Consider the following 288,358-nt stretch of genomic DNA (forward strand, 5'->3'; position numbering starts at 1 on the left):
AAAAAGGTGATATTTGAAATGAGTCTTGAAGCAGAGGTAGGACCTGCTTGGGGGCTGGGGAAGGGGTACGGGAGGAAGAGAGGAGCAGCATTCCAACGCTGTACAGCCTTAGCTGCACATGTCAAGTCACAAAACACACGTGCGAAGGACAGAAGGTTGCAGGGAGGCAGGACCATCCCGCGTGGAGAAGTGGGGTGGGCGGGAGGAGATAAGGCCAGCATGGAAGGCTGGGTCAGGCTGCGAAGGAAGGGCCTTGCCAACTAAGCTGGGTGTGAACTTCATAACAATGGAGTTGGGGGACTCATGGATTTTAAACTTAAAAAAAAAAAAAACATTTATTTGAGAGAGCAAGAGAGAGAGAGAGAGCAGGGGGAGGGGCAGAGGGAGAGGGAGAGAAGCAGACTCCCCACTGAGCAGGGAGTCCAATATGGGACTTGATCCCAGGATGCTGAGATCATGATGTGAACAGAAGGCAGATGCTTAACTGACTGAGCCATCTAGGTGCCCATTAGCTTCTTTTTTTTTCTTTTGACATTCATTCATTCATTCATTCATTCAGGAGGGGGAAGAGGGGCTGAGGGAGAGGGTGAGGGAGAGGCAGAGGCAGAGAATCCCAAGCAGACTCCACGCTGAGCACGGAGCTCAATGCGGGGCTTGACCCCATGACCTGAGATCATCACCGGAGCTGAAACCAGGAGTCCAACCTACTGAGCCACCCAGGCTTCCCAGATTTTAAGGTTTTCAGTGGCATGATTACCTTAAAGAGAGGAGGCAGTATGGGGACTGCCTGGGGGGCAGAGGAGTTAGGGCTTAAGCCGGTAAGAAATGACAGGGGTGTTGCAGTGGCATTTGAGTCACAGAGGAGGACAGTTCTGAAAACTATTCCAGGAGACAGAAGTTATGGATTTAGTGATTGATAAAATGCGAAGGGTAAAGTAGAAGAAAGATTGAATATATTAGCTTTTATGATGCCTGAAGAATATTGTGCATTGGGAATTAACATACTTAAATTTTTTCCTGATTAGTAAGTATCACATGTTCTTTGAAAAATAAAGTATAAGGAAGAAGACCAAAAAAAAAAAAAAAAGAATTATTTATTTTCCTAGCACACGGAGATAACCACTGCTGACATTTCAAGGACATAGCTATCATTCTTTAAAAACACAAATTTGAAAAGAGAGCCTAAGGATTCTATCTCCGCCGGGGACTCAACTCAGAGTCTCATGAAGTGCATGGAATATGCTGAATTTCATTTTGAACCCAAATATTAAGTTTTGACTAAACTATGAGCTGAGCCAGTTTTGTAAAAAAAAATCAAGTGAACTGGGTGCACGGACGGGAACTCTGCAAAAGGAATTCCCTGGAAACTCAAAGAGTGACAGCGATGACACGCAGCACATGCTGTCAGAAGTGCCCCACTATAAGTTGCCAGGTCCTCTGCCTAGTAGCCCAGGGCCACTCCCAGGCTTCCTGAACTCATTCCAGTCCAGCTCACTCCCTTGGCTGAGCCCTGCAGGGAGGCACCTCCGGGCGAGTGCAGCGTCTAAAGGAGAGCTGAGTACTTCTGCCTGGGAACCGAGTCTGCGCACACCGCTGCACATGAACTAAAGAAGAGAGAATTTTTCTGAAGCCCAGGAGCTGTTAATCAAAACTATCTCATCCAAGTCAGAGGGAATGGGAGGGGAGCTTAAAAAAAAAGGTATTTGAGAAGCAAACCAGATGACCATAGGGGAAGGGAAAGAAAATAAGCCGGAAAGAGAGAGATAAAGAGACTCTTAACTATGGGGAACAAACTGAGGGTTGCTTGGAGGAGAGGTGGGGGGTCATTGTGTGATGGGCATTAAGGAGGGCAGTTGTGGGGGGTAACTGTGTGATGGGCATTAAGGAGGGCACTTGTGGGGGGTCATTGTGTGATGGGCATTAAGGAGGGCAGTTGTGGGGGGTCATTGTGTGATGGGCATTAAGGAGGGCAGTTGTGGGGGGTCATTGTGTGATGGGCATTAAGGAGGGCAGTTGTGGGGGGTCATTGTGTGATGGGCATTAAGGAGGGCAGTTGTATTGAGCACTGGGTGTTGTCTGCAACTGAGGAATCGCTATATTCTACTTCTGAAACTAATAATAGGCCATATGCTAATTAGAGTGAATTTAAATAAAAAAATTAAGAAAGGTCTTTTTCCGTTGAGAGGAAGTAGATTCCGGGAGCAGGAGGGGTCGGAGCAGGCCTACCTGGAAAGACGCTTGAAAAACAAAGTCCCAGGAGGAGAGGGGCCTCCCGGTCCACGCCGCGCCCCAGCCCGACCCCGCGGCCCCGAGCGGAGGGCCCTGCGCCCTTCCCCCTCCGAGGCTTTAGGTCCAAGCCTCTAGTCCAGGGGACCCGGGTTCACATCGGGGGAGGGAAAACTCCGTGCCTCCCGGGAGCCTGGGGCGGGGGCGGGGGCGGGGGCGCCACGGAGGTCCCGCCTGCCCGGAGCCCGGGTGCCCGCCGCCTGCCCGCTTCCTCCCGCCGCGGGGCGCCCGCTCTCCTGTCGGGGTCGGCCCGGCCGCCCGCTTGCAGCTCGCAGGTGCTGCGGCTTCCGCGCGGCCCCGGGGGAGGGGGGAATCCGGGGGGGGGAGCGGGAGCCGGGGGGGGGGGGCTGTGGGACCCGGGGGGGGAGCGGGACCGGGGGGGGGGCTGCGGGACCCGGAGGGGGGCTGCGGGGACGGGGGGGAGCGGGAGCCGGGGGGGAGCGGGAGCCGGGGGGGCTGCGGGGACCCAGGGGGGGAGCGGGAGCCGGGGGAGGGGTGGGCTGCGGGGACCCGGGGGGAGTCTGCGGGAGTCGGGGGAGGGGGGCTGCGGGAGCGGGACGGGGGGGTTCTGCGGGGACCCTGGAGTCTGCGGGAGCGGGACCGGGGGGGGGCTGCGGGGACCCGGGGGGACCCCGGAGGGCGCGGTGCCACGTGAGCAAACACCGCTCCCGGGGCGGGCCTCGCGGCAGGTGTGCGAGTCCAGGTCGGCGCGCCGAGCCGGCAGGAGTTCGCGGGCTGGGGCTCGGGCCGGGCTCCCCCACCTGGGGCGAGCGCCGCCCGCGGAGAGCTCGGCCCCCCCGCGCTGATTGGAGCGCGGCCCGCCAGGCAGGCGGGCAGGCGGGGGGAGGGGGCGCGGCGGGGACCCGGGGGGGGAGTGGCGGGCGCCCCCCCCCGTCCTGGCCCCGCCCCCGCCTCCCTCCCCGCCCTCCTGGCCCCGCCCCTCCTGGCCCCGCCCCCGCCTCCCGCCCCGCCCCTCCTGGCCCCGCCCCCGGCCCGGCCCCGCCCCCTCCGCTCCCTCCCCGCGCTCCCCGGCTGGGGCTGCGCGCTGGCGGGGCTCCGCATTGCACACTCTGGGGGCGCCGCAGTGTTCGTGGGATGGGGCGGCGGGTTGGCGCTGGCGGCCGGACTCCGCGCGCAGCCCGGGTGAGTAGAGGCGGGCTCGGAGCCGGCGGCGCCCAGCGGTGCGGGTCGTGGGCCGGCGGGGGGCGCCCGCCGCGGAGCCGCCCGGTGCCCGGAGCCCGCGCCGCCCTCCCGGGGCCGGCATCCCGCCCGCGGCTCGGGTCCCGCGCGGCCGGGGCGGGTCTGGGGGGCGTGTGCGCGGGCGCGGGGCGGGGGGCGGGGGCGCGGGGCTGCCCAGCTCAGGGCTGCAGGAGGCGCCCCGAGAGTCGCCCGCCGCTCCCCGGGCCGAGCGGACGCCCCGCAGGAACTCCGGGCGGAGGGGCGGAGGGGCGGAGGGGCGCAGGGGCGGCGTGGCGGCGCCCCCACGTGTTGCTGCGGGGCCAGGGCCGTGGGGCGCTCAGGCCGGGCTGCCCGGGCCTCCGACCCCTCCGACCCCTCGGACCCGCCGCCCCCGCCCCCGCCCGCTCCGCACCGGGCAGCGCACAACTTGCTGTGTCTGGGGCCGGCCCGGCCCCCCGCCTTCCTGTCCCGCTCCCTGGCCCCTCCCGGGGGGCCTCCCTGTCCCGGTTCCGGCCCCTCCCCGGGAGACCTGCGAGGGCCCCGCCACCCTCCTGTCCCGGTCCCTGAACCCTCCCCGGGGTCCCTGAGCCTTCCCCGCGGGACCTGTCCCTGGCCCCTCCCCGGGGGACCTGCCCCTGAGCCCTTCCCCGGGGGACCTGTCCCTGGCCCTTCCCCCGGAGACCTGCCCCTGAGCCCTCCCCCGGGGACCTGCCCCTGAGCCCTCCCCCGGGGTCCTGTCCCTGGCCCTTCCCCGGGAGACCTGTCCCTGGCCCTTCCCCGGGGGACCTGTCCCTGGCCCTTCCCCGGGAGACCTGTCCCTGGCCCTTCCCCGGGGGACCTGCCCCTGAGCCCTCCCCCCCGGGGTCCTGTCCCTGGCCCTCCCCCGGGGTCCTGTCCCTGGCCCTCCCCCGGGGGACCTGTCCCTGGCCCTCCCCCAGGGGGACCTGTCCCTGGCCCTCCCCCGGGGGACCTGTCCCTGGCCCTCCCCCGGGGGACTTGTCCCTGGCCCTCCCCCGGGGGACCTGTCCCTGGCCCTCCCCCAGGGGGACCTGTCCCTGGCCCTCCCCCGGGGGACCTGTCCCTGGCCCTTCCCCGGGGGACCTGTCCCTGAGCCCTTTCCCGGGGGACCTGTCCCTGGCCCTTCCCCAGGGGACCTGTCCCTGAGCCCTTCCCCGGGGGACCTGGCCCTGGCCCTTACCCGGGGGGCCTGCGACGGCTCCCTTCCTGGCTGAGGGCATGGAGGCGGCCCAGACCTCGGGTGGCGATTTGCTGGGGGCAAGCACGGACCTCCTGGAGCATATGACAGCAGGAATGCTCGGCCTCTCCCTCTGGTAACCTACCCCAAAGTGTGACCTCCAAAATTCAATTTTCTTTGTGCGAGACCAGGGAGTTTCGATTCTCCAGGGAGCAGCTTATTTCTTGTTAAATTGAACTACGGTGACATACACTGCGCTCTGGCCAGCCGGTGCAGATGCCGTGATATCATTAGAGCAATTCCCTTAAAGCCATTACATTTTCTTTCGAGTGAGAGGACTCAGGATAGCTGCTTAAAATTTTGGGTCTGCACCTTATTTCTCTGGGAGACATGAACGGTTTCTGTATATGTGCTCACGTGTACCAAGTTTGCAAAAGATATTTGTGCGCCCGTCCATGAAATGGCTTAATGCACATTTACGTTAAACCTATTTAAATGTAAAACATCTATCCGTTTTCAATTTTAGTTTCCACCTTGACCAAAGGCACCGGACTGAAACAGGACTTAAAAGAGGCTTCCTTGTTTAAACAGGTTTTATAGAACTCAGGTCCTCAGAGCGCACAGTAAGCTTTCTGAGCCTGTAGGTACACAAAGGTGGCTAAAAACTGCGAGTTGGTTCTTTGGGTTAAGAATATGGGAAATGCTTCCAGACCAAAAAAGGTAGATAGGATTCGTGGGTCCGTATTTTGAAGCTGTGGGCAGTCTTTTTAAGATGAATGTTTATATTACAGAATGCATAATTGGGGCCGAACACAGGCAACTAATGCCAAGTAGAAAACCATGCCATGTGTTGTGTCATGCCATACATGGCACATCAAGATCTGCCATTAAAGTGCCTGTGAGGAAGTCACATTTTTGTCACCCCCATTTTACAGGTAGGATAGCCGAGGATCTTAGAGATTATGATTTTTCCAAGGTGAATAGTAGAGTTCAAGTCAAGTTTTTTTCTATTTTCTTACTTCCTTTGCTCCCTTCCTCCCTCCTGCCCTTCCTTCCTTCGTGTGGGCTACATTTTCAGTGTTTTCCTACTCCTAATTTCTGCACCTCTTTTTTTACTATTCAGCCCGTGGCTTCAGGACCATTACGTACCATTCCCAAAAAGATTTGGTCTCTGCTAAGTATCATTTAACTCCCCCGAAGATGTAGGCTGATAAGGATTTAGGGAGAAAGCCCATAGTGTTTTTAAGGAACTAGCCTTTTTGAAAGGGGTAAATTATTTTTATCAATGAGTTGTTAAATATACAAGTAAAGCCCTGAAGAATGATGTCCCAGTGGTAGTGTTCCAGGAAAATCAAGGAGCCACTAGTGACAGAAATGTTTGTAACAGGGACAGAAATACATAAGTCTGGCTTTCTAAGCAGAAGCTCCTCATAACCTCTGTAGACAATTACAAGGAAGACCTAATAAATGATTATTTCATTAGTGCCATTCTTATGTTAAAAAGAGTTGACAAAACAGATTACTTAAATAAACCCGGAAACCACTCAGGAAAGAAAAACATCATTTATCAAAAAGTCCTGAAATCCTCATTAACTAGTGTACAGATGCAACAGAAGATATTGATTAGGGAGGAATCTTGTTTTACTTGTATGGTTAGCAATAGGGAGCACACACATATCTATCCGCCTATCCAATTATTTATTAAAGCCTGTCATTTACAAATCTTTTTTTGGAAAATTATTGCTCACAATATTTATCTGGGCGTTGCATAATATTTGTTAAGATGAATAGAATTGATTTTTGTCTGTCTTAATGTAGGTAGGCAGTGAGTTTACGAGTAGTAAGTCCTAGTTAAGTACGTGGGCTTTGGAAGCAAGTCTTGGCTTCACATACGAACTGTGGGACTCCAGAAATTAATTGAACCTGTCTGTGCTTCACAGAGGCACATGAGAAGATACGTAGGTTTTCTTATGTGTAAAACATGAATAGTAATGACACCTACCTCATGCAGTTTTTCAGTTTCTCCGTATGGCAGTACTCAATGAGCACCTACCGAGTGCCAGCACTGCTAGAGGTGCTAGGGATATGTGCGCAAACTCTTTGCCAGGGGTGTTTGCAGTCTAGTGCCTGAGAATTAATGACACGATGATGCATATCCAGTGCTTAGCATGGAACGTGACACCCAGTAAATGCCCCATGATTGTTAGCCCTTGGTATCATCCGTTCATTCTGGAAACGTTCACTGAGTGCCTCACAGATGCACTGCAGATTGGAGCACGTAATGGTGAATATATATATTTCACTTCAATTCAATTTGATGTTATAATGGGAGAGAGGACTCCAAAGAAAGACATCAAGTACATCATCAGTTCTCTAAAAGACAATTCAGTGCAGACATGTAAGAGGAAAAGAAAGGAAATAAATACTTAAAAATTAAATTATCCATAAGAAAGTGGGGAGTGTATGAATTTCCTTATAGGAACTTATGATAAAAAAAAAGGTCTTGTATTCAAGCTATTTGAAACACCGATTACATAGGAAAAAATAAAGAATTCTTACTTAGATATATGTAATGCAAAAGAAATTTTTGACGGGTCAGATAACTGAATCGAGCTCTCAAAGGGTGACATCTCAGGACACAAAAATGAGAGAGCCAAAAATGAATTTGAAAAGATCCTTGCCATGAATTCCTAAAACAATAGTGAAACACTGCTAAATACTGTGAAATGAGAATTGTAGAAGCTCCTGGCTTACATTATACCAAGCATATACTCAGAGAAAAAAAAAAAAGAATAGGGTGTAAATGAATTCTTGGCTCCACCTTTTGCTGAGTAATATTCTTAAACCCAGGCTTTCTGGAGCAATAATCACATTGGAGGAAATAGAGCAAATAAATGGTAAGTGCCCAGGATATTCCAGACCTAATCCACGGATTAGATGCAGATAAAGACCAGGTGCAGATGCACTAAGTGCAGATGCACTAAGACCAGGTGGCCATTGCCCAAGTGTGTTGAAGAAACTTAGTGTGTAAGTGACAGCTCTCTGGAGCATTGGTTGGTGTCCTTAGGGTTCCTCTCAGGAGGAAGGTTTAAGGGAGGACCCTGGAGCCATCAGACCAGATCCGTGTCTCTATGGACAACTGGGAGATGGGTGTTCAAAGTCAACACAGATGACAGCAAGTGCAACATATTTTGTAGAATGAGGCAAGAATGGGTTGGAGTTAAAGGAGGAAATATGTTTGTGGCTACAGCGTTGCAGAAAATGTGATTTTTTTTAAACTTTCAAAAAGCCTAGCCAGATTTCAAATCTCAGTTCCCTCCCTATTCATGACCTTTTTGTTTGGCCAAGAAGCAAGAAACAAAGAGTGAAGGTAAATAGACACTTCTCTGAGTGGACAAATAGGTTCTTCCAGGAAGTAGTTTGGGGATGATTTTATTTAAACTTTTATAAATGTTCACAGATGGCATGCAGTTCTTATGAGTAAGTAAAAATCAAGCTGGTAAAGTTGAACCATAGGAATAACTTAAAAGACAACCTAAACGGGAAGAAAAATAATAGAAGATTAAACGCAAAATGGAAGATTGAGGATAAGTGTACTTGGGAAAAGCAATCCCAAGCACATTTCTAGGAGATGGTTTTAAATTCTATTCCCATCAGCAGTCAACAGAGCAGGATAACATGCTCTTAACCCTCTAAAGAAAAGTGTGTCCGCCAAGTTAAAGTCAATATTAAGAGGAGAGTAGGATATACTGTGATACCATGTTTTGAAAATGTGTTGTTGAGTAAGTTCATATAAATCCTCTCTACTCACCTGTTCATCTATCTCGGTAGAAAGCAATGCATCACCATGTTAACAGTGACTATCTCTGGGTGGTATGGGATTACTAATGTTTTTTTTTTTTAAAAGATTTATTTGTTTATTCGTGAGAGATAGAGGTCGAGAGACAGGCAGAGGGAGAAGCAGGCCCCCCACAGGGAGCCCAGTGAGGGACTAGATCTCAGATCCTGGGATCACGCCCTGGGCCAAAGGCAGACACTCAACCGCTGAGCCCCCCAGGTGTCCCAAGATTGCTAAAAAACTGTCTTCTTTTACTCTTTTACTTCATTGTTTTCTAAATTCCCTACAATGAACATGCATTGCTCTTATAAGAAAAATTGTTATGAATATAGGATGTAGCGTTATAACCTCAGATTTCATGCTCTTGTACTAAGAAAGGGTGCTTTGATGATCGTATCTAGGTCTTCTAGAAATCTGTAGTTGCACATTTTGCCCTGTACTCTCTGTATATAAAAGGTTGCATGTGTAAATGCTCTCCTTAGATTTGCTTTTAGGAAAAAGTGTGGCTGAAGATGAACACTTGTGCTCTCCTTTCTGTAGTAAGAACTGGGAACTTGAGATTCATTCCATTTTTACCATAGCTATCCGGATATACAGGGCCAAGTGATTGGAAGCATTGCTGACTATTTTGTGGACTGTACACCCTCTGAGGGCAGAGACCAAGTCTGTTTCTTTCCCTTTGGGCTTCACAGTGCTTGCCTTGATGTCGGGTTCATGGCAGTCTCCCAGTAAATACTGGTGAATGTTTTTAATTGAATAAAATAGATGAAAGCCCCAATAAACTCGCAGAAATTTTATTTTATTTATTATTTTTTAAAGATCTTATTTATTTATTTATGAGAGACCCCGAGAAAGAGAGAGAGAGAGAGAGAGAGAGAGAGAGGCAGAGGGAGAAGCACAGAAAATTTCCCCCACAGAAATTTTAAATAAGGAGAGATCCCAAGGCCCATTTTATCCTTTGAGGTCATATGATTCATTCAAGCCTTAATTTAATTGTGATCTGTAAGTCATCCTGACATTCCTTGTACTATACAACTAATTCCTGGGCCACAAAAATGGCCTGAGTTGATTATCTAGGATCCTCTGGCTTATTCTCGACTTTTGATCTGGATCTTATCACTTGATTCCATCTCTTATTTCATTTTTTCCCTATGTTTTGGGGGTTTTGTTTCTTTCATTGGCTTGGATATTACCTTTCTCTGAGGCCTGAACTTGGGATCACCACCTTCCTTCCTGGATTTGGACGTCCCCCCCACCCCATAGGTATGATCCCAGTGACCTCTGCCCCTTCCCGTTAAGCTAGAATCTTTGCAAGAGAGAAATGTATACCATGAACTATTAAATATTCACAATTGAGTACAACACTAGATCCCCAGAAGAAACCCGGGAGTCAATGTATGTTCTTCACCAACATCTTTCACAGCAGTAAGTTACTGGGGTCAAAATAATAATATATCTGGTTTGTCAGAATCTTAGTGGAAGAACAAGGAAGTTTATCTTGCTATTATATATCAAATCTGATATATATGTTACTGCATGCAACCCTTTTTTAAAAAATATTTTAAAAAATTGATTGATTGATTGATTGAGAATGTTTCAGGGATGGGGATGGGCAGGGAGAGAAACTCAAACACAGTCTCCATCTCAGGGCCCTGACCGTGACCTGAGCTGAAACCAAGTGTGGAACACTTACCCGACTGAGCCACCCAGGTGCCCCACTGCATGCAACTGCATGCAACTCTTACTGTCATTCCTCCAGAAGGATAGACATGAAGGGACAGGATAAGAACACTCAAATGATCAGGTCAATGTACAGGATGGTGAATGAGCACTCGGGGAAGGTGGCTAGTATCTGATGACAGATATAAAGAAAAGAACTCTGCCCAGAAGGATAAAAGGCTCAAGGGATGGGACCCTTGTCATACATAATAAAGATTCCTGTCATACCTACTAGAGCTCCTTTGGTTCCACTAATCTGACTGCAGGGCTACTGCTGGTCACCCACGGCAGCATGTAACCAGAAGACCGGAAGACGGGAACCACAGCTTGCCATCAGGCATTCCTTTGTGGGAATCCTTGCATCCATTCATGGAGCACAGCTCAGGTGTGAGGAGATAAGACCCCCCATTGGACAGATGTGGGAACCATCTTGGCCTAGAGGCCGGTGCTCCTGGGAGCCGATGTCTTATAACAGCTGCCTAGACAAAGCTTTCGGGATTCCATAAGGGATGTGCCCAGTTTCCAGAATCATGGCAGTGAGAGACACCCCAAGTATGATGTCCCTATGATCAGGTGATTTCACTCAGTCAACCAACCAGGGGTCATAGTTACCATAACTCGTAACCTTGTGAACTTTTCTATCCTTATCGTGTTGCTGTGAAAGAAGAGCTAGATGGACACTGCAAGTCAGATTCTCATGCACTGTTGAACACATAGAGTGGGTTTGCCAAGATTATTTTTAACGAAAGTGGAAAACTAGGACTAGAAAACATCTGTTGGCACTGGACAGAAAGTAATAAGCCCAAAGGCTGTATAAAAACCTTGTCCACGCCCTGCCCTCCCACCTGGTCAGCCTCATTCTCCCTCTTGCCAAGATGGCATGCAGACTAAAATTAAAAATAGGTCCAAGAAACATGTAGGTGTGTCCGTGAGTTATTACCACATAATAGGCTCTTAGGGGAGAGAGAAGTACTAGGCGCAGAATCTTCATTTCTTTGGTAGACCTTTCAGAAGCCACAGATGTAAGAGTTCTTAAACCCAGGATCGTCCTACAGTCTGTGCCATGGAAAAGAAAATCAAGATTGTTATCCTGAGGGGCACCTGGGTGGTCCACTGGTTGAGCATCTTCCTTTGGCTCAGGGCATGACCCCGGGTCCTGGATCGAGTCCCACATCGGGCTCCCCGCATGGAGCCTGCTTCTCCCTCTGCCTGTGTCTCTACCTCTCTCTCAGTGTCTCTCATGAATAAATAAATAAAATCTTAAAAAAAGAAAGAGACTGTTTTTTTTTAATATTTTTTTTAAATTTTTATTCATTATTTATGATAGTCACAGAGAGAGAGAGAGGCAGAGACACAGGCGGAGGAAGAAGCAGGCTCCATGCACCGGGAGCCTGATGTGGGATTCGATCCCGGGTCTCCAGGATCGCGCCCCGGGCCAAAGGCAGGCGCCAAACCGCTGCGCCACCCAGGGATCCCAAGAAAGAGATTGTTATATGAATCATAAAAACAAGTATCTTTAAGCATTCCAAATGTGTAACAATTTAGGTATTGTGTTTGACCAGCAGGATTTTGGGTGGCCATTTTCAAAAATATATTTCTTAATGTTTTATGCGTGGAAAGCAGGAGAAATGAAGTTTGCACTATCCTCCTGTCATTTTTCTCCTTTTCAGTACAGAATCGTGTCAGTTAGCCAATGTACACATTATTCAAATTCCATCAAGACACCTAGAAATACTAGTTCCTTGATGCCATTAAAGCAATTTAGATAATGTATACACTTCCTTGCACTTAGAATATTAGCATTTATTACCCTCTAATTTTTTATTTGCGCAACTTTTCATCGACAGCGCTCTGCGTCCTTGTGCGGGATGATGTTTATTTTCCATTGGCAGAGAAGTGGAGCCCAGTAGAGGTTAGAGGCCTGGGCTCTCCTGGGTTGTAATTCTGTCCCACTAGTTGCATGAGCTTGGGCAAGATATTTAGTTTCCTCCAGTTCAACTGGTTGCCATTAACTAGCTGGGTGACCTTTAGCAAGTTAGTCACCCACTGTGTGGACTCCCATTTGCTTCACCTATAAAATCAAGGGGCCGTGCCAGCTAGACTTTAGATTCCTAGATGAGTAGGAACCAACGTACTTTTTTTTTTTTTTTTTTTGCCATTAAAAACTCCATTAATGCTGACTTAATGAGATAGTTTTGAGCAACTGAAAGTGTGGTATGATGGTGGTATTTAGACCAAGCTAAGTCAGACAGAGTTCTTGGCTTCTAAGAGCCTGAGATCTATAGTAAATAATGTAAAAGATCTAGCACATCTCCCTGGAATTTGTTCTTTCCTTGCTCTGTAGATCTTCACTGTTCTTTGACTTGATTATTCATGTGGAACACATTGAATTCCTTATCTGGAAGAGGAGAAAAGCCCACTTTCAAGTGTCCTAAAAATATTACCACTTAAAAATACTGACTTTAGTACAAGTAATATTCTGCACCTCTGTTGTATGTTTCCAGAGAAGATCAAAGGGCTGGTATTAGAAGTACATGGTTCTTCTTTTATGTCTATAACTTCATAGAAGAGTTTTCTTTTATGAAATTCTTTTAATTCATATTACCAGTCACCCAGCTGAGTGAGTTTTGCAGCAGTTCCGACTCTTGGTCAGACATATCCTTGGTCAGGGATGTACTCACATCCATTATTTCCCAGTTGACAATCCTTTTCATCCTTCAAGGCCTGGTTCAAATGCAACCTCCCCAAGGAAGCCTTGTCCCCCGATTGTCCTCTCATCAGTAAAGATTATACTCTTTTACTTATGCTTGTATTTCATACTGACATGTTTCTCACATTCAGCTTATTATTTTCATAATGTCTTTCTCTTGGGTGCTAGCATAAGCATACTGTCTTACACAGAGTAATCCCTCAACAAATATGTTGACTAGAATTCATACTTTCATCGAGAAAAAGCTCTGATGGCCAGGCTAGGGGCATCGCAAGAGATCGGTTTAGATAGAAGGGATGGGTTGGTTCGCTAACCTTTACTCGGCTCTGCTTCTCTGCCGATGCAAAGTGTAGTCTCTGGATGTCCATGAAGAACAGATACCACAAGTTGTGACTGTTCTCTTCAAAGACACTTTCTCTGCTTTTGTTTCCTAGAAATACCTTCTAGGTATTGAGGTTTATGTAGAACAGACTCTAAGCCATTAGTCCCCATGACCTAGGACTTGGGAAAGATAAGTATGCCATCTTCACAGGTGGAAATAAAACACTGTCTGCATCATACTTTCATACTAAGCTGTACAATGCTTCTTAAAGTACATAGAACATTTCTGTTAAACAAAAACAATAGAAATGTTGGAGAAGGAAAATAATCAGATTCCTTCCCATCACCCAGATTTATTATTCATATGTAATTTGTTACTACCTCAATAGTATTCTTCGTCTCTAGGTGACATGGTGGCTACCTAACCATGTAGGTAGCGTATGTTCAGTGTGTTTGGTCCTTATTCTAGTAGAATAAAATAGAGGACAGTATATCAAACTTGCTATTTATAGATAAAGATATATAAAATCTTTCTATGCTATTGAAAAACTCTTTCATGAATCATCTCCCATATGACCCCCTTCTTATAGAAGAAAGTAACATGCATAGTTAGGGCTGGCGCTTCTTTATTTTTAGGATTTTTATTTATTTATTCATGAGAGACCTAGAGAGAGGCAGAGACACAGGCAGAGGGAGAAGCAGGCTCCCTGCGGGGAGCCCAATACGGACCGATCCCAAGACCCCGGGGTCACACCCTGGGCACAAGGCAGACGCTCAACTGCTGAGCCACCCCGGTGTCCCAGGGCTGGCACTTTTAAAACAGAAACCTAGACGAGGCAAGATCTAATCTCTGATAGCCAATGCTCTTCTTCCTGTCCCATTGTCATAGACTGGAATCACAGCCAGCTGATTTAAAATGTTGTTTTAAGGAGCACCAGGTGAGATGTGGCAGGATCAACATTTACTCCACCCAGTTCTGAGAAACAGTTCTGGGTTCATCTTCCACCGTTGCCAGCGTTGTACTTTGGTAGAGCCGAGCCAGGCAAGTGAAGATCAACAGGATGCCAAAGACATTTTTCCCACCAAAGCTATTTAGAGGCTCAGCTTCCTAAATGAAGGACAATGCATGGATAGCATGTCATGGGCTAGCATTTTTTAAAAAGCCACGTTTTGTAACAGGACTTTCTTCTCAGCTTGGAGCTCTCTGGGCAAGACCTCTGCCGGAAGGGGTAATTGCCAGCCAGGCGGGGCGAATTCAGGAAGTGCAGAGTGCTCTAGAGCGCCCAGAGACGTCGTAGGCTGGGGGTGGACTCCTCCCCTGCAGCTTCTGGGTGCTTCTGACACTGCATGAGGGTTTCTAATCTCTCCGGGGGGAGAAGTGTTGTACTCAATAAGGTTGACCACGGAAGATGGAAAGGAAAAGAGTGAAGGAGAGAAAGCTAGAGGACCGGAATCACCTAGTTTATGATCAGTCTGAGGAAACATTCCATCTGCCTTTGGCTCAGGTCCCAATCCCAGGGTCCTGGGGTCGGGGCCCTACAAGTTGGGCTCCCTGTTCAGCGGGGAGCCTGCTTCTCCCTCTCCTCCCTGCTTGTGCTCCTCTCTCTCTCTCTCGTTATCTCTGTCTCTCAAATACATGAACAAAATCTTAAAAAAAAAAAAAATTATCTGCCTGGTCCTGCCATAGCCTCCATGAAAGCCACTCCCTGGTAAGTCATTGTTAAGAGGTTCCCTGGGGGTGAGGGGTGGGGGGTTGGGGTGGGAAGGACGTACTCACTAATGAATGCCTCTGAGCACTGTCTGGTCCGATAGCCAGGTAGAGTTGAGGGACTCCAGGAGTCTGAGGGGAGTGAGACAGAGACCAGGAGAGGCAACCCTTTTGCAGTGAGGTGTGGGTGGAAAGGAAAGATGCTGGGCTTTCTGGTTCTTTCCTACCTTTATCTAAACTCTAGTCATGCTATTCTGAACTATCAACCACGAGTTAATTCCCGGATCTTGGCCAAACGAGTTAACTCTGAATGTCAGTTTCCTCATCTGTTAGATGATTATACAAGATCAGCACTTCTAGAACAGGATTGGCAAGAAGAGACACCAGTTCTGTGGAATGTTGAAGGCAGAAAGAAGTGTGTGATGGTCCAATATGTTTGGGAAACAATGGGTTGCATAATAATGTCTATTTTTTTTTTTTTAAGTTGCAAGGCTTCAGAACCTTTAGTAACTGGGTATCACCCCAAAGTCTGAAAGGAAGTAGAGTACTCAGTGAACCCCAAACCTGTTCAACAATAGCCCCCCTTTGGGAGGCGCATCTTAAGGACCAGTGTATTTGGTACAACACGAAATATTCGCTTAGCTGGTGTCTTGAGTTTCTTCTGGGTTTTAAATTATGTGAATTTACAGTTAGATAGTTTGTCTTTGTTTCTTTTCTAGCAAGCCCCTGGCCTCTTTATCTAGAAGAGTTTGTGTGTTGTGTATAAACCTTTTGATCAAAAATGTACTGTTAGAAAATCCCTGCATCTACTTTAAGAGAAGAGCATGTTGAGATAGTACAGACCTGCAAGGTATGCATTTTTCCCCTTTAGTTTTATATTTTAGACTACAGAGAGTCACAGGCAGTCAAAACACAAATAATGACTTTCCCAAACACACCCATATCCACACCCACACACCCCTAACAAAAATATCGAAACATTTATGCTAATAGCGGGAATAATATTTCAGAAAAGAAGAATTTGCAGAAGACTCAGATTTTATTCTGACAGAGGCATTTCTGAGCAAAGCAGTGCAATTAATCATAGAGCTGTAACATCAAGATGAAAAGACAAAATCCTGAATATATACAAAATGTGCATTGCTCTTCCCTTCATCTTCAGGATTACAGAAGATGTTTATCTCCCCTTGCCCCACCGATACCAGCCTTAGATTTTTTTTTTTTTTTAATTTGGCTCCTGTCAGATTCACCCTTTCCTTGGTGAGGACCTGGTAAAATCTGCAGTGCTCTAAGTGGGGAGCGGAGGCCCTTACAGATGTCCAAGGGATAGCATAGGTAGGATTTCACCTTGCGGAGGTTGTAGGGGGTAGAGGAATACAGGGTAGCCATCTGTAATCTTTTGGGTTAGAAGGAAGACTAAGGATTCACACTGGCTGTTTTTCATATTGTAATCATTGGACTTTGTGAATTCTCTAAAGGTAGACTAATCTGCATCTCTGTAGGTCAGCCTCCACATAATTTACAGCAGACAATTTATAGTGGCCTAGGAGTTAGGTTTTCTTCATAAGCTAAAAAAGAATTATTAGGCAATGTTAGGATAATAAAAGCCAAAATCTGATACCAATTTCACTTTACAATTAAATTAAATTTACATGTTCTGCTGTTAATAAGTTTTAGTTATCTGTTCTCTGCCATTCTAAATTTTTAAGACTCTTTGTCAAATGTTTTGTTATTTGAACTCAAGCTTATCTCTAATGAATCATCAATATTCCCATTTAGTTATTCTTGTCTTATTAAAAAAACCTGGCCTTAGCTGTATACATTTAATTCCATTTTTAAACTCTGAATTGAATTTTGAAATTTCGTGGACAATTGATGCGTATTTCTTTTTCCAAGTGATAAAAGACATATTGTAATAATAATTTAATTCAGGGCCTCATGGTTCCTTACCTTGAGCTGTCTTGGCAAAGATTCCAAATCACGCTGTGCTCCTGGTTTTGAATTCGGCTCTCATTTTTTAGAGGCCACCTTTCTTGTTCCCTTAAACATTACGCACGGTGCCTTAGTTCATCACTCATTGAAAGCTTTGGCACAACGTAGATAGATAGTCACTAGATATTTGATGAGCAGAGCCTCCCTACTCAGTGTTTGCCGAAAGAATGAACAGATGAGTTCACGAACAATGCTCCCTTGTTATTGTCTCCACTGTCATGCCAGTCTTGTCATCCTTACCTGACACACAACACTATTTTTCTTGACAATTAAAAGTCAATTTTTGTAGCCCACAAATAGGATGCTGATTAGTGTTTGGTATATATATTTTTTTAAATACACAGATAAAAGAATTCTACTTGAAGTTTTTGTACAAAGCAGAAGAGATGTATCCGTGCAGTTGGCTCTGTCCTGCACTAGCTCAGTGAACTTTGGAAGAGATGTGGGTCTTTTCTCTATGGGCCTGAACTAAGTGCAGTAAAAAAAAAACTAGGTAGGGTTGGTTTGGGCCTGTTATGCATTCCCCTTTTGGGGCACTCAATCATTTTATAGATGATTTCCATAAAGCTTTCTGCAAAAATATTCAGATTATCTTATGTGAAAAAAAAATGTAGTGTGTCGTTGGTCTGTAGTTGTTGATGTGTTATAGGCAACACTCTGGGTGTGTAGAAAGATTGAACCATTTCTGAGACTTACTGACTAGTAAGTCTCCTTGTTAAATACTGGTTGTTTGGGAGATGACAGGGTGCACACCCTTTTCCTTGTAGACAGGGGAGGGGAAAAGCTCTTCCTTTCTCTGTTGCATTGACCCAGTTTTGTAATTCCCCTAACAGTTTGTCTAGGTCATCACCATTCTCATCGCTTGGCAAAGTGTTGTTGACTTATTAAAAGCACCTGTCCATTTTAATAACCAACCTAATGGAAAAAAAACAAAAAACTCCCAACCCAAATGACTTATTTTGGGCTTGGCAATGAAATTTTATTTGCTGTAATTTACCCAATAAATGACAGCATTGAGGTTTCTCTCTTACCATCTTTTTTGGACAGGTAGTTCTATCTTTTTTTTTTGGCAGCATTTAAGAAGCTGTCTCCTATTGGTGATTTTGAGAATTGTTCATACTTGAATCGAGATTATGGGCTTAAGTTTAAATAGCTTTGAAATCTTTTAAAAATTGTTACGTCTTTTAATACTGCATCACCACTGTCTCCCTTGAGCACGTCCAACAATTTGAATGACCTAATATTTTACATTTGCCAAGGTAAACATAGCAATAGTCAGGCAACAAGTACTTTTTTTCTGGGCCTTATCCAGGGATGTAGAAAGAAATGGAGAGACATGGCAACTGTCCTTGTGGGACTTGTAGTTGGCTTCTCTCTGTCTTTCTCTTTAAATATTTGAGGATCAACTTGTGTCAGTCACAGTTAGAGGTGGAAACACAATGAAACAGGAAAAGATCTCTGGGGATGAAGCAGTGACTAAGGCTCGCATAAATCCCTGGCCCCTTGGAGCTTACATTCTACAAGGGCGGAGGCAGAAAATAAGGAAAGATATAAGAAACCATGCAGCATGTTAGATGGTCCTAAGAGCTATGGCGGAACTAAAGTGGGGAAGAGGGAATGTCTGAGGTGGATGGAAGGCAGTTGGTAACTTTACATATGGTGGTCCTAGGAAACCCCACGGTGAAGGTTTCCCATGAGTACCTGGACCAGGTAAGGGAGGGAGCCTTGGGGACCTCTGCAGGAGGGGCCTTCCAGGCAGAAATGCAAAGGTGCTGCAGTAACATTGTGCTTCACCCTCAAAACATCAAGAAGACCAGTGGTGAGAGTCAAGTAAGCCAGAGGGAGAGTAGGAAGAGGTCAGAAGCATAAGGGGGCGGGCCATCCATAATGCAGGGCCTTAGAGGTTATTGCACAGATGTTCTCTCCTTTCCTCCCTCCCTCCTTCTTTATCTCTCTCCCTCCCTCCTTCCCTCCCTTTCCTCTCCTCCTCCTTCTCCTCCTCCTCCTACTCCTCTTTCTTCTTCTTCTTCTTCTTCTTCTTCTTCTTCTTCTTCTTCTTCTTCTTCTTTTTCTTCTTCTTCTTTCTTCTCTTTCTTTTCTGAAGGACTGAGTTGAGCCATTGTAAGAATTTGCACCAAAAAATGACTAATTGTATGATTTTAAAAAATCAATGGCTACTATTGGAATAAATAATAGAAGAGAGGGCAAAATTGGAAGGAGGCCGTCGCAATTCACATGATGTTGGCTTAGATCACCGTGGTTGCAGTGGATGTGGTGCAGGCGGTATTTGTGGTCAATTTGGAAAGAGTGCAGGAGGTAGGATTTACTGAGGGTAGGCAGCAGGGCATGAGTGAGAGAGCAGAGTCAGATGGCCGGTATCCTAGAAATGTGGGGCTGTCACCTACTGAAATAGGAAGACTGAGGAGGAGCAGATGTGGAAAAGGATCGGTTCTGCTTTGGACCTCTTACATTTGAGATACCTGTTAGGCTTCCAAGGGGAGATATGGAATAGGTGTTGGGAATATGGATGAGTTCTGGGGAGAGGTAGCTTTGGGCACTTCACTGTCTGTATGAAAGTCATGAAATGGGAGCAGATCCAGAAATGTGAGGAGATTAGATCAGGCTGTCAGAGCAGAAGGAGGGCAGTTACGTTGCAGATGTATGATCCTTTGGTATTTGCTGGAGATACAGAGAGAAGTAGGAATTTGTGGGCTAGATGAAATGAAGCCGCTCTCATGGAAAGTGTGAGAACTGGACTGGTCTGTGCAGATGGGTAATGTCTGGATGTAGAAAGAATGAGGGGAAGGCATTTTGGTTAAAAAGAAGTAGCAAATTGAAACCACAGTGAGGTACCACCTCACATCAGTCACGATGGCTCCTATCAAAAGGACAACAGGTGTCGGTGAGGATGTGGAGAAAAGGGAACCCTTTTGCACTGTTGGTGGGAATGGGACACCAGTTACCAAATATAAACGGGTACAACCACCATAGGAAACAGTGTGGAGGTTCCCCTGAAAATAAAACATAGAAATACCATGTGACCCAGTAATTCCACAGCTGGGTATTTACCTAAAGAAAATGAAAAGGGTCACTTGAAAAGATATAGGTGGCCCTCTGTTTCCCGCAGCATTGTTTACAGCAGCCAAGCTATGGCAGCAGCCCGAGTGCCCACCAGTGGATGAATGGGTAGAGAAGAAATCGCTATCGATAGACAGCCCTGTATCAATCTCTTCTTTGCTGTAGATACTGAGCTATCTATCTGTGTCTGTCTGTGTCTATTTATCTAGGTATCTGTGTATGTGTCTGTATAATGGAATATTCCTCAGCCATAAAAAAATGAAAAAATAAAAAATGGACATAAAAAATGTCCTTGCCATTTGCAAGGACATGGGTGGACTTAGAGGGTATTGTGCTAAGTAAGTCAGATGGAGAAAGACAAAAAAACGTGTCTTTCAGATACCGTGGTTTCACTTATATGTGGAACCTAAAAAACAAAGTGGAAACAGAGCCATAAATACAGAGAACAAACTGGCGCTTGCCAAGGGGAACGGGCTGGGGGGGTTGGGCAAAACGGACGAAGGAGAGAGGAAGGGACGGACTTCAGGTGACTGAAGAAGTCGCAGGGATGAAAGGTGCAGCGCCAGAAGTGTAATCAGTGGCATTGTGTGGTGACAGATGGGAGCTGTGCTTGCGGTGAGCACAGCAGAACCTGCAAACTCGTCCAACCCGTATGCTGCACACCTGAGACTAAGGTAACATCGTGTGTCAATTATGCTTCAATTAAAAAGGAATCAAACCTACCACAGCTCCTGAATAGGGAGGTCGGAAGGGAAAACGCATCGGGAGCACGGGAGAATTACCTTCCAGGGGGAAGGGGTAGGGTTTCTAGCCTCTGTTCGGTCTGTTTCCTAGGATCGTGCTATGCAAATGGTAAAGAGACTTGGTCCCATTAAAATCTCGAACATTTCCTGCCACTTTGCTAACAGCTTTCCCTCCTTTTCTCCTTGCAGCTGGTGCCGCCTTATATTTTGTAGTAACTTGAAGCTGACATGTGGGGAATTTTAAGTACATATGTTCCCAAAACAGATGCTCCACAGACTTTATAGCCTATCAGGAGGTCATCTCATCTTTCAGAAAGCAGCGTGGAATTTGAATTTGGCTGTTCTCGTAATCTTACATTCTCTGAAGTAACTATTTGGGAAGTTTAAAATTTATTAGCAACTTTCTCTTGTTCTTAGATTTTAGAGACGTGGCGGTTTCAGTAAACCTGAAAAAAAAAAAAAAAATCCTCTGCTGTGCTCTCCAGAGGCAGATCATGGAGCAACTGTGCTTACGCGGTGATCGATCTAAGGCGCGTAAGAATTTGAATGCTTTCTCTAGAACCTTGGAGTCCTGCTTTATAAAGGAAAAAAGTCCCATTCTTTTTTTTTTATGCAAAGTGATAATTAAAGCAAAGATGAACTTCGTGAAATAATGCAAAGGATGCGGCGTTCAGTTCAAATAGAGAAATTTTCCCTGCCCCCTACTTTTTACTAGAATCCAGATGAAAATCAAGCTCCTTTTTTATTCTGCATAAAAGTTTCACAGGTTGCTGCAGAGGCTGAGTACTTTGGCAGGACTCCCCGAGGTAAGAGTGGATCGTGTATTTCTTTTTTTTTTTTTTTTCATTTTACTTAAAGAATGGACTTCAGAACAGCATGGTGTTGTTTGGCACAGCCAGGTGTGCTGTTTCCATATCCCCGAGGTGCCCGGTCCGGCCCCTGGAGGCCTGGGCCGCTCCTCAGTCAACAGGCTCAGGCACCGGTAGGGCCTTCTAGATGCTTCTCTGGTGACGGAAATATTGTGTGTCTGCCCTGGCCAGCGTGGCAGGCAGCAACCCGTGGGCTCTGAGTACTCCAAATGCGGCCAGCACCGTTGAGAAACTAGATCTTGAATCTGATTTCATTTTGATTAACTCCGGTTTTAGTGGCCGCGGTGGCAGCCGTCCTCTGTGCAGCAGGTGGACCGGACGCTCTGCCTGGGCTCCCTGGGGTGTCCCGAGCAGGCCTCGCCCGTGGGCGCAGTGGGCCCGGACCCGGACGACAGCTCGTCCTGGCCTTCGCGGCCGTGGGGACAGGGACAGAGACAGGTAGGGTGATGTTAAAGGGCACGAGGCGTGCCTGCCGGGCTTCAGCCTCTCCTCCGACTACGATATTAGAAAATAGACTATTTGAAATGCTTTGCCCCCGGTGCTGAAGGGGCATCATCCTGGGGAGCAGGGCTTAGAGGGGACCTGGCGACAGGCTTGGTTCTGCTCCGGCCTCGAGGGGCTCGGTGGGGGACCCAGGCTGTTACCCTGAGGCGGGGCCTGTTTATGAGGGGGTTCTTAGGCTGCCCGCTGACTCCTAAGTGTGGCCGTGGCCGTGGCCGTGGGCCGAGGGCGGCCTGCTGGTGACCCCGCTGCGGGGCCGGGCTGTGGCCTACACGTGCCCGGGTGGCCCTGGCCCCGGGAGAGCAGCACGGGGCGGCCGGCAGGTGCACGAGCTGCCAGCTCCCTCCTAGCTCCGGAAGGCAGCGCTGGGGCTGTGCCCGGCCCCCGAGGGCTTGCAGGCAGGACGGTGATGGGGGGGGAGGGGGTGGCAGGCCGCACCCCGGCTGCAGACGGGCGAGGTGCAGGGGGTTCCTTGCCCTGGGTGGGCTTTACCGGGGGACCAGGCTGCCATGAGGGCCTTGGCCTTCTGCCCCGGGTGGGGGGCCGAGAGGGGCCGAAGGGACTCAGGCTGGTAGAGCGGAGCTCACGGGGCCACCGACCGTGGGTGACCCCGCCTTGGCTTCCCCTGGAGAGTGGCCTTATCTGAGCCGGGCCAGGCCGCGGGTGCGGGGGTCATGCGGGCAGCTGCCACCCTGCCCCGGGGGGTGACGGGCTGCGACCACGTCCTGCGGCCCCCGAGGCCCAAGCTGTTCCCGCCCGAGCCTTTAGGGGAGAAGCTAGCCGGGCCCTGCAGGGACTGGATCCAGTAACACCAGACATCCTTTCCGCTGCTGTCGGCGTGAAGGACTGGGAAGGAGCAGGCCTTGCGGGAAGAGGGGGCACCTGCGGGAGCGGGGCGTCCGGGTGGAGCTCCAGGGAGGGCGTCAGGGCGTTGAGCCCGTGTCGCCTGGGGATCTGGCCTGGCAGCACCGAGCCCACGTCCCCTGGGGGCCCGGGGGCATGAGTCCCTGTCTTTGGGGGCCTGGTCAGGGGGCATTGAGCTTGCGTCCCTTGGGGGCCTGACCTGGGGGCATGGAGTCCCCGTCCCCTGGGGGCCCGGCCCTGGGGCATCGAGCCCGCATCCCCTGGGGGCCCGGCCCTGCCGGCAGTCTGCCAACGACTTGGCTGGTTGGGAGCCGCCCTCGAAGCTCAGCCTCATAGTCCAGTTAGACGCATCCTCTTATCTTAAGCCTAAGGTCTCCCCTCGATGCCACTTCAAGCCTATTGGCGGCTTCGGCTCGACCGTGGGACCCGAGGCGGTGGGTCCAGGGTGACGGCCGTGCCTCGGGCTGGCGGCTGGGACTCTAACCGGCCCTAAAGGGTTAGCCTGGAAGGCGGCGAGAGCCCGTGGGAGCTGCCGTGGACCGCGCTCGGCCCCGTGCGCTGCCTCCTCTCCAGACGCGCTCACTGCCCGGTGCCAGGGTACCAGGGTGCCAGGGTGCCAGGGTGCCGGGGTGCCGGAACCTGTGACCGATGCAGAGAGCTTCGGTTCTTACTTACAGATGGGTGGGGCCGTTCTCCGGGCACCTCTGCAGAAGCGGCACAGGAATTTTAAAGATGAACGACTTCAAAACGGGAGGCAGATGAATTTGAACATCAGGTTACGCCTCCTCCTATAAACATTGTTCATATGTGACTCGAATTTTGAACTTGACTCCTAACAACCTAAATACGCTCATTAAAAAAGAAATCTCCACCCTGAAACCATTTGAAGGCCCTTTTCTCTCGCCTGCAGCTTATAAATCAAGGTGCGTGCGGACACACGGCTTGGTGCGGCCCTTCCAGGGACAGGTGGCGGAGGTGCTTAAGGCCACTAAGTGGGGGAGCGGCGGTGACGGTGGCCGCGGGGGGAGGTTGCTCTTGGTAGCTAGCTCAGCTGACTCAGCTCACTTCTTCCCTGTGGCATTTTAAGAGAGAAAGGCAAAGCCATTCAGACCAGAGGCACAGAATGTCACTGGAGGACGAGGGGACGAGATGGGGCTGCAGCTGGCGCTCTCTGAGGCCCTGTCCAGTTGGTAGTAGGAACTGCACCTGCGTTGCTGGGAAATCACCAAGCGATACCCTCAACCACTTGTGCTCACCTCCTCTCTCCGTTGTGTGGTGTATAGGAGGCTGGGAAAGAAATGCACTTTTCACTATATGAAGAGGCCAATCTGCTAGAAGTTCAGGAGTTAGTGATCTGCAAAATCCAGAGAAGGAGCTAACTTTGACAGCATCGGCTTATACGATGGCGGGGCCAGCTGAAAACTGTGCCTCTTGCCCTTGCTGACTCACAGTGAGCAGATCTGTGTGCCTTGGGAGCTCTTGAGCCCTAAGAATTGGGCATTTGGGAGGTTTGAGAAAACATGGACTTGTCTGCACCCACTTTTATTTTATTTATTTATTTAAAAAGATTTTATTTATTTATTCATGAGAGACACACAGAGAGAGGCAGAGACACAGGAAGAGGGAGAAGCAGGCTCCCCATGGAGAGCGTGATGTGGGACTCGATCCCAGGACCCTTGGATTCAGGCCCTGAGCTCAACTGCTGAGCCACCCAGGCGTCCCTCAGCACCCACTTTTAAAGTGGCCTTTGAGATGTTGATACGAAGAGAACTGGAATTTATTTCAATAAAAGTTACCTAAATCAATTCATATGTTATTCTACGATCTTATATAAAGTTATATACTTTATCTTAAAATTTATATTAAAGTCTTTTATATAAAAATTAAAAATTTATGCAAAATTAATAATATCTTTTTCCCCGTGGGACAAAGCTTGTTCCTGGTAAAGGGCTTAATCTTTCCAAGTGATATTGAATGTTAATTTGGATGTTTTAAATACTTAAGGCTGGTAAAATAGTCTACCTGGATATGGACAAGAAAACTAGTATGAGTCGCAGTGTTCAATCTAAATATCAAAAGTTATTAATTCTATCATGCAGTTTGGGGGAACATCACCTTTTACTCAGGTGCATTGTGGACACTGACATGCTAGAAATGAAATCTGCCTTCAGGTGTCAGCTATAATTGCTCGCATGAGACCTGGTCTTCTAATCAATCTTATCATATAAACCTTTTATATGCTTTCACATTTAATACATATCACATTAGCATTTTATATGCTTTCTCAAAGTCTTTCGTATAGTGTTAGAAAATTGTAAACTGTCAGAACTTCTCTGAGGGCTGCAAAATTCCTCCTTCACAGTCATCTCACATTATCTTGGGACTGCATTGAATCAGGGAGAGGACATCCTGATTTTAATCTCTGGTGATAAGAAGAGGCCCAATAGTCATAAGCCCATGTATACGTGCAAAAACGTATATCCATATATATGAGCAATCAGCTTCCAAAGAGCTCCAGGATCAGCAAGGCAAAGGACGTGTGCGACTCAGATGGCCAAATGTCATGAAGGTCTTTGCTTCTCAAACAAATCATCTGCTGAGTCCCCTATTATATTCGTAGGGACTTAGGCATAACATCTTTGTTTTTTTCATTAGGTATTTAGATTTTCTTGTTCATAAGCAACAAAACCCCAACTCAAATTATCTCATGTGTGGAGCAGAATTGATCTTCTTGCCCCTAATTTATTATTTTTTTGTATCCTGTAAGGATTGGCTGTTGCACTCTGGGTCTGTGTACGTAACTAAGAGAAATTCTTATGGTGCTGGGCCATACCACCCCTCTCATACGTGGCTAAGTGTAGAGTAACTGAAGGAAGAGTCAGACAGTGAAATTGCTAGAAGACCAGGGCCATAGGTGGGCTTTACTAGCAGGGACTTGAATGCATCTGATACTGTCTCCCTCTCTCTTGGTTTCTCTCAGCTTGTCAGTTTTGGTGTTTCTTACTGCAGACCAGGTGCAGATAAAATGGGAAAGATGACTTCAGATCCTCCTGTGATGTATGCATTTTACAGTTTATGCCACTGCAAAGGACTGACTCATGCTCTCTGGTCCCAGACCAGCAGTCCTGGGGAAGAGAGCTGACTGACTCAGTCTGGGATGGATATCAACTTGGACCAGTCAGCTGTGGCGAGGGTTGGAACAACATGTACTTGTCATGGTGGCCCTTTTCCTGTGTATTAGCAAAAGGAGAATCAGTGTGGGCTGGAGAAGCTTGGTACTGGTGAAATGTTTTCCTTCCTCATAATGGACACATCATGTCTCTCTTCCCAACCATTATATCCTGGCCTCTGCTAGATACCGTCTTTCCCCCTCTCATTTCTACTTTGCATGCTATTGCTCTTGATGATTTGGTAAATAACTTGGTGCAAGACATAGGGTTCTGCCCCTAGTTCCTGGATCAGTGATACAGAGTAGGTCTCTTCTGGTCTTTTCCCCTGAGCCCCAGTGATACTCATTTTACCTTTTATGATTGAGGGAGAAGTGGCGGCTCAAGAGAAGGCAAATGAAAAGGTCAAATAATGAAGCTTGCAATCTGCTTTTAGTCCAGGAGATAATGCCCTTTTCTAAAGGCTAAATGTTTTCTTGGGATGAATGGATTAGTCATGAGTCCAAAATTTCATGACTGCCTTAGGAGATATTTGATTCTTTATGTAGGTACAACATGTATAATAATTGGAGAAAATGCACTTTTGGTTTTTCTTATTTTCTAATTTGTCTTCATTATGCAAGCTCACTGGCACATGCTTTTTAGACTAAGAAAGGTTCCCAAACTTGTTTAACATGTAATCCTCAGAACTTAACTGGGATTCTGTAGGTGGTTCAAGATGGCGATGTAGGAAGAGCCTAAACTCCCCTCCTTAAATGGACACAGTAGGTCTACAGTACATATAGGAATACTTCCCCCCCAAAGTCCTAAAAACTAGATGACCGGTGCCTCCATGACAAAGGATGAAAGGGCCATATCAAGATGGGTAGAAGAGGCAATGTGCTCAATTGCCAATTCTGGTAATGTGCTCTTGCCAGAAATCCCTCCCCAGGTGCAGCAGCACACAACCAGGAGAATCTCAACAAGATGAAACTTTTCCTGAGGAGTGAGTGATTTGTGCCCCATATCAGGAACCACAGCCCTTGGGTCCTGCACCTGAGAGACCAGCCCCCCAAACATAAAACCAATGGGGATTGTGCCCAGGAGAACTATAGAACCGTGGGTAGTGGAGAACCTACCCCACATGGGATGACACACAGAGTCACTCATGCTGGGACCCAGTACAAAAGCAGAAGTTTGAAAAGCACCTAGACTATGAAAGAGACTCACTACTGCTGGAAACTGGAAACTGTTGAGACTCTCTCAAGGGATGGAAGTGCTGGCAGGTGCCCTTTTTGTGGTCTTACTCTGCTAATGCTGGCACTGGTGGGTGCCATTTTGACAGTCTCCCTTTAATTTGCTGGTACAAGTGGGCAATCCTCACTCTCCTGCACTGTAGCTGTGCCACAACAAGCCAGGTGGACATACTGCCCATTTTGCTCCCATGTGGAACTGTGTCGTAGCTGTCTGGGAAAATGTACCATCTCCCCTGTGCTGTATCTTCAGCCCTGTCCCTGTTGTTGGGAAGCCACAACCCACAAAGGAGACACCCCTGGAGCACCTGGCCCTTGGGACCAAGGGGATTGCTTTCTGGAATCCACAGTTTTTCTCCTATGCAAGGATACTCCTTCAAGTCTGGGAGAGGTAGCTGTTTTATGTAATACATAGAAACAAACACAGAGAATCAGGCAAAATGAAGAGACAGAAGAATATGTTTCAAACAAAACCACAGAAAAAGACCTTACTGAAACAAAGATAAGCAATCTACCTGATAAAGAGTTCAAAATAATAGTCATAAAGATGCTACCAAACTAGGGAGGAGAATGGATGAAAACAGTAAGAACTTCAACAAAGAGATAGAATCGAAGAATACAATAACTGAACTGAAAAATACACTAGAGGGGTACAACAGTAGATGGGCTAAAACAGAAGAACAGATCAGTGAGCTGGGAGACAAAGCAATAGAACTCACCCAGAAAGAGCAGCAAAAAGAAAATGGAATTTTGAAAACTGAAAATACCTTAAGGGACCTATGGAAAACATCAAACAGAATAATTTGCATTATTTGGATCCTAGAAGGAGAAGAGAGAGTAAAGGGGGCAAAAAACTGATTTGAGGAAATAATGCCTGAGAAGTTCTCTAATCTAGGGAAGAAAATAGATATACAGGTCCAGGAATCCTAGAGGGTTCCAAGTAAGATAAACACAAAGAGATGCATACCAAAGGCACATTATAATTAAAATGTTAAAGTTAAAGATAAAGAGAGAATCTTAGGGGCACCTGGGTGGCTCAGTCACTTAAAGCATCTGACTCTTTATTTCAGCTCAGGTCATGATCTCAAGATCTTGAGATTGAGCTCTGCATCAGGCTCTGTGCTCAGTGCAGAGTCTGCTTGAGATTCTCTCTCTCCCTCTCACTCTACCCCTCCCCACCCTACCCCTGTACTCTAAATAAATAAATAATTAATTAAATTCTTAAAAAAAGAGAAAAAGCTGAATCTTAAAAGCAACAAGAGGAAAACAAATTTACCTGGAAGAGAAAAACTCCTATAAGGCTATCAGCAGATATTTCAGCAGAAACCTTAGAGACCTGAAGGGAGTGGCATGACATTATTTAATACAATGAAAGGAAAAAGCTTCCAGTCAAGACTGCTCTACTCGGGCAAGATTATCATTCAGAATACGAGAGATAAAGACTTTTCCAGATAAGCAAAAGCTAGAGAAGTTAATTACAACTAAACTAGCCTTACAAGAAATGTTAAAGGGACTTCTTTAAGCTGAAAAGAAAAATGGCACTGATTAAAGACAAGAAAACATACACAAGTAAAAATCTCATTGGAAAAGGTAAATATTTAGTTATGGTAGTGGATTAATCATCCATATATCTAGTGTGGAGGTCAAGAAATAAAAGTACTAAAATAAACTAAAACTATAATTAGTTAAGGGTTCCATAAAATAAAAATATGTAAAATGTGACACCAAAAACAAAACATGGGGTGGATAGAGTTTTGTAATGTATTTAATTTTAAGTTGCTATCAACTTAAAATAGACTGTTATATACAAAGGATATTATATGCAATTCCCATGGTAACCACAAAGCAAAAATACACAAAAGAAAATGATATTTATTTATTTAATAATAAATAAATATTTACTTAATAAATACACAAAGAAAATGATAAAGAAACCTAAACATAACACTAAAGAGATTACCAAATCACAAGGGTAGAAAGAGGAGAAAGGAACAGAGTGGAACTATAAAAACCATCAGAAAACAGTAAAATGGCAAAAGTACATACCTATCAATATTACTTAAAACATAAATAGATTAAATCCTCCAGTCAAAAGACAGAGTGGCTGTCTTTTGGATAAAAAACAAGAGTCATGTATATGTTGCCTAAAAGATACTTCAGAAGGACACATACAGACTGAAAATGAAGGAATAGAGAAAGATTGCATGCAAATTGAAACAAAAAGAAAGGTGGTGAAGCTGTACTTGTATCAGGCAAAATAGACTTTAAAACAGAACTGTAATAAAAGACAAGGGCATTGCCTAATGATAAAGGGCTTAATCCAGCAGTATATGACATTTATAAATATCTGTGTACCTAACATACAAGCACCAAAATATATCAAGCAACTATTAACAGACCTAAAGGAAGAAATTGACAGCAATGCAAAAATAGTAGGGGACTTTTAACACCCTGTTTACATCAATGGATATATCCTGCAGACAGAAAATCAATAAGGAAACATCAGCCTAAATGCCACATTATACCAGATAGACTTGATATATACGAAACATTCCATCCCAAAGCGTGAAAATACATGTTTTTCTCAAGTGCACATAGAACATTGATAGATCATCACATGTTGGGCCACAAAAAAAATGTTTCACTAAGTTCAAGAAGACTGAAATCATATCAAGAATCTTTTCTAACCACAATGATATGAAACTAGACCTGAATTACAAGAAGAAAATGGGAAAAACTGCAAAATGTGGAGATTAAATAACATGCTACTGAACAACCAGTGGGTCAAAGTAGATAAAGAAGACATAAAAAATACCTTGAGACAAATAAAGATGGACATATTCTAAAATTTGTGGGGTGCAGCTAAAATAGTTCTAAGAAGGAAGTTCATAGAAATAAAAGCCTACATCAAGAAACAAAAACTTAAACAGCTTAAATCTACACCTCAAGGAACTAGAAAAAAGAACAAAAAAGCCCAAAGTTAGTAGAAAGAAGAGAATAACAAAGATCAGAGTGGAAAGAAATACAGACCAAAAAGACAATAGAAAAGATCAATAAAAATGAAGAGCTGGTTCTTTGAAAAGATAAGCAAAATTGACAAAACTTTAGCTAGACTCACCAAGAAAAAAGAGGACTCAACTAAATAAAATCAGAAATGAAGGGAAGTTACAGTTGATATAGAAATACAAAGGATCGTAAGAGACTACGATGAACAGTTACCTGCCAACAAATTTGACAACCTAGAGGAAATGGATAATTTGCTAGAAACATACAGCCTCCCAATATTGAATCAGGAAGAAAGAAAAAAACCTGAACAGACCCATCACTAGTAAAGAGATTGAGTCAGTAATCAAAAAAGTCCGGGGCCAGATGATTTCGCTTGTAAATTCTACCAAACATTCAAAGAAGAATTGATACTAACCTTTTTCAAACTCTGTCCAAAAATAGAATATGAGAGAATGCTTTCAAAATAGTTTTATGAAGCCAGTATTACTCTGATACCAAAAGCAGACAGGGAGACCACAAAAAAAGAAAATTATAGACCAATTCCTCTGATGAACATAGATGCAAAAATCCTCAAAAAAACCATTAGCAAACTGAATTCAGCAATACATTAAAAAGATCACACACCCTTATTCTAGGTATGCAAAGATGGCTTGAGATCCACAAAATCAATTGATGTGATATATACGACATTAAGAAAATAAGCAATAGAAAGTATATGATCATCTCAGTAGATGCAGAAAAGGATTTTGACAAAATTTAATGTCCATTTATGATAAGATTCCAAATAAGTGTGTAGAGGGTATGTACCTTGACATAATAAAGGCCATAAATGGGAAGTCTATAGCTAACATCATACTCAGTGGTGAAAAGCTGAACATTTTTCCTCTAAGATCAGAAACAAAACAAAGATGTTTTGTTTTGCTCTCACTTTCATTTAACTTTGTACTGGAAGTCATAGCCATAGCAATTAGGGAAAAAAAAATAATAAAAGAATCCACATTGGGAAAGTAAAACTAACAGTCTATGTAGATGACATGATATTATATATAGAAAATCTTAAAGACTCCATAAAAAAAGCCTGTTAGAAATAATAAAAATACAGTAGAATTGTAGGATACAGAATCAATATACAAAACTTGTTGTGTTTCTATATGCTAATAATGAACTATCAGAGAAATTAAGAAAATCATCTCACTTACAGTTGCATCAAAACCTACACATAAATTTAACCAAGGAGGTGAAAGACTCATAAAAGGAAACTAGAAGACATTAATGAAAGAAATTGAAGAAGACACCAATCAATGGAAAGATATTTCATGCTCCTAGATTAAAAGAATTAATATTGTTAAAATGTCCATACTACCCAAAGGAATCTAGACAGTCAGTGCAGTCCCTATCAAAATTCTAATGTCATTTTTCACAGAAATAGAACAAATAATCCTAAAAATTAAATGGAACCACAGAAATCCTGACTAGCAAAAGCAATCTTAAGAAAGAAGAACAAAGCTGGAGATCTCACGCTCCCTGATTTCAGACTATATTTCAAAGCTATCATATTAAAAACATGATGGTTTTAACATAAAAAGAAAAAACCCACATAGATCAAGGGAACAGAAGAGAGCCCAGTAATGAACCCACATAAGTACTATCAATTAATTTACAACAAAGGAGGCAAAAATATACAATGGGAAAAGGACAGTCTCTTCAATAAGTGATGTTGGGAAGAATGGACAGCTATTTGCAAAAGAATTAAATTGGACCTGTGTGTTAGACCAAATACAAAAATTAACTGAAGCAGGATTAAAAGACTTGAATGTAAGACCCGAAACCATGAAACTCCTAGAAGAAAACAGGTAGTAAGCTCTTTGACACTGGTTTTAGTCCTTTTTTTTTTTTTTTTTTAATCTGACTGCAAAGGCAAGGGCAACAAAAGCAAAAATAGACAAAAGTGACTATATCCAACTAAAAAACTCTTGTGTACAGTGAAGGAAACCATCAACAAAATGAAACGGTAACCTGCTGAATGGGGAAGATCTTGCAGATCATACATCTATAAGGAGTTAATATTCAAGATATATAAAGAATTCATGTAATTCAGTAACAACCTAACACATGAGCAGACCTGAATAGACATGTTTCCAAAGAAAACCTACAGATGACCAGCAGTCCCATGAAAGGATGCCTGATCCCACTAATCCTCAGGGAAATGCAAGCCAAGACCACAATGAGATAGTCCCCTACACCGTCGGAAGGACTGTCACCAGAAAGACAAAACGGAGAACCGAGTATTAGTTGCCGGAGTGGGTGAAAGTTGGAGGGCGAAACAGGTGAAGGGGATTAAGAGTCCCATACTCTCAACTATAAAATAAAGAAGTCGTGGGAACCCGAAGGACAGCGTGGGCACTGATGCAGTAAAACTGCATTAAGTTTGTGCGGGGCCAGTAGGCAACTAGGCCCTGTGGTGATCAGCTCGCAGGACACGCGGAGGTCACGTCATGCAGGCGGTGCAATATTGTAGGTCAATTACTGTTCAGCAAAAACATAAATAAAAATTTATGGGGCTTCTGTGTCCACTGAAATAGGAGCCCCCCCCCCCCCCCCCCCCCCAGGTAACGGTGCTGCCGCGCTATGCTCTGCTCCGAAGCCTTCGGGAGGCCTGTATTCCCAAAGGGGTCGCGGCGGAGCTTGGAAATCTTGTATTTTCAGCGGCTGCCTCGTTATCCCACCCTGATTGGCACTTGACCATTGAACTGGATTTTTCTCCCGCTAAAGAGGCTTTATGAGCTTTAGGGTCGAGTGCCCATATCAAGGCCTGAGGGTTGCGGTTTCATGGACCCCGACTAAGCGCTTTCGGCTGGAGGAGGCCTTGTCTCCTAGGATCCAGGGAGGATGTGGACAGAGCCGCCCCACAGTCTTTTTTAGGGTTCAGTGTAGTGTCCTCCTGGGTGGTTGCATAGGTGAGCACATTGATGAGGCTGTCACCTGGCCCGTGCTAACGTGCTTGCTTTATTTCTGCCGCTAGTGGTGGCCGTATTGCCCCAGAGCTGCTTCAGCCCAGACGGAACAAAAATAACTGTCCCACGGCTCTAGCATTACAAATTATAATCCCATTCCCCCATGAAATTGAAGGTGGTGATAGTTCAATTTCTGTCGTGCTCTTTTTTTGACACAATGGCAGCATGAATAGAATTTAAACCAAATGCATCAAGCAATTTTTGCTAAACATATTGTGTGCACGGTTCATCCTCTGCCCCCGGGTTCACATAGTTCAAGAACAGCTCTGATACTCTTTTGTTATGCTCTTTAATGCCTGACAACAAAGGAACAAAACTTGTCTTTTCTAGGACCCCGTGGGGGGCTGTCCAGGCCAAGTGGGAGAAGCTCCTGGAGGAGAGGGTGGCAGGCATGGTTCCTGGGCGAAGCAGGCGGGCCGTGCTTGTAGGACCCCCACCTTCCCTTTTCTAGCTCTGGCCCATTTGCTTGAAAGTCAAGACCCATCAGACTTCCCGGTAGTGCCTAGAAGAAGTGATTGAAACTTCTGAGAAGGAAGTAATGACTCAGATATTAGGCCCATGAGATATTAGAATGAGAAAGGAAATCTTTAAAAATATTTTATGTAAATTCAATCTGCCAGCATATAGGATAACACCCAGGGCTCATCCCGTCCAGCACCCCCCTCAGTGCCCGTCACCCAGTCACCCCGTCCCCCTGCCCTCCTCCCCTTCCACCACCCCTTGTTCGTTTCCCAGAGTCAGGAGTCTCTCATGGTTTGTCTCCTTCTCTAATTTTTCCCACTCAGTTCCCCTCCTTTCCCTGATAATCTCCTTCACTATTTCTTATATTCCCCATATGAGCGAAACCATGTGTGTCCTCCTCCGATTGACTTACTTCACTCAGCATCATACCCTCCAGTTCCATCCACGTTGAAGCAAATGGTGGGTATTTGTCGTTTCTAATGGCTGAGGAATATTCCGTTGTATCCATAGACCACAGCTTCTCTATCCATCATCTTTCGATGGACACTGAGGCTCCTTCCACAGTTTGGCTATTGTGGACATTGCTGCTAGAAACATCGGGGTGCAGGTGTCCCGGCATTTCATTGCATTTGTATCTTTGGGGTAAATCCGCAACAGTGCAATTGCTGGGTCCTATGGCAGATCTATTTTTAACTCTTTGAGGAGCCTCCACAGTTTTCCCGAGTGGCTGCACCAGTTCACATTCCCACCAACAGTGCAGGAGGGTCCGCCTTTCTCCACATCCTCTCCAACATTTGTTGTTTCCCGTCTTGTTAATTTTCCCCATTCTCACTGGTGTGAGGTGGTATCTCATTGTGGTTTTGGTTTGTGTTTCCCTGATGGCCAGTGATGAGGAGCATTTTCTCATGTGCATGTTGGCCATGTCTATGTCTTCCTCTGTGAGATTTCTCTTCATGTCTTTTGCCCATTTCATGATTGGATTGTTTGTTTCTTTGCTGTTGAGTTTAATAAGTTCTTTATAGATCTTGGAAACTAGCCCTTTATCTGATATGTCATTGGCAAATCTCTTCTTCTATAGAAAGAAAAGGAATTTTTTTTTAAGGAAAGGAATTTAATGATTATCTGATACCCCCCCCTTCTCGCTTCACAGTTGGGGAAACCAAGTCCCCAGGGGGTTGAGCAACTAGTCCAACATAACAAATGTCAGAAAAGGACCGGAGCCCGGGTCCTCTGATTCTATTAATTCTGTTTAGATTCTCAGACACACAGCTGTCATTTTTGCATGCTCTTCCTATTTGCTGAACAATCACAGTGAGTCCCCTTCCAGGTTCTAATCAGCATATCCAAACACATCCCTCCCTAAACCACCCCAGCATCATTTTGGTCTCCCTCTTGTATCCAGTTAGTCACTGGGTCGCATTGATTTCACTCTGGACGTGTGTCTCGTATCCACCTTTATTTTCATTTCCTGCATTTCTTTCTTAATTTAGTCTTTCTTCCTTTTTTTTCCTTTGCACTATTGAGGTAGCTCTTAAATCCCCTCTGCCATTCACCCTCCTCACTGCCTCTGGAGTTTTCTTTGTAAAGTGTAAATCTGAATGACGGGTTCAACAGCCTTCAGTGGCTTTTCATTGTGTAGAGTCCTTCATGACCTGGTTTTAATGTCCCTCTTCAGCATTCTCTTCTGCCGTTGGCTCCTCCCTTCAGCTCCCTGGTTGTAATCACAGCTGCCCATTCGATACTCCCAACTTTTCCATGTGCTTTCCTGGGATACCCCTCATCGCCACAAGTTTAAGCACACACCAGTGACCCGTTCTGTGCATGCATCGTATTCTTCGTGAGACTTCTCTTCCTTTTTGGTTGAGATAAACCCATCCTTCCTCTGTTGCCCCAGAGTACCTTGTTTATACTTCTCTAATAGCCCTGAGTGGTGTAGTCTGATGTGCACTAGAATTAGTTCTCTCTCTCTCTTTTTTAATGTCTATTTTATTCAATAGTCCATAAACTTCTTGAACTCAGAGGTTTCATCAAATTTATTCCTGTATTTTTGGCACCTGTGGTAGATTGAATAATGGACTCCCCAAAGATGCCCATGTCCCTGCAACCTGCAAATATTACCTTAAATGGCAAAAGGGATTCTGTAGGCATAATTAAGTAGGGATCCTCAGATGGCGATTATTCTGATTATCCTCATGGGCCCAATGCAATCACCAGGGTCCTTAAAAAGGGAGGCGGAAGGGTCAAGGGCAGAGAACATGATGTATGAGGGAAGCAGGGGGTGAGAAGGGATCATCCATAGAAGCTGAGATTGGAATCATGTGCTTAAAGAGGGAGGAAGGGGTCATCAGCCAAGGCCAATGAAGGTGGCCCCTAGATGCTGGGAAAGGGAAGTGGATTTTCCCTCAAAGCATCCAGAAGGCACACAGCTCTGCTGATACTTGCTTTAGCCCACCCAGTAAGACCCAGTTCAGAGTCCTGACCTCCAAAACTATAGAGTAATAAAGTTATGCCATTTAAGCTACTGAGTTTGTGATTTGTTACTGCAGCAAGAGGAATCTAACACAGCACCTGACACACACCTGACATGAGAAGGACTCAGTATGTCTGCATCTTTAAGTGGACTGATCCTCAGTCCATGTCCTTCATTATCATGGTAGCTAACATTTATTGGACCTTTGCTATGTGCCGGTGACTGTGCTAGCAGTTTTTACATGATTCTCATGATCACCCAACAGCTGAGTGCTCTGATTGTCCCTGCCTGGCAGGTAAGGAAACTGATGCATGGAGTGTTAGTAATAATTTGCCCCAAATCATGCTCCCACAGATGATGGCTTTGGGCCTTGGAGTGAGCAGCCTTGCTCCTGGGTCTTGGCTACACCTCTCTCTCTCTCTTGTCTGATCATGTACTTATATCACGTATATAGCATCTGTGTATATACGTGTGAAGAGAACCGGAAGAGCTAGATATGAGTGTTGGTGCCTTCACTACTCGGTTGGCTCTGCAGATGTGGACAAGTCAGCTAGCCTAAATCTACGTGCCCTGCCTTTTTCAAATCTTTCCTTTTCTGCTTACCTCGCAGAGTTAATACAAAGATCAAATGATAAATCACATGTGAAAGTGCTTTGGGAAGTATCAGACACTACAGACATGCTGTTTATCAGTAGGTATTCAGCTGCTTGCATATCCACAGATTCCTCTGTACCAGGGTTACCTGTCTGATGAGCTACGATGTCTGACTCATTTGGTAAGTAGGTGCTCAATAGTACTTGACAAATAGTACTTGGTTATCATTCTTAAATTTTGGATCACTGACACCAAAAATCAGAGCTACAGTTTAGTCTTCTGCATAGAACTTTATTTTCTCCCTTTTTTAAACGAATCCTTTTCATTGCACTCTTGAGAAAATATTTGTATCTTCTAGCTCACATGAAGGTAGGACTTAGAGCAGACTTGCAGTGATTTCAGCACCTTTTCAGAAGGGTTTTGGGGGATAATGGAACAATTAGTCCTTGCGAATGCTTATTGTTTGTCGTGGAAAATCTTAGGCTGGTGATGAGTTGAAAATCCTGGGGAGTCCTGACTCAGGGAGATTGGGAGTTTGAAAAGAAAGCCAGTAAGGTGAATTGTATTCTCTTTCTTCCTGTCCTGCTTTAGCCTGCAAGTTACTTCTTCCTTCAAGATGCTTTAACTGCTAATTGTCTGCTGTTTTGATTTTGAGATTAGTGGAGATCACCAGGATGATGGGAGGCTAAGATCTGACATGACCAGACCTGAAGTGATTGGCAGGTTCTCAACTTTTTGAAATATTAATAAGCTGCAGGGTGGCTGGCTTTGGTTAAGATGATAACCTGATTGCTTGTAGTACCTTGTTTCGATTTATTGTTTCTTCTGTTTATCTGTCATATATCCCCACCCATAACAGAGAGTCTACAGAGCACAAATGTTTTATGCGTGTTCAGTGCAAGTCAAGCTATCCCAGAATGGTATATCATCCAAACATAAAATGATACTGTGATAGGAATCCTTGTGGATACATTATGGTTTCTCTTTTTGATTATTTCCTTGGGATGGGTTCGTGGACACAGAATTAGCTGACCAAAGATAGGAACTTAAAAACAAAATTAAAAACCAAACCAAACAAAAATGTTGATACATATTTAACAGACTGTACTAATTTCCAGTCCCACAGTCGTGTATGAGAATACTAACCTCCCTGCAACCTTGTCTGTGCTCATTTATTCAATAAATATTTATGGAGTTCTCACCATCTTCCAGGTTCAGACATTTCAAAAGTTTCTAAAAGCACCCCAGGTGATTCAGAGTAAGAACAGCTGATTTAGTTAGTTGATGGGGGAAGGATAAGAAAGGAGGTTTTCTCTTACACCACTTCTCTGTGATCTGAGTATCTCTTACTATCCCCTTTAAGACAGAATAGATTAGTCACACTAGGTCACTCCTGTTTTGCTTTTGTTTTTACATAGGATGTGTTATTCCAATGAGCAGTCCCATCGCACTGAGTCTAATGACATCTTGACACAGCAATTCACGGTAGCATCAACGTTAGGTTGATTAATGTAATCCTGTGTCCATCCAGTGTTTTTCAAGGTCAAGTAATTCTGTTCGTGGTGTTACCTTTTAATTGAACAGTGTGTTCTTGTTTGCGGAGTTCTTCACTAATATTATCTCATTTAACTATTGTAATAACCTTGAAAATCTGACATTTTCATTCTTTTTACAGAAAAGGAAAAATAAAATAATGAATAAATAACTTTTCTCCAAGGTCTCACAACTAATAATCATGTGTTAGGAACTGACTCTGATCAGCTTTTCTGACTTTCAAGGTCAAAGTTTCTTTTTTTTTTTTTTTAATTTTTATTTATTTATGATAGTCACAGAGAGAGAGAGAGAGAGAGGCAGAGACATAGGCAGAGGGAGAGGCAGGCTCCATGCACCGGGAGCCCGACGTGGGATTCGATCCCAGGTCTCCAGGATCGCGCCCCGGGCCAAAGGCAGGCGCTAAACCGCTGCGCCACCCAGGGATCCCAAGGTCAAAGTTTCTAATTCTTTGTCATAACCTGCCTTTGGGATTTCTCTAGTTCTGCGCCTATTATAATACACAAATGCATCCTGTTCTTAGATTGTTATTAGGGCTATTTCATTTAGTGTCTGCAGGTTTTACTCTGCCTTTCTTATGTTCATTTTCTTCCCTATGTGCTCATCCAGAATTCTAAGCACCTAGAGTAGTGTTTCTGAACTTCTTTTTTCATTATCTCTTCTTCCCCAAGGAAAAAAATAATAATTTAATTTAAATTCTTCCTATAGTTTAATTTAAATTCTTCCTAATGAGAGAAATTAAATACCGAGGAATAAGATCTTGTCAAGTAGGATGAGCTTTGGAGAGTCACAAATTAGTGGTATGTATAGAATTTTTTTAGGTGTCTTAAGCAATTTTCATCTTGGGGCACAAAAGTACTGTTAATGGGCAAAAGAGTTGAGATGACCTTACCAGGGCAGAGAGATGGGTTGTAGAACTAACTCACAGATGGAACTGGCATATATGTGTAGTTCAGTGGTACATGTATGACACTGACATTACTCTTTAGCTGAAGGCTATTTAGAAAGCCTTAAACCCATAGCTACTTGCAAAGACTCAGTGTTTTAATGTGAATTGCTCATAATTTAAATATGCATTCCACATGATCAAACTACTGGGAATTTCCAGCTTGCTTTTGTTTTCCTTATACTGTATAGGTCATATAGATTATGTCTTCCCCTCCACTCACTGCCGGCTTTTTTTTTTTTTTTTTTTTAATGAGCTTTCTCTGGGCTCTTGTCTACTTGTCACAACTCCTCTGGGCTGAACTTTTTAGACTGAATTAGTATCAGTTTTGTGGCAGTTCCATGTTTCCGTTTATAATTTTAGAGAAATAAGTACTGGCATGTTGAGAGATAGAGAAACACTGCATGGGGAGATAAGGGCTGTCCCATGCTGGGCTTGACTGGCTGCCACCAACTTTGACATCCTCTGACCCTTGGCACAGAAAGAATGTAAATGAGCAGGAATCAGGGGCCCCAGGTAGCTTTTGTTTGTTTTTGCAGGAGAGCCAGAGCTAAGTGATTTGAGAGGATGCCAGATTTTATGGATTTAGAGCCAAAGAAAAGAACAAGGATGGCAGGGAGGGGCCCTGGAATTGGGGAGGTAAACTTGCAGGGAGTAGAGCAAGGGAGACTAGGAGGCTTTCATTCATTTCTATGGGTAGAATTTTTAAGATTAACATGCTAATTTCTTTATTGAAGTCAAACAAGATTTTAAGTCATTTATTAGGGCTCATAGCGTGCCTATTTATAGAAGTCAGAATAAAAGTAAATGAACCATGAATGCTAACATGCATCTAGCAAATTTAATAAGATTTAAAGTTAAATAAGCCAATGGAGCCTACAGTTTTCTCCAGAGTCCCTTTACAAGTTTTAACCTTGTTTCCTCCGCCCACCCCCCTGCCCCTGCCACCTTCATTTTATACAATATTTTGTGTGGATCCTTTTAGCCTCATCTTTTAGAATGCTAAAGCTTGTTTTTAGAGGGTATTTCAATTTTAGTGAAACATTTATTTGATGATGGCTTTCTATGCAACCTGCTGAAAAATGGATTTTTTTTCCGAAGTAGCTATATTTCAATGGGGATAAAGAAAATTACATTCGTTATCCTTCACTGCCTAACCAACTGCCACTAGTGGGTGGCTTCAAATATTTTCTGTGGGTTATGGCTTGGGTGGGTTTCAGGGTCTCTTACCAGGCTGCAATCAGTTGTTAACCAGTGCTAGAATCTGATCAGAAGGCTCAGCTGGGGAGAGATCCACTTCTGAGTTCACATAATTCAGTTTTTTGAGAACTTTTGGACTGAGAACCTCAGTTCCTACCTGCTTTGGAGGCCACCTTCAGTTCCTTATTACATGGGTCTCCCCAACTTTGCAATTTGTTTCATCCAAACCATCAAGAGATACATTCTATTAAAAAGACATCCCAGCCCCTTTGTCATATTTGGTTGGTTGGAAACACATCCCTAGGCCTGCCCACACTAAAGGGAAAGAGATTACCCAGGACATTAATAACAGATGGGGCCACTTTAGGATACTATGACAAAGAGATATATGGCTCCATTGCAACAAGCCTTTAAGATCTTCGGTTCCCTTTCTTGAGGGAAGAGACCTTGTCTTTTCTGAGTTAAAATACTTACAGAGCCCTTACTAGGTAGTAGTTAGCACTTTCTGCTGAACCAGGTTTTGCAGCCCTGGGTCAGCTCTGTGCACGTATGACAAGACCACTCTTTACATAAAAGTACATAGAGAACCACACCCTTGAGATATCTCAAGCAAGAGAAAGAAAAAGCCCCAGAGTGCTATCAAAAACAAAGGCAGAAAACACACCCTCATCTCTTCCTTCTTATTTTCAAAGCTGTAATAGAAGAAGACAATGTATTCTGGTTCTGTAGCGTCTCAGTGCTTGTCCCTCATTCATTCCCTGCTGGGTGCTCTAGAACCAGGTATCCAGAAAGCGTGTCTTGAATGGCAGGAACTGTGAATACAAATATACGAAAGACATTTGCTCTTCCCTTAAGGAACTTTCAGTGTTGTGAACAAGTCACAGATGGAAAAGGATAATTACCACATGGGATCAAAGACCGATGGAAAAGTTATGCAGAAGGGACACCCGGGTGGCTCAGAGGTTGAGTGTCTGCCTTCAGCTCAGGGCGTGATCCCGGAGTCCTGGGATTGAGTCCTGCATCAGGCTCCCTGCGTGGAGCCTGCTTCTCCCTCTGCCTGTGTCTCTGCCTCAATCTCTGTATGTCTCTCATGAATAAATAAATAAATTTTTTTTTTTAAAAAGAAAAGTTATGCAGAAGGGACTATGGGAGCATAGAGGCTGTAAACCCTAATCCCGTGGTGCAGGTGGGTGGGTATTAGGCAATATTCAAGGAAGAGGTGGTGCTAAACTGAGTTAGTTGATTAGACTTTGAGGAAATGTGGACAGGCTTTGCAAGGGCTGGGAGTGTTGGGTAGGAAGGCTCAGTGGTTGGGGGAAGTTTAGGACTTCAAGATATGTAACTTTTTCGAGCACCACTGGAAGGTGCACCTAAGCACCACTTAGGGGCCCACTGGAAGGTGCTAAGGGTGGGACTGACGAGGTAGGCAGGAGTCACATCATCATCAGGGTTCTTGGAGGTTGGTCCAAGGAATTTGGACTTTACCTTGAAAGGATCAGGAGATAATCTGAGTTGGTGTTTTAGAAATAGAGGAAGGTAAAAGAGGTATTAGGAGACGAGAAGGCCAAATAGAATAAAGTGATGGGAGTCTAAAATACAGGGAAGTCAGAATGGAGAGAGAGGATATACTGGAGAAATACTAAGGTGCAGAATTATTAAGACATTGGGGTTGAATCCATTGTAGAGGGTGAAACAGAGGGAGAAGTGAAGTTTGCGTCCCCTTGCTGACTTAGGTGACTGAGTGGATGGTAGAGGTGATCCATCAGTCTGGAAAAGTTGAGAAAAGCAATAGGTTTGAGGTCATTTTTGTAATTGTTCATTGTAAGGGGCCCTGTGAGATAGCCCTCTGGCCCCCCGGAGATGAGCAGTGTTCCAGGGTATATAAGTCAGGAACTCAGAAAAGAGGTCTGGCTGGGTGACAGATACCAGAGTTATCTGCCTGGAGGTGGCAGTTTAAGCCAACTGTGTGGAGGAGATCACCAGGAGATAGTGTACAGACTCAGAAGAGAGCTAAGAGTGCAGTCCTTTGACACCTGCCACTAGGAGGAAAGGGAAACTGTAAGAGAGGAGGAGCAGTAAGTTGTATGGTAATTGCGGTTCCTGAGGTTGCTGGCCACAGAAACCAGCACCACGTAGCTCAAGCAAGAAAAAATTTTTTTTTTTAGAATTCATTAGAAAGCTTAATAAGTTATCTGAGGCACTCAGAGATGTGGAGCTAGGGACCACAAAATTGCAAGGCCAGCAGGACTCTATCACTCCGAGCTCTGATAGTTCAGCCAGGCTGTTTCTTTTTTTCTATCTAAACACCACCTTCCCCTGTTCTTCTGTGCACTTGACAAACCAGAGCTCCCACGGTTAACCCTCCCCTAAGGAGGAGATCACCAGTCCGATTGCCTCTCAACTGCAGTGCCTAGAGAAAGAGAAAGTTTCTCTTTCTTTCTGGGGGAAGATCCACGTGATGCAAAAGAGTACAAACATGGCTAACAAAGGCCCCCACTCCTGCTGGAGTCAGCCTCTAGAGAAATTGGGGGGTGTGGATTGGTGTGTACCATGAGGTGCTTCAAAGACAGGAAGACAGCTAGGAGAGGGTGGGGGCAGGAGGGCCACACAGGAGAGTGTCTCAGGGAGAAGCAGTGGTCCACGGTGTGTGATGCCATTGATCCCACAGAGAGGTGGAACTGAGGAAGAGTGAGGACAGTGACTTGGTGACATTGAGAAGCTCAATTTGTGAAACTAAGAGGGAAATCTTCTGTTGGTTGGTTTTTATTTAGATGGGGAAGGCGTAAATGTACTTATCCATGGAAGAAGAGGAAAAAGCCACCAAATTTGGGTTGAGAAGATACAGCTGAAAGAGGGTTGAGGTCCTTGAGGAGGTGGGAGGGGACACGGATGGAGCCTTGAACTCAGGCAGGGAGGTGGCTGTAGCTCTCAGCAACGTAGGAGGGAAAGAGGTGTCCAATGTAGAGAATTTGGATGGAAGGGGGAAGAGAATGAGCTGCCAAGGAATTAAATCCAGGTCCTCGTACCAGGAATTACTCACCCTTTACAAAAACAGGTTCCTCTCTCATGCCTTAGATATATTGAATGTCTTTGCTAACAAAAATTCTAGTATTCCATGCACCAGGGAACTACACAGAGAGCTGCAGCCTGGACCGGGGCTTCTTATAGGAGTCTCCAATTGGGCCCAATGTGCCTGTCCAATGCAAATGCTTCTGCATTCCTCTGTAAACCCAAGAACATCCTGTGAGGAGCAAACATAAAAATGGAGTCAACTAATGAAACTATGAGTCATGGGCCGACTGCAACTGTACGAGTTAAAAACCTTAAAGTTTGCATTTCTCCTATCTCCACACCATGGTTTTCCTCCTCACTGGGCCGATTCTTGGTTGTGTGAGGACAGTTCGGGGTCGAGATCCTGTCAGATGGCCTTCCTCCCAGGTTCCACAATGATCGCTGCTTAAGAACACAGCTAAGGATGTCTGGTCCTGCCTGGGACTCCCCCTCCCAGTCATCACTTTATTTAGCAAAGGATCTGGAAGATTTTTTCCATGCAGCTTCAACCAGGCTAGATGAAATTTGCTAGCGTAGGGTGCAAGGAAAATTTAGGCAGATAAAGGAAGAGAAAGTAGGTATATATATATATATATATATATATATATATATATATATATATATATCTTTTTTTAAAGATTTTATTTATTTATTCATGGGAGACACACAGAGAGGCAGAGACACAGGCAGAGGGAGAAGCAGGCTCCATGCAGGGAGCCCGACGTGGGACTCGATCCTGGGACCCCAGGATCATGCCCTGGACCGAAGGCAGGCCCTCAACCACAGAGCCACCCAGGCTCAAATATATAAATGTCATTATACATTTTAAAGAAATATATTTTTCATCCTCTGGGAAGCCTTCTGGTCATCAAAAAGTGGAGGGGCTGATGGGGATTTTACCCAAATTGTTTCTTACCTTCTGCTTCCCTCTATCCTCCTAACACTTTGACTAAAAAGTGAGCAGTTGCTTTTCTCTTTTATGTTTAGGAAGCAAAACTACAGTTTATAGGAATTCCTTTACCCTAACAGGCACTGAGATTTTTTTAAGTACCTTGCATGTGTCCGGAATCATACCATCAAAACCCATGCCTGTCACGTGCCCAGCCAGCATCGGCAAGTGTCACCAGCTGGTACGCTTAGCAGATGTCTAACTCCGTTGCCAAAGGGTGCAGAGAGCAAGACTTGCTAGGCATAGGGATGCTTGGTGAGACCCATTTTGTGAATTCTCCCAGACTTTGGTAAAAGTCCTAGTTGATTCTAATTTTAGGTTTAGGATTTCCCAGCTTGATGCTAGGAATGGGCTATTGGACCATTAAGGGAGCAAAACCAAACCCCTGGGCCTCTGCTTCTGCCACCTGCCACCCCCCCCCCCAACATAGGCTTCAAAAATTCCATACCTTGGGGGGATGTCTGTCTGGATTTCAGGTGGCAAAATAAGCTCTCAGGTGTCGCTGATGCATTCCAGGGGCTGGGCTTCCCTGGGCCCTTTATTGGAATTCGCCCTTATTCTGGATGGAGGGACATAATCAGGGGCTGTACTTTGAAAATAGAGACTCGATGGCCTTCCTCCAGGGTGAAGTTATAATGGTGAATGGGTGCAGGTGAGGCTTTATCCAGCTTTAGGCTGGCCTCCCCACAGCCCATCGTTAATTCCTAATACTTGCAACACAACTCTCCTGGTAGGACCTTAAGCTCATAAAGTCTCATTCCTCTATTAAGGACCTGCCGTAACTATATACTTCGCTCATGCTGTTACATTTTTGTCACTTTGATGTCTTTGTTTGAATCAAAAGAATACTTTCTTTGAATTTGACTGGGAGATTAGTTCTCCAGATTGGCTCAGAGCCCATGAGTAGAAGTAGTAGTCCCTGTGTCATCTGAAATACTTAGGAACACTTCATGGGAACAAGTTAATCTGGAGTATTATGGGGATTTTGTTTCTCACCTGTTAATTAACAGACTCTTTCAGGGACTTGAGACTCTGGACCTGAACACCTGATTTCAGGTGACTGCGGGATGTTATTGTCTTAACGCTGGCTTATGGCTTAATCATAAATTTGCAGGAGCGTTTGAAGAATTTGGTTTAGTTAAAAAAAAAAGTATTCATTTTTATAAGCCAATTTATATGATGTTCAGGATCAGACAAAACCAATTCATTGTAATAAAAGCCAGAAGAGTGGTTACCTCAGGAGAGGGTGGGGACAGGACAGAGGCATAAACCTCCTGGAAGCTGGAGAGGTTCCATAGCTTGTACAGGTGGGAGTTACGCAGGGGCAGACACATGTCAACGTTCACAGAGCTATACACAGCGAGGAAAGAAAAGAATTCTCATCTGGGAGTTTTTATACCATCATTTTCCAAGATGGTAAACTTTGTTATAAATTCTCAGTGTAAACCTTTAGAAGGTTTTAAGACTGAATAGGGAGTCACATGATCAGATTTGTACTTTGAAGAGCTCTCTCTGGTGGTTGCTGGAGAAAGGATGGGCAGGGACAGGAATGAGACAATGACAAGGGCTCTAGTGACAGATGGTGGGTCCTTGGGTTAGATGGTGGTGGGGGAGAGAGGACCTGGGGATCTATGGGCTGTAGGAGAAGGAGGTGCTGAGGATGACTCCCCAGAGTCCAGTAGTGTGGATGGAGGGGCCATTGCCTGGGGATCAAGAAGCCAGCTGGGGACAAGGTGAGTTTCCGATGCCTGTGAGCCAGCCTCAGTGATGACAGGAGGTAATTAAATTAATGAGTCTGGAGTCAAGAAAATAGGTCTGGGCTGAAGTTATAAATTTGGGAGTTGCTGGTGTGGTGTTTAAAGCAGTGGGAGTGCATGAGGTCACTTTGGGCAAGAGCATAGGGTTGGAAGACAAGGCCTTCCAAGACTGCCCCGGGTAATTGCCACGTCTAGCTGGCAGCAGTCAGAACAGGCGGCTACGGAGGAGGGAGGAGAGTAGAAGGACAGCAAGGATGCCATGCTGCGATGCGTAGGATCCAAGGAAGAATGGTTCTAGAAGCAGAGCGCTCAACCATGGCCAGTGTTGCAGACAGTCAAGTAAGTTGAGGACTGAACTCTTGAGGTGCACTGAGTCGCACGGACGCCGTTGGACACACTTGATGCGAAGGTCTGCTGGCGGAAGCCACACCGGAGTGAGGTAAAAACATTTTTTTTCCTTCAGGGTATTTATTGCTTTAGCTGTATACTCTGAACATCAATCCTTTATGTAACTTTTATTGTGTAACAACATTTATTTTATTTTTATTTATTTTTATTTTTTGATGTAACAACATTTAAATTGGCATTTAATTCTACAGCACAGTGTAAAAGGGATTAATTGGGGTCCCAGTTTCCTAGTCGTCTGGTCAAAGAAATTGAATTTAGGAAATGCTTGGGGAAATTATTTTCAAGTCCATATATTTACTCTGTAGGATTTTTAAGGAGATCATTTTCACGGTCCCACTCCAGGCCCCACGCAGAAATGAACTGCGTGATACTTGGATTCATGTTGTTTTAAAAGGGCGAAGTACTGAATGAACTTTCTTGGTACATTTAGAATTTCTCTAGCTAATATTGAGGCTAAGTATCCCTCTAGGCTAAAAGACCAGCATCTTTTCTTAAACCTATTACAGGAATCCTAGTGATGGAAAGAAACCAGGGCAGGCAGTGCTTATTTAGTCACATTATTTCAGAAGTCAAATACACTGTTTTGTTGACTTAAATATATAGGTTGAGAAAAAGGTAGGGGAGAAGGGAAAAAGTCTCAAAATTATGCTCAGGTCTTTGGTGTAAGACGCGTTTTGAGATTACGATGCATCGTGTTGCTCTGGTCAGCAGCATGGGAAGTACATGGTGCAAGTGTGACTCCTCCATCCTGGAGAGCAGTGGCCACCTGGATCCCGAGTGCCCCACGCTAACTGAGAACGAAGGCATGATCTGAGCACTACCCAGAGCCCAGCAAGCAGTGGATGCCCAAGGGATGTTACATCAAATGGAAAACCCATCCCTGACGATGTCCTTTCTCTTGCTTTCTTTCACAATCTCGGGCCCGTAAGAGACATGATCTGTATTAAATTTCTTATTCCACTTAGGAGATTCTGCAGACAGTTGCGAGGTCAGATCTGTAATGAGGTTCTTTATACAGTGGTGTCCAGGGGCAGACAGCTGACACCGTGTGTCCTGGACAGGTGGCACACGTTAGGCTTCTGTTACAGGTGGTTAATATTTTAGGATCAAATTTGATTTCATGACATCGTTCTAATTTAAAAATATGGTATATGCGTTTGTTTGTTTTTTCTTTTCTGCATGTGCTGGATGACCAAGGCGAGAGCAGCCAGGAGCTTCGTTATTTCGGGCGCTGTGCCAAAGTCTCAGGGCAGGAGGGATGTTCAGCTTAGTTCGGGTAAACTGGAGTCTTTAAGGGTCTAGAGAGACTTGGGGGAGTGTTTGTGACCCATCAGAAGAGCTGTTTCCCGGACTTACTTTAGGGTTTACATTAGATTAGAATCAAAGGGCCTTTGTGCATCTTTCTTTAGATGGGGGTTGGGGTACGTGTGGATTTATTTTGGAGGTGGCCACACCAGCGCTTGCCTTGGTCGGTTGAGAAGTTTTCATCGGCATAAAAGAACCGTATCTGTAAGTTCCTGTGCATTTGGCATGCGTATTTTTGTTTATTTTTTACACATAGGTGGTCTCAAGTTATATTTTTCTGGGACTTATGAGGCCGAGTCATGGAGCTGTTGGAGATAGATGAGGCTGCGAGTGGGGAGAAACTTAGGTGAGAGGCTTCTTTACCTCTGAAGGTTAGTGGATGATGAGAATGAGGCCTACTGGGTTTTGGTCACCTACTGAAATGGGGGCCTGCTTTCTGTCTTGGCTCGAGGAAAATAGAGCCCAGAAAACCCATATGCGCTCTTTGACCTTGGAGTCCCAACAACCTCAAGCAAGACTTAGAATGTGTCTTTTCTGAACAGGATCAGAAAAGTGTCGTTCTCCTGTTGGTTCCCTTAGGCTCTTCCGTTTTCCTGCCTCTTCACCATGTGCCCCTGTAGGCTCATGGTTACAACTGGCCCGAACACATTGAAATTTCCTCCCAAGTGCCCCGAAGGGCCCATTGGGTTACTATTATCATTGCTGTTATTATTACTATTGATATTATTGCCGAGAGGCGAGGAACTGGCTTTGACAGGTGGGAGGGGGGGACCCCCAACGAGAGTGTGGCTGAGCTGCTGGGGAGCCCTTGGTCTGAGACACGAGAGCATTGTCTAGGATGCTACTAATGAGAGCAATGTCCTAAGTATGCAAAGCATATGGGATTGGGTGTCTCCTTCCAAAAACGCCACCACTGCAAAATTACAACTGCTGCATTTTTTTAGCACGTGAGCCGAGTGTTATTTTAGCCTGAGAGGAGGCCGCTGAACTGGAGATCTTGAACACACCTCAACAACTGTGACCCCGGAGAGCACTGTGAAAACACACAGGGGCCGCTTGCTGGTGTGGAAATCACCTCTGGGCTGAAACAACAGAGGCTGAGGCCGAGCAGCGTCTGCCCGGGCGTGTGGCTTGCTCTGGGTCTGTTTTGGAGACAGACTCCAAATTCACAGTCCACAACCCGGACAGGGGAAACAGCTCTCCCTCGCTTGGCGATGCCCAAGAGCTTTCTGGGCGTCAGCTCACATTATGCAGTCACCTTTCATCTGAATACTAGCGGAATAAATAGAGGTGAAGGGTCCTCGCCAGCCCACGCAGACCCCACACCAGCCCCACGCCGGCCCCAGCTTGGCTTTCTCCATCGCCTCTGACCTTCTCCTTAGTAGGTGGGGCCCTTCTAATCTGGAAAAACCATGACAGGGATGGTGAGAGAACAAAGGTTTGTGGCGATGGAACCTGCACCCCCATCTGTAAAAGGCTAGTAGCCCTAACTACCCAGGCAGCGTTGCCGGAAGAAGTGAATGCAACTACCTGTGTTATTTAAGCGCAGCGTAGGGATGCGTTGTCCTCAGATGCTCCCTCTGTAAGGGTCTGATGGACACAGCACCGTGCTCACGGGCCGAGCTCCGTCCTGAGGGCTGCACATGCATGTCCCGGGGGGCAGTGGGCAACCTCACCCAAGCCCCCGCGGCTCGCAGGAGCAGGACGCCGATCTGGAATCCGCAGAAGCCACCGCAGAGCTTCTGCCAACCAGTGCCGCTGTCCCCATGGCTGCTGTCCCTATTCGATTGGGGCAGAACGGGGCACATCCATTTAATTAAATACAGAGCCGCCCAAGGCTGCTGCGCTCCTCTCTCCTGGTTTCCTATAAAGTGTCCACGGTGCGGTCCCCAGGCACCGTGCCTTCCCTCTCCTTTGTCGCTCTGGTGCCTGGAGGGGGCATCAGATCCGACCTCTCCGGGATGTGGTTATGCGTTTGCGAGCTGTCCACTGTTGGATTCCATCGTTTTAACCAGGTTTTTTGGCCACTGCTGCTATGGTGGGTGGTGGCCCCTGGTTTAGGCTCTGGCTCCAGGAAAGGTGAAGAGTGCTCTGCTCCAAATTACGCAGGTGATTTTTCTTTGGCAAGAATAGATGACTTACTGTGTTGTTGTTGCTGGTTTTTTTCTTTCTTCCTACCTTTTTTGGGAAATGTGCCAAAAAGATGTGGTCTTTTGGGTCCGTTGTGACGTTTCAGTGCAAGGAGAAGGTGCAGGAGTCGGCCTGCTTTGCTTAATGACTTGAGGAAGCTGCGATTGCTGACCAAGTCCTGGGGTGCAGCGGGCACCGGGCACTGCGGCTGCTTTATCCGACTTGAAGGAGCCTGCAGGAGCCGGAGCACTGCTCCCAGGTCACAGTGGCCTGGTGGGCCGAGTAACGGTGTGCTGTAGGCCCCTGTCCTCCCGGTCTTCACACCCTCATCTTTGCTTGCTGCCTGTGATATTCCTGCCCCAGAGCCCCTCTCGGCTCTGCCTCCGTCCATCGCACGAGCACCGAGTGTCCCGTGCACAGGTGCCGGGCGGAACCCTGGGGATCCAGTGGGACACAGCGCGTGTCCGTGTTTTCTGCGAACTTCCTAAAGCTGGTGATGCCTGAGTTTCATCCCTTCTCGGGAATGGCTCTCCTAGCTGTGCCTAATTTGTAGGCAGGAAAAAAAAGTGGCAGCAGGGGAGCTCAGGACAGGGCTCCTTTCACCCCGGGGCCGCTTATATGATCAGACTTTTAATAATAGTACTTGTCCCGTCGCTTCTCTTTCATTCTCTTGTTTGTGAGTTGTCAACTGAGCATCAGTTTTCACTTATCCCACCCGGGAATATTCTATTCTACTAGTCACTGACTTATTAACAAATATTTTTTGAATGCCTGTTACCTGCAATATACAATACAGATCCTGTTATTGATCAGTGATTCTTTCCTTTTTTGTTTTTTTAAGGATTTTATTTATTCATGAGCGACAGGGGGGGTGGGCAGAGACACAGGCAGAGGGAGATGCAGGCCTCCTGCGGGACTTGATCCCAGGACCCTGGTGTCACACCCTGAGCCCAAGGCAGATGCCCACCCGCTGAGCCCCCCCACCTGGAGCTGGGGGGAGGGGGCAAGTGGCTATATTTATTTGCACAGGTCTTCCTGCGGGAGGGAGGAGGGAAGATGTAGGCTCTGCAGTGGGACTGAGTCCGCGGCTGCCCCTCCGGCTTCCGCAGCTCCTAGGCTGCACGTGGGCCCCGGGACCAGCCCCATCGGCCTCTGTGCCCCGGGCTGGCTGTCCCCGGCTCCGGCCCCTGGCCCCCACCTCTGCTATTGGTCGGCTGTGCGGTACATCCCCCGCCTCCGAGGGCCTCGAGTCTGCACTTGGTTTTGGCCACAGGAGCTGGCGGGGGGCTTGCAGGGACTGTGGGTACGCGGCAGGCACCGACGGCGGGCTCACTGGGTCTTGTAAGCGGGTGAATCTGGGTGAGGGTGCGGGTGTGAGCCGGTGGAGTTCTCCATCCGCGTGGGCTGTGCGAGGAAGGCATTTGATCCCGGACTGACCCGAACCTGCCGTGTCCGGGGCCGTGGGCACTTGGCCGGAGCCGCAGGAGGCCGAGCGGGGTCATCAGGGGACACATTGGGGCTGCAGCCGGCTGGGGGGCAGTGGGCCAGCGGGAGGGGGCAGTGGCCAAGGAGGCCGGGGATGAGCCGCCCATCCCGTCAGCGGCAAGGACGTGGGAACAGAGACTGCCGAAGGGAACCCAGTGCCCGGGAGGGCAGGACCGACGTCCTTTTGAAAATTGATATTCAGGGGGCGTGTGGGGGGTCAGATGGTTGTGTGTCTGCCTTCAGCTCAGGTCCTGATCCTGGTCCCAGCTCGAGCTCTACGGGGAGTCTGCTGCGCCCTGTCCCTGGGCAGCTCCCCCTGCCTGTGAGCTCCCTCCCGCTCGCTCTCAAATAGATAAAGTCTTTAAAAAGTTGATATTTGAAAAAAAAATTTCTGATTCTGCCTTGAATGGGGTTGAACCCCTATGAGCAGCAGGAAGGTTTGTGCTCGTGAGTGCTCAGTGCCTCCTCTGTGCACCCCCGGCCCGGGGTGAAGGGAGCCCCATCCTGAGCTCTCCTGCTGCTGATTGGGCCTCGACTCCGTGCAGGGCTCCCGTCAGCTGTGCTCCTTGCGGTGTGGGGACCCCTCACGTCTCTGAGAGGACGGGACTGCTGTCTTCTTGCCTACCTCCGAGTGGGAGCATTAGCTGGGAACCTGAAAGTTATGGCTGATATCTGTGATTCAGTGATTTAATTCCTCAAGCCAATAAATACTTACCCAGCGCACGCCGCAGAGCACCAGGTAGGGTTCCAGGTGCCGGCTACGGAGCAGGGAAGCTTCCGTTGTCTGCGGGGCCACGGGAGACAGACAGTGAGCGAAATAAATCAGTAAGTGATAGTGTGTGTTGGAAAGGGACAAGTCAGTCATGGGAGCGTGAGCTCTCCATAGAAATAGAGCAGGGCGGGGGGCGGGCGAGGTTTGCCGTCTTAGGTAAGATCAGGGACCGTGCCACTGGCAAGGCCACTGCACAGAATCTCAGTGGAGGTGGGGGGGCGGCTGTGGGCCGGGGGGAGCATTCAGCCTAGCGGGGGGAGCACTCGGCCCAGCGGGGGGAGCACTCGGGCCAGGGGAGGGAGCATTCAGCCCCGGGGGGGAGCACTCGGCCCTGGGGGGAGCACTCGGCCCATGGGGGGGAGCACTCGGCCCAGGGGGCAGCACTCAGCCCAGGGGGGAGCACTCAGCCCAGGGGGGAGCACTCGGCCCAGGGGGGAGCACGCGCAGATGCCCGATGCTGGAGTTCCTGGCCACCTTGAGAGCAGGCGTGGGGTGAGGTCAGGAGGTCAGGAAGGGAATGGAGCTGCACTCCGGTGGCTTAGAGGCCTTCGCAACACCTCTGGCTTCCTGCTGAGGGAGAGCGAGAGCCCCAGTAGGTTCTCAGCGGAGGAGATGGCCTTAGCCGATGGCTCTTCTCTAAGGATCACTGCCTGCCGGGTTAAGAAGAAACTCGAGGGGCCCTGGGTGGCAGCAGGGGGACGAGGAGGGGACTTACACGCCGTACTCCAGGCAGGAGGGGAGGGGGCGATGAGTCCTGAGAAGGGTCGGAGCCTGGATGCACCTTGAAGACTCGCAGACAGTAAGGTCCCGAGGGAGGCGGCCGGTCGGGCAGCGGGGGGGCCGTGGCGCTGGGAGGCCGGGCCTCTTCTGATGTCTTGGGAGTCCCCAGCGAAGGGAGGGCGGATCAGCACCGGAGCGCGATGCCAGGGCCGAGCAGGGACTTTTGCAGAGAGGAGAGGACCCACGTGGCTGTGGCTGTGGCCGGAGAAGGTGGGCCCCGAGCCGCCGCTGGGCGTTACGGGCAGCAGTGTCTGTTGGCCTGTCCGGCTCCACTGTCCCGAACCGTCTACGGAGACACCAGACTCCTTGCTCCTCGTCCGCCAAGCCTTCAGTTCTGTCATTTGGGCCACAGTCCAGGGGAAAGCGAGGCTCGCGGTGAGAAGGTCCTGGCGGAGCTTAAAAATGAGATCTACTTAACTTAATAGGAAAAACATGGCCCTGCTAATGGGCATCTGGTTGCTTTCCAGGTCATAAATATATTTTTAGAAATACTTTTGTTAACAAGGGAACTTATAATTTCCTTAAGTGCAAAGTATTATTATAAATAGGAACTAGGTGTGAAATGGTTCTTCTTACTCTGCAGTCACCTCCCCAATGATCGTCATTGTGCCGTAGGGATGGTAACATCAGGGCAAAATAGCGCCCGTTTCCCCTTAGGTATGATCAGAATTGCTGAGGTGTAGAATTGATTATTTTCCTATTGCATTAGAAATGGCTTGATTGGGGCGGCCCGATGGCTCAGTGGTTTAGCGCCGCCTTCAGCTCAGGGCGTGATCCTGGAGGCCTGGGATCGAGTCCCACGTGGGGCTCCCTGCATGGAGCCTGCTTTTCCCTCTGCCTGTGTCTCTGCCTCTCTCTCTCTGTTTCTAATAAATAAAAAAATCTTAAAAAAGAAATGGCTTGGGATCCCTGGGTGGCGCAGCGGTTTGGCGCCTGCCTTTGGCCCAGGGCGCGATCCTGGAGACCCGGGATCGAATCCCACATCAGGCTCCCAGTGCATGGAGCCTGCTTCTCCCTCTGCCTGTGTCTCTGCGCCTCTCTCTCTCTCTGTGACTATCATAAATAAATAAAAATAAAAAAAAAAAAAAAAGAAAAAAAAAAAAGAAATGGCTTGATCGTTCTCCACTGCTGCATCTCCCCCTTACCGTGCCGCCTCCCTCGGGGAGCTCCTCCCCGTGCTCTCTCTGCCTTTTGAACTTCGCTCACTGCTTATCACCCTCCCTGAGACCCGACTCTGTGGCCCTAAATCATGTTTGGGAACCTCACCCACAGCAGTCAGCGTCTCGGTCCGGTGGTCCCAACTGTAGCAGAGATCACTGGAGTTTCTAAGTCTTTCAACAGCTTGATTCAAATCTTATATAAAATTTAGTTAGTGTCAGAACAACTTAACCATACACAAATTTTGGTCACACATAAAAACTGTAGGAATCAGGGTGATTTCAGAACGTCTATACACGTGGAGTCGATACTCAAGCTGGTAGCCTGGTGTAATGCTGCTACTTCATTAATTGGAGAGAAAGCTATGAAAATATTGGGGACTGACCTCCTCTAGAATTCTTGAAGATACACTATGTTTTACTTTACTGCTAATATTGTATATATGGATACGTATATAAAATGGTTACAAGGCAATGGGCTTTGACTAGAGAGTCTGTGATGATCTTTTAGAATATTCTCCACGGAAAATGGTAAGAATAAAAAACTTTGAATGTTAATATCTGGTCATAAAGAAAATACTCCAATGAGTGCTTTGGGGATACTTTTTTATTGTAGTAAAATATACGTAACATAAAATTGATCATTTTAACCATTTTAAAGTGTGCAGTTTAGTAACGTTAATTACATTCATGCTGTTGTGCAACCAGCGCTACTATTTGAATCCTAAACTTTATTTTCCAAAGCCCAGTAAGTGCTCTGTAAATTATATAAAAGTATTAAAAAGTTTCTGTACCAGCCTACTCACCTTGAGTTTTAATAGGTCAGTAAATGAGTTTTGGGTTAGAAATTATCCAATATGAGTGTTCATTTTGTTGTGATATGTTCATTTTTTACTAGGCTGAGCTTAACCACATGTTTGGCCTCGTTGGTCATTTGTTAAAATTCAGGTAAGGTGATTGCTTTCACAAGCCTTCCCTTAATCCTTTTATCAAAGCACCGCAAAATTAAAGCCGACATCTGTTAGTTTAACATCAAAGAGACTTGACGATCACGTATATTGCCGCATGTACAGTCCACGGATTAAAGTCAGTTTGGTTTAAAGAGACCCCAAATAAGAGAGGACTAAAGGAAGCCATACATGGAAGCTAGAATGAAAGAGAACTAATCTTACAAAGCATTATGGGTCCGAGTCTTCCGTGAGCTGTGTAAATACTGTAGAAAGGAATCAGCTTGGCAGATTACAAGGAACTGGGTATACTTTGAGCAAATTTAGAAATTTTCAACTTAAATCCTTGATGGCTTTGCTTTTTGATAACAGTGGTCATGATTTCCTAGCACCTGATGGTGTCTACCAATAGGTAACACAACTGAGTCTCCCTGCTTATGTTGTGCGTACTATGACCTGCACTTCTTTCTCCACCTATAAAACATGTATTCATCTTTCAGGATTTAAATAAACTGCCTTCTCTTTTGTGAAGACTTCCCAGCTCCTATAGACAAGTCATTGAATCTTCCTTTATGGTCCAATATACTCTGCCCCCCCCAAAAAAATCCATATTGTAGCAAACATGATATTAAATTATCATTTTCCCTATACTGTTAGCTTCTCAGGGAAAGGGGCTGTGTCTTATTTCTACTTGTGTTCCCACTGCAGTTCCTAGCATGCAGCGGAAACCGGTTGAATATTTGTTAACTGACTAAATACATGAACAAATCAATCCAAGCATCCATACTAGAATTTTCATTTTTTGATAGGCCTCAATGGTAAGATGTTCGCATTTCATCTACTAAAGAAATATGCAATATATATATATATAGGGTCCGATTTTACGTGTCGAGGGAGCAGACATTTCTGTCTGTGACAGAAACTGAAGACAGAGTGTTTTGGTCACAAACTCTTGGACATTTGTCCATGGCTGTAGGAAACTCACGATGGCATCCGTATAGAAATTCCCAATTGACTACGTTTGTTTGTCATGGGAATTGAGAAGGCACTAGGGGGCATGTCTCCTTCAAGTCCTTGGTGCCAGAGTGTGACATCAGCTTTGTCCTGTGTAAAGGCCCCACACTGGTCCCAGTCATGGGCGTTGGTTGGAGAAACATTGCACTTGACATGGCGCTTGCCACAGTTGGGTGCTGGGGTTGGCATTGCAGCTGGCACCACAGAGGAAAGAGCACACAGAGAATAGCCTCTCTCCAGGTGTCCCTCTGGATTTCTGGGAGGAGGTAAAGACACTCCCCTCACTCCAGGTGCAAACTTAGCGACCCTCTACCTTCAAGTGGCTTCCTGGGACCCATCCTTTCATTTCCCTTCCCTTTTGCTTCACTTTGGATTCCTCTTCTGCCCTGAAGGAGAGCTCATGGCATTCTACGTGGCCAAGTGTGAATAAGTGCCTCATTCTATTCGCTCTGCAGAAACTCAACCGACTGCTCTCACTGGCCCTCCCTGCACGCAACATTCAGAGCAGAAGCATCTGAGAGGCACATTTCTTTCACTAAGCCCCCAGGAGGACAAACCCAGCAAGGACACGTTGGATTTATCTGAGTTTAACAGTATTCGTCAGAGAGAAGCCCGCGTGTGCAAAAGAAATTGGCAATTTGGGATAACTAGCAACAGAGTCCTAATATCAGTCATGTCTGCGGAGGGCTACCATGGTGACCTCCTTGTTAACAAGTCGGGGACTTAACAGGTCTTCTCAGCCAGGCAATTGAGGAGATTTATTTTCTTAGACTGAAATGCCCAGTGAATTCAGTGAAAGCAATTAGACTTGCTCTGTACAGAAATGGAAATTTTTCCTTTCCCATGATTATCAAACAGAGAAATCACAGCTTATTTGTTTGCGCTGTTTCCAGAACAGCTATGAGAAAGGCGGAGGGAAAAGGGCTGAGTTTTTTCTGGCACTAAAAAAAAAAAAAAAAAAAAAGGCCACATTTGTCTTTATATGTACAGAGGAGGCAGGGGAGTGACAGAGGGAGAATGAGAGAGCTACATGCCTTGGAGAGTGGGGTGAGGTTGGGCTCCCTTCCCCGAGGTTGGACAGTCGAGGCAGTGCTTGAGTCTAGAACATCACCGCTGTTCCCCAGGTGCTGCTGAACGCATTCATCTTGGCAAAGGATCAAGAATTTCTCCCCAACCTGTAATTAACCGGCATAATTGCCTGTGTTTTCCAAAATGAAAATGTTCTTAAAACCCAATCCATATATTTTAGCCTTTTTAATCTTCTGTAGAAAAAAAAATAGTATGTGAGCAAAGTCACCGCTTCCTCAAGAATGAAGACTAACCTGAATTTAGTTATAAGGAACGGGGAGTCTTCAGAACAGTAAAGGGAGGGTCATAGGTTTTGCTTCCTATTGCACTTAGTTTTGGAGGATTTTTGTTTCCACTGCAGCTGCCTAGAGTTACCCCCTCTTTATAAAGTGATTTTCAGATTTCTCATCTACCATGTGCTTTAAATTGTAATGATGCTTATTGACATGGAAGGGCCTGATTTTCTGCTTTTCACTCATGTCATCCTCTCTTTTTCCGCGGCTAGAAACCCCCGTCTCTTGCGGTATATGGCCTTCAGAGGGTGGAAGCAGGTCCTTTACTATGAGACTCAGTGTCGGATCTGAGTACCTGCTTTCCAGGTGGAGACTGTGGGCCTTGCTTGTGGGCCTACTCTGGGGCAAACAAAGAGGCAGATAGTGCAGAACTCTGCTTTCTCATTGGGCAGGGAACAACACTCAGAAAATACATATTTTAGAACACGTCTGAAGCCGAATGGAATTTCTGAAAGGGGAAAGAATGGGTGTAAGGTTCACCATGGTCAACCCTGAATGGGGGGTTCTGGTGGAGCAGCACTAAGGCCCTTTTCTGTGTGGCAGCTTGTAACCAAGCCGCAGATGGCTGCATGCAGTCCTACTGCGCTTTGGCTACCTGTTGAGTAGAAGCGATGAACTACATTGAAAATGTGGGCAGATGTGTTTTCTCAAGACTTACTCTCTCCTAATCACCTTTGCAGGTAATGCACAAAATTGAGGCTTTTCTTGCTTCTCAGGACCTTGTGTGTCCTGGAAAGGCTGGGACTGTAATGGGTGACTGATGAGACCACCTGGAAAAAGTCTCAGTACACCCGGCATGACAGTGACATTGTCCCTTTAGCAACATTGAGGTGCTCTTCCAGAAAGCCAACTACTTCTTCAGAGATTCTCTTTAAAAAAAAATGATTCTGGTATAGTTATATACTAGAATATTATATTCGTTCCAGGTATACAATATAGTAATTCAGTTCTAGATACTACTCAGTGCTCATCATGATAAACGTACTCTTAATCCCCATCACCTATCACCTATTTCACCCATCCCCCCACACACCTCCCCTCTGGGAACCATCAGTTTGTTCTCTATAGTTAAGAGTCTGTTTTTTGGTTTGTCCCTTTTTTTTCTTCATGGATAGTTTTGTTTTTTGAATTCCACATATGAGTAAAATCATGTAGTATTTGCCTTCCTCTGACTTATTTCACATAGCATTATGCTCTCTAGCTCTATCCATGTCATTGCAAGTGGCAAGATTTCATTCTTTTTTTTGTGGCTGAGTAATACTACATTGGGTATATACCTCTTCTTCTTTACCCATTCATCTATCAATGACACTTGGATTACTTCCATAATTTGTCTATTGTAAATAATGCTGCAATAAACATAGGGGTGCATGTATCCCTTTGATTTAATGTTTTTGTATCCTTTGGGTAAATATTCAGTTGTAGGATTACTGGGTCATATGGTAATACTATTTTTAATTTTTAGAGGAACCTTCATACTGTTTTCCACAGTGGCTGCACCAATTTGCATTCGTAGCAATAGTGCATAAGGGCTCTTTTTTCTTTACATCCTCGCCAGCACTTGTTGTAGCTTATGTTTCTGATTTTAGCAATTCTGGCAAGTGTGAGGTGATATCTCATTGTGGTTTGGATTTGCATTTCCCTGATGATTAGCAATGTTGAACAGAGGTTCTCTATTTTTTTATATTAACTTTCAGTTCCCGTAGGAGCACCTGAACAAAATGTTTCTTGAAAGGAATAAAATCAAGGACCAATATTTGGACTGAGTGTGGATAATGGGAGAGGGAAGAAAATATTTTAATACTTCTAACTATGAATTTAGTCTTCTTCATGCTTCTCTTTTAGGCCAAATCATTTTGAGTAATAAAGGTCCTTTGTTGGGTTGCAGATGGAAGGAAGCCAGCCGGTGTCCAATTCCAGGTCTTTTCTCACCTTGCCCTTTATTCGAATAGCTCTGACTGGTGTCTAGATTCATTCTTTGAGCTCCGCAATAAATTTTCACTTAAGATTTACTACATGCGAGGCACTGTATTAGATGCTGGTGATGCAGAGATAGACAGCTTGCAGGCCAGAGGAGCTCTTGGTTGGGTGTGGAGGCAGGCCTCCATACACGGTAGCTCTAGCACTGCACCCCTGAGAGTGGTCCTCAGGGAGCTCGGAGGAGGGAGCCCCTCAGTGGGAAAAGAGTGGGGGAGAGTTCTCATGTGGGAACCTGCTTGGGCTGAGCTACCAGGATAAATATTCACCAGGCAGATAATGAGATGAGACACTCCCAGCCAGGGAGACAGAAGTAGACAGACTAGAGAATGGAGAGGGAGCTGAAAGTACAGACAATGAGATAAACTGAGAATCTGGGAAGACAGCCTTTTTCAAGCATCTTTGAAGTACCTTCCCAATCATCTTTGCGTGTAGTGTACAAGACCAAGACGCATCCTTCAGTTACCTTTGACCCAAGGAAGGTGAGTTCTAGATGCCAGTTGGCCTTGGTGTGACACCAAGGAGTTTGGGTTCCTTCTAAGGATTTGATAGGGGGTGTTGGAGCATGTGGAGTAAAAGCACATGTCCATATTTTCATTTTGGATTGTGTTAAGTTATAAATGAGTGAACTTAACTTAAACTGCCTTATGCTCAAAGAGAATTTTTCCCCTCTCTCATAAGTGGGAGATCTGGGGTAGGGAGGTTTTCTGGCTTTAGGTACAGTGAAATCCAGGGGTGAAAGTGTTGTTATCAGGGTCCTGTCTCTCTGTGCCTTTCTCTCCACAAGTCTCTGTCATTTCTCCTCTTGATTATCTTTGAGCGCCTCTTTTACACAAATTGACTTGATTCTTAGGAGCCTTCTTCACATGTTAATAAAGATGGATGCGGGTATCTTCAGATATTTTATATATATACATATAGTAGCAATACAGGGAATGAACCCCAGGCAGACGTCCTGGGGACTTCTCTGGCTTGGTTGACCACAAGCCCATTCCTAAACCAATCTTTGTAGCTAAGTATATATATATATAATCCATCTGGGTCTGGGTCAGATGCCATTCCCTTTACAGGCATTGGGGGAATTAACCTGTAATTTCCTAAACTACTTGGAATGGGCTTCCCATTTGGCATAGGAATCTGAGCTACAGAAAAAAAAAAGGCAGTAGGAAAGTAGCAAAAATTCTACTAACTGCATTCTGCTAGAATATAGAGGAAGAATGGAAAAAGAAAACAGGGAAAAGAATAAAATTGAAATACTCTTTCTTCTAGATGTTTCTAAATGACTTCGATTTTATTTAAATAATTAAATATGCCAAACTACCTTTCTCTCACCAACCACCCCTGCTTTTTTTTAAGCTGCTAAACAAAGAAAAGGGGATTAAAAATTCGAGTGAACTTCAGTGGAAATAGAGAGTGTGTAAATTGACACAGTGTACCACACACACAAATAGGATTAACCTGGTGCAGCTTCCTGCAGCATTCATTTCACGTGAATTCAGACAACACATTGGCTTGATATGAAAACAGATGAATCTATTATAGAGTAGAATGTAATGGACAGTGTAAAAGAAAAGGAAACATGAAGTATCAACGTAATGTAGACTTCCTACTTTGTGTTGGGTCTCAGTCCCCCTTGAGTAGGCATTTGCTTCCTCTACAGTTGGGTTAGTTAAGAAGAGAAGGTTGAGAAGTGCTGGGCTCCACCTTCCTGGATTCAGGAAAGCCACACACGATGAAGTCCTCATGTAAATGACGTGTCGGGAGACTATATCTGGGAATTGGGTAATGCCCATGGAATTTTGACACCTCAACAGCAGGGTTTAGGGGGTGGGAGGTGGAGGAGTCAGGGCTGTGATGGGAGGGGGAAGGCGGAGGGTGGGGGGTGAGTCCTGTAATTCTTGCCTGAATGCTTGGCTTTCTTTTTATAAGATGACTGGCTGCACTTGAAATCTGTTGTTCACACAGTCTTAGCTTTACCGAAGTCAGATACTTTTTCTCCTTGTCTGTGTTGTTATTTTATGAGCTGCTCAACTCTATTTTCAGTAGCATTCAAGTTAATGGTACCATGACTTATATTAAAAGGGAGATTAAAAATTCTCAACAACCTGGTGACCTTAAGCCTTCCAAATGCTAGGCTAGGCACATTATCTTTCTTCTCTCCTGCAAGGACTGGGGAAAGTTCCAGAAAGTTCCTCGCCCAACAGAATGGGTTACTGCTGTCCTGCACACTTTGTTAAGCTTTACAGTGGACATTGGCAGATCAAGTTACAGCATAGGACTTACATGTCAATTATGCCATGATTTTAGGAGGAAGGGAGAATGGCTGAGAGGTTAAAAAAAAAAAAAAACAAACCCAAAGCCTTAGCTTTTAAAGACTTATGAAATTGTAGTTCCTTTGTGACATTTGATCGATCACTTTTCTTAATTTCCATTCTGATAACGATCTCCCTAGCCTTTTCCTAAGAAGCTCCTTTCATGGCAGAAACACTGTCCCGTGTATGCCTGAGAGACACAGGGCCAGTCCTACAGGGTGGGGGACAATGGAAGGTGTCCCTGTCTCTTTGAGTTGATTTGTTAATGTTTTCTCGGGCTTCCTGAAGTCCAGGTATCTGCAGAAGTTATGATTTTAGGATATAAAAATATTATAATCACAGCTAGGCATGGAACCAGCTTCAGAGAGAGAGAGAGAGAGACTGAGTCAGACATTTGGAGGATGAGAACCAAGTTAGCAAAATATGAAAATTAGAAACAGAGAAGCCCAAATGGCCCCATGCATTCATGAATGTCCCGAGGAGGAAACATCTGTGCTTGTCTGCTTCTTGGCTTACAAACTGAATCCAGGCATATTTTCATCACAGTGGTTGCATTTGAATAGGAGTGAAGGTCACCAGGATTAAGGGTTTTGACCTGTCAATGCAATGGGGTTTGGGTTGGCGTCTTTATTTTTGGTCTGTAAAGTCTTTTGTTCAATGCAAGGTTGATCTCCCCCTGAGAAGGCCTTGAGTGGCGGTGGATCAGCTCCGTGTTTCTAGGGAGTCCCTCCTCCTGCTCTGACTGCCGCTGTCCTGTCGGGACTGGAGCCGAAGCCCTCCCTCCTCCCTCTGAGGCTGCGATGCAGGATGCCCTCCAGTGCTGGGTGGGTAGCCTAAGGGCATGCTCTCTTGGGGTCCAGCTAATGGACCCCTTGTCTATCCCTGGGTTTTGACGGTTTACTACTTAACCTCCTAGCATTTCCCCAAAGAGCATAGTATGTACGTAAATGCCCTGGAAGCATTCTGTCCTGCTTGTTAATTACATGCAGTTGATTATGATTATTTTGCCTTGAATCCGTTGTCAGGAGATATTCTATCCAGGTAGTTTCCTCAAATGTTGGACCTTGTGCAGTTTTCAAAATGCTCCCTACCGGAGATTGGAAAGAAACTATGGCCAGTTTTGAAAGTGCTCACCCCCGTAGCCCTGCTGTTGAGTCTGGCCTTCTGGCCTCTTTCTCCCAGCACCTTCTTCCTGCATCTCTACTTGGAATAACCTCTTGGGGATCCCTGGGTGGCGCAGCAGTTTAGCGCCTGCCTTTGGCCCAGGGCGCGATCCTGGAGACCCGGGATCGAATCCCACGTCGGGCTCCCGGTGCATGGAGCCTGCTTCTCCCTCTGCCTATGTCTCTGCCTCTCTCTCTCTCTCTCTCACTGTGTGCCTATCATAAATAAATAAAATAAAATAAAAATTTATAAAAAAAAAAAAAGGAATAACCTCTTGTCCAGTTATTTGGAAAGGGGGAGAAAACCCTCGTCCCTCAGGAGAGCCCTGCACAGTTGTAGCTGTGAAGCCACGTTCCCATATCACTGTGGGATATTCAGCGGTGCCCAGCTTCTCCTCTGTTCCTGTCTTCCACTCATCTAGCACGTCCTCTGGCTCTGTTCCGTTGCAGGTTTTCACATTGGCTCATCCTTCCCTTGCTTGCTGGCTCTCTGCCTAGTCAGAGGCAGCCTGCTCTTCTGGCTTTCTAGAGAATTTTGGGGGATGTCCCTACTTAGAATTGTTGCAGCCACGCCCGCCTCCCCCACCATGCAGGCCCTGTGGCTACCGCTTGACCCAGAACATGTGGCTACATGTCCTAGTTTATATTTAAAAACCTCAGGATCTGAAGTTTTATGAGAGCCCAGTTCTGTCTCCTGGCTACCATAGGTCATTGGTATCCAGCACCAAGTATTACGGTCCCTCAAGTCAGTGGGCAGTAGTTGAATGGAAGGATTGGTAGAGTAGTTTATAGACGAGGGGCAGGTGGTGTGTGATGCGATGAGTACCATTGTATTCATACGTCCACGCTTGTTTGGAGATAGTCATCAACGATGACGACCTTTAGTTGCTGAGCACATGACCTTTAGTTGCTGAGCACATACACCGTCTTAGTGCCTTAACTGCTGTAGGTGCATTCTCTCGAACATTCACAACAAGCCTGTATGGCAAGCATTAATATTCCCATTTTACAGATGAAAGAATTGAGACAGTTACCCAAGGTGAGTGGAAGAATCAGTGTCCTTATGCAGGTGCATCGGATTTCAAAGCCAAAGCTTTCCGTTATGCTGTACTGCTACGTGTTGACAAAGAAAGAATCCTGGAGTGATCCTTAGTAATCCATCTCAAGAGCCTTCTCTTGAGTGTGACACCATATTTGTTCATTGATTGATTGATTCTTTTTTTTTTTTTTTTTTTGCTTGCTATGTGCCAGGCACTAGAATGGACTCCAGAGTTTTAAAGGTGAGTTAAGCTGAACCTTGTCCTTGAGGATCCCATAGTTTAGTGGGGGAACCTCTTGCTCAATGCCACTGATTTAGCGTCTGGTATATAGAAACTGTCTTTGAGCTTTCTCTTGTTTCAAACCATTTTATCCCCTTGATTATGAAAAAAAAAAAAGTTCTTGCCCTGAAGTAACTTAATTTAGGGGATGGCATAGACTAAGATGGAAATTTTTAGGTCTGTATGGGGTTTAAAAAATTAATCTTGTTACTGGAGCTGTTAGCGGCTTTCTGCGTTGAAGTCAGATTCCATAAAAGGAGCTAAGACAGCATTTGTTTTATATTTACATGCTCCCTCGCAACCTCTAAAATACTTTCCAGGTATGTTGATTTGATTGATCCTTATAAGGGCAGATTTTTGATCCGTGTTTCACAGAAGTGATTCTCAGACGCCGCTCTCAGTGTGTGATTAGCCCAGTGTCCCCCTGGGTTCTCTGCCTGCAACATACCACTATTCGATGGGAGGAAGAGGTTTGCTGGGAGAAAGCTTGCAGGAAGGAGAGAAGGTCTGTCAACTGGAGGGACATGCGATTGGAAATATCCTGCCTCGTTTGGGGGGAAGTAGAGAACAAGGAACGTGCATTTAGCAGGACAGCAACTGGAGTGAGCCAGCAGTTTGACGATGGTCAAGTCATTGAGCACAGCAAAGCCCCGGGAGCAGGGGGTCCGCTCTGGCTGCTGTCACGGAATACTGGGGACGGAGTGGCTTAAATGACAGAAAAGAAATGTATTTCTCCAAGTCAGGGCACAGTGTGTGAGTGTGTGATGTGGGCTCAAGGGGCACAATCAACGTGGTCGTGGTCGTTTGCACTGAATGAAGTAAGTGGAAGGTAAGATTTCTGCAAACTTCAGCCTTTCCTTCAACGTCTTGGCAATTCACGTAGTGCTTCTCGGTGCCCGGAGGAAGAGGGAATAATGATGGCACAGCAGTGAGTGTTATTTGCACTGATACAAGCAGAGGCTGCCATACAGAGAAGTTATCTCTCTCTCTCTCTCTCTCTCTCTCCTTTCTTTCAGCCATACAAAAGTCTTGAGGATCTATTATTTTGAAGTCCTTTAGATCCAAATTTGACCCCCTGTGAAGGTTCTCTGTCAATGAAAGGATATCACTGTATGGAGGACCCCACGAGAAAATAGGATCCTTGCACACTGGCTCAAGTGCATGATGAAAAGCGTATGACCTTGTGTTCTTTCCCTATTCCTACCGCAATCAGGTATAGTTTTGCGTAAGTCCTTCCTTCCCAAGTTAGGATGATTCACTGATGACTATAAAGCCCTTTTCCATGGTAATTATAATCAGAGTTCTGAGCACATTTATGCATCTATATAGCTTTTCAGTTTTGTACTTAAGTGGGTGCCATCCGAAGTATTTTGAGGTCTGATTTAGCTCTACGAGTTTCCAGTGAAAACCCATTCTTGTGTTTCTAGCACTTTCAGCAGCAAGGTAATGGAGCTGATCTGGTCATAAATGACCATGGTGAGCGGATGACTTCAAAGCTCTTCTCTGTGTGAAGATAGTGTTATTTCCTCCTCCCAACCATAGAAGCATCCATTTTCAAAATAACGAGCCTCATACTTGCTCTTTTTAGGATATTAGATGGTACTAAATAGCCAGTTTATCAAGAATTCATTGAGTTAGCAGGCATAGGGGTTTTCCAGCCTCTAATGGGGGGGGGGGGAGCAGGGAGGCCTCACCAGGAAAGGGGTAGAGCCAAGTGTGGTCCCCTTTGCCTCATGTGGGCAACTGGCAGGCTGCAGAGCCAAGGGTGCGGCAGGGAGCTTTTTGGGCACAGCATTACTTAAACATCAGAGGGTATTATGTGCAAATCTGAGCAAGATTAAAGGACCCAGGTTGCACTGTGCGGCGAGGGAGGATGAGATTGGCTTTCCCCAGCTAGAAAGACTGGATGCGTTTTAAAAAGTATTTTAACCTCAGGGATTTCTAAGTTCTCCTGGAATCTGTTACCATCCATTAGCTCCCAGGGCTCTGAAGCCCTAACTGTTGGAGATATGACAGGAACAGGGTGATTTGCCGGCCTTTGCGGTGGGGTTTGGATACTAAGGCGCCAAGCAAGACTGGAAAGGCTCCTGCAGATCTGATGACGGAGGTAGGGAGATCACCCAGAGCCTGCCTGCAAATCAGGTGGCTTGACAGCCTCGAATAAGAAGTGCAGTGATCAGCTACGCTGTCCTGTTTCTAGCAGGACGACAAGAGTACTTACGAGCCTCAGGTTGGAAATGCTGTTGCTTCAACTCTTAATTCATGATGATGTCATCTCCCGCCGTACAGCTGTGTGGAGGACAACAGCTGATAACGCTTTTTCCGCTGCATGAAGGTGATTTTAGAGTCATCAGCGATTCTGTGAGCTTCCCTTCACTTGGGCTATGCTTTTGCTACAGCTAGACAAGAGTTGTCAGAGGGCGACCTCTGCACTTCTGGAAATAATGATAGCAGTGATCATGATTGGGTGTGATAGGCATGTGCTATGGGCTTTCATCCTCCGCCTTATTAAAACTTCACACACAAAAATACGAAGACCCTCTGACTTGACATCCACTTGAAATACATTTTAAAACTAAATTTATACCATGAACGTGTCCTTCACAATCTGAACTTTTTTTAAAGATGAAACTTATTTTTTACTGATTATATAAAGGAAAAATCACTTGAAATCCATGCTTCTGTGATAGCCACAAATAACATTTGGGTACCCCTCCTTTCATCTCTCTCTCTCTCTCTTTCTGTGTATCTCTTCCTCTACACAAGCACACTGGTGTATGTGTCTGTGTGCAAATAATTCTTCATAAATTAGATCTTCTTAAACATTCGTGCACTGAAAAATTACATTGTTTTTTCTGCCTCTCTTCGCATCCACGCCCCCACTCTACCACCGATCATGTTGAACAACCTAGTTTCTGCATCTGTATATCTCCGCATTTCTCTCCATGTGTTATATAGACATTTAAAAATATATACATTTATGTTTTGTTTTGTACAAAGAGACATTCTCCAAAGCAGCATTAGTCATGTGATCAGGATCCAGCATATTCACAATCCTAAATAGTGAACAAGACATTCCAAAAAATAGAGGGGTTACTGTAATATACTCTGAATCTTACTTCCCTTACTGACCAGTAAGTACTTCCTGGACTTCCACTGTTGAGATGGCATATATCTCACTCATTCTCTTGAGTGACTTCATAGTAAGATGGGGGCAGGGGCTCCACCTAATTCTTATTTTCTGTTTGCATGATATCCTATTGTGAGATGTTCTCTCCACAGTGGATCACAATACTCACTCTGTCATATAGAAGCTTCTATTCTAAGAATAGTACCAATGATCGAGGGCAGGGGGCTACTCCAGAAATGATACTGGGATTCATTTCTGGGCTTTTGAGTCTGTTCTGTTATTCATTTCCATGCCATGTCTTTGCTTTTTTGGTTAAATTTTATTTATTTATTCAAAAGTGAGAGAGAGGAAAAAAAGAGAGGGAGAGGGAGGGTCAGAGGGAGAAGCAGGGAGCCCTACTCGGGGCTGGATTGCAGGACCTGAGATCATGACCTGACCTGAAGGCCACCCAGATGTCCCCTCCATACCATGTTTTGATTTTAATGGATTGAAGTCTGGTATGGCCCTTCCTCATTATTCTTTCTCAAAAATTTATTGCCAATTTCTGAACGTTTAATGTTACCTAAACAGATATGATAACCACTTTAAAAATTTGGGATTCTAATTGACATTGCATTAAATGAATATATGAATTTTTAATTTATATACATATTTCTAATCTTTTTTTGCCTTTAAAAAAAAATTATTCATGAGAGACACAGAGAGAGAAAGAAACGCAGAGGCACAGGCAGAGGGAGAAGCAGGCTCCATGCAGGAAGCCCAAAGTGGTCTTGATCCCGGGACTCCAGGATCATGCCCTGGGCTGAAGGCAGCGCTAAACCGCTAAGCCACCCGGGCTGCCCTTTTTTTTGCCTTTTTGATGCTATTATAATGCTATTATATTTTCCTTGCAAATGTGGAGAAAAGCTCTAAATGTCTAGCTGTCTGATCAAACTCCTTCCTTGATTCTAGTAGTTTTCATTTTTTTTTATTTTTATTTTTTATTATTTATTTATGATAGTCACAGAGAGAGAGAGAGAGGCAGAGACACAGGCAGAGGGAGAAGCAGGCTCCATGCACCGGGAGCCCGACGTGGGATTCGATCCCGGGTCTCCAGGATCGCGCCCTGGGCCAAAGGCAGGCGCCAAACCGCTGCGCCACCCAGGGATCCCTAGTTTTCATTTTTGAACCAGAAATTCATTGGTTGGAATTTCTGGGTATATAAACATCATTGACAAAAAAGGAAAATTTTATCTCCCCCCCTACTCTATTTATACTATTTTATTTTCTTCTGTGCGCTGTTGAATTGTAATGATAATAGCAGGTATCCCATTTTATTCCTGGCATTGTTTAGAATGGTGTTTGCAGTTGATTTTCAATAAGTAGGTATTTTCATATTCAAGGAGTTTCTCTCTATTTATATTTTACTTTGAGTCTTATTAATAATAGCTGTTGAATTTTACCAAATGTTTTTTAGAACCTATTGATGTAGCCAACCACTTTTCTTCCATGCATCTGTTGCTATCATGAATGATGTTAATGGATTTGCTGGTGTGGAAATGGCCTTTTTGGAGTATACGCCACTTGATCACTGGCAGTATCCATTTCATTTACTTTGGGATGTGCTTGCTAATATTTTACTTAGAATTTTTATAAGTGGGATAACAAGCAAATATTTATAAGTGGGATTGCTCTGTGGTTTTCTTGTATTGTACTGTTTTTATCAATTTTGCTTTAAAGGCTAAACCAGTTTTATAAAATGGATTTAGGGGCTTTCTCTAGGTTTCTATAGTCTTGAATAATTTAAATAACATTTTTATTCTTTGTAAGTTATATGGGACTCACTGTAAAATCCTGTTTCCGTTCTCTTCTTAGTGGTAGGAGTTTAACCACTTTTCCAATCCCTCCTACGATAATTGACCGATTCAGTTTTCTACATGAGTCAGTTTTGTTGATTTATATCTTGTAGAAATTCAGACCAAGAACCTCAGAATGCATTTGCTTCTTTTTCTTTCTTTCTTTTTTTTTCTTTTTTTCTGGGGGGGAGGGGCAGGGGAGAAGGAGAGGAAGAGAGACAAGAGGAGGGAGAGAGATCATCTTAAGTAGGCTCCACACCCAGTGTGAGCTTGATGCCGAGCTCAGTCTCACAACCCTGAGGTCATAACTTGAACTGAAATCAAGTGTCAGATGCTTAACCGACTGAGCCACCCAAGGGCCTCTCCTTCTTTTTCTTCTTCTTGCCTCCAGCCTTGCTCCTTCTCCACTCCTGCATTTCCTTTCCTTCTTGACTATGACTGTTATGTCTGCAGCCTGTCTGTTATTTCAGAAGCCTTTCACATCCAGTTAACATGCTCTCAGTTATGGTATCTATACTATCTTAGATTTCACAATATATTTGCAAGATATACTTCTTATCACTGTTCTTTCTCCTTTCCCTTTGCCTCTCTCTTGAGGTCTCTGCTCTGATGCATTTTTGTTGCATTCGAGTCCTTCCCCATATTTTTTACAGATGAAGCAAGGAATTTATTTATTTTTGAATTGTTGCAATTCTCCAAGAATTTTCTTTCTAGCTGGGTAAGCCTTGGACAGTTTAGCTTACTGGGCCCTTAGTTTCCTTATCTGTAGAATGGCAGTACCAATAACAGCTACCGGGTAGGAATATTGTAAACACTAAATGCGTTAGTGTCAGTGTTCCGGTCACCTACTGTTATATAATGAACTACCCCAAAACAGCAGTGCAAACAACTTATTACCTCTCGTGGTTCTGCGGCTTGGACTTGGCTGAGCCAATCTTGTTTGGGGGCTCTTGTGTGGCCAGAATCAAATAGCAGCAGAGGCTGGAATGGTCTGAAGGTTCAGCCAGTCTTGATGTCCAGCATGGCTTTTTTCACTCATGTGCCTGTTTTTCTCATACAGCCTCTCTCTTCATCCAAGAAGCTGGACTTTCCTACTTAGAAACCCCAGGAGGCAGAAAAGTGCCAGTCCTCATAAAGTCTTGGCTTAGAGCTGGTACAATGACACTTCTACTAGATTCTATGAAATGGGAGACTAGATCCCATCCTGAACAGGCGTGAGTGAAGGGGGAGGGAAGGAATTAATGGAGCCACCTTGTAGACGAACTATCACAATAAGTGAAATGTGTAGAATTGAACCTGGCAGTGAATAAGTGCTCCATGAATATTAACTCAGTGGTACTATTGTTGTGGTTATTAAATTCTTTTGTGTGGTTATTAAATTAACTTCAATATTTCCTGTTACTGTGGGAAGTGAAAGATATCTCGGATGGGCATAGAATTCAGGGAGTGTGATTCTTTCCTCTCAATAGCATGCAGATGAAGTCTGATGTCAGTCTAATTCTCTTTCCTTTATAGGCAGCTTGTTATTTTTTGTCTAGAAGCTTTCAATATTTTTCATTAAGATCAGAAATAAGACAGCTATTACCGCTTTTTAACAGAATTCTGGAGTTTTTAGAAAATATGAGACAAGAAATGACAGGAGGAAATATTAAAAAGGAAAAGTAAAATTTCCTCTTTGAGCTGATGATTATTTTTAGAAAACCCAGGAGGCTCTATTAAGAAACACTAACTAGAATTAAAGAGGGAATATAGGAAGATAAGTGATTATGAGATAAACACATAAAAACCATAGCTTTTCTTTTCTTTTCTTTTTTAGATTTTACTTATTTATTCATGAGAGGCAAAGACACAGGCAGAGGGAGAAGCAGGCTCCCTGTGGGGAATCTGATGCGGAACTCGATCCCAGAACCCTGGGATCATGCCCTGAGCCTAAGGCAGACAGACGCTCAACCGTTGAGTCACCCAGGCGTCCCTTTAGTAATCATTCTTAACTTCAGACTGGATAAGCTCTTTTACCCTGCCAACTGTAGTCCTTTTGCAAGATTGGGACATTTTCTTCTATGGTTTCTTGAGTGTTTGCCTTTCCTCCATCTACTCCTTTTTCTCTGCATGTTCTTGTGATTTGTATGACTGTGATATGCCAACTGCCTTTTTTTGGAGGGAGGGAGATTTGCTCTTTTATAAGGTTCTGATGTTCCTCTTTTGGAAGACTGTCCTCTATTTTAGGATAGGATGAAGATGGCAGAAAGTGGCTCTGTGTGTGTGTGTGTTGGGGGGCGTTATTTTGTCTCATGGCTGTCCTAGAAGTGCTGGCAGTGAGAGATTTCAGAGAGAGGCTGCTTTCTTCTCTTTAGAACATGTTCTTGCTACCTGGGAGACTGGGAGAGGAGTGTGCAGGAGGTTCTTCTGGCGACGTCAGTGGAGCACAGACAGGTGGAGCGGCCCACTGGCCAAGCCTCAGGCTCATGAAGTTGTAGCTGTTCAGTGTTCTATGCCTTGACCTGAACGTTGAGGGTGAATGCAGCAATGAGTAAGCCATGGAAATATTAAGAGAATAATAAGCAGAAGATAAGTGGTGTTGGTCAAATAGGATGGATGGAGGAGAAAGATGATAATTTTTTTAAAAAGGACATAAAGTGATTCCATTGCAAAATAAAGTTTTCTAGAATTTAAACAAAATGCTTTGTAAATGAAACATTCTGTAGATATCAAGAAATTGTTAGCAGTGATTGCCTCTGGAGAGGGGGCAGTGGGATGACTGGAGGACCAGGGTGAGAAGATTACTTCCTTATCTTTGATATTTAACCCTACATCACTTTGACACATCATATATGGATGTAATTATGCAATTGAATGTGGAATGGAGTGGGCTGTTAGAAAAAAACCTAGTTGTGGTGTTAGGGTAGGCTGGAAATTTTCTGTTTCCAAATTACAGGAGAATATGGCATTTAATTTGGAAGGCAAAATGCATCTTTATTTTTATTATCTACTAATGAAACCACAAGAGGATTAGTGGTGCCTATGACTTTGTCATCAGTAGAAATCTAAAATATTCTCAGATAACATTAGAATTGTTACAGACATCTTAAAATATCATTTATGCTCATCACTGCTTGAAATTATGATCATTATTAGCATCACCACTAGAGCTTGATACTTAATGTCATAATAAAGAAGCATATATTATTGCTATATCACAAGTTTGTGTATTTTTCTATTGATATTTAAATATAATTGGTTTGCTTTGTCATCCTGTGTATTTCACTTTATGCATTTAAAAATACTGCTTTGGAAAACAAAATAAAAATAAAAATACTGCTTTGGGAAAGGGTCCATTGGTTTCCACTAGACGGATAAAGGGATCTCTGTCCCCAAAAGAGTCAGGAACTTTTGAGATATAGACTGTTGTGATAAACCGGTCTGGAAGTTCCAAGTGGAAAAAAACATTTCGGAATACAGAGCAAAGTATATAAATAAAAGGCCAAAATTATTAGGGAGGTATTAAGACACTTGGCAGACAGCCTGACCCTTCCCAGATGGACAGAATGGAATCCTTCATCGTAAAAGGATAAATCTTCCCAATAAGTGTGGTTGGGAACATGGTTATGTCTGCTTTGGCTCTTGGTGTTGCTTTCCTTGTAGGGCCTCTTAAAGAAAAACGCGACATTGGCAAATCTTCGTTGGAGAACAGCTTTGTGTTTTCAAGTTAAATTTTATGTCCACAGAACTCCCCAGGCTCAGAATGGCTGTCGCGGGCCAAGCCCCTTCCTGCAGCCCGTGTGACTGTCCCTTGAGAACAGCTCCCTCGGCAAGAGCCAAGACTGGAGCGGCTGCGGCCTGGCCGGGGGGCTGGTGGGAGTCCCGGGACCGCCCCTGGGTGCTCTGGACCTGGAGGGACGGGTCGCCCTCAGCAGGGATCCGCAGGCGGGGGGCACGTCCTCTCTGAGCGCTGCTCAGCCCGCCCTCCAGGGGTTCCCCGGCTCTTACCATTTTTCCTGGGGTAACAAAGAACTCCTGCCTGGTTGTCTGCTGATTATGGGTCTCAGCTGGGGTTGATGTAGCAACAGGAGAGCATTGTCAGTGCTTGAGACTACTGATTGTGTGCCCGTGTAGGAAAGCAACAAATGCAGGGTGTGTGTGTGTGTGGGTGTGCGTGTGGGTGTGCGTGTGTGTGTGTGTGTGTGTGTGAGAGAGAGAGAGAGAGAGAGAGAGAGAGGAAGGGAACCGAGGGAGAGGAAGTTCATAGTTCTTTTTTTCTGGAGGATGACAGGGAGAGAATCTTGTCTACACAAATTTTTTTTAAACCCTGGGATTATGTATTCATGTGATTTTTCCCCCCAGAGGAAGCTGCCAATGCTACTGGCCATTGTGATAGTGGCTTGTTAGCTCTTGATTAAATCCATTTAAACTTTCTGCTAACACAATTGTTAATAGCAGCTGCTGCTCAATTATATAGCAGCACTTTTTAAAAGTGCCAGGACATCCTTCCTTTCAGGTTTTGATAAAAATGAAGGATTCAGGAAGGTTGCTTTTGGGTGTTAGCGTTTGCTCTAATTTGGGACCTTCCCCAGAATATGCAAAGAAACAAACTGCAATGCAGCAATAGTCTTGCCGATGTGCATAGGGCGGTGTCTGTTTGCATGCATCCGATGCGTCCACACTGCATGCATCCCATGCGTCCACACTGCATGCATCCGATGCGTCCACACTGCATGCATCCCATGCTTCCACACCCCTGGGCGCACTTAACAGGGCCTGACTTCCCTCTGGGGCAGATGTGAGGCTCTGCGAGACCGGTTTTGTTCCCTCTTTCTGCTCCTCCTCTCCCCCGCCCCCCATGACAGTCGCACCTCTGGGCTTCTCACTATATTGCCGGCAGCAGAAAGGGCGAAGGGCAAGGAAGGAAGAGCAGAAGCCACATGGCGGGGTCGGCTCTCCTGGAGCCCTTCTGTGGCTTCCATTGGCATCTCATCAGCCTGGACCGCGCCGCCTGCAGGGAACTCTGGGGAGTGTATTTCGAGTCAGGCCAGCTGCCACCCTGAACAAAATTGAATCTCTATTTGTAACAAAGGAGTGACTGGATCTGGGCACGTAACCTTCAGCCTGGCACGAGGCCCTTACCGCACCCCTCTGTCTTCACTCCAGCTGTCTCTTGCTCATGTGTCAGGGCTCTGTCTGTGTCTTCTTCCCCAGGACGCCCCCGGGGATCCCCAGGAGGGGTTCAGTAACCATTCTCTGGGCATCGTTTGGCTACACAGCTAACATCACACCTAACCTACCTCTGTCATCTGGAATGATCTGTTTTGTGACAGATGTTGTAAGTACTGTCGGAGGAGGGTTTGTGTCCAACTTCTAATAATCCCAGTTGCTAAAACAGTACTTGGCCCACAGTAGGTGTTTACTTAAAGCACCTGAACTGTTGAAAACAGGGTAAGCTTACTGAAATTCAGGGATCTCAGAGCACTTTTAGTTTTTTAAAAATCCTTTTTAAAAATTTTTCCCTGTTTTGAGGTACAATGTATATACATTTATAAGTGCATCTGTTGCATATGTAGTTTTAGATGTTTTTAATCTTGTAAAACATATTGGTTGTTGGTGTCAGTGTACATGCAAGTGTGTGTGTGTGTGTGTGTGGCGGGGGGGTCTTTATCTGAGTGCAGCTGTTAAATGCACCGGTTATGTCCTATGGCACCAAGTGTTTTCAGAACCATGAACCAAGTAGGGTTTAGAGACAGTGGCCTCAGACATGGAATTCCAGTGCTGTAATGAAGGTGCAGCTCACCCAGACCCTGCTCCTGGGATGTTGGAAGACAAATGACGTTGTTGACCTGAAAAGTGTTTTGAACTCTTACCTCTCCAAGAGAAAGGTCCTATGTTAATTCCTGGCACAGTTAATCCTCTATTCCCCATGTCAATAGGGGGGAAAAGAGAGAGCAGATTGTCTAAAGGTCATTGATTCTTGATTTTGGAATTCAATGATAATATATTTTGGATGTTGGCAGGAGATCAGTCTCCTGTGTGGGTAGATGAGGCTATTGCTAATGCAAGGCATGAATTTGCATTATCAGTTCCTGTCTAAGCTGTATCAGGGGCAGGTGGGGTAGAAGCAATTTGTATCAAGAAGGGCCAAGTCGTGTGTGATATGTTTACGTCTCTGGCTGTCTTGAATTCCATCTTTGTTTTCTGATTAGAACCAGGTTTACATTTCAGTAAACCTGGGTTACATTTCAGTCTTTATTATTTATGTATTTATTTATTTATTAGTTTTATTTTTTTATTTTTTAAATAATAAATTTATTTTTTATTGGTGTTCAATTTGCCGACATACAGAATAACACCCAGTGCTCATCCCGTCAAGTGCCCCCCTCAGTGCCTGTCACCCATTCACCCCCACCCCCCTCCCTCCTCCCCTTCCACCACCCCTAGTTCGTTTCCCAGAGTTAGGAGTCTTTATGTTCTGTCTCCCTTTCTGATATTTCCTACCCATTTATTCTCCCTTCCCTTCTATTCCCTTTCACTATTATTTATATTACCCAAATGAATGAAACATATAATGTTTGTCCTTCTCCGATTGACTTATTTCACTCAGCATCATACCCTCTGTGAAGAGTATGTCCAGATCCTGGGCAGGGCTACTGATGAAGTCATCAACCACTGGGGGCTCATGAGTGAAGGGTTGGTCAAAGATCCCTGTGTCCCAAAGTGTGGTCCTGAACGAGCAGCGTCAGCATCACCTAGGAAACCTGTTAGAAATGAGAAGATCCTCCCACCGTGCACTTACTCAGTCACAAACCCTGGCAGTGAAACCCAACAATCTGTGTTTTAGTGAATCCTCTGGGTGATTCGGATGCAGGGTCAAGTTTGAGAGGTTAAGGCCATAAAATCAAGATGTTTCCAAAGTGTCTTGGATCATGTCTCTCAGAATTCAGCCCCAAGTAAAAAAAAATCTTTGACAAACAGGCAATAAGAATGACATCAACCATCATGTTTCCCCTTTGGCCTTCTTCTTTAGGAAATGTGAAGCCATGCGGACTGCTCAGTCACAGTCAGTACATTTTCCGGGGCTTTTTATTTCCTCTTCCTTTCCATGAATTTTATTTGCTGCTTTTATTTAATAGCCTTACTATGAGTCTTTTATTATAGACCTTCTCAAATCCATTTTTCTAGTAAGTGGGTTGGCAGCGTGGGTGGGATATAATCTGAAATAAATTGACTCACTCACATGGTGATTGGCAGAAGTATTTGACTAAGAAATGTACTAGAGAGTGAGGGAAGCTAGCATGGAATTAAACAGATCTTGCAGAAAACGCCACGCATACCCTTGAATATTTGTATGTGGTGAGAAGATGCAAACAGCATAGAAACATAGAAAATGAAAGTAAAAACCTCCCTCCCTCTTCCAGGATGAGGCCTTTCCCCAAAGATCATTATTAACAATTTCTTAGGTATTTTTTCAGAAAATAAAAGTTATGCGTAGAGCCTATATATATATATATATATATATATATATATATGTATGTATATTTATGTATTTCCTTTTTTGAAAACACAAAAAGGACCATAGTGTACTTTCTCATGTGCATCTCCTTTTTTCCCCTCCATAATATATCATGTAGATCTTCTTCCCTTTTTTTTTTTTTTTTTAAGATTTTACTTATTTATTAGAGAGAGAGAGAGGAGAGAGGGAGCACAAGCAGGGGGAGGGGCAGAGGCAGAAGGAGAAGCAGACTCTCCAGAGCAGGGTGCCCGATGTGGGGCTCGATCCCAGGACCCCAGGATCATGACCTGAGCCAAAGACAGACATTTAGCCAACAGAGCCATCCAGGCGCCCCAGTCTTCTTCCTTTTTTTTTTTTTTAAAGTTACACAATATTCCTTTGTATGGTATGACTTTCACTTATAAACCTCCCTGTTGTTGTTAGATATTTAAGTTATCACGAACATTCTCCCCTGTATTATCTTGGCACACTTTTGAAATACATCTTCTGGGTACATTGTTGGAAACAGAATTTTTGGATTAAAGAATACATACATTAAAAAAAAATTGGTAGATGCTTTTTAATTACCTTCCAAAAAAAGATAAACTAATTTGCTTCTCAGGTGAGATTGTCCTTTTCCCACACACGCATTAACATAGGGCATTATCGAATCAAAGTATTTTGCCGGTTTTATGGGTCAATGAATTATATTGTTTTAAATCATTCTTTTGATTCACTTTTCTTTTAAGTCTGATAAGGCTAAACATTTTTAAAAGATTTATTAGTCAATTTTTATTTTATTTTTGTGAACTGTTGTTTAGGGATGATGTTTATCCATATTTTTCTTGATCTAAACCTAAAGTTTCTATACCTGGAAATCTTTAAATCAGCATGGAAGTTGTGTTTGTTGTTGTCTTAATACCGATTTTCTGATTCTGCCTTAGGCTTCCTGGGTCTGTGTCTGTAATAGTCTACTTTTTCAGATAATGTTGATGATCAGTCACACTGGGACTGGGTCTGTGAGCCGCGTAAACACGGTACAGTATCCCAGAGAGATCTCTTAAGCCAGCGATGTGTCTGTCCTTTTATCCAGTTAACAGAAAATAAATACTCAGGATTGCATTGTGGGCATTGTGATCATTGGGAGCCAAAATACTGTCAACTTTTTCCATTTTTTAAGCTAAAAATTGTAAATAAAATTCCATTTCATCTTAGGATCCAAACTGTCTCATGTGCTGGGAATGGAAACGGAAGCTAGATAATAAATACTTCCAGGAGAATTCCTATGTGTGAATTACATGGCAGTGAAATGTGCATCTTTCATAATCATGAGCCCGTGTTCCCCGTACCACCATCTGAGTTGAAGACCAAACATAGTGATAATTTTTTGCTGGGTTTCTGGTATTTTTTTTTAATTTCCCTTGTATTTCAATTGTTTTTGACGATGTCACACTCTTCTCAGAAGCTCTCTCATGTGGCTTGCGTTTTCCTTTCTCCCTGACTTCACAAAAGGTTAACATGTCATTAAGAATCATCCAACAGTTGGCCTTATCCTCACACAAGGCAAATTGAGATGATTTAGGGGGATGTCCAGCAAGGTCCTCCAGAACCTCCTGGTGCTCAGTAGCCCTGAAGCCAACATCCTTGTCTACAGCCTTTCCTTGCAGTCAAGTTTGTAAGTTACTGGGTACTTCTCCTACCCTCTCCTCTATCACATTATATAGGAGAATAGACAAAGAGAACAAACCTGCCCAAATTTTATCACGTATAAAGGAAAATGAACTCTTATTTAAAAAAAAAAAAGGAATTAGGAAGAAAAGAGAATTTCATCTTTCCACCGTGCTACAGATTTACTAAACCAGATTCTGTGGCCCAGTTGTTCATATCCCATTTAGTTTATTCTCCTTGCCCACTCATTTCTCCCAGATTTGCACTTTCCATTTGTTCTTGAAATCAGCTAACAGTTCATCTATTCTCTGGCATAAGCGTTTCCCCTGGGAGTTTACCATTTGATTGGCCTTTTAATCTAGTTGTTAAAATTCTCCCAGTGTGTTTCAACGTGTTCGCCAGGGTTATTAGGAAAGTGAAGTTCACATATCTGTTTTCTGGAACTGGAACGGTACCAGGCAATTGATTTGCAGTGTGATTGGGGACCTGAAGAAGCATTTGGTACAGTTGCCAGGTTTACTCTAATTCTGGGCTCCATCCACACACTACACCTTACCCCGCAATGAGAACCCACTTGGGACTAGCTGAGTGCAGGTGTGCTTAAGTTAGGGACAGGGCCCACGGTAACTATAATTGTATCTTTACAATGTATGACGGGTCTTCAGCAATCCCAGAATCTATGACCAAGTCTCCCTAGAAGTAGCTGTTGTAATCATGTTTCTTCATAAATTTACGTGATTAGAAATAGGACTTGATAAGCAATGGAACCTTGATAGTGTAGATATTCAGGTAAGAGAATTGTGTTGTACTTTTTCACTTCTTCCCCCAAATTAATCTGTTTTATGTCACTCTTCAGAACAATGCATTTCAGAGTGTAAGAATAAGAAACAGTTTTGAAGTGATTTTATTAAAGCATTTATTGCCAACTATTTATTAATATTTTAAAAAATGCTCACTATATTTCTAAATCCTCATTTAGTTTCTACAATTGCATAATGAAAAGATTTCTCATAGATTAAAATCTTTCAAATAACCAGGTTATGGTTTAAGATGCTTCTTGGTATTTTATATATATTTTTTGTTTGCTTAAAAGATGTTAATGTTCTTTGAGAAATCAAGATGTTTGCCTTTAGTAGAGAATAAATGTATTAATGAAATTTTCTCAAGCAACATAACATCGTACCTTCTACATTTCTGTCTCTTCTACCTAATTATGATTTTCCTGTTTATAAGGGTTTGATTATTCAAATTGGAACCTCTAGACATAGCACAGGGTTTGGCCCATGTTAGGTCCTCAAATATTTGTTGAATAAAAGGATGAATTAGTTGCCTCTTTGGTGAGGTTTATACAGTCTGCAGTGGCACGGGGTCATAAAACACTTCATGAACTAAGAAGACAAAATCTAGAATGTAATGATGAAGTTTCTTCAGAGAGGACCGCAGGTTTTAGAAACATCGCCATGCGCTGAGCCTCCAGCATTCTGTCTATGAGGTATATTCCGTAAGGGTTGTGGTCGAAGCCATTAGTGTGTTTTAGGTGGTGGACAGAAGCTGGCAGGTGGGAACCAGAGCAGTCAGTAGATAGTCTTTGTGTGACCTCCTGTTGGGTTTGGTTTTAATTTTGAATTAGTTTATGGCCTTTAAAATGCAGCAATCTCACAATAAAAATCTGGACTTCTAAGGGTCCAGATTTTTTTTTAACCCATCAGATCTTGCCTCCCTAGGCCTCATGGCACCATTTAGCTGGAGCTGAGTAGTGGCTGGTCCTTACAGATGGACACATTCTAGACTCTATCACTATGTAGCGGGAGAGCCAGTTTGCGGGATGTGTACCACACAGGATACCTAGATGGAGCCCTACGACCTGGTATAGGATATGAGGCATCTGCACCCTGTCATCTGGCATATCCCGCCCTGGCCTGGTCATGCAAAAACAGAAAGAGTGAAGAAAATGGGGCCAGGCCAAAGTGTCCTGTGTATACTGGCTGCCAAACCTCAGTCGCCAAAGAGAAAGCAGAGGGGGAAGAGCATTCTAGACGGAGAGAGTAGTATAGATTTTTCTAGGACTGAATGCAGAAAGTAGCATGCTCATTCCCGATGCCCGTGGAGTACACAGTGGGCAGGGGCTTGCTGGGAGCAAGGAGGGGATGAGCCCAGACAGATGGTAGAGGCCGATCATGAAGACGGTGAAGGAGATGTTGATATGGGATTAGATGTGTAAGAGATTTATTGCACACCTATGAGGGAAAAGGGGATGGGCTGGGGGAGGCTGGGAGAGTGTCAGAAGCAGTACAGCCCCGACCCTTGGGAGGGATGGTCTTAGTCTATAGTGCAGTTCTCAGAAAGTTCAGCAAGGAAGATGGGGCACCCTTGTGCCAAAGTCACCTATCAGAGGAGTCTCCTGTATTCCCAGAAAATGAACCAGTTTTATGTGCCATCGTCACTGGCTAGGAGCAGCCTTTTGGAGGTGTGGCCTCAGTGTGAGTGTGGTGATGGATTTTGGAGTGCAGCTAGGGCTGTAGGTTAATTGTGCTGCCTACAGCCAGAAATCATGAGGCTTAGTCTCATGGCTCCTATAGTCTGCACTTCGTGCCACGCAGACCTCCTTCGCTATGCAAGTTCAAGGAGGAGCACCTCCGTGGTTCCTGTGGGCGGCTCTTCCTGAGAGGGAACTCAGAAGATGAGGCTTGGTCGGACAAATTATATCCCATCCTCGCTGCAGTTGATATTCCAGGACTGCAATGGGTACTCCCCCTCTCCCTCCTAGGATACCCATTCTGGGTTTCTCACATCCTTGATTATCACCTCGGTAGGTCTGGATGGTTTACCTAATGGTGTGACTCAAATCTTCATTCCTAGGGGGTCTGGAACCTTAATGGTCATCCCCTTTTCAGACTAGGACTGCTGCATGTGTGTTTTCGCAGCCACACTGGGGTAAAGGAGGTACCTCTGAGGATCACCTAGGCTTCATATGGATTCCTCTCTGCCTACATTGTATAAAGGTAGCCTTGCCTCTTCCTCCTATGTAGAACCAGTTATCCCTGCCAGCATGGCATTCTTTTGGTCTTTGGACACAAAGAGTCCCAGGTGTCCCAGTGGGAGCTGAAACATGTATTTCAGTAGGACCTCGCCATGTCCTTTGGTAAGATTATGCCCCTTTGTAGACGAGGATCTCCAGTATTACAGAGCTCAGAGCTGCATGGATCACTGGGGGTGATGGTAAGAGAGGCCACTCCTGCTTCTACCCCTTGGTCTTCGGACTCGGTGTCCTTCCTAGTGAGGACACAGCATCAGATGGGAGACTCTGACCTGATGCACATGCTGCATCCTGCGACTGGCACCCCATCCTTTCAAAGTATTGCCTCTGAGCTGGTGCTGTACCTTCAGAAGGCTATTCCAGCATTTGGGGAGACCAGCTGCGTGGTCTTGGACTCAACGCTGTGTTGTGCAGGATCCCATGCCTGTGCGGCAGGCATTTCGTAAGCCCCTAGGTAATTATGCTGGCTGAGGTTCCGGTAGGTGTGATTAGGTCTAACAGAACCCAGCTTGTGCTGGACAGTCCTGAATGTGCGGTCGCTTGTTACCACAGACAGGAGCATCTGTCGCTCGCAGGGCTCAGCAACATGCCAGGGTTGTTTTTTCCAAAGAGGTATACTTCCCTGCTGCAGATGGCATGGCCTTAATCCAGAGTCCCGGGGGCCTATTTTCTCATTCTCCCACTAGAACGCTCGATCTCCTTGTTTGTACATAAAAAATTTCCACTACATCTGCAAGCAGTGAGAACCATTCTGAATTTCTAACTGTAGAACTATAGGATCAGATCTCTGGTTTTGAAAACCATAAGACAGGAGTATTAGAATGAAAAGAAACTGGAGACGGGCAGACCAATTTAGAAGCTATGACAATAGTCCAAACAAAAATTAAGGCCCTGAAGTTCTGGCCATAGGCGTGATGAAGAAGGTGGCGCTGATTTGAAAAGCATTTAGAAAGTGGGATCAAAAAACCCCTGGGGGTGGGGGGTGTTGCATATCAGTAAGATAAAAATGTCCAGAAGAATTCTGGGGTTTTGGGATCTAGTGAGTAACCAAAAATTTTTCATGTATTACATTTTTGTTCTTTCATTTTGGAGCCCCCAAGCACTATGCCACTAAAAGAAACTGAATCTGTGCTGAGCCAACAGTGCCCATGAACTCCATTTAGTCAGCTGGATCTTGCACCGAACCTCAATATTAATTTTTCTTGAATCAATTTCTTCCTCCAAAATTACGGAGCTGGAGTAAACCAGAAATATATTGAGCCGGAACATCAAATATTGTTTTCGTCTATTTTGTTTACCCTGGAACCCCAGAATGTAGACAGAGTAAATGTTTAATAAATGAATGAATTCTCCCAGATAAACCGATAATTAATTTGGAGTTGACGATGCTTTTGGGGACCGTATTTAGAGCATGTATTAGTGGGAGATGTTGAACCTGCATGTAAATTAAGATTAGAAAAGATACCTTGTTCACACGTCTCATGGTAAGAAGAGATGGGTTGTGTTATAGTGGGAAACCCAAGTGTTTCCTCGTTCCACCTGGACTTGATATTTTTGGCTTAATAGTCCTGCAGGAGGGAAGGCTTGATTCGTTCTTGATTACAAGCAGAGGAAGACAAAGGATCTTGGGAAATACTCACATCATAGCTTGATGACACAATCCCAGGAAGGGAACCCCCCCGCCGCCCCCTCAGCATTCATCCTGGGCTGCCTGGTGGAAGACAGGGCAGATTGCATTTTCTTTTCATTTTCCTTTTTCCCCATGTCTGAGTTTATTCTAAGAAAATAATGGAGACTAGACCATGTGCTGTAGTTGCAAGAATGCTACTGACAACATTACTTAGAATACGGAAATCTGGAATCCTCTGGAGTGAGTAATAATGGAGGATTGAAAGCAGGAGTTAGCTCATTACGGTCACCTACCTTTTGATCTGCAAGTTTAAGGTTTTATAGTTCAAGCAAACTGAGTTAGAGACTCTCAGCCTATAGCAGAAACACTTCTTTCCTCTGATTCTTTCAAGACTTGCACTGTTTTTTTACATCTCTATCTGCAGTCTTGCCGTTGGTTTTAATGACTTGGAAATAAATCTGTAGATCCAGAGAAGGCCTGGGGTGGGGGGGACCGTTGGCAGAGTGAGTCTTCCGAACCACCTGGCTCCCCTGTTTGCCTCTGTCTCCTTCACCCTCTTCCTTCAGCTTCCGGCGGTCGCATGCTTCCTTCACATTCTCAAAGCTAAAAATGACCACTTTTCCCCAAACGTGTCACAGTCTTAGGGCATCTAGGATACACTGGACAAGCCAGCCTCCTCTCAAAGGCAGTTCTTCTCTTCGCTGTAACTTCTAAATCACCGATGGCTCCTTGGAGCATGGTGTGTGAAGCCTGAGGACTGCATTCAGATGTCCATTCCCACACTCTACACAGGTGACCTTGGAGCAATCGACTTATCCCTTCCCTTCCTTCGTCCACTCACCTATACAAATAGGGATTAAAGAACAATAGTGACCCCGTAAGATAATTGACAGGATCAGATGTAAAGCAGGTAGGATGCTTCTGGTCAATATAAGAAGCTAACATTTTCAGGCATCAACAAAAAACAAATAAAGGTAGGGATAGAGTGGTTCTTGGTGGAACTTCGGAAAAATGATGCCTCAGTCTAGTTCATGTCCTTTTTATCCCCTTTCACCCCAGCACTGATGAGCAGGCCAAGAGTTGCATGATGTTTTCTGACTTGAGTTAATTAACGCTGATGCGTTGGTATTTAGTAGGTAACAGCCATGCTACTTCCCCCTAGCCCTCAGTGGTCCTCAGGGCACAACTTTGTTTTCCATTTACTTATCATTAATACAGAACTCCACTATCCAGCGCTGTAGCTGATATTCTAATGTCTATTTAGTTTAAATTACAGTTAAAATTAAATTCAGTTCTTCAGTCACACACGTCCATTTCCCAATAGCCACACGTGGATAGTGGCCCCCAGATTGGACAGCGCCAATGTAGAAGGTTCCATCATTGCAGAATGATCCAACCGACAGTGTGGATTTAGATCCTGACTTTTGCTGTGTATGTAGAGTCACCGTCGCATGTATTGACACTACTGACTCTCCAAGTGTGCGCACACGGGCTGGCCGGAAACTTCAGATCCTCGTAAGCATGAAAACAGGAATTGGAGCAACCAGACATCCTGTGCCAAATCCTGATCCTTTTAAGATCTGTGATTCAGTTCCTTTGTGTCTTGTAGGATTATTTTCTATGATATATACACGTTTCTGTTTTTGTTTTTGTTTCATAGTCTATGAAAAAGACTTGGCAGGATTCAGTGCAACTGCATAGATTATATGGTTTTGATATTGGGATCATGTTATTCTAACTTTACAGAGTGAAATCAGGTTGGACGTGTTACTACCTTTCCTGTTATTCCCAACGACCGTTCTTTTCTCTTTGCTTTATTCTCAGCCCAGCCTTCCTTCTATGAATAACATCAGAGCCAGCGACTAGAAAGTCAGTGAAGATGGGAAGTTTGCCACTTCTAAAGGGATGGAAGGGGTCACTTCTTGATCAAGACTTAGCTTCCCAGGCATAGTCGCTCACAGTGGAAATGGCGGGGTGGGGGTCCCAATGCATTCAAGGCATCCCGGGTGTCCGTGCAAAGGAGACTGAACCCCAAGGACTTCAGGGCTCCAGTTCACACGGCTCTTCGTGGGAGAGCAAGAGTTCAAGCTCAAGTCTGCGGGCTGCAAAAGCCGTTCTCTCCCCAGCACGGACATTGGCCTACTTGCTTCCTTTCTCAAAAACACATCCATGTCCCAGGCTACCTTGAGAGTCATAGTTATAGTATCTGTTTGTTCCAGGAGGGGCCTCCAGGCATCTTCTCTTTTGTTGTTGTGGAATGAAGTGTGCTAAGTCGCAAAGTTAGAGGGTGCTTCACCCTTGAGTCTTTCAAGGGCAACATGGGACAATCACTTTAAGAGGATGAAAACCACTTTGGGGAAGCCATCACCAAAGTGGCCAAGGGAAGCCTATGAGGTTTGGAGCCAGAGCATTGTAGAAACCAGGTGGGAGGCCGCGGTCGTTTCATGGGTCCCAGCTGCTCAGCTCCTTCCCTCGGAGGTCTGAGGAGCCCAGGAGGCTAGAGAGGGGAGGCCTGATGGAATTCACAGTGCTGATCCCTCCGACTGCCGACTAGCTCCTTAACCCAGTGCTGCGGGGAACTGGCAGCGGTTTGCTGGTGCCCTGGATGAATGGAAGGCACCCTGGAGCTGTTTCCTTGCACCAGCACCTGCAACGGGAGGAGAAGGCTTCCCCAACGTGGCTGCAAGTCACGATCGCCTGGGGAGATTTTTTGACCCTCAGTACCCGGGTCACACCCCTACCAATGAAACCACAGTGCTTGAGGCCATCATCAGTCGTTTGTTAGGATCTTAGCTGATTCTAATGTGCAGCAAATTGGGGAATCTTGGTCCTTTACTGACACCCCCTCCTCTCCTCTCACCCCCTCTCCCCTCTGCTTTCTCCTGCACCTCCTCTTTACAGGCTTTCGCTTTGACTCTTGCTCCCCGAGGAGTGCCAGCATCTCTCCCCTCGGGAGTCCCAGCAAAGCCCCCTTTCTGCCCCACCCAGAACGAACACAAAAGGACACCCAGTCTAGGTGCTCTTCCGTGGCTGGCACCTGCCCTCCAGCCTCCCCATCTTGGTGTCCTGCTCGTGCTCACAGGCTGCCCCAAACACTTTCTGGGTCTGGCCCTTCCTCCATCATCCCATCCCCAGAGGTATGCCTCCTAGGACAGGGCTCCCCCCGAATGCTGTCTTCTCCCTCCTCGGCACCTGCCACTCATGTAGAAGATTCAAAAATGTGTGTTTTCATTTCCTGGTACCCCTGTTCTCTCAACTGTAAAATGGGGTAATAGTAGTGCCTACTTCACAGTGCTGTGGGGATTGAAGAAAGCTCTTAGAGAGTGTCTTGCACATGTTGGGTTGAACCACACAGGACTCCCATTTTTGTAGACCAGGAGCGATCCAAGAGTAGTGATATCTTAACTGTTCAGCCCTATAGTAAGTGCTCAGTAAATGCTAGTTATTACTATTCTTATGAAAAATTTTATTTATAAAATAAATAAGAGAGAGAAAGAAAGAAAGAAAGAAAGAGCACAAGCAGGCAGAGCGGGAGGGAGAGGGAGAAGCAGGCTCTCCACTGAGCAGGGGCCCCGATGTGGGGCTCCACCCCAGGACCCCGGGATCATAACCTGAGCTGAAGGCAGACGCTCAACCCACTGAGCCACCTAGGCACCCCTCTAGTCAGTGCTGTTATTTTCCATTTTATTTCATTAGTGTATTTAATTTGAATGTAATTTTATTTATATATGGTAATTTTGTTTAGCTTTAAAGCTATTACGTGGGCTTTAAGCAAAGGGGCTTAGACCTAGTTTTCTATCTGTGTAGATGTAAGAAGCATTATGGTTATTATAATTATGGTTAATTGAGAGTAGGGATAGATGAGACTGTGAGACTTTTTTCTCTTTAAAAGAGAAGGCAGTTTTAACATTTCAGAAATCCTGTCTTAGGCCTTCCCAGTCTGCCTCGTATAATTCACTTGCCCTGGGTTTTTAGCTTCGCCCGAGGATGCTGATTGTAGTTGGGATCAGCTAGGAAATCTGGCAAGGAACCTGGGCTTTTGATTTCTTCTAATAGAACACAGTATTCCATGGAAAACTTTTTAAAGACCTTTTTAAAGACCTTTCATACCTCCTTCCAAGACTGGGGAACAGAGGGTTCTGACCCAGCATCTTGACCCAAAGGAGGAACCCGATGCCTTGTTAGGACACTCAGGGCTGATTTTAAGAATTATCTTAGCTAGCAGGCATGTGCTCGGTATGGTCCAAAGTGCTCTATGTGTGTCATCTCCTTTAGTCCTCCTCAGGGCCCTATGGCATAGGCAGTATGATTGCCCCTATTTCACAGGTGAAGAAAATGAGGCACAGGGATTCAGAAACCTGCCCGAGGTTCTACAGTTCCAGTAGCAGAGTCCGAGTCATAGCCTGCGCTGGCCTCCTTCATAGTCCAGCTTAAGATAAAGTGGTTTCTTTGATCCTTCTTAGAATTGTTAAAAAAAAAAAAAAAAAAAAAAAAGTGTTATCTAAAGCTTGGGCTTTTCTCTTGGCCCTAATTTCTCCTTTGCCTTGAGGGCACCCTACATTCTTTCTCCGTCCAGTGCTCCTGGGGGATTTGCTCACAGGCGGTGCTGGAGGGGGTCCCCCAGGGATGGAGTTATTTGGTTGGTTGATGGTTTTCTCTAGCTAGGATTCCACTTCCTCAGTTTTGAGGCTGGCCTTTGTTAATGTGCTGTGTTTCCTACTTCCTTTTTTCCCCCCTCTCCACGAGAGTAGAATGACAGCATGTATTTCTGTTTATTAACATCTTTTTAGAGAAAAAGCAAGAATATTATTACTAATGCCAAGAATTGTTTTTGCGTTACTGTGGCCAGGGGCAGCTGATCCCAGTTTTTAGGGAGGAGCTCTCTTTAAGGGAAAGAATTTATGAATGAACAATCCTAAAATTAGGAACAGGGCTATGGCAGGAGCCCCTTCGATCAGGGACCCTGAAGCTCCCCTTCACTGCATGGTACATCCACCTCTGGCTATGATATTTTGGAATTTTGACATCTTTTGTTTCCTCTGATCCCTCCTATTTCCAATGCCTTATTACTAATATAGTTATTTGATAATTCATATGAACCTAGATGTTAACTGGGTCTTTATAAAATGTAATGGGTCAACCCTGTCTCCACTTCCCCCTTTCTTCCTTCTTCCAGATAAGCAGCCCTGGTTGTCAGGGAGGATTGTGAACCTCAAGTTGGGGTTTTTTTTTTTTTCTTTTTTTTTTTTCAAGTTGGGTTTTATTGATAACACCTGGTGACCCCCATGAGGGCCTGTGGAGGACCGGTGCAGTCACTGTGTTACCTGGCTCCTCTACCTGGCGTCTTGCAAATGTGTGGCCTTGGTTGTAAAGCCAGGAGGTCATCATCACCCATGGTCACTCTTGACTAAATGGCTCAAAGATGTATCATCTCTCCCTTGCATACAAAGCAAATCAACGTCTCCTCCCATGTACTTAGCAACCTGAAGGGGATCTTTAAGAATTACATCAATGATTTTAGTAATAGGGTTCAATAATCTGTTCAGCTGGAACTATGAATGACAGCATGTTTAACAGATAATGCCAGCCGTACCTGCCCCACAGAGGATGATGGATGAGTGAATGAGCAAGTAGAAAACGAGGAGGACAACTGGGGAACAGGAATAGGAAAACTCTGCAATGAGGAGGGGAGAGGAGTCTCATGCGGCTCTTTCAGTATCAGAAGTCAGGGAGTGGAGTCTACCTAGATGCCTAGATACCTACCTACATTTCCTCATCCATGAGAAGTTACTCAGTATTTTTTCTCTAGGAAGGGAGTTAATTTAGTTGCAAAAATAAAAAAAGTTTCTATTATCCAGGACAGTCTTCTTTTATTAATAACTCCTGCATCTTTTTCTGCCTGGATGCATACTATTATGTAAAATCTTATTATATTGTTTTGCTACAATAATAGACTTCTTTAATAACCATTATTTATGGAGGCTTGCAAATGAAGATGGTGCATTACAAAGGAAGAATTCACACCTCAGTGATAGAGAGTCAGGAGGTCATCTGGTACATTCCTTTGCCTTCACACCCAGGGTGAGGTAAATAACAAATTAGAGTTTAGACTGTGAGTTTTCACAGACCCCAATACCCTTTCACCAAAATGAAACTGTGATGATCTTTGTGCTCTCAGGAGACATGTTGTGTGTCACTGAAGGCATTGGTGGGTCAGAAATTTGGAAGATGAATGCATGGATGGATTTGGTTTTGGAAACATATTCTGTATTAAATGAGAAAAATTGGTTAAGACTTAGTACTTAGCTACTAAGGAACCCAGTGATTTGAAAAAAGCCATAGAGGGATCCCTGGGTGGTGCAGCGGTTTGGCCCCTGCCTTTGGCCCAGGGCGCGATCCTGGAGACCCGGATCGAGTCCCACATCGGGCTCCCAGTGCATGGAGCCTGCTTCTCCCTCTGCCTGTGTCTCTGCCTCTCTCTCTCTCTGTGATTATCATAAAAAAAAGTTGAAAAAAGCCATAGAATTTTCACTTAAGCCACTGTTTTAATGTTGGCCATTTTATTCTATTTATTTTATTTTTCTCACAAAAAGAGAGAGTACAGGCGGGTTCTCCTACCCTAGCAACTACAGTTTTCTTGAACTTGAGTTATAAAGGGCCGTCTGGAAACAACCGTCAAGGGGTTTGGAAAAAACTTGGTTAGGATTCTTGGAACAATGGGCAAAACCCTGTTCCATGCAAAATAGGAAATAATACTTGATGTGAATTAGCTCTTTTTGGCCCTGGGGGAGAATCAAGATTAGGTTAAGTGATTGTTAGTAAATTGAAGGTGGGAATTAATAAGTTCAAACATTTTGAACTTCCACATTTTTTGGAAGGTCTCTAGGATGAAAATTCCTAGAAAAAATAAAATGAAAATACGATATTCTTAATCATATAGAAGCATTTTAAAAATGACACAGAAGCAAAAATTTCTACAAACCACCACTCCCTTCTAGGCAAATAAAAAATGTCAGGCTGGACCTGAAATGTACCTGGTGTTCCATTCCTGGAGAGTTCTTTGACTCCATCCCCTTGTGGCTGTTTGTACTTCCAAATGCCATCTCATCAGTTCTCTAGAAACTTCAGATTGATAGAGGAAGCAAACAAGCAAACAGCCAGCAAGCGGAAGAGAGTTAATATAACATCTCTTAGAAATGTGAATATACTGCTGGGCATACGTGGCCAGAAATCATTTATCCTTCAGGAATTGAAGCATTTTTGATGCAACTGACCTTTAAATCAGATTAGAAAAGGTACAAAGGCAGCTTTTCCCTATAACTCTAACCTCGCCAAGAAGTTCCAGAGAAAGAAATACACATCTTTTTAAAGCATTGATTTTTATGCAAGTAGATCCTCAATTCATACCAGAATATGTGATCATGTATCTCCCTATAGCTTATGGAAATGAAACATTAGTGTCCAAGAAGTCTGGAAGAGGTAATCTCTGACCAGTTCTCTATCACTGAAATTTTTTTAACTTTTTTTTTTTTTTTTTTTTTAAGCAGGCTCCACACCCAGGGTGGAGCCCAGTGCAGGGCTTAAACTCATGACCTGAGCTGAAATCAAGAGTCAGATGCTTAACCAACTGAGCCACCCAGTCTGCCCTATTATTGACATTTTTAAAAACCAACTCTAACCTTTTTGTTGATAAGCCTTAAAGAAGTATTAATGTCAAAGCATTTATGTTACAAAGAAAAATTTAAGCTGGTGGCTAGTCCCTTTTAGAAGACTCTTGAATTGGTCAAAGCTCCTGGTTGCAAGGGTCAGAAAGCCACCTAAAACTAGCTTGGGCAAAAATGTTATTTTTGGGGGGTGTCTTGGGTGGCTCCATAGGTTAAGCATCTGACTCTTGATTTTGGCTGAGGTTATGATCTCAGGGTTGTGAGATTATCCCTGTGTTGGGCTCTGTGCTACCCCTGGAGGTCCTTAAGAATCTGTCTGTCTGTCCTCTCCCTCTCCTTTTGCTCCCCACCCCCCATGCATGTGTTTGTTCTTTCTCTCTCTCAAAAAAAGGTTACTTGATGGAGATTGAGGCTTCTTCTTCTTTTTTTTTTTTTTTTTTTTGGTGAAAAAATTTATATTTAGATTTATAGCCGGCTGGACTCAATTTAGATTATCCCAATTTTGTTGGCAACACCCAAAGCATCATAGTCAGGAGCCAGTCGAACATATGCTTTCTTCTCTCCATCAGACCTGATCAAGGTGTTGACCTTGGCCACTTCAATGTCACAGAGCTTCTTCACAGCCTGTTTGATCTGGTGCTTATTGGCCTTGACATCCACAATGAACACAAGTGTGTTGTTGTCTTCTATTTTCTTCATGGCTGACTCAGTAGTTAAGGGGAACTTGATGATGGCATAGTGATCAAACTTGTTTCTCCTGGGGGCCCTCTTTCGAGGATATTTGGGCTGCCTTCGGAGACACAGGGTCTTGGGTCCTTGGAATGTAGGTGACCTACGGATCTTCTCTTTGTGACTGTGCACGCCTTTCGGCACCACTTTCTTAGCTTTCAAAGCCTTTGCTTTGGCTTCAGCTTTGGGAGGGGCAGGGGCTTCCTTCTTCGCCTTCGGTGCCATCTTCATGAAAGGGCGAGATTGAGGCTTCTAAGGAAAGAGTTACAATTAACCAAAAAGGCAAGGGTTGCACACAACTCAGCTCTTGTCTCCATCCCTCATCTCTGACTCTCTTGGCCAGCAAGCTTCATTGTCTTCTTCCTCCATATGGGGAGGAACATGTCCTACACATGTTCCTAAGTTTCATTTCTTGAGGACTCCAGTACCAGAGAGGGCTGATTGTCTTTTTCCGATTTTGGCTTGAAAAATACCCAGGAAGAACTCTGATTGGCCTGGCTTGGATCACATGTCCCACCCTAGTCCAAGCAATAGCAGCCTATAGGATGGATCATGTAAGAATACAATGTACCTCCATAACACCAAATGATGGGTATCAGTAGAAGAGCCATTGCATAAGGAGGAGGAGACATAGGGCAGAAGTGATGCCAAATGCCCACTAGAACTATCGTTTCAACCTTATCTTTTGATTTGCCAAGTTGTAATGGCATGGCATTTTATTTTTAGGGAAGAAAATCATCCCAACAGGTAACTTCCCCACCTTCTGGCATTTGTAGAAATACTCATTTGAGCCATTATTAGTTTCATTTTGCATTTCCAGGTTAATGAGGTTACTTAGAACTTAGTATTGTTAATTGTAGGGACATCTGTGTGATTTTGCTGGCCCAACATCCAGTTCTTGGCCACGGTTTGGGAAGACCTGAATGAGAATACAGGCAAATGAGGGGAGCAAGGTTGAGGGCTAGAAATTCCTGATAAGAGGTTAAAAATCCAGCCATGTCCAAACTAGATGGTCAGATGAGACAGTGAAATTCATCCCTTTCCTCCCTTACCCACCTTTTGGTTACAGTCTGTTTGATTTGAATTTCTTTACTTTGCCACCAACATGAAAAATGGGATTATCTTCATAAGCGGCACTGTAATTCCTACTTAGCTCTCCTGTACCAGCTCTTCATATTCCAGGTAGCTATTGCGACATAGCAAATCACCACAAAATGTAGTAGCATAAAAGAGTTGTCATCATTTTATTTCTCTCTCCTCACTTATGTGGGTCAGGAAGTGAGAAGGGCTTGGCCAGGCAGTTCTCACTTGGAGTCTTCATGAGGTTGTAATCAGACCGTGGCTGGAGCTGGAATGGAGCAGAGAGTGGAGCAGGAGCAGCTGGGGACTAGAAGGGCAGCACTATCTCTTCATAAAATCTCAGTAGCTCTGGGTGGGCTACTTGGGCTTCCTCTCATCATGGCACTCAAAGCACTCAGAGTGCTTACATGGCTGGGTGTTCCAGAACACTACGTGTAAGTTGAGTTATTCCCACCATACTCCGGCCAACTGGTCAGTAAGTTTGGCCCAGAATAAAAAGGAGAGGATGCAAACCCCACCTCTCAATGGAGAGATGTCAACGAATTTGCAGATGTGTTCGTAAACCACCACCGTGTTACAAGCGATTCTCAAATTGTGAGAAGTTAATATAGTCAGAATGATACATTTAAGTTGTCTTAGTTTTGTGAAGACATGTTCTTAATTTGTATTTTTGGGAGCTGGATTAACTTCTCTAGTCATTAAGGTACTACCACACCTAGATTACACATATCTAAAATTAAGTCAAGATTTCTCACGATCTTTCAGGCTTCAGAATTTCATTTTGCTCCTATGTTAGGCATTTCAAACTTCAATATGGATAGCACTGGGAAGTGCTTAGATTTGTATTACTTCTCTAGTTCACATTTGCTTGTGTAGTGATTTAGTATTGAGGTGTTGTCGTTTGGTAGTTGGTACCTTAGTCAATGTAGCTTCCAGAAGTGCTTAATTACTTGTCTTAGTGACCAGTTTAAGGAGTATCTTATTTTATGGACTCTATATGAAATAGCAGTTGGGGTCTAGATTTGTAAAACTTGACCTGGGTTGTGGGTCTATCACTTTGCCTCCATGACTAGTGTTAGGAATCCTCCTTTATACTAAGTATTATCATCGAGTGAAAATCAGAATGCGACTCTTTTCAACTTTCTCCCAAGTGGAGGAAGTCAAATAGATCTTGAACTAATCTTTTTTCTGTTTCAGAACGTAGCAAGTTATCCATTGGAATAAAACCAGCACTTGAGTAACTCATGCAAAGGTAATTTAGAGCACAAATTAAATCTGTCAGAGTGGTATTAGATTTGCAAAAGCTCATAAATAACAAATGAAAGGTCACAGAGCTGTGAAAATGAGAGTGTACTTCTTCATAAAGAGAACTATAGTCAGGGATGGGGTCCTCAGCACATATTCAAATAGCAGCACATAAAATGGAAATGCAACATCTTTTCTAAATGTCTAGGACAGTCCAAAGGCACAGTGGACTCCAGAGAAAGGCGTCAAAGTCCTAGAAAAGACCCTTCATATTATCTGAGCATATCCAGTATCATATTTGGGAGGCATAGGGATTAAAGCTTCATTGCCTACTGAGACTCTGGACAGAAAAAATACAGCCCCTTCAGCAGAGCCCATATTTCAGTGATGGTTAGACTAATTGTGAATGCATGTAACTCATCTTTCATTTTTTAGTTCCTAGGATACACTAGTAGAGTGAGTAGGGTTTCAGGATTTACCATAGGAATGTAAGCAGTTGGTGGTGATATGAATAAATAGGTCTGCCCATTCTGTTTTTCTTATGGGAAAGAGAGGTGGAAAATACAGCCCTGGCTACTACAGAGTAGACAAGGTCTTTTACTGTGCATTGCATGCACATTTTTTTTTAAGTGCCATGTTGGACTTGACTTGTATAAGGGAACAAAATCTATATTTATTAAACACAATGTGTGAGATTCATCAGAATCAAAAATGTTTTATATCTAAGGACACCATCAAGGAAGTGAAAAGTAAACAAGGAGGGAGAAAATATCTGTAAATCCTATATCTGAAAAGTGTCCAGAGTCCAGAGTATAGAAAGAACTCCGGTAAGTCAACAATAGAGAGACAATAACCCTATTAAAAAACGAGCAAAGGATTTGAATTGGTATCATCCCAAGATCTACAAATGGCCGGTGAGCACATGAAAAGATGTTCAGCATCATATCACTTGGGAAATGCAAATCAAAGCCACGAAGATACCACCTCACACTCACCAGGCTATAATAAAAAAAAGTTTTTTTTTTTTTTAGTGAAAATAAGGATTGGTGAGGATGTAGAGAAATGAACACTGGTGTTTTGTTGATGGGATCGTAAAATGGTGCAGCCACAGTGGAAAACTGTTGGGCAGTTCTTCAAAAAGTTAAACACAGAGTTACCATAAAACCTGTCAATCCCACTCTTAGGTATATACCCAAGAAAACTGAAGACGTGTGTCCACACAAAAGCGTGAACAGGAATGTTCTCGCAGCATTATTCCCAGTAGTCAAAAATTGGAAGCCCCCTGCGGCGCCTGGGTGGCTCCATCAGGTCAGTGTCTGCCTTCGGCTCACGTCATGATCCCAGGGCCCTGGGATGGAGCGAGTCTGCTTCTCCCTCTCCCTCTGCCCCTCCCCAGTGCTCGTTCTTTCTCTCTCTCTCTTTCTCTCAAATAGATAAAATCTTAAAGAAGTAGAAGCCACCCAAATGTCTATCAGCTGATGAATGGATAAACAAATGTGTTACATTCATATCCTAAAATAATATTCAGCGGCAATAAAGGCATGATGAACCCGTTCATGCTACTATATGGATGAATCTTGAAAAATCTCGTACTAACTGGAAGGAGCCAGACACAAAGGGCCAATGGTTTCATTGACACAAAATGTTTGCAGTAGGCCAACCCATAGAGCTAGAAGGTAGATTCGTGGTCGTAGGAGTTCGGGGACAGGGGTGGGATGGGAGTGGCCGCCGATGAGTGCGGGAGTTCTGGGGGGTGATGCAAGTGTTCGGGGCCAGGTGACGGGTCGTGCAATCGTGTGGATACACAAACACACTCCGCTGAAGTAATACTGGCTGATGAGAACCTTTTCAGCCTACAAATTAAGCAAAAAGAAGAATATTAAAATGATCAGAAGTCCTCAACCATTTTGCTATCTGTCCTTTGAGGCCTTCTTCTAGGCCTACCTAAGCCCAGGGAATACGTAAAGAATGATTTCTCGAGTGAGCTGTGTCGGAGTGATAGGCCTCAGCTGCTTGAGGGGTTCGGAAGGCCTGCTTGGGTCCACCACCTGCGTGAGCACACCTGCACGGAGACGTGCGCCTGCAAAGGGGCAGGACAGGACCTCGCGACCTGTGCTCTCTCAACGCCTCTTACACGAGTAAACGTGACGCAGCTGTGTAGAGGGCCTGGGGTGGGACACAGGCCCCACGGGGCGGCTGGAGGGAGACACGGGGAGAGTGTGGGTGAGCGTCGCCCCCGTTTGCTTCATGGATGGGAGGTCACCTGCGTCCGCATGAGCCTTGACAACAGTAAAAGCTTGGTGACAGGAGCTACCCTCCCCGTCTCCCGCCTGCTTTGTCCCTGCCTGGCCAGCCACGGGGCACATTTTGGGGTGAAAGAGGTGTGGATTTCCAGTAGCTCTGGAAATTGTGGTATTTTTTCTGATTTCAGGAAAGCGAGCTGTGCTGAACTCCCATTCACGGCCCCTTGGTTACTCTCCCTTAGAACATGACAGTCCTGTCATGGTCACCATGACTTCAAAAACCACATTGACTTGAACGCTGTATTTTGAACAAAACAATAATAATGAAAATACAGGGAAATATTACACAGGATTTCCTGCATGACGGACTCTGTCCTTAGGGCTTCACCCCGTCACTTCACGTCATTCGTGCAGTAAACTGTCGAGGCAGGTGGCATTGTGACCTCATTTGGCAGGTGCAAACCTGGGGCATGGGGGGTGCGGCGGCACAGCAGGGTCTCGGGGCAAGGCCTCCAGCCGGGGCTCCCCTCCCCGGCCAGGGGGCCACTGGAGGTCAGGGGGCCGCTGCAGGCCGGGGGGGTGCTGCAGGTCGGGGGACCTCACTCGGGGCCGGGGAGCCGCTGCAGATGGGAGGGGCTGCTGCAGGTCAGGGTAGCCGCTGCAGGTCGGGGGGCCGCTGCAGGCCAGGGAGGTCGCTGGAGGTCGGGAGGCTGCTGCAGGTCAAGGAGGTCGCTGCAGGTCGGGGAGGTTGCTGGAGGTCAGGGGGCCGCTGCATGTTGGGGGGCCGCTGCAGTTCAGGGGGCTGCTGCAGGCTGGGGGTCCGTGTGCCCTCAGGTGCAGCCGCACCCGGGTGGCCTTGGAAGTGGCACCACGCTCCTTTAGGAGGACGTTGTGTTGGTGTCTGTCATTCATGTCCTGTTTTCTCGGGGTGCCCTCAGGCAGGGGCCCAGCCACCAGGCACCCCGATTTTCTCTATTTATTTTGTTTCATAACATATTTACTCTTGATCTATTTTTTTTGACAAAATGATTTTAGAATTATTTTGTCATAGTTTTAAAAAAAATCTCACTGAATATTTGTATTAAAATTTGTAAACAGGGGATCCCTGGGTGGCTCAGGGGTTTAGTGCCACCTTCAGCCCAGGGTGTGACTCCGGGGTCCTGGGATCGAGTCCCACGTCGGGCTCACCGCATGGAACCTGCTTCTCCCTCTGCCTGGGTCTCTTCCCCCTTCTCTCTCTCTCTCTCTCTCTCTCTGTGTGTGTGTGTGTGTCTCTCATGAATAAATAAATAAAATCCTTAAAAAAAATTCGTAAACAGAATATCCAACTGGTGTTTATTTCTGCCACTTTCAAATAAAGTGACTATTTCACATGCTCCCTGTGGGGGCAATAGAGTGATGGTATTTGCAAAAGAGTAGAACACGAGGGACAGACGGCAGGAAAGCGGTAAGAGGGCAAGGGGTGACACGTATGAATGACGACATGCATGCACATTCTTAGTGAGCTGGACAACTCAACCTAGTAAAAGACTTTACTGCTCTCGATTTTAATTGAAAAGGACAGAACCAGAATAAAGGATGCAATGGTGACTGCTTAGTGCTACGCTGATGCTCTAACCTCATTTATCAGTTTGACTTTATACACCTTGACTCAGTCTGTGGAAGCCTGGGGTATCACCTAGCGCTAACAGATAACGGATTCAGGGCCCAGACCGTCTCTGTTGGAACCAGCTCCTCTACTTATTTGCTGGACTTCAGTTTGCTCAGGATGGGATGATCATAGTGCCTGCCTCATAGGGCTGTTGGGGGGATTGCTTGATGGACGTAAGGGGCTTGAACAGCATCCAGCCAATATGGTTAGTTATGCTAAGGGGATCTGGAGCTATAAAGATGATACTCTTTGTTTTGGGAGAGGCCAATTTACCTCCCTTCCCTTCCCTTCCCTTCCCTTCCCTTCCCTTCCCTTCCCTTCCCTTCCCTTCCTTTCCCTTCCCTTCCCTTCCCTTCCTTTGCCTTGCCTTGCCTTGCCTTGCTTTGCCTTCCCATCCCATCCTGTTTCCATCCCATCCTATCCCATCCCTTCCTTTGCCTTCCCTTCCCTTCCCTTCCCTTCCCATCCCGTCCCATCCCATCCCATCCCATCCCATCCCATCCCATCCCATCCCAAATCTGAAAGCCTCGCCTGTGTGGGTTTGCTTGGGCACCATGACCCAGGGGTGCTGCACTCTCATACCTGGCCTTCTTCGTTCCCAAGGAAATGCTCCTGAACCATTGTGCCTGCCTTCCATCTTGGTGCATTCTGGCTGACATCCCCTGGCCTCCTGGCAGAAATAGGATTTCATTAAAACCCAGTCTTTCCTGGGGCCACCTCTGCTGGATATTAGAGGGGACTGCTACCCCACCAGGGGAGTTTTAGCTACCTAATGAAGAATAGATTGGGGCTGGACTGTTCGACGTCCTCTCACATTACCATTTAGAAGGTTTCTCTCCCTGTCGACCCACCTGCCCGTGCCTGTGGCTTCCTGTGTGGCCGCAGCTCATCCGACCAGCGCAGGGGCTCTGCTGGGCCCCCCAGGGTTTCCTCGAGTTGGACACTAAGATGAGTCTTGCTTCATATTTCAGGTGCGAGTTCCCTCCCGTTGTCCCAAGTTCTGGCTCCCAGGCCCCCTGTATGAGTGACGCCTCGGTCTGCCATGGAACCTGGCCCTGCCCTGGCCTGGCTCCTGCTCCTGAGCCTGCTGGCTGATTGTCTGAAGGCCGCTCAGTCGCGAGACTTCACAGTGAAAGACATTGTCTACCTCCACCCTTCAAGTAAGACTCCTGTTCGCTTTGCTGCTGAAATGTCACTTTACTTTAAATATGATGTGAGTTGGGACGCCCGGGTGACTCCGTGGTTGCGCATCTGCCTTCAGCTCAGGTCATGACCCCGGGGTCCCGGGATCGAGTCCCGCGTCAGGCTCCCTGCGTGGAGCCTGCTTCTCCCTCTGCCTGTGTCTCTGCCTCTCTCTGTGTTTCTCATGAATAAATAAATAAAATATTTGATTAAATGAATAAATGAATAAAATCTATTTAAAAAAAAGATGTGAGTTGAAAGACAGGTGAAGGCAGCCTTCCACGCAGGGGAAACTTTGGATGATTTGATTGGGAGGATGCAGGTGCCCCCAGAGATGTATGTTTTGCCCTCGCCTTTTAAATAGGGTGTTTGTTTTTTATTCCAAGGCAGATTGTTAAGGCTTGTTTTCTCTGTTCGCAGCACAGTCGCTCCGATGCTGAGCACCCTTCCCTTTAACTTGTGCCAGCTCCCAATCGGTTATCAAAGTGAACTGGCGTGTCCCGGGAGGAGGGTGTTTGTAAAAAGATCAGTTCTTTACAGGCAAGATAATAGCTGGTCTTCCTGTCTATGCGTCGGATTCTCAGTTTCAGCGTTGTTGGCCTCCCACTACTTCCTATTCCCTATCCCTTTTGGTTTCCTGTGTTTGAGAATCATCTAGGGAGCGCGTAGTAATGTAGGTGTCCAGATCCCTTCCCTGGGTGTCTGATTGCACACGCCTGGGACTGTACCAATGAATTTTTGCTTTCAGCAAGAATTTCAGGTGTTTCTCTTACTCCTATTCTAAAGATCACACTTCGGGAAACACAGCAGTTTAACTTCTGCTTTTGGCCTCCATCTCTCTGTTTATCTTCTCCCTCTCTCTTATTTCTGTCTGAATCCTCTTCTGCGTGGCCCCTGTGGTAGGGAAGGCTGGGTATATCGGGTGTATTTTGACCTTTACCATTTGCCCTGAGGTATGTTACTCTTCTGAAATGTTCCGTTCAGCAAATATTTTTCGAGCATCTACTGTGTGTCAAGCATTGTCATAGGCATGGGAGGTATAAAGGCGAATAAAACATGGTTCTTGCTTTTGAGGATCTTATAGCCCAAGTGGAGGCAGTCTCCACCCAGTCAGAATATTTCATGTGTACGTGTTCTGGTGTAGATGACAGGGGTTCCGAGGAATGCACAGGGGCTTGGATCTTGGGTCCATGGCTCGCTCAACTGCTTTGTAGCCTTCAGGCCTGAAATAAGGTCCCTAACTTTGTGAAGGTTAAATAAAGGAATGTGTGCAGAGCACTTAGCAGAGTATGAGCCAAAGTAAATGCTCAATGAAATTTAGAGGCATCTTGTTAGGTGCTCATTTCTACATTTCTAGAGTGGATGAAATAATACACACCCTGGTGCATTATTTTGTGCACTAGAGATGATATCCGTAAGATACGAGGCACCTACACGTGAGGCAGTGGGATGTTTGTTTCTTTTTTTTTTTTTATAATAAATTTATTTTTTATTGGTGTTCAATTTGCCAACATACAGAATAACACCCAGTGCTCATCCCGTCAAGTGCCCCCCTCAGTGCCCTTAACCCAGTCACCCCCACCCCCTGCCCTCCTCCCTTCCACCACCCCTAGTTCGTTTCCCAGAGTTAGGAGTCTCTCATGTTCTGTCTCCCTTTCTGATGTTTGTTTCTTATGATGTTGTTGTGAGTGAGTGAGATGGTACACTGAAGTTGCTGAAAATAGGTCTCTCTAATGTTTTAACTCCAAATATACACTTGACAGGCAGCAAGTAGTTCCTTCAGACTTGCTGCTATTGTACGCTCTCACCAGTAAAGGCTGGTGCCTACTGGTTAATTGTGTGGAAAGAGTATCTGGCTGCTTGTTTCTATGGGACTGTTTATTTTAATGATCATGGAAAGAAGGTGCTTTGATACTTGCTGTGTTCTCTGGAATTGCATTTTGGTCTCTTCTCCAAAGAGCCATGCTTTTTTATTAGACTTGGTGAATAAAAACCTAGATTTCAGTTTCAGTTTTGATTGTGAAAACCTTCCGTTTCTATGGGATTCTTTGTCCGCTTCAGTGACAGACTCAGTAGTCACTGGGCCGAAAAACAAGCCTCCTGTGAGGCTGTGATTGTACACAGGGTGGGGAGGAAAATCAAGGGGATTAGATTTGAGTGAACAAGACTAAATCACACACGCCGACCACTTCTGTGCCAGTGTTGTGGCGGGTCAGTGCCTGGGATGAGTGGGCCCCCTATGTGAAAAGTCCTTTTCAGAATGGGATCTCTAAAGGATGAGCTCTGCAAGGCCAGAGGAGCAATCAGTCTTGCCCTCTGATTGGCAGGGAAGTTCTGCTCATGTGGCCTATGTTAATTAAATAGAATTAAATAGGATAGAATTAAAAAGAATTCACCATATAGGGGTGTCTGGGTGGCTCAGTCGATTGAGTGGCTGACTCTTGGTTTTGGCTCAGTTCATGGTCTCAGGATTGTGAGATTGAGCCCCTGGTAGGGCTCGGTGCTCAGCGTGTTGTCTGTTTGAGATTCTCTCTCTCCCTCTGCCCCTCCCCGTACTCACATGCTCACACACTCTCTTTCTCTAAAAAAAATAAATCTTAAAAAAAAAAAAAAAAGGATTCACCATATAGAAAGACTTGGTGGGGTCTTCTGATGTGATTTGGAGATATGGAGGCCAGAAGATATCGGTCCTAAGCTAGATTATACATAGATGATTCCCCAGAAGCTCTGGGCAGAATTCTTGCTTAGTGTCTCCATGACTGGTCATGGGGAATAAAAAGTCTTGCTGGATTGAAGTTACCGTCAACAGTTCCTACTCCACATTTCTCTGCACGATCTCAGGACTTTTTGATGTTTGTTTGCTTCTCTTAGACTTTAATTTTTTTAAAGGTCATGGTCCTCTGCCCCTGAGCAGCACCCACTAGACCAGGTTTAGAGGGAGTGATCTCTCTGCAAATCAGCAGGTTTCTATAGAATATAGACCATAAAAAATAGGTGAGGGAAGAGTGGGATTATCTTGGCTTTGAATTATTAATATAATCACCTCACTTTGTAGATGGAAGCCCAAGTAGCTTTCCGTGGGGTCAGCAAGAGAGCCAGATCCCATTAAATGTTAGATACTGCTCAGAACGTACCAGAGGAGAAATCGGTGATGCTAGTGCCCTTAACTCTAGCTAGTGCTAGAGATGTTGAGAAGACACACAAGTTTTCTACACCACACAAATAAATTCATTTCCCGTGGGCACCAAGCAGTCCTCAGAGACCATAAGCGAAGTGAGGTGAGATTGGAACCTTGGTTGAAAAAGTTCAGCATCCCATGACTCATCTCCTTTGATCTCTGGTTCCCTAATTTTTGTGTGGTTTTTGTTTGTTTTTAAAGATTTTATTTTTAAGTAATCTCTATACCCAGCGTGGGGCTAGAACTCACAACCCCGAGATCAAGGATTGCATGCACCACCAGCTGAGCCAGCCAGACACCCCTTGGTGCCCTAGTTTTTGAGGTTTCTGACCTTTAAAAAAAATCAACTTCATGGCTTTCAAACTTGAGGCACTGACCTCTATAACGTTCTGTTCTGTAATTTGTATGTTTTTCTTTCCTTTTTCATTTGAAAAATGGTGAATTTCTTCCCACCCTATGATTAAAATACCAAAGACCAATAAAACCTTCAAAACAGGAGTTAGCATTCAGAGAAATGGAGTGACTTCTTTGGTTTCCAGGCATCAGACGAGATAGCGGAATTTAGCATCCTAAGTGGTTGCAACCTGTTCTTGGCCTCCATTTCTTTACTTCTAATAGAAACCTCTCCTGAGAAATCCAATTTTCCTCTGGCTGCATATTCTGAGTCTTTCCTTAATCATGTGGAACAAAGAGCTGTGTCCCTGCAGGGGACTTGTTTATGCCCAGAGAGTGAGCCAACGCAGTTTCTTCACAATTCTGTACCACGTAAGTCTTAGGAAGTGAGTGTTCTTTCTAAAAAGGTACCAGAAAATGCATTTCTGTCAGAAATATGTTTATAGCATTCAAATTATTCTGACAATATTTTGTCGCTAGATGGACTCAGAAGGGAGATCAATTTATCAGATTTCTAGAAATTTTATGTTTGCATGCAGTTTCCAGAAACAATGGAAATTAGTTTTGCAAGAATAAAACAGGTTTGGATGCGTTACCCAGCGGCACGCATTTTAAAACAAGATTCTCTTCTCACCACAGTTTTGATGACTGAAGGCCTTTGTCCAGGCAAAAGTTCCAAGAGATGGAAACAAAGCTGGAGTCTCTTCCATGGCCTTACGAGTGAATTACAGTGGTTGAACCTCGGCTGACCGTAGGACTCTAATGGACCGATTATATTACAGGAAGTAACTGGGCGCTTTGGCTTTTCCTTTTTTCTTTACAATCATCTACTCTTGAGGGACCAGGGACTTATGCCCTGAAATGCAGAACACTAAGCTTATTAACTCTGTGATCAAGAGCCAAATTAGATTCATTCACAGCTGAGGCCACCACGATTTGAAACTTTACTTGCTCTGTAGTGCTTTGAAGTAACAAAGAAGAAAATAACACATCTCTTAGGAACCTTTTTCCTTCCTCCTAAAAAAAAGAACTTCTTTATCAGATGCGGTATCAGTTAGCGAGTTACTGGAGACAGTTGCTCATCTGTGGACCTTAGTTTTTTGGTTAAATATTTCCAGGGCGAAGAATTTAACCATTTACTTGATATTGTGCTATAATTGGCCACTTGAAACGGAGTCTGTTTGAAGAGGTTTGTCACAGAAAAGAGTTTGATGATTCACCCATGGGTACTACCTGCCAAGATGCAGGTACAAGTTGCTGAAAGCAAATATTTAGACGGTTGTGGTTGACACGCACGCAGGTAGGATGTTGTAGATTTAAAAGTAAAACTCACTGAAAAGGAGATCCCTTGGTTGAGTGTCAGAGCCGGTGCTGATAGACATGCCCGAGATAAATGACTTGAAGCGAAGCTTCGTTTCACCGCCGTAGTGTTCTAGCTCATATTCCTGTTTAAATTTTGATGTGCTTTGGGTTACTTGCAGAGCCCAGGCCTACTTGTGTAAGAAATAACAGTATTTAGTGGAATATGTCACCCGTCTAGCAAAAGATCATTTTGAAGAGTCCAGTAAATAATCTAAATTTGGGAACACCACAATTTCTTAGTGCCAGGTTCTCAAGAAGTTCATTCTTGTCGTGGCTAGATCATCAATCTTCATTCAGAGTTCTTAATTTGTCTCTTTGATGGGAAAGTTTCCAGCAATAACTAATCCGACATTCCGGTGAAGAGTTTTACTGGCTGTAGTGACAGATAAAATTGGACGCTCTTGTGAATTAATCACGCCCGCTGCAGTGGCACGGCCGGCTTGCAGTCCTAAACCTGGGGGACTGTGATGATAATTTTTTGAGAACGACTTTTCGGTGGCAAATCATTTACATCCTTTCTTTTTTTTTTTTCCAAGACTCTGATAATTCCTCAAATTTTACAAGCCGTTTTGAAGTTCTTTTAAACCTACTTACGTATTATGTGTTTTTACATTGACGGTGAAACTAGTTTTTTCATGTATCCAGTAGGACGGCGTCTTAGAATATTTCGTATGGATTTTCTCATAACAGTGTTTGTCAAAATAAGCTCAGTGTCCATAAGGATATTGAGCGGCTTTGGAATGTAAGGACCTGCTTGTTTTAAATTCTTCGGGCTCACACTTGAGATATCTTCTTATGTAAGTAGAATCTCTCCATTCCGATGTAACCCACCTATCTGGACGGTGAGGTGTGGACACATAAACGTTATTTGTGTGTCGCTTTACAAGATCTTGTTTCCTTCTGTTTTGTTATAACCGTATGAAGGGGAAGCATGAATCCCTGTAGTGAAATTTCCTCCCTGGAAGCTGAGGCTCTAAGCTGCCTCCCGTCCTCTTGTTTTCAGACAGTCCGTGCCCTCACTATCATTATCTCCTGGAATTTGAGTCCCCGACTACGTGGAGGAACATAGTTGGCCTCTAAAAAGTTCCAGTTTCTTGCTTTTTTTAGACAGGTTGTGAGTTTTGATCATGTTCGTTTCTTGGATGGGGTCAGGCTCAGCTGTGAAATGGTACGAGCACGTACAAGGACGGCGGCTATTCTGTGCAAGGTGAGCACCAGAGTTAAAGCTGGCCCATCATTTTGGCCTTAAGCTGCTGCCTCCTCCTTCATTTATTTTTGATAACACACTTAATTGCTTCCATGTGGGCAAAGCAATTTACCCTGAGATGATTATTTCCACCAGTGGGATACGCAGGCTCGGCCATCTGCGAGGGAGAACAGTTGGCTCCTGCAGATGAAGTCTTTGAGCGCTTGTAGTTTTGAAAGAGGCCAGGTAATTTTACCAATTAAAAAAAAAATGCGAAAGTTCTGTTTATGGAAAGCAAAACTCTAAGTTGATAAGCAGCGAGGAAAAGTACATGAGTGAGAAGGACAGAGACGACCTGACATTCATTCCTGGCACCTGACATTCTTGGCGGACACTCGGCCTTAAGTGCCCACCAGGCCCTGTGTGTGCTGGGCAAGCGCTCTAGACTGGGACTCTAACCGGACGTCTCTCTGTCCAAGGGTACACGAAGGCAAGATACGAGCACCTAGGACAGTCTCTTCGGAAGGTAGGAAGGGGCAGGAATTCAGGGGTGAGGAGAGGATGGGCTAGGGAAGGCTTCCTGGGATTACGCATCCCTCAGGCTTGAGCTAGAGGCCTGTAGGGCCTCCGCATCCACCACGTGGCCTCAGCGTGCTGCCTCGTGGACATCAGAGACGGGCCTGCTACGGCCTTCGGAGGGTCCCCTCTGCACAGCATAGATTTTGGTCACGAAGACTCTTTTCTTAGCTGCTACTTACTGTCTCGGGGATTCCGTTTTTTTTTTTTTTTTTAAGATTGATTGATTGATTGATTTATGATAGAGAGAGAGAGAGGCAGAGACACAGGAGGAGACAGAAGCAGGCTCCATGCAGGGAGCCTGATGCGGGACTCGATCCCGGGACTCCAGGATCATGCCTGGGGCCAAAGGCAGGCGCTAAACCGCTGAGCCACGCAGGGATCCCCGTCTCCGGGGATTCTTAACCATGTCAGGGCAACCAGATAAAAATACCAGGTTGAACCAGAGATATTGCCACTTTTTAGGTCAAAATGGTCAAACATAAGGGCATTTTTAATGTTTCAATCTAATATTTATATTTACATGTTGACATGTCTGTGCGAGTTGACGCATAAGAGTAAATCATTGGATGTCTAGAATGCCTGTCTTTAGTTGGAACTTTTATTGGGATAGTTGTACATTAGTAAGCAGTTATAAGAAGTGACATAGAGGGATCCCTTGTTTACTTCACTCAGTTTCCCCCAGTGGTAACATTTTGAAAAACCAGGTTATTAACGTTGATGTAATCAATCTACTCGTCTTATCCAGACGTCCCCAATTTTACTTGTGTTCATTTGTATGTGTATTTAGTTTGACACAGTTTCCTCACATGTGTAAGTCTGTGTCTCTGCCACCGTGTGAAGACCCTAAGCAGTTTCAGTAGCACAAGAATCCCTCCTATCAGCCCCCCCTCCACCTTCCTCTCCCCTCATGCCCCAACCACTCCCATCCTTACCCCCTGGCAACCACTAAACTTTCCTCTATTTCTAAAATGTCATTTTTCAACTGTTGTATAAACGGAATCCTACAGTATGTAATCTTGGGGGACTGTTTTCACTTCGCATAATTCCCTGGAAACTCATCAAAGTTGTTGAATGTATTAATAGTTCACTTTTGTTGCTGATATTCCATAGCATGGAGGTTCCGCAGTGTGTTTAACCACTCTTTCATTGAAGGACATCTGGATTGTCTCCAGTTTTTGGCTATTACGGCCGAAGTTGCTGTGAATATTCACATACAGGTTTTTGTGTGAATATCAGTTTTCATTTCTCAGAGAGGAGTGTCCAGGAGTGCAATTGCTACTGAGTCAGATGGTAGTTACAGATTTAGTTTTTAAAGAAACTGCCAGGCTGTCTTGAGAAAACTTTTGTAAAAAGACCATGTCTGACTTCAGGATTCTGTGCTCAGTCTAAAAAAAATTAATCTTTTTCTTGATCCTTTTTCTAGCCACACCGTATCCCGGTGGATTTAAGTGTTTCACCTGTGAAAAGGCAGCAGACAATTATGAGTGCAACCGATGGGCTCCAGACATCTACTGTCCTCGAGGTAAATTCTCAGTAGACAGATTGGGGTCCCCAGAGCTGCCCGTGAGCGAACTGCCTTGTTGACTTGACGCATAGATAAGAGAGAGGCATGCTTGCGATCTCAACCACTTCTCCTGTCTGAGGCTATTAGTAGATTAGCTATTAGTAGATCTTTTCTCATCGACTTATGATCAAAGGCTTTTAGAGACATCAACTAGTCACAGGAAGGCCCCTTTTCTCATGAAGCGTCCTTGGAGTGCCTGAAGAGGTAAGTGCTCCTTCCCACCCCGAGGCCTAGCCAAATGCAGGACAAGAAGAGAACAACCAGCTTGTTGGCCACTCTCTGAAGCATCCGTCACTGCATAGTAACTTCCTTTATGTAAAGTATGAATTGGTGTTCATAGAAAGATCCCATTTATTGCATATCTTGCCAGAGGCTTCTATCCTGAGAATGTATGAAAGCTGGAATTCGAAATGCCGTTATTGCACACGCACAAAAAACCTCTGAGCTTTTTAAACTATTCATTTCTTCTGAAGGATGAGACAGATGCCCAACTGAAGCATGAAATTTTGACCCAGAGGCCCATTTCAAAATGAAGTAGACCCTTCACGTCCATATTCATATCTCTTTTATCCCATTGAATAGGAAAAATGGTTATATTTGGTTCTGGAGTCACTAATAATGGGCTGTTTTAATTTTGGAGGAAAGTCCAGTCATTTGAATGGGGGAGATAATGAGGACAGAGTATTTTATTGACAAATGTTTGAGTGGACAGTTAGGTTTCACTGATAATTTAGTCCAGTTGTTAAAATGACTGAATACACCAGCACCAAATCTATTATTTTGTCATATAATGCAGGAACTCTCACACTCCCCCCTAGTGAAAGGCACCCTGCCTCCCATGGAGGCCTGGGCGTTGGGAGGACATGCAAAATGAAATTAAGAGGCAGGTGTCCAGCTGCCTAAGCCGCTACTGTTTAACCCATGAACTTCCACCGAGGCTGCCCAGTAGAAACTCCTGTGGATCTCTTCAAAATCACTGGAACCTGTGTCCTCCCTGGGCCAGTGGTCCTCAAACTCCAGTATGATCAGCATTTCCTGGAGGGCTTATTAAAACACAGACTTCTGCTCCCTTCCTGGTTCAGTAAGTCTGCTTCGGGTTCTGAGAATTTGCATTTCTAAGGAATTCCCAGGTGACACAGATGCTGCTGGTCTGGAGACCACGCGGTAAGAAACGCCAGCATCTCGGAGAGGAGGGCCCTGCGCTGGATGATGGAAATATCACAGGTGATTCTAATGAACAGTCAGGGGCAAGAACTGCTGGGAGCTCCTCTCCCCGCTAATAGGAAGTGAAGTGTACTGTTGTCATTTCCAACTTCCTCTTGTTTACTTTTAGGTAGAGATGCTAATGGGGTCCCAAAAGACCACAGGGAAGAGAAAAACATGGAGCTGCCAAAGATTGGCCTAATCACGAGCTAGATAACCAAACCATCCTGGTAATTAAAGATAAGTCCTCTCTGCATTGCTCTCTGCAGCCATGTGCTTATTTTGGAATAAGTCAGTGTTTTCCTAACGTTACCCCTACAGAATGAACATTTGGGCAGGTTGCTGATGGACTTGGTTTAACCCAAGTTGCTTCTCAAACTTGGTGGCGCATTGAAATCACGGGGGAAAATCATAAAACACCGATGCCTGAGGCCATTCTCAGGGTGTGGGGTGGTGGCTGAGCATTAGGATTTTTGAAATCCCCCCGGGTAGTCCTAATATGCAGGAAATTTTGGGACCCACTGTAAACAGTGATTCTGGACAAAAACAGGATGGTTTGCTTGTGTCACCAGTAACCTTTGGGATGGTTCCAGCAGGGAACTCGCTTCTGAAACAGTTGCCGCTAGCCGGAGGTACTGCAGAGGAAATGTGGCAGCGCTTTCCTCGCAGTTGCCCTCGCAGGCGGGATGCAGGGGACAAGGAGGGCTTGTGAGTCAGTGCTCTCAGGCGTTGCCCTGTCCAAGTCTGACGGTGGGCAGGTATATCCCTGCCACAAAGGAAAAACAGGTGACCGGTAGCTCTCTGCTTGGATCCCTCTCAGGAAAAGGGGACGATCCTTTGTGGTCCTCTGTCCAGAGGTCAAAACCAGTTCTTCCAAAGTATAGATATCGGAAAGAATCACAGCAAGAAATTGTTCACACAATTTCTCTTTTTCCCTTCTTCCCTCCCGCTTTTATCTTTTTTGTCCTTAAGCTTGGAAGGCTAGTGGAAAGTGATGCTCTGAGGTTCATGACGCAGAGCGACCATGCCAGGCTTTTGGGGGGGATTATGCAGTGGAAGGTAGGAACCGGGTTTCTGCTTTCAGGGAGCACCCAGTTAGCTGGAGGGATAAGATCTGAATGTGTCAAGTGTCGAGGATGTCGGGACAAGAGCAAGCGGCAGGTGAAGTGTGGCATGCGGTGTGGGGGAGCCGACGGGAACCGCGGCCCTATGGGGGCTGAGGTGGCACTGAGGGCGTCGTGGGCCGGGGGGAGGCAGCAGCCCTGCAACTGGGCCGCGGAAGCAGAGTGTCAAGGAGGGCCTTCCGGGGGGTCCCTCGGAGCGCAGGTGTGGCGATGGGCTGCCCAGGGGGCTCGGGGCCAGCAGAGACCTGAGCTGGGCATGGCCACTAGTCCATGTTGGAGAACAGGGGGGCAAAGAGGTAGAGCTTGGGTATTTTGTGGAGCCTTGAACATCAGAGGAGGAGTAGGGACTAAGGCTGTGACCTGAGAAGGGATGGAGCCACACTCAGCTTCCTTCTTGGCCAACCCCACTTTCCAGGAGCCTCTGGATGTTTCCATCTTTTCCTCTGGGCGATATCCAGATTTTTCTAATGATGAAAACAGCATCATTGATTATTAGATTAAAATCTGAATTCTAACCACTGAACAACCCGAGATTTATTTCTCCCCACTTGTTAGTAGTTGGCAGCGGCCCTAGAGCCACCAAGGGGCTTGGTAAGGGAGGCTCAGGGGCTGCTGTGGACGAGCACCCCGGCTTTCCGTGAGGTGCTTGGCCTCTTGTTTGTTCTGTGACTCGTCCAGCTGCGTTTTCATTATCACACGATGTGAAAATAACTGCTTGAAAGCGAAAAACCCCTTTCGTGCCAGTATTTAGTCTTCTCTCTGTGGAATAAGCCCACATTTCAAACTGCTCGGGGATCATCTGGATTTCGAGGATGTTTGAAAACCAAGCTCCGTCACACCGACATGCCACGGTGCCTGCTGTACGTGAGCCGCCAGGGCCAGCTGGCCTGCAGGGTCCCAGACGTGTGGCTGGGCGTCGGGCGGCAGGCGAGCGGCCAGCAGGCCTTGTCCCGAGTCCTCGGGGCCAGGGCGGCACCGGCCACCGGCGACTCGGGCTCCCGGACTGACTTTGGTAATGTGCGCTCGCTGTCACGCTGCCCCGGCCTCTGAGCTACGGATCCCTGCCAGCAGTCTCCTCGGCAGGAGAGGAGGAGGCCTGCGGCCACCCCTTGCCACCCCACCTGGCCGCCAGACTGCCCCACCTGGCCACCCTTCATTGCCCCACCTGGCCGCCCCTCGCTGCCCCCCTGGCCACCTCTCCTTGCCCCCCCCCTGGCCGCCCCTCGCCACCCAACCTGGCCATACCTCGCTGCCCCACCTGGCCGCCTCTCACTGCCCCACCTGGCTGCCCCTCATCTTCCCACCTGGCCGCCCCTCGCTACCCCACCTGGCCACCCTTCATCATCCCACCTGGCCGCCCCTCACTGCCCCCCTGGCTGCCTCTCCTTGCCCCACCTGGCCGCCTTTCCCTGCTCCACCTGGCTGCCCCTTGCCGCCCCACTTGGCCACCCCTCACTGCTCCACCTGGCTGCCTCTCCTTGCCCCACCTGGCCGCCCCTCGCCACCCTACCTGGCCATCCCTCGCCACCCCACCTGGCCGCCTCTCACTGCCCCACCTGGCTGCCCCTCATCGTCCCACCTGGCCGCCCCTCGCTGCCCCACCTGGCCACCCTTCATTGCCCCACCTGGCCGTCCCTCGCTGCCCCCCTGGCCGCCTCTCCTTGCCCCCCCTGGCCGCCCCTTGCCACCCCACCAGGCCATCCCTCGCCGCCCCACCTGGCCGCCCCTCGCTGCCCCACCTGGCCGGCTGCTGCTTAGCCTCTGGTTTCTGAGCACGCCCCGCGCAGCCGCCGGAGTCGGAGGGATCTTGAAATCCTATCATCCGAGGGGCCAGTTTAAGGAGCTGATGAAAGAAAACTCGGGGTTAACCGCACGCCCTCAGAGCCCAGGTTTAGCCCGCGTGCAGGCCTAGCAGCGCCTCAGGACAGGGGCTGGCTCGGTGTTTATTAGGAGTCTGTGGAATTAAATGTCAAGTCCAAAACATCACAATTTCAAAAAGGCTCATTCCATGGAGGATGCCTGAGCAGCCAGGGCTTTTAGGTTTCTTCTTGATCCTGAAGTGCAGATGCCTCCCTGTAAGACAAAATCTTCCCCTGAAAGTACTTCGGGGCAGAGTCCTGGGTGACCCTTTTCACATCTGTTACCCGGTTGAAGCGGGAACTATCAGTGTGGCCCCAGCACAGCCGAAGACAAGCCCCGGGGCTATAATTCGGAGGAAAGCCTGCCTTACTGTCCCGTCCCTCTCGGGCAGCCTTTCTGTTTTACTTTGCCTAAGGGCAGATTTGTTTTCTCTTTTAGGCGATGTTAGATGTTAGACTGCAGCCCTCCGTGGTGTCCTCGTTCTCTAAGGGTCTCTATCCTAGCTCTAAGCCCCCAGGCTTCACATCTTCTAGTTTATCTCTGAACACCTCCCCACCCCATCTCCATCCTGGGTGGAGAACTCAGAGCCTAGCGTTGGCCCTTAGAATTTCCCTTATGTTCAGGAGAGTTCACTTGTTTATTTAATTTTGTTTTATTTTTAAGATTTTATTTATTCATTCATGGGAGATCCGGAGAGAGAGGCAGAGACCCCGGCGGAGGGAGAGGCAGGCTCCTCGCAGGGAGCCCGAGGCGGGACTCCATCCCGGGACCCCGGGGTCACATCCTGAGCTGGAGGCAGCCGCGCACCCGATGGGCCCCCCGGGCGCCCCAGGAGAGTTCACTCGTGTGTCCACAGAAGCTATTGGCTACACGGCACCAACCCTGCTGGCTGCTGGGGGTGACCACGGGCTGTGTAGGTGACCCTGCTTGTCCTATCGCTAATTGGAAGTCTTAGACCTCCTCCTTTTTTAAAAGTCAAAACCTTAAAATTGAAGGGTAACAGCCACGCCAGGAAGCGGATAGATGGATCGTAGCGCTGAGCCCGTTGGAATTTCACAAAGTGAACCAGCGGCGTGTGCGTCCCCCATGCTAGGCCTCGCCAGGCCACTAAGCTGCAGGCGGCCTCCCGGAGGTGGCACAGTTGTGATGACCAGCACAGCCACACACCGATGAAATCGCAGGCCGTATTCCTTTTCTTCCCCACGTTTCTTATGTGAGAGTCACCCGCGTGTTCACGAGCCGCGGGGCCGTCCTCCGGGGTGTGCTCCACTGCGTCCACTCTCGGTGGGCACTGGGGCTGCCTGCGGACTTTGGGTGCAGTGAGCGTTCTTGTGCACGTGTTTTGGTACATGTGTGTGTGCATTTCTGCTAAGTGCAGCCCCGTGGGGTTGCCGGGCGTGTGGCACGTGTGCTTTGGCCTTCCCGGCGATGGCCTAGCAGCCTTCCAGAACAATCGTGCCACTTCTTGCCGCCCGGCAGCACCTGGCAGTGCCCGTTGCTGCGCAGCCTCCCGGCGCTCCGCGTTGGCAGAGGTGAAAGGAGCTGCAAGGTGACGGGCTGAGCTTCGTAAGCGGCGGCCTGCGAGTGGGTGGCCAGGCCACCAGCCTGTGTCCCCACGCCGCCCCTCTCCCCCACGGGCTCGGGTCCCTGCTGGTGCCCCTCGGCGCCCCGGGTAGCGGCAAAGGCCCTGCCCAGCTCCCTGCCCCAGCAGGGCCTCCCCGGCAGCAGGTGCCCCGAGGGGAGCTCGGGGAGACACGTCCGGCCACGCTTCGCATCCCCTCTGCCCCGGAGGCCCGCCTATGCTTCCACGCGGATTTCTGTTGTTTCAGTTTGATCTGGCTATTTTAATTTTATTCTGTTATCTCTTGGTAAGAAGGCAGGAGCTAGTTCATTTCAGCTGGCATTGAAATTCCCAGATTGCTTCTCCAATCAGAACTGGTCAGTGATTTTTTAACCCAAGTTTCATCAGCCTAGACAAGGTGGGTGTTCTTTGGACACCTGAAATCATCCAGCCAGCTCCAATCCACGGTGTTTTCGCCCGAGTTTTTTCCATGAACACAATTGCCTCAGATAGGAAGCATCCCCTTGATGCTTTTGTCTTCTTGCTTTTATTTGAACCACGGTTCACGGTGAGGTCCCGTTTATCCTCGCCACTTTCACCTATCTTCCCAACCACCTTCGTGGCCTTTGCCTGGTAATAAGCACATAGCTTTCTGAATGTCAGGGATTTGCTTTAAAAGAGGGTTTCCTTAACTTCCTATGTCGCCTGTCCTTAGGAAGTATGGGTGATTTATCTTTTCTTTTTTAAGACAAGACAAAAATAAAACCAAGAAAGTACCTGTTTGGCAGTTTCTTCAAGAGGCGCTGACGATAGGGTAAAGGAAGACAGTTACGACTCAATCAGGTTGATGAGTATTCATTTATTTTTAATTTCTGCCTTTAATTTTTTTACTTGGAGAATTTTTTACTTGGGGCAAGAAAAGAAAAGAGTCTCTTTCAGGGGTCTGTGGAGAGTAACTGATAGGATCAGGAAAGCCAAGAGATTAATCAGACGCCTAGATCCTGGAGACCATGTGATAAGTCCTAATTGGGGTACACTCCACGTAATTGACCTTATCTACAACTCAGTTTGTAATTCGTTCCCTTCATAAATTTTCCTTTAACTTGGACTCTTTTTTCTTTCATTTTTCATTTTACTGAACTTATAATTGAGATGTAACATACGCAGAATAGTGAACAGCACGATGAATTTTCACAAATTGAACACACTGGGGCAGCCCGGGTGGCTCAGCGGTTTAGCGCCGCCTTCAGCCCAGGGCCTGATCCTGGAGACCCGGGATCGAGTCCCACATCGGGCTCCCTGCATGGAGCCTGCTTCTCCCTCTGCCTGTGTCTCTGCCTCTCTCTCTCTCTCTCTGTGTCTCCCATGAATAAATAAATAAAAATTTAAAAAAAAACCCACTAGCAAAGCTTAAAAAAATGAGCCATGGAAGCAGTACCCTGATTAAGAAATTGATTATTTTTGTCAGCCCAGAGGCTTCTTACATGACTGTTTTTGGTTACTATCTCTACCAACAAGGATCTGTCATAGGCTCAGTTGTGTCCCCCCTGAAATTCCCATGTGAAGTCCTAACCCCCAGTACTTCTGAATGTGATTGGGGAAATCTAACAAAACATTTATAAGATTTTTATGCTAAAACTATAAGTGCTAATAAAAGAATTCAGAAAAGGTTTATTTTTTTATTTTTTTTTTCAGAAAAAGTTTAAATAGAGACCGTGTTCATGAGTTGAAAACTCAATATAGTAAAGATGTCAATTCTCCTCAAATTTATATGCAGCTTTTACACAATTCCCATCAAAATTCTAGCAGAATTATTTGTAGTTATACAAATAGTAGTTTTTATATATTAGTATGTAGTTAAAATTATTATACAATTAATATGGGAAGGTAAGAAACTAGAATTGTTGAAACAGTTTTGGAAAAGGAATAAAGTGGGAGGAACCAATCTACCCCTTTCAATATTTCTCCAATGGTTACAGTTATCAAGACTGTGGTATTGTCAGAGGAATAGAAGCATAATCAGTGGAACGTAATAGAGATCTCAGAAAGAGACTCTCAAAAATATGTCCAACTTATTTTTGACAAGGTCACAAAATCTGATTCATTAGAGAAAAGAGCCTTTTCAACAAATGTGTTAGAACATTTGGACATCCATGGGCAAAAAAATGAACCTCAACCTAAGCATTACACTCTTTATAAAAGTTAACTCAAAATTAGTCATAGACTTAAATGGCAAGTATAAAACTGCATGACATTTAGGAAAAAAACGCAGGAGAAAATCTTTGAAATCTATAGGTATGGATAGTTCTTGGACTTGATATAAAAAGCATGATCTGTAAAAGGAAGAATGGGTAAATCAGACTTTATCAAAGTTTAAAAATCTTTGTTCTACATAAGACCCTAGAAAGAGGATGAAAAGACAAACAACAAACTGACACAAAATATTTGCTAATCAGGGGATCCCTGGGTGGCACAGTGGTTTGGCGCCTGCCTTTGGCCCAGGGCGCGATCCTGGAGACCCGGGATCGAATCCCACATCAGGCTCCTGGTGCTTGGAGCCTGCTTCTCCCTCTGCCTGTGTCTCTGCCTCTCTCTCTCTGTGACTATCATAAATAAATAAATAAAGCAGTGCTCTTTAAAAAAAAAAAATTTGCTAATCAAATATCTGACAAAGGACTAATATCTAAAATATTTAAAGAATTCTCAAAACACAATAGTAAAAAATGAAACAATTAAGAAAATGACAAAAAAACGTGAACAGATATTTCACCAAGGAAGATAAATAGATGGCAAATAAGCACATAGTCAACATCATTGGCAATTAGGAAAATGCAAATTAAAAACATGAGGTATCACAGTATATCTACCAGAATGGCTAAAAAACAAAAATAATACTATCAAATGCCAGTTAGATTTTGGAGAAACTAGATTATGTATATATTGCTGGGGGAGTATAAAATGGTACAGCTACTCTTGAAAACAGTATTAACAGTTCCATAAACAGCTAAGCAGACATCCACCATATAACCTAGTAATTCCACTTCTGAGCATTTATCCCAGAGAAATGAAAACCTGTGTCCACACAAAAGCCTTTACACAAGTTTTGATTGCAGCTTTATTCATAATATCCCTAACCTAGATGCCCTTTAGGTCGGTGGATGGCTAAACCAGTCTTTGTGCATCCATAGCATGGAATACTACTCAGGATTAAAAATTAGCAAACTGTTGATATGACAATCTGGATGACTTTCAAGTGATTAAGGCTGAGTGAAAATGCCTAATCCCCAAAGTTCACATACTATATAAATCCACTTATGTAACATCCTTAAAGTGATAAAATTATGGAAATGGAGCACAGATTAGTAGTTGCCAAGGATTAGGAGGGGGTAGGAAAGGAAGGATGAAGATGCGAGAATAAAATGTTGACACGAGTAATCCTTGTGGAGACAGAAATGTTCTCTATCTTGACTGCATGAACGACCATATCCTGATTGTGATACTATACCATCCTTTTGCAGTATGTTGCCATTTGGGGAAAAGTGGGTGAAGGATATGTGAGATCCCTCTGTATTATTTCTTACAAATCATGGGAATCTGTAATTATCTCAAAATAATAAAAACTTTAATTTAAAAAAATCAGAAAAAAAACATCGATTGTGCTAATGTTGAGAAACTGTGATAAAAAAACATCAATTATGCTAATGCTGAGAAACTGTGATTTAGAAGGAAATCCAGACATACCAAATGAGGAAACTAGGAAGGTCTATGAATCTGGTAGGAGGAAAATCAAGGAAGGTTTCACAGAATTCATCACATTTAGATTGAACTTTAAAGTACAGGTTTCCAGGAGAAGCTAGGGGGAAACATTTTGGTTGTGAAGGGTGGGCAAAAGATGTAATGTGGTGTCTCAAGGTATCCAGTAAGCAATGATGAGATAGTTTCAGACCTAGATCAAGGGCAACATTGAATAATAATAAATGCTGAGTTTCAAGATGTGAGTTATAAACGTAATCGATGCTTGTAGCTGGGAAGCAAAGCTCCTCTTATCCCCTTGACACACAGCTTTAGGAGCAGGGAGAAAGCAGTGGACCACCCGTGGCCACTCCAGTAAGCTAACTAAACCTAGCGCAGCCAGGGCTCCGTAACAGGCAGGTGCACTTGGGCCCTCACAGACCGGGGGGTGGGGGGTGGTGGGGGGGCATGATCTGACCTTGGTTTCACTAACATTTCTGGTGGTTGTCTGGCATCTGCATTAGAAAGTAGAGAAGTCAGAGATGAGACAAGAAATGATGCAAAGGGAAAATAGAAAATGAAACAGAGGAATTAGGTGGATAATGGAGACATTTCAGGGACTTGTAGATGCCTGAGCTGAAGAGAAGAGAAATCTGAGCTGCTTCTGAATTTCATAGTCCAAGATGGTGGTGTCACCTCTGAGGATAGAAGCACAGGAAGATAAACAGATGGGGATGGGAATGGGGATTTGATTTGTTTAAGATACATGAGATTTGAGATACTGCTGACTGTCCAGGAGAGAGCTGGAGATTTGGTTCTGTGGTTTGGGAGAGTGTCAGAATGAAGATAACATCATCAGAGGTTGGATGAGGTCCCTTGAGTGAGAAGTGAGAAGAGGTTCAAGGACAGAATATGGGGGCAGTCCCCAGTGGCTCAGCGGTTTAGCGCCGCCTTCAGCCCAGGGCGGGATCCTGGAGACTTGGGATCGAGTCCCATGTCGGGCTCTCTGCAGGGAGCCTGCTTCTCCCTCTGCCTGTGTCTCTGCCTCTCTCTCTGTCTCTCACATGAATAAATAAATAAAATCTTTAAAGAAAAAAAAAAAAAGAACAGAACATGGGAGGATATTAAGGAAAGTGTAGCAAGAAAAGAGACCAGAGATGGAGGAAAAACTCTAGAAGGCAAAACTCTGAAGCCCAGGGGAATCACACAGAGGACATGATACAGAGGTGCAAAGAAATCCTTTGGGGTCGGACATGGGAGAAGGACATCCAAGGGGACACTTAGGCAAACAGTCATTGCAGAGGAGAACCTGGGAGGAGCACAGCCCGATGTGAAGGGCTGAGGACACAGGAAGGATTCAGGCTGGGCGTGTGTCGGCAGATGTCACTAGACTTTTTTTTTTTTCAATATAGTTTGTAATACTATGATTAAAGCTGTACTCCTCCCATTAATTTTCTTGCACATGGAGACTTGTTCTCTAGCATCACTTTAATCATTAGATATGTTTGTTAAAACACACACACACACACACACACACACACACATACACACCAAACCAGTGGACCCACAAGGAATAACTGAGTGGTGAGGAAACCCTTTTACTGGCGAGTTGGTCATTTTTAATTCAAATCATTTAACATATATTTTGTTTAAATACTGCTTCCGTATTGGAAAATGAATATTGGTGGGTAAATGGAAATTTACATTTTAGCTTTGAAACTTTTTTTGATTTTTTTTTAATTTTAAAACTAGTTCATGGAATTTCTGTGTGTGTGTGTGTGTGTGTGTATTTCATGAAAATTATATATTTTATGTTTTTTGGGAGTTGATTAAGCTCTCTTATACCCAGTTCTGCTTTCAGTTGCATGCCTGTGAGTCTTAGAGTAAAAGACTTGTGTTTCACAACCTCTGGGAATACCAGGCAGTTGCAGAATATAAGATTTTAGAGGCCAAAACTAACCTGGTAGAAATTCAAATCCATCTTTTATCTTTTAGATAAAAGCCTTTGAAATCCTTTTAGTGTGAAGTTATCAGCAGGCTTGATTCTCATATAACCTCATTACTAACCCAAGGATTATTCAGAATGCATGGAGAGCAATGCTTTGTGGCTGAAACTCTTTTTTTTTTTTTTTTTTTTTATCAATTCTACAGCCCAGTGATAAGCCACATGTGGTCCACCTAGTTCTGCTTGGGAAATGCTGCCTGCTTGCCCCCCGCCTGTCTTGGAGATCAAAATACACACTCAAGGCTCTCCTAAGTTGTGTTCTGAAGAAACCTGTTCAACTTTATTTGAACATTTCCAAAACTTACTTAACTGTAGAGCTTTTTTTTGTATTAACATTTCATAACTCACCTAGGGGTTTTGTAAGATAAGAAGTGGAATGGATTAACAGTTCAGATCTAAGGTAGCTGCTGCTGAAAGTAATGGGGTGTTCTCAAAATATCTTTGTTTCCTGGGTTATATTTTATGAGTGTGTAAGAAAATTTTTTATCTAGACTCATCACTGGTCATTTTTCTCTCCCCAGGATAGCAAGAATTAACTTATTAGGTACTGGACTTTTGCATATTTTCCTGGGGGAAAAAAACGCATTGGTTATTATCTTTGCAGTGGAATAAATTTCCAATTAATAAATAAAAAGAGGGTTTATTATGGACACAAAAGTAAGAACAAAAAGTAATTATGTCAAGTTCACCAATTGTTGTTCAAGGCTTACTTAAGATCAGAGCATTTAATACTTGGGGGACAAACCCAGTTTCCAAAACCGAAACCATGTAATGGTTTACTTATTCTATAAACGTATGATCTTATCTGCTCAGATTTACCTTCGGAGCAATAAAACCTCTGGCAGCTACTCCTGGTTGTCTGCGTGAAGGGGAGACAGGAGATAAGAACATTCCTGTCTTTATTGCTCTCTTGAACATCCGAAGGTGGGATGGGGTGGGAAAGGTGTTCCTATGATGACCATAAATGCCCAAGTCTGGCACCAGCGAGGTAAACCAGTCCTCTTTGGGAAATATGGTAAATCTCTCAGGCTACTGGTCTTCATTTATTAAAACCTGTCACTGCCTTAAAAAATAAATAAAAAAAAAAAAGAAGATAAAAAAAAAAAAGAATCAGAGGAGACCCGCCACCTCCTCCACATCAGAAAATTAATCACTCCAGTTTTAAAATATTTTAGCACTTTGGGAGAATTCATTGCCAGGTGCAAAACTTTCAACTTTTCTGTGGGCTCATAGGGCAGCCTTACTTATTCCACTCCCAAAGAGCGCTCCAGAGCCCTGACGAGCTAGGGCTGCCTTGACCTGATTCCCACTGACAAATTCTAGTCAGGGTGCACTGCGGGGACAGCGCTTGAGGGACGCTGACTCTGCCCAGGGACACCCCACTTTCGTGTAACCGTTAGGAAAATCTGTCCTTAACACAACTCAGTCAGAGGTCATGCAGGTTCCTGGCAGGTGGGGGTGTTTCGGGTGATTGTTAAAACCCCTGAATTTTCATGACTCCCAGGCTGTGTCTGTATGAGCTCATCCTCAGGGCCTAGAACCTTTAAGCTTTCTTCTTTGGACTTTCATACTTTGGTTAAAATCTGCCAAAACTGTGACAGAGTCTGGTGGGGGGGATTTTTATTGCCTAATAAATAATGTTCTAGAAGGTCATAATTCCATATTAGCCACTAAATATCCAGAATGTATAAAGCATGCAAAGTTGAATCCAAGATATGGATGAAAAACAGCTTGGTGACATTTCTTAAGAATTATTCATTTTCTTTTTCAATCTGAAAATGGAGCAGGAACATTCTCCTAAATCCCAGGCTTAGAAAGCTGAACACTGCCTTGAGGCCTTAAAGAATTACTTTGACAGAGCCATTTCTCTTTAGTCTTTAAATTAGAAGTAGAGAAATTTTCCATGGTAGTTTTGAAGAAATCTTAAGTTTTTGGATTCCTAAGATTTTGAGGGATGTCTAGAAACTTGCATCATGGTCCGTCTACATGTGCCATCCTAGAAGACGCTGAAATCGTACTTGGGAGAAGTGATGCCCCTCAGATTTGCAGCACCTTCATTGTTGGGTTAAATTCTAGGATCCGGCTATGCTTGTTGTCCAGAAGGTCTTTCGGGTAAAGTCATTTTCTCAAGATAAAATGAATCTGTTTTTAATTGTTCGGCCCTTATATGGGAATAGCTGTTTCCAAATAGACACACACACACACACACACACACACAGATATTTACACACACATACACATACACACACCAGCCTCTGCTATAGTCTTTTAACTCCTTGAAGACCATTGTTACGTGCCTAACTTCTTTTTTTAACCTGCATTCTTTGAACTTTTTCATCCCTTTATCTTCCTGAAATTGCTGACTCTCACATCCTAATCGTCCCTCCAGACCTCCCCTCCCCTAAAAATAAAAATCAGTACAGTGGCACAACTTGTTGAAAGGCAAAGAGTGATACCATTATACCTTGGTTTATGGGGATATGACAGGCAGAAAGCCCAGTGTTCTTCACAAGGCTCTCCTCCTCCTCCCGCGGTGAAGTGCATCTCGCCAAGGACGTCTTTGGGATTGGACATAAACCCAACACGGTGTACAGTTCACGTGCTGTTAAATCTCTTCAGGACTTGTAGTGTTGACACTCCTGTTGTTTCCCTTCCAGGCAGGCTGGGCTAACATTTCCCATCTCAACTGAAACATATATTCTCTGTTGACAGAGACCAGATACTGCTACACTCAGCATACGATGGAAGTCACAGGAAACAGCATCTCTGTTACCAAACGCTGCGTTCCACTGGAAGAGTGCTTGTCCACTGGCTGCAGAGATTCTGAACATGAAGGCCACAAGGTCTGGGCAACAAAGCAAGTGACCGGGACAGCCCAGTCAGCATCCCCCACTGCAGACGCGCGTGCCGGTGCTCATGAGCAGATTCTCCCTCCTCCATATAGCCTGGCTTTTGACTGTCTTTGTACCATTACGAGAAGATTCTCCTTTCCCGTTTGCTTTAAAAGAATAAATTTATACCAGAGCATAGGAAAACCAGTATAGATTATGTAAGCACACCACCAGGGGGTACCAAAAGTTATCGTAAGCCCTTTCTTTACTCAGAGGAAAGTAACAAAACCACCAGAAGGAGGAGGAATGAGGGATCAGTTAGGGCCTCATGCTGAAGCGTTGCAGATGTAGCAGCAGTTCATTCAGCTGAGGATGGCCGAGGCAGCTGGGCTCTGGTCATTGTCCGTGAAGGGAGGTTCCTGTCCTGATTGGAATGCTGATTTGGGGAAGGTGCCCATTGGCTCCTGGATCATTTGAGTTGGTGGTCAGAGAACCATCTCCTGGTGGGTTTGCTCCCCTTAAACTCCATGTGGTAAAGTGAACTTCAGATGGAGCCTTGAAGGAGAATATAAAGAACCAGAGGAAGGCGTCGGAGTAGGGAATGCCCCTGGCTCTCCTGCTGGCTGCTCCGAGCTAGCTCCATGTGTGCTCTTGTACGTCTTGTACATCAGGCCTTGGCCTTTATTTGAGGTTGGCCCACTTCTCCCCATCAGGCTGCCTTCCTGGTGGTTGGAAGCAACTTCTGCTCTCAAAACCCCAGAACAGCACATTTACTAGGGCCTTCCAGAAGATACCCAGGTTTCAAGCCACTTGTGCAATACACTAAGAATTCCATTTCAAAATATAATCTGCCAAATTGATGCTGGTCTGAATATAGAAGGTAAACTCAAGGGTTTTACCTCCCCACCTGGCCCGCTCTCAGCAAACTAGGCGCTCAGGCATTATTGCGGCTCCTTTACCGTGGATAAAGGTAAAGATCAGGGAAGTGACATCATGTGCTCAGTTCTGTCCACAGAGAGAACTCAGACTCACTTCTGACCTTCAGTTTCTCTCCTCAACATCGTGATGTCTTACTAGCCCGTGTCAAGTATGACCAGACTCAAATCCTTGCAGGATAATGACTAAATAGACAGTTTTTAATGACCATCAGACAGTTTTTCAAATATTACTGTGCACATGGATCAGTTGGGAATCTTGTTAAAATGAAGATTCTGAGTTGCTAAATTGGGGGTGAGGTTTGAGATTCTTCATTTCTAATAGACTCCCAGGGGATGCTGAAGCTACTGATTTATAGTCTGTGTAGCCACGGCCCCAAATAATTTCAGCCAATAACCCTTTAGGTTTATTTCTTTCTTATGGTCCGTGAATAGCATAGTATAAGGCAGGAACAACTGCATTAATGAAAACCCTCCAAACTTTGACCTCACCCGCAAGGATGGCGGTAGTTACGTAGACTGTTCCAGTGAAAGTAATAGTTAAGTGTAAGTTGGGTTGTTTCCACTTCACTTACACTGTGGAACTTTGGCAAGTGAAAGTTACCCTCAAGTACTCAGAAGGGATTTCTTTGAGACCGTAGGTAGGGTATTATAGGGTACCCTATAGGGTATAGGGTACCCCGTAGGGTATTATAATCCCCATTTCGCAGATGGAAAAGCTGAGACCTAAGAAGGTCGTAGAACCATGTAATAACCACTCGGTCGGATGTCAAAAGTGGAGCTCACGTTCCTTGAACCTTAGCCCAGGAGACTTTCCTTTTGATCACATTGGCTCCAGATGAAATTTCATCCCACTTCCTTAAGTGCAGGGTTGTGCCTCTCTTGTGGAACAGGTAGTTTTCATTTTCAGTCTTACTGTGAGGGAGACAGCTCCCTCCAGAGTCCTTGCGTCCTTCCACGGTCTGCCAACTTCTCATCAGCCTTCTGTTTCTCTTCCTTTCTTTCAGGTCTGCACTTCCTGTTGTGAAGGAAATATCTGTAACTTGCCACTCCCCCGAAATGAAACCGATGCCACATTTGCCACAACGTCACCCATAAATCAGACAAATGGGCACCCACACTGTGTGTCAGTGATAGTGTCCTGCTTGTGGGTGTGGTTGGGACTCACACTATAGCAGCTCAAAGGCGCAGTGTATAGTAGCAATCCCTGGGGATCTCCATGGTCCCTGGTCATGCATGAGTCATGGGCTTGACAATAGTTACATGTGTGAAACCATGACACTCAACAGATGTTGCACAGCCAAGCATTTCCACTTACCATGAGGAACAAGCATTGCTTCCGTGTAGTCATTTCGAGTCCGAGACCTTGTTAAAGCCAGCCTGCCCCCACAACAGACCCTGAGTTGTATGCCACAAACGTTTCTTTTTACCCCAGGAAAATGGTTGCATTTATTGAGATCTGAGGCTCTTAGTTTGGAGGACAGGCATGAGCCATGGGAGGTCCTGGGACCCCCTGAGTGTTAGACAATGTGTTATATGGACATGCACAGATGTGTGTTCTTCAGGAGAAAAGTGAGGGACCACTGGTTTAAATATAATCATGAATTTATTTATAGCTTTAGAATTTTACAACTTTGATTCCAAAATGAACAGACTGTTTCCTTGGAGATTCTGACCAGGTCCCTGGAAAAGTAGTAAGTAGTTGTCCAATTTAATTTTCCCAACATTCTTCTCCCAGTGGTTGGAATCCTATTCCCTCAGCACTGTGCAGGAAATAAGAGGCAATCATAAGTTTGTTGTATAGGGGGAGGGGTAGCAGGAGAAGGATTTTTCCTAACTTAATGGAACTAGCACCCATAAAGTAGCTGCATATCCTTTCATCATAATTGGTGAGATTGGCCATGATTTGGCACCTCGTTGTGCTCCGTGAGATCCTGAATTCTCCTTGGGCCAAGGGTATCCAAGGAATCCCAAAGTAGGGTAGAGTTTTCTCCACTCATGGAGTTCTCTTCAGGCATAGCTTAGCTAGACAGAGGATTTCAGAATCAGAAGAAGGTGTGTGGAGGTTGACCTGTGTTCACAGAGGGCCCTTCCATCATACATCATACTGCCAGGGGGCCCTCCTGGGTTCTTCCTCTTTCAGTTCTCCAGTGACTTTAGGGAGAAGGTTCTGCATCACATTATCTCAAAACTGATAGGGAAAGGAGACCTAATATCCTAGGATGAGAAGTAGGTGGGCCACTTGGGTGATGGTGAGACTAGTAAGGAGACCCAATGGGAATTTTTCTTTCTTTTAGGTGATTGCTTTTGAAGTAGATGGTAACATTTTTGCCATCCTTCCTGTATTTTTGGCCTGAGTTACAACTTTTTCTTCTTCCTTGTAAATCATTTATACAATATTTATTTTTGTATGGCATAATGAGAAACTTAAATATATTGTAAGATATTCTTTATTCTGAACAAAGTGACCAAATTAGAATACTTATTTTTTCAACAGTGATAGAGCTTGTAATATATGTTCGTTGAAAGTGACCTATAATACTTGCATCAGTGTTGAAAAAAATTAACTTATGTTTGAGCAAGAGTAATGTGTTGGCCTCAAGGGCTTTTGCTCATGGTTTCCTCAGTGGTGTTGTCCCAGAAGTGATCGGGTGGTGACCATCACTAGTGTGAGTTTCTCTGCAGGGTTAAGGGGCATATTTGCATGAAATTTGGTGGAGCCATTGCTGATAAAGAGGAGAGTATTGTCAGGGTCCATCTGCCTGCACAGGAAGATTTCTGAGGCTCATAAAAGGAGACCCCCCTCAGGGATTACCAAATATGAACTGACTGACAGTGGTAGCTGTGATACGAAATAATCTAAATTGCATCAAATGGCCTTAAATGAGAGTTCGGTAGGCTTATCAATGTGTTGCTTATAATTGGGGAAGTAGAGGGAGATAAGACATTTACTAAGCACCTCTTATGTGCAGGCACTATGCTAAGCACTTTATATACATATACATATATATATATTAAGTCATATGAAACCTGCAAGCACCCTATAGGGAATATTACTAGGATTTTCACTTTACTGATGAAGGTACTGAGACTCTACAAAGCTCAATAACATGAAGCCTTTTCCTTCCAATTTAGGTTCTGTAGGTTGAGGTGGGATTGAAGAGAGCAGAGAGGATGGAATTAGGAAAACTAGGAAAACTCCAAACCTGACTGTGAGAATCTGTCCATCTGATCATGTGGTGTTTGACTAGTCCTGTCTCTGCAGGATGCCACTTGTATGGTGTGTTTTTTCTTTAAGGGGTGGAGGCATAGCTTCCTGGTCCATTCCTCTTGCTAAAAGAGGAGACAGGTTAACTGCTATAAATGCTCTAAGTCAGTGAAAAATTGATGTTGTACATATCTCCACGTACCATTTTTGTGCATGGCCCCTCCACTGATAACCGCCACATACTGCATGCAATTTGAGTAAGAGACAAAGTCAAAATGTTGGTTCTTAATGAGAAGGCAACCTCTCCAAAGCCTCCCTGTCTGGTGTCGGGGGGACCAGGTCCACAGTGCTGCGAACTCATCTGCCACCCCAGGGTATCACGACAAACTCTGCATGAACCTCGCGTGCCTATCAGAACGGCTGGCGTTCTGTTCTCTTGAAGGGAAGTGGTTTGCTCGCCATCCCCAGCCTCAAGGAGCCAAGGAAGGGCCACTCATGTGGAAGACCCAGGACTCGTCATCCATCTGACTTTTCTACCACATTAAACTTCCCGTTAAATCCCACCATTGGTGACGGCTCGAAGTGCAAACAGCCATGATGTGTACATTAACCTATGTGCCATTTATTTATTTTCAGATTCCCCGTTGCATTCATGTCAAGATGGGATTAATGCCTAAATTTTGTAAATACTGTACATTTTGTAAATCAATGAATAAAGGTTTTAAGTGTATCTCACCAGGCTCCTCCCTGCAAATGTACATGTCAGTCAGTGATTGAGGTATAAGGCATAGGGTTTAGGGTCACAGAGAACTTCCTTCCAAGAGCTCATTTTCTTGTTGTACAGACAAGAAATACATGCATGAAAAGATACAAGACCATTCACTCACGCCAAATGATTCATGTAGACAGTAAGTGCTGCAGAAAATCAAAGAGGGAGAGATTACCAGACTTTACAATCAGGTCTGCAGTTTCCCTAGAGCATTTTCTTTGTTAAAACAGGAAAAATGAAAGTGTGTGTGTGTGTGTGTGTGTGTGTGTGTGTTTGTATGTGTGTATTTCTAAATACTACCCCATTAACTTAATTTTTAAACCTCAATCTGTTAGTGATGATAAAAATGGAAAGCATTTTCCCTTGTTGGTTTCTTCTGCAGCAGGAAACAAACATTTGAATAATATAAATGTTTATCTATACAATGAAATTTATTTTATTTTTCTTAGTAAAATTGTAGGTATTGAAAGTGACCTTGAAAAACTTCAGCTTGTTTGTGTTTCTTGACTTTTCTTTCTTTCTTTTTCTTTCTCTTTCTTCTTTCTTTCTTTCTTTCTTTTTTTCTTTCTTTCTTTCTTTCTTTCTTTCTTTCTTTCTTTCTTTCTTTCTATTGAGGCATATTGACATAAAACATTAGACTCATGTCTGCAACATAATGATTAGACATTTGTATACATTGTGCAGCAACCACCAGGATTCTAGCTAACATCCGTCACCTTACGTAGTTATGTTTTTTCTTCTAATAAGAACTTTAAGATTTACTCTCAGTATCTTTCAAATATGCAGTACAGTATTATTTGTAGGCACTATGCCGTACAACCCCATGACTTACTTATTTTATAACTAGAAGTTTGACCTTTTGACCCCTTCACTCATTTCTCCCATCCCCCTCCACCTTTGGCAACCACCAATCTAATCTGTATTTATGAGCTTGATTTTTTTTTTATTTGTGTTTTTCAGGTTCCACATATAAGTGAAGTCATATGATATTTGTCTTTCTCTGACCTAGTTCACTTAGCATAATGCCCTCAGATTCCTTTCATGTTGTCAAAAAAAGGCAAGATTTCATTATTTTTTATGGATGAATAATACTCCATTATAAATACATAAATCTTCTTTATCCAATTATGCATTAATGGGCACTGATATTGTTTCCATATTTTGGCTATTATACATAAGGCCTCAATGATCATGGGAGGGCATAAATCTTTTGGAGTTAATGTTTTTATTTTCTTTGGATAAATACCCAGAAGTGGAATTACTGGGTCATATGGCATTTCTATTTTTAATTTTCTGAGGAATCTCCATACTGTTTTCCAGAGTGGCCACACTGATTATGTTCCCACCAACAGTGCACGAGGGTTCCCTTTTCTCTGCATCCTTGGCAACATGTGCTATTTCTTTTCTTTTTGATGGTAAACATTCTGACAGTTGCAAGTTGATATCTCATTGTGGTTTTGATTTGCATTTCCCTGATAATTAGTGATGTTGAGCATCTTTTCATGTGTCTGTTGGTCATCTGTATACTTTTTAAAAAAGATTTTATTTATTTATTCATGAGAGACAGAGAGAGAGAGACAGAGACATAGGCAGAGGGAGAGAAGCAAGCTTCATGCAGGAAGCCCGATGTGGGACTGGATCCCAGAGTCCTGGGATTATGCCTTGAGCCAAAGGCAGATGCCCAACCACTGAGCCACCCAAGCGTCCCATCTGTATACTTTTTATGTTAAAAGTGTCTATTCAGGCCCCATGCCCAATTTTTTTTCCATGCCCAATTTTTAATCAGATTAGTTTTTTGGTGTCAAGTTGTATAAATTCTTCATATATTTTGTATATTAATCCCAATCAGGATTTTCCCTGATCGGAAATACCATTTGCAAATATTGTCTCTCATTCTATAGTCTGTCCTTTTATATTTGGTGATTTTCCTCACTGTACAGAAGCTCCTTAGTTTGATGTAGTCTCCACTGTTTATTTTTGCTTTTGTTGCCCTTGCCTGAAGAGACAGATCAAAAAATATATTGCTCAGACTGATGTCCAAAAGTTTATTGCCTATGTTTTCGTTTAGGAGTTTTATGGTTTGGGGTCTTACATTTAGGTCTTTAATCAAAGGTCTTTATTTTTGTGTATGGTATGAGACAGTGGTCTAGTGCTATTCTTTTGCATGTAGCTTCCCCGTTTTCCCGGTACCATTTATTGAAGAGACTGCCGTCCCCATCGTATATTCTCACCTCCTTCGTTGTAGATTAATTGACTGTACAAGCATGCGTTATTTGTGGACGGTCTGTTCAGTTCCATTGATTTGTGTGGGTGTGTTTTGTGCCAGTACTATGTTATTTTGATTACTATAGTTTTGAAATGAGGGGGCATGATGCCTTGAGCTTTGTTTTTCTTTCTCGAGATTGCTTTTGCTATTCACAGTCTTCTGTGGTTCCATACAAATTTTAGGATTCCTTGTTCTATTTCTATGAAAAATGCCATTAAATTTTGGTATAGATTGCATTGAATCTCTAGATTGCTTTGGGTAGTATGGACATTTTAACAATATTGATTTTTCCAGCCCATGAGCACAGTATATCTTTATGTTTTGTGTGTGTCTTCAATTTCTTTTATTAATGTCTTATAGTTTTCCATGTATGGGCCTTTCACTTCCTTGGTTAGGTTTATTCCTAGGTATTTTATTTTATTTTATTTTATTTTATTTTATTTATTTTATTTTATTATTTTATTATTTTATGGAAATCAAAAAATTGGTTACAATTTAATAACCTCTTATATTTTCTAAATTTTTTTCTTTTTTTTTTCATTTACCTAGAGGATTGACTTTATTTTATTATTATTATTTATTTTTTATTGGAGTTCAGTTTGCCAACATATAACATAACACCCAGTGCTCATCCCGCCAAGTGCCCCCCTCAGTGCCCATCACCCAGTCACCCCAACCCCTATTTTATTCTTTTAGATGCAATTATAAGTGGGATTGTTTTCTTAATTTCTCTTTCTGGTGGCTCATTATTAGTGTATAGAAATATAACAGATTTTTGTATATTGATTTTGTATCCTGCAACTTTATTGAATTGTTTTATTAGTTCTCATAATTTTTTTGTGGAGTCTTTAGGGTTTTCTATATAGTATCATGTCATCTGCAAATAGTGACAATTTTACTTCTTCCTTACCAGTTTGGGTGCTTTTTATTTCTTTATCTTGCTTAATTGCTCTAGCTAAGACTTTGAGTACTATGTTGAATAAAAATGGGGAAAGTGCACATTCTTTTCTTGTTCCTGATCTTAAGAGGAAAAGTTTTCCATCAGTGAATATAATTTTAGCTATGAACTTGTCATATGTGGTCTCTATTATGTTGAATTACGTTCCCTCTCTGCACACTTAGTTTGAGACTTTTTATCATAAATGGATGTCAAGTTTTGTCAAAAGCTTTTCCTGCATCTATTGAGATGACCATATGATTTTTAGTGTTTATTTTGTTGTCGTGGTGTATCACACTGATTGATTTGTGGATATTGAATCATCCTTGCATCTTTGGAATAAACCTCACTTGATTGTGGTGTATAATCCTTTTAAATGATGTATTGTTGAATTTGTTTTGCTAAAATTTTGTTGAGGATCTTTGCTTCTCTTTTTTATCAGAGAAACTGGCCTATAATTTTCTCTTCTTGTGGTATACTTGTCTCGATATGATAATAGGGTAATGCTGACCTCATAAAATAAACTTGGAAGCATTCTTCCTTCTATTTTTTTGGAAGATTCTGAGAAGAATTGGTATCAATTCTTCTTTGAATATATGGTAGAATTTTACCAGTGAAACCATCCGGTCCTAGACTTTTTGTTTATTGGTAGGTTTCTGATTAATGATTTAATCTTCTTACTATTGATCAATCTGTTCAGATTTTCTCTTTCTTTATGATATCTTCTTGGTATGTTGTATGTTTCTAGTAATTTATTTCTTCTAGATTGTCAGATTTTGGTGTGTAATTATTCATAGTAGTCTCATGATCCTTTGTATTTCTGTGATATCAATTGTAATTTTTCTTCATTTCTGATTTTATTTATTTGAATCCTTTTTTCTTGGTGAGTCTAGCTAAAGTTTTGTCAATTTTGTTTATCTTTTCAAAGAACAGCTCTTGAGTTTCATCAATCAGTTCTATTGTCATATTGATCTCCATTTTATTTACTTCTCATTGATCTTTGTTATTTCTTTCCTTTTCCTAACTTTGGCCTTTTTTTTTTTTTCTAGTTCCTTAAGGTACCATTAGATTTTTGTTTTGTTTTTTGTTTTTGCTTATTCTTGAGGTAGGCATTTATTTCCATGAGTACCTCTCTTAAAACTGCTTTGCTGCATTCCGTAAATTTTGATATGTCGTCTTTCTATTTTGATTTGCCTTAAGGTATTTTTTTATTTCTCCTTTGATTCCTTCTTTGACACGTTGCTTGCCCAGTAGCATGTTGTTTAATCTACATCTTTGGGGCCTTTTCAAGTTTTCTTTTTGTAATTGATTTCTAGGTTCATACCACTGTAGTTGGAAGAGATACTTGATATGATTTCCATCTTCTTAAATTTACTAAGACTTTCTTTGTGGCCTAACATATGATCTATCCTGGAGAATGCTCCATGTGCACTTGAGAAGAATGTGTATTCTGTTGTTTTTGGATGGAATTTCCTGGATATATCTGTTAAGTCCATCTGGTTTAACATGTTGTTTGTTTAAGGTCAATGTTTCCTTATTGATTCTCTGTCTGAATGATCTATCCATTGATATAAGTTGGGTATATTTTAAAGTCCCTTATTATTACTGTATTGCTGTATATTTCTCCCTTTCGGTCTATTAATATTTGCTTTATATAGTTAGGTGCTCCCATGTTGAGTGTGTAAATATTTACAAATGCTATATCCTTCTGTTGGACTGATCCCTTCATCATTATGATATTTCCTTGCCTATACAGTTATTGCTATCCTGCCTTTCTTCTGATTTCCACTTGGATGGAATATCTTTTTCATCCCTTGCTTTTCACTCTGTGTGTTTTCTTACATGTGAAGTGAGTCTCTTGCAGGCAGCATATAGATGGGTCTTGTTTTTTTGTTTGGTTGGTATTCATTCAACCATTCTGTCTTTTGATTTCAGAATTAGTTCATTTACATTTAAAGTAATTATTGATAGGCATGTGCTTACTGCCATTTTCTTAATTGTTTTCTGGCTGTTTTATAATTCCTCTCTGTAGTTTCTTCTCTTGCTCTTTTCCACTATGGTTTGCTGATTTGTTTAGTGGTAGCTTAGATTCCTTTCTCTTTCTCTTTTGTGTATCTACTATAGGATTTGCTTTGTGGTTACCATGAGGCATATATATAAAAACTTACATCTATGACTGTATTTTAAATTGGTAACAAATTAAGTTTGATCATGTTCTGAAGTCTACATTCTTACTCCCCTCCACACCACATTTTTATGTTGTGTTTGATGTCACATTTTACATTTTATTCTTGTTTATACCTTAACTAATTATTATAGTTATAGTTTCGTTTGCTACTTTGATCTTTTAACTTTCATACTCACTTTATAAGTGATTAATCCACTACCTGTACTATATATTTATCTTTCCAGTGAGTTATTTTTTCATATGTTTTCTTGTTACTCATTTGTGTTCTTTTGTTTTAGTTTAAAGAAGTCCTTTTAACATTTCTTGTAAATTCAGGTTAGTAATAGTGAACCCCTTTAGTATTTTCTTGTCTGGAAACTCTTTATCTCTTCTTCAGTATGAATTGATATATTTGTTATGCATACTATTTTGGGTTGGAATTGTGTTTGTATTTTTGTCAGGATTTTGAATATATTTTGTCACTCCCTCCTGGCCTGCAAAGTTTCGACTAAAAATATACTGATAGTCTTATGGATGTTCCTTGTATGTAACAAGTTGTTTTTCTCTTGCCTCTTTTTTTTTTTTTTTTTTCTCTTGCCTCTTTTAAAATTCTTTCCTTGTTTTTAATTTTTGGCATTCTAACTGTAATGTTTCTTCTTGTGGATCTCTTTGGGTTTATCTCATTTAAAAACTCTGGTTTTCCTGGGTCTGGATGTCTCTTTACTTCCTCAAGTTACAGACATTATTTCTTTGAATAATTTTCTACCCTCTTTGTTCTCTCTTCTCATCTGGGAACATTGTAATGCAAATGTTAGTCAGCTTGATGTGTCATAAATTCTTTAAGCTATCTTCACTTTTTTTTTCCTTTCTTTTTGACCCTCTGCTCTGATTAGGTGAGTTCTACTGCTTTGTCTTCTAGTTCATTGATCCTTTCTTCTGATTCATCCAGTCTGTTGTTCAACCTTTCTAGTATATTTCCCAGTTCAATTATTGTATTTTTTGGCTCTGTGACTTCTGTTTGGTACTTTTTACTTTTTTTTTTTTAATACTTTCTTATATTTTCTATCTCTATTGAAGTTCTCACTGTGTTCATCCATTCCTTCCCCTACTTCAGTGCACATCTTTATGACCATTACTTTGAACTCTTTGACAGGTAAATGACTTTTCTCTGTTTCATTAAGCCTTTTCTCCCGGAGGCTTTATCTTGTTCTTTTGTCTGGAACATATTCCTCTGTTTCTTCATTTTGCTTAACTCTGTTGGTTTCTATGCATTAAATGAAACAACCACCTCTCCCAATCTTGAAGTAGAGGCCCTTGTAGATGGACCTTGTTCAACACTGCTCTAATTCTTGGTTGTCTCTCAAGCTTCCGATTGTCCAAACAGCCTATTGTATTTTTAATAGCTCTCATTTGTTGATGGTGTGTGAAGACCTGTCAGTGTCCCAAAGGGGAGGATCTCAGCCAGCACTTAGCTTCAGGCTAATTGGACGTCAGACCCTCAGGGAGAGGCTTTTTTAGTATGATAATATATTCATTTCTGTGGGACTATCAGCATGAGGCCTACTGTCCACTAGAGCCAATTAATCTGGAGGTGTCCCCTAGGTGATGGTTATAAAGATCAGGGAGCCAGAGACATGCATAAGTTTGTTTCTGGGAGATCCCGCTAAGTAGGAATAAGGTAGAGGGAGCACACAGAGATGGCAGCCTCTGATCTACGTTCTTTGCAAGCACCTCTGTAGCCTCTAGATGTGTGTAAGGCTGACACCTGCTCCTTAGGCCAAAGTCCAGGACAAGAAAAGAGGTCTCCACAGAAACCTGATGGATGTGGCTCAGTTTATTGTCCATGCATTGCTCTGGGGGTGTTAGCCTGCCAAGAACTGTTTCTCTGACTGTTGCAGTCCTATGGGACCCAGGAACACAAGCTGCCCTGGCCACCAGAGCAAGGGGGTCAAGCAGCATTCCCTGGGCTGCAACCGTCAAAAAGTGGGGCACCAGACATAAATCTTGGCTCTTTGTTAATACACCATATTTTGACACTTTCAGGGAAATATTTTCCTTAAAGTTAGAAGTTTTCTATTGGATTCTGGATCAGTGACATGGCTGATGCTTCTTAAAGTGTTACTTCCATGAAAATAACTCTTTTTCACTACCTTCGTAAATAGCTCTGTGTGTTTAATGTAAACAGCACTATAGGTAGACTATGCTTTTAGAAAATCTGATTTTGAAAACATAGACTTACATGGTAATCCACCTTGGGGTTTAAAAAAGATTCTTCACTTTATAAAGGCATTTTATATTTCTTTCCTAACACATTTTTTTTTATATGTGCTGCCGAAGCGAGCACCTTTCCTAACACATTTACACATTTACAAGATATTATTTACAAACAACTTTAGGGCATACCAGGTATGAAAAGCCTTGTACCTTGGCTACATTATGGTAACTTTTATCTAAAATACTAAAGAATTTTTATAATTTTTTAAAAAATTACCTTTAACTTACCTACTAGGAATGAAATATATGAAAACTCTGAGCGGGTACTATTAATCTACATTGTAATTTGGAGAGCTTGACCTTAGACCTTCAGCCATTTTTCTAAACTTGCATAGCAACTTAGAAGTAGTACTAAGACATAAATATGAAGCATCATGGCTTTAGCCTAGAGTATTCTCCACTAGAATCTAGTAGAAAACAAGTCTCTTTTTTTTAAATATAAAAATTTCTAACCTAATGTGTTACAAAGCCAATGCAGATTTCCAAAATGTCTTTCAAATCAAGCCTTTATTTTCAGCAGTTACTCTTTTTAGCTAACCTTAAAAGCATGGATTTTCCCATTAGCAAGTTACTATTGTCTTGCTATTCCTTTGGCAAATTTTAACCCCCCCTGCAGTTGCTGAACTTGGATGGATGGTGGCATGTCTATGTAGCTTTATTTTAAGTTGACTGGAGACCTAAAATCCAGAGGCAGAGAAATGATTTCTGAGGGAGCCTCTTTGCAGCTTTCCTAATAGCAACCCCAGATTCTTGTATTTGATTTTATTTTCAAAGCACTTTGACAACCATTGCTTCAGTTGATCAGCATGATCCATTTACAGCTTTCATAGCTAAAGCTGTGAAGTGGTTGAGGGAAGTCTCACTGGTAACTTATATTATAAGAACTTCGATTCCTGATTCAGGGCTCTGTTCTACCCCCACCAAGGTGACATGCATCTTGACTCCACCTTTCTCTGACACTTTTTCTAAAAAGCCATTTCTCAGGCTTTTTCACAGAGTTAGAGGTGAATGGGAACTTAGAAAGCTTCTAGTCCATCTCATTTATTTTATACATGAGGAAAAGGAACCCCAGAGAACCCAGATCATTCATCTCTGAGAAAATTACATTGCTTAAGTTAAGAAAAGATAAAACCATCAAAATGTCCCTTCTTAGATGTTCTACAACATCAGAAATAGACAATGGTTTAGAAGTTTCCTCTTCCTTCACACTCACTGTGTGATTAGTAGTATCACAAGGACTATCAGTAGAGGAAAGGGCACAGAATAAATGTGGAGAGAGCAAGCCAAGGAAGGAAGCTAGCCTTCTGGGAACATAATTGTTCATTCTAATTTGAGAGGAAAAACATTCAGTTGAAATAATAATTTTCAGAATCATAGTCTAAAAAGAGCAGAATAATTTGTCTAAATTAGAGACCATCAGTTATTCAGAAATGGTTTTCTTACAGTTTATGGCATATGCGTTCTCAGAAGCCAACCTTAAAAGCTAGGTTCAGACCTGGAATTCAGGCTTCTACTGCAGTTCTCCTCTGGAGGTAGCAGGGATCATTTTGTCAAAGTCTGGAAGGTATGTATGAAAAGCAACTCTTTTGAGTTTAGTCAAAATGGACAAAATATCACCAGAATATAGCCATGATACAAAAAAGGGCTAAAAGTTAGTCATCTCAATAAATCCATTTACCTTTGAGAGTTGAAACTGACTCACTGTCTGGTTCCTTTTCTCTCTACTGTGAAGCATGACTGTTTATTCATGGGAGGTCTGGCCACTCCTTATTCCACCTGCCTTTCCCCCAGGTAAGGGGTTCACTGTGCACAGCAGCTTGGCTTCATCTTCATCCCAGCCACTCCCAGCAGTAAAACAGGACAGAATGGGCAACTATGGCCCACATCACCACTGACATGTGAAAATGAATCATTTGAGGACAGGGATCATGCTTGTGGCGTTTAGGGTAAAATGGTGCTATATAGCCCTCCATGGTCACAGAGAACATATTTGGGCTCACTCATGACTCATTCAGTCTGGCTTGGTCCTGATACATGTCAGAACTGGGCTTATCCCTGCCTTTAAAGTCTTTCTGAATACTCAAAGAGTTGAAGCCAACCCTACCTTTAATATCATATTTAATTAATTAATTACCCTGTGTGTGTTTTGCCACTGACCTAAATACCAAGTGTGCTGCAGAGACACACCCTCCTTCATGTGAGACAGACCAAGACCAAAGTGAAAATGTGATCAGACCTCCCAGGAACTATCTCTGCAAAGTCAAATAATCCAAAAAACTGAAAAGTCTAGAATATTGAAAGTCTAGGAGAAAAGCATAGCTGGTATGTTTAGGCCAGCCTACGTAGAACATGTTGAGAATAGTGAACCTGAGTATCTAGTCAGATTAGCTAGCCCATGGCCACTGTCATTTTATAGGAAGAGGGCAGTGAGGGCCTCTCTGTATACCCATAGCAGGAGCTCCATGCAACCCAAGAAACCTACTAAGAATCTGATTTGAACTAGGGCCCCCAGGTCAGGGGGGACAATAGGACAGATTACCTCAAATTCTCAGAAGACGGGGAACTCACCCCTTGATATGCAGAGGTGAACATTTGACTTAGCCTGGGAAATGTTTCTTTTAGCATGACCATGGATACTTTGACTTTAACATTTTCAGCCTGATAGCTAGGACACCTTATTAATGGTGTTTGCACAAAGGGGATGATAAAGTTGAAGGAACAGAGCAAAGTTTGGAAGGCCTAAGAAAATAGGTTGCGTGAAAGACTGTAGATCACTAAAGATAACAAAACACTTTCAACTTAGGGAGCAGTGGAGAAAGCATCAGCAAGAGAGCAACTGAGGATGTACCACCCACCCCACTGGGTGGCAAAGGAGAGACAGTGACAAAGGTCTCTGCAGGGCAGGCAGGGGTGGTTGGATGGTTGGAGTTCCTATAAATGAAGTAGGCAAGGATACAAGGCCAAAATTACTGAGATTAGTGTACATTTCACAAAGAGAAAGAGCAAGAGCCTTTTCAAACTCAAACATGGGCAAGAATTAAATCTCTCAGATCTTGTGGGAGAAGGAGGGCCTGGTAGTACTTGAGGGAAGAGGGTAGGGTTGAAGGAAACAAATGATCCTGTTCTCATTCTGTGCCCTCACTCTGAGACCTGAGATCTGATATCCTGAGACCAAACCCCAGTGCCCTCAGGCTCCCAGAGCCCCATGGCAGTGGTCTCTGTGCCAACCACTGTATTAGGATCACCTGGGAGCTTTCTAAAACTAAAATGACTTGGCTCCATGTCCAGCAATTCTAATCTAGTTTGTCTGGGTGCTTTACAACGCCTGACGGTTGGTAACGCTCCTCCTGTTCCACGTGCCTCTGGTAGGCAGCCCTTCAGTAGCAAATATGGAAGGCTAAACATGGATCAGGGATGATCAATAATAATCACAGAAGCAACCTTATTGAAGATAGATCTAGAAAAATAAATCATGGGCTAGCCCGCTGGCGCTCAGATTTTCAGCTACAGTCATGTATAGCCAACTTCAGACTTCAACTGACTTCAGAGCTTTCCTAACACTCAACAATCACAGCCCTTCACTACCCTTATGAGCTAGTTCTTTTCGTAACCAAACACTTGCCCAGTTGTCATGGTTTGGATTGCATTCATGTTCCCAGGGGAGTCTTCTCTCACCTGGAAAATAAAGTGGAGCCCTCTTATTAGTGGCAACACAATTCTAAACTTCTTCCTCATGATACGTCACTCACAAGTATTGCATTATTATGACTCCCCACTATACTGTGAGGCCCATGAAGATGGGTAACAGCTCCTCTTTAGTCTCGGCTCTGCTCTAAGTATCTGGGACACAGAAGACACAGAACAGGCATTTATTGACTTACAAGACCGCACTGATAGAACAGGACCCGGCCCATGTAATGTTCTTTGTTGGATGTCATCCACCCAGAAATACTGACCTTGGCCAGATGACACATCAGAGTTGGAGGGCGATCTTCCACTAGCTGATCCTGTCCAGTCATAATATCTTGCCCAGAAAGAAGTAACTCATTTAAGCGAGGCTGGAGAGCAACAGATCTAAAAAGTAGGCTGAGGGGCAGCCTTTAGTGCTGCCTTCAGCCCAGGGCGTGACCCCGGGGTCCTGGGATCGAGTCCCGCATCGGGCTCCCTGCAAGGAGCCTGCTTCTCCCTCTGCCTGGGTCTCTGCCTCTCTCTAGGTCTCTCATGAACAAATAAATACAATCTTTAAAAAAAAAAAAAAAACCCAGTGCTCTCTGTCTCTCTTGTGACATGGATGAGGTTACCCTCTCCTGTACACAGGATCCCTTTCCCTCCACCCCGATGCTTTCCACTTCCACATACTCGGCTTCTTCCACTCTATTCTCTCTCTCTCTCATCCACATTCAAATATCATAAAAGCAAAACAAAGTAAAATGAACTTGACTCCTAATTCCCCCCACAGCTTCCCCCTCTTTCCTACACTCTGCAACCAAACCTCTTGAAAGAGGTCTATGCTCACTGTCATCTCCGCACTCCCCACCCACTCTGCTCTGCTAGGCCCACGGAGAATGTCCTGAATTCATTAATGACAGACGGGCTGCTCAGCCCAGTGTCACTCTAAGTCCTCCTCTCACCTAACTTGTCATTGTTAGTCTGTACTTTGACTAATCCCCCCACGCTGAATGACTTCCCTTGGCTTCCATGAACCCCCCTCTCCCAGGAGCTTGCTTGTTTACCTTCGCTTTCTCGATCACCTTTGGTGGATCACCCCCCTTTACCAAATCATAAGTTCCTCATGATTTGGCACTAACCTCCTTCTCACTCTGTAATCTCTCTTAGGTGATGTCTTCATGCCCATTATTTAGATTCCCAGCTACTCCCCAGTAGCTGCCAACTGTCTATCTCCCCCTCAGACTCCTGTAAATTCTAGAAAGCTCTCTATGGATTACTTTCTCAAGATAACATTTGTGTGTTATCTCAAATTCAAGAGAGACCAAAGTGTCCTCTTCTCAGGGAACAGCACCAACAACCTAGGGTCATTCTTGACACTCCCTCTACTTTACCTCCCAAATCAAATCCACCACCAAGTCCTGTCAATTTTATCTCTTTCCAGTCTGTCTGCTTCTCTCCCTGTCCACTTGCAATACTCCGGCCTAAGCTACGATCCTAATGAGTCTCTCCCATCCTTTCTCCCTGCGTTTCAATCCACTTATTACAACCAGAAATGTTTTAAAAGTACAAATCTGATTATGTCACCCATGTTCTTAATACTCTGCAAAGATTTCATATTGGTTAAGGTGTGGAAAAACAATGTCCTCTTCATGGCCTGGAAAGTGGCCCTGAGCTGGTCCTCACCTTCCCCCTGCCCTCGTTCTGGTCTTGTTCCCTTTGACTCTCTGCACCTCAGGTGCTCTGATTTTCTTTTCATTGAAACATCGGCCCCCTCCAGGTTCAGCTCATTGCACAGTGTTCTTTTTTCTAACACGTATACTCTTCTCTTTCTTTTTATCCCCCAATCTCAGCTATGTATGACTGACTCAAGGGTATCCTCCTTGAAACCTCCAGATGAGATCAAGTCCCCTTGCTCTCCACACTCATGGAATCCTGAACTTTTACATCATAGCGCTTTTCAGATTGTCATTGTGTGTGTGTGTGTGTGTGTGTGTGTGTGTGTAATATCAGTGTCTATCTCCCCCTCATGGGGTAAGGACAGTTGTCTGCTTTTGTCACCACTTGTAGTAGTGTTGTGAGGCACCACCCAGATTTCCTTTCAGGAAACAAAGACATATGTCTCCAGCCGCTAGGAGCACTGCCCCTCCCAGCCCTCAGCTTGCAGTCCTCCTCAGGAATTGATAGGGCTGAAGAGAGTTGCCTCACCAAGGTCATGATGCTTCCCAGTGCAGCCAGCATCCAGCCTCTAAATGAAGTGGGGACACAAAGGCCCAACCCCCACCCCAATTTGGGGTACCTCAGAAGGCATATCTCACCCTCACAGCTGCCCATGGCTGTGGATTCACCGAGACTTCGTTGCAGCCCTCCTTCTCCCTCTGCCCAATCCTGCATCTCCATGTGTGTTGATCCCCAAAGTGCTCTGTAATAACTCCCCTGCACACCAATCTCCATTTCAGAGTCTGCTTCTCGGGCCTCCCAACTTACAGCACTACCGTATTCCCAACACTGAGCCTGGAACCCAGCAGGCGCTCAATTAAGAATTTGTTGAATAAATGCAAGAAATGATGAAGAAAGATTAAGGGAAAAATCTCAAAAGTCACTGCTAGTTGGTGACAGAAGAAGAGTTAAAATCAAGTTTCCTTTCTGCCAGCCCTGGCCTACTTCTGATATGTTTTTCACATATTAAATTTGCAACAAAAATCCATAATGTCAAATGCTGCAGAACTAGCATGTCTTGCTGATTGCAGCATATATGGTTAAAGCTCTTTAGCAAAGCAGTTTGAGGGCCATGAGAATGGACATATCTTGACCCATAACCCCACTCTTGTAAATGGCCTGAAATATCGAAACACTACTATGAGCACATTTGTTCCCCACAGCATTATCTGTAAGTCGAAAAATTAAAATAAATAAAAATTCAAGATAACTTAAAGGTGCAAACATAGGAGAACAGTTAAATCAGTAACAGCACATCCACTTGGTCTAGTATCATCAAAAATGATCGCTCTGAAGCCATTTTCAATGTCAAATGAAAATAGCAGCACTAAAGTCCTCTGTTCAGTGTGTCATACTATCTAGGAAGTGAATATATACATTAAAAAGTACTTGGAGGAAATTGACTGAAATGTCCTCATTGTACACGTTACAGGAATAACTTTTTGTTTTAAAAATATTTTCCAATTTTTACATAATGTGGTTATATTACTTTATAACAAGAGCCATAACTATACTGAACAGTTAGGACGATATATGGTTAAAGTAATGGTCATTATTAATTTGGGGGTTACTTTTCAGTATTGTTGTTGACTCGGGGCAGATCTCAGAGTCCTAGAATCTGATTCTCCATCCCGGCTGCCCACTGCAGTCCCTGGGGTTCTTTAAGATCCGTCGATGCTGGCCAGCATCCTGCCCCCTGAGATTTGGATTGTACTGATCTTCGATGAGAAGATCTAGAAAGCGTGATTCCTTTCTTACTTTTTGTAGAGCTGTTTACTTCAAATTAATTCCAAACTTACAGAGAAGTTTCAAGAAGATTCATTAATTTTTAAATTTTGCCACATTTGGTTTATCATTCTTTCTCTCTAATAATATGAGGATCATGTTTTACCATCAAGCCACTCTAAGGAAGGCTGCGTCCGGACGTCGTACCTTTCCACCCGGAATTTGCCACCTTCTCTGAGAACAAAGGTGTCTCGAGTAGCCACAGTGCAGTCACCAAAGTCGAGACACTGACGGGCACCGGCACTTGCACCACATGCTCTAATTCTAAACAAACCACAGAGAGGAGAGTCGCAGAGGAAGTGGCCGCCTTCCAATTGCAGTGCGGGCAACAGGAGCTCCAAAGCTCAGGCAGGGGAGCCAGCGTGGCCCCTTCTCCCAGTGGTGGTGGCTATTCCCACTGTCCCTTCACTGCCCCGAGCCCGTCCCTACCCTCTAAGCGAGTCAGCCTCCCTGCAGCCCGGCCCTGGCCGCTGACACTGCACCCACCTGCAGCCTGCTGGGCCGAGTGGGGAGCCGGGCCTCACCGCGGCGCCCGTTGGCCTCCGTGGGCCATCTGAGGCCCCCTCACGTCCCCTTTTCAGGACACCCCGTGTTCCATAAAGAGCTGGTAGGAAGCAAGTGTCAAGGCTTGTACGTGCCTGGGGGGGGTGCACCTGGCAGGCTCTGCTTAGGGAGAATCCCGCCGGCTGTGCCCCGACAGGCCCAAAGCCTGCCCCTCTCTGGCCCTGGGGACACCTCTGCCCCAGGAGCCTCGGGGTGCATCAGTCCCGTGCCCGCAGCCTCCAGGGCCAGGTGGGATTCTTGACTTGTCACTGCCGCCCCGGGTCTGAGGGCCCAGGGGACCCCCTGCCCCCCGGCCTCCAGGCACTGCGACAAGGGCACACTGCACCGGGGAGCTTAGCCTCACTGGGTCGGCTCGCCTCCTGCAGCTGTGAGCTGCCTATTGCCCTGAGAAGGAAAATGCTTAAAAATCTATTCCTTGCCTCTCTACTTCCCACTCACCAGTCTTGATTGGTGGAACACATGAGAGCATTGCGTCAAGAAAGAAGGGAGGCCTTAATGCCCCCTTTGACTTCTAAAGCATTCGGGGTCTCTCCCTCCTCCATCCTCCTCCTCCTCTCGGAAGTTTACAGAGGCGCCTGGCTTGCTCAGTCATACAGCATATGACTCTTGATCTTGGGTTATAAGTTTGAGCCTCACGTTGATTATACAGATTACTTAAAAATAAAATATTTTAAAAAATATTTACGAACCACTGGGTAAAAGTGATTCAGAAGACTCGTTGAGCAGAAAGAAGGCTTGAACTCTAAACTGTGCAAATAGAATATAATTGAGGGGGTGAATGTATGCTACTTCCAATTGGTCTAGAATGTTACTAAACTAGGGTTCATTACAGTCATTGCTACAAATCCAGAAACGACAATATAGGTTGCAGTGAAAAGGAGAATCCTGAAATGGGAGGAGCATCGGCTTTGGATCAATAGGCTTGGACTCAAGTCACAGCTCAACTACCAAAAAGCTAAAAGACCTCAGGCAAAGTTCCTCATGTTGTTTTGAGAACCAAAGGAGATCCTAGAAAGCTCTTGGTGCCAAACCTAGGACACAGTGAGCTTACAACACAAGGTGTTAGATTTGCATATGTGTTGATCTCTCTTAGCTGGCTTCTTGAGGATGGGAACATGCGTCCTTTGACCCTTCTGCATCTAGCGTGTGTTTGGCACATGGTAACTTCTTATAAAGTTTGGTTGACTTGAACTGAGTAAACCGATAGTAGTAACTGATTTAGGTCTTAAGTTAATAAACTATTTATTTGACTTTTTTTCAAATAGCTGGGAAATGAATTCAAATAAAAGAGGATCTGACCTGTCTCTTCTGGTGTTAAATATTCCTAACATGTATCTTATTGCAAACAAAGTGATCTATTGTCAACCCTGATGGTCTGCATTGGAGACAGGGCTGTGGTATGTTTAGTGTTACACAAGAGGTGTCATGTTGCCACAGCTTCTGCTCAGTGGGAAATCTATTTTCAGAGCAGATACTGAACAGAGGGCTAAAATTCCTGTCACGGGGACTGAGAGCAGAAAGCTTGGATTTAATGGAAAGATCATTAATGACAGAGGAAAATCAGATACAAATGCAGAGTCTCAAGAGATCCACAGCTACTGTATAATCCGTGCACACCAACCCTGCAGACCATGGCAGAGCCCGCAGCCTCCAGGGCCAGGTGGGATTCTTGACTTGTCACTGCCGCCCCGGGTCTGAGGGCCCAGGGGACCCCCTGCCCCCCGGCCTCCAGGCACTGCGACAAGGGCACACTGCACCGGGGAGCAGAAATCAATGGATCAAGGCTTTCAGGTTGTTTTTTGAGTAAGTATGTAAGCGAAGGTTAAAAATGGAATTAAAAATAGACATTCTAGGTCAGGCCAGTCCTAATGACACCAGAATAAGTTAGGATAAGGAGAATCACATCTAAACCAAACCAGTTAAAATGAACAAATGAGTAATTTAAGGGGAGAAGGTTGTAAACTACAAAAAGTATTGCATTTTTAGCATTATTATTTTCCCATGTTCCTCTAAGGATGTCTTAGCTTGCCCAGACCACACATGTCTAGGCTGATAGTAGTAAAAAAAGCAAAAGCTGGAAACCCAATAATCTGGCAATATCCAATTAGCTTTTCAGTCTTAATCTGGTTTAGGGTACAGGGATACTATTTTGGGGATATCCAATACCCTGACACAGTGTTTTGACTGTAGTTGGTTCAGACCTTTAGAAAGGAGTATTACTAACTGGGCGCTCACTGGGTCCATGAGCTGAAATCCGAAGGACTCATAGTACAGTAATTACAGCCAAGAAGTAGAGAGGGGTGAAACCGTTGCACCTCAGGCTGGAGAAGAGGAGGACACTTTTTATTTTCCTGAAGGTAGAAAAAATTTTATGATCCTGTAATGAAATAGTGCATTGGTAGACTAAAGAAGAGCAACAGTTTTCACTTAGCACAAAACTGAGGAGGGTAATGCATTGGGAAAAGCATTAAAATGGATCACAATTTTCATTTCTTATGACTTTAGTGTACTTGTTGAGATGAAATATGTAGTTGGGTCAAGAATTAGAGTTGAAAGAATTGCTTTTAGGTGCTTGGAGGACAGTGATGCTAGGTGCTCTACAACTACTCATTGTCATATCATATGCCTAATGCTATGCCAAATGCTTCTCTTCCTACCTACGGGTCACTTATGACTTGGAAACATTCTTTTTTTTTTAAATTTTGCTATCAGGAGAAGTTTCCTTTTATTGGGGAATACATAATTTTAAGATATTGTACAATCGACAGAACCAATGTACTATGGGGCACCTGGGTGGCTCAGCGGTTGAGCATCTGCCTTTCGCTCAGGTCGTGATCCCTGGGTCCTGGGATCAAGACTTGGAAACATTCTTGTCAAGACATCAGCCTTGGAATTCCCATTTCCCATGACAGGAAGCCTGTTTTGTTCATCTGATGTCGAGGCAGTGACTTTGGGTCCTACCAGAATCCACTAGCTCATCCCGTATTGATAGCATGGTAAGTCCTAACATAGTAATAATAACATGGTAGCTTCCATATTTATACCTACGTTATCTTTCCTAGTAGCCTTGTCAGAAAGGTAAGCTCAGTAACAGTAATTTTGAAAGATGGGACAAAGAATATAAGTGGGGAAATGCAAGATGGAGTCAGATTCTGCAGATGAAGACACTATGGTCTTAAAAGATCTAATCCCTCTAGACCTTAGGCTGTCACCTGATGAAGGAGCTGAAACTGAATCAATGGTTTTAAAACTTTTCTGGCTGCCATTTATATTATTGCAGTGCAACTCAATGCAGACGTTTCTGTGTATATAAAATACAACTGAAATTGCGTTTCACAAAAACATAGGGACCGCCACAACATGCATCATGTCTGGTTTTTTTTCCATATTCCATTCTATTCCAGTTCATTATTCTTAAAGAAAAATCTGAGTTGTGACTCACTACGTTGGTGTCAGGATCCACTAATGGGTTACAACTTACCATTTGAAAAACAGTGAACTGTGTGATCACTAATAATCTTTCCAGTGCCTATCTCCTATTGTATACCTGCAGTCAAGAAATCAGGACTCAACACCTGAGCCCACTTCCCCTCTCTTGCTCAGCTGCTGTGAGAGAGTAAGGGTGTCTCCCTGAGTTACGAGTTCCATATTCAGTGTTGTACTTATTCAGTCTGGTATAGTCCTATAATCTTTCCATGATTCATTCTGTCTTTCTTTGATTTGGTCAATTTATTCTCCAAACTTTTTGGTTTGGGAAGAAGAATCTGGGTTTGAATACAAGCCTCATTTGTTTAACACCCTCCCTCATCTTCAATCCGAGGTTGTTGTGAGGATCAACCATAAAGGATGTAGCTTGTAGCACAGTGTGGGACTGTAGTGTGCATCAGAGGAGCGGTACTTTCGAGAAAGGTTTGCTGGGTACTGTGCTGGCATTGGTGTTAGAAGAACTCCACTTGGAGCATGTCCTCGGGAGACTCCAATGGTTCTCTTGCTCGCCTTGCTCTTTTTGCTTCGTAAACTCCTTTTAAAATCTAGCAATGCATCTCAAATGCTTTTCTGTCAGCAAACATAGCTGTAGGAGATAATTTGTAGGGGTTGGTTACTATTACATTTACATTTTATGGTTATATCATAATTTGTCTCACTTTTAAAAAAATATGTTTCTAGTTTTTTACTTTTAAAAAAGTTTCGTGTAAAGGCAAAGGTAATGCATGAGCATCGAAATATGAAATAGTTAAGTAAACAAGTTTTTAATTAGAAAAGTAAAATCCAAAAAAAATAAAAATAAAAAAAAAAGAAAAGTAAAATCCTCCTTTCTACTCCCACCTCTTTGCATTCTACACAATAACCTCTATTAATAATTTCTTGAATAGGCCAGCTGGGTTACTCAGTGGTTAGTGCTGCCTTCAGCCTGGATGTGGGATCGAGGCCCATGTCAGGCTCCCTGCATGGAGCCTGCTTCTCCCTCTGCCTGTGTCTCTCATGAATAAATAAAAATGAAATATTTTTAAAAATAATAATTTCTTGAATATACTCTTACATGTTTTCTAATGCATGTATAAGCAATTGTAAATATATTCATACAGTTACGTGAATGGTATCACATATATACGTAGAAATGAGTTCTGCAAAGTACCTTTTATTTTTTTACATTTATGATTATGTATCTGTCATATCCTTATGTTAATCAGTTTGTGTCATTGTAAAGATCACTTATCTGACAATTGCCTAAAGTTCATGTGATGTGCAGATCATTGCAACATAGCTTTAAAAATGAGTACCTTTGGGATAGCTTTTGTTGTCAGTGCGTGACGATCCACTTCATTCTTTAAGTGGCTACATGAATTCCATTGTATGGACGGATCATAACTTATTTACCCCATCCCCTGTTGATCCACATTCAGCATATCCTAAAAATTGTTGCTCTCATAAACAATAATGCAATGAACACATGCGCACTCTCTTGAGATGACTCTAGGACAACTAGTAGAAATTTTTGATCTCTATTACCAAATTACCCCCCAGAAAGTTGTGCCAATTTGTACCAAGAGTGTTATGAAGTGTCTAAATCTGTATACCCTCTCTAAACTTTTATCAATACTTTATTTTTATGATCCTTTTTTCTCATTAGTAAATATTAACAAGAATGTTTAAATTAATTCAATAGAGGAAAGGGGGACATGTGTGGATAAGAGGGAGTAAGGGCCTTGACAACCCTGGAATAATTTGCAGGGATTTGGGGAGCTGCATGTGGGACAAGAGAGATTTGACTCGCCATTAGCTCTCTGCAGGACAGGCTGTTTTGTGAAGGCTTGCAGCATCTACCTTGTGTCAGATCGTAACTCAAATGGCAAAAAACAAGCCTGGATACCATTTCTCAGCTCTGCCAAACATGAGCTATACTGACTCTGATGTGACTCTGATGTTACTTCCTCTCCTCAATCCCAGCAGTTGAGAGGTAAATGTAACACCACCACCTTTTGTTGTCTAGGACTTGGCTTGTCAAGAAAAGAACTCTGGGAGTACAAATGGAAATCGACACTCTTGCCTTTTGCAGAACAGATGCTGAGATTCTGTTAAGAGTAGCTTATGGTCTTCTGGAAACTTGGATTAACTTACTTGCCATTTTCTGGCAGAAGAAAGTCCCCTACAATTTATATTCTGCAACCTTATATTCTGGACTTTCTTTTATAACCTACAAAGCAGGAATATCATCATAGAAACAATTGATGTTTTGTTCCAATATAAAAGAGCAACTGTTGGTTAAGACCGAGCACCTATTTTTAAATCCCGAATGTCAGTAATAATGAAAAGAAGTGGCAAAAATGGCTCATGAAAGCTAGAGCAGATTCAAATAACCAAGTGACATGTACCCAAGCAGGAAGACCCATATTACTGTAAAGTTGCAGTGGACCTTAGAAATAATTAAACCAAATATCCTTAGTTCATTATATGGGTGAGGATGTGGGTACACAGAAAGCTGTTGTGACTTATCTCAGGTCACTCAGTATGTTGGTGGCAGCACTAGGACTCAACCTTAACCCTCATGGGGACTCTAAGCTCGATGCCCCTCCCGCTGCACCACTGTCCCTCTGAGGATCCACAAGATCAGGTGGGGGGTAGAAGTGGGAAATGGAGAACAGGAAAGGAGATTGCAGCTGTCCAGAGGAGGGTGGGGGGTAGGGCAGAAGGAAGGTGTGGGTAGGGGAGACAAAGTACAAGACTTGGGTGGGGAAAGTCAAAAAGAAAGTTAATACCCAAGGTAGATGATTTCCTGCACAAGAGCACGCCCTACCTTAGTTTCTAAAGAAACCGCGATGCTGTTTGTTACTAGTATTTGCTAATATTAATTTTATTAATAATTAATGTATTTAATATTTAATTAATACTTTATTAATTTTATTAATAATAAAGGCAGTCCTTGTAGTGGCGCTTGACTGGCTTAGCTGGTAGAGCAGGTGACTCTTGATCCCAGGGTTGTGAATTTGTGCCTTACATCGGGTGTAGAGCTCACTTAAAAAGAAACAATCATTGTAGTCACGTGTCCTGTTTTTTATTTAAAATCTATACTTAGGACAATAGCTGATAGGAACGACATGTTGAAGTGTCAGCAACATATGCATGTGTGGTGTTGAGAGAGAGCTGCTTTGATACGCACACTGCTCCTATGTGTGCTCAAGAAGGTGAGGGACGGATTCTACTCAGATGGAATGGAGACAAGACCCAGCTCAGTCCATGTTTCCAGTGTTGAGAGAGCATTTTTAGCACCTTCTTTAGTTGACTTCTGTTTCCTCCAGATCAGAACATTATCCCTGCCAAGCATCATGTTTCCATGAAACCGTTTCTCTCTCTCTCTCTCAATTATAAAACTCTGGTTTAGCATCTATAGCGTGGATGGCCACCGGCAGGCTCTTGGCTGCACCCATGTCCAAGGAATATTTAATGAAAGGTCTTCTATCTTCCTGGAGAAATAGTGGAGAGTCACTAGTGATAAAATCAATAGGAAAAATTACTCTAATTTGGAAAATCCTAGTTTTTCCAACCATTGATTCAGAAAACATAGAAAACCAATCTGTTCTATTCAGTCGGCAAGGCTCACTTGCAACCAGATGAGAAATTTATTAAAGATCTCCCTAGGAAGCTAGATGGAACACTGGAACTTGTTCTGGACCCAGAAGATTCTGGGTCTTTGAGATGAATTGTAGAGGGAAAAAAAAAGAAAGACAGAAAGGCCCTGGAGGCTTTTTGCCAGCTTGTGTGCCAGAAACAGAATATTTGCTACAACTGCCTTTGCAGAGGAAAAGAGGCTACCCTATGGCAAAGTTCCCAACCCCTTCTACGAGCTCCTGCTGTAGGTGGCAGAGAGGAGGCCGGTCAGCAGCCTGGTGTCTACTGTGGGGAGCATATTTTCAGCTTATTCTAATTTTTTAAATTCTCCATCAGTTGTCGTTCACTAGGTTATGCTATCGTAACCGACAATCCTAAACTATTAACGGTTTCAAAAGTGAAGTATTTCTGTTTTGTTTTGTTCCTCCCCTGGGCTCACATTATATATCAGCTGCACGTTAGCTCCACAGATCTGCTTTATTGTGGGATTCAGGCTAGCAGAACAGCCGCTTTCTGGAACATGCTGTTCTGTGTGTTGAAGAAAAGCAGTTCAAGGATGCTGGGAGAAGGTGGCCATGCCTCTTAGAACTTTCTGCTGGGTGGGCCCCCTCTCACTTCCGCCCACGTTTCACTGGCTGAAACGAGTCATGTGGCCAAGTGCTGCCCACGGGGAGGCCGCTGTGCTCTCCAGGTGACTCTGTAAGACACAGCCGGGCAGGCGGGAGTGGGAGGGGGCAAGGAACACTCACACGGGGCTACGCAGCCTGCCACAGGGTCCTCCACTCAGCAGTGTGCGGGGCACCTGCATGCACAGTGCTCCCCAAGGCCAGGGTGGAGTTCACGCCCTTTGACCTGTCCTGACCCGTAGCTCTCAAACCCAGGGGCATCAGCAGTAAGCTCTGATTTCTAAACCAGGAACGGGTTAAGGTCAAGCTTGACGGGCGTGTGGCTTTCACCACCCATGTTTTCCCCATTACTGAACAATGGGTATGTCTGATAGGGTCCCTACATTTTAAAAAATTGGGCAGAATGGCAAAAACAGGAAAATATCTATAGGATGTTTTCCGTAGGGCTGCGACTTGGTTTTTTTATGTGGAAAACTGTAACATGGGGGATTTTGAGTGGAGGTTATAAAAGAAAATCCAATTTTGAATGGTTTCTGAGCCAACTTTCCCTATTTGTGTGTTTAGATAAAACAAGGAGGAAAGGCAAGTGAAGATCAGCTGTTTTTAACCACTGGGCCTTTTTTTCCCCATGAAAATCAGCTTCAAACATCAGTGACTCTGAAATGCAAGGCCAGCCCTGGGCAGAAGGTTCTCGGGCTGGTTCGCCTGGAGGATTTCCTAGTGGAGTCTTCAGGAAGCGGTGCCCTCAGTTGGGCCCTCGGCCAGCCCAGAGCCCTCTGCGGCTGCCTGTCTGGCCCCAGAATCCGTGAAATTCAGCAGAAATGTGGGCGGCGGGTGTTGGGGCCACCCGAGCTGTCACACAGCCTAGGAGCCAGGGGTCGCACAGGGAGCTAAGTGCACAGCAAATTATCCTAGAGTGATGAGTACTGCAGGGAAGAGGCCCGCAGAGGGCTTTTCCAGTACAACGAAAGGGAATTACAACGCACTCATACAAAACGGAAAAGACTCCCTCCAAAGAACAAGGTGTAAACCCAGAAAAGGGGGGGGGCGGGGAGGAGGGCAAAGTCCCTCTGGTGCTCGGACCGCAGCCTCCTAAACAGGACTGAGGTTGCAAGGAGCCTGGGGCCCAGTCCCTGCCGTGTCCCTGCCCAGGCATGGCCTCACCAAGCCTTTTATCCTGACGAATGCCACCCTGTGACGAGTCTTTAAAAAGCCCATCTCACCTTTTTTCTACGATTTCTTTAATTTATAAACTGTCATAAATTTTTTTTTTATTTTGAAAAATAATTGAACACCAAAGAGTTGTTTTGAAAGATAATAAAATAAATACCACGCAGGTACCACCCAGAAGTAACAAATATTAATATCATATTTTATTATATATTTTAGCACTCTCTTAATAAATAAACTATTACCAATAAAATTGAAATTTCCCATAAATCTTTCCTGGGTCACATTTCTCCTCATCCATCTCTTCAGAGTTAAGTGCTGTCATGAATTCCGTGATTCTGCCCTTGTTTTTATGTTTTCTAAATATATATTGGTAAACAGCATAGCTAGTTTATAGGTATGTAAATTTTATGGAAATGATTTACTGTACTATAAGTAATCATCTGTAACTGGAGTGTTTTTTAATGTTGTGTTTTCAAGATTATTTCTATATAACTGAAGTCCATAATATAAATATACCAAAATTAAGTTGGCTTTATAGGTGAGCTTCAGTTTTTTCCTTTTACTAAGAAGACTACAGTAAAAGCCTTTGTAGGAAGTACATTTATCTATTTATTTATTTTTACATATCTCACTTGAGTATTACCTGCAAACGCAGTTGCCTGGCCATTTTGAGAACACACTTTTATTTTTTTGAGAACACACAGTTTAAATTTTCCTAGACATTAATATCTGTTCGATTTAGTGTTTCCATTTTCTTTGGGTAAATACCCAGCAATGAATCATATGGTGATTCTATTTTTAATTTTTTGAGGAACCAACATCTTGTTTTCCCAGGTGGCTGCACCAGTTTGCAGTCCCATCAACGTGCGTGACAGTTCCTTTTTCTCTATAACTTTATCAATGTTTGCTGTTTCTTGTGTCTTTGAGTTTAGCCATTCTGACGAGTGTGAGGTGGATCTTCCTGTGGTTTCGATTTGCATTTCCCTGACAATTGGTGACGTAGAGCACCTTTCATGTGCTTGTTGGCCATCTGTATATCTTCTTTGGAGAAGTGTCTACTCGGGTCTTCTGCCCATTTTTTTTATTGAGTTATTTGTTTTTTGGTGTTGAGTTACATAAGCTCTCCATATATTTTGGATACTAACCTTTTATCAGATATGCAAATGTCATTGCAGTCAGTAAATTGTCTTTTAGTTTTGTTGATTGATTCTTTGTTCTGCAGAAGCTTTTTATTTTGATGTTTATTTTGTAATTTATTTTGTTTCTCTTGTCTCACAAGACATACTAGAAAAATCTTGCTCCGGCTGATGTCTGAGAAATTATTGCCTGTGCTCACTCCTAGGATTTTTTATGGTTTCAGGCCTCACATTTAGGCTGTGTGTGTGTGTGTGTGTGTTAAGATTTTATTTATTTATTTATTTATTTATTTATTTATTTATTTATTTATGAGAGACCCACATAGATAGAGAGAAAGAGGCAGAGACACAGGCAGAGGGAGATTCAGGCTCCATGCAGGGAGCCTGATGCGGGACTCGATCCCAGGTCTCCAGGATCACACCCCAGGCCGGAGGTGGCACTAAACCGCTGAGCCACCCAGGCTGCCCACATTTAGGTTTTAATCCATTTTGAGTTTATTTTTGTGGTTGGTGTAGGAAAGTGGTCCAGTTTTATTCTTTTGCAGGTAGCTGTCCAATTTTTCCCAACACCATTTGTTGAAGACGCTGTCTTTTTCCCATTGGATAGTCTTATTTCCTTTGTTAAAGATTAATTACCACATAAGTATGGGTTTATTTCTGGGCTCTCTGTTCTGGTCCATTGATCATTATGTCTATTTTGTGCCAGTACTGTACTTTTTTGATTACTGTAGCTTTGTAGTATATTTTGAAATCTGGGACTGTGATACCTCCAATTTTGTTCTTTTTCAAGATTGCTTTTGTGATTCAGGGTTTTTGTGCTTCCAAACAAATTTTAGGATATTTTGTCCCAGTTCTGTGAAAAAGGCTTTTGGTATTGTGATAGGGATTGTGTGAAATTTATAGATTGCTTTGGATAGTATGGACATTTTAACAATATTTGTTCTTCCAATCCATGAGAATGGAGTATCTCTCCACTAGTTTATGTCATCAATATCTTTCATCAGTGTTTTATACTTTCAGAGTATGAGTCTTTCACTTCCTTGGTGAGGTTTATTCCTAAGTATTTTATTATCCTTGGTAAGACTTCCAGGACTCTGTTGAACAAAAGTGGTGAGAATGGACATCCTTGTCTTGGTCCTGAACTTAGGGGAAAAGCTTTCAGGTTTTCACCATTGAGTGTGTGCTAGCTGTGAGTTTTTCATACATGGCCTTTATGATGTTGAGGTATGTTCCCTCTCAACCTACTTTGTTGAGGTTTTTTATTTGTTTGTTTTGTTCTGTTTTTATCATGAATGAATGTTGTACTTTGTCAAATGCTTTCTCTGCCTCTATTGAAATGCTCATATGGTTTTTATCCTTTATCCTTTTGGTGTGATGTATCACATTGATTGATTTGCTAATATTGAGCCAGCCTTGCATGCCAGAAATAAATTCCACTTGATTATGCAAATGATTTTTAAAAAATGCATTGTTGGATTCAGTTTGCTAATATTTTGTTGAGGATTTTTGCATCTATGTATATCAGAGACTTTGGCTTATAGTTCTCTCTTTTTTTGTAGTGTCTTTGTCTGGTTTTGGTATCAGAGTAATGCTGGCCTCATGGAATGAATTTCTAAGCTTTCCTTCCTCTTCTACTTTTTGGCATAGTTTGAGAAGAATAGGTATAAACTCTTTTTGAAATATTTGGTGGAATTCCCCTGTGCAGTCATCTGGTCCTGAACTTTTGTTTGTTGGGAGTTCTTTGACTGCTGATTCAATTTCATTTCTGGTCTGTTCAAATTCTCTATTTCCTCCTGATTTAGTTTTGGGAAGTTATATGTGTTCAGTAATTTTTCCATTTATTCTAGGTTATCCAATTTGTTGGCACATAATTTTTCATACTATTCCCTTATAATCCTTTGTATTTCTGTGGTGTCAGTGTTATTTCTCCTCTTTCATTTCTGGTTTTGTATATTTGAGTATTCTCTCTCTCTCTCTGTCTCTCTCTCTCTTTCTCTCTCTCTCTCTCTCTCTGATGAATCTGCTAAAGGTTTCTCAATTTTGTTGACCTTTTCAAGGAACTAGCTCCTGGTTTTATTGATTTGTTCTATTGTTTTTAAGTTTCTGCTTCATTTATTTCTGCTCTAAACTTTATTATTTCCTTCCTTCTGCTAGTTTTGGGTTTTGTTTGTTCTTTTTCTAGCTACTTTTGGTGTAAGGTTAGGTTGCTTAGGTGCTCTTTTTCTTGCTTCTTGAGGTAGGCCTGTGTTGCTCTAAATGTTCCTCTTAGAACTGCTTTTGCTGAATCCCAATGGTTTTGGACTGTTGTGATTTCATTTTCATTTATCTTCATGTATTTTTTAAAATTTCCTCTTTGATTTCTTGGTTGAACCATTCATTGTTTAGTAGCATGTTATTTAACCTCCATATATTCTGTCTTCTTTTCTCTTGCAACCCTCCATATATTTGTGTTCTCTCCAGACTTTTCCTCATGGTCGATTTCTAGTTTCATAACATCGTGATTGAAAAAGATGCATAGTATGACTTCAGTCTTTTTGAATTTGTTTATTTTTTTGTTTTATTTTTATTTTTTTTAAAGATTCTTAAATATATTTATGACAGACACAGAGAGAGAGGGGAGCAGAAAAACAGGCAGAGGGAGAGGGAGAAGCAGGCTCCACACAGGGAGCCCAACACAGAACTCGATCCCGGGTCTCTAGGATCACACCCCCGGCCAAAGGCAGCACTAAACCGCTGGGCCACTGGGCTGGGCCTGAATTTGTTTAGATTTGTTTGTTTTGTGGCCTAAATATGATCTATTCTAGAGAATGTTCCATATATACTTAAAAAGAACGTGTATTCTGCTGTTTTAGGATAGAACATTCTGAGTATGTTTGTTAGATCCATCTGGTCCAACGTATCTATCAAACCCACTATTTCCTTACTGATTTTCTGTTTGGATGATCTATCTATTGATGTCAGTGGGGTTTAACGTCTCCTACCATTATTGTATTACCAATGATTGCATCTTTTATGTTTGTTGTTAGCTGCTTCATGTATTTGGACGCTCCCATGTTGGGTGCATAAATATTTACAATTGTTATATCTTCTTGTTAGATTGTTTCCTTTATGATTATGTCCTTCTTTGCCTCATTACAGTCTTTGTTTTAAAGACTTGTCTTACACAAGTATTGCAGTCTAACTCTCTTTTCATAATAAATACTTTTCCATCCCTTTACTTTCAAACTGTATGTGTCTTTAGGTCTGAAATGAGTCTCTTGTAGGCAGGATTAGGGGAGTCTTGCTTTTACATCCATTCTACTACCTTGTGGCTTTTCATTGGAGCATTTAGTCCATTGCATTCAAAGTAATTAGTGATAAGTATATACTTACTGCCATTTTGTTAGCTATATTATGATTGTTTTTATAGTTCCTCTCTGTTCCTTCTCTTGCTGTCTTCTCTCATGGTTTGCTGGCTTTCTGTTTATTTTTTGCACATCTATTGCTTGTTTTTGATTTGTGCTTTCCCATTAGGTTTGTATGTAACATCTTATACATATAGCAGTCTACAGTAAGTTGATGATTGCTTAATTTTGAAATTTTTTACTTCTCTCCCCTCCATATTTCAGTTCTTTGGTATCATATTTCACATCCTTTAATTTTGACAGATTTCTACATATATATTTGATTTGGTGTTTGTGCTTTCTATTTTTCTTACTCTTACTTATGTTTTTTGTTTTCCACTCATAGATTCCCCATAACATTTTTTTTTTTTTTTGTAGGACTGGTTTAGTGGTTGTGAATTCATTTAACTATTTTGTTTGGGAAACTCGCTCTCTCCTTCTCTTCTGAATGATGGCCTTGCTGATTAGAGTATTCTTGGCTGCAAGTTTTACCCTTTTAACACTTTGGATATGTCATGCCACTCTCTTCTGGCCTACAAAATTTCTGCTGAAAAATCAGCTCATAGCCTCATGAGATTTGCTTTGTATGTAACTGTCTTCTTTTCTCTTGCAACCCTTCACATTCTTTCTTTATCACCATTATTTTTTTTTCCATTTTAATTACTATATACCTTAGTGTGGACCTCCTTGGGTTGATTTTGTTGGGGGCTTTGGATCTGGATTTCTGTTTCCTCCAAACTTCAATAGGGAAGTTTTCAGCTATTTTTCAAATAAATTTTCTGCACCCCTTTCTCTCCTTTCCTGGGATAACTATAATGTGAATGTTATTATATTTGATGATGTTGCCAAGTTATCGTAGTCTATTTTCATTTTTTTTTTCTCTCTCCTGTTCAGCTTGATTGCTTTCCATTACTCTGTCCTCCTGGTTGCTGATCTGTTCTGTTGCCTCTAGTGTACTATTTTCCATCTAGTGTATTTTTAATTTCAGTTATTAAGTTCTTCATCTCTGATTAGTTCTTTTTTATGTGGTTTTTTAAATTTTATTTATTTATTTTTTTAACCTCTTTGTTGAAGGTCTAATTGAGGTCCTCCACTCCTTCCTCAAGTCTATTGAGTATGACCATTACTTTAAATTCTCTATCCGGCATATTACTTATCTCCATTTTGCCTTTCTCCCCAACCTCCTCATATCTGGAATCTATAATTTGAAGGTAATGGGCAATTAGGCAGAGTTTATTATTTTCATAGAAATGTTTGTTTACCCATTTCTTGAAAGCTAGTTTCAGAAATTCAAGGTTTTTTTTTTTTTTTTTTACAAAAGGAAGTTAATTCTGAAGCTCTCTTATTTTATGATTTTAGGTTTGAACTGAATGCACTTACATGGTGAGAATGTGAAATGACACATAGCACCTTCTGGGGAGACATGCTGTGTTTCTGCCTGCTTGTCCCTCTTCACCCCACCCCCAATTATGAATACAGCAAGTCTGTCCTGTAAATATATATGACAGGCAGAGACATGGCCTCTTCTAGGCCATGACCCTGAGAATTTCTCCAGGAGTAGATGTATTTCTACAGCTGGGGGACCCAGCTGAGGGAGCAGCAGCTCATTCAAGAGGAACAAGCTGTCCTGCTGTAATGGGTCTGGAATGTAGACATGGGAGCTGTCAAGGGAGCTTCTCTCTTCTTCATATTGACAGCTTGTGCTCACTCCATGACATGGGTGCTGCAGAAACATGACCTGGAACTGATATGTTCTGGCAGATACAAGATGGGAAGTTTAAGGCACATTCTCTTTGCTTTTTTTTCTCTTCCATGATGGTACTGAATTGTTGAAGCAGGAGGGGGGCTTATAGCTGGCAGAGAGGGTTCCCAGACCCACCATTAAAGCCAGATCTGGGTGGCCCAATAAATCCATATGGAAGCCATTCCTGGGATTCTTGGAAGATGGCACTGTTATCTACATATGGAATTGTACTATACATTGAATAAAACTGTAAGATGAGATATCTTCAAAATAGGGACTAAAAGAATAGAATAAACAAAACCAACTTTTAGACAAGATAACAGGAAAGTAGTATAGAAAAGCCATATGATGACCTGGTTTTTCAGTTCAATATACACAATCAATTTTGATGTTGGAACATAAAAATTCTGTTATGATCAGATTTGATCGCTTATGTAAATAAAATTGAACTCTCTCTGTGTAGCTTTAAATTTTCTTTTTGGGAGGGAAGAGAAATGAAATTTTGCTTTTGAAAATTCTACCCAAGTCATCAGCATATGTTAATACATTTATTCAACAATTATTAAATAATACTTATTCTGTGTTAGGTACTAGGGATGTAGTGATGTAAAGGAGAAGGATGACTCCCCCAATGCTTATCTTTATCAAAGGCAGAGCCTGATTAAAAACAAGTACCCAAATAAAATAATTGCAAAATCTGATAAGCATATGAATGAGACCAGAGAGGGACTGAGAAAGAGAATATAAATGAGGAGTAATAGATTTCTTAAGTGGACAAAAACGGTGAAATTTAAAGTATATGAATGAGATAGTCATGTGGAATGGGGGATGAGCATCTCAGGTAAGGGAAAAAGTAAATTCAAAGGCCCTCTCATGATTTGTTCAAACAACTGTGAGAAAACCAGTGCGGCAGAAGTTAAAAAGGGGTGAGAAGGATAAAGAGGGCTGGAGAAATGATCAAGGGCAGAACAGTAGGGTGTAGTAAGGAATTTGGATTTTGTTACATATTATGGGAAACCCATAAGGAGCTTTTAGCAGGGAAGAGACATAATCCAACACACACACACATACACGTTTTTAAAACAATCTCAAACTTAGAGTACGGCTTTTCCTCCAGAACCATTTGAGAATAAGTTGCAGTATGATACCTTGTGTTTGTTATTTATTGCTGTGTAACAAATTATCCCACAATTTAGTGGCTCAAAACAGCCTTTATAATCTCAGATTTTCTGCAAATCGGAACCTGGGCTTAGCTGACCCCTCTGTCTCATAGTCTCTCATGGGCTGCAAACAAAGTGTTGACTGGAGCTGCAGTCTTACCTGAACACTCAGTTGTAGCAACAACACTTTCAAGCTTGCTCAGGTGGTTGTTGGCAGGATTTGGTTTCTCATAGGTTACTGACCCAAGGCTTTGATAAGGGTTCAGTTCTTCACAGCCTTCCTCACAGGTCTCCCTTAGCTCATTGCCACATAGTCCTCAACATAGCAGCTGACCTGTCTTAGAGTGAGTGAGCAAGAGAAGGAGAAAGAGCAGCCAAGAGACAGTCTTGTTATAACCTAATCTCTGAGTGCTATGCTATCACTTATGTCATTTTCTAATAATTAGAAGTGAACCACTGGGTGTAAATACACTCAATGGGAGATTATACAAGGGCATGAATATCAAGAGGTGGGTACCATGGGGACCATCTTAGAGGCTACCTACCACATGACCCATCACACCAGGCACCTTATAACAAGGACGTTCTACTAACCCAATGCAATCACCAAAATTAGGAAACCAAATCAACCCTAACCTCAGACTCTATTCAAGTTTCACCAGTTATTGTAGTAATGCCTTTATGGCAAAAGGATCTAGTCCAGAATCATGCTTTGCTTTCAGTTGTCATATCACTTTAGTTTCCTTCGGTCTGTTTGCTTCCTCAATCTTGTCTTGGCAGTCATAGTCTTGACATTTTTTAAGATTGCAGGCTAGTTACTTTGTAGACAGCTTCTTAGTTTGGGTTTTCTGATGTTACTTTGTGGTTGGATTCAGGTTATGCATCTTTGGCAGGAGAGAAGTGATGCATTGCATACTATTAGGTGGCACATGGTTTTGATCAACTCATTCATTGCTGGTGATTTTAACTTTGATCCCCTAATTAAGGTGATGTCAGCTAAGCTTCTTGACTCTAAAGATACCTTTCTCCCTCCCTCGTAATCAATAAATATTTTGTGAAGAGGTACTTTCCAGCTTTTCCATTCCTAATCTATTCATTTATTGATTTATTTCAGTATAGACTGTATAGACTAGTCAGTATAGATTTCATCCATCTTATTCAATGGATAATTATTTATTACTATCACTATTAATTTTGATGCCAAATAGTTTCAGCTTTGACCCATGGGAGCACTTCCAAGCTAGCTATGGTTTTCTATGTTTTTTTTTTTCAAAAAACACTTTTTTTTTTTAGCACTTCCTTAGTTTCTGACACAAAATATGTCCCAGGTTCATCTTGTACTTCTCCTACCCCAGCCTTGGGATCATCCATTTTACTAAGGAGTCCTGCCTGGTTCCTTTTAGTGGAGAAGGTATTTAGAAACCAAGACATGTGCATATTGCCACTGGGGTGTTACAGCTCCCAGGCTTTCTCAAGGACAGAGCTAGGTGATATACATGTATACCTGTAGGCATATGTGCAGACACACATTTATATTCGTTTCTTTTTATGTCTATTCATGTATATAGAGAACTATGAATTCACACTGCTATCTCCAATTCCAATGCAACACTACAAGGCAAATTCTATTTTTCTACCTTTCTATATTTATACCCTCTTTTTCCCACAATAAGAAACCTGACTTCCAATATCTTTAATATATTTACTTGTTTGATCAGTGTCCATGCATGCAACCAACTTCCAATTTCTGCCACCAGTCCCTACTCCTCTATTCCTGGTATGGATGATCTCCTGACCCCGCTCAGGCTCCAATAGCCACGCTGGGCTATTACCATCTCCACCTCTCCTGTGTGCATATTCTTCTCACCCATTCAGGCTTAGGCAATATGTGCCATGCCATCACCCCATGTGGATGTCCTCCTCAGCTCTGCTTAGGTTTTGATCCCTAGTTCTGGGCCATTGTGGTTAATACCTGGCTACATGGATGCCTTTCTTGTTCAGCACCAGTGAATGGCTTTTAGGCTGTTAGTTTTTTTTTTCTTCCAGTTTTATTGAGATACAATTGACAGAAGGCACTGTATAAGTTTATGGCATATAGTATAATAACTTGTGAAATGGTTACCACAATAAATTCAGTTAACACCCGTTATTTCATGTGGATACAAAAAAAAAAAAAAAGAATGAAAAATGTTTTCCTTGAAGCAAGAACTCTTAGGATCTACTCTCTTAAAAACAATCAAATATACCACATAACAGTGTTAACTATAGTTGTCATGTTATGCATTCACCCCCAATATTTATTTATCTCTTAACTGGAAGTGTGTACCTTTTGACTGCCTTCATTGGAATCCTCCAGCCTTTGTCTCTGGTAAACACAAGTCTGGTTTTTTTTTTCTTTTTCTTTTTTCTATGAGTTGTTGTTTTGTTTTGTTTTAGATTCACATATAAGTGAAATCATTCCGTGTTTGTCTTTCTCTAACATTTCATATAGTGTAATGCCTTCAAGATCCATCCACATTGTCACAAATGGCAGGATTTCCCTTTTTATGGCTGAATTATATCCAAAGGGCTGAATTGTTGAGGAAGGGTAGGAAAGCAACATAGAAAAAGAAGAACCACGGTATATTTTAAGCCAGTATCTCTTATTGTTTCATGGAGCGTGAATGGGAGAAGGCAGGAACTGAAGCAGAGGCCAGTTGAAAGGCTACTAGACAGTGTCATCTGAAAGATGATAGTAGATGACTTAAGAGGCTGGCAGTGCAGTGAAAAAAAAATCATTTGGGAAGTTGAAATCACTTTCTCTTGGATGACAGTCGGAGGTGCAGGAAAAGGAGAAACCTAGAAGTCTTAGGCAGTTGATTAAAACATGGTGCCCTCTACTAAGATAAGAAGGAATTGTGGTTGAGGGTATAGTAGGTGGAGAAGAATCAATCATTATTTTCCAAACATGTCGAGCTAGAGACATATGTGAGACATTTAAGAGGCGATGTTAAGTAGGTCCATGGATACAGGAATGAACTCAAAGCAGAAATGTAGGCTGGCCATATAAATTTGGGAGACATGAACATAGAGAAAGAATTGAGAGAGGGAGAGCATCCAGGCCTGAGCCTCAGAAACTCCAATCATCTGCCAGGAAGAAGAAATAGATCTAGCAATAGAGTTTGAAAAGGAGAGGCTAGTGGATAAAAGAAAAATCGGAAAACAGAAGTGCTACTATAGAACTAAGAGAGGAGCATGCTTGAAGAAGGCAGAAATAATGGATGATATCAAATATGTTGAGAAGACAAACTTGAGAACCCAAGTGTCTATTGGCTTTGACTGTGAAGAAGTCATTGGTGATTTCAAGAATGTTGTGTTCAGTGAGCTGACGGGGGATAAAGCCCGAGGAAGTGACTCATAAGGCAGAGCAAGGGGGAAACCTAAACAGAAATCCTGAGGCTGATGAGGGTTCTTGTCATAGGACAAGTGGAGGACTGGCCTCTGATATGACTGGTCTTGGTGGTAAGGGGAAAAGAGAGAGATGGTGGATTAGCAGAGCTATTTGTAGTCGAGTAAATCGACATTAAAAAACAAACAAACAAACATATCCTGATCTGTTTTTTCCTTCTCTGTCATCCGAGTTTCTCTTCCCTCGCTACCCTTTTACTATAAGGTTAAGTCACAAGTCCTACTGCCCCAGGGAAGAAGTAGAGGATACTGCTTTGAAAAAAAGTATAAAGAATAGGAGAAGGAAATGATGTGAGGGGAGCTCCTGCCTGACAGACAAGCAGGTAGGAAGGCAGGAAAGACTAGAGAGGAGAGACATGAGACAAGGAGTGCTCTTGAGGTCACCCCGAGAGTGTGTTATGCTGGAAAGTTCCAGAGAGATTTGCAGGAAAGGGTTTCGGACAGCTGCTATTTACCGTCCTGTGGCTACCTCGAGTGGCTGAAATCCTCCCCTGCAAGCCCTGCAGGTGACCTGGCATCAGGTCCACACCGAGGCCTCCCGCCAACACCCCCTCCTGGGCTGTGAGGAAGCAGCTGCTCTGGCCCCTTGGAGCACGGAGGTGCTCAGAGGAACAGGGGTGCATAATAAGCCTAAGCTTGGGGTGAGGAGCCTGTGATGTGGTGGGAGACCCAGGCATCATCCAGGGACACCGCAGGACAGCCGGGAGCTGACTAGAAGGGGCCAGCCCCCAGCAGGAGGTGGCGAAGCCTCGAAGGACAGTGAATGCACCAGAAGCTTCTCTTTTATTGCTGTAAATGCATGTGAGCTTTCGCTACATCCAGTTGCTCCCAGGGAGAGGGGAAGGACAGCAGGAGATGGAGAACACTTTGAAAGGTGGAGTATTTACACCAAAGACTACACTTAACCAGAGCCTCTTTTAAATTGAAAGAAACCCAGTTACTTTTAATAAATTTGTTTTCATTTTCCCCTTGGAAATAGGAACACCAGACAAAGATGAAGTCAACGAGAGAAAATTAAATTTGCCACTTCTCCAGATGTGGGCTGCTTGGCCTTTCTGGACGGCAATTTAATAGGTTTGTTGGTGTAAAGATGAGGGAGGCTGCATCACACGCCTTCCCCTGGGCCTATGAAATGTGAAGTGAGTGCTGGTTGAGAGGAGGACTTAAGAAAGAGATTTGGGGGTTTCAGAAAGGAGGAGAAGGTCCAAAATTGTCTCAGGAGATTCCAAATGCACATTAGTATCTTCAAGTCTCTAAGAAGCCTCGTTTTAGAACAAAGACACTTGTTCAAATTCATATACAAGCTGGGCCAGATCAAGGTTTGGTGCATCCTGAGCTTATAAAGTTTGAAGAGCCTTGTAAGAAAAAGAGCACAAAATTACAAATACAAAATCCAGAACAGAGGCTTGGAAGGGACTCATGGAAACAACGGTTTCTGAAGCTCCAGTTTTACGGTAAATCTACCTCTACATGTGCACTAAATGACCACACTTGCTCAGGAGAAGACTTCTTTCCATCTCACACCTATTAGTGATGCCTAGAATAGGCTAGTTAGCGTCAAGGTGGGATGTGCTGGCACAGACCATGGGGGCTTCTCCAACTTGCCTGCCTTCTCTCGTCTCTCACCAAAAAATATAAATACAGTTGACCCTTGAACTGTGCCAACCCCCCCATGCAGTTGAAAATCCATGTGTAACTTTTGACTCTCCTAAAACTTAACTACAGTAGCCTACTGTTAGCCAGAAGCCTTATTGCTAACATATATGGTCAATTAACATCGGTTTTATATGTTGGACATATTATATATGATGTTCCTACAATAAAGTAAGCTGGAGAAAATGTTATTAGGAAATATCATAAGGAAGAGAAAATACATTTATAGTACTGTATTTATTGAAAAAAAAATCTGCTTCTCAGTGGACCTGTGTAGTCCAAGCCTGCGTTGCTCAAGGGCCAGCAGCACATCATTCCACAGCTGCTTGTTACTGTCCTCGAACCCATGCCATAACACTCTACAGCTTAGCGTCCCACCTCTTTAGATGGATGCCTTTCAAACTTCTTAGACCACAACTCCTAATAAGAAATATATTTTATATTGTGATCCAATACTATGAGTATTGGCTCATAATATGCATCCTATTTTTATGTGAATGTACTGTAGTATTTTCTAGCTGATGTCTTGCATATTTAAAAATAATTCTGGCTGAGGGGCACCCGGGTAGTTCGGTGGGTTAATTGTCAGACCCTAGGTTTCAGCCTAGGTCACGATCTCAGGGTCATGGGATGGAGCCTCGTGCTGGGCTCTGCACTCGGCGTGGAGTCGGCTGGAGATTATCTCCCTCTCCCTCTGTCTCCCTCCGCTGCTCCCCCTGCTTGCATGCTCTCGTTCTCTCTCTAAACTAAATAAAATCTTTAAAAATATATAATTCTGATTGGGCCACGCTACAGTGATTCTTACAGCAGCAGAGTGAGAAGCCCTCTCTGGCTAGTGCTCTACCCCTAATGTCCTTTCACGCTGCCAATCTTTGCTATGTAGCTCCCTCACTCTGGATTACCCTTAATCTCTGCTGTGATTTTGGAGATCATTTTTATCCCTCCAGTTTCAAAGAAAATTCTACAGACTTTTACGTAAAGCCATCCACGTAACCCTCTGTGCTGCCATAGGTTTTGCATTTGTATTGATACAGCAGATATTTTATTCTGCTGTTGATTATAATTAATTATTTAAAATTCAGTACTCTACTTGACTGCGAAGTCCTCCAGGGCAAGATTATATCTGGATCTGGCGTGGCCATTCTATGACTCCTGTGGCATCTAGCTCCTAGTACCTTGCAAAATGTAAAGTTGGAAAAAAATAATAGTGGCTCACAGAGTCGTGAGGATTATATGAGAGAACACATTGCAGAACTAATGTTATAACTGATACCTCCTGTTCTTGTTTTATAGCTGAGATCATTGGCTTAGGGTCCCACAGGTTGTCACTGGTGTAGCCAGGACACAAGCCAAGCCAGGCTCCACATTACCAGCCCCCTTGCTATTCTCCTAGTGAAGTGCTTCACCTTTAGGAAGCACTAAGTAATTGGCGGCTACTATTATCTCTTAACAAAAGGGTGTTGGATCAAAACCGAATGAACGATTTGGCTGAAACTATAGATTATCTGTAATAGCCTTTGTGCCGAGGGGCAATTTCATTCATCATTCTGCTATTAGCTTGCTATTTAATCTGCTGTTTTATTTTTCTGTGTGAATGGCTGTGACTATATGATTAAAAATCACCAGATCAGGAAAATGAATTTACTGTCTTCAGTAGTCTTAATGGCCACATCAGATTAACTGCAAGACTGATTCAACTATGCACAAATTAGATATTAAGACAGATGAAAAGAATCCAATTTGACCAAAAATGATTTTGAGACTGCATAGATCAAACTAATTTTCTTCCTTTGTGCAATTCAGTTCAATTCAAACCTTCAAATACACAGTGCAGAGCACTGCAGGGGATAGCAAGAAAATAAGCATCGTCCGCTGTTGCCAAGGAGTTCACAGTCCAGTACGGCTGGAGGTGGAAGGAATAGGATGTCTATATAAATAACCCCAATAGAAGGCAGGGTAAGATCTGCTTCATGAGGCTTCAACGAGTCCCGAGGTCCCAGGGAAAAATAGATTTTTCCCCCCAGCAAGACAGTTGTGGAGTAGAAGAGACATCTTGAAAGATGGGATGGACAAGTGTGATTCTGATTCGCAAAAATGATAAAGATGTGGGATTTTTCTCACTGCAGACCAGTGGGAATTTCATAAATTTTTTTAAGTAAAATTCTAGGATTACTTATTAACAGGATGGTGGGGGAGAGCTGATCTATAAAAGCAACCTGGTGATTACCAAATATCATTGAAGAAGTCTTATCAAGCTAATCTGGTTTTCAGGGTGGGAGATCATGGTTATGAAACTGGTACAAATGAAAAAAAGAGATATGTATATGGAACAGCCAAATTTCAAGGATAGCCTTGGGGACAAAACAGAAGAAAAATGAGGTGCATTAAAATTGATGAATTGAACAATTGTGTCCAAAGGATGCTGATTAATAGATAGATGTTACCCTGAAGGACACTCTTTAGTGTCTTTTTCATAGGCCTCTAACTTTAACACTGCTTGATTCATATTTAATCAGAAATTTGAAATAAAGATATGGGGGATGTGTTCATTAATCTGTAGATGAACCAGAGCTGAGAAGAATGGCAAACAAACTGACAAAATCAAGGTCTGAAACAATCCCCATTAGATTGAAATGATGGCTCAGATCTGCCAAGATCAAGCTCCGCGATCTTGATCCTAGTCCACAGATCTAACAGCACATGAAAAAGGTGGTAGAGATATGACTTAGTAGCAGCAAAACAAGCTTCTAACTTTAGCTAGTTGACTGTGATGAATCAGCAGTATGACGTGATCAACCAAATTGTCACTGCCAACACTACCATCATTACCAACACCAGCACCAGCATCACCACCATCACCATCACCAGCACCATCATTGCCACCATCACCACCACTGCCATCACTGCCAGCACCACCACTACCATCATCACCAGTACCACCACAACTACCATCATCATGACCACCACACCACCACCACCATCGCTACCACCACCACCACCACACCACCACCATCAGCAGTGCTTCAACCACCACCAGCACTGCCACTGCCACCACCACCATCACTACCACCAGCACTAGCACTACTACTCTCACCATTACTACTACCACCATCACCACCATCCCTACACAGCACCACCATCATCACCAACACCATTACAACAACAACTTAATGAGCTGTGTTCATGGAAAGAATTTCTCTGGAAGAGAGGGGATAGTTCACTGGTCACATCACAGCTAAAGCAATGTGTACAGTTGTGTATCCATATGCACAACCTGGAGCATGTGCAGGGGGAGAGCAACTACATGGGAGGAAAAAATTGTGTTACATTCAGAAAATGTTAAGACCCTAGAGTTGGTAAGCCTGGAGTAGAGAGGTAGCCGGAATGTGATAAAAGTTTCCAAATGGTCCAAGGGCTGTCACGTGGGAAAAGCAGTTTAACTTGTCTATAGAGCTTCAAAAGGCAGAGCTAGAATCCATAACATTGATTATAGGAATACAGATTTCAGCTTATTAAAGAATTTTCACGTAGCTAGAGTTGTTTAAAAATGGAAAGCGTGGCTCCTGCTGTCTTATTGCCAGGGTGTTCAAGCACGGGCTGATTATTCACTGGGGCTTTGGCCTACGGGTTCAAGTACCTGACAGGTGGTTTGAGTTTGGCATTTTTAATTCCTAGACTGACATCGCTGAACATGGTACAAACTGGGGGACACGGAGGGGCGGCTGACCAGACAATCTCATAATAAGCCAGCAGGAGCGCCAGGGGAGCCTATTGAGGAGCCGAAGCAATGGGATGGTAACGTGGTGGTGGCTATGAGGGATCCTGAGGCCTGGCAGTGGGTCCAGGATGGAAGGAAGGAGAAGGCAGTGCTGCCCGGGAGATTCCCCCGCTGTTAGAGGATAGAGGAAAGGCAGGTTTTCGTGGAGAAAAGTTTGAGGAGGCCGGAGGCCGTGGTGGGGAGACACGGGGAGGCCAGAGGGGAGGCCGGGCAGGCTCGTGGTACAGGGTGGGCCTCGAGTCCCGCGGCTTTAGGCTGAGGCGCCTGCCCCAGAGCAGGTCCTGCCAGAGGGGCACCTTGATCCACGTGAAACCCTTTCCATTATTAGATTTGTATGAAACCTGAACTCCTGGGCGGCCCGGGGACTCCGTGGTGGAGCGCTGCCTGCGGCCCAGGGCGTGACCCTGGGTCCTGGGATCGAGTTCCGCGTCAGGCTCCCTGCGTGGAGCCTGCTCCTCCCTCTGCCTGGGTCTCGGTCTCTCTCTCTCTCTCTCTCTCATGAATCAATACATAAAATCTTCAGAAATAAAAATAAAAAAAGAAAACTGGGCTCCTGCGAGTGTGCAGGGGAGAGGAAGGACCCCGGCCCCCGGCTCCGAGTCAGGGGCCTGAGCTGGAGCTCACTGCCCAGTGACTGCCGGCCTGAAGGTGGCTGCCCGGCCTCACGGGGAGCTGCACACGTGGGGAGCCTCACGGGGAGCCCCACGCGGAGAGCCATGGCCAGGTGCAGGGGGATGGGGGACCCTGGGCCACAGCCAGGTGTGGGGGGGGCTGGGGGCCCTGGGCCACGGCCAGGTGCGGGGGGATGGGGGGCCTTGGGCCATGGCCAGGTGTGCGGGGAGTGGGGGGACAGAGGGGCGTGGGCCATGGCCAGGTGCAGGGGATGGGGGGTGGTGTGGGCCATGGCCAGGTACAGGAGGGGGATGGGGGCCCTGGGCTATGGCCAGCTGCAGGGGATGGGGGAGGGCCGTGGGCCACAGCCAGGTGTGGGGGAGGATGGGGGACCCTGGGCCACGGCCAAGTGCAGGGGGACAGGGGACCCTGGGCCACAGCCAAGTGTGGGGCGGGGCCTGGGGGCCCTGGGCCACGGCCAGGTATGGGGGACGGGGGACCCTGGGCCACAGCCAGGTGTGTGGGGGGGCCTGGGGGCCCTGGGCCATGGCCAGGTATGGGGGGCGCAGGGGGATGGGGGAGCGTGGGTCATGGCCAGGTGCGGGGGGACGGGGTACCCTGGGCCACAGCCAGGTGTGGGGGGGGCTGGGGGCCCTGGGCCACGGCCAGGTATGGGGGGGCAGGGGGACGGGGGAGCGTGGGTCACGGCCAGGTGTGGGGGGACGGGGGACCCTGGGCCACGGCCAGGTGCAGGGGGTGGGGGGCCCTGGGCCACGGCCAGGTTTGGGGGGTACGAGGGGCCCTGGGCCACGGCCAGGTGCAGGGTGAGGCGACCGGGCTCCAAGGAGCCACCGCCTTCCCGGCAGCCGCGAGCACCCCGGCCCTAACCATCTCAGGACTCTCAAGGCCTCCGGCGACACCCAGCTGCTGCAGAGCCAGGGCCGCGACGCAGCTGTGTCAGCGCCCCGAGAACGACGGTACCGGGTCCCCGAGAGTTGGCCGGGAGGGCTTGAGCCCGCGTTACCTGTGCACCCAGTGCTCTCCGCGGACAGCTGTGCAGGTACGGGCAGGTGCGCCGAGCCGCCAGGTATAGCCCAAGTGCCTGCTCGGGGCGGCCAGAGCTGCCGCTGGGGTGCTGGGTGCTGCCCTCCACGACCCCGCGGCCGCCGTGAGCACCCTGGCCAAACCCACGGGAAGGGGATGGGCCTGTGGCTTTGGCCTCTTGCTTGAAAGCTCGTTCGCAGGGCAGCTGCAGCTTCACGGGGCCTGCAGCTCACACATTTTCAAGGATCCTCTTTAAGAAAAAGAATTCAAGACCTGGGGCAGGAGTTTCTCCCGAGCGCCGCGCACCTTCGCTGTAAGCCAGCAGTTCCGCTCCTCCGGGGACGCCCAGGAGCTCGTCACCATGTGTCCCTAGAAAGAGCAGCACAGGAATATGCACAGGAGCTTTGTCCGCACGAGCCCGCGGCTGGAGACAACCCTAGTGGCTGCCAGCGGGCTAATGCCCTAACAGGAGGCATGACGTGCAGGGGTGGGAAAGAATGAGCAGTGGCACGTGTAATAGCAGGGATGGATTTCGTAGACGTTATACAAGCGAAAGGAGCCGGACAACGATTGCACTGATGTAGTGTTCTCGAATAGGCAAAGCTCATCCGTGAGATGATGTATTTTTAAGATTTCTGGACCCTGGTGGGAGTGCAATATGCATGGGCACTTTGGAAAATAGTTTGACGGTTGCTTACAGAGTTAAGCACACCCCTCCCGTACAACTCTGCAATCACGCTCCTTGCTGTTTACCCGAGTGAAATGATAACTCTGCTCACATAAAACCCGGTGCATGAATAAATGTTTAGTGTGCTTTCATTCATAATAGCCCCACACTGAAAGCAATCCAAATGTCCCTCAGCGGGGGAACAGATGAGTGGACAGGGACAGGCCCACGTAACGGAATGCAGCCCAGCAGTGAGAAGCGAGCGCCTGACTGCACAGGCCACCGTACGGGGAGGTGGACGTGCCCTGTGTTCACGAAAGGAACCGCATCCAGAAGGCTGCATGCGTACTGTGGTTCCTTTATGTGACCTTCTAGATAGAGAAGACAGAGGGTGCAGTGAGCAGCTGGCCACAGGGGGACATTTCCATGGGGTACTTTGGGGCAGGAGATGGAAATGTCCTATGATTGTCATGGTGGTCATACAACTCTATTCATTTAGCAAAAACTCTCAGAATTATGGCTTGACTCTGGATTTCTCCTTCAGCTGAAGTTGTAAATGTTATAGAAACCAGGAGAGAAACAACAAATAGGGGGAGGATCAATGAATTAGACACAGGGAGATACCTGCCAGGAGACTTAGCCGTGAGCGTCCACATGGCATTCCTTCCTGTCTCTTTTTTTTTTTTTTTAAAGATTTTGTTTATTCATGAGAGACACACACAGAGAGAGGCAGAGACACAGGCAGAGGGAGAAGCAGGCTCCTTGCAGGGACCCCGATGTGGGACTTGATCCCGGGACCCCAGGATCAGGCCTTGAGCCGAAGGCAGATGCTTAGCTGCTGAACCACCCAAGTGTCCCCTTCCTGTCTCTTAAGGCAAATCCTCAAGGCTGACAAAAGTAAGTCCCTTTTCTCTCATTTTCCCTCATGACTTGGGGACCTGGACATCTACTTATTAGGTCATGAAAATCACCCTTTGGCTGAGAGACACCTGACTCTAAGCAAAGTGATTCCTTTTATTATTTGTCAGGTTAGACTAAGTTGAGGTAAGAAATAGACCGAACACTCGACGGCTCAGCACAGTAGAAGTTAGCTGGTGCTCCGCCGCAGTCAAGAGCCCTTGATTCCATTAAGTGTGCCAGGAAAAAGGGAAACTGGGTTCTGGTAGGCAGCTAGCAGTCTCTTCTATACTCTGACACCATCCAAACTGGAAAGTGATCCCTTCAGCTGCTTTGCTTATAGAGGATTTGGTTTAAATGTGGCAGCTTATTCACGTCTCTGTTTTTTATCAATGCTTTTGATAGGAGGATAAAGGTCTGGGGCTAAGAAGTTGGAAAACCATCAGAGCACGGTCAATAGTGAAGGATCTTATACTCTGGGGCTTGAAAAAGGCTGATGAATTATTTATGATGACATAGGTCTCCTTGTTCTCTGTGATTATAGATAAGGGGCCCTTATCCCTTGAGAAATTATCGATAGAAAGAGAGATCAGGAACTTCCAAGATAGGCAGAAACTGAAGGAATATGTGACCACCAAACCAGCTCTGCAAGAAATATTAAGGGGGACCCTGTAAAAGAAAGAGGAAGCCCAAAAATTAATCCACAAAAACAGGGACTGAGCAGGTGTCATGATGACACTAAATTCATATCTTTCAATAGTAACTCTGGACATGAATGGGCTTAATGATCCCATCAACAGATGCAGGGTTTCAGACTGGATAAAAAAGCAGGACCCATCTATTTGCTGTCTACCAGAGACTCATTTTAGACGTAAGGACACCTCCAGCCTGAAAGTAAAAGGTTAGAGAACCATTTACCATTCAAATGGTCCTCAAAAGAAAGCAGGGGTAGCCATCCTCGTATCAGATAAAGTTTATCCCAAAGACTGTAGTGAGAGATGAAGAGGGACACTAGATCATACTTAAAGGGTCTATCCAACAAGAAGACCTAACAATCATGAATATTTATGCTCCTAATGTGGGAGCTGCCAAGTATATCAATCAATAACCAAAGGAAAGACATACTTAGATAATAATACACTAATACCGGGAGACTTCAACATGGCACTCTCTGCAAGTGACAGATCTTCTAAGCACAACATCTCCAAAGAAGCAAGAGCTTTAAATTGGACCAGATGGATTCCACAGATATTTACAGAATTTTACATCCAGACGCAACTGAGAAATCATCGGTGAGGCTAAATTGTTATTTGATACAGTATTTAATATGCAAATAACCATTAGGTGTTGACCTGAACATGTCGGGAAGACAACAGTAGGGTGCTCATCAGTGAGAACTTTCTAGGCTTTGCACATGGTTTTTTAAAATGTCAAATGCACCTCAGTATGAGCAAGGGGAAGGTGATGGCTCTGGGGCAAAGTCCTCCAGGGGAGCGATATACACCAAAATACTCAGACTTATTTGGAACCGTTTTAGTAACAATTAGCGACAATACACAGTGAGCAGGGATCATTGTAGCCAAAGGACAACCAAATGTAGGCCATCATGACCAGGGGGAGGGGGAACGAAATATGGAAATATGGAAGCCCAAGCAACATGTGGAAGTCCAGTTAGGGACCCATGGGGAGGGCTGGCTACAAACCCACCAAGAAAGACACAACGATGCCCGGGCTGGTACCGCGGAGGACAAGTAGGTGAGAAGGGAAGAAAAACAGAGCTCTGTAAACCTAAACGGCAACAAAAGGCAGTGCAAGTCTTTAGTGATCAGAAGAAAGTGCTCAATAAATGCTTATTAAATAAATACCTAAATTAACCAACTCCTATGGGATATAGGACATGGATTTATTTAGCGAATATCAGAAGTCTTGTGAAGAGATAGGTCTAGGACATTTGCAACAAAGGAAAACATACTCTAGACACTGGTAGACCCGGGGACCCTAAGACGCAGACCATGACAAAGTCAGTGGGGCTGAGAACGAGCCAGCAAACTCAGGATGACGCACCAGCGAGCGCGTTACGGGAAGCGAGGGACGCTTGAGGGTGGTCTTGTGGGGCTGCTGCTAACAGGCAGTGTAACCTGGGGAGAGGTTCCCAAACTGTGATTTTCTACAGATTGCCCCTCGGCGCCACTGCCCGGGGATGATGGGGAAGTGGCCCACGTGCCTTCTAGGCTGGCTCCTTTACAAGAGCAAGCCTGCCGGGAAGACGGGCAGTCGGTTCCCGGGCCGAGCCCGAGCCCACTGAGGAGCAACGCTCCGCAACTGACGACCGCCAGTCCAAAGCGACATCTGTGACACGGAGGGATGGGGCCACTCGCAAGAATTGTCCACGTGGCCCCCTGTGTCTCAAGTCTGTCCCAGGGATACTCAGAGCTTTTGCAGGCTGGGGGCTTAGGGCAGAGGTGAACTAGCATTCAGAACTTGGAGGGTGGGCGCCCTGGATGCTCTGGGCTGCTGTGTCTTTCGGGAGTAGTGGGCCGAGTGGGAGGAGGTGGACAGAAAGGAGCAAAGGCACCTGGAGCCCCGCACCCCCGCCCCGCCCCACGCACCCAGGCTCGTGCCAGACACCTCCCTTACACGGGCGTTGCCATTGCCGTTTCCTACAAGCAGAAAAATGCACGTGAGCCCCCACCCTGCCAGCACCTTCCCCTGGAGCACACACAATGGGACAAGGCCTGTGTGGCCTCCTGGGGGAGCTGGGGCGCCAATGTGGGAAGAGGGAAATCAAGCCCTTCTATCTGCACGGCTCTGCTGACATCCTTTGAAATCGGGTTTCCATCCTGAGATCTGCTCTCTGATCTCTCAGTTGGAAAATCTGGTCCCCACAAAGCACAAATCCCCTCCGCCGGGATCTGGTGCCTCTTATCCAGCTCCTCTGCTGGGCCCCTCGTCTCAGGGCAAAGGTGGCAGCAGTGACCGCCAGCCAGCCCACTGGCCCGGGCCTTCCTGGTGTGAGCGATGTTGTGTCACCTGAACAGGAGCATTGCTTGGATGCCGTGTCACGGGGACAAATGGGCTCCCTCTCTGGGCTCTGGGCTTCCTCTGTTGTCCGCCCTTCTCTCTGTGCGCCTGTGTCTCCCTTGCCCTCCCTCCCCGTCGTCTGGCCCTCTCGCCATTGCTTGCTCACGCGGGACATTTTTCAGTCCACAGAGTGTGGCAACACGTTTACTACCCCTGGGTGACTCCACAATCAAGGAAATGCTTTTCAGCGCGATGAAGCGTCGTGAACAATGAACGTATGGCAAAATACATTATACATGAAGAAAGACATTTCTCTAATGCAGAGTCCGGGAATATCTGCAGGTACAACTTACTTCAATTAACAATGATTTGGGGGGAAAAGCACCTCATGAGTCAAAACCTGATATTTAGTCGGGGTGTCAGCTGTGGAGGGGGCAGTTACTTGGCAGGTGGGCTTGTTAGGTGGGAGGCAGGCTGCCATCCCTGAAGGCCTGCTCACCCTTTGGGGGGCCTCCTGTGACCATGGCCTGGGTTGCTGCCCCCTGAATTCGCATCACCCGGATGCATGACTGAATCTTGCATTTAGCGCGTTGTTTGGGGATCACCCTTTCACGCAGGCGCACCCGGTCTGACCACGTTGCGAGCAGCCCGAGGCACTCCTACTGGGACTTTGGATGATTTGGGCTCTGCGTCCCGGGCACCCGGCACAAGGTCCCCAACATGGTGAACAATTAATACATGTCTGATGAATAAATGCATGAATGAATGATTGATAGTGAGCCCCAGATCTTGATTGATGTCTGAGATGCTACGGTGCCCAATCCAGCGCATGGCTGCGTGTCTCCTTCTGACCATACAGGCCAGGCCAAGGGGTCTGCAGAGTCAGTTCCCTGTCACGGATTGCCTTTGGATGGCCTCCAGGCCAACGTCACCGAGCCTGGGCTCGGCTGCACCCTTCTTCCGTGAGCTCATGACCATCGTTGTAGCCCTGGGTCACCTTCACGTCTTTGCTTTAATATCACCTTTGCCACAAGGCCCCTCTGTCCCCCTATTTATAGCTGTCTCTGCCCCGGCCATTCCTCTTACCCTGCTTTCTGGCTTCTTCAGTAGCCCTTATCTCCCTCTACTGTGCTGTGTGGTTCATTTATTCATTCTGTTTATTATTTGCTGTTGTATTACTGTGTTCACGTTACAGTACTAATTTATTTAAAATAAATGTGCAAAATTATCATATTTGTATTACGTAGATTATATTACACTAGGATGTAAGTCCCACCCGCCATGCGCCCAGCACACAGTAGGCACAAAAACACATGCGTGCTAAATGAATAAATACTGCTTCGTGGCGCTGGCTAGGCGATTCAAACTCAGCCTAAAGCGGTGGATTTTTTGTCTGTGTCCTTTGGAAAAATAGAAGTTCCACCAAGATCTCTGTGGCCAGGAGAGGCTGAAAGAGGCTAAGTGGGCGTGGTTTAGGGGATCCTCCCTTGACTCCACCACTTTTCTCTGGTTTATATATTGAAGTTTCATAAAATATTTCTTTTGAGAAAGAAGTTCTGTTGCTTTTAAGAAAAGATGCTTCACTCAACTCCCCCCCGCCCCATAGAAAGCTGAGAGCTGAGAGTGTTTGTGCACTTCCTCTGTGCCAGGTATGGGGAGGGCCCAAGGCCTCTCCCAGCCCAAAGCACTGTCTTCCCCCAGGCAGCCAGACCCGTCAGCCCTGCGGGCCAGCCCCCCGGAGGGCCCCAAGATCGAGGTGCTAGACACACGTATGGACGCCTTCCTTCCCGGAGGTGAAGTGGGAGTGATAGTGCAGAGAGTGGGGTGCCACTGAGTCTTTAGAAAGAGGGAAGTTCTGCGGTATGTGACAAAATGGATGGGACTTGGGGACATTGTGCAAAGTGGAATAAGCCAGACACAGAAGAGCTAACGTTGCATGGTTTTACCCATACGAGGTGATCTAATATGGCCAAAGTCACAGAATCAAGAGTGAAAAGGTGGTTGCCAGAGGTTTAGAAGAGGTAGAAATGAGGAGCTACTACTCAAGGGGCATAGAATTTCAGTCAAGTGAGATGAGAAAGTTCTAGAGAGCTGCTGGACTGCAGCGTTCCTATGGTGACAATGCTGTATTGTACCCTTAACACTTTGTTAAGAGGGCAGCACTCATGTTAAGTGTTCCTATCACAATGGGATGAATTTTTTTTTTAAGGAAGCATGTTTGAAACCCACTGATTTATAGCAAAATATACACGTTTCTTTATTTAAATAAAAAAACGCTGTGGAGGACCTTTACTTTATTACCAATACCCTGAACCTTATAGAAAAGCGGGGTAGGTTTTTATGTTTTTATTTATTGTTTATCAAGCTCTACCCATTTTTCTAAGCTTTTTCTGCTCAAAATGTGTGGGTCTATAGACCAGCAACAATAGCTTGGCATCGGAGCTTATTAGAAATGCAAAATTTCAGGCCTTGTCCCAGACCCCCTGAGTGGAAATCTGCATTTTACCAAGACCCCCAGGGGATTCAAAGCCACCTCGAAGGACTGTGTTCCGGGGGCTGTAGTTCTTCAGTCTTCCTGGAGGGCTGTGAATGCAGTGGGCAGCCAGACTTCACTTGGGCTGTTTTTATTCGGGTAGAATTGGTAACGCATCAGACTGATGCCAAAGTTGGGTGGATGCAACAGCAAAGAGAAGGGGGAGCAGGGCATGTGCACACCCCAGGCTTGAGATGATTAGACTTGACTAGCTGACTGCAAGCCCAGGATTGGATTATTTGGCCAAAGACAGAGTGAGGGCACAAGTAATTGAAATATCCCACACTCCCTGAACTTCATTCCGGCCAATACTTTCAACCTCTTCCTGTAATAAATCTTCTACCATTGTTGCTAGCAAGAGGTGAAACGAGCGGAATTAAGTTTCGGCTCCCTTCTTTACTCTTTTGCCAGATGGAATTACTAACAAGTGATGACATATCTAGAAACTAGGCAACAGAAAAAAAAAAAAAAAGAGGATAAGAAGAGAGAGAAGCAGAGGACCCGTATAATCCAAAAACTTGATAACCAAGTTACGGCCTCTGAGAAAGGAAGAGCTGACTACACGTTATTTTGAAAGCACACGCAGCCTGAAAGCCAAGCTTTATTAATGACACTTGGAAAAAGAAGTTGAGTAAGGCAGCCTAGCTTTTACCCACACAGTGTATTTTTTTTTAAAGCTGCATGCTATCGAATAGGAAAATACTTTCATATTTCTTGAGTAATTGCAACAGATCCTATAAATACCTTTCAGCTCCATTTTATCTTGCCTGTGACTTAGGGTTGTGGTTCTCGATGAATGATTTGTCATCTTCCTATATGATTTTGACCATATCCTTTAGCAGTACTGCGGGAGGGTACTTACGTGGTTTAACTCTGAAACTACCCATTAAGAGATGAATAAAAAGTCAACAACATTATCCACATCGCTAAGCTTATGTAATAAAAAGAGATTAAATACAGCCAGCTTTCAGATACAAGTAAAATAGATCTAGCTGGAATTATAAATTTTTATAATGTTTACATTCTGGTTGGATTGAGTTGCCTTAAATAACAGAAAATCACCATCCTACCTTACTTGATAACCATCAACACTGAAGTCATCACTGGATTATGAAAATTTTGCCAGAAAGGTTGGACAAATGCTATAGCTGACATCGCCAGCATTGTTACCCATCTCTTTGGATGAAGCCCCCCAGACAGACCAGTTGTATCTTCAACAAATAGAAATTAGAGCGTGTGCTTCTAGGCTGCTGGACAGGGGAGAAGGGTGAAAAGGAGAGGGAAAAATTAACTTACCATTTAAGAAATACATGTCTAGGCAGCCTGGGTGGCTCAGCGATTTACCGCCACCTGCAGCCCAGGTCATGACCAGGGGGTCTCGGGATCGAGTCCCATGTTGGGCTCCCTGCCTGGGGCCTGCTTCTCCCTCTGCCTGTGTCTCTCCCTCTCTCTGTGTGTCTCTCATGAATAAATTTAAAAAAATAAAATCTTTAAAAAAAAGAAAGAAATACACGTCTTTGTATTACCAAAAGATTTGGTGAGTCAGATGTAAGTAGTTTCCCTCTCTGATTTTAGTGACGACCAGGAATTATGTGGAATTCCCATCTTGTTTCCATATTCGTGGCTTTCTTTGAGTGGAGGTTCTTGAGAGGGAAGACCCAGGGGACTGTGGGTTTGGAAACTCCACGTCTGTAACACCCTCCAGGTGGTTGAACCTGATTTACCTCATTACTGAAACCATTTGGAAGGCCACCAAGTCTCAGCTCCCTAATCATCATCAGGAACTCCTTTTAACATTTTTGAACAATATTCAACAAAGATCAGCATTGGTCACACCTCCTCATTCAAAATCTAGTTGTGTCTAGATTTGGGTTTTTGAAATTGATTGCACTTTTGGTACATTTCCACCATGGAACTATATTGAATTCTCACAACCAATAGTTTTTAGTTTTTAATCCTCATTGACCTCTTAGCATCATCCAAACCACTTGTTCCTGCTGATCACCCCTTTGTCTTGGAAACACTGTCTTTTCTCTGGTTTCCATGACATCGGATTATACTGATGTTCCTTTTGTTTCTCTGACCAACCCTCTCACTCCCCTTCTCTTTTAGTGGCTGATTCTCCTCAATTTGATTGTTAAACATTGGTGTTCTACACGACCCCATAGGCATAGGTTGGTTCTGTTTGCTTCTTTATTCTTTCTCTCTAATCAGTCTTGTTCACAGCATGACTTCAATGACTGTCTATTGATAATGACCCCTAAGTTATCTCCAACTCAGAGCTATTCACTGGAGTACACAGTCTTGTGTATACGTACAACTTTCTCCTCAATTGCTTTGCTTGGATTTTGACAAACACTGTTCCCCCCACACACACACACGCGCGCAATAATTTTCTCTTCTATCCCATTCTGTCCCACAATTCAATAAAAGTGACCAGAAAATGGAGCCTATCACTTGACACCTGCCTCTCCCTCACCACCCATATTCAATCGTCACCAAGTTATCACTTTATCACCAAAATCTCTCTCAACTGTCTCCAATTACACTATTCCCATTCTAGGCCAAGTTTTTCTCTTCCACCAGAATTATTTTGATTGAACAATCTCCAAATCATCTTCCACACTATAGCTAGAGTGATCTTTTAGAAATGCGAATCTGATCATGACCTTCCTCATTCAATAGCTCCATATTGTTCTCAGGTTAAGGACCAAGCATCCCAACTGCACCTACAAGATTTATTCCAACTCACCTCTTAGGACTTAGCCAGTCGCATCCTTTCCCACATTTACCCCTAAGCTCAGCCACAATGGCCTCCTCAGTTCTTCACCTGTTCCAGGCTCTTTTTCTCAGGCCTTTTTCCAAACAGTTTTTCTTGCTGGAATTCAGTTCTCTCCCCTGCTGCCTTCCTGCAATATTTCTTAAGATTTTTGTCTTAGATTTCATCTCTTCTCTTTTCACTTTCTCACTCAGTATTTATCCACTCCTGAAGGGCTCCAGTAATCACTTCTGGGCAGACAATACACAAATATACATCTTTTAAGGCTGCAAGTGGGCATTTACAATAATGGGTATTTATACCCAGATGTTTTATAAATGTCTTAGCTTCAATATGTCCCAAATTCAGCTTTCCTCCGCAACTCTTCCCCCTTATGTCCTCTATACCCAGGAATAACATCATTGGTCTTAAAGCCACTTAACTTTTTAACATATCTTTACTGAGATATAATTCACATACCATAAAATTCACCCTTATAAAGTGTGCAATTCAGGGGTTTTGGTATATTCACAGCTATGCAATCATCACTGCTACCTATTTTTAGAACAATTTCATTGCCCCCAAAAGAAATCCCAAACCGATTGAACAGTCACTCCCCCTACCTTGTGCTCCCTCTAGCCCCTAGAAACCATTAGTCTACTTTCTGTCTCCATGGATTTGCCTATTCTAGACATGTCAAATAAATAGTGTCATATGATTTGTAGCTTTTTGTGTCTGGCTTCTTTCATTTAGCATAATGTTTTCAAGGCTCATCCATGTTGTAGCATGAATTAGTACTTCATTCCTTCTTACAGGTGATTTGCATCTGTTACAGGGATATACCACATTTCTTTATCCATTCATCAACTGATGGATACTTGAGTTGCTTCCACTTTGGGCTGTTATGAATGATGATGCTGTAAATACTCCTGTATAGGTTTTGACATGGATGCATTTTTTTTTTATTCTCTTGAGTATATTTCTAGGATTGGAATTGCTGAATCTTTCAAAACTTCTCCTCTTTCCCTGTTACTCCTAAATCTAGCTGTCCCTGTATCAAATTAATAAGAGCCATTTTTTTAAAAAGAGCCAAATTAAAACTCTATTTCTGTCACTCAGCTTATCAACAATCCCTCAATGACTGCTCAGTGACAACTGAATTAAGCCAAACTCCTTGGATGGACTTTAGGGGCCCTCTGTACTATGGTCCTTGCCCAATAGTTTTGTCTCAATTCCAGCTACTATGTGTAGTGTAAAAGATGACTTATTTGTAAAGTCTTTTCTGAACAATCTCAAGCATACTCCAAGTTAAAACTTCACTAGAAGTTAAAACTTTTCTAGAATGTCCATAAATATATCTGTTTGTACTAGGATATAAGTCCTAGAACAAGTCCAAGGACAATGCACATGGTAGGTACTCAATAAATATATATTGGATGAATAAAAGAAGTATGAATGTAAAGTATTTGTTTTCATACCTCTTTCCCATGTATTCATCAAATTCATTCAACCCCACTTATTGGGCAATAAACTTTCTGAGGGAAAAGGCTATGTCTCAGCCATCCTTAAGTCCCCAGCTGGTCATAGTAGTTGGGATATGCTAAGTTTTTAATAAATACTTGTGAAACAACTGAATCAATCTATCAGTCCGACCCTGTAGTATTCCCTAGTTTTTGAACATGTTTTGAACTCACTCCTCTACTACTTGTCTTTGAGAACACCTTTCCTTCTGTCTGAAATGCCTTCTCTGTCTCTCCCAAGAAGTCAAATAACACTTCCACTATTGTAGCTTTTCTTCCCTTAGTCCAATAAAAAATAATCTCACAACACTTATGTAGCACTTTATTAGTGACTCTCATGGGAAATCCTATCCTGCCTTCCCTCACAGACATGTTTGACCTCCTCTTATGCAACACCTCCCCATTTAGCACTTCCCTCAGTTATAGGCTATGTAAGCGGAGGGAATATGTGTTATTTCTAGAACAATGCTTTATACATAAGTAGATACTTAAGGATGGAATCAGGAAATAGTTTACTGATTGGTTGAACTTAAGAGGATACAGTAGAATTTCTACTTTTTTCCACCTTGAGCTTTCCCATTTCAGTATTTGACACCATTAAACCAAATTCTGAGAATACCCCTTAATTCCTCTCCATTCCTTTTCCACATATCCAACCTATCAGCAAGTTCTATTGTTTGTAGCTCCAGAGTAGATCCTGAACTCTTCCATTTTTCTTTATCACCTTGGCTACCATCTTCATCCAACCTGCCACCATCACTTAACTATTACAATAACCTTCAACTGGTCTCTTTTCTTTCACTTTTGTATATTCATATTATGAAATTTATTTTAAATACAATATTTAAAAATATACATCAGATTTGTGGCTTTCTATTATGCACTTAGATAAAATATAAACTCCTGTGAGTAGCTGGACCCCATCCTCTTGAGGTTCTCATGTCCTTACATGTTTCCCCCTTGCTCACCATCCGCCAGTAACACTGGCCTGGAGGACCATGTGGGAATTGTATTTTACATTTCTCATCCTGCTAAAAACAGTGTAACTCAGAATAAGTCTCTTTACTTATGGGACTCAATCACTTATTTCTAGAATGAAAGGAGTAAACTGATTGTGAGTGATCCCTTTAATCGTCTTCAGAGTTCCTAAGTCACTTGTTTCTATGGGTTATTAGTAGGAATCATTAAAAAAATTTTTTTGTTAAGTAAATGTAATGCATAACACTGTAAATTTAAGATATGGCATGTTGCTTTGATAAATTTATATATTATAATTGTCAGTGTAACGATATTTGCCACATTACATAGTTATATTACATTATTATCTATATTAATTATAATGTGCATTAGATCTCAGTGGCTTATTTCCTACTTGTTACAAGTTTGTACCCTTAAACACCACTGGTCTTATCACACCTCCACACAACCACCCTCCACCATTCCCTCATAACCACCCTTGTACTCTGTTTTATACACACTTAACTTTTTTAGATTCCACATATAAACGACATTATACAGTACTTAACTTTCTCTGCCTGACTCATCTTGTTTAGCGTAATATGCTAAGGTCCACCAAATGGGAGGATGTCTTACTTTCTCATGGTGATTAATACTGCACTGTGCCTATGTACCACATTCTTTTGTCCATTCACCCATTGATGGGCATTTGGGTTGTTTCCATATTTTGGTGATTATGAATAACGTTGAAATAACATGAGAGTGCAAGTATCTTGTCGAAATCCTGTTTTAATTTCCTTTGTGAAAATAGCCATAAATGGAATTACTGGATTATATGGTAAACCTATTTTTAATTTTTTGTGGTGCCTCTATATTGTGTTCCACAGAGGTTGGGTCATCTAGATTCCCACCAACAATATATAAGGGTTCCCTTTCCACCACATTCTTGCCAGGACCTGTTGTCTCTTGCCTTCTTCTTTGATGATAGTCATTCTAACAGGTAATTTCTTATTGTGGTTCTGATTTGCAATTTCCCTAAGGATTAGTAACATTAAGCATCTTTTCATGTGCATGTTGGTCATTATTCTATATTAGGAAAATGCAAGTTTTACTTTTTTAATGTTTGTTATTGAAGTATAGTTGAAAAACCATGTTATTTTAGTTTCAGGTATACACCATAATGATTCAACGATTCTATACATTACATAATGCTCACCGTGATAGGTGTAGTTACATCTGTCACCGTATGACCTTATTACACTATCTGTACCTATGCTGAACCTTTAATACTTATTGCTTACTTATTTTACAACCAGAAGTTTATACCTTGTAAACCACTTCCCTATTTTGCCCATCTCCTCACTTCCCTTCCAACTGATAACTACCAGTTTAATCTCTGTTTCTATGAGTCTTTTTTGGCTTTTTGCTTCCTTGCTTGGTCATTTGTTATGTTCCACTTTTATAAATGAAATCATTTGGTATTTGTTCTTCTCTGACATATTTAACTGAGCATTATATCCCCCAGGTCCATCTATTTATTGCAGAGGGCAAGATTTCATTCTTTCTTTATGGCTAAGTAACATTCCATTGTGTGTGTATGCAATGCATACACATGTTCTTTATTCGTTCATCTATTGATAGACACTTAGATTGCTACCATATCTTAGCTATTGTAAATGTTGCAATACAGGGGTTATGCATATCTTTTTAAATTTCCACTTTCACTTTTGTTGGGTAAACACCCAACAGTGGAATTTCTGGATCGTCTGGAATTCCTCTTTTTAATTTTTTGAGGAATCTCCATACTGGTGGCTTCCATGGTGGTTCCACCAATTGACATTCCCAACCAACAGAGCACAAGGGTTCCTTTTTCTCCACATCCTTTCCAACACTTGTTTCTTCTCTTTTTTGTTCTAGCCATTCTGATGGTGTGTGAATGCTGTAGTATGAATTCATGAATATCAGAGTTACAGAATGCTTTATTATTTTTGTAATGATTTTCAATTTTTCTCCAGCAAAAGCAACATACCTCAAATTTCAGGAAGCATCTTGAAATTTCAGGAAGCATCTTGGTTTTGACAAAATCTCACATACATACAAATGCAGAGAGATTCTAGAGGTGGGGACCACACCACCTCTAGAATCTCTAGATTTGTTGTTTGGTGTTAAAACAACACGAAAAAAAATTGTATACCATACTTATTTATTTATTTATTTTCTTTATTTTTTACTAAAAACAAGTTGTATACCATATATATTTATTTGTTTTCTAAGCACTCACAGATTGAGGAATGAAGAGTGGAAATAGGAGATGTATTACATGTTTTAGGGAGGATTTTCTGAGATAGTTCAGCCCGTGCCTCCTCAGCTCGTGACATCAAGCACTCTGGAGCCCTCCTTTGTGTTGACTGTTGTACTCACAGGGACGAGATTGTTAAGGTCAGGAGAAACGATCTGGAGGTAATGATGATTTGTGAACACAAATATACCTGACAGACAAGGTAGAGAAGCATTCCAAGTAAAGGAGAGCAGAAATGCCAAGGAAAAGCTTTGAGGTGTGAACAATTAAGTTGGGAATGCAACCACGGAGGGTAGCCCGAAGGTGATTAGATGACTCCCCAAAAGGTCAGCAGGAGGCAGATGTAGGGGGCCTTATGCATCATGCTGGTGACTTGGATGTCATGATTTAGGGTGGTGATTCCTGAAGAAGTTCTGTGGGGCTCTGGGTATTGCCCTACTGAGGGAAAACTGGGCAGGCCACTGAGAATCTAGAAGAGGCTCCCAACACTCCCACTGTTCAACCAAGGCTTACCATGAGAATTTGATTTTATTTCTTTACACTCTCCTGTAAGTATACAAATAAAAGTTTGCGAGGCTAAAATGATTAAAAACTACCAGAAGAAAAAAACAAAAAACAAAACAAAACAAAACAAAACCAACTACTGGAGACAAAAGAAAGCTAAGGAAGGATTCTGAATAAGACAAAATCTGGTGTTTGAGAAAACTCAATCTGAGTTTGAGAAAACTCAGTCTCAGTCCAGATTATTCGTCTGCATCCGAGGGGGCTGCATAGTATTCCCAGTGTGTGGTGTTGGAATGGTTGTCGTCACCTGGCACCGCCTGGCTCCCCTCTCCTAAGGCTGGGAAGTACATTTCCCTTTAAGGGCCTTCCCGGTGTTAGTCATCAGCTCTCCGGTGAGAGGAGCACGCGGAGCTGGGGCAGGCACAGGTGGAGCACATTCCATCATACTCAGAAGGTCGTGGGAGCTGGGGATGGTCCAAGGAGCTGTTTCCGGAGACCCGGGGGGAAGCTCCCATTTCACGGTCCTCTGGTCACACCTGTGGCTTCGCAGACTCCTGGAAACGTCAGCTTTTCCGCTTCAAGTTGAGGCAGGGACTGTTTCTCTGACCTTCTGACTAACCCTTTGCAGACCAACATTCAGGTAGGCCCTAATGCTCATGTCAACCCCTTGGTCCGCTGCTGCTGCGTCCCTTCCCCGGACAGAACCCAGACCGAGCCAGGTGTGTATTGAGCAATCCACTGGATGGGGGAGAGCGTGTTATTTATGCTTCTGTTTTAACCTCTCCATTTTAAAATCATACCATTTTATGACAAAACAGGGAAAGAGTAAGTATACATGACTCGTAAAGACGTCAAAGTGCTTGTGTTGAGATGTGTGTTCAGTTTGTTCACCTACAGAGGTGTGAAGTTTTCAAAATTTGAGAATATTGGTGGAGAAATGGCCTTGGAAAAGGGACAAAGCTGCAGACCGAATGTTGGGTTGGGAGGCTCTAACAGAAGCCATCCAGGAAAGAATTTATGAGGATCTGAAGTGAGGCTGGGGCTGGGGCAGTCGGATTTAAATAGTACTTAGGAGGTGAAATACTTGGGATGCGGTAGCTGATAGATGACCTTTGAGGAGGAAAGAGGACACTTCAAAGATGACTCCTAGGTTGGCAGCTTAAGTGCTTCCATTCACAGAGCGAGAGCTGCCAGTCGCGTTGGTTTGTTAATTTTTCCTCTCATCCAGCTCAACAACGGAGAAAAACAAGCATCCACCAAAACCAAGTAGGGTTCATCTCACGCATGGGAAGGGTGGTCGGGTGTAAGGAAAGCTTTCCCCTGGTCTACCATATAAAAGGTATGAGAGAAAAGTTGATTGTGGCATAGATACAGCTGTCCACCCAAATTTGTGCTTTCCACCCCATTGTATTAGGGTTACCAGGAAGATACCCACATGGGGCCATGTGACTAAATCTTGCCACAGGAAACGTGAGTGGTGGTGGTGTGTGCCAAAGCTCTGTAAGAAGCTGCAGTGCTCCTTTCACACCCTCTTCCCCTTCCATCAGCAGAATTTAGACAACAGCAAGGCCCTAGATGCTGATGCAGACACAGATGGAAGCAGTCTGGGCCCTTGAATTACATTCCGGAAGAGGGCCACCTGCCTTAGTGTTCTAGAACTAAGAAATAAGCCTTCCATCATGTTAGACACCAAAACGTGTATCAGCTCATTTGTTCAAAAGGTTCAGTCTACTTTAAACACTATGAGGATACTATAGTAGAAGCCCCAGAGCATGCAATATCAGCAAGAAATCATTGCTGCTACAAACTTGTAGAAAACATGTTGCTTACAGGCCTTCCGAGTGTGCGGTCCATGCATAGAATAAACTTGGATAGAAAAAATTACATTTTTCTTTTCACTAACATTCCACTAAAATTTAGCATTTGTTTTCTTTATGAATATGGGCAACGCATCCAGTATGGTTAGCAGGTCCTGTGACTTGTCACCACCAGAAAACACAGATCTTTTCCTATCGCATTAAAGCTGTTTCCTGACGTATGATGGCATTTTGTGCAGATACACCTGTTGTCAGTTGAACTTAGCATAAATTGAAGATGCACTTAATATACCTCACCTGCCGAACTTCAGAGCTTAGCCTCACCTGCCTCCTCATGCTCTGAACACTTAGACTATCCTACAGTTGGGCAGAGTCATCTTCTCACAAAGCCTGTTGTATGGTGAAGTGTTGCATATCTCGTGATCGATCGAATGCTCTGCTGATAGTGAACCAGCACGGTTGTATGGGGACAGAGTGGTGGGAAGGATGGCGGTGGCTTGTCCTCATGATCACGTGGTGGGCCAGGAGCTCTGGCTCCCTGCCACTGCCCAGCATCATGAGAGAGGACTGTGCTGCAGATCCCTAGCTCAGAAAAAGATTCAAACTCAAAATTCAAAGTGTGGTCTCTACTGAATATGTATTGCTCTTGCGCCACGGTAAAGTTGAAAAATCCTAAGGTGAACCACCGTAGGTTGGGGACAGTCTGTGTAGTTGCCAATATATCAATACCATTTACACTGTCAATACTTCAGAATTAGACATCTTATAATACTAAGGCTTCAGAAGCACATATGTCCAATCACAAATTTCAAAAATATTTTGATAAATGTATTTAAAGATAATAGACTTTTTAAAACATATGTACTTCATGCATTTAAAACATTCTGAGAAAAAGCCCATGGCATAAAAAAACAAACACCTTGAAACATATTTCTTTAATAAAGCTATGAATATCTAACTTTATAACAACAGTTGCTACTTCCTAACTTTAAAGGTCTTGTTTGAATACTAGCTGAGACATGATAAAGACACATAGGTTAAGACAGATGTAAGAAATCTCATAGTAACTCTAACCAACAAACTATTATTAAATAATAGGATAATATCAAGATAAATCAAAGTTGTGCATATTTGCATGTGTTTGGACACATGCACAGAAATGTCCGCAATCTGTTTTTTTTTTTTTTTAGGGGAACCTTAGCCAGTCAGGCCTATAAAGACTACCATCAATGTTTCTTTCTAATTCATTCATATGATCAATTTACAAATAGTAAAATTCTGGTTAAGGTATTTATAGTATTTGATACATGTAAGTATTTGTCTATGTTGAACAATATATGAATTTATATGATAAAGATATTCCACTACTCATGGATCATGCCGGAGGTAGCAGTATTAGGAATTGTACTTTAATCTGCATTTTATTAGTGAGTCTGAAAACCATGATCTTTTTTCTAAAACCAAAACTCAATGGCTTCCTGAACTTTTGCTTTCCAAAGGCAGCAGAACATACTCCGAACCACCTGCCATATAATCTTGTATCATCATGTCTTTCCATTTATCACCTACAAATACCTAAAAATAATCACCTCTCAAATCACTTTGAATGACATTTAAATCCCTTCCCCATCAGCAGCAGCCCTTCCTTCCAATAAAATATGCAAAACCTACATGAGAAGCTTGACCAGTGATTTTTCAAATGGCAATGCAGTATGAAAGATGGGAAGCTTCATATGCAAAAAACAAAACGTTGGGTTTGGATTCCTAGACCATTACTTAAAAACTTTGTAAAGGCCTTAATTTTTATTTTTTTTCTGAGTTTGATTTCCTTCTCATGAATTGGAGATGGGATCACTTACCCCATACTGTTTTTGTGAATAGTAAATGAGATACTTATGTAAATTTCAACAGAAAATGTCTGTGCAAAAAACTGCTAATTCTGTCCATACTGACTTATAAATAGAGTCATCACAGTAGATGTGAACAAACGGTCTGACCTTTACCGTGACCTACATGGGAACTGTTTTGCCTCAGGTAGGACTTTTTAAGACTTGACTATGCAAACAGCATCGGTCACTGATAAGATTAAGTACTAACATGTTTTGTCACGTGTGTCTTGAAATGCTTGCATGGTATCTCTAAGGAAATACAGTTTGAGGATAGTTTTTACTGCTTATATTCCATGAAATTGTACACTTTTACAGATCAGATGATAGCAGCTAAAATTTACTGATCTTTTCCATAGGAAATTGAAGAAACGCCTTGTCTGTGTCCTTTCCTCTAAGCCTGACAGTCTTTGCCTTAGATGCACGTTATTAGAGACAGGAAAGCAACTTGGCCAAGGATGGGAAACTTACCAATGGCGGAATTAAGGTCCAAACCCGGGTGTTTTTGCAAAGCTCTTGTGTTTTGTTTTTTTCCTTTTAAGCCATGATGCTACACAGCTCTTTGATTTCCGGATGAGTGTCTAGATCCCTGAGCTCACACTTGATGGCAGGATAGTTGAGATTCTCAGAAACCTAAGACAGGTGGGAACTTTTAAAATGAGCTTGAGAATATCGGAAGCCCCCAGATGTCCTGGAGCCAAGTGGAAATGAATATAGTACTTGATTAAATAGCAGATTATTAGAAGTACAGTGTGAGAGAGCAAAAGATGAGCGGAACGTCAGTCCTGCGAGTTCTGGTGAGGAAGTCCGTGGGCACCGTTTCCATCGCTCACTAGGAACCCCATGAGGTCCCCTTCCCTGGAGTCGGGAAAATCTGGTTTAATTCTGATCCCAAACTCAGTAATGGAGTTTGAGGGATTCAGGTTGGTCGAGTGAGCTCCACCCCTCCTTCCGTGGTGTCTCAGCCCCCTTCCGTGGTGTCTCACCCCCCTTCCATGGTGTCTCCTCAATCCTGACTATTCTCTGGGTTCTGGATTCCCACCTCCCCTCCCAGCTGGATATTCCCATTTGAATATTGGCCACCACTTCCACTTCAGCATTTTGAGAGTCTAAAGGGCTGTAACCCACCAACAGGTACTTTTGGTAATGAGAGGATCAGGAGAGGCATTAGACTCTGGCCAGGACTCTGGTGTTCTACTCCCGGCTGTCACTCCCTGTCCTATCACTGACCACATCCTCTGACCTCTCTTAGCTTTAGTTTTCCTATCTGTGCAGTGGAAATGCTGCTGGTTTCATGGGGTGATTTGAAGGCTAAATGAATTATTATACATAAAGCACTTAGACAAGGGCTGGGCACATAGTAAGCGCCATTACCATTACTACTATGATGCTATTATTCATCCAGGCTGAAAACTGCTACAGATTGGGAGGATACAGAAGCAGAACAAGGGAATAAAAGCCACCAACGTCTTTAAAATTGACTTTTGGAATACTTAGCTCCTGTTTAACAGCGACTGTCCTAATCCAGGTCTCTCTTGCCTTTGCCCCTGAGTACAGTAGCAGGGCGCTGGGACTTCTCTCCTGCACTTCTGCCCTGTGCCAGCAGATCTCTCTCTTCAAACCTGAGTCTGTAGACTGTTCTCCTATTCCACAACTGTCAGTGTCTAATGTTAGAGCATGTAGTACAAACCTGTGGTTCTGGGACAGAAAATGCTTTCAGTCCAGCCCCAGCCTATTTTGCTGGCCTCATCTCCCTCCCTTGCATGTCGAGGCTGCTCTAGGCAAAGCAGTGCACTCCCTGCCACATGCTGTTCACAGACTATTCCTAGGGCCTGGAATATTCTCTTCTCACTATTCAGGTCTGACCTGCCCCTCGTGGGCCAGCTCAAGTTTTGTCTCCTCCAAAGACTAGACATGTGGTAAGCTCTATGAATTGGAGCAGACATACAGGGCATCAGAATAAGAACTCAGACTTTATTAATTCAGTCAGAGTGCACATATATTGGGGCTGATGACTTAAAAAACAAAGGTATGGGGTTTGAGAAATACGAGTACCAAATTTTAAAACTATTCCATTACTCTTGTGTTTATATGGTAATAACAAGCAGTGATTGTAACTAGCAAAGGACGTGCTGGTACCTGTTTTAATAAATGTATGTCAAGAATGCTTGCAGTTACTGTTCAAGATCAAATGAGTAGCCCTCGAGATCTCCATTGTCCCTTTTGGTATAATGTGACTGTGGCAATGTTGCATGCTCTGAAAGAAATATCAATGGAAAAACCAGAAGTTTCAGATCATGACATTATTTTTGAGTAAGGAATTTCAGCAATAAAGGTGCTAACTTATAGCCCTACTGGTATAATTATAAAGCTTAAACATTGAGCAAATCCAGTGTTTTGTTAACATCAAAAGTATTGGCCTTTCTCAGTTACTTGTAGCACCACCATTAGTCAGAACTTCTTACATTTCTATCATCACTGCTCTGATAAATGGAGACCTGCCCAGATGAAGTAGGGGTGCTGTGAGCCACTTATACTGTTCTGAGAAGGGACAGGGTTCCTAATTAAAATTGCTTTAAAAATAGACGATCATGTAAGGAAAATCAGTTTTATAAAAAGCTTATGCCGTACTTGAAAATTCTTTTTTATAAGGAAAAAAAATGTTAATTTCAAAACCACCTGAGTTATCAGAAATTGCCAATTAGAGAAATAGTTCAACAGAAAAAACAGGCAAATCTGAATTCTAGTGCAATGTTGGTCAAATCACTTAAGACTCTAAAGGTTTGAATTTTCTCTTCTAAATAATAAAAGGTAGAACTAGATGATTTCAAAGACCCAAGATGCATCAGTATCTCTGTGCTTTTTTCTCATTTACCTACAAGGCTAGAGATTATTTTCTAATGTAAGGCTTTATTACTTACGATGATCTGAAACTTCAATGAATGTGTCTATTCCTACATACCTTACTTTTCAAAGAATTAGAGTATAAATTCTTAATATTAAAATAATTGCAAGTTTTAATTTTTCTTTTATGATTCACAGATACTTTGGATCATCAATGCCCTGTCCCACCTACTGTGGAGCAATATAAAAAAAAAAATCCAGTCAGTTCATTTTTTAACACACTTTTTCTGTATTTCAGAGTACTACATATTTTTAATGACTCTAGAGCCATAATACATTACTACATTTCCTAAACGCAGTAGTTCCTCTTATTAACCTTCTGCTTTCATAATATTTCAGACATAGTCTCTTCTAATGGAAGCAGGAGGCAGCAAGTGCTTAACAACTGGAAATTAATTGGAAACTTGCGACCATATAAAGAGCAGATCTTTTGGCTAAACCCAGCACTCCTTGATTACTCCAGGATTCTTTAGTTGTCTTGCTGGTGAGGATGAATTTGACCCCCTATGCCAGGTCTCACTGCTGCCCCTTTCTTTAAGTATTAAGAGCTAAAAGTGGGATCCCTGGGTGGATCAGCAGTTTAGCCTCTGCCTTTGACCCAGGGTGCGATCCTGGAGTCCCGGGATCGAGTCCCACGTCAGGCTCCGGGCATGGGCCTGCTTCTCCCTCCTCCTGTGTCTCTGCCTCTCTCTGTCTCTATGTCTATTATAAATAAATAAATCTTTAAAAAAAAAAACCTCTCCTTAAAAAAAAAAAAAAAAAAAAAAAAAGAGCTAAAAGTCCTCCTTCATAACATCATTTAAGCCATTAGCCTGCATGAGACACACTGATATCGTCACAGAAACTCACAATTTAAAAAATGGGGGAAAAAAGACACGTGTAAGTACTCAACAGTTTGGCCTACTACACTGGAGAGATCCACTTTCTATTACGGGAGAATCTAACTAGTTTCATAACCGAATAGTGACATCTGGGTAATAGTGTTAGGGGCCAACCGACTAACAAGGTCGTTATCGATGTGGGGTAACCTCTCTCTGAACAGAATAAATTTGACACTGGCAGGATTGATGAGGTAGGGTATTCTTTACAAAATCAGAAACCCCAAATTCTTTGCAAAACTGAAGCTCCAAATTTGAGGACTTTGTACACAATTAGATGGTGACATCTATTGGTCAAAAGTATCACTGCGTCCTATGGTTTTAAACATCTGGGAGAACGTTGAATCAGGTCGGTAAAATCAGGGTTCTTTTCCTTTTCCATTTGAGATATTCACATGGATACCTTTGAATGGAATATTTTCTTAAAAGATTTTATTTATTCACAAGAGACAGAGAGAGAGAGGCAGAGACACAGGCAGAGGGAGAAACAGGCTCCCTGCGGGGAACCCGACGTGGGACTCGATCCTGGGACCCCGGGGTCACGACCTGGGCCGAAGGCAGGAGCTCTACCACTGAGCCCTCCGGGCGTCCCTGAACATAATATTTTACATTAGATAAACATGCATCATATATATAGCTATTTTGTTCTTCTTTGTGAAGTTGCTTTGTTCCCAAGGTATTCACAAGCTTGTTTCTCTGCACCCCACCCCCCGAAATGTGTATTTGTCTGTGTTCCTGTGAAAGGACGTGATTCGCCGTGGATTAGTCTGCACTGGGGGATGGAGGGACGTAGTGGAGAGGCCGGCAGCTAAAGGCAATCCTGCACTTCCAGAGTCTTTCACTTGCCAGTGAAAATACACTGAATTTTTATTTTTATTTTATTTATTTATTTATTATTTTTTATTTTATTTTTTACACTGAATTTTTAAATGGAGAACAGGATTCGTTTTAGAAGCAGGCCAGGAGTTTGCTGAGACCTACCTGGGACATCCCGTCTTTTTCACTCGACCGCCTCCCCTCCGATTTGCTGGAGGACCTGTGTTAACTGTCAGAAACAAAATTTCCGTAACAAAGTCTATAAAGCTTTTATAGTCTCAATATTTGTGGTGTCTCCAGCTCAGGTGTCCTCCCATCGGCTGAAGCCATTGTTGCCAGCGCAGACACTGCGGTCTGAGTCGGGGCAGAGCTTCAGGCCGGGGCGTCCAACAGCAGGCAGCAGGCCGGCCTCTGGTTGGTCCTGAGGGCACTTGGGAGCAACCTAAAAGCCTGGTGCTCGTCCATTTGGGATTAATTGCCTCTTCCAGGTCACTGATTCATGCCCCAGGGTCCCATGAGAGTTCATTTATTTCCCATGAGTGACCACTTGACTCTGCAAAGGTATTTTAACCCACGCGGCCTTAATATAGGACAAATCTCATTACTATAACTTAGTTACTGCAAAAAACCCCACAGTTTCACCATCTCTCTCCCAGCTGTTCACTCTGTGCCGAAACAGTCTTCCTTTGACCAAACCAGTGATTTAAATCTGTTTAAACAGCTTTAGTCTTGGGCTGTTTTCATTAAGATTCTATAACATCAGATACGGAATTCATAGTATTTTAAATAACTTTGTTCTTTTTTTTTTTTTTACTCAAGTATAATTAACACACAGTGTTCTGTTAGTTTCAGATGTGCACTGTGATGATTCCTCAGTTCTCTGTATTTCTCAACACTCCTCAAGGTAAGTGTGCCCTTAAACTCTTTATTTCACCCAATGGCCCAACAGCCTCCCTTCTGGCAACCACCAGTTTGTTCTTTTGTCCTGAAGAGTCTGGGTTTTTGTTGTTGTTTTGTATTGTTTCTTAAATTCCACACCCAAGTGAAGTCAAGTCCTAGGTATTTGTTTTTGCCTGACTGGCTTATTTCATTTAGGATCACACCCTCTAGGTCAACCCATGTTGTAGCAGATGGTAAGATCTCATTCTTTTTAAAGGCTGAGTAATAGTCCGTGTTATATATACCCCATACCTTCTTTTAACCATTCATCTATGGATGGACACTCGGGCTGCTTCCATATGTGGCTATTATAAATAATGTTGCAATAAACATAAGTGTGTAAATATCTTTCTGAATTAGGGTTGGGGGGGGTAGGTAACTACCCAGCAGTAGAATGACTGGATCATTTGGTAATTCTGTTTTATTTTTTGAGGAACATCTATAGTGTTTGCCACAGTGGCTACTCCAGTTTGCATTCCCACCAACACTGCATGAAGGTTCCCTTTCTCCACATCTTTGTCAACACCTGTTATTTCTTGTGTTGCTGACTTTAGCCATTCTGACAGGTATAACGTGGTTCTCCCTGTGGTTTGCATTGGACTTTCCCTGATGATGAGTGATGTTGAGCCTCTTCTCATGCGCCTGTTGCCCGTCTGCGTGGGTCTGTGGGAAAATGTCTGCAGGTCCTCTTAAAAATTAACAATTTTTAATTGTTTTACTTGAAATTTCTTGGTGTTGAGTTGTTGAAGTTCTTTATATGTTTTGGATATTAAGCTTTTATTGGATATGTTATGTGCAAATGTCTTCTCCCATTCAGTAGGCTGTCTTTTGCTTTGTTACTGGGTTGTTTCTCTGTGCAGAGCCTTTTGTTTTGGTATAGTGACAGTAGTTCAGTTTGCCTTTGGTTTTCCTTAGAACACGTATCTAGAAAAATGCTTCTACAACTGATGTCAGGGACGTTCGTGTCTGTTTTCTTGCAGGAGTTTTATGGTTTCAGGTCTCTGTTTAGGTCTTCAATCCATTTAGAGTTTGTTTCTGTGTGTGGTGTAGGAAAGTGGTCTGGTTTCATTCTTTTGCCTGTAGCTGTCCACTTTTCCAGCACCATTTGCTGAAGATCCTGTCTTTTCCCCATTGTATAATCTCGCCTGCTTTGTCATAGGTTATTTGACCATGTAAGTGTGGGTTAATTTTGGCTCTCTACTGTTGCACTGATCTGTGTGTCTATTTTTTGTTGTTGTTGCCAGTGCCATACTGTCTTGATTACTGCAGCTTTGTAGTATACCCTGAAATCTGGGATTTCAAATCTTGGATTACTCTAGTTCTGTAAAAAAATGTTGTTGGAATCTTGAGAGGGTTTGCATTAAATCTATAAATTGGGGCAGGCTGGGTTGCTCAGTGGTTTAGCACCACCTTCAGCCCGAGGTATGATCCTGGAGACGGGATCAAGTCCCACGTCAGACTCCCTGCACGGAGCCTGTTTCTCCCTCTGCCCCCCTCTCTCTTTCTTTCTTTCTCTCTCTCTCATATGAATAAATATTTTTTAAAAATAAATCTATAAATTGCATGGAATATTATAGATATTTTAATAATCTAGGTTCTTCTAATACTTGAGCATGGAATTTATTTCAGTTGTCTGTGGTATCTTCTGTTGCTTTCATCAGTGTTTCATAGTTTTCAGTGTACAGGTTTTTCAATTCCTTGGTTAAGTGTCATTCTTTTTGGTGCAGTTGTAAATGGGATTTTTTTTCTTAGTTTCTCTTTCTGTGGCTTCATTATTAACATAGAGATGGAACAGATTTCTTTATATTACTTTTGCATCTTGCAACTTTACTGAATTATTAGTTGCAGTAGTTTTTTGGTAGAATCTTTAGAGTTTTCTACATTGTATCATGTCATCTGCAAATAGTGAATGTTTTCCTCTTATCCTTTTATTTCTTTAGTTGTCTGATTGCTGGTGCTGGGACTTTAAGTACTTTATTGAATAAAACTGGTGAGGGACAATCTTCTGTGGTTTTGATCTCAGAGGGAAAGCTCTGTTTCTCACCACTGAATATGACGTTAGTTGTGCATTCTTCTTACGTGGCCTTTATTTTCCCTTTAAACCTACTTTGTTGGGGTTTTTATTTTGAATGGGTGTTGTCTTTAGTCAGATGTTTTTTCTGCATCTATTAAGGTGATGATATGATTTTTCCCCTTTCTCTGTTAATGTGTCACTTTGATTTCTATTTGTGAGATTCTTTTCATAATTTCCTTATTCTTGATTATGACCCTTTCTTTCCACTCAAAGTGTTTGAGTTGCCATCCTAGAGGTTTTTTGGTGTTGGGGATGGATAGTCAGATGGGTTGTGTACTGTGTGTATGGTTATTACCTTCTCCCCTCCCCAGGGCAGGAGTCACTTTGGTGTGACACTGGTTCCTGAAAGAGCTGCCTGCTGGATATGACAAGAGCTTCTTTGAAGGGACTCCTGCATTGAGTAGGGTGGGTTGAAATAGGAGGAACCTCAGCATAATGTAAGGGCAGGGCGAATGGTCAGCAGTGTAGGTAGAGAGGCCTCCACTGGTTCCTGCAGCTGTCAGGCTATCTAGTGTGGGAAGTTAGGGGTGTGGAGAGAAATGGTGCCTGCCAGCTTTTTTGTCCTTGGAGAGGTCTCCTGATGATTCTTGCCCCTCCAATCTACGTTCTGAGATTAGTAAATAGATCTCCTTCGTGTATGCCTCATGAGCTTTTCAAACTTGCATCTGTGCTGTATCTTTGAGATGTTATTTGTTATGCTCTTCAGTGGCAGAGACTCCGTGGTCTGTTGCCCTCAGGCTCTCCCAGAGGGTTGCCTGCCGATTTTTAAAGTACCCAGTGTTCAGCCCCACTGATTGTAAAACCTCCTGATATTAAGGCCCCCTAGTTTTCAAAGCCACATGGTATAAGGACTTGTCTTCCCAAGGTGGGTGCCCTGTGTCTGGGATGCCTGGTGTGGTTTCTGCTCGTTTCCCTTCTCCATACGTGGTGTTTGTTCCTCCTGTTTTGGTTTAGTCTCACTTGGGGTTTAGTCCTGGACTGTGTCTCTGCCTCTCCTACTCTTTCAGTGTGGCCCCTACAGATTAACAGTGGGTAGTCTGTTCTTCCAGCGTTGAGGCTGTCTTTGGGTTAGTTGCACTGCTGTCGCTACTATCTAGGTGTGTCCATGGGACGAGGTGGGTTTAGGATCCCCCTACTCACCACCTTCCCAGAAGTGCTAAAATAACTTTAAATAATGGCAAATGCAGTCACGTGCTGTGTAAGCAAATGACAAGTAGATTGCAGATGTCCTTTTGCAATCAAATAGAAATCTGAACAACAAAATTCTTTTTCAAAATATTGTTGAGTCCAATATTAAGGCTGTAACTGAGTCATAGTTTTTAAAGAAAAATAGGGGGGTGGGGGGGAAGCAATCAGTGAGCTACAGTAACCATGATCTTTCAAGGCAAAAACCTGAGGGGAAAAAAATGAGTCATGGATGCATTAGTCACTTCTGAAAGTGCTGATTATTCAAGGATCATCAAATCTTGTACCCTTTTCAGGAGGGTACTTCTATTCTTAGTAGATATTGGTACATTTAAAAAAAATTTCAGTCTGCTGCTCTATTAAAGTTTCTCTGTAATCTCACCATTGCAAGTCATTATTGTTTGGCTATTGTAAAAGATGCTGCAATGAGAATGCAAGTGCAAATGTCTCTTGGAGATGGTGATTAAATTTCCTTTGGATATATACCCAGAAGTAGAATTGCCAGATCATACGATAGCTCGATTTCAGTTTTCCAAGACTCTTTATACTGTTTTCCATCATGGCTGCACAAATGTACATTTCCAAGAACAGTGTACAAAGGTCCCCTTTTCTTCAGATCCTTCCTAGCATTTCCTATTTTTTTGTCTGATAGTAGCTCTTCTAAAAGGTGTGAGATGTTATCTTATTGCGGTTTTGATTTGCATTTCCCTGATCATTACTGATGATGAGCACCTTTTCCTTTTCACACCTGATGGCCATTTGAATACCTTATTTGGAAAGAGGACTATTCAGTCCCTATGCCTATTTCTAAATTAAATTATCTGAGTTTTTCATGTTTTTTTTTCTTTGTGTGTGTGTGTTTCTGCTACTGAGTTGCATAATTTTTTTTTAAAGAATTTATTTATTTGTTCATGAGAGACAGAGAGAGAGAGGCAGAGACATAGGCAGAGGAAGAAAGAAGCAGGCTCCCTGCAGGGAGCCTGATGTGGGACTCAATCCCGGGACTCAGGGATCATAACCTGAGCCAAAGGCAGATACTCAACCGCTGAGCCACGCAGGCGTCCCAGTTGCATGAATTTCTTATGTATTTTGGATAACCTCTTATCAGATATGTGGCTTGCAAATGCTTTCTCCCTTTTCACAGGTTGTCTTTTCTATTCCATTGATTTTTTTTTGTCATCTTTTAAAACAAGTTTTTATTTATATTCCAGTTAGCATACAGTGTAATATTAGTTTCAAGCGTACGGCAGGGTGATTCAACATGTCCATACATACAATAGCCAAGACATGAAACCCTAAGTGTTCACGGGCAGATACGGGATAAAGAAAATGGGGTGCGTATATATGGAATATTATTCAGCCAGAAAAGGAGAAAGAAATCTTACCATTTGTGACATGAATGAATCTTGAGGGTGTAATTCTAAGTGAAATGTCAGAGAAAGGCCTGTTCGGCATGACCTCACTTATATGCAGAATCAAACAATGTTAATTAACAGAAACAGAGAACAGACTGGTAGTTGTCAGTCCCCATAGATGGGTTGAGAGAAATAGGTGAAGGTAGTGAAAATGTATGAATTTCTAGTTATAAGATATGAGAATATATTAAACAGCATGGTGATCATAGTTAACAATATTGTATATTTGAAAGTTTCTCAGAGAGTAGACCTTAAAAGTTCTTGCCACAAGAAAAAAAATGTAACTGTGAGGTGATAGGTGTTAACTAAAGTTATTGTGACAATCATTTTGCAATTATCCATATATTAAATCATTATGGTATGTATATACCTTAAACTTATATATTGTCAACTAGGTTTAGTAAAACTGGAGAGAAGAAAAATCACTACTTGACAGCATTGTTGTCATTCACTTAGGGTCACCTGGTTTTGCAAATAAAAAGCATGCACTCAGATAAATTTGAATTTCAGGTAAAAAGTGACATTTTTTTAGTGTAATTATGTACCAGGCAATATTTGGGAGATAGGCAGTGTATTTCATTAAATGTTCCAATTGTGTTGCAATTATAAAACATGTTGAACTAATCTGAAACTAATTGGGGCTCTTTCTACACAAGGTTTTGGGATTAAAATGGACATGAAGACAAAATTTCAGTTTGACCGTCAAATCTGGATTACTTTTCTGAACCATCATTAAATTAGTCAGCATCTATTTTAGGACACCTGTTAGTGAGCATCTATGTGATAGGCATGATAGGCACTGTGCTGAAGCATTCTTCCAGCAAAAGAACTGGACCTTTAGCAGGCACCTGTTCATGGAGTTTGTGACAAGAATGGCTTTTACTCTCCAAAACTACTAAAAATTCAACTTCTAGGAAAAGAGCGTAGGCTATGAGTACAAACCATTATTTAAAAAATTTAAGGCCTATTTTTGTATCATTAAATTACCACTCATTTTTAATGCAGGAATATTGCTCTTTATCCTAGACTATGTAAGAAGTGATAATTTAAATATAATCTTACGCAAAACAAAATTAAAGCATCAAGAACCTCCATTTTTTATAGGATAAGATCAGAGCAAACTATATAGCATTGCAACCTTATCTGTTTTGCCTGTTTTCCTTTTAAGGAAGCAAATTTAATAACCATGGCATGACAGGTAAATAAAATGAAGTAAAATTGCAAATGTAATAAAAATGAAACATTTTATGAAATAATTGAATATGATGAAACAACTATTAGGTTGATTAATAATTAAAGAGAGAAAAACCTATGAGGATGACTAAATATTAGAAACTCTAAAAGGGGGATCCCTGGATGGTGCAGTGGTTTGGCGCCTGCCTTTGGCCCAAGGCGTGATCTTGGAGACCCAGGATCGAGTCCCATGTCGGGCTCCCTGCATGGAGCCTGCTTCTTACTCTGCCTGTGTCTCTGCCTCCTCTCTCTGTGTCTCTCATGAATAAATAAATAAATAAAATTTAAAAAAAAGTTAAAAAAAAAAAGAAACTCTAAAAGAATGATTTAAGTATCCAAAGAGGTTCTTGGAAAACTCTTTAAACTCTTGGCCAAAATGATCATGTCATAAAAAATGTAAAATATCTAATTTATTATATAATTAGATCTGATATAATGCTTAAGATCTAATACAATGCTTAAGAAAAATGAATTGGCTTGCAAATCTGTTGCTTTATTTAATCTAAGAATTAATGGATAGTTGAACTTATACCTAAATATTTAAGAACAATTTTGTTTCATAGTTTTTTCAAAGTTAATTATAAATTGTAATCCCTTTTTTAAAAAAGTATACTGTTTAAGGATCTTTTTGTATCACACCAGTTATCTTTGAGTAAGCTCTCCCACTATTGTAAGACTGCATTTGGTTGTATTTTTAAAAACTTTTTATTGAAGTAATAACACGTATATAAAAAAGTGCACATAAATGTACTAAAGTTTGCCCAGCTGAAATACCTATGCAGTCAGTAACCAAATTCAGAAAAAATACCAACACCCCAGAAGCTCTGGTCCTTCTTTGCAGTCACTACCCCTCCCCTCCCTAGGGTGAGCATCATCTTGACTTCAAGTAGCAGTTTTAGTTTTGGACTTTATATGCATCTGATTATATGGCACGTCCTCTTCTGTGTCTGGCTTCTTTCACACAACATTGTTTAATAATGTCATCATTCTGGGGCAAATAGTCATAAATCATTTGTTTTCATTATTATATAGTGACCTGTTATGGGACTATTCCCCAGTTGACATATCCATTCTAGTGTTGATGGCTTTTGAGCAATGTATTTCTTTTGGGTTTTCTGTACTGTGGTAGTATAGACTTTTACAGGAGTATTTGTCTTTTCTTGAACAGATGTGTGCATTTCTGTTGGTCTGTATCTCAGAGTGGAATTGCTAGGTCTTAGAAGTATTAAGGTTTAGAACTGTCAAAATATTTTCTGAAGTGTATCATTTTTCAACAACTCTGTAGTTGCTATGCATCTGTCAACACTTTGTATCTTCATCTTAGCCATTCTGGGGACATGAAGTGGTGTGGTATTGGGGGTTTAATTTGCATTTCTGATGATTAATATAGTAGAACACCTTCTCGTGCTTACTGGCCATTTGGATATCTTTCTTTGTAAATATTTAAGTGTTATGTTTCTGGTTTTTTTTCCCACTGACTTTAGAAGTTCTCTATATATTTTGGAGATGAGTCTTATTGGTTGTGTGTGTGTGTGTGTGTGTAGCTGGATTGTTGCATATGCATGTCTTCAACTCTATTGGTTGTCTTCTCCTTCACATTGTCTTTTGATGAATTAAAAATTCTTGATTTTGGTATGACAAAATTAATCAATTTCCACACTGTATAGTTTTGTTTCCCTGTTATTAAAAAATCCTTGCCTACTGTAAGGTCACAAAGACCATTTTTTTCTCTCCTTTTAAAAAGCTTTAATTTCCCACATTTATGAATGTTTCCTTATATTTAATTTTTAATTTTTAAAATTTGAGTATAGCTGACACGTTTCATTAGTTTTAGGTATACAGCATAGTGATTCAACAACCCCACGTGTTATGCTATGCTCACCGTGAGTGCAACTACCATATATCCCCATGCAATGTTGTTACCATACCATTGGCTATATTCCCTATGCTGTACGTTTAGATTTACAACCCATCTGGAAGGGATTTTTCAGTATGGCGTAAAGTAAAAGTATATCCCTTTCCTATGAAGATCCACTGATCCAGCCATATATATTGAAAAGATCATCCTTTTCTGACTGCACTGCAGTGTCATGTTGGTCATAAATTGAGTGGCTACTTATGTAGAGGTCTGTTTCTTAGACTTTTTCTGTTCATTAGACAGTTTGTCTAACTTTATGGCAATACTATTCTATCTTAATTACTACAGGTTTCTAGTAGCAACATAGTTTTAAGTGATTGTAACTTCCAATAATATGAATGGAAGTCCTATGTTCAAAGGCTGAATTTTAATCTTCAGGATAATTAAGTTAGAGCTTATATACATTGTATTGACACAAAATGAAGGGGTTGGGCAAAGAAAACTTATGAAAAAAATTAAAATATCCCGGTTAGTAAGATGAGAATGAAGACTATTACTGCATGTTTAGTGCTGTGTCTAAATTTACTAAGGACTAAGGTATGAGAAGAACAGTTTAAGACAAAAATACAAAAAAAATTGTGTACAATCAAGTGCAAAATGGTGTGGTGTACCAACTGATATACAGATGAAGGAAAAGAAATGATCAGTGAGGGATGGAGTAGTTAGGAAAGGCTTCATAGAGGATGTGGGGATTAAATAAATTCCTGAATTGATTTGGACTCTCTTTAAAATTTTTTTACTTTAATTCCAGTATAGTTAACATACAATGTTATATTAGTTTCAAGTGTATAATATAGTGACTCAGCTATTCTATACATTATTCATGATGCTAGGTGTACTCTTTAATCCTTATCATCTATCTCACCTATCTCTCCATCCACCTCTGCTCTGGTAACCATCAGTTTGTCCTCTAGTCAAGAGTCTTTTTCTTGGTTTGTCTCTTTCTCCCCCCCCCCCCCCCACCCTTTGCTCAGTTATTTCTTAAAACATATGAGTGAGATCATATGGTGTTTGTTTTTCTCTGATGGTTTATTTCACTTAGCATTATAGTCTCTAGCTCCATCCGTGTTGTTGCAAATGGCAAGATTTCATTTTTTATGGCTGAATGATATCCGTGTGTGTGTGTGTGTGTGTGTGTGTGTGAGAGAGAGAGAGAGAGAGAGAGAGTGAGAGAGAGAGAGAGAGAGATATGCATGTCTTCTTTATTCATCTGTCAGTGGATACTTGGGGCTGCCTCCACAATTTGGCTATGGTAAATAATGCTGCAATAAACCTGTATCCCTTTCAATTAATGTTTTTATTATTATTTTTTTAAGTAAATATCCAGTAGCATAATTACTGGATCACATATTTCCATTTTTTATTTTTTTTGAGGACCCTCCATACTGTTTTCCACAGTGGCTATAGCAGTTTCCACTCACACCAACAGTGCACTCTAGGGTTCCTTCTTCTCCACATCTTCTTCAGCATTTGTTTTTTGTGTTTTTTATTCTAGCCATTCTGAAAGGTGTGAGGTGATATCTCATTGTAGCTTTGTTTGAATTTCCCTAATGGGTAATGTTGAGTATCTTTTTTTCTGTTGTCTATCTTTTTTGGAGAAATGTGTATTCATGTCTTCTGCCCCCCCCCTTTTTTTTTAAAGATTTATATCTATCTATCTATCTATCTATCTATCTATCTATCTATCTATCTATCTATCTATCTTAGACATAGAGAAGGCAGAGACACAGGAGGAGACAGAAGCAGGCTCCATGCCGGGAGCCCAACGCAGGACTTGATCCCGGGACTCCAGGATCATGCCCTGGGCCAAAGGCAGGTGCTAAACCGCTGAGCCACCCAGGGATCCCATCTTCTGCCCATTTTTAAATCAGATTATTTGGTTTGGGAGTGTTAAGTTGTATAAGTTCTTTATATATTATGGATACTAACTCTTTATTGGATATGTCATTTGCAAATATTTTCTTCCATTCTGTAGGTTCCCTTCTAGTTTTGTTGATTTTTGTCCTTCCGTGTAGATGCTTTCTATTTTGATGTAGTCCCAGTAGTTTATTTTTGCTTTTGTTTCCCTGGCCTCAGGAGACCTATCTAGAAAAAAGGTGTGATGTTTGATGTTGGAGAAATAACTGCCTGTGCTCTCTTTTAGGATTTTTATAGTTTCGGGTCTTACATTTAGGCCCTTAATCTATTTTGAATTTATCTTTGTGTATAGTGTAAGCCATTAGTCCAGTTTCATTCTTTGCATGTCACCATCCAGTTCCCCCAACACCATTTGAAGAGGCTTTTCCCCCTATTGTGTATTCTTTCCTCCTTTGTCCAAAGTGATTGACTGTATAATTGTGGGTTTTTTGGGCTTCTCATTCTATTTCCTTGATCTGTGTGGCTGTGTTCATGCCACTACTATGCTGTTTTGATTATTATGGTTTTATAGTAGAACTTGAAATCTAGAATTGTGATACCTCTACCTTTTTCAAATTTGTTTTGGCTATTTGGAATCTTCTGGGGTTCTGTGCCAATTTTAGGATTTTTTGTTCCAGTTCTGTGAAAAGTGTTGTTGGTATTTTGGTAGGGATTGCATTAAATCTGTGGATCGCTTTGGACAGTCTAGATTTTCTTTTTTGAGAGTGAGAGCAAGAGAGAGAGTGAGCATGCAAGTGGTGGGGAGGGGCAGACGGAAAGGATGAGGGAGAGAGAGAATCTTAAGTAGGCTCCATGCCCAGAGTGAAGCCTGATGCAGAGTTTGATCTCATGACTCTGAGATCATGACCTGAGACAAAATCAAGGATTGGACGCTTAACTGAGCCACTCAGGTGGATAGTATAGACATTTTAACAATATTTGTTCTTCTAATCCATGAGGATGGGATATATCTTTCCACTTGTGTCATCTTCAATATCTTTCATCAATGTTTTATACTTTTCAGATTCTAAGTCTTTCATCTCCCTGGTGAGCTTTATTCCTAAGTTGCTCTTTGGTACAATTATATACGAGATTGCTATCTTAATTTCTCATTTTGTTGCTTCGTTACTAGTCTATACAAAAGCCACAGATTCCTATACATTAGTTTTGTATCCTGCAACCATACTGAATTTATCAGTTCTAGATTTTTGGTGGAGTCTTCAGGGTTTCCTACATATAGAATTATGTCATCTATAAATTGTGAAGGTTTTTCTTCTTCCTTATCAATACATGGATGCCTTTTATTCCTTCCTCTTGTCTGACTGCTGTGTCTACTAGGTTTTTCAATACTATGTTAAAAAAAAGTGGACATCCCTGTCTTGTTCCTGACCCTTGGGGAAACACTGTTTTTCACCAGTATGATGTTAGGGTTTTCATATATAGCCTTTTTATGTTGAGGTATATTCTCTCTAATCTTACTTTGTTGTGGAGTTTTTTTTTTTTTTTATCATGAATAGATGTACTTTGTCAAATGCTTTTTCTGCATCGATTGAAATGATCATATGACTTCTATCCTTTCTTTTATTAGTGTGATGTATCATATTGATTTGCAAATATTGAACCACCCTTCCATCCCAGGGATGAATCCCACCTGATTGTGGTGAATGATTTTTTTTTTTTTTAATGTATCATTTGATTCAGATTGGTAGTTTTCTTTTTTTTTTCTTTTCTTTTTTTTAAGATTTATTTATTCATGAGACACAGAGAGAGAGGAAAACACATAGGCTCCTGGGCAGCCCCGGTGGCTCAGCGGTTTAGCGCAGCCTTCGGCCCATGGCCTGATGCTGGAGACCTGGGATAGAGTCCCATGTCGGGCTCCCTGCATGAAGCCTGCTTCTCCCTCTGCCTGTGTCTGTGCCTTTCTCTCTCTGTGTGTCTCTTATGAATAAATAAAATCTTTAGGAAAAAAAAAAAAAAGACATAGGCTCCTGTAGGAGCCTGATGTGGGACTTGATCCCCAGACCCTGGGAACAAGACCCGAGCCAAAGGCAGATGCTTGATCGCTGAACCACTCAGGTACTCTTTGGATTGCTATTCTTGTTAAGGATTTTTTGCATCTACGTTCATCAGAGATATCAACCTGATTTTTTTTCTAATTAAAAAAATTTTTTATAGTGTCTTTGCCTGGTTTTGGTATCTGGGTTAATGCTGCCTTAATAGTATGAATTAGAGTTTTCCTTCCTCTTCTCTTTTTGGAAGAACTTGAGAATAGATATTAACTTTTCTTTGAATGCTTGATAGAATTCCCCCATAAAGCCATTTGGCCTTGGACTTTTGTTTCATTGATCTCTTCTATTTTTATTAGTTTCTATTTTGTTTACTTCTGCTCTAATCTTTATAATTTCCTTCTATTGCTTTTGGGTTTTGCTCTTTTTTCTAGTTCCTTTACAAGTAAGGTTAATTTATTTGGGATTCTTCTAGCTTCTTCAGGCAGGCTTATATTGCTATAAATTTCCCTTTTAGAACAGGTTTTGCTGAATCTCAAAGACTTTGGAACATTGTATTTTCACTTTCATTTGACTCCGTGTATTTATTTCCTCCTTGATTTCTTGGTTGACTCATTCATTGTTTAGTAGCATGTTATTTAACCTCCAAGTATTTGTGTTCATTATGAATTTTCCTTTGTGGTGAATTTGTAGTTTCATAACATTGTGGTCAGAGTTTTTTTTTTTTTTTTTTAAAGGTCTTTGACCTCAGTCTTTTTGAATTTGAGACTTGTTTTGTGACCTAATATATGATCTGTTCTAGAGAATGTCCCATGTGCACTTGAAAAGAATGTGTATCCTGCTCTTTTAGGATAGATAGTTCTTAATATATTTGTTAGGTCCATTTGTTCCAATGTGTCTTTCAAAGCCACTGTTTCCTTTTTGATTTTGTTTGGATGATCTGTTGATGCCAGTGGGGTGTTAAAGTCCCCTACTATTATTGTATAACCATTGATAACTTCATTTTTTTAACTTCATTTTTGTTATTAGCTATCTTATGTATTTGGATGCTCCCATGTTGTGTGCATATTTGGTTTTTTAAATGTTTACAATTGTTGTATCTTATTGGATTGTACGTTTGATTAGTTTACTTTGTTCCTTTTTACAATCTTTCTTTTAAAGTCTCTTTTGTCTGATATAAGCATTGCTACTCCGGCTTTTCATTTCCAATGAAAAATGGAAATTATCTTCACTTTCAATCTGCATGTTCCATTAGGTCTGAAGTGAGACTCTTGTAGGCAGCATATGGATGGGTCTTGCTTTTTGTATTGATTCCATCACCCTATGTCTTTTGGAGTATTTAGTCCATTTACATTCAAAGTAATTATCGCCATGTGTGTATTTACTGTCACTTTGTTTTATGATTACTTTTGTAGTTCCTTTCTTGCTCTTTTCTTTCATGAGTAATTTGCTTTAGTGAAATACTCCTTTTTTTTTTTTGAATACCTATTTTTTGATTTGTGGTTACCATTTAGTTTATCTATAACAACTTTTGCATATAGCAGTCTGTATTAAGCTAATGCTTAGTTTTGAAGTCATTGTTTACTCCTCTTCCCTCCACATTTCAGATATTTGGAATTGTATTTTATAATCCTTTTTAAAAAGATTTTTATTTATTAGAGAGAGGGAGTGCACACTGGTGGGGGAGAGGGGAGTGAAAAGCAGACTCCCTGCTAAGCAGAGAGCCTGACCTGGGGCTTGATCTCAGGATCCTGAGATCATGACCTGAGCTGAAGGCAGATGCTTAACTGCCTGAGTCACCCTGGTGCTCCGTATTTTATATCCTTTTAGTTTGTGCTTCTCTTGATTTTTAGACATATTTGTTTTTGCATTTGTGCTTCCTATTTTTCTTAATGCTTACGTATGGTTTTTGTTTTCTACTCATGGATTCCCCCTAAGATTTCTTATAGGGCTGGTTTAGTGGTCATGAGTTCATTTAACTTTTTTTTTTTTTTTTTGAGAAACTCTTCCTATTCTGAATGATGGCCTTGCTGGTTAGAGTATTCTAGGTTGCAGGTTCTTCTCTTTTAGCACTTCTTTGTCACTTTCATCTGGCCTACAAAATTTCTGCTAAAATCAGCTCATAGCCTTATGGGATTTCCTTTGTTTGTAAACATCTTTTCTCTTGCAACTTTTCAAATTCTTTATCACTGTCTCTGCCATTTTAATTACGTGTCTTGGTGTGGATTTCCTTGGGTTGAATTTGTTAGGGGGAATCTCTCTGCCTCCTGAATCTAGATCTCTTTCCCTCCCGATTTGGAAAGTTTTCAGCTTTTGTTTCTTCAAATACATTTTCTGCCCCACTTTCTCTTTTTCTGGGATCTCTATAATGCAAGTGTTATTAGGCTTGATGGTATCACTGAATTCTCTTAAGTCTATTCTCATTATGTGGTATTTGTCTCTCATTTAGCTTGATTGCTTTCCATTACTGGATCCTCCAGGTCATATATACATTCCTCTGCTTCCTATAGCTTACTACTTGTCCCAGCTATTGTATTTTTAATTTCATGTATTATCTCTGGTATGTTATTTTTCTCTTTGTCAAGGGTCTCACAGATTTCCTTTACACTTTGCTGAAGTCCAGTGACTATCTTTATGAACATTAAATATTCTATGAACATTAAATTCTCTATCAGGCATATTACTTCAGTTTTGGTTAGATCTGCTGTGATTTTGTCCTATTCTTTTATGTGGGACATATTTCTCAGTCTCATTCTACCATTCTGTTTCTGTGTTAGCAAAGTCAGCTACATTTTATGCTCTTGAAAGTACTGGGTTTATGAAGAGGGCCCCACAGTGCAATGTCCCCTGCTCACCATAAGCTGGCAATTCAGAGAAGTCTCTTATATGTTGCTCGCATCCGGGTATCGTGTCTGGGTCATTTTTTCTTTCAGTCCTGACTCTGCCAGTTGTGAGCTGTGCTTGCTCTATGTGGTGCGAAACCCAGGCAGGCTGGCTCTGAGGGAGAATGGCCATGGGAAGGCTTGAAAGCAGGGTGGCAGTGTTATCTAAATTTGTGTAGAACTGCTAGTCTCAGGAAGAATCCTACAAAGTGTGGGGGTGGCCATCAAGGGCATGGTGTATGACGGCTGTGTAGCAGCTGTGGGCACAGTTATCTGTGTCTGCAGTGGCTGGGCAGAGTTGTGTGTGGTGTTAACAAAATCCGTGCTGAGCCTGGCAGTCTCAGCAGGCCTGACGTGTTTGTGGTGGTGGGGAAGTCCTCACGAGAACTCGTGGGCAGGGCACATGGCCAACAGGTTAGATAGCAAGTGTCTGTGTAGCACCACCTCTGCAAGAAGCTTTGTACTTATGCCTGGGGGGCAGGGGAGGAAAATGGCACTTGCCAACTTCTTTGTTCCTGGAGAAGTTCCTCAACATACTCCAAAATCTGTATAAACAGGTTTTCTTCGTTTTGTCCCAGGCATTGCACAAACTGTCATTTCTATGGTGCCTCTCTGCAAGCTGCTAAGTGTGGGCACCCAGCTACCATTTGCCTTCCCTGGCCCAGTGCTGAGTCAGCTGACTTAAAGCTCCATGTCCTGCTGGTTATACAAACTCCTAGAATCCATCCCCTTTGGTTTTCAAAGCCAGTCACGGGGATTCTTTTTCCCCACGTGGGCATCCTGGTCCTTCTCCTGCCTGTATATGCAGCTCCCTGTCTCCTGCAGGCAGCCCCCAACCTCTGTTTCCGTCTTTCCTAACCTCTCAGATGTGGTTTCTCTACATTTAGTTGTGGAATATGTTCTTCCAGTCTTTAGATTGCTTTTCTGTTTACTGAGATGTGAGTGGTGTGCCTGGTTGTAAACATGGGAGAGGGTGAGCCTAGAGTCCTACTCTGCTATCTCTGCTTAGTGATTAGGTAACTCTTAACGTAGCTTTCATTTTTGTTTCCTATACCTCCTTAATACCTTAAATCTACTATCATATCCTGCTCTTATTTCCCTAGATGTCTCTTTATTAGTTTCAAATACTAATGGTTTTAACACTAACTGCACATCTGAAGTACCAAAAAATACTGACACCCAGGCCTCATCCGACTAGTAAAATCAGTCTGTGGGTGTGGATGCCAAATCATCAGCATGCGTAATATCTTCAAGGTAATTCAAATGTAGTTGAGGACTACTGAAGCAGAATGTGCGTTAAGTGGTTCTCAACTGGGGACAGGCTTGTTCCAATAAATTTAGGACATTTTGTTAAATTTCATATAAACATGTAGTCTCCCCTAGTCCCTGCCCTGCCAATTTAGCAATATCTTCAGGTATTTTTGCCATGATGAGGGGTTGCTATTGGCATCTAGAGAGTAGAGGCCAAGGATGCTACAAAACATCACAAATTGCACAGGACAGCTCCTTCAACAATTACCTGGTTCAAAATGTCTGTACGGGAGGCATACAGAAATCTTGCTTTGGAGCAACATGAGAACCAGTTAGAAGAGAAAGAAATAGAATTGGAACCAAAAGCAGAATTCTGTTGAAATTTAAGGATTATATTGATGTTCCAAATGACAGAAGTCCAAAAAAAGTGGAAGCTTTACAGTTGAAGTCAGAGAGCTGCTTTTTGAAGTGTAGTATCTATAATTGAATTTTTTTGGATAAGTTTCAGTACATTTTCAAAGAAATTTGAAGCATGCAGAGTTCAAGAGAATGAAATTCGAAGTTTATCTATGAAATGTGGTAGCAGTATTAGTTAACCTGAAAGTCCTTGCAGTTTAAATTCTGATTTTTTATATTTTTAGTTTATCGCTTAATAAACTTTGACACTGATCAGAGCCAATAATAATAAAAAAAAAACACCTACATACATACACGCTGGAATCAAACCAAATTCCAGTGCTGGTCTTAACACTAGTTGTATAACCTAATGCGTGCTCTTACGTATTTCTCATTTTGCCTATGAGGTATGTAGGTCAAATGATCTGAACAATCCCTTCCCACAGATTTCTAAGTTCTTGCCAAAATACAAATTTGACAACAAAACCTATTTCTCAGTGACAGGTCGAAATTAATTTCAATGGCTCAACCTTATTTTAAAAGGAAGCAGATTTATGTTTAAGATGGACAATTTTACATAGGATTTCCTTATGGTGTCCTGAATAAATAGACATGATTAAACTGATACCTGTGTTTTCTTACTGTCATACATAACAGTCAACTACTTTCTTACATCTATTAGTAAGATCCCTTGGATTATATTTCCCGAACCTGAATCTTGCCATCACATTTCATAAACCATATTACAACTGGCAGTTACTGTTTCTCTTGTTTCTGGAAATTCTGTTAGCAAGCTAAAAGGAGCCCTACCATGTACCCTAGCCCTTATATGATAATACACAGCCATAGCCATTTTGGGGACTAAGTGCCCTTTTCAACCGGTAGATGGCACTTCCGATGTTAAAACCAATGTTGAAATTTCAAGGGAATATGGCTCAAACAATGGTACAAAGAAGAGAATGCCTGAATAATCAATATGCACAGCAGAAACAATGAGAGAGCTGCAAGGCCACAGACCAAATAATTCCTTATGTGTGAGCTGTCCTCTGCATTGCAGGAGGTTTAACAGTATCCCTGGCCTCTACCTACTAGAACCCCCTTCACTCTGCCCCAAGTTTTCCTGTGGGGCGACTGAAAAGGCAAAAGCTATGCAAACAGATTTATAATTATGCACAGTAAATGAACATACTATATGTGGTTTCACATAGCATCAAGTATCAAAACAGACAAAACAACTCATGCAGCAGGCAATCAGGGTAGTGGTTACCCTTGGGAGGGGCAAGTGAAGGAAGTGCCAGTAATATTCTGTCTTGATCTGGGTGCTGCTTATACTTATGATAGCTGCACTTTTCCACATGTATACCCTATATTGCTTTATATTTTTCATAATGAATGAAAACTCTGCAGCCATTACTCCTTGAATCATTAAGCAACACTTAACTACATGTTAGTTAACTAAGCAGGGTTTTATATTAAGTTTATTATCTCCATGTGTTCCTTTAAAAAGTCAATTGAAAAATACACAAACAATCATTTTCTTAATTCATTTGGTAGAAGTTACTTGTTCTTCTGAGATTCCTACGGTTCTTTTTAAGTTTAAAATGCTGTAAAAAAGTGTCACAAAGAGGCATTTCTGTGAAGTATCATAATTTCTATCTCTTGCTAAAATGGAGAAATAGAATTTAGCAGCTGAGGTACTGTTTTGTCAAAATAAACCACATTTATCCAGGTGTTAAGGATTCTTTAAAGGGTGAGAGTCATACACTTTCATATATAAAGATGTAGTATTATCCTTATTTTCTGACACAAGGTTACTTCAAAGTAAAACTCTTAGTTTTTCTAGAATTCCTGATTGCATTTATTTTAAAAATGCAAAACTACAAAATTAATTTTTTTAAAAATATAGCAATGAAAAAACAGATCATAACCAAATGTGTGATTGATTTATTTTTAGAGAAAAATAAAACTCAAGTTTTTCCAATAAAGGGGAGAAATAACAATATGAGATCATGTCCTGGTTACATGTTAATTATCACATTCTATACGATGTGGATGTGATCAACATGTATTCAATGATAGCATGAATAAACATTTGAGATTTAAAAATTATACCATTTGCCAATGCTGTAATTGCATAAATGTTGAAATAAATACCCAGAAATAAGTAAATTTTAAAAATTGAAGCTTTTGACAGTGTTTATAGATCAACCCGAATGGTACATATCAATAGTACAGCCAATAAATTGACATTACTGTTGGTTTCCACCTAATTTCTTCATAATATGGCTGTCTGGTGTTGCATTAGTGAAGATACTTCCTACAACCACATGGGTACCCCAGAGCCTATGACGAATCACTTTACAGCAGCCAAGATCATCCACAGAGAATCCTAAATGTCGATAGCGTTCATCTGTTTCAAAAAGAGTGTTGTTTGTATATGGTCCAAAAAACTGGAGGAAATAAAAGTTCTATTCATTAGCAAGAAAGACAATGATGAACACATACCTATTTTAATACTCCAAATATTAAAAGTGTGACCAAACACTTCCTCTTCATCCAATAATCTTAGCAAATTACATGTTATCTAAAACACAATCTTTAAGTTTTTCATTTCTCGTCTATACTACATGTGTTACTTGATTTTGAAAAGAAATAATATATATTCCTAGCTTAAGATATAAAACATTTCATAATTATTTATTACTGAAAGCTATACCCGGAATTTAAAATATGACAACAGTGGTTCTTCCTGAAGTTTTCTCCCTTCAATTATGATTGCTGATTTGTAACTACCTATTTCATTAATGTAATAGTATTTACTAGTGAGGATGAAAAATAACAAAGACAGAAAAACTTAACTATAAGTGATGATGGTACCTCAAAGATTGTCAATTAAGATTAAAAAAAATGTCTTAAATGATCTATTTCTACCAAAGTTGTAAACCATTTTATAATTAAAAAAACAAACAAACAAACAAACACTCCCACTTCAAATTAATCTGGCTTTCAAAATGTAATTACTCACCGCCAAACCAGATGATGGGTCAATAAAGTCAGCCCAATAGCCTTCAGCTCGAAGAGCATAGCAAATTTCCTTAGCGCCATTAATGAACTGCATAGAAAAAGACACAAATATCCTGGATAGCATCCTTACAAATTATTTTTCAACAAAATTTTAAATATCTTTTGCTTCAGACAGTTCAATAAGAAAATAAGTTAGATATAAAGTCATATTTTTACCAGTCCAAAAAATTAATGGTTCATTTAACACTTTCATTTCCTTCAAAAAGTCTGTGTATTTTTTTCTTCTAAATTTTTAGGAACAATTTCTAATCAGTTCTGTGCTACTGATTCCTGAATTTGTCATGAATTAGAAAATATAGCTGCCATTTTTATATTATAAAAATATGAATATTTTGTTTTTCCTTTCTTACCCTAATGAAAAGATAAAACCATTCATTCATTTTAATGTTTAAAAACTTACATGTTACAAAGACACATTTATCCATACTCAGTCATACATAGTTTTCACCATATTCTTTGTATTTTTTGTGTATTATTATAGACCATGTAGCTCTATCACCTATTCAAAATCTTGGTTTTGCCATCCTACTCTAATTCCTATGATGTCTTTATTAGCTTTATTAGCTTTTTAAAGCTTTATTAGCTTTAAGTGTAAGCAGTGAAAAAGACAGGAACAAATATTAGGACCAGATTAGAGTGTTAAAAAAAGGGGGGGTGGGGGACAAACCATAAATGTTTAAAACCAAGGGCAGAGTTCCACTTCTGGCCATAATAGAATAGGGGCTGTAATACTAAAACCTATGAGGCAACGGTTTTAAATCGTGAACAGATAAAACTGTAATCTTGGACAGAAAGAAGGGCAACAAATTACGTGATCCTCATGTCTGTTTGGAACACTGTCTTCCAAGCTAAGGAGGTAGAAAGCAAGAGTTCTGGAATGTTGAAGCATCTGGAATTTGTGGGTTCGACTCACAAGGCACGATTCCTTGAGGAATTTGCCTCACAGACTGTGCCAACTGGCACCTGAGAGCTCAATGGTGTTACCATGGGTCGGCGCAGTGCTAGGTAATATGATTTCTGGCCCACACAGAGTACTAAGACCTCACTGAGCATATCCAGCTGAGATCCCCCAAATGTTTAAGCCTGAGGAAGATGGGCCATATCCTAAAAGAAGAGGTTAGCAACTTGCAGCTTAAATGCCCAACCATCCAGCTGGGTGCTTGTATATATACAGTTTCCCTGGAAAACATCCATGTTTGTTCATTTATATGGTCTTTAGTTCCTTTCACAATACACAGGGAGAGTTGAATAGTTGAGACCCTAAAACCTATAAAGCCTAAAAACTTATGAGGTGGCTCTTTAGCAGCAATCAGCAAACTTTTTTCCGTAAACTAAGCTAACTTTCTTGGAAAATACTGAGTGAGCAACATTAAGATAATGCTGTATTTTTGGGTTATCTTCATAATTCTTAAATCGGAAAACTGAATATGGGCTAGAAAAATCATTAGAAAATATATCCATTTAATGAGCAGATCTGCTGTACACAAAATTCCCAGGAGAACAAAACAATGCAAATGTGGTAAAAGTTAACTAAAAGAATCCCAAATTATCACAAAGAGAACCAGTTTAAGTATTTAAGATTTATGCTCCTTGACAGAAAACACTGACATCTGGTGGAAAAAACTGCAATAAACTACCGAACATAAAATATCTACTGACAGTAAATTACATTTGGTTCTAAAATAGTCACTAACACCTTTTTTTCCATAGAAAAAAAAGCTTTTAGTTATTATAAAATTAAAAATGACATTTCAAACCCTGAAATTGGTTACAAAAAACTGATAATTTTACTAGAGTCAGTATTAAATGAGACTTGGAATCCTTAACTCATTAGAAGTTAGGACCAATAATGCAATGTACATGAATGACTAATTGATAGCAATGGTAAGTATATGTATTAGTAAATACTGCCTTATATGTAAATAGAAAATGAGTTACTGCCTAAATGTTAACTCTCTAAATTCATATCTCTTTAAAATTAGACAATATCGTATGCCTCTCTGTAACTTCCTTATTAATTAGCGTATGATCATGACTACATGAAATTTATTAGCAAAGCTCTATGTGGGACATTTTAGTATGAAGTCATTATCCTAAAATTTACAAATGAAGAGAACCATACACAATCCTAAAGAAAACAGAAAAAATTGCTAGTATTATCTTAGACGGAAATTAGTAAAAGGAATTTTTTCAATTATAGTTAGCTAAGGTGCCCAAGTGAGCTAATCTTGATCTGTCACAAGGCAAAAGAGTATTATCCTATCTTGTAGAAACTCCTATAACCCAACATCAAACTCTTGAGACAATTATATATTTATAATATATTTATATGTTATATATATTTTTAAATAAGACTTTAAAGTTACCACTTACCAATTCTCAGGCTGGTAAAAATGAAAAGAAATGCTAATAATATCCAGGGTGAGCTATGGTGACAGCATATATACTAGGACAGTGTTTTTGGTGGGCAAACTGGCAGCATCTATCAAAATGTAGAAGGAGTATATCTTCTGGATTCAGCAATTTCCTATTTAGGAATCTGTAGATTAAGTGTGTGCATAAAAGTATATGCACAAACATATTCACTGCTTACAACAGGAAAATATAAAAAATTCATAGTCGGAAATCTATGTGTAGCTATGGAAAGGTGTCACAACATCTGGCAAAAAGCAAAGGACAGGAAAAAATGGGTATACAGTATGTTATTGCTGTACACAGAGTATTACTCCTTGGGTAATTTGCACTTTTTACTTGACTTGCTTTAAAAAGAGTGAGGAGTATGAAGAGTTAATTTTACTTTTTTTTTTTTTTTGCCATTTTTACTGTATTTTCCAATTTTACCAAAACACATATATCCAAAAAATTGCAGTATTAGACAGAATCTAAGTCAAAAAAACAAAATTCTCAGATGTCAAAGTCCCTTACTACTGAAATACAGCACGTGAGCCGGGAACTACTAAAGCCTGAAGAACCCCATCATCTTACAATGTATCATAAAACTTGTCAGCACTTGAGAGAATTACCTTTTCTAAAAGCATTTCTCTTTCATTTTCTACCTCTTCGCTCCAAACAGTCATATCATTCTTAGTTTTCTGTGTTATAGTGAGAATCATTAGTTTGTTGGTGGCTCCTTCTGGAAACAGGGACTCAAAATCTATAAATAATAATTCCAGGGAGAAAGTAAGTCCTTTTTTTTTTAAATTAAAAAAAGCAGTATATAAAAGTACTTCCTTAGAAAAATGATTAAATTATCGTGGTACCAATAAATGCATGCTGTTTTTAAAAAGGAATTTGAAGTGAACCTTTGGTTAACTTCTGCTCTTGCTGAACTGAAATATTACCATTCTGAAGAGCAGTAAGGTTACTTGTTACTGATTTTGTAATTTTCAAAAAATGTTTATTAAAATTATGTATTCATTAAATTACAGCTATAATTATTATCTAAGGAGAAGAATGACTTCAGGGAAAAAATTATTAAAAAGTCTACTATTCCTGTCTAATGGCAGCATGAGGTCAGATGTCAGGGGACATTCGAAAGACCTTACCTTGGCCATGTAATCATTTCCAGCCAGACATATTAAAATATTTAATTACAAAGTATTATAATTCCTACGGAGTACATCATTTAACATATTAGAAAATTGGTGGCATTATCTAATACACGTAGTGTAAAAATGTTTGAAGTACACTATACCTCTTCGCAGCAATTCTGGACACGTTTGGATCGCACACTCTACTTTGGCATTTTCAAAGTAAGTTTCTGCACTGCTGATTTCTTGTTCAACAGGTGCATTATTACCCTAAGAGGAATAAGAAGTATAAATAAAAGCTGGAGTTCAAATAAAATATTTGGTCTATTATAAACTTATCTTCCTTGAGAAGTTTTTAGAAATAATCCTAGTTAACTGGCAATAGAGTAATAGTGTTATATACTCAAACTGTTCTCTATGATGAATAAAGAGGTGAAGATTTAAAAACGAACACATAAATATATTAATATTGTAATATGAATAGAAGTTGGCTAAGAAACTAAAATGCCATGACTATGTCCTACAATGTTACCTTTGATATTCTGGTATCTACTTATCCTTCCCTTGGTTCTGTAATCTGTGAAATGGGGATCATAGCACTAACTTACAAAATAACATGCTTAAATATATAGTCTCTCTTACAGGATGTGTTTAGAGGCTTTTATTCAACTGAAATTTACCGGGCACCTACTATATACATCAGACACTATATAGCAAGAGCAGCCCCACAATAGTAAAAAAATCCAGTCTTCACTCTTAGGTTTAAAAGAGCTAATAGAAGAAAAATAGCATGAACAAATAAATGTAATCCAATGTGAAAAGTTCTATAGAATTAGATAGAAAGTCTTTTCACAGTATAGATGGGGAAGAAACTTGCTTTGCTGAGGGAAATCAGAAAAAGGTTGAAATCCTATTTGAGCCACATGTGAGTTAATGTGTTTGGTTTGCAAAGAATAGGTAGAAAGGATTAGAAACTCAGGAGGAAAGAGTCCAGGAAGAGACAGAAACAATACAAGCACATGCAATGGTATGTACAAGGAGAATGGTACATTTAAAAACAAAAATAGGGTATGCTGTGATTAAGAGATCAAAACTATGGAAAGTCATTTATGCCACACTAAGAAATTTTGACTTTAGTCTATAAACAATGAAGAATAGCAAGATCAGATATAAAATGCTAATGCTAGTATTACTGTGCAAGCAATAGGACAATTAATAGCCAATATTTACTGATCACAGTATATTTAAGTGTTTTAGGTACATTTTCACATTTTCTCATAGCGACTTTATGGTCACTAGGTATTATTATCCCCATTTTACTTATAAAGAAATGGGCTCAGAAATATTAAGTAGCTTTCTTAAGGCCACAAAATCAGGTAAAAGACAGAACTAACCTTTGAAATTAGATTCATTACCTAGTTCCATAGTCCATCTCACTATATGCCTCTAAGAATGGAGGAGAGATAGAGACCTTGAACTCTAGCTTTATTAGTGGGAACTGAAGGGACAACAAATAATTTAAAAGCTACTTCAGAGGTGGAAGCAATGCAATTTTGTCACTCTGTATAGGGATATGATGGAGAGAGGAGCCAAGTTTAGCAGTATGATCTTTATCTTGGGTCAGTGGGATAATGACTAAGTCACTTAGGCTGCTGATAACATGGGATTAAGGACACGTTTTGAGGTGGGGGCAGGAAGGGGGAACCTAAAGATGAGACACAAAAACATCTAGGGAATTTTAAGACGTTCAGATAATGACATTTGGCAGGCAGATAGAGTTAGGAATTATAATTTATGGAGGAAGCCAGGGAATTAAGTGACCAAGGAGTTACTCAAAGAAGATGGATAGAAACACATGGGAAATAACATATAATTGGTAGAGAGAGGAGCCAAGAAGACTGAGAAAGAATTGTGGGAGATAAAACGTTAGGGAAGGTCAACTGTCTCCAAATGTTAGGCTATCTGATATAAATCATAATAATTGTGAGGGCTGCTGCTACAAATATTATGGCTTTGATTAAAAAAAAAAAAAAAAAACTCAGCCTGAAACTATTTAGAAATTCAGAAAATGGTAAGGATTAGGGGTTTGATAGAAACCAGTTAGGTGAGCATATCAGTTTATTTATTTACCACTCCCCACTTCTAAAGTAAGCTCTATGCCCAACACAGGGCCTGAGCTCACAGACCCCTAATCAACAGGAGCATGTTTTACCAACTGAGCCAGCCAGGTACTCCTGCCATACCAGTTTAAAAACTCACTTAAAAAAACCCCACAAAAACAAAAGTTATTTGTAAGTCTTTCTTTTTTAGATTACTCTATCTGGAGAAGTTCAGAGATCTCAGTATTTTCTTGTTTTAAGGGCCCAGTGGAGCATAAAACTAGTTATCTGTTCCACATAAAAATTAGGATTATTGTTTATAAAAGTGAAAAAGAATCTAAATTTTTAGTAATATAGAAATTAAACTATATCTGAAATTAACAGCTATTAGACAATATATTTTTGAAGAACTATTTACCTAAAAGAGATTGTAATCTAAAGTAAAAAAGAAGGGGTGCCTGTGTGGCTTAGTCAGTTCAGTGTCTGCCTTAAGCTCAGGTCATGATCCCAGGGATCGAGCCCCACTTTTGGCTCCCTGCTCAGCAAGGAGTCTGCTTTTCCCTCTCCCTTGGCTTGTGTGTTCTCTCAAATAAAATCTTAAAAAGAAAATTATATAGCAAACATATATAGAACAATGCTAAGTTTTTAAAAGCCATATATGTTAATATATTTTGAATTAAGATTTTAAAAAATGTTTTCAAGTAATACGCTCACAGTTATCAGAAATTATTTTAGCAATAATCAGAAAACAATAAATGATATTAACAATTTACCTGAAATTCATTCACATACTGTGCCATCACAAACTCGTGCCTTTCACTTGATAAAGGTTCTGCTAGAACATCAGGTAAAGTTTTATGAAGTTGGCTTTTCTTTTGTGATGTAGTCCCATTGAGATGACAATCAAAACCTATGTTCCCAGGAAGCTGGAATCTCTGATCCTGAGGTCCAAATGGTCCCATAGTTTCATCAGGCCATACTGTTCGAGAGCCTGAAAACGAACAACAAAATGAATCTATTTTCTCCAACAGTCAAATGCATGGGTGGACTAAAAGAATATATTTTTTCTAATTAGGTATTTTTATAAAATCAATAGATCAACGTAGCCAGTTTTCAGTTTATAGACAAGACCATTATAAGAAAAAGGATATAATACAGTACAGTAATCCATACTATGTAATACCTGGTAGTCATTAAAAAGAATATAGTAAATTTTGGAAAGAACCTAGGAAGACAGCAGAGTAGAAGGATCCTAAGCTCTCTTCTTTAATATAGATACCTAGATTAACAGACATATCAGTGCAACTAACCCAGGAAGTCTTTGGGTTAATCACAGAGAAGAAGCCAATCAAGATAGAAGGGGCAGAGACGCAGTTGGAAACCAAAGTACCCAGTGAGACTAACCACAAACAGGAAGGACAAACACAGAGAAGGAAGAGGAAAAGACCCCACAGGAGGTACCCCTGACATAGGGAACTCCCCGGAGAAAGTTAAGTCCCCATAACATCTGGCTTTGAAAATCAGTGTGGCTTAACTTCAAAAGTTTTTACAGTTAGTGCTCTGGGAGAGCTGGAGAGTGATAGGAAACGGAGTTCCCATCCTCAGAGAGTGTGTAACTAACAATCTCACCTAGATACAGCACAGAAGCAAAAGTCTGAAAAGTGCCTGGGATATATACATGAAGGTGGTTTATTTATTTTTTAATTAATCTCAATTAATCTCACTGTGTGCTGAAAAGAACCTGTGCTGGAGAAGCAAGGATCTGTAAGAAACTTCTCCAAGAGTATTTTCTCCATCCCATCTCAGCCTAGATACCCACGCATTTGTGAATACTCTCCATGTAGTTTGCTAACACCGTGTGCCCAACCTTACATTGTCCTGTGGATTCAATCCATTCAAGCAGCCCCACTGGGCAGGAGTCCCTGCAAAGCAGCCCTGACAGTGAATACCATCACTCCAAGATAACTTGCCCTGCGGAGTGGGAAGATAACCATACATGCAAGTCTGACTGCAGTACCAGCAGACTGACTTGCAGACATCTGATTTCTGATCTGTTGGCCCCACTAATCAACAAAGACTCTCACATGATACACTTTTATGCAACTGCAGCCCCAGCTAATGGGCTGAAAAGCAGGCATCTAGACTGATTACTGATATTGCCCAACTGTAAGCCCTTCCTTGCCCCATGGGCCCTTAACAGTACAAGGACCAAACCCTGCCCACAACAAGCAAAGTGAACATTTGTAGCTGACTAGATTGAAGGCAAATGTGACTGAGCCACAATAGTACAGTGGGCAAAACTCCTATCAAAGTCACCCCTAAGGTGCCTGGTTCTGAAGAAGAGTAGAAAGTGTACTACAGGGCACCACAGGACCTCTTCTTTGTAAGGCCACTCCTTTCAAGATCAAAAGATATATCTTACTTTCCAGATAAATACAAAAAAACACAGAAACAAAATGAGACAAAGGAATATGTCCTAAATGAAAGAGCAGGACAATACCATGCAAAAGAGCTAAATGAAATGGAGACAAGCAATATGCCTGATAAAGATTTCAAAGTAATGCTCATAACTGTACTTACTGGACTTGACAAAAGAGTGGAGGATCTTAGTGAGAACTTCAACAAAGAGACAGAAAATATAAAAAGAACCAGTCAGAGATGAACTCAATGACTGAAATAAAAAATAAATTACAAGCAATGAATGGAACATTTGAAGAGGCCGAAGAATAGATCAGGGACTGGGAAGACAGGGTAATAGAAAGTGACCAAGCTGAACAGGAAATGAAAAAGGGAACTCAGCCATAACACAAGCGTAAAAACAGTCATATTATAGAGATCCCAGAAAAGGGGGCAGAAAATTTATTTGAAGAAATAATAGCTGAAAACTTTCTAAACCTGAGGCAGGAAATACATATCCAGATATGAGATAGAGAATTTTTACAGCAGTAAAAGAGAGCAGTCACATACAAGGGAAATTCCATAAGGCTATAGGCTGATATCCAAACGCTGAAAAGAAAAAAAAATGCAACTAAGAATACTCTATCCAGCATGGCTGTCATTCAGAACAGAAGGAGTAATAAAGATTTCCCAGCCAAACAAGTAAAAAGAGTTCATCACCATTAAACTACCCTTACAAGTAACATTAAAGAGAATTCTCTGAGTGGAAAGAAATTGCCATAACAAAGAAAGAAAATTAGGAAAAAATCTTACAGGTAAATACAAAATAAAAGTAGTAGATTAATATAAAACCAGTATGGAGGTAAAAACATAAAGGCAGTAATATCAATTATATCTATAAAAATCATAGAGAATCAGAAAATAAAAGGACGTCAAGTATGATATCATTTACATAAAATGTGGAGGTGGGTAAAAACTTAGTGCTTTTAGAATGGACTCAAACATAAGTGGCCATCAACTTCATACGGATTGCTACTGCTTAAGATGCTATATATGAACCTAATGGGAACCACAAATCAACTACCTATAATAGATATGCTTGGATTTCTTTCTTTTTATTTTTTCACATAAACCACCAGAGAGCAAGAGAAGGAATAGAGAACTACAAAAACAATAATAAAACAAGTAACAAATGGTACTAAGTACCTGCTAATCATTAATTACTTTGAATGTAAGTGAACTAATTTTCCAATCAAATCAGTAGGAAGTGACTGAATGGATTAAAAGGCAAGACCCACCTTTATTCTGCCTTTAGAGACTTGCTTTGGACCTAAAGACACATGCAGATTTAAAGTGAAGGGATGGAAAACCATGACCATGCAAATGGAAGTGAAAGAAAGCTAGGGTAATAATATACATCAAACAAAACAGACTGTAAAGACAAAGAAGGACACTACCTACAATAAGGGGAACAGTCTGACAAGAGAATATAACAAACTAAATACTTTTGCACCCAACATGGGAGCACCTATATACATAAAACCATTAACAAGACAAGGAAGACCTTGGCAATAGTACAAAAGTAGAGGATGTTAACACCTACTTACGTCAATAGATAGATGAACCAGACAAAAATCAACAAAGAAACACTGTTTTGAATGACACATTGCAACAGACGGACCTAACCTATATTCTGAACATTCCATTAAAAACAGAATACACATTCTTTTCAGGTGCACATGAAACATTCTCCAGGACAGATATATTAGGCCACAAAACAAGTCTCAATAAATTCAAATTGACTGAAGTCATATCATGCATCTTTTCTGACTACAAAGGTTTAAAACTGGAAATGAATCACAGAAAAATGTGGAAAGAACACAGATACAGGGGGCACCTGGATGGCTCACTTAGTTAACCATCTGCCTTCTGCTCAGATCATGATTCAGGGTTCTGGGATCAAGCCCCGAGTCAGGCTCCCTCTCAGCGAGGCCTGTGCTTTTCCTTTTCCCTCTTTTCCAGCTTGTGCACTCTCTCAAATAAATTAAATCTTTGAAAAAACAAAAACCACACAAATACAATCAGGCTAAATAACATGTTATTAAACCTTGAATGCACCTACCAAGGTATCAAAGAGGAAATAAAATACATAAGGGGACAAATAAAAATGAAAACATAATGGTCCAGAATCTCTGCAATGTGGTAATAGCTCTTAAATATTATGTAGCAATATAGACATAACTAAAGCAGCAAGAAAGATCTCTAGTAAACAACCTAACCTTATTATCTAAAGGAGCTAAAAAAAAAAAAACCAAAAAAACAAAAAAACATGCAAAAACAAGAGAAAAGGAAATAATGAAGATTAGTGCAGAAATAATTAAAATGGAGAATCCCCCCAAAAGACAACCCACAACTGGTCAATGAAACCATGACCCAGAGTTTCTTGAAAAGCTCAACAAAATTGAATTACCTTTAGACTGATTCACCAAAGGAGAGAAAACTAAAAACCATAAATAAGAGAAATAACTGACATCACAAATATACCAAAGATAGTTAGAAAATATTATGTAAAATTATATGCCAACAAAGAACATAGCAGAAATGAACAAATTCCTAGAAAGCTAAAACTTTCCAAAGTTTTGGAAACTGAATCATGAATAGAAAGTTTAAACAGGGATCCCTGGGTGGCACAGCGGTTTGGTGCCTGCCTTTGGCCCAGGGCGCGATCCTGGAGACCCGGGATCGAATCCCACATCGGGCTCCCGGTGCATGGAGCCTGCTTCTCCCTCTGCCTGTGTCTCTGCCTCTCTCTCTCTCTGTGTGACTATCATAAATAAATAAAAATTAAAAAAAAAAATGGTTTAGATGGTAAGTTTAAAAAAAAAAAAAAAAGAAAGTTTAAACAGACTAATTGCTAGCAATGACACTGAATAAGTAGTCAAAAAATTCCTAACACAAAGTATAGGATCAGGTATCTTCACCCGTGAATTCTACCAAACATATGAAGAAGAGTTACTATATATTGTTCTTGAAAATTACAAAATACAGACCATGAAAGCAGCTTGCAAATTCATTCCAGCAGGCCAAGATTACCCTGTTACCAAAACCAGCTGGAGATACTAAAATTAAAAAGGTATGCACCAATATCTCAGATGAAAATAGATGGGAAGATCCTGAACAAAGTACTATCAAAAATACAAACATATAGTAAGAAAATCATTCACAGGGCACCTGGGTGGCTGAGCTGGTTAAAAGCACCTTACTCTCAATTCTGGCTCAGATCAGGATCTTAGGGTCATGAGATTAGGCCCTGAATTGGGCTCCTCGTTGAATGAGGAGACTGCTTAAGATTCTTCCTTGGAGCACCTGGGTAGCTCAGTCAGTTAAAGTCTACCTTTGGCTTAAGTCATGATCTTGGGGTCCTCGGATTTTGCCCCCTGGCTGACTCCCTCCTGCTCAGTGGGGAGTCTACTTCTGCCTCTCCCTGTCTCTTCCCCTCAATCCCCCAATCCGTTTATGTGCTCTTAATAAAATCTTAAAAAAAAAAAAATTCTTTCTCTCCCTCTCCCTGCTTACACACTCTTGCTCTCAAATAAATAAATCTAAAAAAAAAAAAAAATCACTCGAAAATTATCAAGTGTGATTTATTCTAGGTATACAAGGGTGGTTCAGTACATGCAAAAAAGTGTTATTAAGTGATACTGTCACTTTAAGGACAAAAACCATATGATCATTTGAACAGACACAAAATAGCATTTGAAAGAGTACATCATCATTCACCATGAAAAAACTCTCAACAAAGTATGATAAAGGTTAAATGTCAAAAATCCACAGCTAACTTCATTCTCCATGGTGAAAAGCAGAGCTTTCCCTCTAAGATCAAGAATAAGATAAAGATGTCCACTCTTACCAGTTTCCTTCAACACTGTACTGCAAGACCCAGTCAGGGAAATCAGCACCCCGCCCCCCCCCCCAAAAGAAATACAAGGCAACCAAGCTAGTAAAGAAGATGTAAGATTTCCAGTATGTGTAGCGGACATAAACCCTATACAGAAAACTCTAAAAACTCTCTACCAAAAAGTACTAGAACTGATAACTGAATTCAGTAACGTTGCAGAATAGAGATTATTGGTAAATCTATTGTATTTCTGTATACTAATGAAGTAGCAGAAATAGAAATTAAGAAACAATCCCATTTACAATTGCACCAAAAAGATAAAACACCTAGGATTAAACTTAACCAAGGAGGTGAGAGAATTGTACTCTGAAAACTATAAAACACTGATGAAAAATGAGGATGCAAAAAATAAATGAAAAGATATGTGCATGAACTGGCACAATTGCTATTGTAAAAATTTCCCTATTACCCAAAGCAATCCACAGATTTAATGCAATCTTCATTAAACTACCAACAAATTTTCAGACTACTAAAAAAACAAAAACAAACAAACAAAAAAAACCACACACACAAAAAAACACCCTAAAATCTGTATGGAACCAAAAAGAATCCATATAGAAAAAGCAATGTTCACAAAAAAGTGCAAAGCTCAAGACAGCACAATCTTGTAAGTCAAGATATACTACAAAGCTGCAGTCATCAAGACAGTATGGCACTGGCAACAACAACAAAAAATAGACACACAGATCAGTGCAACAGTAGAGAGCCAAAATTAACCCACACTTACATGGTCAAATAACCTATGACAAAGCAGGCGAGATTATACAATGGGGGAAAGACAGGATCTTCAGCAAATGGTGCTGGAAAAGTGGACAGCTACAGGCAAAAGAATGAAACCAGACCACTTTCCTACACCACACACAGAAACAAACTCTAAATGGATTGAAGACCTAAACAGAGACCTGAAACCATAAAACTCCTGCAAGAAAACAGACACGAACGTCCCTGACATCAGTTGTAGAAGCATTTTTCTAGATACGTGTTCTAAGGAAAACCAAAGGCAAACTGAACTACTGTCACTATACCAAAACAAAAGGCTCTGCACAGAGAAACAACCCAGTAACAAAGCAAAAGACAGCCTACTGAATGGGAGAAGACATTTGCACATAACATATCCAATAAAAGCTTAATATCCAAAACATATAAAGAACTTCAACAACTCAACACCAAGAAATTTCAAGTAAAACAATTAAAAATTGTTAATTTTTAAGAGGACCTGCAGACATTTTCCCACAGACCCACGCAGACGGGCAACAGGCGCATGAGAAGAGGCTCAACATCACTCATCATCAGGGAAAGTCCAATGCAAACCACAGGGAGAACCACGTTATACCTGTCAGAATGGCTAAAGTCAGCAACACAAGAAATAACAGGTGTTGACAAAGATGTGGAGAAAGGGAACCTTCATGCAGTGTTGGTGGGAATGCAAACTGGAGTAGCCACTGTGGCAAACACTATAGATGTTCCTCAAAAAATAAAACATAGAATTACCAAATGATCCAGTAATTCTATTGCCGGGTAGTTACCTCTCCCCTACCAAACCCTAATTCAAAAAGATATTTACACCCTTATGTTTATTGAACATTATTTATAATAGCCAGATGTGGAAGCAGCCCGAGTGTTCATCCATAGATGAATGGCTTAAAAAAAAAAAAAAAAAAGGTATGAAACTTCTGTTTTTTCCAGTGATATTTCTTTCAGAGCATGCAACATTGCCACAGTCACATTATACCAAAAGGGACAATGGAGATCTCGAGGGCTACTCATTTGATCTTGAACAGTAACTGCAAGCATTCTTGACATACATTTATTAAAACAGGTACCAGCACGTCCTTTGCTAGTTACAATCACTGCTTGTTATTACCATATAAACACAAGAGTAATGGAATAGTTTTAAAATCTGGTACTCGTATTTCTCAAACCCCATACCTTTTTTAAGTCATCAGCCCCAATATATGTGCACTCTGACTGAGTAAAGTCTGAGTTCTTATTCTGATGCTCTGTATGTCTGCTCCAATTCATAGAGCTTACTACATGTCAAGTCTTTGGAGGAGACAAAATTTGAGCTGGCCCGTGAGGGGCAGGTCAGACCTGAATAGTGAGAATAGTGGGGGCTTGGGAAGAAATGGCCATTATTTACTGATTGTATTTGGTACATATTGTGTGATACTTGAAGAGAGAAAAGGGACTTACCAGCCCTTAACTGAAACCTAAGCTTTTTATCGCTTATTTTTTCCTTGCCCTATCTCCTCTCTTCCACTATTTTCCTTGCATTGTGATGATCTAGCGGGCACTTCTGTCAACAGGACAAATGCCTCCTCCGACTATAACCTCTTAATAGTTGTGTATAATGAAAACTGTAAACTTTTTTAAATAAAATGTGTATATACCTTGGCAAAAAATAAAAAAAAAACCAAAAAAGTCATATACTATTTTTTTGTTGTTTATTATTTACTAAGATTGAGGAATGAAGAGTGAAAATAGATATATTACATGTTTTAGGGAGGATTTTCTGAGATAGTTCAGCCCATGCCTCCTCAGCTCATGACATCAAGCACTCTGGAGCCCTCCTTTGTGTTGACTGTTGTACTCACAGGGACGAGATTGTTAAGGTCAGGAGAAAGGATCTGGAGGTAATGATGATTTGTGAACATAAATATACCTGACAGACAAGGTAGAGAAGCATTCCAAGTAAAGAAGAGCAGAAATGCCAAAGAAAAGCTCTGAGGTATGAACAATTAAGTTGGGAATGCAACCACAGAGGGTAGCCTGAAGGCGATTAGATGATTCCCCAAAAGGTCGGCAGGAGACAGATGTAGGGGGCCTTACGCACCATGCTGGTGATAGGATGTCATCATTTAGAGTGGTGATTCCTAAAGAAGTTCTGTTAAGGAGTCGGGAAAATCAGTGGGTTAAATTCTGATCCTACACTCAGTAATGGAGTTTGAGGGATTCAGGTTGGTCGAGTGAACTCCACCCCCCCTTCCGTGGTGTCTCCTCAATCCTGACTATTCTCTGGGTTCTGGATTCCCACCTCCCCTCCCAGCTGGATATTCCCATTTGAATATTGGCCACCACTTCCACTTCAGCATTTTGAGAGTCTAAAGGGCTGTAACCCACCAACAGGTACTTTTGGTAATGAGAGGATCAGGAGAGGCATTAGACTCTGGCCAGGACTCTGGTGTTCAACTCCTGGCTGTCACTCCCTGTCCTATCACTGACCACATCCTCTGACCTCTCTTAGCTTTAGGTTTCCTATCTGTGCAGTGGAAATGCTACTGGTTTCGTGAGGTGATTTGAAGACTAAATGATTACACGTAAAGCACTTAGACAAGGGCTGGGCACATAGTAAGCGCCATTACCATTACTATTACGATGCTATTATTCATCCAGGCTGAAAACTGCTACAGATTGGGAGGATACCGAAGCAGAGCAAGTGAATAAAAGCCACCAATGTCTTTAAAATTGGCTTTTGGAATACTTAGCTCCTGTTTAACAGCGACTGTCCTAATCCAGGTCTCTCTAGCCTTTGCCCCTGAGTACAGTAGCAGGGTGCTGGGACTTCTCTCCTGCACTTCTGCCCTGTGCCAGCAGATCTCTCTCTTCAAACCCGAGTCTGTAGACTGTTCTCCTATTCCACAACTGTCAGTGTCCAATGTTATGTGTAATTTTGTCAAAACCAGACGCTTCCTGAATTTTCTCATTGTGAAATAGCTTAGTTTTGCTGGAGAAAAATTAAAAATGATAAAAAAAAAAGGTCAAACAAGTCTTTCATAACTATCATATTTATGAATTCGTTTTCATAGCCATCAGAATGGCTAGAATGAAAAAGATAAAGAAGAGTTGGAAAGGATGTGGAGATAGAGAACCCTTGTGGTCTGTTGATTGGGAATGTCAATTGGTGCAGAATATGGTAAACAGTATGGGGGTTCCTCAAAAAATTAAGAGAGAAATGCCAGACGATCCAGAACTTTGACTGTTAGGTAGTTCTGCAATGAAAATAAAGTGGTAATTTAAAAACATACGTACCCTGTGTTTACTGCATCATTTATGATAGCCAAGATAGGAAAGCAACCTAAGTGTCTATCGATAGTTGGAGGAATAAAGAACATGTGTAGTATGCGCTCATACACAGTGGATTGTTGGTCATAAAGAAGGAAATCTTGCCCTTTGCAATAAACAGATGGACCTGGAGAATATTATGTTCAGTTAAATATGTCAGAAAAGGACAAATACCAAATGATTTCACTTATAAATGGGGAGCAGAGGGACATCTGGGTGGCTCAGTGATTGTCCGTCCGCCTTTGGCTCAGGTTGTGATCCCAGGGTCCTAGGATCGAGCATTGGGCTCCCTGCAGAAAGCCTGCTTCTCTCTTTGGCTGTCCTTTGCCCCCCTCTGTCTCTCTCATGAATAAGTAAAAACTTAAAAAATAAATAAAAAAAAAATAAACATGGAACATAAATGACCAAGCAAACAAGCAAAAAAGACAAAAGAGAGTCATAGATACAGAGAACAAACTGATAATTGTCATCTGGAAAGGGAGGGGGAAGATAGGCAAAGTAGGGAAGTGGTTTAAAACATACAAACTTCCAGGTATAAGTACGCAACAGGTATTAAACAGGTATTAAAAATACAGCATAAGGAATATAGTCAATAATCCTGTAGTAAGGCTGCATAGTGACAGATGCACCCTTTTATCACTTATCCTGTTGTGAACTATGTAATATATATGACTGTTGAATTATCATAATGTATACTTGAAACTATTCACACTCTCAACTATTCTTCAGTAACATAGGTAGTATTTCCTTGACAAAGGCTATAGAAACAGTTTTCTAGATATTTCTGCTCACCAATGGAAAGAAAAGCAAAATTAAACTATTAGGACTACACCAAAATAAAACATTTTTGCACAGTGAAGGAAATAATTACAAAAACAAAAAAAGGGCAACCTACTAAATGGAAAAAGATATTTTCAAATGATGTATCTGATACATCATTTATAGTTCTAAATATTAATATCCAAAGTATATAAATAACTTAACACGGAACCAAACCAACCAAAAAAAACCTATTAAAAATGGATGGAAAGGGACACCTGGGTGCCTCAATGGTTGAGCGTCTGCCTTCAGCTCAGGGCCTGATCCTGGAGTCCTGGGATAGAGTCCCGCATTGGGCTCCCTGCATGGAGCCTGCTTCTCCCTCCTCCTGTGTCTCTGCCTCTCTGTTTCGCTCATGAATAAATAAAATCTTTTTTAAAAATTAAAAAAAAATATATTAAAAATGGATGGAGAGCTTAAAGAGACTTATTTCTAAGGAAAATATATAGTTGGTACACACATGAAACAATGCTCAATATCACTAATCATCAGGGAAAAGAAATCAAAACCACAACGAGAGATCACCTTATAACTGTTGGAATAGCTAGAACAAATATAAGAAATACAAGTGCCGGCAAGAATGTGGAGAAAACGATTCTCTCCTGCACTGTTGGTGGAAATGCAAACTGGTGCAGACACTTTGCACAACACTATGGAGATTTCTTAGAAAATTAAAAACAAAGTTATCAAATGATTCAATAATTGAATACTGGATATTTACCCAAAGAAAAAGGAAAACACACAACAAAAGATATATACACCCTTATATTTAACAAAGCATTATTTATAATATCCAAGATATGGAAGTAATCCAAATATTCATACAGAAATGAAGGGATAAAGATTTGGTATATGTACACAATGGAATATTACTCAACCATAAAAAAATAATGAAATCTTGCCATTTGTAGCAACACGGATGGATGCAGAGGATATAAAAGCGACATAAGTCAGAGAAAGACAAATATCAAATGACTATACTCATACAGAATTTAAGGAAAAAAAAAAGGGACAAAAACAGTCTTTACTACAGAGAATAAACTGGTGGTTGCCAAAAGGGAGATGGGTGTTTTGCAACAAATATAAGTAAACTATGGTAACTTTTACTTACATATATCTGGCGGTGCAGTGGCCACATGAGACTCATCAGAACCTGAAGATCCTGCAGTTGAAAAGGCTTTGGGACTGACAACCCTTTTAACTAAAGAGCAAAATCCTGGGAGATAGGAAACCAGTCTGGCTCTATTACAGAGCACCTAAAAATAAGACAAAAATTAAAATTATTTGTTCTGCATATACGTTATTTTTAACATAGACAATCTCTGGCAAACCCTCACAACTGCAACGTATCTTTTAAAACCAAGTTTTATCCTATTATGGAGCAACTACCATATGACAAAGATTATGTATATAATTTTAAAAACATATCTATTAAACAAACAAGTAATAAATTACTTTGTGGAAAAGTGTATGGCCTTTCTGATAAAGGCTAGAATCAAGAGTGCCACACTAGAGAGAATAGGAACCTCTAAAAGTTGCCCTATTCAGGAACAACACTAAAAAGGTAGTACAAGTAAGACTTTTTTATTGTTAAGGAATCTTCAACACTTTTAGTACATAGATTTGTGGTAAATATTTTGCTATGTTCACTTCCTGGACTCTGAGGTCACTGACTATAGATGAATGTGTAAACATCTTTCATGAACAAATTTCTAGCAAAATACTTCGGTCAAAATAATTTTTTTATTATATTTTATACAGATTTATCCATTTGAGAGAAAAATCTCCAGCAGACGCGCCCCGCTGAGCTCAATCTCAAGAGGGGATTAAAGAGATCATGACCTGAAGAAAATCAAGAGTCTAAAGCTTAGCTGACTGAGGCACTCAGGTGCCCTATGTCAATGTAATAGCTTAGCTGACTGAGGCACTCAGGTGCCCTATGTCAGTGTAATAATTTAATACAGGGGTTGGCAAACTATAGCTGAATATATCCTATTTTGGTAAGTAAAGTTTTGGTCTAATATTGTCACACGTACTTATGTACTGTTTGTGGCTGCTCTCATGCCATAATGCCAGAATTAAGTAGTTGTATAGAGACTATATGGCACAGAAAGCCTAAAATATTTACTTATCCGACCCTTTACATTAAAAAACAAAAATGCCAACTGGGTGTAGTAGAAAATATGTAAGAATACCATATTATCTGTGAAATACTATTAAAAGATTTGAACAATTAAGAGCTCCTTGAGAGAATAGGAAAAGAAGTTTCACAGAGGACACAAGGTTTTGAATAGAAATAGAAATTTGTGGAGGAAAAGGGCATTTCAATGAGTAACTTTCAGAAACAGATGTATAGTCATAAAAGGTATATTCAAAAGAGAGAAATTTAGTAAGGTTAGATATTTAAGGGATTGCGGTAAAAAACAGACTTGGAAGTTAAGTTGTGGGTAATCATAAAAGGCTTTATATTTGACACAGTAAAGGGTTTGTTAACAGCAATTCAATAAATCAGAATCCTGATCTGGAGGCAGGGAATAGAATAAACTGACAAAAATAAGGAATGTTTTTAGGAATGTATCACTTAGTGCAGGATGGACTGGAATAGGATTTAAGAATAGATTGGAGTGGTATGAAAATTAGTTACCAGGGTGTGGAAAGACTAGCCATTTGATAACTTCAGAATCAGTCTTTTCCCCTTTCACAGAGTACTCTGAATTCCAACCCAGGTGTTTTTTTTTTTTTTCATCCTAAGTACAAGAGAACATCCTAACTTGTTTTACCTCTCTAGCATAATTTATTAACTTTACCTTCCTTTCTTTTTCAATTCTGTAGTCTCACATAAAAAAAACCCACACCACTTCTCATATTTCTCTGCCTTCTTTTATACTGCCTTATGACTTCTTCTGCTAGAATGCCCCTTTCCCTCTCCTTCTAGGTCTAGCAAATTTCAACTCTGTCTTCAATAACTGGATAAACAGAACTTCCTTAATGTATCTCCAAAGAAGGCGGGTCTCCTGAGCATTCTGGCCATCTGGAAAATTTCAGCATCCTTCCCTGGGTCAGGACCCAACCTCCCCAGAGATAAATATAATAATTATTAGATTTTAACTTACTAGACAAACTCAGACTTTGGGTGTTTCTACAATTAAAGTTTACCTCTACAAATAAGACATTTACATTTAAGAGAATAATGGCTCAGGATCTTAAAGGCAATATAAAATTTTAAACTCCGAAAATATTTTGGGCAAAGCCTTAAAAATAACCCTCAATAAGACATTATCTGAAGGGGGCAATATTAAATAGTAAATAATCAATAGATGTTAATTACTATGGGATAGATGCTATGCTAAGTGCTTTACATGCACTCTTTTACTTATTCCCACACTTCCATATACTATTAACATTAAAGTACGATTATCAAGCTATTATTTGTGATTAACTGCTTCATAAGCAAAAAAGGAAAAGAAAGATAATCCAAATTATTTTAGCAACTGCCTAAATATTATTAAGGATTATGATTATTTTAGCCTGGGAGTGCCAAGGCCACTAACTCCTACTTTGGAATTTTTCCTTGATGGTAAAGCATTTAACAAAAGTCATAATAAAATGTGAGTTTTGTTGCCAATCTAAGACAATCTAATCACCAAGTTTCATGTTAATTTTATTTACCAAGTTTCATTTTAACAGCTAAATAAGACAGTATCTAATTTATCCACTGAAAAGAATAGCTGACAACAGTGTTGATGTGTTTCAAGTTTTCCTTTTAACCTATAGGACACTCAAATTCTTACCTGGCAGATTTTATGACATTGGGTCGGCTGGTAAATATAACTAAAAGTGACAACCAATAAATGACTCAAAAATTAGAATAGCCTGTTTATCTTAGTATGAGGATAAGCATGATTTTGTGTATGACTACTTCAAAACCTAAGATTCTAGACTTGGGAAGAGGACAGGTTATTAAAATATAACTTTAAAGTCCTGAGTAGTATAAGGAGAAATGTCTTTTTGACACTGTTTTAGGACTAAGTCCCGTTTTGGGTTATGTGAGCAGAAAACAGGCTCTATAACAAAGACTGAAAGCTTGTTATTAAGAAATTCATCCACATTCTAGGAAATTCATCCATACCTATCTTCAGACATTTTTGTGTGGTACACACAAAAGAAATTTGAGTGGGATGTTATAAGAAATCCTAAGAAATTTGTGTTGGATATAAATATTGAAAAATCACAGATTTCACCAAAAGTCCAAATTTTCAGCTATTCTGGAAAACTCAGAAGAGCTCACAGCATTGGATTCATATTCCCAAATGGCTTAAATAACAAATCATTGTAGCTAAAGAAAGGCTGCTCCTGTTGCCCTATCACAAATGAAAAGTGCAGTTTGTCAAAGTTCCCACCAAGGCATCTTGATTTACTCGTCCAGCTTTCAAAGCTGAGACATTTATGACTCTTGCTACGTATGTTAACTACAATGTCGAAGACACACATACTTGCATTCAGTGTTTACAACGCAAACACAAATTTTCAAAAGTATATTTGAATACTAAAACTTTATACAAACTTCTAACAATAAAAGGATCTATGAAAGCATCTTAGGAAATAGTCACCTTGCTGAGCTAATCCATTTAAATGAAAACAAAGCCAAGTTAAACATTCGCATTCTATTCTAATTAATGTCTGTTTTGAGAGCACCTCAGGCTTCTTTTACAAGATTCCCTTCCTGTGGTTTTAAGTAAAAAGTCACCTTAGAGTGGGTCCAAGACAGTGGTCCACGTTTATGACCTGACCCTGCAGTCACATCACTAGACTCTCAACCTACCACGTTCCCTTAGGGGAATATTACCCTGGCTCAAGGCTGCCATCTGTATCCTCCTCACACAGCTCTGATCAAAGGACCACAGCTTTACCACCAAAGAATTGAATCTGAACCCTGAGTGTGACATGCAAGGTTCCCTGGTCCCCGATTACACCTCCGCGACCCAACCTCACTTCCCGCTCTTCCGCGTTGCGCAAGGCGGAAGGGTCTTCTTGAGTTTTGGAAACGGAGGGGAGAGGGGTCTCTGAAGACCAATCTCCTGTTGTTCCATTAAAATCGCCAATTATCGGGCGGCCCGGGCGGCTCAGCGGTTGAGCATCTGCCTTCGGGCCGGGGCGTGACCCTGAGGTCCCGGGATCGAGTCCCACGTGGGGCTCCCTGCAGGGAGCCCGGTTCTCCCTCTGCCTGTGTCTCTGTGTCTCTCACGAATAAATAAATAAAGTTAAATTAAAATCTCCAATTATCTGGATCCCAGCATCTTCTCGGAACTCCGATGAAGTGCTTCTGCGATCGCCTCGGCCCAGAGCTCCGCGGTGAGCTGCATCCCACCCGGGCGGTCGCCGCCCACCAGTACTTCCGGGCTACGGGCCCCCCTCCCTGGCGCCCGTTCTGCAGGGTGTGGGAGGTTACGCGCTATCCCGGGAGGCTACAAAAACCTTCCCGTGTAGCTAACCGGGGTAATTAAAAAAAAAAAAAAAAAAAAAAAAAAGCCTAAAAGCAGATTCTGAGTAACCACTGAATACTGTCTTCTAAAAACGTTGCAAGGATCCGGGCACTGGCTTCATGTCCAAACACGGACTCGCAGCCGCGGGCACACGGGGACCGACGAAAACGTCCGTGTTCAAACCACCTTCGGGGCGCGCCGCGCTGTCCACACCCGCCCCTCCCCCCGCTGCCCGCGACACTTCTCACACAGCACGTCTGAGCGCGAGAAACAGGCCGCCGTCCCGAAACCCACTTGCCAACAACGGCTGCGTGTACTCACGGTGGCCATTTCCGGCGGGGAGGGCGGACGCCAGCGATCGTCCCTTCCGTGAAGCTCTACCTCTGGGGGACCGACAAAACACAGCAGCCTGGTGACCCACCGGGCGCCAGCTCCAGGGCGCGCCGCCGCCCCGCCCCCACGCCCTCCCCGGAAGTGCGCCCCGCTCCCAAGCCCACCCCCGCAGGGCCCCGCCCCCGACGCCCGAGCGCTCCCCGGAAGTGCGCCCCCCGCAGGCCCCGCCCCCGACGCCCGAGCGCTCCCGGAAGTACGCTCCCCCGCGCCCGCAGGGCCCGCCCCCGACGTCCGAGCGCTCCCGGAAGTCCGTCCGGCCCCCAAGCAGGGCTCCACCCCCCGAGAGCTCCCCGGAAGTGCGCGCCCCCCCCCGGAGGGCCCCGCCCCCGACGCCCGAGCGTTCCCCGGAAGTGCGCCCCACCCCCAAGGACCCCCGCTGGGCCCCGCCCCTAAGCCCCCCCCTCCCCCCCCGCTACTGCGAGCAGCTGGGACCCGGTGACGGCGGGGAAGCAGGAGTCCGTGCCCGCCCGGGACACTGTCCTGAGGGCCGGCGGCTCCACAGCAGCTCCGGACGAGCGCCGGGCCGGGGATGACGGTGACGGCCTAGCCACAGGGAGCCTGTCGGGGCAGGGGCCATACCGAGCGCGGTGGGCCCCAGACGGGCGCATTCGGAGGGTCCGACACGGTGGAAGCCGTCCGTACCAGGCGCCGCCGCCGCCGCCAGCCGTCCCGGCCCCGCACTGGCTCCGCCGTCAAAATGGCGGCCGCGACGGCAGCGCGGCGAGCGCCTACGCCGGCGGCGACCAGGCTGGAGCAGCGGCTTCCGCACACATCGATGCGAAGGAGCGTCGGAGGGATGATGCGCACGCGCACGCGCACACCGGGGCCGCCGCCGTGGGCGGACGTGGGAGGACGCGCCCCCCTCCCCCGGCCGGCGCGAGGCTCCCGGTGCTCCCCGTCCGTCCCCCGGGTCCGGGTGACAGGCTCGTGTCCGCGAGGCCTCCGTGCTGCCGCCGGAGGACGCGGGCTCCCGCCGGTCGGGGCGCGGTTGTCAGCCCGCGAGCCGCTGGGCTCGAGCCCGGACGAGCTTCCTGCGCGTCCCGGGCCCTGGGCGGCTCCGTGGCCGGCGCTCACGGCCGTACGGGCAGCTTGTTCCCGCTGCTCAGGTTCTGACTGAAGTCCATACTTATTTTATTATTTTATTTTACTTTAAGATTTTATTCACTTATTCCTGAGAGGCACGGAGGGAGGCCGAGAAGCCGGCGCCCCGTGGGGAGCCCTACGCGGGCCTCGATCCCGTGACCCGGGTCACGCCCTGGGCCGCAGGCGGCGCTCACCGCTGAGCCCCCGGCACCCTTGAACTTTTTTTTTTTTTTTTTTTTTTTAAAAAGATTTTATTTATTTATTCTTGAGAGACACAGAGACGCAGGCAGAGGGAGAAGCAGGCTCCTCAGGGAGCGCCACGCGGGACTCGATCCCGTGACCCGGGTCACGCCCTGGGCCGCAGGCAGCGCTCACCGCTGAGCCACCTGGACCGCCCTTGAACTGTTTTTTTTTTTTTTTTTTAATTTAAGAAAAAGATTTTATTTATTTATGAGAGACACAAAGACACAGCAGAGAGAGAAGCAGGCTCGTCAGGGAACCCCACGCGGGCCTCGATCCCGGGACCAGGCTCACGCCCTGGGCCGCAGGCAGACGCTCCCCTGCTGAGCCCCCGGCACCCTTGAACTTTTTTTTTTTTTTTTTTAAGATTTTTTTAAATTTATTCTTGAGAGACACAGAGACGCAGGCAGAGGGAGAAGCAGGCTCCATGCGGGGAGCCCGACGTGGGACTCGATCCGGGACCGGGTCACGGCCTGGGCCACAGGCAGACGCCCCCCCGCCGCCCCCGCCGCCCGTGACTGGAAGGATGAACCCGGCTTGGTCCGAAAGCCGAGAAAAGATGTGTCGGGGCGAGGCCTCTTCGGGGTGAGGGCGGTGAGCGGCCGTGGGGTCCGCAGCTCGTGCCGCCTCGGCCCACAGGTCGTCGAGGGCACGGGTCGCCGGTGGTCCTGGAGGCGGCGGGGAGCAGCTGCGAAGGGTGGAGCGGGGCCCCGTCCTGACGGCGCTGGCGCCTCGGGCACCCGCTGCTGCCGCCGTTTAGAGGGCGGCTGGAAGGGCCCGTGAGGAGGACTCCCGGGTTCATGAACCAGGGTATCCGGGAGAGTTGCTTTTGCTTTATTTGAAACCCGGTAATATCAGTATTTGTGGGGCGTGCACTATGTGGTGGCACTTGGGTGGGGATTTTTGCATTATTTGCTTTAAGGCTCGTAGCAGTATAGGAAGTAGAGGTATCCTCATCCTCGTGTCACATATGAAGAAATGGAAGGAGAAAGAGGGTAAGTATAAGTATGCTTCCGAAGCTTCCAGGTCTGGGGCACCTGGGCGGCTCGGGATCCGGGATCGAGTCCCGCAGCAGGCCCCCCACAGCGAGCCTGCTTCTCCCTCTGCCTGTGTCTGTGTGTCTTTGTCTGTCTGTCATGAATAAATAAATAAAATCGGGGGGGATCCCTGGGTGACTCAGTGGTTGAGCGCCTGCCTTCAGCCCAGGGCCTGATCCTGGAGACCCAGGATCGAGTCTCACGTCAGGCTCCCTGCATGGAGCCTGCTTCTCTCTCTGCCTGTGTCTCTGCCTCTCTCTCTCTCTCTGTGACTATCATAAATAAATAAAAATTAAAACAAAAACAAAAACGAATAAATAAATAAAATCTTTAAAAAATACAAATCTCCGTTAGTTTCAAAAATAGTGTTCTCTTTTCCACACTTCACGTTCTCCAGAAGCAGAACAGGTGTTTGGAGAAAGATGGCCATCTCTGGCTTGGGCTATCTTGAGTTTGAAGACGCCCACGTGGAGTTCAGGTGGACTTGCCAATAAGTCATTTGAAAGTAGGCCTATTGCTCAAGAAAGTGGTTTGTACAGGAGACCGAGATTTGAGAGTCATTGGCATATGGGTAGTAATGAACACCATGGGAACCCCTTAACCTAAAGTTCAATGATGGGCTTTATGGGAAGGGAGAAAGGTCAGTGAAACTCTTGAAAATGTATGCAGATTTTTGTATATTTGTAAGTAGATTAATTATTTTTCCCCCATAGGGAGAGGGTACATAGCTTCAGATTCTTAAAGGAGTTCGTGGCTCCGTTAGTCCAGGACATACTAGTGTAGAGCGTAAAAGTAAAAGGGCAAAGTCAGGATACCAGGAAACACTAATTAGAGGGGTAACAGAAAAAAACCTAGTAACAAGACTGGCAAGTTTCAGAAAGGAGAAGGAAATCAGGAGTGTTAGATGTCAAGAATGATTGCCGTTGCTCGTATTATTAGGTGCTACAGAAAGACCTTAGTGAGGTTCATTTTATTTGATAAATCCAGCAACAGTGACTTTGTCAGAGGAGTTTCAGTGGAGCAGGGTATGGGGGGTGGAATTTTGATAAGTAGATACTCAGAGGGTGAAACAAACTTCCTGAGGACAGAGGCTTCATCTGCTTGTTCACTGCATCCCCGGCACTTTACTATATTCCTGCCAAGGCGGGGCGGGGGGGGGGGGGCAGTGGGTGGGGGGACCAGTACATGTTTGCTGAGTAGATGACGAAGTGTGGATGGTTAATAACCAGCTGCTGGTAGCCGCTGCTGCTTTCCAGGCTCCGTAGCTCCTGGCATCTAGCTACCCAACACCTGGGCTGGGAGAGGAGTAGGGTCTGTACTGCGTGAGGGGAGACACTGACACTCAGGCCCAAACTGCCTGATGCCATACAACTACCTGCAGTGGTGACTGGGATCAAACCCGGGATTTGTCTGGCTCGGAAACCCCTATGCCTTCGACAACAATACAGCGCGGAAGATGAAGGGGTGAGTAGCTATGTCTCCGCTTACTTCCGTTCTCTCCTGCCTGCTTCTCCCTTTCTCTCTCTCTCTCAGATTGTGCTGCTGCTTCAGATAAGCGAGGACCTCGGCAAAACTGTAGAAATGGATCCGTTCATCAGATTACGAGACTATTCAGAGGCCAGCCAGTATATCACATCCTTGGGGGTTTTCTTTCTCATCTCACGCATTCAGCTGCGTGCATTGATGTTTTTTGGTAAATATATGCCTTCCTTTTGATTCTAGAACACGCTGATTCTGAGTAACAAAAAGACGCATACTTAGGCAACGGAAGGAACGTATAGTAATGGCTAAGTGCTCAGTTTGGAAAGACTGTTGCATCGTAGCTAATTCTTTCTGTAAAGGTAGTAGGATTATAAAACCAAAAGACAAGATGGACTAATTTCTGCTCAACCAAGCATATCTAAAGCACAGTAGAAGTTTGAAGACAATATTTTGTGTTATTTTAATAAACTCTGCATGGAACTATTACCTGGTTGCAAGAAAACAACATGCAAAATGATAATAGAAATGTAAAAAAGGTGTGGATGGAAGTAAAAATCTGTGAACACTTGGTTTTTATTATTTGACTCAGTCACAGAACTTGACTATTATCACAACTTTTAAGTTCCTTATGCCAGTGATGCAATATCTTTTTAGTATTTGATACATTAAGATAGACATATATATATATATATATATTTAGCCATTTCTAGAAAACTCAAACTTTTCCTGGAAACACCTTATGTGTTCTAGCCATCTATTGCCATGTGGCAACATATGAATATTGTAGAGGGTGAATGTTGGGGTCTCTAGGGTGTAATGGTAGAGAAGCCTTCTGCTTAATATTTTGATTTTCAGGTTTTTCTTTTTTAAGATTTTATTTATTTATTCATGAGAGAGAGAGAGAGAGAGGGGCAGAGACACAGAGGGAGAAGCAGGCTCCATGCAGGGAGCCTGACGTGGGACTCGATCCCAGGTCTCCAGGATCACACCCTGGGCTGCAGGCAGCGCTAAACCGCGGCACCACCGGGGCTGCCCTTATTTTCAGTTTGAACGTGATTCATACAATCAGTGGACTTTACTTGTGATATTAGAAATAACAATTACCTATTTGCTCATCTCTCTGCCTCCTCATTACAATGGAGACCATGATTTTATCTACTTTTTTAACAAAGATTTTATTTACTTTTTAGAGAGGGAGAGAGCGAGCTAGGGAGTGCATACAAGCTGGGGGAGGAGCAGAGGGAGAGGGACAAGCAGGCTGTGCTGAGTGTGGAACCCGATGTGGGGCTTGATCTCAGGATCCTGAGCTGAGATCAAGAGTCAGACACTTAATTGACGGAGCCTCCCAGGTGCCCCAGATATTATCTACTTTATAGATTATATGAGATAATCCATGTAAAGGATTTAGCGTGGTACACAGTACTTAGTGTGCAATAAATGTCATCTGAGATCATCTTTATTATCATCAGCATTATTGTCATCATTGAACTGCTCTGAACTTTATACTTGTAGCTCTGGTTTCCATATATTTGCACAGTGCTTGTTGGGGCCATACAATAATGTTTTCTTACGTGAGATTGACCAGGAGGAAGAAAGGGATGGTAGCAGTGGGGGCTTGCATCATGTACGTTACCCCAGTTGTAGATAATCAGAATCTATGAAGGGTTTAGGAAGCTGCATTTTCAGAAATTCTTCAGGGAATTTTTATAAGAACTAGAATTTGAGGAACCTAAATTGAAAATAACTTTATCTACTGTAAATTGAAAGGCTCTGCATTAGCAGCTGGAGACAAAAACCCATTTCACAACTCATCCCCTACTAATGCAGCACACCACCACAAAAAAATAAATATTTATTTTTTTTATAAATAAAAGATAGGGCAGCCCAGGTGGCTCAGCAGTTTAGCGCCTGCCTTCAGCCCAGGGCCTGATCCTGGGATCCCCGGATCGAGTCCCATGTCAAGCTCCCTGCATGGAGCCTGCTTCTCCCTCTGCCTGTGTCTCTGCCTCTCTCTCTCTCTCTCTTTCTCTCTCAATAATAAATAAATAAAATCTAAAAAAGAAAAAAAAAAAGAAGCCTTAAAAATCAGTAAATGAAAGAGAAACTGTCAGGGAAACATGTAATACATACTTTGAACACCAGGTGTCACTACTCCACAATTTAAAAACAAACCTGAGCCACACAGCCAAAGGGATTATTACAAGAACATTTTCTAAATTTCAAATATAAAGATCCAGGGAGAGTGAACTCTGAGTTAAACAAATTTGGATTTTATCAAAAGTCTCGAGGACATCGAAATGGCTTACAAAGGGTAGTAGTTGGGTGAGTGTGAATAAACCTACCTTAGAAGAATGATGTCTCACTGTACTTGGGGAAATATAGGGAATGTTATGTGCTTAAAAAAAAATCAAACTGGACTCTATTGTCTGAAAGTATGTAAGACAGCTCAGTGACTCAGAATATCGTCATTTTCCTGGCCTTATGTCAATTAAAAGTCCTGTGTGGGGTCCACACGAACATTTTATTTGTGGACGTTGTACCATACTGGGAGATTTGTATTCAAGTTCTTTTTCCTACAGTTTCATGTGGATCACCATGACAAATCCTTAACATCTGTGAGCCTTGAGACAGCCATAAAAATATCCACATAACGGTTGTCATTAGGAGAATCCAGATAACAAATATGAAATATTTCTTGAAGTATTAAATAAATGCAGAGTATTATTTGAATGCTTACAATGTCGGGCCCTTGTTTTGATACTGGTCTCTGGACCCCACCAAGACACCATTTTCATAAAAGTGACTCCGTTTCTGCTAGGAGCCTAGTCATTTTCTCCAACGAGGTCTTTTATTCCATTCCAAGTAGAGTTGCCTGATAAAATACAGGACACTCAGGTGAATTTGAGTTTCAGATAAACAATGAGTAATTTTTTTAGTGTAAGTATGCCCTAAATTTTACATGGCAATCTGGCACATCTAACTCCAAAGCAAACTGAGAAAGCTGTCCCATTTTCATATGTCTACACTCATCTAATTGCTCACATCTTCTATTTTGCCTGGTATAGAAAAGGCCTGACTCAGACAGTAATGCTTTGAGGGAATTTATTGCCATCTAATAGCTTGTATCTTCGGAAGTTTGTTACACTTCCTGTCTAGAAATGGTTTGCTTGGACTTATACTCTAAAGATTGCTTGGAAGGAGATGGGGTCTCTGAAGTAATTAATCCTTGGAATTATTTTTGTCATATTCTTTTATTCTGTTGAGTTTTGATTATTCATTAACATCTCTTTCTCGGGGATCCCTGGGTGGGTCAGCGGTTTAGCACCTGCCTTTGGTCCGGGGTGTGACCCTGGAGACCCGGGATCAAGGCCCACGTTGGGCTCCCTACGTGGAGCCTGCTTCTCCCTCTGCCTGTGTCTCTGCCTCTCTCTCTCTGTGTCTCTCATAAATAAATAAATAAAATCTTAAAAAAAAAAACATCTTTCTCTTTCCCACTGTGTGGTTGCAGGAGCAGAAGGAGGGAAAGGGTGAACCTACAAAATGAACCAATTGTAAAGCCAATCAAATGCTGGTGTTATGAACAATTTGGGTACATTTCTGATACAGCCCTCTCTTCCCAGTTATATCTCATGCGGCAAAGAATGCTTTCAAAGTGCATGCACTCTGTAGACGGGATCCATACTCCAATAATAGAAGATAGTGAGAAGGAAAAGTGGGGAGTCAGATGTATGCTGAGGGTCAAGAGTCATCCTGGGGTGCCTGAGTGGCTCAGTTGGTTGAGCACCTGATTCTGGATTTTTGGCTCAGGTCATGATCTCAGGTCAAGCCCGGCGTGGGGCTTCTCACTGGACAGGGAGACTGCTTGGGATTTTTCCTCTCCCTCTGCCTGCCCCCCTCCTCTAAAAAAGAGAGAGAGAAAAAAGGAAAAAGTCATCCTGGGGAGCAGTTTGCAGAGTTTGCAGTCTCAAAGTACTCGAGGGCAATCCACAGAATGGGATTTTAACTCTCATAAAATAAATTCATTATTACATTTTCACCAGTATGCCCTGGAGTAGAATGAGGAATCACACTAGGAATCCTGACGTGAACAGCTAGGTCTACCTGGAAGCCCATGGAAGGGCTTTGCAGAAAAAAATGTCACCTTTCGGGCTCAGCTAGTGTTAGCATGCACTTGCCTGTGGACGTTAGGTGGCGATATAGGACAACGCGACGACCTGAGGATTTGCGGTGGGTGTGCATTAGTAGGGGATGAGTTGTGAAATGGGTTTTTGTTTCCTGCTGTTAATGCAGAGCCTTTCAATTTATGGTAGAATGTTCTTTCAGCTGTGATCTTATGAAACCTCAACAGGGACAGGAACCATGTCAGATCCACTTCTGGGCATTGCCTTTTTCCCCCTTCCCTCCCAGGACTGATTACCTCACACTCCTGCAAAGTACTTAATTAGTCTCATCAGGCATTCAAACTTGATACCTATGTTGGAATATAGATACAGAGATGATGAGACTGCTTAATTGGTATTTGGGGCCATTAGAGGGAGCCAGGAGAGCAGCACTGCGCTGAGGTGCTGTGAGCCACAAGCGAGGGTAGGACTATTCCTGGGCTGTGTGTTCCTGTCACTAAGAACACTTGCCAGTCTGCTGACAGATTGCGGTGGGAATATCCCTTGGACACCCTGAAGACCCAGTGCCCTGTCATTTGAGCACAGCAGCCACTTTACCAGCCCACAGGAGTATCAGTGATTGTATTACTCTAAGCTTCCTCTTACATGGTTTGATGATGTTTGGTGGCATCAGTGATGCATGTTAATTAATTGCTTAAAGAAGCTTTTGTCTTTTAAAAATCAATAAAATCTTGGATTAGGTATATTTCTTCTCTATTTTAATTTTTATTGATATTTCTGAGTTCCCAGGAAATGACATGCATAGCAAATGATCACTGAAACATTTTTCTCTATTGCTTTGGGAGATCTCTCCACTCCCTCTTGTGTTTATGCCCTTTCTCTTGCTTGAATAAAACAGAATAATTTAGTTAGAATTTAGGGGAGAAATTTATCAAGCCTACATTTTCAACAAAAATCTGGGATTCAACCTAATTTTTATGCCCCAACTTTTATCGCTCCTGCCTGCTTTGCATGTTCCGCTTTATCTTTAGCCATCTTCTGGCATTACCTACATTTAGCTAAGCAGACTGTTTATCCCACCTGAATTTTCCTCATCAACAGCTGGTATTGCCCCTCTTCTCTCTCTCTCTCTTTTTATATGTATGATTAGTTTTTCAGTGTTCAAATCCAATGCCTCTCCTTCATGAACCTCTGGATAACACACTAATCTTCCGTTTTCCTGGACTCGTATATAATATTATTCAGGTTCGCTCATAATTACCACCTAGTCTCATTGCTTTCTAATTTGCACACACACACACACACACACAACTAACTAGACTCTGAGCTTTTTGAGAGCGAGGACTGTAGCTCCGTGACATCTACCAGTAGGGTGCATGTTGTATATACATATTATATACGTATTCAGTAGATCTGCCTGGGTCTATGATCCCAGAGCCGAAAACACAGTAAGTATTGGATAAATGCTTGTTGAAGCAGCTGAAACATGGGTGTAAGCTACTCTGTTGAAGTACTAGGTCTCTAGTAGATCTAATATCAGATTGCGACACCTAGTGTAAAACTTGGTAGACATCAGGATAGATCTTCCAAGAGATAGCTTAGGCCTTATGTCTTCCATGACAAATTCCCAAGGCCAGTGCAATCCTCTTTTCTCCTCCTTGTCCTGATTTTTCCTCCTGAGTCTGAGTTACTAAATTATATCTACCATTCCCGTATCTACATTGGGCGAGTACCTAAGGTACATTTCTGTAGACTGGAGTAAATAATGGTATCTACCTATTATGGTTGTGATTATTAAAATATTTAATATATAAAAAGTACTTAGAACCTTTTCTGGCATATAATAGATGATGGATTCTCATTAAAGTTGTTGATTCGAGTATAAGATTGTTCATTTTTCTCTGTGCGTAGAGCCTGCCCTATCAACTAGATTATAAACTCTTCAGGGGCAGGAATAGTCTTTTGATATTTTAGGATTTATAATGTTTCTTCTTCATTCCAAGTGTTGGTCATTTGTGTCTTCTTTTTTTTTCTGATCAATCTGACTAGAGATTTATCGATTTCGTTGATTTTTCTCTTAGTAATAGGTTTTGTGTTTTTCATGCCATTGATTTTTGCTCTTTATTATTTTCTTCCTGCTTGCTTTTGGTTTAATTTTCCATTCTTTTTCTAATTTCTTAAGGTAGAAGCTTAGTAATTGAGTTGAGACCTTTCTTTTTTTCTAATAGAAGCATTTGCTGTGATTTTCCCTCTAATCTCTGCTTTAGCTTATGTTCCATAAATTTTGACAATTTGTGTTTTTATTTTTATTCAATTAAAAATATTTTATATTTTTCCTTGTTATTTCTTTTTTATTGATGAGTTATTTAGAAATGTGTTGTTTAATTTTCAAGTATTTGGGAGTTTCCCAAATATCCCTTTTTGATTTTTATTTTAACCCTTTTGCAGACATGAAATATACTTTATAAGATTTCATTTCTCCTAAATTTATTGAGAAATTTTATGGACTTGAATATGGTCTCATTTGGTAAATATTCAATACGTGCTTGGAGAATTTGTGTATTCTGCTGTTGTGTATAGTATTTTTAAATGTTTTTTTAGGTGAGGGTAATTGATAACCTTTTCAAATTTTCTATGTCCTTTAGACTTTCTGACTACATATTCTATTAATTACTGAAAGAGAGGTGTCAATCTTCAAATATAACTAAGATTTGTCTGTGTCTTTTTCAGTTCTGTCAGTTTTACATTTGAAAGTTCTGTTAGTAGCTACATATACATGTAGGATTATTTTGTCTTGTTGATGAATTAACACTTTTCTTAGTATGAAACATTCTTCTTTAGTCATACAATATGATTTCATGATATTTCTTGTCCTGAAGTATACTTTTTAAAAAATTAATATTGTCACTCAAATTTTCTTTTGATTAGTGTTAGTAGGGCATGTATTTTTCTGTCCTTTTAAAATACCTGTGCCTTTATATTTAAAGAGTATTTTTTGTCTTTTTTTGGGGGGGTTCAATACAACAACCTTTGACTTTTAATTGAAATGTTTAGACTATGTATATTTAATGTTATTTTACAGATGATTGGATTTAAATCTACCCATCTCGTTTTGTTTTCTTTTTTTTTAATATATTTTTAAATTTTTTATTTATTTATGATAGTCACACACAAAGAGAGAGAGAGAGGCAGAGACACAGGCAGAGGGAGAAGCAGGCTCCATGCACCGGGAGCCCGACGTGGGATTCGATCCTGGGTCTCCAGGATCGCGCCCTGGGCCAAAGGCAGGCGCCAAACTGCTGCGCCACCCAGGGATCCCTCATTTTGTTTTCTATTTGCCTCATGTGTTTGTGTTTTTTTTCTGTTCTTCTTTCTTTTATGGAGATTGATTGAATATTTTTTTTATAATTCCATTTTATTTCTGTTGTTGCATTTCACCTTCTTGTTTTGCTTTTTATTATTTTCTCTTGGGTTAATAATATGTAACTTTAATTTATCATAGTCTATTCAAATAATATTGTCACTTTTTAAAAAAATATTTGTCTATTTATTTGGGAGAGCAAGGTGTGTGTACAAGTGGAAGGGAGGGACAAAGGGAGAGGGAGATAATCTCAAGCAGTCTCTCTGTTGGGCATAGAGCCTGACATGAGGCTTGGTCTCAGGACCCTGAGATTATGATCTGAGCCAAAACCTGAGCCACCAAGGTGCCCCAATACTGTACCTTTTCATATATGGTATTAGAACTTTACAACAGTGTACTTCCATCTCTTTACCCTTTGTGGTGTTATTGTCATATATTTCACTTCTGCATGCACTATAAACTGCAAACCACATTATTACCATTTTTGCTTTAAACAATCAATTATATTTTGAAGATAGTTTAAAAAATGAGAAAATTGTCTTTTGTATTCCTCCACATAGGTATTGTTTCTGTCTTTCTTCCATCCTCTGTGAAAGTTTAGCTTTCACTGTGGTGTTATTCTGCATAAGAAACTTTCTTTAACATTGTTGGAGTGTAGTTCTATTGATAATGAATTCTCTTAATTTTATTCGTCTGGAAATGCATATTTATTCACCATTCTTGAAAGATATTTTCCCTTTGTAAAGAACAGTAGGTAGACATTCTCATTTTTTTTCTTTCAGTACATTTGCTTGCATAGGTTCTGATGAAGAGTCTGTGGTCATTCTTCTCTTTATTGCTCTCTATATAATATGTCACAATGTACTTTATTTTTCTGAATGATTTTAGGATTTTTCTTTTCATTCTTAGTTTTCAGCAATTTGATTATGTTGTACCTTGACATGCAGTATCCTTCTGAGAATTCTACTTGATGTTTCCTATATTTTTTTCCCCATCCTGGATTATGGGAAAACAAATTATTCCTAGCCTCATGAGAGCCACAGGGTTTTTCTGACTACTTTTTGTGGTCCCTCCCCCCGGCCTTGGGACATTACTTGTACGCATGCACAGATAAGTATCCAAAGTGTCAAGCAGACCTACCATAGATCTCTGGAGTTCTTTCTTTATGCAGCTTTTCCCTCTGTGGTACTATATTCCATGAGTTCTACCTTTCTTAGCTTATCTGAATTTTTTTTTGTATATTTTTTTATTGCAGTTCAATTTGCCAACATATAGTATAACACCCGGTGCTCATCCCGTCAAGTGCCCCCTCTCAGTGCCTGTCACCCAGTCACCCCATCCCCCCCCCCACCTCCCCTTCCACTACCCCTTGTTCGTTTCCCAGAGTTAGGAGTCTCTCATGTTCTGTCTCCCTCTCTGATATTTCCTACTCATTTTCTCTCCTTTCCCCTTTAATCCCTTTCACTATTTTTTATATTCCCCAAATGAATGAGACCATATAATGTTTGTCCTTCTCTGATTGACTTACTTCACTCAGCATAATACCCTCCTGCACTGTTGGTGGGAATGTGGACTGGTGCAGCCACTCTGGAAAACTGTGGAGGCCCCTCAAAGAGTTAAAAATAGAGCTACCCTATGACCCAGCGATTGCACTACTGGATATTTACCCCAAAGGCACAGATGCAGTGAAAGACTGAGACACCTGCACCCCAATGTTCACAGAAGCAATGTCCACAATAGCCAAACTGTGGAAGGAGCCTCGGTGTCCATTGACAGATGATGGATAGAGAAGATGTGGTCTATATATACTATGGAATATTACTCAGCCATTAGACATGATGAATACCCACCATTTGCTTCAACGTGGGTAGAACTGGAGGGTATGGTGCTGAGTTTATCTGAATTCTGATATCTGCTCCTTCAGCTCGGTGACTGCTTGTCTCTTGCCTTGAAACTGTCTCCAGGAAGTAAGCTGGTGAATGTTGAGATCGCATTGTCATTTTTTTCTTCTCACAGAGAACATAATCTTATAATGCTTCTACTCTAATGTTGTTAAGTCATTGTTCCCTGTATTTTTAAAATAATATTCCAGTGGTTTATAACACAGAGGGTGGTAGTGGTGGTACTAAATCTGCCCTTTTTACTCCATTTTGGCAGAAATGTCTGGATATACTGATGGAGTTTGAAGGTCATTTTTAGTTCTTGATGTATTGCTGCTGGAGACCAGATGAACACCGCAGAGTATATGATAGAGGAGAATAGCCAGTATATTAATGATAAGACCCACTTAGGTATATGTAGTCTAGTAGTTCATCTAAGCAATGATAAATAAAAGAATCACAGAGCTCTCTGAATTATAAAGTTCTTTGAACTGTACATCGACTGTAGTGGAAAAATATCATGAAATGTAGAGTCCTTTTCCCCTACAATCTCCACAAGGTCTTAGAATTTGAGAATATTGCTTTCCTTATTTTGTCTGGAGTAATTGAAGTCCAAAGAGGTCATTACCTTTCTCTCTGGCAGACAATTGGCAGGAAAAGCCAAAGTAGAACTAATATGCCAACTACCTTAATAGTTTGTGTATTGGTATAGGTAAGTGAAAATCAGCTTTAATCTTCTGACTTCAAATTAGAAGATTATATGTGTAACTTCCCACTGGATAAACACCTTATTACCTTTCAATTCACTTTGTTTAAAAACCGCTTTTCTTTGAATTTTGCTTTGGTATATTGCTTTAACTTTGGCATAAATCCCTAAAGATTCAGTGCAAAATTTAGTATCTAAATCTCCCTTAAAAAGAGCACAGCATTTTTATGAACATAGTAATACCATTCAGAAATGATATAAATGTACACACATGAATATATGTATATAGCTGCAGACTCTTTAAAGGATTATAATTTTAACATTTTTTTATTAGTCTTTTAAAGTGCCTTGAATTTTCAGATAAAATTACTCTCTATTATTGTGCACTTAGAGATATTTTTCTAGGTAATAATATGTAAATGCTTCTTCAGAGTTTTGCTATGGCTTTCTAATGTTATGTGGAATAATACATTGGGAGGATTTTTCTGTTTTGTGGCAGTTTTAACTATCTTTAAAAAATAGTTTAAATCCCCAGTTATAATATCTTAGTGTTAAATAACTTTTTAAATGTTCTGCAAAATCACCTTAGAATTATCAGAAAAATTTTCTTATATTGGCCCATTGCAAATTTTAACCATAATTCTTAATAAATTTCTCTTTGATATGAATTTATAAATTCTATTTATAATGAACCTGCTTTTCTAAGGAACCATTAAAAACAAATAGTCCAATTACAGGTTTATTTTAAAAATGAATGAATAAGGAAAGCTTTTTAGCCCCTTAAGAAGCTATTGCTCTTTTTACAGAATGTCAAGAAAGCAATCAGTCTTCCTTTGATTAGGCTTATGCCGCCTTTTTCCTTCACATGTCTGGAGTCTTTTCACTTGCTAGGGGAAAAATAGAAAGCTCTGGGGGCAGTGAGAGATAACAGCTAAAGATTTCTGAAGGATTTGGTGATAAAGAAACAGGAATGACTCAGATAGCCATTGCACTAAGAATTTCAGTGTGTGGGCTATGCTCCTACAGTCCTACCATGAGCTGTTCCTGATGATTAGGTGTTAGATTCTAGATTTGATATAGGTAAGAATGAAGATGCTAGTGTGTTTAACAAAAGCAAATACTTATGAACAGAAATAGTGAGATTTTCAGTAGCTTTCATACTGACCTGTTTGTCTTTATTTTACTTGACCATCCACCAGAAAACATGGATAGATGATATAAAGTTTTAATTGTGTTAAAGATTATGTTTTCTTGTATGTTATATTGAGAATAATTTTCCTGTGAGGACAATGTCATAAGCTGAATTGCAAAAAGTAATTCAAAGTCTTAACATATACTTTTAAGATCCTTCACTCTAGAACTATGAGGAAAGTTTTACATAAAATTAAGGTCAAACATTTTCAGGTTGCCTGACAATATATAATCCCTCTGTAAATAAGCACTTAAATAACTGATTTACTATAAACTGTTTTCTTTAGCATCTCTTTTATGTTCACCATTGTGGTGTAAGTATAGGAATACAGACTGTTAGCATGTATGTCTCCCTATAAATGGGCTAGATCCCATTTACAAGATCAATGAAAAGAGACATTCAAATGGAAAATATTTTTAGCACTATGTGTAGGCCTACTCTGGAGGATGTTGATAATGCTTTTCCAACCACCTGCCTGACTAAGCTCAGTCCACTTCTGGTCCCACCTACCACCAGTATCCTAGGGTCCTGGGATGGAGCCCGTATCAAGTTCCCTGCTCAGTGGAGAGCCTGCTTCTCCCTCTCCCTCTGCTGCTTCCCCTGCTTGTGCTCTCTTGCTCAGTCTCTCTCTATCAAATAAATAAATAAAATCTTAAAAAGCAAAATAATCACAATGATTGAGATATTTTCAATCCCAACACTGAAATAAGAGAACAATGGAAGTAAATGTCTTCAAAATTTTGAGAGGAAATTATCTGCAATCTAGAATTCTATATGCAGTAAAAGTGACAAAAGGTAAAGGCAGACACTTAACCAACTGAGTCACGTAGGCACCCTGTGATTCTTTCTTTCTTTTTTTTTTTTAAGATTGTATTTATTCATCAGAGAGAGAGAGAGAGAGGCAGAGACACAGGCAGAGGGAGAAGCAGGCTCCATGCAGGGAGCCCGATGTGGGACTCAATCCCGGGACTCTAAGATCTCGCCCTGGGCCAAAGGCAGGCGTTTCACTTCTGAGCCACCCAGGGATTCCTGCCCCGTGATTCTTGAAACTCTTTGTGAAATTCTTTTCTCCTTCCCTTCTGGACCCTTATTGGATTGTTGTTTTTTTCTTCCCCCAACTGTGCTCTAAAATTTCACTGTGATGACATTTGTTGTGTGGCTTAATTTCCTTTGTATTCACTGGGCTCTTTCAATCTGGAAACTCATGTCCGTTAACTTTGGAAAATTTTCTTGAATTCTTTCTTTGATAACTTTCTTCCCTCCACCTCCCTTTGTTCTCAATGAATACCTAACATTCAGATGTTTGATTTCTTGTGTTCTTCTCATTTCATTATTTTTCTTTTATATTTCCATTATTTAACTTTTTGTCCTGTTTTTGATATATGTCCTCAGTTTTTCTTCCAACCTTTATTAAGTTTTTCTATGGGTATGGCAATGAATAATTATTTAGGCTAAGAAAATAAAATTTTGAAAGCTGACAAATACTATAAAGATATTATTTTTTTGCCATATTCTGCAATAATATTTGCTATTAGTTTGAAGTAATGGACTGCATTAATAAAGATCACAGAGAAGTATATTATTATGCAAAAATCATCAAAATACTACCAAAATGAATCAACAACAAATTACAATGGTTACACACCATGATCAAGTGGAATTTATTCCTAGGTAGCAAGGATGTTTCAACATACAAAAGTTGATTAATGTGATATACCATGTTAACAGAATAAAGAATAAAAATTACATAATCATCTCAATAGATGCAGAAAATGTGTTTGACCAAATTCAACACATGTTCATGATAAAAACTCTCAACAAACTAGGAATAAAAGGAAATTACCTAAACCTAATAAAGGCCATATATAAAAAGTTCTCAGCTAACATCATAATAGTGAAACACCAAGTTTTCCCTTTAAGTCCAGGAACAAGGCAAGGTTGCCCACTCTTACCACTTGAAATCAACGTAGTACTGGAAGTCCTAGCCAGAGAAATTAGACAAAAATAAAAGTCATCCAAGTTAGGTTAACCTTGTTTAAAAACAAAACAAAACAAAACAAAACAAAAAACCTTGTTTGCAAGTGGCACAGTTATACAGAGAAAACTCCAAAGACTCCATTAGAAAAAATTGTTAACTTATAAAGGAATTCAATAAAATTTTGGGATACAAGATCAACATACAAGAATCAGTTATATTTTCATTCACTAACAACAAAATATTTGAAAAGAAAATTAGGAAAACAATCCCTTTACAATAAGAAAAAAAAATAGAAAATACATAAGAATAAATTTAATCAGGGAGTGTGAAGACTTATACACTGAGAACTAAAAAAAAAATGATAAATGAAATTGAAATAGTAAAAAACATGGAAAGCACTCTATATTCACGGATTAGACGATTTAATATTATTAAAATATCCATACTATACAAAGTGATCTGCAGATTTATTGCAATCCCTATAAAATTATATAGTATTTTTTTACAGATATATAAAAAATATTAAAACTTCTTATGGAATCATGTAGCACTCTGAATAACCAAATCAAACTTGAGAAAGAATGACAAAGCTGCAGACATTATACTTCTTGCCTTTGTAATATTACAAAAGTTATACTAATTAAGACAGTATAAGGGCACCTGGGTGGCTCAGTTGGTTAAGAATCTGCCTCTTGGACTCCTGGTTTCAGCTCAGGTTGTGATCTCAGGGTCATGAGATGGAGCCTTGAGTCAGGCTCCTTGCTCGGTGTGGAGTCTGCTTGAGATTCTCTGTTTCCCTCTCCCTCTGCCCCTCCTCCTACTTGCCCTTTTTTTCTCTAACAAATAAATAAACCTTAAAAATAAAACAACAGTATAGTACTAACATAAAGACATGTAGACCAATGAAGCAGAATAGAGAGTCTAGAAGTAAATCCATGTATGTATCATCAACTAATTTTCAACAAGAATGTCAAGAATACACAGTGATAAAAGGATGGTCTCTTCAACAAATGATGTTGAGAAAAACAGAATATTCAAGTGTGAAAGAATGAAATTGAATTCTTACACCATACACAATGTCAACTCAAAATGAATTAGAGACTTAAAAGTAGGACCTGAAACTGTAAAACTCCTAGAAGAATATATAGGGTAAAGGTTCAGGACATTGGTCTTGGCAATGATTTTTTGGATATGATACCAAAAACACAGGCATCAAAGGCAGAATAGACAAGTTGAACACAAAAAACTAAAAGACACAGCAAAGGAAACAACAGAGTGAAAAGGCAACTTAAAGAATAGGAGAAAATATTTGCAAACCATATATCAGATAAGGAGTTAATTTCTAAAATATGTAAGGCACACTTACAACTGAATGCAAAAAATCCCCGAGTAACCTGATTTAAAAATGTCCTAAAGACTTGAATAGACATTTCTCCAAAGAAGAAATACAAATGAAAAGATGCTCAATACTACTAATCATCAGGAAAATGCAGATCAAAATCACGAGGCATCACCTCACACACGTTAGGATGGCTGTTAAAACTCAAGAATTAGTGAGGCTATAGAGAAATTAGAACACTTTGCATTATTGATGGGAATGCAGAATGGTGCATTTGCTAAGGAAAACAATATAGAAGTTCCTTAAAAAAATTGAAATTCGAAATATTATATGATCCAGCAATTCTATTTCTGCGTATCCAAAAGAATTGAAATTATGATCTTGAGGAGATGTTAGCACACTCGTGTTCATTGAAGCACTATTCACAGTAGCTGAGATGAGCTACCTAAATATCCACTGATGGATGAATGGATCAAGAAAATGTGGTACATACATACAGTAGAATATTAGGTTAAAAATGTAGGGAGAGAGAGAGAAAGGAAATTCTATAATATGTGACAATAAGGATAAACTTTGAACACCATGCTAAGTGAAATAAGCTAGTCACGGAAGGACACATACTACATGATTTTGCTTCTGAGAGGCATCTGATAGTCAAAATCATAGGGTCAGAGAATGAAATATTGGTTGCCAGGGCCTGCATGGAGGGGGAAATTATGAATCAGCAGGTATAAATTTTCAGTTATGTAAGATGTGTAAGTTCTGGAAAGCTGCCATACAAAATTGTGCCTATAGTTAACATTTTGTACAGTTAAAACTTTAAGAAGATGAATCCTAAAATGTTAAAAGTGTTCTTGCCATTATTAATAATAATTAAAAAGTCCATTTGCAGATACAAAGAGAGTGGAGGCACGCACAAAGGATTGTTTGCTGATTTTGGTTAAGCATTGCAAACATTTGATTTCAGGGCTCTGTCTCATAAGAACCACCAAGGGAACTTTTGAGTGGGACTGTGCTTTGATAAGTCTCTTTTATTGACTTTTTCCTCCTAATTGGAATGCTTGACAAGGAGAGGAGAGGAAAAGGAGGAGAGCTTAGTACCTGGGTTGCTACATCATAGGCCTCAGATTGTTCTTGAAATCCCAGGGTCAGAAGATACTTTTTCAGATTATGTATCAGAGTCTAGCCAAAGAAATGAAAGTCACTCTAGGTCTCTGAGTAGATGAAATTTCATCCAGGAAACAGATTACACAGATGACATGGGAGCTTGAGGGACCGAGGTTGGGGCCTTCAGGTGCGAACTAGAACTAGAAGGAAGGTCTACTGGCAAGACCTGTAGCTCGTAGAGACATCAGTGGAGACAGAAGAAAAAAAAATTACCTACTTACTCCCTTCCTCCTGCCCTCCTCCATCTTCTGGTGTTGTCTCCCATATGCCAAAGCTAGAGGGCAGAAGAGCCTGGAAGAGTGGCTAAAAGAGCAGGGCAGGGCAGGACAGGGGCACGCTGAGGTATCCTATTTCCCCTATCCCTCTGACATGTTCCATAACACACATGCTCACTAGCCAGGATTTTTAGCGCATGTTTGTGCATGTGTTTGTGCATGTGTATCTTAGGTCTTTGTTGAGCTTATGTCCTAGGCATGAGAAGAGTGCAAGAGTGGATCATTTTTAAGATCATATGTAAAGTGACAGCTAACACTCCTGTTTTCAGCTAGCACTTAACATTTATATGATGCCAAAACATCTGGTCTTTTCCATCATTCCAGGCGTATCCTTAGTCCAGCGAGTGGATTGCTTGGTGTTACATACAGAAAACAGCTGGCTGGTTAACAAGAGTTTTGATTATGGCTGAATTGGCTGGATGTTTGGTGTCACGTAGACTGTTGTTATGACTGGCGAAAGATGGAACAGAGCCAGTTACAGTGAAGACCAAAAACAAATATAAAACTTCGTGTGGAATTTCATTGGAAAAGATAATTATTTCTTTCTTTTTAAAGTTTTATGTGTTTATTTTTTATGTGATGTCTACCCTGAACATGGGGCTTGAACTTGTGACCCCGATATCAAGAGTCACATGCTCCACCGACTGAGATAGCCAGGTGCCCTGATATTTGCTTCTAAGACTGACTCTCATAAACATCGAGACCTGATCTAGTTTATCTCTGGTGTCCCTCCATTCCCATTTTAGCTCCTTGCATCCAGGTGTCCCCTGCTGTGCGCCCAATTATCTTCAGGCTGCCTGAAGCCATTCAGGTGGCAGTGGCACTAGCTAAGGCACTGGCTCCTGGGACTTTTCTTCCAGGGAAGGACCTCCAGCTTCTTTATTTTTCTAGCCTTTATATCCCTCTCCCCTTTAACTTGGCTCATCAAATCTCATCTCTTGTATCATTCAGAGATCTGAGTCTGCTGAAAGGTCAACTGGTCTAAGAATCTGCAGAACATTCTGCTAAATGAAGTGAGCCTGACACAGAAAGACAAATACTGTATAGTCGCACTTATATTTGGAATCTAAAAAAGTCAAATTCAGAACACAGAATAGGATAAGAAAATTGGAGAATTATTAGAATAAAAGCAGAGGATAAATTGGTGGCTGCCAGGGGCTAGGAGATGAAGGAAATGGAGAGATGTTGGTCCAAGGGCACAAGGGTACAAACTTTCAGTTCTAAGATGGGTAAGTTCTGGGGATCTAATGTACAGCCTGGGGACTACAGTAAATAATCCCATATTGTATAATTGAAAGTTGTTAAAAGTAGCTCTTAAGTTGTTCTCACCACACACACAGACACACAAATAAGTATGTGAGGTGATGAATGTGTTAATTAGCTTGCCTGTGGTACTCATTTCACAATGTCCACATATCTTAGATCACCTTGTACACCTTAAACACGGACAATTTTTATTTGTTTTTTTTTAAATGCAGATTCTTTTTTTAAAAAAATTTTTTATTTATGATAGTCACAGAGAGAGAGAGAGAGAGGCAGAGACATAGGCAGAGGGAGAAGCAGGCTCCATGCACCGGGAGCCCGACGTGGGACTTGATCCCAGGTCTCCAGGATCGCACCCTGGGCCAAAGGCAGGCACCAAACCGCTGCGCCACCCAGGGATCCCCAATTTTTATTTGTTAATTGTATTTCGGTAAAGCTGGAAAAATCTAATTCTCATGAAGGCGTTTGTGGATGATATTGTGTTAATATTTATCTCTTCATCTTTTCGTATGTGAATATGGTCTCAAGTGAGACCGAAATCCAGGCATATTTGGCAAATTTTTCTCCTGTATTTGCCAGAAGCACATTTGCACAAACACTGAAGAATGTCTTGGGAGAAGAAGGAGCCAGGCTGGATGAATTCTCAAAAGAGAGCTTTGCCTGCTGGGGGTTGGGCTGGGTCAGTGCGCACCATGGTTGCAGTCACCTAGAGCTGTCTCTCAGCCCTACTGGAAACAGCTGAGCTCTGTGGAGAGCAGAGGGACTCTTGTTAAATTTAAAGGCGAGTTAGAGAGGGAGAAGGGAGAGAGAGAGAGAAAGAGAACACTCTGTAAGTTCTGGGACCAAAACGGAAGTGAGGTATTCTTTGCTATGACATTGTTCCTTACATAGATTTGATTTCTTGAGGACTCTATTACCCCTCTAAGATCACTTCAGGAGCTAGCTGGAATATGGTCATTTAGGGGCAGGTCTGAGATGCCCTCTGAAAACCCAAGAAACACTGGAAAGGAGTTTGCAGGGGGTGAGGAATGGAGCAGTGATTGGGGATGCTGAAGGCCTGAGGATCTAGCATAAGTGGATGTATAAGCCAGGAACATTTAAATCATTATTTTATTTTATCCTATTTTATTTTTATTTTTTTAAATCATTATTTTAATTAATAATATTTTAGCACACCCGTGTTAAGGTGTAAGAAAATTCAGGTTATACCTATAACATTTGCATATTAACAGAGCCTTTGTATGTTTTGAGTCTACTAAGTAGATTTGTAGTGGCATTTTCAGATCAAATCAGTGGTAAATTGGTGAAGGAAAAATCCTTTCAGTCACTCTTTTAAGCATTCTTCAAATAATATTTAATACACTTGCTTCTTACCCTACTGGTTTTGTTAGCTTGAGACATGGGGATTTGAAATGTCACTATACAATTATTGATTCAGGCTTGGCTGCCACTGGGGAAGAGAGTAGTGTGAAATCCTAGCATATTTATGAAATCGGAGCAGAGATTTTTTTATTTGCTCACAACTAGCAATATTAAAATGGAAATATTAATTTATAGAAATGATTAAAGTAAAACTTCAATTAAACAATAGGTTTGCTGGTTGGTCTCACTATATTAATTAATATACTTAACAAAAGTGTACTCAATGCCTATGTCTCATGCACCCTGCTGGGCTATGGTAAACTTCCATGAGTTCAGCAGATTTAAAATCTAGTGCAGGTAAATCATGCTAAAATCCCTTGTTGTTGACTGAGATATCATTTGAAAAATATAAGACATCTGACAATACTGTGTCATATTTATAACCCCCCCAAAAAAATTCTCCATAAAAAAGATTATATTTTCTTTTATCAGAGAGTATTTTCCTCCTCCGGAGATCTGGATATATGAGTGTATATCAGTGTTTTGTTGGTGTGTGTGTGCAGTAGTAGTAGTAGCAGTAGTAGTACTTGTATCCGTGGTTACCAGAGCCTTATAGGGCTAAAGAAAGATTTCAGAAATGCAAACAGCAAATATATATATTTCATCTGTAGAAAAGAAAATCCAGCTTTTATATAAACCACCAAAATTACAGTCAGCTGCTGGGAGGAAAATAAAGGCAAAGATCCTGTTTACAAGGCATCTAGAGTTCAGCCATCAGATGGTTTTGGTTAAGACATAATTTCTCTTCATGCTGATGTTTCTAGAAGACATTTTCTGTGAGTTGGCAATTACCCAGCTGCTTAGTGTCTTCCTCTTTCTTGTGTTTTTATAGTACCTTTGTAGTGGGACTTTTGATGACCTTTACTAGAAACTTACTCCATTGCATCCTTTCTGTAAACTGTGTAGAACTCTGATTTTTTTCTTCTTTTTTTGACGTGTGGTTTTCCCATTGCTTCTTTGGAGTTCTTTCTGCCCTTCTCTTACTTCTGTCAGCAAAGGGGTGGTATTAAATCTTATTAAGTATTTAAGCTTATAATGGACTTACCCTTTCTACCTTTTCTATGCCTTCCTGGAGTGAGAGTGCATTAGAATATTTACTCCTTGCAGCTACCCCGCCATGCCTGCAATAACTAGGTGATAAATCATCTCATGCCAAGTTAATATTCTGCTTGTTGAGAAGTATGCTACTGGGCTAGGTGGGCCCCACCACACTAAATGTGGGGGAGTCAAGCTGTCTGTTTACAAAAGGGTCAGAGTTTTCCCATATATGTGTGCCAGGACTAGGAGACAAGGAAACCAGTCTTGATGAACTGCGGTGTATTCCCCATGCCTCTTGAATTAAAACATCCAATGACAATCTCTTTGCTCCTACAGTGGCAGGTTTGGATTCGTCAGTGGCTTTGGATTTGAACTCATTGTCCTCATTGTCTAAAAATGAGAACACCTTGGCACTCGTTGCTATAAGGAATCCAGTACACCCATCTATGAGGATTTTTTTTTTTTTGCACACTACTTTTTAAAAAATACATTTTTTTTTACCTAGAGGTAAAGCCATGCAAAATATTTTTATTCAGTTATGTTTTAGATGTAGGAAAAAACCCTCTTTGTGACTACCACTGTACATCCTCTGTTGGTTTACTTGCTTTTAATCATCTTCTTTGAAACTGAAAGTGATCATTCTGGGTCATAGCTAAAGAAGCACTTGCCCCCTTTTCAGTTGGAAAACATATGTTTGAATTATGGAAGAATGAAAAAGTACCCCCAACGCATAATTCTTGGCTTTTTTCCTTTCGTAGAGAGGTGGGAAGAGAAGGGGAGAGAGCGCCAAAGCCAAAAAACAAAGTTCATGGACTATTCCTCTACCTTTTTTCTCTAGAATCATTAAATATTAATTGAAATATTAATCTATTTGTATTTTAAAGAAAACCATATTCATCTATAAAGTCATGTCTTATTTCCTTTATTTTATTTAATTCTGGAAGGTATTACATGGAAAATATGCATATTCTTTTTCTTACATAGTTTGCGAGTAATTTAAATAAAACTCTGAAAAACATTGCCATGTCCTAGCTTGTGACCTTATACAAAACTCAGTATTGTATTCTTCAGGAGGCATTGTGTAAATGTTTATTTATAACCACCACTTGGTTCCCTCTTTTGGCTCTCATCTCTGATGGTGTATTTTTTGTTAGACTTGAGTTAGGTAACAAGTAGAATACCATCTCTCAACAAGTATTTTTACTGCAGGTGTTTTCTAATATTTGTGATTTAGATATTTATACAGTGTTTTATAAAGCTTTATTTTTTTAGAATTTAGCTCGAAATACAGTGGGTGTAAAACAGGTGTCACCGTCTCATGGCAGTGATGGCAAATTGGGGGCCAGAAGGTATTCATGAATTGTTTGAGATCACACAGTGGTAAAGCAAAGGCTGGCTGCCTTGACTAAAGTATGTCAGAGGGTAGTTCCAGGGCTTCAGCTCAGCTACAGTTTGTCTGTTGCCCAGAGTACAGTTGGCCTCTCTTCTGCCTCTCCATGAAGATAGGAGTCTTATCTATCTTGTTCACAATCTCAACCCTAGCAACTTGCCCAGTACCTGGAATGTAGTAGTTAATACATACTTATGAATGAATGAATAATTGAAGTGAATGAATGAGGTCCAGAAAGATGCCGGAGGCTACTTTGTGTAATAATGCAATATGCCTCCCGCCCCTTTTCCCCATGTTTCTCTTATTATGCTTGGAAACAATAATATAATTTGAAACAATAGAGTTTGACAGTGACTTATTTAAGCACTTGTATGGTTGTAAGGCAAAAAGAATTTCATTTAAAACCCCTATTTCTTGACTTACTCTGTTACACTAGAAAATTAAATTAAGTCTCTCTGGGTCTTGATATCCATCTAGAACTTGGCTATACTCTGAGAATGTTTTGTGATCTGGTTCTTGTTTGCATTTGGGGTCTGCTTTATGGAGCTAGGAATGTATGTATCTTCACTACATTTTTTTAGCTGAACACATTGTGAGTCTTCACGGAGTTAGATTGTTACTCTGAAAAAGTTACCCCTGGGGAGATGGTGGGCACTTTTGGATATTACTTTTTCTTTTTCAGGGCCCCTAGGGAACCATTTAGTGGATGTGCACCATCACACTTAAATTCCCTCTCAGCCACTATAAATGCCTTTGGCAATGACATCCTGCAAAAGCCACCCTCTATCGTAAGGTTTTTGTCTGGAGAATTCTCTATTCCAGTCCCATGTCTTTGGAATATTTCAGGCAAGATACTTTTTTGGGGGAGGAGGGGAAGTTTTATTTGAATGATTAGAATGTGCTTGAAAGAGGGGAAACAGCCAAGGACATGGTCAGCTGGCCCTGAGACACCATGGAGACAAGTAAACACTGGATTATTATTTCCATCACTTCTTTCTACCACTCTGAATGTGGTAGATATTGCGATAAATAAGACCTCTGAAGGAAGGTAGGACAATTACCCTCATTTTCTCCTGCCCCACCTTTCCACCTTATAAAAGTTTTGCAGACTCAAACCAAACTTATTGGCTGGGAGCCTAAAGGGATTCCTCATCGTGTGGCAGGCTGTTACAGCATTTTTATGATGGCTAGTGTTTCTTTTGGTCTGAAACCCAGATATGTGAAATATAGGTCAGGAGTTGAAAATTAATGCCTGCTTGTCATGTGAAAGGAAATAATTGGCATGAAATGTAGTAAAGAATGCCTGCCATCCTGGCAGCATTGGGTCATTTTTTTCCTATTGGTTTTGGCTGCTGTTCCAGAGGAATAATGGGCAGGTTCATAAGTCTTAGAATATATCTTTATTTACTCTGTCAATATGGTGACTTGAGCCCCCTGGAGACAGTCAGCCTGGAAGTCTTTGCTTGTGTCATTTCTGTCCTGGGTACATGACCGTACACACCATGACAAATTAATACGAATGGAATAATGGGTTTCTCTTATTCCCATGCCAGACCTGCTGGGGAAAACATTTACAAGAATCCTTTGAGAGATTTGAGATCACATACAAGTTTTATATATACAGAGGTTATCATTTTGAATAAAGAGTTTTGTTTTAGCCTTACCTGGACAATCCCCACAAGAGTAAGCACATTGCAGGAAGACTCAGTCTCTAAATGGATGGAGTCTCAACCGTTGATTTTTGGAATGATGCACACATTTTCCTTTTTAAAGAATAGGTGTCTGAGGTCCTAGGACTAGTTCACTGAAAAATCTAAAGGGAGTAGAAATACATTATTTATTTCCAATGGAAGGCAATAGAAAAAAACACAATCTTAATGTTGGTAATTAGGCAAAATAGAGGGATAACAGAATTAAAGAACATAACTTTTTAAGTTACTCTCTAATTAATACTTCTGCAGCTTCAAAGAATATAGTTCAGTCTAATAATCCAAACGTATTGTCCGCTTTAAAATTTCTTACATCCTCAGCCAGGGCTGAGCAAGGATTGGAAGCCTGGAGTGTGTGTGTGGGTATGTGTGTGCATGCACACGTGGTGTGCGTGCATATGGGAAGTGGCATCTCCTCTTCCATTCTCTCACGGTGGTTTCTGGCTCCTCCAGCACTGGAGTGAGGTGAAGGAAGATACATAAAGGGGGCAGTAGAGATCTTACTGATGTGATTTGGCTTTGACTTCACAGATGTTCAAAGCAGATTCTTTTTATCCATTGTTTTTGGGGTGATTCCTCTTATGAGACCCTCATCTATAATTCCCATGCCTGTGAAATAGGTGATACTTCAAGCAGTTGGTTACTTTTGACATTGTCCTCAGTTCCTAGACTTCTGGTAGCTGTCCACCTCTTGAGTCACTTTGTCTTTTAGACGGTTCTTTCAAGATGGCTCTAGGTTTGTTTCCTCCTGTGTGGCCCACGTCTTGTCTTTGTGCATTGCTCCAGTCTGGCCATAGCGTCTTACCCCCAGCATTTACTTGTCAAACTCTCCCAAGTCTCCCTTTGAGTTTGCTCTCACCTGACTTAAAGTAAGGAAGTAGTCTTTCTCCCTTGGGGCAACAATATCTGCAATAACTTTCTCCAAAGGATTCTTCTCCAGTTCTTCCAACTCAAGAGTCATTACTGCTTGGAATAAACCACTTGGCAGAAGTGGTTTTGCAGTCTTAGCAATTCTGTGTGGGGCCCTTCCTACCTCTGTTATATAATACATAGACCTTTGGGGCCTTGGCTAAAACTGAGATAGAAAGAATCGCATTTATCTTTCTGTCGAATGTCCAATTTTACTTCATTGCATATGGTCTTCTTGTACTTTGGACTATGAGTATAAACAATAGTGTCCCAATTCAAGTTCTTTATAATCACAAGTAGCATTGTGAGAAAAATGGAAAGAAAGAGATCGGTAGAAAAGATATTTTTTGAGATAAATCTGGCAGAGATATATGATGAGAGAAATATAAATGATAAAAAATGCTAATGACACAATTTAGTGTGATCTTAAGAACAGAAAAATGATGGTGGAGAAGGGAAATTTCTACTAAGAGACATTGTCAAATGAGGATAATTTGGTTCCTGTTCAGAGATGCTCCTAAAAAGGAGAGAAGGAACAGATATGGTGTGCAACTAAAAATGGTACTTCCTATCCATCTGTAACCAACCCATAAAATATCTATATTTACAGAGAAAAATGTTTCTTCAAATTAATCCCTTGATCTCATCTCCTTGTGCTGATACAATCCCACACCCCTTTGTCTTCCATTAATCCCTTGTGTACTCAGTCTACCTCCAGGGTCGCCCAGGTAAATAATTTACTCAAAAACTATTTGTGGAGCACCTGCTAAGTGCAAGGCACTGTGCTCGGTGTATTGAGGACATAACATGTTATGGCACAGCCTACTCTAAAGATTTCAGTTAAGATGGGTGATAAGAGACACGGTCATAGCCGGAGTTACATACATTCATAGACCTGTTAGTGTTAGAAGGTTAGTTAGTGTGCTTTTGTTATTTTATAGGTGAGAGAACTGAAACCCAGAGTGTTTAAGTGGCTTTAGAGTCAGCTAGTTAGGTAATGGCAGAGCTAGAACCCAATTCTTTTTACTTCTGCTCCACAATGCTTGCTTCTACTATAATATCTCACTTCTCTTAAAAATACAATACTTTGATATGGCATTACAAAGTCTTGAGCCACTTATTCCGATAAAACAGTTGTATGCCGGAGCTGGCTCTCATCACCTCTCAAGAGCAGATTGTATGCACCTTTCTCACTGTAGGTTTTGAAATCGGCAATGCCATGGTAGGACACGTTATACCACAGAAATTGGCAAACACTGCAGATCAGTGATTTCCCTCTTTTCCACAGAGAGCCAGTTACTAAACACATAGTGGTACACTACTGCTCATAAATAATAATTATTATGTGAGTGGATTTTATGGAGAAATGGAATGGCAAAGAGGGAATGAGGGAATGAGGGGGGCTACTTGAGAGTGGAATTATGGACTGAACAGTGTTCTAGGATAGTTAATAGAGCATTTTGGTTGGGTGGGGGAAATTTTGCACAGAAGTCCCAGATCACATGTCTGCAGAGACGAGGCTTAATAAATAAAGGTCTAAATCAGGATGAGGTTTTGAGTAATAGGGGATGATGGAGTCTGTGGTAAGGTGGAAAGTAAAGGTCTGCCTAAAAGTAGTATTTAAAAAAAAAATAAAAGCTTGCTATATTGTATCCACTTTGAATTTTCCATAAGGGACTGACAGGAGTTAACTTAGAAAGCAGTTACAATCAAATAGGGCCCTGAGAAGGGACTGTCATTTGCCTTTTTAAAACAGCACGGTTGACTTGACTAATGAAGGCAACGCTGGGCATCCTAATTTGTTTCCCTTTTCCTTCTTACCTTGTTTCCATGTTCTCACCTGGAGATAGCTGTAAATTATTTTTTGTTTGTATGCTTAAAAATTATTCAGTCAGTATTTTCCTTTGTTAGTTTGAACAGTTGAGTTTTTGAAATGAAACCATTCTCAGCCTTATCATCATACTTTAAGGGTAATGTTGCCCCCAAAGAGATAAAGATTCAATTATATTTCCAAAGGTGTTCATTTATATATCTAGTTTTCTGAAAAAAAAAAAAAATCCCAGTATACAAAATGGAAGATTAATATGTTTTAGAGAAGGATCTAGAAACACATAATTTATTAATTTATTTATTTAACTTTTAGAATTGCCCCAAATTAATTTTATTTTTTAATTTTTTAAAAAGATTTTGTTTATTTACTAATGAGACACAGAGAGAGAGGCAGAGGGAGAAGCAGGCTCCTCATAGGGAGCCCTTTGCAGGATTCGATCCTTGGACCGGGATCACGCCCTCAGCTAAAGGCAGACGCTCAACCCCTGAGCCACCCAGGCGTCCCCCAAATTAATTTTAAATAGCCATTTAAACATCTCTCTCTCTTTTTTTTTAAGGTTTATTTATTTGCTTGAGAGTGTGGATGCATGAGAGATGAGAGAGAGACACAGAGAGAGTGAGTGCACGAGGGAGAGGGAGAAGCAGACTCTCTGCTGAGCAGGAGCCCCACGCAGGGCTCATCCCAGAATGCTGTGATCATGACCTGAGCTGAAGGCAGATGCTTAACTGCCCTAGCCACCCGGGTGCCTTGTAAACATGCCTAACTTTTTACATTAATCTGAAAGGACAACTCCACATAAGCAGCCTTTTTTTTTTTTTTTTTGAAGTGGGAATTACCCATTTCAGAGATATCTTTACCCCAATGTATCAAGTCCACAGGAGTTTATAAAAAATGAAAAATCAATATAGTAAACAATCATGACTCCCATGGAAAGTTTCTCTATATAAAGGAAATCCTGTAGTTCTTACATGAAGATGTCCTACTAAGTTCTTAAAACTTCCTAAATGTAATCATACTTCAGAGAAGCCCAATAAAAATCATTGAATAGCTTGCTGTAAATGTTTCACAAGCCTTTTTAATGATAGTTGACATCCCTTGCGTGTGAGAAGGACCTCACTGTAGGGCATATTGTCTCTTGTCCTAGAGATGGATTTGACTGAGGTCCCCTCTGTGATAAGCTTGTCAGGGATGGGGCAGGGATGAGGCGGAGATGGAGTGTGGCATTCAGACACTGGAAATAAGTGAGCATCTGATCATAGCAATCTAATCTTTAACTTTGACCTCCTCAGCACAAAGGGACTAACTGGCAGACCCTGTAAGAGGGGATTTCAGCCCCAGGCTTGCTTCCCACTATAACTCTGCCACATATATAAGTGAGAGAGAAGTAGATGCTTAATAAATATTAGCTGAAGAAGTGAGGGAACCAGAGGTCATCAATTGCAGATGTCTTGGGTTTGCTCACAATTTTAGGTTCTGCTTCGACCTAGATTCTGGGCCTCAGCCCACAGTTCTGGGCTTCTCTCTGGACATCCACTGTGGAAGACAGCATCTAACAAGGTTGGTGCAGCAGGCCAGGAAAATGCAGAAAATGTCATCCAGCGAATAAGTGTCAGTCACCAAAGCACATCTGGAGTCAAAAGATGTTTGAATTTTCCTCAGAGCGGATAGTTCCAAAATGGACTCCTCTTTCAGGGGCTCTGAAATGTATGACTTGACATGTTTTGGGAAGTACCATATACTCTAAAGAAGAGTCAGCCAGATGAAAAATGTGTGCCCGAAGTCCTAGGTGCGCCCATATTGCTGCGGGAAGGCCTTGTAGCATCATGAATTTCATGCTAGGATACACACAACTGAAATGGCGTATGAGATGTGTACCACGCTCCCCAAACCCAAATTCCAGCTTTCTTTTGAGTTGCCAGCATTTCCATTCCACAAAAATCTCAGCCTTTTACTTCCTCCCCTCAGATTCCTTTCCTGTGATATTTTTACTTCAGGGTTTTATTCTGTCACAGGACGTTACTTGGATTTAGCTCTTGTTCTTCTAGTTTGATTTGGTGCTTGGTGTCCTGATGCACACACCCATCAGGTCCTCCTTCCTCCTACCCTGATTATTCAGTGGGTTCCTCCTGGCTTCCATGCCCCAGTATTTGCATCTCAGTGGCTGATTTCTTTTTCACCAGCACCACAGAAAACGTATATGCCTATGATACATGATCAGTAGGTGAGAACTAGCCGGGAATTTAACAATCCCTCGGAGTACCTGTCAACTGATGATCTCAGGAATTGGGCTCTCTTGCCCTTTAGGTGCTCCAATTTGATGGTATATGTTTTGCACTGGTTCCTAGAGTTTCTTTAGTGAGATTAAATCAAGTTACCTAGAGTAGGTAGTAGGATTGATAAGGAACCCTTCTTTGTAGCTCTTTCTTACTTCCCTAATATTCCCAGCATTTCCCAAAAAAAGCAATTTGCTCTTGAGTCCTTGTCTCACGGTATCCTCCTGGGATAATACAAGTTTAGGCATACCTCTCATATCAGGGGGCTCAATCTCTACCTCCTTACTATTTCTGTCTTTTCAAAAATTCTTGCTAAACCACATAGATTCTATTCCTATAAAAGGATGGACAATGGTTCAGGTTAAAACATATGAAGTTATATAAATATGAAAATAATTTATACTTATGCTAGATAGTCCATGATTTTGAATCATTTAGCCAAATCAAAAGAAATAATTTGAGAAAACCAGGGTAGTATAAAAGAGAGTAGTATGGTTGAGGTCTCAGATGTACCAAAGGGACCAGCACTTTTCCAGGAATGACCATAGCTAACCATTTACTGAAAACTTACGTGCTAGTGATGATGCTAAGCCATATACATGTATATGTGTGTGTGTGGCTTATACACACACACACACACACACACATCTTAAATTATCCTCATAATAAACCTATGAAGAAGGGACACCTGGGTGGCTCAGTGGTTGAGCGTCTGCCTTCAGCTCAGGTCATGACCCCGGGGTCCTAGGATCAAGTTCCACATTGGGCTCCCCGCAGGGAGCCTGCTTCTCCCTCTGCCTGTGTCTCTGCCTCTCTCTGTGTCTCTGATGAATAAATAAATACATAATTTTAAAAAATAAACCTATGAGGTAGATATAATTATTCTTTCTTTACTGATGATGAGGATACATGGACTTAAGTAATTTGCCCGATATCAGTTCATATGGGGCAATCCAGATTCAAACTCAGAATCTTACTCTTTTTTTTTTTTTTTTCCCAGAACTTACTCTTGCTGAAGTTCATTCTGTTAACTATTTTACTATCTTCCTTAGAAGGTTTCTTTAAAGTAGATGGAAGATATATGATCAGCCCTGCTGACTGATTCAGAAATGCAGTTTGTGGGGGCACACTGGTGGCTCAGTTAGTTAAATGTCCAACTCATGATTTTGACTAAAGTGATCTTAGGGTTGTGAGATTGAGCCCTGCGTGGGGCTCTGTGCTGAGTGAGGAGCCGGATTAAGAGTCTCTCTTTCCCTCTCTGTCTGCCCGTCTCCACCTGCTCTCTCTCTAATAAAAAAAAAAATAAGAAAGAAACAAAAGAAATGCAATTGATAAACACAAATTCTGTAACAATACAATTATAGTTTTTCTTGAAAAGAATTGAGTTGGGAATGAATTATGGGGAGAAATTTAGATTTACCTTAATGTATTTTTATTTTTTTAATTCCTGTTAGAGACTACTTATATTAATTCTTTTATAGCATTATTGGTAATATGCATTAAACAAAGCTAGAAAAATAAGTTCAACTTTTGGACATATTTCTGGGGGGCATTTTGCTATTAGTTTAAAAAGATTATAGCAGATCAGTATCTGTAAATCACATTGCAACTTGAGGCTCACATTTGTTGATCCTGGGAAAGCTGAAATTCAGTACTCCTTTTTGAGATTGAGCTGTGGTGCCAAGTAATTTGCAGAAAACTGACATCCTGATAGACTTGGAAAAAAAAAAAGGAAGAGAAAACGAATTGGATCATTCTATCAGGCTTCCCAAGGTTTAGAAATCTTAATTTAATGTGAATTTGGAGGTGAGGTAAGATAGGAATAGAAAGAGAGGACAGAAAAGAAAAAGAATTGACCAGGGACAATGAATAAATTGCTTCAGTGGCCTTCCCTCAGAATTCAGAGGTCTCTAACTTCCATTTACTAAGTTCCCTTACTTTTGGGTGTAGTCTACCTAGTGGTTTGAAATTGTTGCAATATGATAATATATTCTAGATTGTTGACATTTGAAGATGAGGCTATATTTAATCTGGCTACCTGTAGCAGTTTATTGGAATATGTTTTTCTCTGTTAAGATATGAGGTGTTATCAAATAGAACAAATATTTGACCTTCCAGCACGATCGTTATGGGATATGTGTTAAATAGGCATGTCTTCAGGCTCAAGCATCAGAAACACTCAGTTAAAATCCCTCAGTATTGATGGAGTTTACTTTTCTTAAGTAACAGGAAGTCTAAAGGTAGGTGGTTGCCAGTGTTCAGTGGTTCAGGAACGTAAGGGCCAGTGTCTGGGATTCTTAGTTGCAAAAGCAATTATACCCTTATCAAGTTTATGCCAAGGCAGAAAGAAGGGGGAGTGGATGGATAAAAAGCTTTTCCAGAACCCCCATTTAAACTTTTCTTCTATCTTATTAATCATAACTGGGTTCCACTGGCATCCCTTAGCTTCAGTGGAGACTAGAGAAAAAGCATTTACTTTTACCTTCTGATGGAAGGTGAAAGGAGGAAGCAGTTGGGAATGGATGTAAAATTAGCCAACCAAGAGTTCTCTTGCAACTCTGCTGTAGAGGTCAGAATCCATAAATATGAAGTATAAGAAAGTGCATTTCAGCAGGACATACCAAGAAGGACTTACTAATTGCCACGGCTAAATGGACTGCTCCAGTTTAAAGTTTAGAGTTTAAATGGGCTGCCCCAATAGATAACATGCTCTCTATCATTGCATGTATTTAAACATTAAGTGAATTAACATTTGACCAATCTCCCATGGAGAAGATTTAAGTATTAGATAGATAAGTGGTTGAACTAGATTTCTTTTAAAGTTGTCTTCAAATCCTTAAGACTGGGTGATATTCTGTAGCACTCCAATTTCTTGCAATCTGAAGATTGTTTTCTCTTTGTAGCTTATTTCCCTGTCATGTCCATTTCACAAATCTGCTTTACTTTTATCTTAACATTAATATCCAACAGTGAGATATCTAGATAGTCCCTATAAAGAAAATATCTTTATCCCCAACTGTGTTCATATCTTAAAAAAAGCCATTTGCTTCCCTACCAGATATGTGGACAGAATTGATGCCAGAAGAGCTCTTTATTTAAATGGACATGGTTTTTAATTTGATGCATTTTAAATCTTCAAAGGCTTTACTAAAGCTCTCACATGTTGTCCTAAGATGCACAGTAGGAATGTCAATTTCCATGGCAATCTTGAAGCACTTCTCTTGTTTTTTTGTTTGTTTCCTTTTGAAGTATAAATTTACAGAAAGGATCTCTCTTAGGGTTTGAATCTGTGTTCATGAAAGACAGAAATTGTTTGAAGAGAAAACCATATAAATAGTGAGTTGAAATTAAAAATTAGATAATATTAAAAGTTTTGAGTTTTTGCTGGATATAGGCCAAACTTGAAATGTTCTCTATTCCAAGGGAGCGTTATATAGAATAAGACTGGTTTCTGCTTTGTTTGTTGAAAAGCTAAACCAAAGATGTTAGAGAAATTCTGGAATGCATAGTATATCCAGCACTGAATTATATTTACCAGTCCCTGGAAGCAGGTAAATATTTTCACATATACCCTGTATACTCCGTCTCAAGACAGAGAACTCTTATTGTTATTGTTCTTTTTCATAGAATCAGGAAAGACCAACTGAAGGAGAGAGTAGAGAATAAAAGGTAAATTTAAAAAGAAAGAAAAATTTCTCAATTTTGATTTGTCAAAAAAAATCTGAGTAAAAATTGAGATACATTCTTCTTTTCCTATGAGGTATGATTAAAATAGTTCTTAACATTCAGTGTTGGAGAGGGTATGGTAAGACAGGCCCTACTCTTTATTTCTGGTGGGAACATTGATTGGCCTGAGTAATTTGGCGAGTAATTTTTGCTTTTTATCTGCCAAAAGCCTAAAAACATGATAATCTTTGACTCAGAAGTTCCACCTCCAGGAATTTATTCTTCTGAGATTCTTAAATTGGTTGCAGTGTAAAAACCAAAGAATAGTACTGTAATATTGTTTGTAAGAGTAAAAAATTATATATAACCTAAATACTAAATAGACATTATACAGTGGGAGTTGAGAAACTTGGGGACATTTATAGAGTGGCAAATTATGTAGATTAAAAAAAAATAAAGTACTAAAAAGGAAATGATATACTAAAAAAAAGAAAACTTTATGTATTGCCTCCTCCTATTTTGATTTTTTAAAAAGTATATGATCATATACATTTTATACAATGTTTTAAGGAGTGTATCATTAACTCATAGAAGCCATAGTTTAGGAAAGAGTTTCACGTGATTTGTGGAACAACTTAAAAGGTGCACTTGATTCAAAGACCATTTCTATAGTGAATTCTCTGTTAAGATTATTTCTTTCATGTTATAAAATCTTGCCATTTGCAACAACATTGGTGTACCGAGAAGATTGAATGCTAAATGTGGCTAAGTCACACAAAGACAAATATCATATGATTTTACTTATATGTAGAATCTAAGAGGCAAAACAAATGAACAAATTATAAAAAGAGGCAAACAAAAAACCTACTTAAATACAGAGAAGAAACTGGTCATTGCCAGAGGGAGGTGTGTTGCTCATCTCGGTGAGCACTGAGTAATGTATAGAATTGTTAAATTACTATATCTGCACCTGAAACTAATATAACACTATATGTTCATTATTCAATTAAAAGGAAAGGGAAAAAAGTTTGTTTCCTTCATATTAGGTCTGGTAAAAGCTAATCATTCATATTGCCCCAAGAATAGTGGTTTTACAGTGAGAATGTGGAGAGAAAGAACTGCTTGAAAAATTAATTTAAAAAATTGTAAATTAATTTACTTCTGGTTCTGGTTCCTCTACAGGCTGCTTCTATTTTTAGCAAGTTTACTAAATTCAATGCTTTGGTCTATCTATCTGAAAAATTGGAAGCTTGAAGATGAACAAAAATAGGATCGTACTGAGAGCTTCTGTACACAAATGTTGGGCAGTCTTTAGTTATCTCTTCATTGCCTTTGTGAGTTTTTATAAATAGGAGTATCTTTTAGATTATGTTATTCGAAGTATACTATCTTTGCATTATTAAATCCTTTGAATGATTTCTTGTTATTAAGTTTCTTGTTAATAGAAGCTTGTGTTGGAGAAAAATAATTTTCTCCCTGTTTGAATATCCTGTTACAGCTATGGAGTTCACTTCCTTAGTGAAGGATAGGAAAATTATACAGAACAATTTTCCTAATGCAGCTATTCTTTTTTTGAGTCTTTATCAGTTTGCATGCTCTATGTGATTTTGCAGGCTTCTATTTCCTTTGCACAAATGGCTCATCATAGGCCTGTATTTCCTTTGGATTCAGTGATAGGCCTGTATATTCCAGATTAGAAGGATATTACTATTTTCTCATGGTTGAGCTGTTTTCTTATGACTCTTGCTTTTCAATTCAATGGATAAAAGCAGTGACATGGAGGGATGGTTGGTGGCTTTTTTTTTTTTTTAATATTAGGGTTTTTCATCTCATTATTTCTTTTAGTTTCCGTATGAAAAAATTTATTTTCCTTTTATAGGTCAGAAATACAGTGGTCACTCATTTTTTAAAAAAACGCCTCTGATGAATAGATGATCATACATTCATGCATACATTATTCTACATATATATTGAAAGCTGAGTTTGAGAATACACCACAAGTACTAGAAACAGATTTACTTTTCTAATTTCTTATATTCTATTTCACGACATTGTTTTGGGTAAAAGTGCTATGACATTTTTCCAACACATGTATTGGGGCTTGGGCTATTATGTGTCACTCACTGTTTATTATGCTTAGTGGAGCACCAGGTGGAGGCAGTCACCTAAGGCAAGAACAGCATTAGAATATTTCTGGTTCAGCACTCAGTATCACTTGGCATGACACAAAGCCATTAATGTAGGTATTTAAAGGACTTCCCAGGCTCTTGGAAGATCAAGGTCAGTGCCATTTAAACATGATTAATGGTCATTAGTTAGTTTTATTTAATTTATCTTTTATATTCTTGTCAACTCTAGAAGATAATAAACAAATTTTAAACCAGCCTGCAAGAGTGAATTCAAATTAATTAGTAAAACTATTCAGTCATTAAGAATTAAAATCTTTAGAATGACTCTGAGCATCTAGATCAATGCTATCCACTACAAATAGAATGTAAACCACATGTATAATTTAAAATTTGTAGTCACCACATTAAAAAATTAAAAAGCAGTTGGCATTAATTTTAAGAATATATTTTATTTTACCCAGTATCATCAAAGTATTATCATTTCAAAGAAATAATTTAAAATTTTAGATATTCCAAATTCTTTTTTTTTCTTTTGTAGTAAATCTTTGAAATCTGGTGTGTGTTTTTGCTTACAGCACATTTTAAATTTGGACTAGTCATATTTCAAGTGCTCGATATTCGAATGTATCTAGAGGCTACCATATTAGACAATACAGGTCTAGATTTTTAAAGTTGAAGCTAAAGCACTAGTTCATTTTTATTTTATCTAGTTGAGAGACATAAAATGACTGGTATGTTATTATAATTAGAGTAATTAATAAGTATTTAGAATGACAACCAGGTCTAAGGACAAAGAGTGAACAACCACTTAATAAAGAAAATGCAATGGATACATTGCTGATTCAATGCCAAGGGGTAAAGAAAAATACAAGCTGCTAGTGCCTTCTATTATGCAACAAATAAAACTCTAACCCACAAATCTAAAGGGAAAAGTAAAACTAATGAGCTTTGGTTGGAATGGGACCAATGGTGGAACCAGTTTGACCACACAGACATTTCCTACAGTCTCTTGGGGAGACAGATTTAAGGGCCACACTCTGGGCCTGAGGGCAGGGAGCCAAAGGGTAAAGACCAAAATCTTCTAAATGTCAATTTTTTTATATTGCCCATCTGTTGGTTTCTTAATAAAGCTTGGTGATTCGACAGGCAGATTGCCTGGTGGGATGTACTGTTAAAGTATCCTGTTTCACCTAATGGTAGGAATATATTGTATTCATGCAAGTATTCAGTTTTTTTTAAAGGGCATTTTCATTTATTCTTCCACAAATTTTTAAAACAGATTTTACTGATTATGGCATACCAACCAAACTAAGACCAAAAAATTTTATTTCAACAAATGATTATTGAGAAATTAATAAATTAGGAATTATGTTGGCCTTCAAGAGATAATGGTTAATAGTTACTTGAGAACTTAGTTATATAAGGTCTCACATATCTAAATCTTGAAAATAACCATTGGAATAATTTGATTTCAGGGTTAATATATTCAGATCTGCTCCCGGCAAATGTTTCAATCTTGCTGCTAAGCCAAGTCTGTCCATTTCTTAATCATGTAAACAGAATTTGCCCTTGCAGGGACCCGTAAGGAATCCTTCTCTCAGATAGAAGTAGAGTTTTATTCTTCTTTACTTATTCCTTATCCTTCTTATGGGTTCCTTTCAGTTTTCTAATTCAGCTTTCTAAGGATGAGAGAAAAGATAATTGAGGAAGAATTACTTTTACTTTTTTTAATTTTCCAGCCAAAGATTTACTTGGTCTTCAACATTCTTGTACCCGTGTCAGAGATCTACTTGTTAGACATGAAATTGTCAATGTGTGTGTTCAGTTTGATGTTGACAGTGATGGTGGAAGGGGGGTAATACTTTAAATTCTTCCTGGATGCCAGAATGAGATAGGTCACAGTATATCACTAAAATGTTCTTTATCTTGTATCTTTCTTCTCTTAAGTCAGTTGATTTAACTTTGAAGTCTAGTGAACCAGAGATATTGCTGCCTCTTTCAAGAGAGATGAGTGGACTTTTTTGTGAGATCCTTTCTCCAGTCCTTGGCATAGTTTCTATTTACTTTGAGCCAGTAGGATGGGCATTTTTCCCATGTGGCTATTTTTAAGTGTGTTGGGTTTTTTTGCCCCCCAAAACTGCTGAAATGTGTCACATAATTATTTTAATGACCAGTACATTTATTCTTTTTTTTAGTACATTTATTCTAAAGTCATATTAAACAATGGCCAATAATTCAGCCCTTATCTTATTTTCTGTCTCACTTGTACCTAGATTGAACCAAATTTACAAGCTTGGACTATATATTTTGCACCAGAATTATTGCAACAAGTTTGACAACATAATGCAATATTAATGATATAAAAATACATGAAATTTGCTCTCTCACCTTTCATATAAGAACTTATCTTCTTTTCAGATCAATTCTTTGTCCTTATGTAATACATGAAAGTCCCTCCTTTTGTATAAGAATGTTGGATTTCCCTCTCTGACTTTGCATGGTAAAGTAGAGGACCTATTGTCTAGGGCCTGACTAGAGTTTCTGGGACAGAATATTCCTCTTCAGATTTTCCCACTTTTCAAAGTTATTAGAAATTATCAGGAATCACTACACCAATTGCAGTCATAAGGAGAACTTATAATCAAAGAAATTTTGCTTTGAAACGAAGGAAAGCAATGGAAAGGTGCCTCAGGAGTTAGCAAAGTTTTTGGAAGGTTGTTTTATTTGTGTTTTGTTTTTATTTTTAATGTGGGAGAGACTTGATTACATGATTGTAATTACATGATTGTAATCAGAAGAAAAGATTCACTCAAGAAAGGAGTTTGGTTTATTATCTTTATCTTCAGTAATCCAGATGAGAATGGTGGTGAGATCAAGATGATAGAGACATTCTTGATCAAAAATCAAAGTGATAGGAGAGAAAAAAGAGAAAAGATCGTGTTGCTTATATCCGACTCCTATGGTCTCAGTCAGCTGAAAGATATGATTATTGTTAAGAGTGAGTTTAGGGGAAGTAGTTTTGAAAAAAGTGGAGAAAGTATAGAACCTCTCTGCTTTGGAGGATTGGTAGTAGTTTTGAACCATACCTTCATGTTAGAATCAGTTGAGAGTTTTTAAAAACACCTGATTCCAAAACCTTACCTCAGATGAATTAATCAGAATCTCTGAGAAGTTGGAGCTATGCATGTTTTTTTTTTTTTTTTTAAAGATTTTGTTTGTTTATTCATGGGAGAGGCAGAGACACAGGCAGAGGGCGAAGCAGGCCCCATGCAGGGAGCCCCAATGTGGGCCTCCATCCCCAGCTCCAGGATCAGCCCTGGGCCAAAGGTGGTGCTAAACTGCTGAGGCACCCAGGCTGCCCCTGCATGATATTTTTTAAAAGAAGTTTCTAATGTGCAGCCAGGCTTGAGAGTCTGCCCAGGTGATGTCATACTAGGCTGGCATTTCCCCACTCTAACTTAGAAGTTTTAGGTATGGGGACAGGATCTTTATTTTGAGAAAGCTCTCCAGGTGGTAGATAGCTCTGAAGATCATTGTGCTAGGGCATCAAGGTTAGAAATTTAAAAAGCATGAATGAATTAGTTAATATCTATCTTACTCTCTGTTGTCCATTCTGACCATCACTGACACAGGCACCATGTCAACTAATCATTAATTCTTCGCCAGTCTCTGGTCTCATTCCATTTATTCCTTCCACTCTCCCCTCCCCCCCAATCAATCCGATTCAGTGCTGCCAAATTTGACCTATCCCATATGAAAATGTGATCATATTAATTCTCTATTCAAATTATTTTGGTGACCTCCCCCCCAGCCTCAAAAGTAAAATTTTTCAAAAAGTAAAATAGTATGCAAAGCCATCTTTATGTCATCTCTGTCTATATCTCCTGTTTTATTCCTGCTACTGAGAAATACTGAGCTTTACACCTCAGAAACACTGAGCTAGCTGGTAGCTTCCTGTGCAAGCTGTTTCTCTTCTCTTCCATGTTTTGCTCATGTGGTACCTCCCCCTACTAGTCCACCTGCTGCATCACTCATTTTTCATGTCTCAGCTCAGCTTCTCTCTGAAGCCTGCCCTACCTTTTGGAGGCAGCCTGGGGCAGCTTTTTTATTACTGACAGCACCGTTCTTTAGAACATCCTTCCATTAAGACATTTTCTTCATTCTAATTGCTAATGACATTTGTCACTAACCCCACTAGACTATCTGCTTCTTGAGGGTATCAAAGAATGAGGCTTTGAACCATGTTTGGATTTCATTCTGTAGATGAACTCATTATATACTTTGAGTCTGTCAGGAGAAAACTAGTGTTGTAATTAATAACAGAACCTCCACAGTACATTTAGTACTGAATTAAATTAACACAAGGTTAGTGAGTACATTATAAGTGATAAATCTAATTTTCTATGACAAATACATTTTATAGCTTAACTTTCGCTATTATGTGACATTTTTATTTCTTTAACAATAAAAAGATCTTGTAAGTAAATGAGTGTGCACATTTTAATCTGAAAAGTGCTCCCCCATTTCAGCATCCTTTGTCTAAAGGCCTAACTCATGATCTTATGTTCATCCAATTTGAAGTGACCTTGATCATTTCCTAAAACCTTTGACTCATTTATTAATTCATTTATTTAATACATATTTTTTTGAATATGGGCTATGTATGGAGCAGTATGCTAAGGGTGAAGATATAAAGATTTTTTAAAACATGATTTTCCCTTGTGGGATTAGAAAATACAGATTTTGGGGGTGTCTGGGTGGCTCAGTGGTTGAGCGTCTGCCTTCCAGGCAGGGCGTGATCCCAGAGTCCCGGGATCGAGTTGCATGTCAGGTTCCCTGCATGGAGCCTGCTTCTCCCTCTGCCTGTGTCTCTGTCTCTCTCTCTCTCTGTGTCTCTCATGAATAAATAAATAAAATTTTTTAAAAAAAAGAAAATGTAGATTTTATGTATGCTTATCATACTTAACCCTCATTAACAGTCTTTTTTTTTTTTTTAAGAAAGAGAGAACTGTGTGTGTATGAGGTGGGAGAGAGAGAATTATAAGTAGTTTCCACATCCAGTGTGGAGCCAGATACAGGGCTCAATCTCAGACCCTAGGATCATGATCTGAGCTGAAACCAAGAGTCAGATGCTTAACCTGCTGAGCCACCCAGGTGCCTCTCCCTCATTAAAGTCTTGAGGGGCAGGTATCATCATTCCCATTTTATAAATGACAATATTCCAGGATAGGACTTATCATCTCTAAAGTGTCTTAAAACCCTGTGTGTGTTTTTTTAAATATAAAACATATAAGCCTCATTGTATTGAAGCTTTTCTTGTGGTTTACAACTGTGTTGCTTAAACGTTAATGTACACACAAACCACCCCAGAATCTTGAAATACCCCAGAATCTTGAAAGATTATTAGGTCTAATCTGTACAGATTAGTAGGTCTAATCCCCTACAGGTTAGTAGGTGAGATCCAAGAATCTGCATATCCAACAAACTGCAGTTGGTCAGTAGCAGAAGTTCAAAGCACATTATGTGTAGAATTCCATTGTGTCAAGCATTGGTCCTTTATTTATTGAGTCTTGTTTTGAAAACAGAATCACCATTGCGTCATAAACTCACCATTCTCTCTTTAAAAAATGGGAGTGGTTGGAGGCCCCTGGGTGGCTTAGTTGGTTAAACATCTACCTTTGGCTCAGGTCAATATAACAGGGTGCTGGGATCAAGCCCCGCGTCAGGCTCCCTGCTCAGTGGGGAGTCTGCTTCTCCCTCTCCCTCTCCCCCTCCCCCCTGCTCATGCTCTCTCTGGCTCAAATAAATAAATAAAATCTCTAAAAGAAAATGGGAGTGGATAATTGAGTCATCGCATCCTTGATATTCCTTAGCCTTCTAGGCCCAGTCAACATATGTGTCCACTATGAACTTCTTCAACTGTTCTAGTCCACAACAATTTCTTCTTCCAAATACTACTGTGTGTATCAATAATTCTGTTTTCATATCTGCTAGCTTTGTTTCCTGATCTAGACCGTAAGCTCTAGGGCAGGAACCATGTGTTATTTATTAACCCCCAATACTGCTAGCATAGTGCTGCACACCCAATAGCAGTGAATAATAGGAACTTCTATTTACAGACGAATCTTTAGGACTAGAATCTAGTCTTTTATATACATTTTCTCACTTAACCTTTCCCAAGCCTGTGTTCTTACCATTTTGCAGATACACAAATCAAGACCCAGTAAATGTATTTACTGACATAAATTTACCCAGGAGAGGTATTGGGATTTGAACTCAGATTTAACTCCACAGTCCACCTTCTCTTCTTCCTGACATATCACTATGCTTCTCATTACCATGGACACTGAATACTCTGACAGGCTAATTACGTGAGCCAGTTATTGTTTGACACAGAATTGAATGGAGACTTTATTTTGACATTGTTTAATATGTTTTATGGTGGGAATCTCTGTATTAAAGGATTCTGATCTAATTATAGTCAATCTTTCAGTTATTTTCCAGTCAGATCAGTTCCCTGCACTGGGCAGCCTTTTCATATGAGGAAGTATCTAGCTAATGTTTCCTGATGTGTATTAGCTCATTATTTTCAAGCAAAATGTAAAAAATTGATAACTTAAGTAAAATTTGAGGAGAAAGAAAAAGGGTTTTTCTGCTTCTCTTTTTCTGAATGGTTGTAAATCATATGTTGGGTGTATGAGGAGTGGACCAGGCTTCCTGTAAGCTCTTTTTCCAACACTTTCCACTCCTGTAGGTCTTCTATTAGATGCCTTTTTTCAGTGAAGACAAACAGTAAAAATTTTGCATGCCCAATGGGAGTTTATCCGAATAAAACACTCAGGCTTCATTTGGTCTCTTTTGATAAATCTTATAATCCCCAAACCAGAATGTTTCCTAACATAGCTGTTGTTCTGGAAGTATACTCTAGAAAGAAGTTGATTGCAAGGATGATAGTAAAAGATAGTGATTCTGAGTGTGGGCTCCAGAGAAGATAGATGGGATCCACAGCTTAATGTTCAAAGGGACATGGATAACTCACTTAAATATCTCAAACCTTTTTGTTCTCATCAGCAAAATGTGTATGATAATAGCTCTTATGAGTAAAAAATTAGATAACTCAGGTAGAACACTTAGCATTTAGCAAAAACTCAATAAATGTTAGCTTTTATTATTTCATTTTTTTCTTGACTCATTTCCAAAAGTGAAATCCTGGAAGGGTGTAAGGTACTGGGTTGGTAATTGATTTGCTTAATTATTACAGTTCTTTAAAAGAGATTATTTGGGGGCAGCCTAGGTGGCTCAGTGGTTTAGCGCCATCTTCAGCCCAGGACCTGATCCTAGAGACCTGGGATCAAGTTCCATGTCAGGCTCCCTGTATGTATCTGCCTGTGTCTCTGCCTCTCTCTGTCTCTTGTGTCTTTCTTGAATAAATAAATAAAATCTTAAAAAAAATAAATAAAAGAGATTATTTGGAAAACATTGTTAATACTTTGGAGCTAGGGTCTGATTTATGAATATATCTGCATTTTCTTACTTGATTTTGGTGTCTGTTTCTAATATGAGTCACATTGTGGTTTGGCTATACTTTCCCCCCATGAACAGTTATTTAATTATGGCCAAAGAACCAATTTTATTGTATTCTGACTTTTGGAATTTTTTAGGATTTAATGTTCTCAGTGGGGAGAGGATTTTGAATTACTTAACCACTTTCTTTTTTGAGCGTCCCATCCGTAGATGAGTATAGTTAAACTAAACTGGGAATACATTAGCATGAAAGGGGCTGGAATAATGACACTGTTCATAAGAAACTAGTGATAATGCTTGGTAGTCTTTTATACTTTTCTTCCAAATAGATTTGGATTGTCTTATGCTACAACATATTTGTTTAGAAGCTTAATAAATAACTACCTGAAGCAATTTGTATCTTTTCAACATAAATATTTTTTCTTGGGTCCAAGATTATACATATAGCACTTAAGTTAAACTCTGTTCTCTTTATGTGAATACTTAGACATTAAAGCATGGACCATTTATTCTTATGGGTCAAGACCCTGTAAAAATTAATGGGTTGTATCAGAATGGTGCCTTTGGGGATGACTGAACTGGTGTTGCTATTCCAGATGGAAGACAAGGCAAGTTTTGCCAGGTGGAGATGTTACCCGCCTAGTTCCATAGGAAATACTTCTCAGCTCTGGAGAGTTCTTGGTATGTTCTATCCTTAAGAACAAAGAGTACATTTTTAACTATAAGGAGGGATAGTTAAAGATACAAAATATATGAAAAAATATTTCTAGACCCTTCCTATTGTTCCAAGCCCTTTTCCTAGGTGGGTTCTGCTTTTAGGAATATCAAACTACAGAGTTTAGATATAGAGAATGATTGATTTTCTTTACCAAAGTAGGTTTTTGTGGAGGTTCCTCAAAGAGTTAAAAATAGACCTGCCCCTATGACCCAGTAATTGCACTGTTGTAGATTTACCCCAAAGATTCAGATGCAATGAAACGCCGGGACACCTGCACCCCGATGTTTCTAGCAGCAATGTCCACAATAGCCAAACTGTGGAAGGAGCCTCGGTGTCCATCGAAAGATGAATGGATAAAGAAGATGTGGTTTATGTATACAATGGAATATTACTCAGCCATTAGAAACGACAAATACCCATGATTTGCTTCAACGTGGATGGAACTGGAGGGTATTATGCTGAGTGAAGTAAGTCAATCAGAGAAGGACAAACAGTGTATGTTCTCATTCATTTGGGGAATATAAATAATAGTGAAAGGGAATATAAGGGAAGGGAGAAGAAATGTGTGGGAAATATCAGAAAGGGAGACAGAACATAAAGACTCCTAACTCTGGGAAATGAACTAGGGGTGGTGGAAGGGGAGGAGGGCGGGGGGTGGGGGTGAATGGGTGATGGGCACTGAGGGGGACACTTGACGGGATGAGCAATGGGTGTTATTCTGTATGTTGGTAAATTGAACACCAATAAAAAATTAATTTATTAAAAAAAACAAAGTAGGTTTTTTTTTTTCCACTGAAATATTTTACATAGGAATCTTTGAAATTAAGACTCAGAAACCTGAGTGCTTCTAGGGGTTAGGCAGGATATATAAGAGAGTAAAGCGGGTTGGATAGAAAACTAGAGTTCAATCCACTGACTAGACCTAGTCTCTTAAATTCAGTTACCCAAACTTTAGTTGATGTGGTGAATAACAGTGGGCTCAGAGTCTGCAAATTTGAGCTTCCGTGTGAGCTTCTCCACTTATTGGTTCTATAACCTTGGACGTCAACAAAATAGAGAGTTGAAATAAATGATCTCTAAAATGAGTTCCAGATTTGCATGGTAGAAGTTTGTGGATACCAATCACTTCAGCCCTCCAGCCCATAAAGTTCTAAGTCATTGAGTAGAGTCACAAGGAGCCAAATGGAAATAAAATACCAGTTTTATTCAGAACTCTGTGATAATGGGTAGATTGGAGCACACTGAAGGGCTTTCTACCTCTCTTTCCTAATAAAGATCTCAAGAACCATTCCCTTAGACTTAACTTTTTCCCTTCTCTCCCTGCCCTGACCAGAAACAAATGAAAATAAAAGCAAAAACAAACAAACAAACCAAAAACCACAGGCTAAGGGTGATAAGAGGAGGAGGCTATGCATGGAGACTGTAAGTACAAAGTCTATAAAACTTGAATACAGGCAGGGACAAGAAAAAGTGAGAGAAAAGACTTCATGCTGTGCTTCAAGAATGGTCCCTTACTCTTAATCTTACCCAGAAGTGGAGCAGCTTTACCCAGTACCCATTGGGCTCACTTTAGTCTCTCAAAGAGACATGATGGGAGGACATATTCTCAAAATTGAATAATTGAAGCATTTGACCCCACCTTCTTCATTCATACATAGGTACTGGTCAGGATTCTTAGTTGCAGAAAATGGAGTCTAGTCTGCCTAGTTTAAGCACAAGTGATTGAAGTGTGTATATAGCTTAACGAATTCTTGGGAAGGGTGAATCAGCTCCCAGGAATCAGGAGCCAGGAAAGCTTCTGGCTGCTCAGGGAGCTGAGTTGAGTTGTTCCTGCTTGATTCAGAAGCTGTCACCAGCCCAGCTGCATACCACAGAATGTTACCACTTCTGATAATTTGCCACCAAGAAGTTACCAAATAAGAGCACTACTTCCGTGACTACCATCTCCAGAACATGCTTTCTTTGTCGTTGTTCCTTGACCTCTCTCACAATGGTTCCTTGACCTAGTGTTCCTTGACCTTGTGTATCAGTGCATTAGATGGGCAGAGCCTAGATCTCACCCAGAACCCCAGCTACAAAGAAAGACTGAGAGTATAGACTTTAGTCTTTCAACACCTAATGTTGTTAGAAGGCAGTTGGAATGAGGGTTGCATGAATCAATCCCTCTTTCAGCAAATCATGTTGCCTCATAGCCTTCTGCCTCAGAAGGATACAGGAAATTTAATATTACAGACAGGGCAGGAAGGGAGCTGGTCCTTTGGTGTTTCGGAAAGTAAGAGGCTTAAAGCCAGCCTTAGGAGTTCTTTAAAATTTTAGCATACTAAGAACCAAGACAGGAATACACATGATACAGTTTCTCTCAAAGTCTGGAGAAGATTAAACCCAATTAAAGTTTGGCCAAAATATTCGTTGCTCAATAAAGAAGATGGGGAAGGAGAAAGAGTGAGATGGAAATAACAGAAAAAGACATTGTCAGAATTTTTATTTTTTTTCTCCACGATTAGAGCCATCTGATAACTAGGAGGAAATCTAAGGACAGAATAGGTCTTTGCCTCCTTCTTGATTAGGAATCTAGGATTCACTTCCCTGACAGTTTCCTCTATCACCCAGGAAACTTTGATCCTCCTGCAATGGGCTTATTAATGGCCTCCCCAGAGATGTCCATGTCCTGATTCCTGGGTCTTGTGGATAGTCACCTTTCATAGTAAAAGTGACTTGGTTGAAGATCTTGAGATGGAGCAAGAATCTTGGATTATTCAGGTAGGCCCAAGGTAATGACAAGAGTCCTTCCTTATAAGAGGGAGGCAAGAGGATCAAAGTCAGTAGTAGATGTGATGGAGGAAGTAAGAGGATGAACTGATTCAAGGAAGAGCCTACAAGCCAAGGAATGCAGGTAACCTCTAGAAGCTAGACAAGGCAAGGAAATAGATTCTTCCTTCAGAGGCTCCGGAAGGAACCAACCCTCCTAACACCTTGACTTTGAGTTCAATGGGATTGGTTTGGGACTTCTGACCTCTAGAATTGTAAGGTAATAAATTCATCTTTTTTTAAAGTAGCCATTATTTTGTCGTAATTTATTACAGTGGCAATAGGACACTAAGAGAACCTGAGTCTCACTCCCTCTAGCAGAGGTAACTAGTGTTATCAACATGCTTTATATCCTTCCAGACTTGCCTTTACATAGGCATCAATATACATACCTGTGCATGTTTAAATAGTATGGCTTGAGTATTTTAAAAATTGTACTGCATATACGTATTCTGCAATTTGCTTTTTGGGGGCTTATCACTGTATCTTGGAATTCTTTCTTTTTATTAGTATACGTAAGTGTATACTTTTAGCTACTCTTTGAACTTTCCATTCTATGGATCTTTTCTGTTTTATATTACCATTCCACTAAATTATTTTATACATTAAAATATTGAAACATAGTTTTCTGACAAGTAGAAAGCATAGTTAGCTGTAAAGCGTGGTCAAGTTCCAGCTTCAGCATATTAAAAAACCCTCAAATATAGCTATAGATGATCATCATTAGAAGTTGTTATTTTTTTCAAGTAAATAATTGTAGCTGAATGCGCCTTAGAGAAAATGATATTAACAAATTCTTTCTGATCCAAAATACTTGTGATATTTTTCCTTTTTAAGTCTTACAGTTTTGTGAACAACTGTGTGTTCCATTCTCTGATAGGTTATAGCTTTAGCAGATTAGAAAATGATAGTGAAAAAATATCCCACCTTACAAAGCAGTCTTTTTTGATGCCGACTTGTCAGAGCAGGTTACGACACATAATGAGATGTCACAGCCTGGTGAGACATGCAAAGCAGATTTAAAAAACTGCCAAAACTGCACAGTGACTTTAATACAAAGAATGGTAAATATGTGGAAGAAGAAATCCATTTTCTGCCATTCTATTTGAATGTCTGGAAATATGTAGTTATCAAAGCACCAACAAATGTCCCCTGTAGGTCATGTTCTTAAAAAAAAAAAGCACCATGTTTTTATAGATTCTCTTTGGAAACTCAATGTACTTGGCTACCTAAAACTTGCTCATTGCCCTTGCTTTCAATCAGTAGAAAAGATTTGGCTACCACCTTGGTGTTAAATATAAATGTAGTCGAAAAGTTTAATGGATTAAAACTGTGCTATTTAATTTGAAATGGAATTTCCCACCCTCCTAATTTAGGTAGTTAGGATTCTGTGGGTTTGCTTTTCATTCTAGCCTGGTTTATAGGCATAATAAAGAAAAGGCAGCTATGGATTCAGAATGCAAGTGTGTCAAATTGAGGAGACAGGCTGCCTTTTGGTGGAAGAAGAGGGGGGAAATACCCCATTAACTCCAACTTGTTAAAATTTACCAAGTCTCTGTAGTTCATTAGCCATTCCCCCCACCCCTCTTCACACCAGAAGAGTAGATAAAAGGTAAGCAGCAACAATGAGAGACATTATATGCAGAGGTGAACACGATATGACAAGGTCTTCTTTTAATAACAAACAGTGTTAGCTCTCTAGGAGGTAGACAGTATGAAGTGCAACAAAAACTGTAATTATGCTCTCAGCAGGAAACCTGTATTTAGAGTGACAGTAAGAGTGTCTCTAAAAACCTGTTAGGTTAAGGCTGCTAGTCTTAATTATATGTATTAGGAGTTTGTGTCTTCACTTTTTTCCTTTTAAAATTCAAAGAAGAAACCTAATTATAACTTGGACCCTAGTAAATTGGGCCATATTTAAACAATGAACATTTGGCAATCTCATCTTGTGCTGTGATGTGTCTGACTGGTGCAGCTGCTATGGAAGCCAAACTGGCTCCCCCAAATAATTTGTTTTTGCTGCCTCCATGACAGAAGAAAAACAAACAAAAGCTAAACAAGGGAAATAATGAAATTATGCTTTTTTTTTTTTCAATCAGTTACACTCAAGCTTTCTAGAATGGGGAGATCTTTCCTTGGATAGATTCTTACATATAGAATTACAGGTTTTTTTGGTCTGTTGTTAACATGTATTTTACCTAGACCATGGTTGGATAAATCTTGGTTTGATTTTTACCTCTATTTCTGACTTGGAGGTAATAATAGCTCACAACTGCTTTTCGTTGACCTTGGTTAAATTTTATGAGGCTAAAAATTTTAGGTTCTATCTGTGTGCTGCAGACTATGTTATAGATGAACAATACACTTCAGAGTTGTAGGGACTAGTCCTGCTGTATTCATTATAAAGATGCCCCCAAATATAGAGCTGAATATACTTGACTTTTCCATATGGGATTTATATTTCATTTGTTATATTCCATACCTGTTTCCATTCCTAGTCCTTCTGTTAATATTTGCTGAACTTCAAGAGAGAAAAGCTTAATCATTCTGTTAGGATTAGATTATAATCATATAAATAAGTGTATAAATGTGATGGTTGTTACCTGCTCTTAGAGAGATCACATATCATTGTGAGGACACTTTACAGTTTTGCTAGCATTATAAAGTTATGGGGTAAACTGAAAAAAATTAATTTTAATGGACAGAAGTCATGATATTACTGAGCTAGTGAATCAAGTGATATAAAAGTGAACTTAATTTATTTTGATATTCTTCTCTATGGCTCTTGAAATTCTCATGGGTTCTATATCCCAACCAATTTTTAGATGGTCTGCACAAAATAATGGTGATGGAATGATTTGATCCTGTATCATTTGTTTCTCTCTATAGTCTGAGGCAGAGATGGGACACCAAGCTCATACATTTTCTTCTCTTTGGAATTTATGTCTAACTAAATTGAATTTCTATCATCTACCCTCAAATAACCACCAAAGTAAAATAAGTGGTTTTGAAAAGATTTAAATAAATATTGAAAATTTTGGAAACCATTTGCATATTTATTGGTACACCCATTGAAGTTTGTATCTTGGGCAACTCAACTTTCAATCTTATTGAAGTATTAATTTAGTCTTCATCATTGTTGGCTTGAGGAAAGCAATCACTGGGTCTAAAGTTAATAATAGTTTTATAGTAGGGTCTCATGGATTTTACAGTGATAGGGATCTGTAGTCTGAATAATGACATTTTTCTAATTAAGCAGCAATTGAATAAACACAATAAAAATCAAGGATGAACTGTTCATTAACTTTGATGTGTTTAGTTCAATTTAGATTATACTTCATAGAGTTTTTGTTATTTCTCTGTTGAATAATTTATAAATGTAATGAGGAACATGAATCATTGGGACAGTTTTCTATATTTTATCAAAATAAATTGTTTGATGAAAAATGGAGCAAGGTTTATAGAGGAGGCATAAAACGTTGAATGTTATTAAGAACAAACATTAGAGAGGAAGTGGATGGGGGTGAAATAGGTAATGGGGATTGAAGAGTACACATCATGATGAGTGCTGAGTAACATAGAATTGGTGGTGAATCACTATATATTATACACCTGAAACTAGTATAACACTGTATGTTAACTATACTGGAATTAAAATTTAAAAACTTAATCAAAAAGAACAAAGATTAGGTAGTAGAGCAATAACCTTCATATGCTCTATCTTTAAGGTGTCATCAATTCAATAAAAGCCAGTTAAAGTGAGTATCATTAGCTGACCAGCTGCCATAACAGCAGAGATGGTGGCAAAAATACAAGAGAAAATCCCACTGTGTTAAACACGACTTTTTAAAAGTAATTAGAATCTTTGAGCATATATTATCTATATGAAGTAATTATCTTAAATGTTCCATGATTGGGCCATGTACTGTTGAAAGTGAATCCTCAGATCTGGATAGCAGGTTTCTTTTTTTCATATAAATGAAATGGTAGAAAAGATAGTATCTGAAAAACCTAAGTAAACAATTTGCATAGCAGTATCAAGAAGATCTTAGAACTGGAATTCAATGCATATGTTTCCCACTTTCTATGTATATCCATTCTTAAAAGAGCCAAATGACCAGCTGTTCTGTGTAATTTTAAAGAATATGTTACTGTGCACATTCAGAATTAAAAGGAAACTTGAATAACTGTCTTACCAATTTCCTATCCTTCAAACAGAGTCACATATGTTAGTTCAGACCAGTGAGATATTACCCAATTTTGAATTTTCTCTAGTAAAACTCTTCTTTTCTCACTCTACTGCTAGGGAGGTTAGCAAATTTCACAGTCAGGAAAACCTTCATAAATAACTTCCATTTCATTCAGCCCATTTTGGGCTCTGTCCTAGTTAGAAATGGATGATAGCTGGCCCATGTTTGTTTGAGATTCTTGGCTTTCTCTTGACTATTTTGACATCTACATTCATTTAGCAGATTTTGTTCTATTTTTTTCTTTCTTTCAAAAGCA

The 288,358-nt window shown here is 42.0% G+C and overlaps 2 protein-coding genes and 1 pseudogene across 7 annotated transcripts; 1 reads left to right on the forward strand and 2 right to left on the reverse strand.

Annotated features, from left to right (window-relative positions):
• The first annotated feature begins 1,362 nt into the window (after window positions 1-1,362).
• Window positions 1,363-126,554, forward strand: LYPD6 (LY6/PLAUR domain containing 6). Of its 6 annotated transcripts, XM_072757740.1 has the most exons (7): window positions 3,308-3,429; window positions 64,465-64,493; window positions 65,549-65,745; window positions 98,893-99,081; window positions 107,225-107,323; window positions 121,563-121,693; window positions 123,624-126,554. In XM_072757740.1, exons 4-7 carry the CDS (start codon window positions 98,964-98,966, stop codon window positions 123,789-123,791), a joined length of 516 nt encoding a protein of 171 aa, XP_072613841.1. In that variant the 5' UTR covers window positions 3,308-3,429; window positions 64,465-64,493; window positions 65,549-65,745; window positions 98,893-98,963; the 3' UTR covers window positions 123,792-126,554. The 6 variants fall into 6 exon arrangements, with proteins under 6 accessions (XP_025863801.1, XP_072613840.1, XP_072613838.1 ...); XM_072757738.1 differs by lacking the exon at window positions 65,549-65,745 and having other exon boundaries at window positions 3,297-3,429; XM_026008016.2 differs by lacking the exons at window positions 3,308-3,429; window positions 64,465-64,493; window positions 65,549-65,745 and adding an exon at window positions 1,363-1,699.
• Window positions 91,165-92,216, reverse strand: LOC140598987 (large ribosomal subunit protein uL23 pseudogene; annotated as a pseudogene).
• Window positions 126,555-211,410: 84,856 nt separating the features above from the next.
• On the reverse strand, window positions 211,411-236,024 carry MMADHC (metabolism of cobalamin associated D). The gene is made up of 8 exons (XM_026008018.2): window positions 235,891-236,024; window positions 235,240-235,301; window positions 230,547-230,691; window positions 218,973-219,190; window positions 216,265-216,370; window positions 215,594-215,724; window positions 212,512-212,598; window positions 211,411-211,936 (listed from the first exon to the last, which is right to left on the reverse strand). Exons 2-8 carry the CDS (start codon window positions 235,246-235,248, stop codon window positions 211,736-211,738), a joined length of 897 nt encoding a protein of 298 aa, XP_025863803.1. The 5' UTR covers window positions 235,249-235,301; window positions 235,891-236,024; the 3' UTR covers window positions 211,411-211,735.
• Window positions 236,025-288,358: the final 52,334 nt, after the last annotated feature.

This window comes from Vulpes vulpes, chromosome 5, assembly GCF_048418805.1.
Source record: "Vulpes vulpes isolate BD-2025 chromosome 5, VulVul3, whole genome shotgun sequence".
NCBI classification, from domain to species: domain Eukaryota; kingdom Metazoa; phylum Chordata; class Mammalia; order Carnivora; family Canidae; genus Vulpes; species Vulpes vulpes.

Bases quoted from the DNA above. Each gene is read 5' to 3' on its own strand.
- LYPD6 (XM_026008016.2), top strand. From the start codon at position 98,964: ATGGAACCTGGCCCTGCCCTGGCCTGGCTCCTGCTCCTGAGCCTGCTG. The intron at 99,082-107,224 runs GTAAGACTCCTG...TCCTTTTTCTAG, and splicing joins TGTCTACCTCCACCCTTCAA to CCACACCGTATCCCGGTGGA. The intron at 121,694-123,623 runs GTCTGGGCAACA...CCTTTCTTTCAG, and splicing joins CTGAACATGAAGGCCACAAG to GTCTGCACTTCCTGTTGTGA.
- MMADHC (XM_026008018.2), bottom strand. The intron at 216,371-218,972 runs GTAAATTGTTAA...TATTCCTCTTAG, and splicing joins AGTATGTGAATGAATTTCAG to GGTAATAATGCACCTGTTGA. The intron at 215,725-216,264 runs GTATAGTGTACT...TATTATTTATAG, and splicing joins TCCAGAATTGCTGCGAAGAG to ATTTTGAGTCCCTGTTTCCA.